This window comes from Macrotis lagotis, chromosome 1, assembly GCF_037893015.1.
Source record: "Macrotis lagotis isolate mMagLag1 chromosome 1, bilby.v1.9.chrom.fasta, whole genome shotgun sequence".
Classification (NCBI taxonomy): Eukaryota; Metazoa; Chordata; class Mammalia; order Peramelemorphia; family Peramelidae; genus Macrotis; species Macrotis lagotis.
In genome coordinates, this window is record NC_133658.1 from 479,199,603 (window position 1) to 479,425,903 (window position 226,301).

Below are 226,301 nucleotides of genomic sequence, written 5' to 3' on the forward strand. Positions count from 1 at the left end.
ATTTAGTTACGCTTGGCTTTTCATGATCCCATGGACCACAACATGCTGGGCCCTTCTATCATCCACTATCTCCTGAAGTCATTCCAAACTCTTGTTCATTGCTTCCATGACTCTATCCATCTCATCCTTTGCCAACCGCTTCCTCTTTTGCCTTCAATTGTTTCCAGGATCAGAGGCTTTTCCAAGAGTCCCAAATTCTCATTATGTGGTTAAAGTATGTAAATTTCAGCTTTAGCATTTGTCCTCCAATGAATAATCTGAATTAATTTCTTTAACTATTGATTAGTTTGATTGTTCAAGAGATTCCCAAAAGTCTTCTCCATAATTCAAAAGCATCAATTCTGTCATGGATGCCCAGCTTTCCTTATAGTTCAACTCACTCAGTCACACATTAGTACTAGAAAAATCATAGTTTTGACCATATATATATATACACACACACACATATATATATATATATATGTGTGTGTGTGTATGTATATGTATGTAAATATATATGTGTATATGTATATATATATATAATATATATCTTTATCAGCAAATTAATGGCTCTGTTTTTTAGTACATTGTCCAGATTTGATGTACTAGAATGCCTTAATTCAGAAACAGACAACTGAGAGAACTGTTTGTTTAGAGGGGCCCTTTCAGGGATCCTCAATCTATACCAATTAGATTATGACATTTGGATTATTGGTAGAACTAATCCTGGAGATAATTCTGTATTCTGAATAGAAATTAGAGCCAATCATATTCAATGTGAGCTCTTTCTACCCAAATAACTTTTCCTGTGGGGGGAAAAAGCCTGTCAAGAGGGAAAGCAGCTTTCTGAAGGCAGAAGAGAACAAGAATTTTTAATTGCTTCCTCAGTATCAGGCAAATGTGTAGTAATTTTATTTCTACAAATATTATCTCATTTGATCCTCACAACAACTCTGGAAATTAGGTATCATTATATTATGATTCTCATTTTATATATGAGGAAACTCAGACAGTCAGAGGCTAAGTGACTTGCCTGGGTGTCACAAAGTTAGTATCTTAGGTGTATATAAATTTAGGTCTTTCCTGGTTCCAAGCCTAGAGTTCTAACCACTGAATCACCTAGCTCCCAACTGGAAGGATGCTGAAAGTCAATCTAGTTTAACTCCTTCAGTTTACAGATGTAGGAACTGAGACCTAGAGATGAGAAATGAGTTGCCCAAAGTCACAGAGGGAGCAAGTGGAAGGAGACAGAATTTGGATTGGGTCCTTTGACTTCAAATCCATTATTCTTTCCACTATAACAAACTTCATCCTTCCCTCCCTTACTCTTTTTCACTTGACCTCTGCAAACTGCATATGCATTCCATCTCTATCCACCTTTAATCATCTTTAACAATAACATTTGATAAAATAATAGTGAATATGGCTTATACACAATAATTTTATTATTTATAATATATATCTATAATTAATTTATAAAATTAATCAAGGTTATTTGTTTATTAAAATTATTTATTATCAATAATATTGACCTAAAATGTAATAATGATAATCATTAATAATAACCACTTGAATAATCTGCCTTTCATTATTTAAACATGACAATAAAACTATGTCATATGTCCTCTCAGAATCACTACAAACTTTTTTTTTAGGTTTTTACAAGGCAAATGGGGTTAAGTGGCTTGCCCAAGGCCACACAGCTAGGTAATTATTAAGGATCTGAGGCTGTATTTGAACTCAGATCCTCCTTATTCTAGGGTTGGTGCTCTATCCACTGCACCACCTAGCCACCCCCAAGGACTTTATCCTTAAAGGGCACCTGAATTATTAACAGAATTATTAGCAATCATAAAGTGCTAGGAGAGTCTTATCTAAGAGAGAATAAGAAGAGTCTTTCCTTTGTCTTTGGGGACTGTGCTGGTGGTTTTCTTCTGGGTCAGAAGCCCCTGGAAGCCTAGTTTAGTGTCACACAGCATTTTTCCTATCTTTTCTGCCAAGCCTTCTTCCCCAGGGCCTTCAAAGGTTAGCAGTGGCCTTAGAGAGGCGAACTTCTGGGCTGTGCACTCTAGACTTTGGCAAAGAATCTTATCAAAGGTATAATTCTTTTTAATCTCTTGTTTGTATTTCTGTTTCATGTGTTTGGAGACTGCACTCAGAGCCAATTCTCTTAGAGCTCTTTTGGTCTATTTATTTTGAGTAAAAATTATCTTTAAAAGATCAATGTGCTTTTTAACTCTGAATGGAATAAATACACACTGTGTGTGTGTGTGATATTTATTGGATCTAATATGCTGAGATGCAACTTTTCCAAGGTTTTAAGATTTTAGAGACCAGTTTTGCTAGATAATTCCAGGTAGCAAAGTCCTTGACAAAACATCCAGTTTTCTTTCATAAAAACTGTTTTCAGATGGTTATTGAAGGATTAAGACAGTTGCTGATTACACAAATTATAGCCAAGCATGCAATATCTTTTTTTCCTGCATTTAGGTTATGGAATAAAAATAAAATTTGTTGGTGATCTCTTGCTTTCTATAATTTTCTGCTCTGTATTTCTTGCATTTGTGGACATTCTTCTCTAAACCAATACCTCTCCAAATCTCTTTATTTCTGTTGACAGCATCACTATTTCATCTCTCCCAGGTTTATAACCTGGAGTCAATTTGACTCTTGTCTTCTTCTAATTACCCATATTCAATTAATTGTTCTCTTTGTTGATTTTACCTCAGCTTCTCTTAACCCTTTCCACCTGCACAATTTCCTATTTAGTTGAGATGGCCAGAGCATTGCAATTGGAATTGGGAAGACTGAGTTTGAATCCAAATCAGATGCTTTCTAATTTTGTGATCTTGGGAAAGTCAGCCTTTCTAGGCCCATTTCTCCCCCAGCACTTCAGAGTTATTATGAATATCCAATGAGTGTGTAAAGTGGTCTGCAATGCATAAAGAGCTATATAAACATTAGTAATAATCATCATCACTATCACCTATAGCATGAATATCTGCTGTAATAGATATTTTTTCCCTTCATTCAATGTATTGTGTTTCTAGTTCATCAAGCATGGCACTGTCATAATATCCTTTCAAGGAAATTTAAAACCCTGGTTCTTGAGCAAAAATAATACAATGATCTTAACCACTTATAATCTGCCATACACTCTATTAAACTTTGGGAATATCAAGGACAACCTTGCCCCCAGAAAATTAAACTTTACAATCCCTGCTCTCAAGAAACTACTTTCTAATTCTATCTGGTTGCCAAAAGAATATTCCTAAAGAAAAGTTAAATTATGATAACTAAGTACTTTAATTCAACAACATTAAGGCCAAAACATGCTAGATACTGGGAACTCCAAGTCGGGGAAAATAGTCCCTCCCCTTACTGAGCTTTTTATGTTCCATAAGAGTAAGGGATTCCTAATCTGTGATGTGAGTTCTATGGTTAGATTCAAGGAGTCCAAGAACTTGGATGAGAGAAAAAATATTTTTTTATTTTCAATTATTTTCATTAATGTCTGGTTTTTCTTTGTAATCCTATGTGTTTAAAAATATTGATTTGAGAAGGGGTATATATGGACTTCACTAGACTGCCAAAGGGGGCATGACACACAAAAAGACTAAGAATTCTTATAGAAGGAAATGACATGTGCACAAATAAGGAATATAAAATGCATATAAAGTGTAATTGGGGTAGGAAGAATATTAGTAACAGGGGGATTGGGAAAGGTCTCATATGGAAGGTGGCAAATGAGTGGAACTTTGAAATTCCAAGAGGGGTATTGTGAGGAGTGTGGATTTCCAGCTTAGACAGCCTGCTAAAGTCATGAAGGTGGGTGATGGTCTGTTGTGTACAGGGATCAGAAGACCAGCCCAGCTGAAAAGTATTGTGAAATCAGTCTGGAAATGTAAGCTGGACTTTGGCTGCCAGAGAGGAATTTTCATTTTTAACCTAGAGGCAATAAGAAACCACTAAATAATCTTAGAGAAGGGGAATAACTTGGAAGGATCTATACTTTAAGTAGTTAGTTTTTAAGACCTATATTTTTTAGAAGTTAGAAGGATTAGGGAGTTTTTTTTTGGGGGGGGCTAGGTTACTAGAGAAGCCCAGGAGAAATCTCACTAATGGGTCAAAGACTGGAGGCCAAGTAAAGTGAGTAGAAAAACTGAAAGGAAAAGAATTTATTAGTTTACTAAGGAAGACAGCTCAGTGGTTTTACCTTTTTAGATGGTTATTGAATGATTTAAGAAATGGTACTTGGTTATATAACTGTATAGTTGGGCAGGGTTTAAGTTACTAGGCCATACCGGCATTCTTTGGCATTTAACTAAACCATGCAGTGTTTTTCTGTCATATAAGGAAAAGTGATTATTCTTGATTTTCTGTAAAGGGAGACTCAGAAGTTTGTTGTTCAACTGCTTGCTCACTGAGATTGTTGGTACTCACAACCTGGACTGCTGTTCTTGCAGACAATTGTCTGGAAAGCCCCTTCCAGGAAAAAAAGTAGATGTTTTTATGTTCATTATACAATGTCTCTAAAATGACATCTTTTCTCCTTCCACAGTTGCTACCTGGATGATGGATTAGAAGGATAGAGGAGGTAGGAAGATCAGTTATATGGCTAATGAAATAACTGTAGTAAGAAGTAATGATGACCTGGATTTGGGTGGTGGCCATGTAAATGGAGGGAAGATGGAGATGATAGATGTTGGGGAAGTGTAACTGACAAAATTTGATAATTGACTGAACATGGGGTATAAGGAGAGTAGAGTTAAAATGTATTCTAAGGTTATAAACCTGGGAGAATAGAAAGATAGTAATGCTTTGACAAAAAAAGAAAAAGTTAGAAAGATATGCAGTGGGAGGAGATACCAAACTTTGTTTTGAATATGTTGAGTTTGAGATCACTCAAGAACAATGCAGATAAAGAAGGCCGAGGAAAGAATCTTGAGGGAAAAGTCTCAGGGAGTAAAAAGGAGTCATTGAAGGAGACAGGTAGAATAGTTTAGAGACAGATGAGTTTGGAAGAGCATAATTCTTGAATCTGAAAGTACAAAGGGACCACTTGTGGGGGCAAGCAAACTGCCACAAAACCAAGATTAAGATGCAATGGGGAAAAAAAAAACTTACAGTGGTCTAGTGATTAAGATGTAATGGAGAAATGTTTAATCAAACAAAAATTCAAGACAAAATTAATAATGTTAATTTATGATTTTCTAAATTGATATATATATATCAGCTAGGTGGTATAATAGAGCAATGGACAACATGAACAAGGAAATATAGAGCAAATTCAAATTTGACCTCAGACACTTAAGAGCTGTTTGACTCTGGGCAAGTCACTCAACCCTGTTTGTCTCAATAAATAAGCCATAGAAAGAAATAGCAAACCATTCTAATTTGCCAAGAAAACCTCAACAGGATCACAAAAAGTAAGACTTGCCTGAAATAACTTAATAACAAGTCAATGTGCTGTCAGAAGTTTCTATTTTTGAGTTTGCCATTACTGGTCCATAATGTCAGATACTGAAGATATCAAGGAAGATGAATACTGACAAAGTTACAGTAATTAAACAATATAATCTCCAATAGTAATAAATCTAATATTGTTCTTTACCTATATGGGAAAGATTTCAAAAGGCTTGCTTGGTGTTTGGGGGCTGCATTAATATGAGGCACATTTGTCATTTAAGATTACAAATTGCCTTAGCAATATGAATTTCCTTTGGGATATGGGTCATGAAACCTTTATTGACTGCAATGCTTTCATTAAGGATTATCAGCTATTCTTAAAAGAAGCTATGGGAACCCTAAATATTTGTTCCATTTTCCCTAGTATTTCTGCATTATCCAGGCAAACATTGCAAAGTCATAAATGGCATGTTCTCTTAGGTTGAATGGCAGTCAAGGGAAGAATTCTGTCCTCTTCTAGAGGTTTTTCATCTTTTCTAAAATAAGAGCTTGTTTATTTGTGGGCTTAGGATAGAGTTATAATAGCTTATATTTACATAGTGCTATAAAGTTTGCAAAGGAATTTATATAGTTTCATCTCAGCCTTAATGGAACCCAACAAATAAGGTAACATTTTAATAGTATACAGTGTATGTTTGGATATATTTGTAGAATATTTAATAGTTTACAGAAGAGTCTCTGAACTTATCTTCCCAGCTCACAGGTCCAGTTCCCAAAGTGATGTTGGCTACATCTCAGGGCTCTAAGGATGCCCCGATGTGTTTAATGTTGTGAATTTGAGCCCCTATTCCAGTGTTCCAGTGACTGATCCAGTAATTAGCTCCCCAGCATTTTTAACCAATTAACACCAATGAGCTTTTAAAATGGTATATTTATTGAGAAGATATACCAAGAATAGAAGTACCAACCTTTCCTCCAATATTTGCTATAGTATTTTGTTCTTGGAAAGAATGGATTTAAGCTTAAAGCAGTCATTCCAAAATATATTCCCCCACCAAATTCACTTCCAATGGTGGTGTAGCTAGTGGATGATTTGCTCCCTTTTCAGTGAAGCTCCTTCACTCTAATATGATCCACTGCTGAGTCAAGAATGTCATATGGATCCTTGTTCCTCAATGGACTTGACTGCCCATCACCCCTGGCATGGATGCTGATTACTGCACTTCTGGCAGCTTACTCTTCCAACTTTTGAAGTTCATATAAATCAACTTTACTCCATTTCCAAAGAATAGACACAAGACATAGAAGCAACAAAAAGATCATGTGTTCTTGGCTTCATGTTGATGTGGTGGAAAGCTGAGCTCTTTCCTCCCAATGGAGGTAATACTTATAAAGCATTTAGCACAGCATTTTGCATACAATAGAAGATATATAATTTTCCCTTCCCCCCCCCTCTCCCATTCAGGGGTTTATAGGGTTTCTTGACTCTTTATTCTAGTGCAACCAGGTAAGATGTGAGCTGCCATGTTTGAGGTAATGGAAGATTATGGTTCAACAATTAAGACATTGTCTTTCCTAGAAATATTTTCCACAGATATATTTTGATATCTGCTGCATTATTAGCTCCCCAAAGTTACATCTCATTGTTACTAAAAATAAGGTGATTCATAAATGTAGTTATGGTTTTAAAAAATATGACCCAGTAGTCCTATCCACAGTCTATCTATTTGAAGACTAACTTTTGGTTTATTCCCATAGACACCATTTAAAGAATAATTTTTTTAATCGATTCTTTTTTGTTAACTTTTGCAAGGCAGTGGGGTTAAGTGGCTTGCCCAAGGCCACACATCTGGGCAATTATTAAGTGTCTGAGGCTGGATTTGAACTCAGGTACTCCTGACTCCAGAGCTAGTGCTCTATCCACTGCACCACCTAGCCACCCCCTCAATTGATTCTTAACAGAATAATTTAGACACCTAAACTTGGAAATAGGGGAAGGAGTGTTAGTGTTGAAAGTAGGTGATAAAGATACCAGACTTAGAAAGTAGAAGAAAAATGTGAAAGCTGTCCTACAAAAAACCTCTCACATACGTTTCCAATTTGCCCAGTTTAGTGAACAAGTTTATTTAGAGAAGGAATGAAATTTTATTTAGTTTTGGTCTGTAAATTGTGTATCATTTGCAACAGTAGTCTAAAGCAATTGATGGCATACATATATATTTATATTTATCATTCTCTTGTTTATGAATAGACTAAAAGTTATAACTTAAAAAAATTAAATCAATAAGACCTGGATTTGTATTCCAAGCAGTTAATGAACTAAAATGGCAGATACCTCTATGTTTAGTACTTGGAATAGTTACTCATACTGATATGTTTGTATTTGAAAACTTAACGTTGTAGGTAATGTGTTTTATTTTCATACAGAGTAGAACTATATAAGACAGTTTTTGGCATGCAGCTTGTAAAATTAGTCTCTTTTCTGTATGAACACATGTAGCCTGTGAAATTAGTTCAAGGACTATCTCACTATAGTGGGATATATAGGGGGATAGTTTGCAGAGGAAGAGAAACTATATTGGTGTGTTGTTGCCAAGGCAATCACAGGGGGGGACTCGAAATTCAATAAATCTAGGTGCTTTTTAGGGGTGAATTAATTAAATGTTTGGCCAAACATAATCCATGAATGATGTTATAAATATTCAAATGGCTCTAGGCAGAAAAAAGAGTTTTCTTATCCCTGAGTTAGAATGAGTGGACTTCATTAAGAGTCATACCTAGGGTTCATTTTGGTGTGAGAGATAGAAAAGTTCACAATTTCAAATTTAGTAAAAATGAATGCTAATGTCTTTGGAGATATTTGATGTTTTAAAATTTTTGTTGTGTTTTTAAGGAAAATGGGAAAGAAACTTAGGTGTTCAAGCTCCAAATCTTTCTAGCTAAATAGACATGAGAAAAATCATTTGACAAGTCAGTTTTGATTTCTATAAAATGAGGATAATAGTATATTATCTATTTTATTTGGATGGCTGTTGTGGTAAAAATGTTTTATAAACCTTAAAATGAATAACTGCGAACTATTATTGAGCCTTTTACTCAGATACACATCAAACCCACCATGACAACAAAGTGGGATGATGAACTCTGATGGATAGTTGAAATGACAAAGAATTTAAGATTAGCTCACTAACAGATCAGGAAGGAAGATGTCAGACAATAACTCTAGGAGGAAACAGAAAGTGAGATCTCAAATCATTGAAAAAAAATATTGAGGAAGTTATCAGGTGACTTTTTTATTTTCCTATTCAGATCAAATGATTTATTAAAGTTTAAGTAATAATTGTATTAATTTATAAAGCTATTTTCTCCAATAATCATGGAGGAAATAGGAAAAAAAATCTCTCAAACTTTGTATTTCAGTTTGTTGAATAGTTAATGAGCTTTGTTTATGCTCAAATGACTTGGAAAATTAAAGAAGGTTTATTAAACTGAAAGCCTTTAAGTAGAGGCAGAGTATTTGCCCTGAACCAGTGTTTAGCAGTCATAGGTTTACATGTTTGGTCAAGCTTCTTGTGTTTGTTTCTAAAAATCAGAAGCAAATTACAATTGGGCTTAGGGGGCAAGAAAATTTTTTAGGTAAGATCTTTTATAGGAAAAAGTTCTCATGCATAGAATTTTTTAGTTTTAATTAGCATAGATTTTTCTCCTTCCCCAGTAGTTAGATGTGTGTGTGTGCATGTGCTGTTTTGTGTGTGTGTGTGTGTGTAAACATCGATGATCAAGTAGGACTGCAATTTTAAAGACATCAAAAAGCCCAGAGAGATTTTCAACTTTTTATACTAGTTTCTTCAATATAAACAATGTTGATTTTTTTTAACCTGAAAGATCTAGATCTATTTGCATAACTTACAAAATGTTACCTTGTCATTCATGTTCTTCTTGTGTGCCCTTCAGAGGCACAGATTGTATCCCCTTCTCTCCTTAATACATTGTTAGCAAAAATTACCATAGTATAAATTGTCTTTGGCCTGAGAACAACACCAAGGGGTCAGTGATATAACTGAACTAGCACTAGATTTCCAGCCACATTAACTCCCAATGGTGTCCTAATTATAACGCTATTACAGAGACAGCTGGGTGGCTCAGTAGATAGAGAGCACCAGACCTAGTGTCAGGAAGATCTGAGTTCTAATCAGCTTCAGATGCTTACTAGCTATATGATCTTGAGCAGGTCACTTAACCTGTTTGCCTCTTTCCTCAACTGTAAATCAGAGGTAATAATAGTATCTACTCCCAGGACTGTTGTGAAAATACTATTTATAGGAGCAGCTAGGTGGCACAGTGGATAGAGCACTGGCCCTGGAGTCAGGAGGACCTGAGTTCAAATTTGATCTCAGACATATGATAATTTCCTAGTTGTGTGACCTTGGGCAAGTCACTTAACCCCATTGCCTTGCCCCCCCCAAAAAAAACTAAAAGAAAGATACTACTTGTAAAAGTGCTTTGCAAACCATGAAGCATTATCTAAGTGTTAGTTACTATCATTCTTCTTATGAAACTCATTCAATGGTTGACAGGTTAAGATCTAAATGTGACACTCTTCTGCCCACTGGTTCCCCATTATATTTCTAAATAAAAGTATAAATTTCTGACTCTGGCAGCTGTGGTAGGGGTAGGAACAAATGTTTGCAAGGTTCTTCCATCATGCAGGTTAGTTATGAATTTTTTCCTTAAGTTTTTTTATACTATAGCGCTAACCTATCTTCTAAACTTATTTAATTCTGCTTTTCTTTACGTATTCTAAGTTTCCACTAAACTGGATCCTTCCTTATCATCTTTCCTCTTTTCCATGCCTTTCCATCCTGTCCCTAAATCTGGAATGACCTCTTTCAATTACCCGTTCCACTTCCATCTCTTGAAGTCCCTGATCTTCAAGTCCAAATCCAGAAGCCAATTGCATGAAGGGTTTCCTCACAACCAGGAAAATTGATCTTGTTTTCATTCCTCCTCTTTTCCTGTAAGTTTTGCTCATTTCTCTCCTTTATTCACATTCTCTCCCTACAGTTATGTGTATATTTAGCCTTCTGCAAGAAGAGGGATTAGGTCTTTTTTATATTCCTTGTTTCCAGGGTTCAGTAATTTGTTCATACTTAGTTGTTTCTCTTTGATCATTCCTAGTCATGTCTGACTCTTCATGACCCCATTTGGAATTTTCTTGGCAAAGATACTGGAGTGATTTTTCATTTCCTTCTCCAACTCATTTTACATATGAAGAACTGAAGAAAACAGGGTTAAGTGACTTGCCTAGGGTCACACAGGCCAGATTTGAACTTAGGAAGATTAGTCTTCCAAACTCTGGTCCCTGAACTTATCCACTGTACCACCTAGCACTTAGTAATTATTTGTTGAATTGGGCTCCATTTTAAAATTATTAATCACTTAATCAATTTACTTAATACATTTTCATGGGACCAATTAATTAGTGACCATAGATAGGTAATATACCTATATATGTCCATATATATATAAAAATGTACATGCACACACACATATTATAATCAAGAGTTCCTGATGGTCTCAATGTAATAGATAATTGGAGGCATTTGCAGCTACCAAGTATTGAGAATCTTACCTTGTACATCTATCTCTGCAAATGAATTTTCCTATGATCTTATTAAGTCAATCAATTTCTTAATCTTTATAATGAAAACGATTTTTATAAAATGTTCCCAAAATATCCCAAGGCATATTATAATCCCTACATTATTATTACTGAATAATCATATGACTTCGAAAAAGATCTATCTTTCACAGACAGTGAATATTTTTGGAAAATGATGTTCTTTAGTGTATGTATCATCCTTGTTGCTTTAAAAATCACCTGTCACTCACATCAACCACTGTACATCTGAAATAACCTGAGAATTCCTAAAGCTGGCTCTCTTATTAAAATTGAGGGGGTGAGGAGGGGTGTCATCAGAATATTCCCTATGATTGGCCTAGTTTCTAGGAATTCTTCTTCTTGATTCATTATAGTCTGAATCTACTCTTTTTAAAAACTCAAATCATTTTAGGGATTTGTTTTTAAGAAACAAATATTTTTGAAAAGAAAAAGAAAGTATAATACAAAAAAGAAAGTATAATACAATGCCAATGTCTGGTACATTTCTTGTTAAATAATTAGATAATTTGAAAAGACAAAATTCTGAATAAATGACCATCAAAGAAAGTCTGTTAGCAGTTTCATAATTTAATGAAAAAGTATTTGTAAAAAGGGGACATTTGAAAAAGACCAAGTTTATCTTGGAAAATTGAATATATATATATACGTGTATATATATATATGTATATATACATATATATAAAAAACAAAATGCAAACAAAAAAATTAACAAATAAGGTTAAGAGGTAATACTTTAAACAACAGTTAACCACCAAACACATACAGTAAAAACTAGCAAATACACTTTGGGGACAACACTTGAGAGCTATACAACCAAGGCTCCTTCATTTACCTAGTAAAATCCCGTAAAAAATATCAAAACTATTTCCCTGACTGGAAATACTTTAGTCACCATCCCCAAAATGGTAAAATATCTGGAATTTGGCTGAAGCACCATTTCTGTGTTAGTTGCTGTTGTTGTTTTTTCCCACACACTCATTTCTGAAAGGCATTCAACAACATGGCTGCTTGGCTGACCTCTTAAGCAAAGTTTTCTCAAGGCAGTGCTACCATTACGGTATCATACTAATAAATAGCTAAGAAAAACTCAAAGAAAATCTCAGGATACTTAGAGTACAAATAAGGTGAAAATTAACTTATTCATTCTGAATGACACATGACTTAAGAACACAAAGCATTTTCCATTAAAATAAAATATATGGAATTTAAAATGCTCTACTGCATATTTACACATGGGCACATGTACCCACATGCAGGAAGTATCTTTAATATGTAATTCAAGAAAGGCAAAGTATAGGAATATATATATGCATGTATATACATACATATATATATATATATATATATATATAAAACATGATAAATTAAAAAAACTGAAAAGAAACAGTTGTAAGGATGCAAAGTCAAATAGAGGAAAGAAGCAAAGCTGCCAAATATACCTCATTTCCCAAGAGAACTGGCCCTGAACTTCCACCACCAAAATAATGGAAATAAAATTAAATATGAAAATTTAAATTTATTTTTAAAAATAAAAAAATGGCCTTTAAAAATATTTATTGATCATTGCTATTGTGCTTTCCCAAACTAGAAGCAAGAAAATATTAAATTAAGGCTGTGAAAAAACCCCAGAGTTGGCATTTACTGTCAGCTATGGTGCTTCTTAAATTAGATATGCAACATTTTTTCCTCTTAGAAAAGGGACAAATGCAATAATTATCCCCAGCAAAAAATATGAGGTGGAAGGGTTTAGAATTAGAAAGCCTGTGACGTCTCAAAAGAAAACAAAGGGCTTTTAGTTTGGGATATTGCTTCCAATATGAGTTTGATAAGCAGCTTAATATGTCCATATGTGTTCAACATATGCTTGCAAATTCTGTTTGGCAATAAAAATGTGCTTCAAAATAAAAGCAAACATACAAAACTGTCAGACAAAAATGAATTTAGTCAAGCTTATTATTATTAATTATTATTAATTATTATTATTTTTAAATACCAGGTATAAATAGCCCCGAGGGAGAGAAGGTCTCATTTGAGGGAGGGCCCTGGTGTCCTCCTCCATGATTGCCTAAATTTAAACATCAGAGCATTTTCCTTTAAAGTAGTACCTCTACTTTTGTAAACACTATCCACAAATTAGCCATTTGTACTTGTTAGCTGGGTAATATATTTACAAGTGCATTCCCAAACAAGCAATCCTATATACAGGCACCAAAAATTAAAGTTCTAGAGGGGTAATATTTACAGAATAAAGCAAGGTATTCTGGAAAAAAACACGCAACCTTTTCGCAAGGGGATAAAGAAAAGGGCTTATCTAGAGGTCAGTGAGTTTGGCAGCATCCATACTGTTGGTCTCTTGGTCCATACTCTGAAGACAGTTTATAGAATTCCACAAAATTTATAGACTGATGGCAGAGTAGGACCTCAGTTTAGTAGTTAGGTACTGCAGGAGCAATAGGAATGTAGTTGTAGTGTCTGCAAAACATACCCTTTTGCAACCCTTTAACAAAGCAAGAGTTTGTAATTCCTACGGCTACCAGTGGTAACCTGGCACTTCAATTACTTATTGCTAACAATAAGTCTTGTTGAGAACCTGGGGAATGAAAATAGGTTCCTAAGTAAAAAGTCAACCAAAAGTATTCCTGAGCGCCTACTATATGCTCTGCTATGCCTTGTCTCATGCATGCACCAGATATCTCTCTCTCTCTCACACACACACACACACACACTCCCTATAACAGAACTAAAATCAATTAAAAATCTGCTGACTCTCTATATGCCCTTGCAGAAGCTGGGTTTTTAAGTCTTTATAAAACTGCCGGCCATTTCACTGTTGAACAGTTACTTCAACCTTTTCATTACGTTTCCTCCTAACATAGGCATCATATTCAAGAATCCTTTGGTGTTTAGATTTGCACCAATACACTGGGATTATACAAATGTTGAGTTACCCTTTCAAGTTTCTAATCACCTTTGCACTGAACTGTGGGAGATCATACTTGTTTTATTTCTGCTGCGACAATCTCTTCCAAAATCTTTGGAAGGACTTTCCCTGTCGGAGCTGTTTCTTCTTATCCTGACTTGTTCTTTATTCTCATCACTCTCTGCTTCAGAGTCACTAAGTTCCAAATCGGGGCAGTACCCATCATTTTCCTGATACGGTGCTCCTCCTGTCTGATAATCAAGAGTCTGTTTACTCCACAAACGCTCCTTGGTGTTGAGTCTTCTAGTTGACTTTTCACAGCATCTGAGGTCTTCTGTGGTCCTCACTAAACTATTAGTTGCCTCTTTAAAGGACCTACTGAAATGTTCAATGGAAGATTTCCTAAAGCTGCTCTGACCAGACAAATGAGTGGAAAGTACAGTCTCTTGTTCATAGGGAGTCTGACTAGAATTGTCTCTCTGGGTGACATCCCCTGACCTGCTGTTACCCATCAGGCCATTGGATTTCACAAACCTAGAATTCTGTTGTATTTTCCCATTTCCAATGGAAGACTGTCCCTGCAATGCAGCTTGAAGGGCCAAAGGTTTTCCAAGAGACTGCACACGATGGAACTCAGAAGGCTGAGTTAGACCAGAATCTTTTGCTTCATTCCTAGAATGGCTGAGACTGGTCAGTAGCCCATTACTCCTGCTGTCATGGGAATACCTGGGATAGGATTTCATTCTCATTTCAAATGTCTCTTGGGGCATCTGCACACTTTTTTTGTTGTAGTTTGGGGCTGACTTGCTATTTTCATCAGGTGAGAGAGGTCTGTTATTGGCTTTCATTGAATTGTTTTTGCAGTCTCCCAGTGCTGATTTAGGCATTTTTAACTTTAAAGTTATTCTTGGAGGTGGGTAAAACAATGTGTTTTCTAGTGCACTTGACAGAGGATGTCCTAGGGTAAAAGAAAAAGATTCATTTTAATAGTCAATTTACATTAATAATATTTTCATAGCAGAGCAACTTCATCAATCCAAGTATTAAATAACATCAATATTTATTCTTAAAAGGACACATCTTCAGAAGAGATGGTTTGTGGTAGATAGGTCAGACATGAACAGGCTCAAATCTTAGAAACACCAGAAACATCACCCTCCAACTTTCAATTCTCAGTAAGCATACGTATACACACACATATCCTTCCTTTCTCTTCTCCCATTCCTCCCAAATTTACCTTTCTATTCTATTTTTTTAGGTTTTTTTTTTTTTGCAAGGCAAATGGGGTTAAGTGACTTTCCCAGGGCCACAGAGCTAGGCAATTATTAAGTGTCTGAGACCGGATTTGAATCCTTGACTCCAGGGCCAATGCTTTATACACTGCACCACCTAGCCGCCCCCTATTCTATTTTGAAAAGGAAATCAAGAAAAGTGCTTTTAGGATGGAGACTACTACAAAAAGATATTAGTAATTTCATACATGAATCATCAGAATGGTCTAGAAATCTCCCTTCTCTGAACTTTTATTCACTTTAGTAAATTATTTCACTTCACATCTTCAAAATATTCCCTTTCATCAACAGATTCATCCAAAGATCTATCCAGTAGTAAGCAGAACTTAAATTGTTAATGTCTCCTCCATTAGAAGTGAAAACTCCTGGAGAACAGGGGTTCTCTCACTTTTTCTATTTGCATTCTCATTGCTTTAAGCACAAAGTTAGGTCTTGGAGTTTTTTTGTCCATTCATTCAGTTATTCATGGCAATAACAGAGCTTTAGTAGCTTTTGAGTTTCTGTGTCTGAAAACATTTATCACCTGTATCCAACCTTCTGGCAATGAGCCTCTCTTAATTAGGCTGTTTTGTACACTATCACCTGTCTGAACTCAAATCCTTTCTAGCTTGAAGGACCAAGTGAATTTGCACTCCACTGACACAATCTTTAAAATCTAGAATCACCTACTTTTGTTCATGCCCTAATGAAACCTGCTATAAATGCTCCATGATTTTAGATAATTAAGACAAATCTTCCATTAAGACAAATCTTCCATAAAGTCAAACAAAACCAAAATACAAGGTATATTTTCATCATTTTACAGGGGGAACTATTTTTTACTTAATATTATCTTATCTTGGTTTTGTGAATTTGATGCTATGGATATTTCCAAAAACCAGGAAAATTCTGGGATGGGTACATGTGGGAAGGGAGAGGAGTCATTAAGCCTGTGACCAAAAGGTCACAAATATTAACTTTCATCCATCAGGCAATCTATCCCCAATTATTTTTTTTTATTTTTTTTCTCCCTCAGTTATTCCTTGTAACTTGCAACTTTGCTTTCTCTGTATAATTATTTTGAGTATAGCAAAATATAGATAACACCAACAAACAATTCTATTTGCATGGGCTGTATATTTCTCAAAATATTCACTTGATTCTCAGTAATCTTCTGAAGTATGCAGGATGAGTATTATTACTATTAGTAATCAGGGAATCTACCATCAGAAATGTTACTCCTACAGCTGATTTTGTCTCTGCCTCTCAACTCCCCAAGCTTTACCAGGTGCTTCTTCAAGCCAGAGGACCTATGCAAGCTCTGTCTGCTGTCATACCGTAACTGGAGAGAAGTTCAGGGACAAGAAGCAAAAAATAAATGACTTTGATAATACCTGGATGACCCCAAGGTGAGTTTCCCAACTAAAGAAACTCTACAACTCCTGACCCATTCAGTTCTAAATCCTATAAGAATTCTTTCAGGTTTTTAGGTAAAGTATTCAATATATATTCAATACTTTAAAAAAAAAAACACTCATGGAATGAGTCTGACTCTTGAGAACATTTAGGACATTAGGAAAATTTAATCTAACACCTCTGCATAAATGTAATTTAATAAGCTGAGGCCAATGTCCTGAAAACAATCTGAGCTAGTTAAGCACTAGTATCTTCCCACTATGGCCTCCTGAGTGGGCAGAGGAGGATCTCCCCGGTGATCAGACTAGGTTAGATGAAGAATCTCAAGGGCCAAAGACAAGATTTTGGAAATATGAAAACCAAAATTTTTCTGACTTCTCTCAGACAAGTAATTGAAAACTTTATTACAACAACATGCTGAAAGGTAGAATGGAATGATGCAAAAAAAAAAAAAAACTGATCGCAGAAAGAAGTCCTGGATTCAAGTCTTGCATCTAATAAGCTCTCTGGGTGACTGGGCATCTTCAGATGTGATATATAAGCCAATCAGTACTGGTAAAGGAAATTTCCTCATCAGAGGCTCCTTAATAGGTCTGACCCAATTAAAAATACTCATCATTGGTTACCTGTAGCAATTTCTTGGTTAGCAAGCTGGACTTGAAAATTGAAGATCTGTTCATGAACTTTGCTGTGGGACAGTTTCAACTTCTCTCTCCTGCTGACCATGTAGCAGAGGTTTCTGACCTAGAAGCCCAATCACCCCCCACAACAGGTAGAGATGTAATTTGTGGAAAGTAGAGCTAACACCTGGGATTACAAAATATGTAATGGAGAAGGGGTAAAGGGGGGTCAACATAAGAACTAGTGAGTAAAAAAAAAATCACACACTGTAGATTCATATGGAAATAACATGAAAAGACATTAGGAATTTCATCCATGAATCATCAGAAATGCTCTAGAAATCTCCCTTCCCTCAATTTTTTCTACTTTAATAGATTATTTCACTCCAAATCTTAGAGGTAAATCCCTTTCATCAAGAGAGTTCCACCCAGAAACAAGCAAAACTTAATTTTTAATTTAAGGATTTCCTCCTTAGGAGTGGAAGCTCCTGGAGAATAGGGGTTGTCTCACTTTTTCTCTTTGCATTCCCAGAGCTTTAGCATAAAATTAGAATTTATTAAATGCTTTTTTACATCCATTTATTCAGTCATTAATCGAAATATCTACAAAACTTCAGTAGCTATGAGTTTCTGTGCCTGAAAACAGTTATCACCTGGTGCCCGACCTTCTGAAAATGAGCCTTTCTTAACTAGGTTGTTTTCTCCAGTCTAAACTCAAAGCCTTTCCAGCTTGGAAGGAACTAGTGAACTTGCACTCAACCTTTGAGAGACCTAGTTCAAATCAGTTTGCAAAAGCTGATTGTTAAATTTTCAGGGTTTGCATTTATACCCCCCAAATCACCAAAAGCTATAAATCAGAGCTTGTTTTAAAATTTTAGTGATTGGTTAGACTTAAAAATATAATGGAGAAAATATTAAAAATGTAGATTAAACTTAAAAGTGTGTTTTGTGTTTCTACCCCCCCTCCTTAAAGTTGGTTGTTAAACATTTACTGGCATACCCCTAACTTGGATCAGAAATCAAGTGGAGGCACTTCAGTATCATTCTCATGTGTGCATATGTTGACATGTGTGCATATATATGTATATATAAACATCCATGGAGGATATAATTAATATAAAATAAGTTTTAAATTATAATCTTCCTTTCAAAACTTTTTTTTAGGTTTTTGCAAGGCGAATGGGGTTAAGTGGCTTGCCCATTTCAAAACTTTTAACATAAAATCTAACTCAACAATATTTGTACTAGATTGAGTGTAAAAATGTTTAATGGGGTAGGGGAAGTAATATAAAAAGTCTGCTGGAAAGATGGGGCAAAGGTTTTTCCTATTGGAACCACAGTCAGCACCAGTCATACACAAATATCTTCACCATGAAAGGTAAAAACTTTTCAAAAAAAAACACTCATGGAATGAGTCTGACTCTTGAGAACATTTAGGACATTAGGAAAATTTAATCTAACACCTCTGCATAAATGTAATTTAATAAGCTGGGACCATTAATGTCCTGAAAACAATCTGAACTAGTTAAGCACTAGTGCCTTCCCACTATGGCCTTCCTGAGTGGGAAGAGGAGGATCTCCCCGGTGATCAGACTAGGTTAGATGAAGAATCTCAAGGGCCAAAGACAAGTTTTGGAAATATGAAAACCAAAATTTTTCTGACTTCTCTCAGACATAATTTCTCTCATGCATAACATATCTAATAAAACCTGTAGTTGAGACCCAACTTAAAATTTTTCACATAGATATAGCTATGTCCTGGGGGGTGGGGTGGAGAGAAGAATAGAAAATATGCTAAGCTATAGTTTATAGTACTTGGCAAGAAGGTCTAGGTAGTTCCTCTTTAAGTTTAGCTAAAGCAGCTGGTAATTGCCTTTGCCCAAGTTTTTCTCCCTGAGCCCATGAAAACCCATAAGTCAGTGTACAGTTTCCCCTAAAATAAGGTAGATTTAGCTATGGCCAGTCCCAGTACTTTTGGTGGGGTGGAACAAAGGGAAACAATTTTCATACGAAGGTAAGTGGTAGAAGACATTTGTGTTTTCAAGGAACAAATTTAAAATATGAAATTGACAGAGAGGCTTTAAAAAAATTCCAATAAATGTTCTAATTTGTTTCTAAGTATGTGGCACTTGGGAAGCTTGCATTAAGTACTTTATAGCTGAGTTACACAAAGGTCTAAGATAAACTCTCAAATTGGTTATGAGCAATACATTATTCCCTAGGGTTACCTTTTTTTTTAAATTTATTTTTTGGTATTTTTTTTCAAGGCAATAGGATTAAATGACTTGCCCAAGGTCACACAGCTAGGTAATTAATATTAAGTGTCTGAGACAGCATTTGAACTCAGGTACTCCTGACTCCAGGGTCAGTGCTCTATCCTCTGCGCCACCTAGCTACCTCTCTAGGTTTGCTTTTTGTTATTATATTCAATGATAAACCAATAGTTCTATAAGGAATTACTGTTTAGTTAAGCAGTTTATCAAGCCTGGTCCCACCCCCATTTTATAACTCCATACATTCAACTTCTCTCACCCACTTCAATAATTGGTTGGACATTAAAATAATTTCACAAGTTTAGGCAAAATAGGCAGAATTAGTCTTGAATACATCTTGAAGGTGTATTATCGTGGCACATAATTCCTACAGCCTTTAACTAGGTAAGTACTTAATAAAGTAGTGAGGGGCCACTAGGTGGCACAGTGGATGGAGCACAGGCCCAGGAGTCAGGAAGACCTGAGTTCAAATCCAGCCTCAGACACTTAATAATCACCTAGCTATGTGGCCTTGGACAAGTCACTTAACCCCAATGCCTTGTAAAAACTAAATAAATAAACAAATAAATAAATTCGTGATTGATTGGTTCTAAATACAGTTGTTGAGAGTTCTTCCTTTCTTAAAAACACAAAACAAAAATAAAACCCAGTCTGAAATTATCATTATTATCCTAACATCACATATAGTATAGGTAATAAAATATAGAATGATATACATTATATCACATTATAATATATAATCATAATATAATATTTATTACAACACTATAATTAATAATAAAAATAGTATTTGTAAAACAATTTGCATGCCTTAAAGCATTATATGAATGAAAACTATGGTGATGATAATGATAATGATGATGGTTATTATTACCTAATCATTAATTTTTTTAATACCACTTGTCAAAACCCCAACACTGATAGGCAGTTTCAGAGGAATAGGAGGGTTGTAATAATGTAAAAGCAAAAAAGACAATATTATAAACAATTTTAATTAGAAAGGGCTTATTTTCTGGCACACAGTATCTTGCTAGCCTTCTTACTTACCCTCTCTAGATCCTGTCTCAGATGCATAAACATTCTCATTCGTGTATGAATGCTATCTTCTTTTGGTTGCACTAGGCCATTTTCTTCATCCTCCTTAGGAGGAAATAATGGTTTATTAAAATTACTTTTTCGTTTTAATTTCCAGTAATTATAGATGAAATCCACAGCAAGCTTTGGAAGGCCAAGTTCTGCAGCAACATCTTCTACTTTTACCAGGGAGTAGAATTCCTCCTCTAGCTCTCTTAATTTCTGGGCCCGCAAACTGGTTTTCTCACTGTCAATCTGGTTCTGATCCCCAGTGCTTTGAGAATGCTCACTTGTATCAGTCAAAGAGCTCTGTTTGTTTTTGCTGTGCTTGAGGCAGTAGGACTTGAATTTAACTTCATCCCCATCATCGAGGATAGTTTTCATTTCTAGGCTATGCTCAAATGCACAGGTAACATGAAACGCTGTAATACAACTTTTTACCGAGCACTGTGGGAAGAAAACAAAATAAAATTCAGCAATAGCCAGGGAGGAAGAGAAAATACACAAGTGTCAAAAAGCAAAGGAAAACCACATCAAGCTTAAAGGATTCTAAGAATTGAGAGATTCTATTATCACAAAGCTTTTCTGTAAGGCATCCATAACACAAGTTTTAATAGTATCTAGGAAAATAATCAAGCCAATCCCTCAAGAAAACAGAACACCAGGGCCACTCGGATCACGAAATCAGATTTTGGCTGTAAAAGGTTTGAAATGATGATTACGAATAATAACTTATTTTTTATTTTTTAAAATAATTATCTATTCCAGTGAGATGGGAAATGGAGAAGTGCCCCTTCACAGAAAAGGAAATAGTGTCTCAAAGAGATTATGATCTTTCTGAAACCATATATCTAATTTGTAGCTGTCAATCTTCAAACCAAGACTATCTGATTCCTTATCCAGTATTATTGTAACTAAACAAAGATAATTAAAATGTGCCAGAAATTGTTTCATTGTTCTCTAAAGGCACAAGGATCATAGAATCATAAATTTAGTCCTAGAAGGAACCTCAGAAGTCATCTAGTTTGGGGGCGGCTAGGTGGAATAGTGGATAGAGCACCGGCCCTGGAGTCAGGAGGACCTGACGCACTTAGTGAATTTTCAACCTATAGAAAGACTATAAGGCAGGTTTTCTCTTTCTCACCTTCAGTCTGCTGGAAGGAAGAAGAATCCTTCTCTACCTTTTTGGGTTATTTCTGCCCTAATTAGGTAGCTGATATGCCAGATCTCTGCTTTGAATCATGGAGTTATGACAGACTGCCTTAAAGCACACATTACAGAAGGAAAATTTTTTTCAAATAGAAGTGTTATAATGATAGTGGGAGCCAAAAGGAAAACTGGAGCTAGGTCCAAATGGCCAATTTAATACTTTAAAACAAAGTTTATTTATTGGCAGCTCATGGTTTGTATGGGCAAAAGAATGTTAAATTGCTCTCATTTTCTTGTAATAGAATTGGGATCCTCCAGTTCTCCTTGGAATGTATCAGTTGAACCTTTCATGGATGCCAGCACCCAAGAAATGATGTATCTCTTACCCACTGCCTACTGAGGGGTCAGGTAAGCTGACATAAAACCCAGTGTCGATGTCATTAAAGACTGCATTGTGATCTGTTAGACTGAAGCAAATAATAATGCACTCTAGATTAGACAACATAAAATATAAGACTTAAAAGAACTTGATATTCTGGACTGGGGTGGCTAGGTGGGCACAGTGGATACAGCACCGGCCCTGGAGTCAGGAGTACCTGAGTTCAAATCCAGACTCAGACACTTATAATTGCCTGTGTGGACTTGGGCAAACCACTCAATTCCATTGCCGTGCAAAAACAAACAAAAGAACACCTTGGATTTTTTTTCTTCCCTTCTTCTCCAAGCTACTCTACCATTCCTCCTTTCTGTGGGATGAAAGAAATTATGTTGAATATGTTTCCTATCATTATCCCTACATCAACATTTAGGACACAGTGTTGAGGATTTTCTATCATTTACAAAATTTGAGGGGGGGAGCAAAAATTAGTTTAGGATTAAAGAGGTTATTTTTTGGAAAAGGATTCCTACTAAAATAACCAGTTTTTGTTCCTAATTAGTAAGAAGGCTGAACCTTGCAGTATTGCCAGAGATTCTCAGGATGACCATACAATTCTATCCAATGCAAGACCCAGTAGAATTGTAGGTATTTGTCAAAAACTTTTGGCAAAGGTGCTAAATCATTCTCCAAGCACCATACTTGTCCAACCCACTATGGAAATGCATTTAAGTAAGGGCTCCTGGAAAAGAAGGTCTCTTTCTTTCTCTAAGATGGAATCATGTGCTCCTGGCTGCTCTCTACAGCTAGAGAACTATGGCCTCTATTCTCTTAGGGCTGTTTTTCCTTACTTCCTTACCCTCAGGCAGTCTCACCTAAAACTTTGTTTTTCAGCCTGTCCTCAAATTTAAGGGCTTTGCCCCAAGGTCGATTCACTGGGTACTCAGCAGTTCATTCTCCTGGCTGCTTTCATTTCACTCTTTTCCTCAGGAACCTCACTGGACCTTTGCTGTTCATCACCCTGTCCTCAAGATGTTTATAAGCAGTTTGTGATCTCTTCAAGAAAAAAATTTTAATCTGTGAACTTTGAAGACTTGTTAAATAAAAATCCTAAGCTATTAAAAAAAAAAACTTTTGGCAAGACCTCCAAGAAAAAGATGAAATCCAAAAACTTTACTTTGTTCTGCTACCTCTTGGCTAAGAAGTTAGACTCCCATTAAAAAAAAAAGACACACATACAGGATATTATTTAGCATAGCACTAAAGAGGACTTGACTTTAAATGTTCTGCAATCATACAATTTTTTAAATTATGAAAAGAGGAACATAAAGGATCTTTCCAGTTTAAAGCTCTGAATGAATTTTAAAAAAGACAAGTGACCAGGTACTTAAAATAAATTAATGTCCCTCAAGAAACTAGAATCCAAAGAATTAATTAATCTAGTATCAAATTATAAATAACTGGATGCCTACATACTAAAGTGGTTTGGAGGGAGCTTGTTTTTATCCTTGACAAAATATTCTTATTCTCATACTGAAGAGAGAAGCAAGGATAGAAGTGGCAGTTTGGAGGTGCCATAGTGCACAGATTGGTGGCAAAGATCAGAAGGACTTGATTTCAAATCTAATTTCACAATTACTAATTGTGTAAACCTGCACAAACTACTTCTGTAAAACGGGAGTGATACCTAGCTCTCAGTGTTGTTGTATAGATCCAATAAGATAATAACTGTAAAGTGCTTAGCATTGTACCTAGAACCTAGTGAGTACTATATACATGTTAATTATTATTAATTATTACTAGCTGTGCAACCCCAGGCAAGCACTTAACCTCTGCCTGTCTCAGTTTCTTTATCTGTGAAAAGGAATAATAATAGCAACTATCTCCCAGAGTTGTTGTGATGATAAAAATATGGCAATATTTATAAACCCTTTGCAAATATTAAAGAACTATATATATATATATATATATATATATATATATATATGCGCTAACTATAGAGGAAACATTTGACTTTTTTTAAAATTTTAAAGCAACAATAATAACTGAAATTTATCTATTACAAGTGACTTACAAAAGAGGGGGAAGGGAGAAGAGAGTAAGCAGGGCAGGTGGGAGAAGGAGAGAGGGAGGGAGGGGAGGACAGAGAGAACAGGGGAAGGGGAGTTGGGAAGCTGCTCTAGTACTCTTCTCTTGTTGCCCTTCTCTGTTTTTCTTGGAGGTCTCTAGCAAAGCCATATGCCCTTCCCTTAAATGTGGGGAAAAAGTTTGTTGCTTTTTAGCATTAGCTGATTTTTCTCACCTGATTCTTCTGGGAATCACCCCTAAGTACTAGCAAAAAGCCTCAATAGGAATTTTTTTGTTTTGTTTTTAGGTTTTTGCAAGGCAAATGGGGTTAAGTGGCTTGCCCAAGGCCACACAGCTAGTTAATTATTAAATGTCTGAGACCGGATTTGAACCCAGGTACTCCTGACTCCAAGGCTGGTGCTTTATCCACTGCCACCTTTATCCAGCTGCCCCCTCAATAGGAATTTAAACCTTAAAACAACTAAAAGTATTTGGAGAGAAGTGAGAAGATCATGACTGAATATAATGATTACTTGAGCAATGGATTGAAAGATGTATTGGAGAACTGAGATTAACTGAAGATAAGCTCTGTGATTTAATTAATGTAAAGAGCTCCTAACAATGAAACTCCAGAAATCATCCTGAAACTTAATAGTCTCAAAGAGTTTCCAGGGATCACTAAGAGATTTTTTTTTTGCCAGTCACAGTATATGTCAAGAGATAACACATAAAACCAGGCTTCTTTACTCCCAGACCATGCTTCCTTTCAAGAGAATGTTAACCATAGTCCAACCAAGAGTGAAATTGGTTGCAATGAGAGGGAAGATAATGTGGTAGAAGAGATAACTAAAGCCAGAGTGTAAAGAATGTAGTAGTTCATAAGAATGTATGGGGAAGGAAGCATCTAAGTTTGAAATCTCAGTGATTAGGATGATCTGTGATTTCATCAACATAAGTAATCCATCCCCTGACACAGATGATATTGTTCTGTGAAAGATCTTCAAGAGATGCTATGGAACAACAACAAAAAAATCACCATTTATCATTTTGTAGGCACTGTGGAGATAAACTTGTGCACACTGAACAAAGCTGGTGATAAGATTGACAGAATCTATCTCCAAACCCATCTTATTCTCTTCTCAGGGACTGAGCTCCACTCACATAAAATGAGAATTTTAGAAAAAATGAAGGGAAGGAAATTAAAAATAACTTGTTTTTGTTTTTTTTAAAAAAAAGCCTTCTATTAACTGGGTAGTTTCCTATATGGTTTCCTAACGTAGTTGAATCATTACTATGAAGTTCAATAACTACAGAGCCTTATTTTTTCTGTAATTTTATTCCTATGGTTGGAGATTAGAGTTTCCGTTACAAGTGCAAAATATTTTTATTGTGATAATATTTACTAAAGAAGAGGGCTTGACCTATTTTTCTTTTTAGGTTTTTTTTGGCAAGACAGTGGGGTTAAGTGACTTGTCCAAGGTCACACAGCTAGGTAATTATTATGTGTCTGAGACAGGATTTTAACTTAGGTCCTCCTGACTCCATGGCTAGTGCTCTCTCCACAGTAACACCTAGCTTTGACCTATTTTTCTCAAACTGAGTTCTATAATAGATGGTATAAATGGTAGACCAGTGCTTACAATGTATCTTCATCTATGACCCAAATTAGGATAATACTAAAAATCAAAACCAATATCTACAATATATGTAGTGTGTGCTACTGAGTTAAATGAAGATTGGAAAGTTACCCATGTAATGGTTTCAGTTTCAGTAAGATATAATTTATGCCCCCCTCCTTTTCTCCTTTCTCCTCCAATCAATGTATTTTATATGGTTTCACGATTTTTCACTTGCCACTCACTGATCTCCCTGCTTTCAAGCTTCTCCCTCATGCTCATCAGTTGCCAAATTGATATTTTTTAAAAATTATGAATATTTTATTTTTTTCAACTATAAGCAAAGATGGTTTTCAAGTCATTTTTTAGGCTTTTGCAAGGCAAACGGGGTTAAGTGGCTTGCCCAAGGCCACACAGCTAGGTAATTATTAAGTGTCTGAGACCAGATTTGAACCCAGGTACTCCTGACTCCAAGGCCTGTGCTTTATCCACTACGCCACCTAGCTGCCCCTTTCAAGTCATTTTTGTAAGTTTTTGAGTTTCATATTTTTCTCCCTCCCTCTCTTCCCTCCTCTCCTGAGAAAAAGCAATCTAACATAGGTTATATGTTCTTGTGTTATACATATATCCATATTAATCATGTATGAAACATGAGTCAAATCAAAAAGGTTGAAAAAAACATTAGTGAGGAAAATATGTATGACAACTTTTAAAAATGGAGCTAGCAAGCTTTGGTCTCATTTAAACTCTATTTCTCTGGATAAGGATGGTATTTACCATCACAAGTCTTGTAGAATTGTCTTTAATTATTGTATTGTTGAAATGACCAAGTCTATCACAGTTGTTTATCACACAATGTTGCTGTTAGTGTGTTCAATGTTCTTCTGGTTCTGCTCTCTTCACTTAGCATCAAAAACTAATATTCTTAAAACAAAGATGTAATTAAGTCATTCCGATCTACCCCCATTCAAAAGGTTTTTATAACTCCCAATTGTCTCCAAGAATGTGAAGAAGTCAGAGAAGCCTGGAAGGATTTGCATGAACTGATGCTGAGTGTGATGAGCAGAACCAGAACATCATCAAACATCCTAACAGCAATATGGGGGTGATGATCAACTTTAATGGACTTGCTCATTTCATCAGTACAACAATCAGAGACAATTTTAGGGTATCTGCAATGGAGAATACCATCTGTATCCAAAGAAATAATTGTGGAGTTTAAACAAAATTTTGCTATCTCTTATATTTTATTTTTTCCTTAAGGATGATTTCTCTCTCAATACATTCAATTCTGATCAAAGTATATCATGGAAACAAGGTAAAGACTATCAGACTGCCTTATGTGGGGGTGGGGAAATATTGTAAAATTCAAAAATAAAAAAGAAAGAAAGTGAAGATGAATTAAGAAATCTCTTGATTGGGTAAAAGAGGATTGTATAAAAACTGGCTTGAAAGAACATAAAAAAATTAAGATTTTGGTGATTGGTCCCTTTATTTTCTGGCAAACAGAGGGAGAAGGAAAAAGAAATAGTATCAGATTTTATGTTCTTGGACTCCAGGTTCACTACAGTCAGTTTTTGTAGCCATGAAATTGGAAGAGACTTGCTCCTTGGAAGAAAAAGCTGTAACAAATCTGGTCAGCACACTGAAGAGCAGAGACATCACTTTGTTGACAAAAGTTTATATAGTCAAAGCTATGGTTCTCCTTATAGTACTGTGTCCTGTGAAAATTGGACTATAAAGAAAGCTGAACACTGTGGAATCAATGACTTCAAATTGTGGTGCTGGAGAAGACTTTTAAGGAAGGAAGGAAAACAAATCAGTACTTATATTAATTCAGATTATTCATTGGAAGGTCAACTATTTTCTTTTAATTTTTAAAGATTTTATTTGAGTTTTGAGTTTTACAGTTTTTCTCCCAATCTTACTTGGAAGGTCAACTATTGAAGCTAAAACTTAAATACTTTCACCACACAATGAGAAGATTGAACTCATTGGAAAGGACCCTGATGTTGGGAAAAACTGGAGGTCAAAGGAAAAGAAGGCAGAGAAGATGATATAGATAGATAGTTTCATGAAAATAACATAAGCTTAGACAGATAAATCTAATGGAGGTTAGAGGAGCCTGGCATGCTATGGTCCTATGGGATCACAAAGGGTGGGACACGATTGAACAATAACAACACTGTCTGCAAGATAAAATCCTTTGGCTAACATTAACTTAAGATCCAACACAATCTGACTTCCACTTACCTTTAGTGTTATTTAGTATGACTTCTCTTTATTTGCTCTCCATAAGCTAGCTTCTGTTCTACAATCATTTTATTTCCTAATTCTCATCTTTGAAGACCCTAATATCTGGAATATGATTTTTTTTCTTATCCTCTTTAAAATTTCTAAAATTTCTTGTAGGGTTGCCTCCTACAAGATCTTCTTTCCTGGTCTCCCTAGCTATTGATACTCTTTCTCTTTGAAATTACTTTCAGTCATCAATCATTTAGTATTTTTTTAAGTATGTAAGGGAATGCCACTTTGCTAGACATTGGGGTTGTAACTACTCAATTCTCCCCCCTAAGTTGTAAGTTCTTTGAGGGGAGGTCTTTTCTTTTCTTTTTTTTTTGTATTGCCAGCATCTAGACTAGTGTAGTGAATATAATGTAAACATTTTATGTGTGTTGAATTGAATCAAATTAATTATATTATAATGCTCTGACTGATGATACTGTTGAAAAGAAATCTCTTCCAATCTTGATAGAATGTACAAGTGTTAAGTTGAAGGTTTTGTTGTTGCTATTTGAATCTAAAAAGAAAGCTTTCAGCAAGACATTCTGGATTTTTCAAGATTTTGTTAGATCTTCCAACTAATATAGTTGGGGAGGGATATCTAACCTGCCAAATTCAAACAGGCAGAAAATTACTTGTCATTCTTCTGGTATTTAGCCAAAGGAGTCTTTCCGTATTTTCTCAGGAAAGAGGATTTCTTCATGAAGCATTTGGATTTTGGCTTAATGACTAAGATTGTTAACACTTGCCAAATTTACTTTTAGAGTTTTATTTTTGTGACATTGCAAAACTTAGGAAAAGTAAATGTTTTGTTGATGTTTGACAGTTTATGGATTCTCTTCTTTTAAACATAATTATACTAGTGGAAGTCCTTATTACAAATACCTATTATAGCGGTAAGCAAAAATGAGGTTGGTATATTTTAGGTAAGGATGGGGTATCATTATAACCTAGATTTAAAACCTATATCATAACATAGATTTAAAAAAATATGGTTAAAGGACCCATACCTCTAATTTCTAATTTATTATGACCTCTCATTTCTAATTTGTTATGCTTGGAACTGGGGCTTCCTGGTTACCAATGGGAGTAATGCTTCATCAGAATTGGTAAAAAGAGCAAGAGTCTCAGGAACTTCTAGTCCATCTTTGAGAAGTCATAAGAACTTCTGGTATTTCTAACTGCTTCTCCCAAATGGGTAGACTCTCCCCCAGGAGCATACAATGAAGATTCCTCATAGTCCATAAGTGGCTTTTAATATCCTTCTCCGCTCCCCACCCCCTCCCTTTGAAAATAAAATACAAATTCCTTGGCTTGGGAATTCCGAGGGCCTCAATAACTTAGATGAATTTCTAGTCTTATCATATTACTCAATGATCCCTGTCTCATTCTCTATATTCTAGTCAAATTTGGTTACTCAAGATTTCCTAATCTCATTTCCTGAGCTTATCCAGTTTTGGTCCCTTTCTTCATTTTATCCACATCTTCAATGGGCCCATCCAATATTTTTATTTACTGAAATCTTCGTAGCACTTTGAGATCCAGCTTGGATGCCACCTCCTCCATGAAGCCTTTCCTGAGTCCCTCAGCTATAAGTGATTTTCTCTTTCTCCAATTTCTTCATATGACTTCAATTCTTCTCAATACTTTCCATTTGTATCATATCTATTTTCTTATTCTATCTATTAGACTGTAAAGCTTCTTGCAAAAAAGACTATGTTCTATTTAATTTTGGTATTCCCCAGTGCCTTTGCTTACTATGTTGCAGCATGCTTTAAAAATGGATGTTGAACTAAATTGTCAAAAAAAAAAGTCTCATATTGTATATACTTCTAATGGAGACATACCTGAATACAAGCTCCTGTCTTTAACTTGCATAAACTACAGACTAAAGACCATCGGCTAGGTGGGATGTGAGAGACTTTTGTGATTGGTTCCATCCTTTCAGGGCAAGCAATGCTAACCTGAAAAAAAAAAACCACAAAGATACCATCATCAATTATCCTCTGGTTTCTCAAAACACACCCTAAACAATATAATTTTTTTCATAAGAAGGTAAGAGTCTGTAAAGATGAAAGGAATATGTCTTAATTAATAGGAATAAAAATGATTACATCCAGAAACAAAAGTAATTTGCCCTTCACCATTATTCAGGTCAATCATTTTTGACAAAAGAAATTGTGTAGTGTCCCAAAGTTTTAGTGTGCTTTTAAGCTATAATAGCCTAAAACTGCACGAAGACTTTTGGGATACTGTACATAAAAGAGGGACTGGAGAAGACAGAAGTATAGCAGTGAAATGGCTTTATTATGTAAACTGGGAATATATTTGATCAGGGAACCAATAGAACTTGAAAAAATTGGAAGTGATAGAAAATCTTGGATCATTTATGTGAAAAGATTGATACTCTTGGAAAGTAAAATGGTTTTATTTAAAGGGAAAAAGATCACACAAATGAAAACAGTCAAAAAGTTATTTTTAAAGGCAAATCCTCAAAGGAAATCTAGGTTCAAATCTTCTGTCTTTGACAACCTGTGAGACTTTGGGCAAATCACAACCTCCCTCAGTTTTAATTTTCTTATCTGTAGGTAGAAGGGATTTTATCAGATAAGTCTTGAAAGTTCCTTATAGCTACAAATTTATAATTTCGTCATCAGATATCTTGTCATTCTAAGTCTGAAGGGAAAAGGATTCTTGAAATTTATTATTCCCATGCAAACCAGGGTTCAAACAATGGTAATTTATATATACTCACATACACAATGCAAAGAAAAGTTTCCCATAATACAATAAAGAATTCTCAGCAATGATAACATTTGCTAGTGTAAATTTCACCTATCATAAGAAAATTATTAAAATTAGAAAGATGAGAGAAACTTTGAAAATTTTATAAAAAGTAGAAACTGGGACAGACTTCCTGTTGAACAGGAAATCTCCAGTTATTTTTCTTTTTTGGTTTTTGCAAGACAATGGGGTTAAGTGACTTGTCCAAGGTCATACAGGCAGGCAATTATTAAGTGACTGAGGCCAGATTTGAACTCAGGTCCTACTGACTCCCAAGGATGGTGTTCTAACCACTGCGCCACCTAGCCCCACCCCTTCTCCAGTTATTTTATTTTATTTTTTTAAGTTTTTGCAAGGCAAATGGGGTTAAGTGGCTTGCCCAAGGCCACACAGCTAGGTAATTATTGTCTGAGACCGGATTTGAACCCAGGTACTCCTGACTCCAAGGCCGGTGCTTTATCCACTACACCACCTAGCTGCCCCTCCAGTTATTTTTAAAGTTAGATTAATGAAGTGCTATAGCAGTTTGTGGCACAGAGGATAGAATGCTAGGCTTGGAATCAGGTAGTCCTGAGTTCAAATTTAGCCTCAGACACTACTTTTGTGATCATGCATCATTTTAGTTCTGTTTGCCTTATATCATCAAGATAATAGAACCTTCCTCAAGGGTCGTTATGAGGATAAAATGAGATATTTGTAAAAAAAAAAAAAACAAAAAAACCTTAGCATGATGCCTGCAACATAGTAGGTTGTGTATAAATACTCGTTCCTTTCCTCATTCTCTTTGTGTACAAATACACACACACAACATACCAGGTTAAAACATCACTAGACTCATTCCACAAGAAGATTCTGAAATCATTAGCATTAAAGTTGTGTATTCTCTGAAAGAGGATGGCTCCCTGCAAGATTCAGCTAGTTCTCCTGTATTCTTGTCTGTATGTATTTGCATGATGTCTGAATGTATTTGTATCTTGTCTGGAAGTTCCTTAAAGGCAAAGACCATCTTTTGCTTTTTTTTTTTTGTCACTGGGGATTAGCAGCATGGCATATATTAGATGCTTAATAAATTTTGTTTATTATTAACTATAGGAAAACCAGACTATTCTTTCCTGGCTTGAGAAAAAGCTTTAAGAAACAGTAACAGACACTGTAGCTTATAAGTAGAAACAAGTACAAATCTTCCCTGACAGTTCATTGGAGGTAATGGGTGTAGGATGTCAGAGATGTGAAAAACTATCAATAAGTCTAGACCCAAACCAAACCTTTATTTTTAATAACTCTGGTCAAATTTATTTAATACAGTTCAATTTCTATTTATTTAAATACAAATTTGTATTTATTTATTTAAATACAAATTTATTTAAAACAGGGAAAACATACTGCATCTATTAAAAAAGTTGCAGTTTCTTTGAGAGAAATTGAGAGAAATTTTGCTCATGAATTTCTTTTGCCAAAAGTTAAAATACAAAGATCACTGCAGGAGTAAATCATGTGACAGAGTCTGAATGGTAGAGAGACAAAGAGGAGGCATTCTCAAAGAGAATGCAAGGTTTATGGTTCTTTAGTGCACTGACACAAAATTTAAGCATTTATAATAAATGTATGTATGTTTATGACAATATTTATGCATTTATTAATTAGGGTTTCAGTTTTCTTTATAGATGTGCATCAGCTGCAATTTTCCACAGTACATACAAATTTTCATTTATTAATGACCAACCAGCAAATAACCAAAATTCACATTTTCACAAATGTGAGACTGGTGAACATTGAAAGATGATTGCATAAAGTCTTAATTCTTTTTTAACAATTATTTATTTATTTATTCTTATTTTGTACAAATAAGGTTTTTATATATTACTAAAATATTCTTGTTTAAGAATAAACATAATACCCTCCCCCACAAAAATATAGACCCGCATGAGCAATAAAGTAAAGGAGAGAGAAACAAATTAAAATAAAAATTAAAAAAATAATAAAAATAATTGTAGGTATGGCCAAGTGGCGCAGTGGACGGAGCACTGGTCCTGGAGCCAGGAGCACCCGAGCCTAAATCCAGCCCCAGACACCCAACAATCACCCAGCTGTGTGACCCCATGAAAGCCACCCCGACCCACAAAAACCAAAAAAAAAAGACTGAAAATAAAATAAAAAGGTAATAATAATAATAGGGGGCGACTGGGTGGCAGACAGATCACTGACCCTTGAGCCAGGAGCACCCAGGTCCAAATCCAGTCTCAGACACCCAACAATCACCCAGCTGTGCAGCCCCAAGCAGGCCACCCAATCCCATTTGCCCTGCAACCCCCTCCAAATAATAATAATAAAAAATGTGCTTCAGTCTGTGTTCCAACATCCCCAGCTCTGTCATAGATGGATCACATTCTTTATGATAAGTCCATCACAAAAGGTACTTCCATATTTTTCCACCTTTGCCATTGCTGATCGCAACTCCCTCCGTTCATATTTCTCCACTACCACGTACTATATTTTCTCTCTTCTTTCACTCTGTCTCTGCTGTAGGGTAGCTAAATGGCACAGCAGACAGATCCCTGGCCCTGGGACCAAGAGGCCCTGAGCCCACCTACCACCCCTTAGGTCCAGCATCCACCCAGCCCTATGGTACTGGACAGGCCATCCAATCCCAGCCCCTTGCAAGAAGTAAAAAGAAAATGCATTATATCTGACCACTCTACCCCCATGGTCCATCCTCTCCTCCATCACTCACATCCCCCCCTTCTCCCTGCTCCCCCCCTCATTCTTACTCCAGATGTCTATACCCCATTTAGTACATATGCTGTTTCCTCTCCTAGCCACCTCTGAAGAGAGCAAAGGTTCCCTCATTCCCCCTTGCCTCCCCCTTCCATATCATTGCAGTAGCTCATTGTAATAAAGAAAAATCTTATTATATGAAATATCTTAGCCTATTCCCCCTCTCCTTTTTCTTTCTCCCATTACATTTCCCTTTTATCTACTGACTCCATTTTTACACTACATTATATCTTCAAATTCAGCCTTCTCCTGTGCTTCAACTATAAAAGCTCCTTCTACCTGCTCTATTAAGTGAGAAGGTTCATATGAGTATTATCAGTATCATTTTTCTATGCAGGAATACATGCAGTTCATCATCATTAAGTCCCTCATATTTTCCCTTCTCCTCCAATCTCTATGCTTCACCTGAGTCCAGTATTTGAAGATCAAACCTTCTGTTCAGCTCTGGCCATTACAACAGCAACATTTGAAATTCCCCTGGTTCATTGAAAGTCCATCTTTTTCCCTGGAAGAGGACATTCAGTTTTGCTGGGTAGCTGATTCTTGGTTGCATTCTAAGCTCTTTTGCCTTCCGGAATATTATATTCCAAGCCCTACGAGCTTTTAATGTAGTTGTTGCTAAGTCCTGTGTGGTCCTGACTGCAGCTTCACAATATTTGAATTTTGTCCTTCTGGCTGCTTGTAATATTTTCTCTTTGACTTTCGAGTTTTGGAACTTGGCTATAATATTCTATTTTGCCCTCTGCTTCTAGGATTATCAGGGCAATTTTCCTGTAATAATTCTTTGAAAATGATGTCAAGGCTCTTTTCCTGGTCATGACTTTCAAGGATTCCAATAATTTTTAAATTATCTTTCCTAAATCTGTTTACAATATCTGTTGGGGTTTTTTCAGGTTTTTGCAAGGCAAACAGGGTTAAGTGGCTTGCCCAAGGCCACACAGCTAGGTAATTATTAAGTGTCTGAGACCAGATTTGAACCCAGGTACTCCTGACTCCAGGCCTGGTGCTTTATCCACTGCGCCACCTAGCTGCCCCTATCTGTTGTTTTTTCAGTGAGATGTTTCACATTTTCTTCTAATTTTTCATTCTTTTGGTTTTGAGGTATTGAGTTCTGATTTCTTGTAAAATCAGCAATCTCCCTTGAGTTCTATTCTTTGTCTGAAGGATTTGTTTTCCTCAGAGAGCTTTCTTATCTCTTTTTCCATATGGCCAGCTCTGCATTTTAAAGCATTCTTCTCCTCAATAATAACCTTTTGAACTGTTTTATCTATTTGACCTATGCTGGTTTTTAACATGTTATTTTCTTCAGCATTTTTTTGGATCTCCTTGACTAAGCTGCTGACTTCTTTTTTCATGATTTTCCTGCATCTCTCTCATTTCTTTTCCCAATTTTTCCTCTATCCCCCTTACTTGATTTTCAAAGTCTTTTTTGAGCTCTGTCATGGCCTGAGCCCAATTTCTGTTTTTCTTGGAGTCTTTAGATGCAGAAGCTTGTACTTCCTCATCTTCAGACTGAGTGTTTTGATCCTTCTTGGTATCACAGGCAAAGTATTTCTCAACGGTATTCCTCTTTTTTCTCTGCTTACTCATCTCTCCAGCCTGTGCCTGATTTTGGGGTGCTTCCTGAGCTTTTGAGTATTATTGAGACGCACCTCCACAAGGATCTCTGTGTGTGTGAGGCCCTGTCTTCCCTCCTGGTCTGTGAATGACCATAAGCACCCCCCTCTGCCACGGGGCTGAGGTGCGGGGGGCCTGCTGCTCTATGAGGGGGGGCCTAGACTGCGGTCAGGATCTGAATGTGGTCAGAGCCCCAGAGTCCTTTTTCCAGTGACAGAGGACAGAGCCAGGCTGTCTCTCTTCACTCCCCTCCCTAGGCTCAGCACTCATGCTCTGCGGGCTCCTGCTTACCAGCTCCGCCTGCTTCTGGTTCCTGGATCTAGGCTGCCTTGGCCATGCTGCTTACTGTGTGCCCTGAGGGCTGGGCTTTGTGTGCTTGCTCTGGCAGAGGTCCCCCGCTGTTCCCCTAAGTTGTGCCCAGTGCTCCCTGGGGTGTAGATCAGGAGACTGCCCTTGCTGCTGTAAGCTGCAGCTCCCAGTGCCCTGTGGCTGCATCTGGGAGGCTGAAGTTCCTTTGCTCTGGTGGGCCACCCCTCTGACCCCGTGGAGCCGAGCTTTCCGCTCTTTTCCAGGGTTGGAGAACTGCCTCACTGGATCACTCTGTGGGTTCTGTCTCTCGAAAATGCAGTTAGAGTCCTCAGCTTATAAGTTTTGTTCATGAGCACCTAAGAGATGGTCCTCTCTTGTCGCCATCTTGGCTCTGACCCTCTTTTTTTTTTTTATAAAGTCTTAATTCTTGAATCACAGAATACTACTCTATTAGGTGTTACTGAATATTAAAATATCTTTAAAAGTATTACAATTTATTCTTTTGTAAAATCAAGTTCTGTTATTGAGCTTAAGGTTTGAAATATTACACTGAAGCTACTCCAGTGTGACATCAGATACAGCTGAACCTATATTCTGAGAGACTGTATTAGTAGAACTCAAACTCTGGTATTTCTTACTAAGTTAGAAAAGCTACAAGGACAAGCGAGAGGCCACAAAATCTGTCATCCTGGACTAATTTTACTAAGTTTAGAAAGGCAGAAAAGTTTATCATCATGTGATGCATGATTTTGGGTGGGTAGGTCACAAAGACCATTTACTAATATGTAAAAGGATCTAGATTTGGTTGGTAATGAGTTTTTGACTTGCCTGTGATTAGTGACAAAGAAAACAGGTACCAAAACTTGGACTTATTTTGTCATGTCAAATGAAACCACAGATCTTTTAGAATACTGAAGAAGTCCAATAAACCAAGGGATTCATAAGATTTTCGGCATAAAAAGCTAGAATTTAACTCATATTTTAGAGGGATCAATTCAGATTCTCTTCAGTAACTGGTTTTGAATTGATTTTGTTAGCAACATCCCATTGTTTTATGTATTAAAATAAGTATGGCATTGACTCATGCCTAAGGTCAAAATCAGGCAAGTCAGAGGGGAAGTAATGAGTCCACAAAATTGTTGGAATTTGGTGAATAGGAGTTGGGCTAGATCAACATGTAAATTAAAAAAAATGTATTTCTACTTTAAGCCAGAATTTCAGATTTAGTTTTATAGTTGTCAAATAGCATAAGAAAAGACGATTTAATGGGGAGGGGTGTCACTTAACTAGAAGAAGTCAAGAGATCTGGCTTCCACTCTCACTCTCATCTCTGCCACTAATTATCTAAATGGTCCTAGGGACATCACTTGGTTTCTCTGGTCCTCAGTGTCTTCTTCATCTGTAAAATGAGAGGGTACTGAACTAGAAAATCATTAATTTAGTTTTGATGTTATATGCTGCCATGACACATCTTTAACAGACTATTGAATTTAACTTCCTTGGCAAAACAAATAAAGCAGATTCAAAGAAGAAAAATTCATTTAGTCACTTCAGTATTTACAGGACAAATAAGAAAGGTTAACTAGTTGGAGGCCTGATTCTTAACTTTTTGCATGAGAAAAACTGAAAGGGAAGAAAATGTATTTTAATGTGATTTTAAGCTAGGTAATTAGACACTAAGACAACGGTTTATATCAGTAAGTCATATTTTATCTTTGCCAAGTTGCTCGATATGATACTAACTGCCTTGATGTCAACAGTAATGAGTATGGCTAAAAAAGTGAAACAAATTGCTGATGAGATATTATTAGCTAAATGTAAATTAAAAGTCTCCAATTTTCTAGTCCTGCAGATTCACTGTGACACAGATTTTTTGGATCAGACCTGTGTAAACAATGAATCAGGGCAGCTAGATGGAAAAATAAAAAGAGAGCCAGGTCTGGAGTAAGGAAGACCTGAGTTCAGATAAGGTCTCAGAAATTTGCTATCATGTGACTTTGGCAAGTCATTTAACTTCTACTTGCCTCAGTTTCCTTATTTGTAAAATGGGGTAATAAGAGCACCTATTTCTCAGGGTTGTTGTGAGGACCAAAGCAGATAATGATTATAAAGTACAGGAAGTGATATATAAATGTTGGTTGTTATAAAAACTATTTTGGAACATCTGACAGAATGCTGGATGGAGTCAAAGATCTAGATTCAAATTCTTTATCTGAGCATTTCAGCTGGGGGACCATGGGCAAGTCATTTAACCCTCTTGAGGATCAGTTTCCCAATCTATAAAAAATGATGTATATAAAGTTCTTTGCAAACTTCAAGGTACCATATAGAAGTTATTGTTAGTTTAAAATAGGTAGGTACATATACTTGCAAATGCGTGCACACACACACACACACAGATTGAGAGATTATTTTCCCCACAATTAACAAAGTATACTTATCCCAACTCACCTGTGAAATGAGCCGTCATATGTATTATATTGTCTAAGTTATAATGAGGTGAGAAAACAGGTTCAAAGACTTTGTGTGAATTTGGTTGGTTGCAAAGAGAACAGGGTTCAAATCCATGTCTGGACTCCATATTTGCCTTTAAGTCTATATTTATTGCCCAGGCAGTTAAATGGAATAGAATAATCCAAGTCCACATGTTAAATGGAATAGAATAATCACAAGAAGGCAGTTTAAGAAATGCAATGTCCTTATTTAAAATAATCTGGCAGGGTTGCTAAGTGGCACAGTGGATAGAGCACCGGCCCTGGAGTCAGGAGTACCGGAGTTCAAATTCAGCCTCAGACACTTAATAATTATCTAGCTGTGTGGCCTTGGGCAAGCCACTTAACCCCATTCATTGCCTTGTAAAAAAAATAATAATCTGGCAAAGGTATGGACCTCAGAGAAAGACTAGTATTTGGACCAGTTTTATATTAGTAATAAGAAATGGGTTATCTCTTTTGAACTAAGGCAAATCATGAGGCAAGACAGTCATAAACAGTGATAAGCTCTGTAAACAGTGGTAAATTCAAAGCCGACCTTCATGTGGTCCCATTGTGGACAGAAATGCTGGCCAGTGCTTTGATTTTTTTAGGCACTCCCACACACTCAGATACCAACTATTGGCCACATCTTTCTTTTTGTTTTTTTTTTAATTAAAGATATTATTTAGGGGTGGCTAAGTGGCGTAGTGGATAAAGCACTGGCCTTGGAGTCAGGAGTACCTGGGTTCAAATCCAGTCTCAGACATTTAATAATTACCTAGCTGTGTGGCCTTGGGCAAGCCACTTAACCCCATTTGCCTTGCAAAAACCTAAAAAAAAAAAAAGATTATTTGAGTTTTACAATTCCCCCCCATCTTACTTCCCCCCCCACAGAAAGCAATCTGTCAGTCTTTACTTTGTTTCCATGTTGTACATTGATCCAACTTGAGTGTGATGAGAGAGAAATCATATCCTTAAGGAAGAGACAAGAAGTCTAAGAGGTATCAAGATCAGACAATAAGATATCTGGGGTTTTTTTTCCTAAATTAAAGGGAATAGTCCTTGAACTTTGTTCAAACTCCATGATTCTTTTTCTGGATACAGATGGCACTCTCCTTTGCAGACAGGCCACATCTTTAAATCAGAAGAAGAGTGATATTATGCATATCTGATAGGTGCAATATCCTTTAAGCTAATCCATGGCACATTCACAGAAAAAGAGAGGGTCCGGTCCTCAGGAGAAGGCAATTTATAAAGACTTGGAATGAATTTTTACCTCTGGAATCCATAAGGCGCAACTAACATGAGCCCATTTGGTCCCAGTTCTGGTGGCCTTCATGGCTCCACCTCTCTTTGGACACAAAAGACACTGCGGATGAACGCCCAGGACACAGGTACGACATAACCAGCTTCCTTCTGGAACTTTGAGAATGCCGTAACATGCCTTGGAATATAAGGGGAAAAAAACTTAAATTTTTCATGGATAAGGAAAAAATAGATAACATTTTTATATCATATACCCCATCAACAAAACTCACTTTTAGGGGAAAGAGACAACTAACAACAAAGCAAGCTTATTGGGAATTTACTTTAAAACAACAACCACCACCAAACTTGGAAACTAGGGTTAGCACATATTTGACTTAACCTGAAATGGGGTGCAATGAGAACTGATTTTCGGAATTACTTTCGATTTGTAAGAACATTAAGTCACTGAAAAAATTTTCAGGGTGTATATTCACTATGGCAGAAAAGGAGAATTCTGTATTTTAGATAGGTGTACAACAAAATTAAAACAAAAGATTTGTTTAGTTAATCCTCAGATAAATTGAACATTAAATTAGATAGATCAACCCACTTAGAGGTTAAATGAGGTTTTGCTGTACCATAGTACTCCTTGAAAACAACTCTGAAATTTCTGTGACTCAAAATTTAACCTATCTTCTATCTAATTAACTTCAAATTCCTCTATTAGGAAGGGTCTGGGAATTGACAGTACCTAAATTTCTCTACAGTCAGGGTAGAATATATGTATATATATATATATATATATATATATACATATATATATATGTATATATATATATATATATATACACACACACACACACACTAATACCGTATATATATATATCTGAATATACATATATTTAACCATATAATTCCTTATTTGTATATATATATATATGCACATTCATGTATAGATATATATTACATGCAGATATACCTGCATACAAATATGTATATAACTATATGTGGTATATGCATATGCAAGTCTATATAGAGTATGTATACATACACACACATACACACACCCATATACATAAAAGAAATAGGTAGTTGTATACATGGACATAAGTGCATATATATTTATACACACACACACACAATATATATACAATCTGTCTATCTATTTCCCAAAAGTAAATTTTAGACTATTAAGGAAAAAAAAAGATAAATTCAGATTTTGGAGCTATAGAGATCAATTCTGGATTTACTTATTTGGGAACTATTTTTCCTTAGACTCATGTGGCAAATAAATTGAATGGAGGAGATGGAGGGAAAATACAGAAAGGAGGTGCAGAAAGATTAACTGGAAAGTTAATCATGGTTAATCTTTTTAAATATTTTCTCCTTTTTAGACAGGCTAATCTTGAGTATTTTAAAATATACTATAAAATTTTAAAATATATGTATAATATATATTTTAAAATGAAGAAAAGTGCATACTAGTTTTTTCTCTCAAATATGAGGAAGATAAGAATTTTTTAGATAGTAATATTAGATATACATATACATATGTGCATGTATGTGGTTTTATGCTTAAGGTTGAGCATTTTTCAAAAAATAATTTCCAAAAAAGTTAGAGGACCTCACTCAAAAGTTATGTCTTAACCAAAGCATTTGGGCTTTAGCGGCCACTTTTGCAAAAACAGGCTAGTGCCAAATTATTCTTTAAAGGATAAGACAAAAGCAACATATGCTAAATAAATGTTCAGTGCCTACATTAAGAAATTGAATCTGTAGCATTTGAAAAATACCTTACATAATACACTTTAAAAAGAATAAAAAGTGTCCTTGTTGCAATTAAAATATAATATAGGATTAATATTTTGGTAAAAATAATTTTAGGATCAAGAGAGCTAGGTTTAAGTCTCAGAGACTTACTTGCTATGTATCTATGGATAAATCACTTAACATCTTTGGTTTTACTTTCCTCATTTGGGAAATAGATAAAAAAATACTTGCCCCATTTCAGTGCTTTTGGAAGGAAAACACTTGGTAAACCTTCAAGTTCTATAAGGTCACTTTGTTATATAAAATACTATTCTATAAATAAATTAAATTTAAAAAATACTATTCTGAAGAACATACATACAGAATAGTGACAGAGTAATGGCTCAAAAATGAACAACATAATAAAAATACATTAAAGAGGAAATATACATAATCATATTCAGATCTGTGCATGTGTACACACAAACACCTTTTCAAATTTCAGTTGTTCATAATCTTGTTTAAAAATTTACTAAATATGAAAAATGAAACATATAATTCTTTAGTCAACAGAGGGCAGTCTAGCTTAAGTATTTTTTTAAAAGTTACCATACTGTATCTAGGACACAGTGAAATGGTTAGCTTATACTTAAATTCCATAAACTGATTTTTAATTGAAGTGTTACACAGACTTTTACAACTTGAATACATTTTCTAGCTCCCAGTATTTAACATCTAGATAAATTAATATCACCTGGGCAGTTGAATGGCCCAATGGATAGACAGAGTATTGGATCAGGAATCAGAAAGACCCAAGTTCAAATCCAGTCTCAGATACTTAATAGCTGTATAACCCTGGGTAAATCAGCCAACCACTATCTGCCTAAGTTTCATCATCAGTAAAATGGTCAGGGCTAATTATAGTACCTGTCTAATTGTCAGGATAAAATGTAAAGCACTTTTCAAAGCCTAAAGTGGTGTGTAAATCCTCCAAATGTTATCATTATCATTTCTCACCATCATTGGAAAGAAACATTATTAGCTACAATTCTGTATACAATTTCTTCCAAAAGGAATAAAATGTGTAGAGATGCATTACCCTATCTTTAATGTTAGTATCCACTGTAGTTTGAAACCCACTGCCAGAGCTCTAACTAGAAAAAGGGTAAAAAATATATCATAGCTTATTTTTAATAAACACATATATTTACTTCCAGAAAATTCTCTCATGGCACATGTGTATTCATTTTTAATAAGGTCCTATGTTTCAGAGAAGGCTTAAAGCATCAGTTAGTTGGAAATACACCTTGCCTAGGACATATAATGCCCTGTCCCTGGTTTTGCTAATTAGGTGAAGTCTCTTTTCCTCAAGTCCATTCTCACTGGAATCATAAAATATTTTGCTAAAAGACAATTATACTGAAAAATTACCAATCTTTTATTACTTATACAATATAAAATATTATTTGTCGTATTTAAGAAAACAAGTAGAAATTCATTATGAGATAATTGTGAGAATAAAATAACTCAAACAGATATTCAGTTAGTATTTACTTTATGTAAAGTACCAAATTGGGTAATGTAGAATGCCAAGAATCTAGGTGAGGTCCCCTTACCACAAAATATTTATTACCTAGTGAATTAGGCAAGACTTGCAAACAGAAAGGAAACTATAAAAAATGTCAAATAAGTTATAAAGGTAAGTGCTATAAGAAGTCCAAGAAGGAAGATATCACTGTGACTTGGAGTCATCATGAAGACGAATATGAGCTAGGACTTGGAAGAATTGGTAGAATTTCTATAGTTAGAAAGGAAAGGCACAGGTATTCCAGGCAGGATGAATTGTGAAAGCAAAATCACAGAACTGAAAAAAAAAACAGGCCAGGAACATTTGGGATATAGTGAGATTCAAGCAGTATAGCATAGAAAAAAAGACTGGAGAACTGGTGGTTCAAGGACTTGGGTGGTCTTCCACAAGTCTTATACCACTTATACATTGGACCTCAGGCTTCTCATCTATGATTGGATTAAATGAGTCTCTGGGGTCCATTCCAACTCTAACTCTAGTATTCTTTGAGCAAACAAACTTTGTCAAAGTAGAGGATCTGGATAAATGAGAACAGATAAGGCCGGGAAGAGATGCAGAATAATAGACTGGGTATTCCAAAATTTGAAGTCCAAATATGAATTTTTCATTCACTATGATCTTGGTGGTTGATTTCACTCTCTATCTCAGTTTTCATTTTCTCCTGTTCAGTCTATTTCATAGGGCAGTTGTCATCAAAAGAGATAATATAAACTATAAAGTGCTACACAAATGAAAAAAATCAATATGGTTAGTTTAGAGGACCTCACATTCAAGGCTAAAGATGCCAGTCTTTTTGTGGTAGGCACTGGGAAAGAGGACTGAAGATATATGGGTATCTGACCAAGGGAGTGAAAGACAAATAGCAGTTTTTAAAGTATGAGAATAGTGATATTATGCAGGATAGATGAGGGGAAGAAAATGCAAAGAAGAGGAAGATTAATAGGCAATTTCAGAAGTCAAAACAAATAGTGAAGCGATAAGGACCTGAACTTAATCTTCAAAGATAAATCATTCGGGCAATCACAAGAAGTTTTTAATTTCTAGAAGATGCAAGAATTATTTTCTTCATTATCTTCCCTTTCATCCTGATATGAAACCCACAAAAAATCCATTCTTGAATATCAATGTCCTTAATTCAGAAAACTCTAAACAGTGTGTAGTTGTGAATCATTGGTCTCACTAACCTGATGAACACAGATGTTACACTTATCACAGAACACCATATCGTTCCCTTCTTCACTGTCTGGAGAACGGCATACATCACAGATGACATCTTCATCATACTCTATGCCCAACCCTTCTTCTGTTTCAATAGCATGGTTCATATTTTCATGGCACTGTCGTTCCAAGACTTCTACTGTCTTTTCCATAGTGTTTTCATCAACTGTCCCATACCCTGCATAGAGATATAATTAGCCAATCAAACAGCAGGCAGGTAAGTGCCTATTATGTGCCTGGCCCTGAGTATTTGGGAAAAGATATTTGTCAAAAAAAACTTCTGTTAGGGTCTGTTAATATGGATATACACACAGGCACTCTCCATGGGGGTTATTAGTCAGCTCCAAGAAAATAGGACTTTAGGAAAAAATAAAATTGCAGAAGGCAGTTAAATAGTAGCAATGATATAATGGAAAACAACACTACAGGGTAACCAAATTCTGACTATAAACTATTCAAGTTAGTATTTACAGAGACCATAGTCTATAATAAGGATGCTTTAGATACATTACCAATCTCAGTTATAAAACTCTAAGTAAGTCTTTTAAACACTTGAGGAACCCATTTTCATTTCTTATAAAATGGCAAGGTTAAAATAAATAATCTTTAATGTCTGATATTCTGGGATTCTCTCATGTAGGTTTGTAAATTGGGGGTTCTGTCATATTGCTTATTAGAGCATATAATTAAGATGTAAGTCAATCAAAAAAGCAATTAAAAAGTACTTGTTAACCATTTGTATAAGGCATCATAGTAGACCCCGAAAGGCAAGGTGCTAAGGATACAAGTATAAAGAATGAAACAAAAATAAAGCCAAAAATAAATCTCAAGATGAAATGTGGAACTTGGAGAAGGATTAAACAACCTCAAAAAGATCAAGGTGAAATTTTTTCCTGCAAACCCTGGCTCCTTTTAAAGAAGTATCACCTTCCTGGGTTGACCACAGACCTGACTGAAACACACCAGAAACAGCATGAAGGCACAGTATATGAACGGACATTCTATCATCAAACATTCCCCAGAATCAAAACAAGATTAAAAGGAACTAGATCCAGAAGAACTATGCAAGGTCAGTCTGAAATTCTCAGGTGAGAATATGGTAGAACACACTTTATAAAATGACTATTCAGCCTTGGTATTCCTTCTCCACTTCCCACAAAAAATTCTTGTTATACTTGAAGAGTCCCAAGATACCATCAGTGAGCTTTTGTGAAGTTCTGTAACTTGAGTATTCAGAAAAGAAACAATTTTCCCCCAACAAGAGAGAGAGAGAGAGAGAGAGAGAGAGAGAGAGAGGAGAAGATAAGGAAGGAGGAGGGAGAGAAACAGAGAGAGAATACAGTACAAATAATATTTAAATATATATCAAACATGGGAATGTAGGGAAGGTAGGGAACATGGGAAAGAAGTCATAGCTACATATTTTGCAGTTTGAAAAAATAAATTACAGTTTAGGTAATGTTTGATTAATTCTCTGGGGGTTTTTTTGCAATTGAAAGGAGATTTTGAGAAGAATGGTTTCTGACATGGAGAGAAGCTCAGAGCACTTCTTTCTCTTCTACCCACTTCCATGTACTCTTTGTATGCAAAGTTATGAGAGGGCAGAGAGGAACTTACGTTCTCTTCTTCTACTTCACCTTTTCCCACCTCTACCTCCTTCTTTCTTTTCTTTCTTCTTCTCTCTCCATTCCTTTCTTCCTATCTGTCTCTCTTCCTATGGGTTGAAAGACTCAAGAGTCTCTTTTGTGTATCCAGGAGCCCAGCAAGAATAATCAATCCAAGAGAGTCCAGAGAAAGGTCACTTTTTTAATCTGTCCTACTACAAACTGTAGTCTCCATTCCTGACTTAAGTATTCTTTCTGTATATCTTCCTTCTCCTGTGAACCTTAATTTGGTACAGTTCCCTTTATGTTTTGTCTGAATTACTTCATATTGTAAGTTGTTAATGTTTAACATTTAACTAGCATATGATTGACCTATTTCTTATCTTGACAGAAAAATGTGTCCCCGATATGGCAGACCTATATTTAAATTATGTATATTTGAAAAATCTATACTCTTGCTTTCAAAGCTGATCCTATGAGATTATGAATTTTTGGTTACAAGAGACTAAGGATCACTATTGCTAGAGCTAAAATTTCCCAAGATCTTGAAGCTATTGGAATGTGTATAAAAGAAGCACATATCCATGAAAGAAAAATATCACAGAAAATTCCCTTAAAGACATTTAAATAAGAATAATTGCTAGGCAAAGGAGCAAGAAGAAAAAATTAATGATTGGCCAGGGAACAGGAAGCCAAGAATCTAGTGACATTCTGGAAGATGGAAAGAAGGGATGGATCTTTCCTCCTCAGTAATTCCCTTAACTATAGTGAAAGATCTACCTAGAGATAGATGATGTCTCTCAGATGAATTTGGACATACTTTCTCAGGGAAAAAACAAAAACCAAGTCCACAACTGGAGAAGACTGAATTGACTATCGGAGGAAGAGAGTAATGAAAAACTGAACCTCTTAGTACAACCCATGAAAAGAGAGATTCATTGATTAGAACCGGAGTCTATGGGGTTTAAGAGGTGACAGGATGAAAAGGCAAATCCCAAGCCACAGAAACTAAGGAGCAGAGAAATCAAGAGTACATTAATTTTATAGTCTTATTGAACTAAAAGATTTTTAAAGGTTCCTTTTTCTGTTCTCTTTTCCTTTGCATTCAAGACATAGGAAAATAACTAACTTAACTTGATGTCAATTTTTGGTAAATAGGACTGTTAAATCAGGGAACTATTTGTTTAAAAGTTTAAAGTTTTCTTTGGTATAGTTCACTAGAGTGAAGAGCAAATACTCAAAATGCACAGCAGGGGGGCAATCACCCAATTTTCAGGGATTGGCTAAAGGACATAACAAAGAAGCTGATTTTTAATCCTGTGCTTGATTATAATGTAACAAGGACATCACTTGAGGTAGGCAATTTTATGGAAGGGTTTGCTTCTAAATCCCTAAACACCAGAAGTACAATCAGTAGCATGACACAAATTAAAAAGTGTACATGAACACAACACAGTGGAAAGAACCCCAGATGAGGAAGGAGATGAATGTGAAATATGGATGGATGGGGTGGCTAGGTGACGTAGTGGATAAAGCACCAGCCCTGGAGTCAGGAGTACCTGGGTTTAAATCCGGGCTCAGACACTTAATAATTACCTAGCTGTGTGGCCTTAGGCAAGTCACTTAACCCCATTGCCTTGCAGAAAACCAAATAAAATTCCAATACAGTTTTCAAATAGGATATTATTTAAAACAAGTCAAATTTTTGAAACACATTAACAAGTAATCAGATGTAAAATCATTAGCTGATTTTTCCCCACCTCCTAACCTCTAAGTCAAAATTTTTTATTTTATCAGTGTAGGGAATTCCCAGGGAAGGAAACATAAAACACTCTCTACCAATGGGGATAAGGTATCAGCAACTATTCTGCAATTTATAGCCTTTGGGAGAGATTACTAAAACATTGAGAGCTTTAGTGACTTGATCAGAACTTCAGAGTTTAGTAGATTGCAGGTGACATTTGAAATTGGGTCATCCTGATTCTGAGGCCAATTTTCCATCTTCCTCAGGCTGTCTCTCCCTAAGAGTTAACTTTTGAGTCAAATATGCTAAAGATAAAAAAATACATCACATTTATAAAATTTCAAGTGCTAATAATGATGCTACCTTTTCCTTGTATGTCCCATTTGCTCCTCATTTTCTTCCTAAACACCTTCTTTGTTTGTTCTTATCCTTATACACACTAATCCCAGCTGTTAAGTTTCACACTGCAGATGTTTTTGAAGACAACACATTTTTTCTTTATTAGTCAAGCTAATGAAAATGTGGAAGTATTTATGTATTTACCTAGCACATTCTAAACTTATATCTCATTCTCAAACAACAAGAACATGAAGATCTAAAACACTTTTACTTTAGCATAAATCCTTGGTGTACAAGAGAAAACATTCCAAAAAACTTTAGAATTCCACATAAGCCATCTTTATTACTTTTAGATCACTTATAAAAGTCCCTTCCGGGGCAGCTAGGTGGCGCAGTAGATAGAGCACTGGCCCTGAAGTCAGGAGTACCTGAGTTCAAATACAACCTCAGACATTTAATAATTACCTGGATGTGTGGCCTTGGGCAAGCCATTTAACCCTATTTGCCTTGCAAAAACCTAAAAAAAAAAAGTCCCTTCCCTCCAAAAAGCTGCTCATACTGAAATGGAAACTGAGCAGGCCTTATTGAGACTTTTGCTTTTGGGGTGGCTAGGTGGTGTAGTGGATAAAGCACTGGCCTTGGAGTCAGGAGTACCTAGGTTCAAATCTGGTCTCAGACACTTAATAATTACCTAGCTGTGTGGCCTTGGGCAAGCCACTTAACCCCATTTGCCTTGCAAAAACCTAAAAAAAAAAAGACTTTTGTTTTTGCATATAAAATAAATTACAGATTTTAAGAAATTCATATATAATTACCTAAAATTCTGGATTTCTAATTCTAAGATTAAATGATACAGTAAAGCCCAAATTTACTATTTAAAAAAAATTATGACATTTTCAGAAGCATCAGGCATAGAGTGCTGGGCCTGAGGTCAACCAGTCCTGGATTCAAATTCTACCTCTGATCATCTGAGGCTAATCCCATTAGGCAAATTACTGAAGTTCTCTGTGATTGAGGCAACTTCTGGGAATTATCTATTAAGTCTTTGATAGTTTTGATTGGCAATGGTGAAGGGATCTGTTCTGAATTCCTAGAAATCTTAAGCATCCTATATAACCCCCAATATGGTATTATTAACTAGAGAGTAGAATTTGGTATAAGAACTGTTCTATCTTGGACCCAACCTATGTTACCTATTTCAGTTACTAAAGAATGAAAAAGAACTGCATTATAAAGTAAAATCATACCAAGGCCAGAATTAAAGTGAAGCTATCAATAAACAATGACATTATCAAAAGAGATAGTGATGACAGAGTGGGCATAGACCTGATCTGGGAGCTGAGAAGACCTGAATTCATATCTAACTCCTGAATGTTACTGGCTCTGTGACCCTGAATAAATCACTTAACTTCTCAAAAGTGTAAGTTGCAGAGAAGGTGTTGACTTAGGTTGTTGGAGTTCGAAATGTCAGTGCCTAAAATCTCTACTAATAAACTTCAGTGAAATCATAAATCCAGTCCCTATTCCTACTAATAAATAATCACCTCCACAAATACTAATCTATCTCTATTGACTTTTTTTCTCATATCATGATTTTTCCTTTTTCAATTTAGTCTATAAAAATTTCTATCTCAACAACTATTTCAACTTCATCCTAGTGGAAGGCAGGGCTAGGATAAATGGTGACTTACTTCTTTTATAATCTCTAAATTAAAATTTGTTAATATATAATTCAAATTTCTGAGCTTTAAAAAGAAATACATAATTACTGATGCATTTAAAAGATAACTGTGTTAGGCACTTAACCTTTTCATTCAGACAGAAAGAATCCTATCATCTTCAAAAAGACATCTGTCTTTTACTTCATTAACATTTCACAACTCTGTACAGCTAACCATATCCCTGTCCCCCACATCTCATTAGGAGGAAAGACAACTACATTCAACTCTTTAGAGACATCCCAATGGCCTCTAGGTACTGTCTAAAATGGGGTCAAGTATAGGTGCCCCACAAAGTGGAAGTGACATGTGAATGCATGAGGTTAATCCCATTAGACAATTCTAATCATTCTTTTTGGGAAATCTGATTTATGAGCAATTTAGTCCCATTCTACATCCCTGATCCATATTATGGCATACACTTATTTTAAAAATTGAAATGAATTCAGTTTTATTTTCAGAATGAAAATGTTAAAATTATTTTTATATTCTTGAAATAATTTATAAAACACTCTGGATTATATCTATATTTTATATATCTCGGAGACAATCTAGTCCATAGAAGCTAAAGTCCAGAGAGGTTAACTAATTTGTCCTTAATCATATAGGTAGTAAGCGGCAGACTGTGGGGAAAAGTGGAAGGGAAAGAAAAGAATGTCAGAGAAGGGAGATGCCGGGTAAAGTGGGGGGTGGTGGTGAAGATTCCTGGTAGTATTATTAAAACTAAGGTTGAACATCTCTGATTTAGCAATCTTATCTGTATCATCTGCCATAAAACTGAGTTTAGGGAGCTAATTAAGTATCTGAGTAGAGGCTCTGAATATAAACATGAAGTTGAAATAATCCTTTCAATTAAGGGACTCTCCAGCTTGACTGCCATGTGGAGATTCTTTCCCTCTGATAGTCTTTCTCTCCTGATTTATAAAATCTATGTTGCAAATAAGGAGATCAAGGTCAACGTAGCCAAAACAAAAAACTTTTGTTATAGTATAATGCTATTGACTCTATGTAAGATGCATCTACCCATTTCTTTGAGCTCTTCATTGAGTTCTTGAAGCCAGAAAATGTCCATGTCATCCAAGTCATAGCGACACACTGACTCCGCCAGCTCGAGGATATTGATGTAACCTGGTTCTGTGGGCTCCTGGCTGGAGCAATGGATGTACTTCCTGGGCCGAATATACAGTACTTCTTTCACCTTCTCTGAGACAACCCTAAACATGATGAACAGAATAGCATTAATAAGATTTAGTAAAATACACATATTGACTGATGGCAATCCTAAGAAAAAATGTATCATCTGTTGTTATAAAGCAGAGTCAGGGACCCTTTGACCACATATAGTTAGGGTTTTGTTCTATCTCCCCAAGAACATTGGAATATTCTCCAAGTATTCCATTAAAGAGTAATTTATTTTTGAAATTTCCATTCATTTTGTTTCTCATAATGCCTTGACCATATGAAAAGAAACATTGGTTTCTTTTGCACCCCACACTTTTTTTAAAAGCAGCTGTGACTTGAGAGATAGGATAGGCCTATAGGAGGGAAAAGTGTCTTGGAAAAAGGACAACTTAGAAGTGGATTATAACTTCTGAATGGAGAAACTAGACCCCTCCGGTGAAGTGTTTAGGCTAAATGTGGTCAAGAACAAGAGAAATGATATAATCCAATTATACTCTGTTCCAATAAGATTACATCTATAACAAGTAATATATTTAGTTTTTATACATGATATTATAGAAGGGACACTTATAAACTGGAGTATGTATAGGACCTTGAGGGACTTTTTCCTACCAAGAACCAGGTGAAAAAGCTGAGGCTATTTCAGACAGAGCATAGTACCTGCCACATGGAGGCATTCAATAAATGCTTCATGACTGCTTGAATGTTTAAATGGTTTATAGACTAAGTAAAGTTAAGAGGATCAGAGAGATGTCTTTAAATACATGAAATACAGTCATACAAAAGAGGGATAAGACTTGTTCTGTTGCATCCTAAAAGGTATTACTAGGTTTGAAAGGTGGAAGATACAGAGAGAAAGATTTCAGATAAAGAAAAGGAAAAAGTTCCTAACAAAGATGCCAGTCCTCCAAAATGAAATGTGCTGCTTTGGGGAAGGCAAGTGATTTTTTTCCTTACTGTATGATTTCAAGGGGATGTTAGATAGTCAAAGTTACATAGATTTAGATCTAGAAGATGCTTTATCATTTATCTACTCGAAATCCATCATTTTATAGATGTGGAAAGTGAAGCTCAGAAAGTGATATACTCAAGATCACTAGGGTAGAACTAGGATTTCAAATCTAGAAGGTCTTTCTGTTTCTTGGAGATGGTGAGGAAATATTCTTTAAGTGTGTGTTGAACTAGAGGACACAGAGATCCCTTTCAACTGTATATTTTATCAGGTTCTGACAGTTTACTAAGCAATAGAAGGAATGTGAGAAAGACATTGCAAATCTTTGAGTCTCAGTTTCCTTTTCCATAGAATTGAGATACTTATGTCATCTACTTCAAAGGGATATTGTGAGGAAAATGCTTTATAAACACGAAAGCAATGCCGAGATAAGAATTATTAGTCTTCTTATTGATATTATGAATCACTTTCTTTTTTTCATAACAGATTTCCAACATGAAGTACTCTTGTAATCAGCTCCTGCTCTCCATTATAAATGATAAATGATTAGCAACAACTTGATATCCAGGTCCAGGAGTTTTTAATAAGACTTCAAGTTTTAGGGGAGGCTAGGTGGCACAGTGAATAGTGCACCGGCCTTGGAGTCAGGAGTACCTAGGTTCAAATCCGACCTCAGACACTTAATAATTACCTAGCCATGTGGCCTTGGGCAAGCTGCTTAACCCCATTGCCTTGAAAAAAAAAAATCTAAAAAAAAATGTCAAGACTTCAAGTTTTATACCACCATAAAGTGTCCCACAAATTCCCCTCAATGAGACTCCTACAGCAAACAAGGCTTCCCTCTCACTTATTCCAACTCCTAACAGCTAAAGTAAAGGCAGTTGATGTGAAGTGGTTAGGGAAGAAAAGGGCTATTAAAATTGTTTATTGATGTCACTGACTCACTTTCCAGAGACACCAGAACATGTTACTACCAGAGCATGTGGAATCTTCTTTATAAATAATATTTTTTTTTAAAAAATAGGACAGAATAACCCACAGAAATCTGTTCTCCACCCCCACCACCCACCTATATTTCTCACTGGTTGCCTCCTCTCCCAGTGTCTCAACAGCATTTTAAACAGTGAAGAGAAACAAGCATTCATCCAGTGTGGCATTCTCCATTATGAAATGCTCCAGTTTTGAGGCAGGGAAATGGCAATGTTCAGTTAAGTGGCACAGTGGATAAACTGTGAGTCAGATAGTGGATAGGCTGGGAGTCAGAAAGGTTCATCTTCCTGTGTTCAAATCTAGCCTCAGACACTTACTGTGTGACTCTGGGCAAATAATTTAACTCTGTCTCAGCTCCTCACCTATAAAATGAGCTGAAAAAAGAAATGGCAAACCTCTCTGCTATCTTTGCCAAGAAAACTCCAAATGGGGTCACAAAAGGTTTGGACACAACTGAAGAAAAACTTAATAACAACAACAAATAGCATTATCTACTGGTCTTTATTCATAGACAGCCCAAAGTTAAACTGTAAGCAGTCCATTCCAAGTAAATGCCATCAGTTCTATGTGAAAAGATCAGTATATGTGAAGGTTATAGACTTGGTTCAGGTATTCAACTCTACTACTGGCTACCTTAGCCAAATCATCTTTAAAAATGCACTTATTTATCTTTTTAAAAAATGAACCTGATTACAGTCTTGTGAGGATCATATGCATCAAACATTCTGTAAAAATAAAGTACAATACAAAAGAAGCTATTAGTATAATTACAAATTTCAAATCAGCAGAGTTGGTTTGTACAGTGGATAGAATGCTGTTCACTGAGTCAGGAGTGGATAGAATGCTGTTCACTGAGTCAGGAAGACTTGAGTTTGAAACCTGACTCAATTCTTTCAAAGCTGCTATAAATGCTTATATATAAATCTTGTATACAAGTTTCCTATATATAAACCTTTCTTAGTCTCAATTTTTCATCTATAAAATAAGGATAATAATAGCACCCACCTCACAAGGTGACATGAGGATCAAATGAAAAACCACACATAAAACTATTCACAAACCTTAAAGCACTATATAAATTCTACCTACTATTAATGATATTTAATGATGACAATATAGTATGTATATAATATGAAGTATGACCTGCTGAAATGTTGCTATTTTTCCACATGAGGGAGTACTTTCAATTTAGTAAATTCTTAAAACATGAATGTATTTTGCATTGATATTCTAGGTGTTAGGGCAATAAATAGAAAGCAAGCTCTAAAAATATCATTGCTAACTCCTATATCTTACAAAGTAATTTGCTTAGATTTTATTGAATATTTTAAGTCAAATCTAAACAATATGCATTTACTTTTATTGACTCCATGTAGGTCAAATCTTTGTAGTATTGCCTACTTCCAATAAGAACTAAGAAAAAATAACTTTACTTTTATAAGAATCTTAGTGGAGTAGCAATCAAAAATTCAAGGAAAAGCCAGACATAGATCCCCAAACTATTACTCAATACTGCTCAGACATAAACAGCTCATATTAGATTGCTTACTATCTTGGGGTGGGGAGGGAGCAGGGGAAGGAGGGACAAAAACCATTTGGAACTTAAAAATCTTTCAAAAAATTAATGTTGAGGGGTGGCTAGGTGATGCAGTGGATAGAGCACTGGCCCTGGAGTCAGGAGTACCTGAGTTTAAATCTGGCCTCAGACATTAATAATTACCTAGCTGTGTGGCCTTGGGCAAGCCACTGCAAAAATAATAATAATAATGTTGAGAACTGTATTTACAAAATTGGAAAACATAACATAATGTTAGCAATCATAAAAAAAAAGATGCTTTCTACAAAGTCACAAGAGGGAATAAAGTTTTTAGAGTAGGAGTTTCTTACCTGGGATAAATATTTGATAAATTTTTATTTGATAAATATATTTTAATATAATTTGCTTCCTCTGCAAAATTCCCCATAAAAATAATATTGCTTAGCAATAAAATCATACCAAGTTCTAGAAAATAAACCAGAAAGTGCAAATGGTTCTTTTTTTTTTTATCATTTATTTGAACTTACATTGATATCAATGAAAATCAAAATAAAATCTGTATAATAAAGAAGGCAATAGTGTTATCTGAACTAGTTTCTCCATTAAACACATAATGTTATGGACAGAATACAAGAGACACTCAAAAATACTGAAAGAAAGAGTACAACAGAGATATCATAATCCTTTTATGTGTATCCACTAAAATAAGCAAAGGGAAGCAAAGTAGGGTGTTTTAGTGAAGTGAGAAAAATGATTCCACTACAGTGTCCATACAGAGCAGGGGGTTCTTGACTCTTTTTGTGTATCAAAGACACCTCAGATGGTCTGATGAAATTTGATTCTTACTCAGAATATCTTTTTTTTAAATAATTGAAAAATTTCAGTTAGAGATTCATTAAAATAAAAAGCATTTTTTCCCAAAGGCAATCTCATGAAGCTTGTCAAATCTATTCATGGGCCCTTTGGAGTTATGTGGAACTTGATCAATAGCAAAAGAATTACCACATAAACAGTTTGTGGTCGAAAATGCACAATTAAAATAAAACATAGGGATTATGGGAATATATTTATATTGTTGAAAATCATATGTTAACCAAAACACAATTCTCTGGGATTCATTTTTATATCTGTTAAGGTGATAGAGGAAAGAAAGCATTACAATCCCAAGATTTAAGCTTCTGGTAATCTAACTTTACAGCTAATTAAATATGAAAATTCTATTATGGGAAATAAAAAGGGGAAAAATTAATATCTTTAAAGTCTTACAAAGTTTCCTTAATATAAAAATAGCATTTTTACACAATATTTCTGACCCCATACATGTGTAATTATGGGTTTGACTAATATTCCTTTTAAAAAAGCAAACAAAAGCAAACATACCTTATTTCTGAGTAATTGTTTATTCCAGAGCATGTTCTTTAGTTTATTTTATTGCCTTCCTCAAACTTAACTTTGTCTTTCATTATAAGAAAATAGAAGAAGGTTTCAGTTCCTATACAAGCTAAAGGTTCTGTGGCTCAGATTTACTTAACTATTTTGTAAAGCAGCAAGAAATATGGCCATGAAATTGAAGATATTTCATGAGAAAGCCTATTTCCTGAAATATGTACTATTTCCTGAAAAATGAAACTAACATGTGCTAAACTTCCTCTTATGATCAGAAAATATTATAAAACCATTTTTAAAATTTTGATACAGTCTCAATCCAATCAGAACAAGAACAACCAAAAATAAGAATACTACTACTACTACTACTAATAATAATAATAACTGTAGCAGCAACAATGTATCACTATTAGAGCACAAGGATTCTTCTCCTAACATTTTGAAGAATTCCTAAAATAGTGTATCACACTTGCTATCAATCACCACCCCCTCTACCAGGTTTCAACTTTGTAATATTTTCCCAGAAGGAAATGGGACATTCATTGATAGAAAGTATAATCTAAGAAATATCCAAATTCAAATTTGTATTTTTTGTCCAGGATAACTGGTAAAGACCAAAAAAAAAGGTTTTTAATTGTTCTCTAATTATATTGTTATTTTTCATTTATTATCATCACCTACTCTTGGTCCAGTCTAAGGATTTTTCAAGGCAAGATTAAAACAAATTGTATTAATTTAAAGTGAAAGTCATCACGTTTAAAATGCATAATGATCCATGCTTCCTAGAAAGATGAGAAGAAATAAATTCTTAAAGTGAACATTTCATCACGTTGACTGAGGATATTAAAGTAGATTACTGACTCTATTTGGTGATTAATTGAAAGCAAGAAAACTAAAGGAATCATTCTGGTAATGGATGCTGCTTTCTTATTTTTAAGAGTGGAATGAACTTTTAAATCCATCCTCTTTACATCCTTTTTCTTTTTTGAAATTAAAAGATAGTAGTGACATGCTATTTATAGGAAAAACATTATTATGCCAGTCTATTTAAAAGAGAATTCATTTTATATAGTAAGAAGTTTTAGAGAGAAAATTTTTTAAATGTAGATTCTTATTTTAAGAGCAAGACTAATTTTTTTTAAATGCATACTTTTACAAATAGGAAGTTCTTTAAGAGAATAAAATGGGCAAAAGGAAATGGCTAATTTTTTTAGTGATATTGGCAAATAATTGCTTTTTACTTGGCCTAATGATGTATAGGAGAGGTGGATCAACAGAAGATTGAACTGTGCTATGTTAGCATCTGTGTACTATCGATAGATCTAGGAATCACCAGACCACTTAGACATTTTACTCAAGGAGTTGTCAATAACCATAAATTACTCAGCATATAATTCCCTTAGTTGAACTAGCACTTGACATGTTATTATCTAAATTATTTAGAAACTACTTACATATGACATTATAGAAACAACTTAAATAGATACAATACTTGCCTTCTAGAAGTATTGTAAGGCACAGCACAAAGTATTAAGGCACAGCACAAAAATACTACCAGTATAAAAAGACATATCACACTGATGGGTGACAAAATGCATTTAAATATATGAATATATGTATGTCTTCTGGTCCAAGATTGTTTTGTTGTATAGTGGGAACTAAGCAATTATGCATTATAAGAAGAGCATCTGAATAGGGAAAAATGCCATCTTATTTTTATTTCTCTGCAAAATACATGATATATGATTACAACATACTAGAAATTGGCATACAGTGGACATGGAAATTCTAAATAACAATAATTCTAAGACCAGATTAATATTTATATACCACTTTCTTCTTCAAAGCATTTTCACATTTCACATTTGATCCTCATCAATAATACCCTATCAGATATGTAGGAAAGATATTATTACTGTTGTTGTTATTCTTTTATCAATGAAGAAACTGAGACACTCAGCTAATAACTGTCTAAGTTGGGACTCAAATTCAGGTTTTCTGAGCTCTATTTAAGTACTCCCCCCCCCCCCACGGCTAGAATTAGAGCCTAGGTCTTCTGATTACCAGTTAAGCATTCTCTTCATTACACCATGCTACTTCTAAGTGTATTAGGTGGGTGTTTCCAGTATGTTCAGGATATCTTCAGGACATATCCATATAATAATTCAAGAACTACATTTTCTAAAGCAGTTGTCTGGCAGAAGAAGAATCCTTTATCTCCTCTAAAAACCAAAAGCAAGAGCTTTTCAAGAGCTTATAACAGGATAGGGTTTAAGTTAAAACAGATAATTGGGTATATTAGGTATACCTATTTATGGACCAGGGTCTCTCACCTCACTTTCTCTCACTCACATTAATTATTTATTTACTTATTCTTTTACCCACTAACTATAGCCTGACTCTTATTTATTTGTGTACTCCGCTTTGCTTTTCACCTCTCTCCTATTTCTTTCTCTATTCTCTCTTTCCTTCCCTCTCTTTTCCCTCTGTATCTTTGCCTGTATCTGTCTCTCACTCACCCCTTGGAATTTTTTATTTCTATATTTTGTCCTTTTTGCTCACCTCACTTCTTTTTTTCTCTTGCTACTTCAATAATGGCTGTAGCTAATAGTTTCCTTTTGGCCAGTACCCAGAATTCTTTCCCTTTCCTGACCCCACAGTTACACTGATGTTTACTCCAAACAAGTATTGTTTTAATTGGAAAGTTGCTTGCACCCTGAGTCTTTCCCTTCTTTGCCAGCCAAGTCCTGGCTTTTTAGTTCTCATTCCTAGGCGTGAGTCCAGGTTTCTATTAGGCTCCACACAGATACTACTTCTGTAAAGAACACACACATGCTTTCTTTCCTGATCCCTGAACATCTTCCATACAGTTTAGGTAACATACACTCTGTCCATTATTGAGATCCTGGAAGCACAGACTGGCAATACCGAGAAGGAAGAAAAGGAAACATTAGGATTTCATTTTCTTGGCAGCAATGTAGACATTAGGGGAAAAAATGTTTACAGGAACCATTGATGCTTCAATTATGCAACATGATGACCTCGATGAAATATAGCTAGAGCTTCAAAATATCAACATGTGTAAATGTGGAAGCAACAGTTTCTGAAATCATTATCAAAACCCTTAGGGTGAAGATGTTACCCTCACAACACTACATAAGTACTGAACAGTGGTATAAACATTATTTGCTTTACCTAATGGCAATTCTGTTTAGTGGACCTCTGAAGTCTTTCACGTGTATAACTGCTAGTTTCTTTAATGACAATTCCACTAGGCAAATTCAACCTTAGTTGTCCTTATTCTCAAGTACCTACTAATAGTTTCAAACCAGTCTCCAGACAAGTCTCAGGCTGTGGATTAGTTCAGGATATAAGCCTAAATAAATTAGCCTAGCTTTTGAAATTATATGATAAAGATTTAACTTCAATTGTCAGTAGGTTCTAGAAGTTTGTACAAGGACACAAAAGTCAATCAATCCTCCATCTCTTACTATAATATCTAAATAGAACTTTGATGTGACATCCCATTTTTGAAGCCTTGTTTCAAAGACTAAAAAGGAAAAAAAATTACAAAGCCCAGTTTGATTCCTATAAAGTGATGATGATGTGATGGGCAAGCTAGGAAAGAGCCTGTGATTTTTGAAAATATGGATGTCCCAAATGTGAAGTTTAATTCCATTAGCTTAGATTTGGCCTAAGGGAGAGAATTAACAGCTTTACTGTTTATAGGACTATCCTTCTTAAAGATTCTTAAGATACTGTTAATTTTGTCACTGGAACATTACACAGGAGGATTGCATCTTATGGTATAATTTTTACTGTTTTGCCTCAATTTTTTTTTCTCCAACTAAGGTGGGGGGATAAAAAAAGGAAGAGTAACAAAACAACTATCAAGAAGATCAGGTTCATATGTTTACTAAGAAATATTATATAAACACTGTTTTAAGAAGGGGGAAGGTGAAGAAGATAAACAGATATACAGCACATACAAATTATGAGACAACATTTTAAGTACTTTTCAACTATTATCTCATTTGATCCTTTCAACAACCCTCTGAGATAGGTGCTGTTATTATTTTACAGTTAAGGAAGCTAAGGCAAACAGAGATTAAGTGACAAGCTCAGAGTCACTTTGTTAATAAGCATCTGAGGCTGAATTTGAACTCAGGCCTTCTTGACTTCAAACCCAGCACTCTATCTACTATGCCACCAAGTTGCCTGAAGGATTGTTTAAAAATGCAAATGTATAAATGGGCCTAATTTTAAAGAGAAAAAATTTTTATAGGAAACAGAACCATTCAACTTACATTTCACCAGTCTGAAATTTGGACTATTTAAAATGGCAAAAATGTTTTAAGTCTTCAGAGCAATATGGCTTTAGATAGCCACAAAAGCTGCTACACCCTAGTTAAATGTGTAAGCATGCAAATACCTGAGAGAAGGCTGTGGAATAGTGTCTGGACTGGCTGGTACCTGAACACCCTTTTCCCATTCTTCTTTCCATGTATCCGCAAAGAGGTAATATTCATCTGGGTTAACATGATGTGAATCTGGCAGTTTCATGGCACTGATGAGGTCCTTCCGGAATACCTATGGATGAAACAGCAAATAATATAAGAGAAAAGTGATCATGTCATTGGAGAAATGATGAGGACTGTCTTAATATCTTAATATCATAGAAACAATGTCATGAACAATATCTATTTGAAAAGGATTTGAAGCATGGAAATACATATTACATATATGTGTGTATGTGTGTGTGTGCATAGCATTCCCCCCCACATATAATTTACAATTTTTTAATTCAATTTTTTTCAATCAACAAAAAACTTCCTTTTTCCCCTCACACCTCTTCCCAAGGGGAAAAAACCAACATGTTGCAAACATATAGTTAAGCAAAATAAATTCCCACATTGGTCATGGTTTTCCCTTCCCCACCAAAAAAAAATTCAAGCTACACTTTGACACTTTGAGTCCTTTCTATTTAGAAAAGGTTAACCCTTTACATTTTAGGATAACTTAGGAAGAGGGAACCTTTTCTGTTTTACAACTATATATATATATATATATATATATATATATATATATATATATACATATATATATATATATATATATATATATATATATACATACACACCCAGAGAGAGAGAGAGAGAGAGAGAGAGAGAGAGAGAGAGAGAGAGAGAGAGAGAGAGAGAGACAGTCCTTTGGGTAGTGGTAGGATAGAAAAGAGAGACTTTAAAGCCTAGGTCAGCAAACTGTGCCTTCCTCCACCAAATCAGTACTGCTGCCAGGAACTAATAATGATTTTTACATTTTAAAAACCAATAAAACTTTGTTTACAAATGCAAAAAGTATTCTTAGCTTATACAAGGACTAGTTTTCTAAATCCTGCTTTAGAGCATCAAAATTAACATGTATTGGATCAAATTCTATTTCTACTTTGTATCTCCTAGTTATTAGCTAAGGGCTTCAGAAAAATTCATTCATTTCATTCATTCAATAAATATTTATTAAGTACCTACTATGTCTTCTGACCTATTACATAAGAACCTGCCCTTAATTTTTTTGTCAAGTTCTTACTAAAAAAGCAGATATTCTTGTTTTCAATCTTAATTAGCAAGTATACAATAAATACTTGCAATAGGCCTAAAGTACTGGAACCATGGATGATACAAAAGAAGCATAAAATTCACAAGGAGTCTGTTCACAAGGAAGGTACAATCTAACTGGGGAAATAAGATAACACTAAGAGAACAGTCTAAGATAGTATATATTCTTTGCAATAACAGGAAGATTTCAGGAATTTTTGTTTCATGTTCTTAAAGGAAATTTCAAGAGGCTGGTAGCAAATACAAGGCACTATGAGTTTGCCTTTCCTAGCAATGATAGTAACTCTAGAAGTAGAAACAGTATTTGTTGTTTTACAGTCCCTTCAGTCACGACTTGGGTTTTCTCAGGAAAGATACTGGAGTGATTTACCACTCCTTCTCCAACTCATTTACAGATGAGGAATCCAAGGCAAAGGGGATGAAGTGATTCATACAGTATCACATATCTAGTAGGCGTCTGAGGTTGTATTGAACACAGGTCTTCCAGACATCAGGCAAAGCATGCTACCTAGCTGCCCCAGAAATAATAGAGCTGCTTCCTATTCTCCGGCACCACCAGCTCTAAGAAAGGTCTAAGTAGAAAAATGCTGATCAGAGTTATCAAATACAAGAGTTGGAGGGGACTTCAGAGATCATTTAGTCTAAACAATTTGTTCAAAATTATATAGATAGTTAGATGGTGGCCAAGATAGCAATGACATATAAAGCCCCCAGCTACCCTAGTGCTCTTTCCTTTATCTCTCTGAAACTCTTATGCTGTTGTGGATTATGGGAACATTACATGATATTTCCAGATTTCTGAGTTGTTCTAATGTGGAAGGAACATTTTGCTCTCTTTTCCATGTATAAGCAAAAAGACTTTGGAAGCTCTTTTTACTTAATCTATCAGAATCAAAAATCAAGGTTAGAAGAAATTTTAAAAATATTTCAGGCCAAACTGTTGACCTGATGTTTACCCATGATACAGTTTATCACTGAACTGTTCCTCTTTCTCTAAACCCAGCTATTACTGTATGAATAGGATACAAAACTGTAATATGAAGCTAAATCTGACAATGACACAGTTAAGATATGTTCTTGTAATGTTAATTATATTCACTATCTCTAAATTCATGAACTATCATTGATTTACTTTTTTATTTACACTACAATGATTTAATGAACAAATTTCTTCATTCATAGAGAGATATTCTGTTCGCTTAACAAAATCTGTTTTTAATTAATAAAAATCACTTTGAAAGATTTTTGCTCCAAAAATATGAATCCTCTCATTTCTTTCACAGTTCTTAGTTCAGGTAAGTTGGACCTCAACACCTGGCAGAATCCAGTATCACCAGTCTACTCTTTTCCAAATCAGTAGCACAAGCTATGAGATCTCTTGAAGTTTTTGAGAGGAATTTTAGAGTTAAATTCCCTGGGAGCCTGGCTCGACATGTAATCATAAAATCCAATAGTCTACAGGTTGGTTAAACCCACTTTGAGATAATCTTGAGGTATACTGTAAATACCACAATGCCTAGTTTCCCCAGGAATCCCATTAACATCATGGTCATCTGTTTTAGCATCCCCAACCAGCAAATAAGTGGGAAATTCAGCATCTTCCGCCCCATAATTTGTTGGTTCTTTGTGTAATATATATGAATCTATTTATTATTTAATAATATACAAATTTTCTAGGGTTAGAATCAAATAAAAGTGGTGGGTTAGAATTCCACTAAGAAATGTTAAAAAAAAAATGGGAAAAAGTCTATCCAAAAACTGAGAATCTGCCTTAGAAAAATAAAATAAAAAGTTTCTGAGGTCATGATAAAGGAACACTCTAAACATTACACTGACATATCAAAAATCTTTGTGCATTTTTAAGCTCCAATATTAAAAATTATACTAAGACTTTGGGGATAGCCTGTGAGAACACTCACTAAAGACACAAGACTTGCAGATTTTTAGATTAAACTGAACTACTATATTAGAGATGCTCATACTAAAGCTTCCTCAATTTAACTTAGAAAAAAAAATCAGATAATTATTCATTTTGTTAAGCGAAGTCTTTGAATATCAAAGTCTCAAAGTAATACAGGATGGATGGGTAAAACTCTTTGCCCACAAAGAATTGGTGTCTATAGACACTTAAAAACAAGGTATTCCACCCCCAGGATCTTCAGACTTTTTGTTTCTAATCCGGCTATGAAAGTTAAAATTCCATTACTGTATCTCTTTCAGTTACCAAAGTGCCTGTTTCTCACCAGCATAAGCAGAGACCTCTTTTATAAATTAAGGGGTACAATTTTCCTAATTGATAAATTGGATTGATAAAAACATGAATAGATAGTTTTCAGAGGGAGAAATCAGTTATCAAAAACAAATTAAGCAAAATTGCTCTACATCACCAATAATTAGAGAAATGCAAATTAAAAGAATTCTAAGGTTCTTCACACCCATCAAATTGGTAAAGTTGACAAATAAAGGAATATGTGGGACAATAGGAAAACAGGGACATTGGTATACTGTTACCCCAAAGAAATCCCCAAAGAAATCAAAGAAAGAGTAAAAGTACCTAAGCAAAAAAAAATATTTCTAGCAGCTCTTTTTGTGGTATCAAAGAATTGAAAACTTGAGGGAGTACCCATAATTTGGATAAAGTTGAATAAGTTATGGCATATGAATTAGATGGAAACAAACTTATGAAGAAATATGGAGTGAAGTAAACCAGGGGTGAACTGAAGTTGAACAGGAGTAAACTGAGGTAGAATAATAGTTAAGTGAGTACAACCTGGAGAATAATTTATGCAATAATAACAATACTGTAAAAACAAACAATTTTAAAAGACTTGAGAACTTTGATAAGTGTAATGACCAGTCATGATTCCTGAGGACTTGATGAAACATTCTACCCACTGCCTATTTGAGAAGTGACAGATTCGAGTGCTGTGGAGACATATAGAGATGGGGAGGGAGACAGACAAATTTTTTTGGCTTGACTATTCTTGTTTGTTACAAGGACTTTTTCTTTCTTTCTTTTCAAAGGGAGAGGTAAGGGAGGTGGTGACTTTGTTAAATTAGAAATTAGAAAAAATTTAATTAAAAAGGTTAGGTAGAATAATCAATTTTATCCTGTATGGTTTCTAACTTAAAACTCAAACAGGAAAAAAAAAAGAGTCTATTCTCACAAGTCTTTTGGAATTGTCACCTTGACTCTTAATACCTACTCTCATGCAAATTCCACCTTGCCTATGGTACCAGCAGACAAATGATGCAGGGTAAATTTTAATGACTTAGCCAGTTGAATTCAACTGAACCTAATTCAACCCCAGTATACTCTTGTGACAGAAGAAAAAGAAAATAACAAGCTAGAGATTACTTTCTTTCTAAAAAAAAATATTATTGCTCCAGTCACTAGTCATTGTAATATTCTATTTGAAATTTTTTGAATTTTGTGGTTTTTTACCTACTTTTCCAAGAGTTCCTATCCTGCTATATAATGTGAATATAATTCCACAGTTGTCAATCTGTATATTGCATTTTTCTTTAAACCTCTTCACCCTGAGAGCTAGTATTTGTTTATAAATCTACTAGCCATTATACTTAAAAAAGACTGGTACAAATCCACAGTGAATCCTCTTCACTCTTTTCACAGATATCAAAGAAAAGAGCTAAATGACTTATGTTCCTCCATCAAGCAATCTTTGATGAGTACATAGATGAATATTTTTCTTGTCTCTTCATCTATAGAAGCTCAGAAGATGGCTTCTCTTGCATCTTTTTACTGTGCCCTAGTTGTAAAACCTCCCTTGGTTTGTAAAATCTTTAGAGAGATTTTAAATTTAGCAGTTTAATCTTGGTACCCTGAAAGTAAGTCTGCGCTTTCAACTATGAAGCAACTTTAGCTAATATAACCACAGATCCTTTACCTTCTATTGCCTGAGAAGTAAGTAGTTGTACTTGATGGCCTAAGTAGACATAGAAAGACAAAGCTTATCTGGAATCTAACCTATTCTGGATTAGCTATTGGTTTTGAAGTTTCAGTCCTATTCCCAATACACTGATCATTGGTTGCTGCTGCCCCACTTGCTGAGGTCTCAGAAGCTCATATTCTTCAACCCTCAGTGTGCTTGTTGTTCCCCATTCTGTTTCTGCCTTCCCTCTTTAAACCCTGTGAGGTAAGTACTACTTTTATCTTTATTTTACAATTGAGGAAACTATGGTAAACAAGTTTAAGTGACTTGCTCAAGGTGACAAAAATTAGTCAAAGTCTGAGGCTAGATACAAGCAAGTCTTATCACATTGACCATTGGTCTTATTAACCTGACTACCTAATCTTTTCCCCATCAGAGGGATAACCTAATTATCTTTTCTGTTAGTGGCTATCAAACTAAACCAGAGAATGAACTGAAAGATACCCCATGGAAGGGTTCTAGTTTTTCCTATTTAATCTTGGTGCTTTCCCTCTAAGACAGTAAGTATCTTGTTTCCATAGTTGTTTAAAAGTTGCCTCCCCATTAGACTCTGACTTCTTCCGGAGGAGGGATTGTGTTTCTGGTCCTTTTTTCTATTCTTAGTATCATCTAGCACACTGAAAGTTCTTAAACCTTTGTTCATTTGACTCGACAGAATCAGACTTTTCTGCTTTGGTTATGTTGGTCACACTTTGTATGAAATACTAGAAAGTGATTTATGGTTAATTGTATTCCCTGCTCAGGCTACTGAATTAGTTGTACTCACCACAGCCAGCACCTTAACCTCAAGAAAAGCCTCATATTTAATTAAGATTCTTGATCTGCTTGTGGTATTCTGCACATGACAGACAATTTTGGAAAGAAAAAAGGTTATAACTCACATATAGTGTTTTTGTAGGCAGTTTTGTTAGATGCTTGGCAGTTGCCTTCTGAAATTGCTGCTTACCAAACTACTACTGATAAATTCTTATAGAAATGCCCTAGCAGATGTGAACTTCCAGGAATCGCAAAAGGTTATGGCCAAATTTGGTTCCTCTAAGAAGCTTCCCAGAAGAGATTTTAGAAAGTACTTGATGAAGAAATGATCAATAAAACTAAAGGGAAATACCAGGAAGCTCCTCCATACCAGCCAAGACTGCATAAGAAGATAGTCAGAAGTCAGAAGGCAATCAAAGTGGTACTGAGTCAAGGGACTTGATAAATGTTGTCTCTGTTAAACATGGCCCAGAATCAGAGGGATCTCAGCCCTGGACAGTCAGAAATACATTAGGGAATAGTACCAGTCCCTTGTAGATCTCCAGTGTACAAGAAGATGGGGACAGAAGCCAGTGCAAAGTATTCACTTGTCAGGGCTACAGCAAGAGAAAAAAACAAACCAGCTCCAAGATATAGGGAGATGGTACAGTGTCCTAGCAACCTAGTATAGGAGGTTCTCTAAGGGTTCCTGAATTCATCATAATTTTCAATATTCAGCAGTTACACCATGGGTTCAAGGAGAGATAGAAAAGTCAGTGTGATGTCTGATACATGATGAGGACCAGTTATGGCTAAAGCGATAGATTAAAAAAACTCAAAATGAGGTATCTTGTGAATAGATATAGATGGGACTGAAGTCAGTACCTACAGCAGATCACCAAAAGATGGGAGAAAGAAGATGCTGAAGATTGAGGCAGCAGTGGATTGAACTGAGTCCCAGTTGGGAACCCTTGGGATAGTAGGGAAGGAGAGACCAGGAACTAGTCAATCATGCAGAATTGTAGCATAACAGCAAGAGAAATGGTGATATTTAGACTTCAAAGGGGTCAAGACTAAGGTCTAGACAATTCACTCAAGACTTCAAGAGAAGGCAGTACTTGACCCTGGTACAAATTCTGGATTCAGAGGTTGAGGCTGAAGTCGTGATTTAAGAAAGGAAAACTAATAAAACAAAAAATTATTATGTATTAAGAGAAGTCTAAGAGGTAAACTCAGGGAAAAATTTAACTACAATAAATACCAGTAGAATCTTGAGAGAAAGCATCTTGGTCACAGGGGCTGCAAGTAGAACAGAAGAAATGGAGTAAGAATTTAAAAAAAAATCAAATTAGTGTTGAATCAAAAATAGATGGTTTAATGAATAGGGCATTGGATTTGGAGACTGGATCTTATATAATAACTACCTATATAGCACTGGTAAGTCATTAAAATTCCTGATTATTTAGTTTATTCATCTGTAAAATGTCGAAGTAGGATTTGATGGCTTCCTTTCATCTCTATCAATGTTCCTATGGTTCTAAAAAAAATTCAAATACAAAGAATGTCCTATTAGCCAAGTAGTAAATTACCTAAAAAAGAGAATGGAAAAATAGTAGTATATGATTCAATGAGATAACAAAAAATTAGAACAAAGTTATGAATAAAAAAAATCAGAACAACATGTAAGGTAGCTATTAAAAACAAATGACCTGGGGGGAAAAATCAAGTAAAGATAATTTAAAAATTATTGGACTCCCTGAAAATGCTGATTAAAAGAATTTTCTAGATATCAAAATTTAAGAAATCATAAAATAAAAGTACCCAGCTTTATGAGAATCAGAAAGCAAAATGAAAATAGAAAGAATCCAATTGTCGTTTCTTGAAACTCTAAAATGAAAATACTAAAAACAATCTAGTCAAAACACAGAGCTTCCAGATTTTTGCAAGGGGACTCCCAACCAAACCAGTAGGGCCAGAATACAGTGTCAGAAATAAGATCTTTTTCCCCACCAGGGGAGGCCCCTCACCTGAGTAGGCAAATAAAGAGATCATTAGGTCCCTCAAGGTATAACAACATGGCAAGGGGAACTAAGAAGCACTTGCTCATGGAGGGGTTGTGGTGAAAATATTTAAAATATAATTTTACATAATCAATTTGCATATTCAATGTCATATAAATCCATCTAGCAAAGAGTTAATCTACTGTACTAGAAAAAAAATAATTCATCAGGAGGAACAAAAAATTAAGAATTTCAGGGGAAATAATGGGGAAAAAAAGTTGGAAAGATCTAACAGTACTATATCTCAAACTATACTATAAAGCAGTAATGGGAAAAATTGACTTGATGGTATAGATGAGGTATTCAAGCAACAGAAGACAATGACCAAATTGTTCAACTAAACCATGGTCAATAACTTTGGGGTAAGGACTCAATTTTTGACAAAAACTGCTGGGAAAACTGGCAGAAATTAGCTTTTAAATCTCATATCAGAAGGAGTTCAAATGCATATATTTATATATATATATATGTATATACATATACATATATATATATATAAAACCTAAAATACAAAAGGTCATATCATAAACAAATTAAAGAAATTAAAGAAAAGAATTTTCACAACTATAGACAAAGAAAACTTTAAACTAAATAAGGCATTTTTTTTGTTGTTGTGTTCAGTTATTCAGTTGTATCCAACTCTTCATAACCCCACAGTATGCCAGGTTCTTCTATGCTTCATTATCTCTGCTAGAGATGATCACAAATGTCAAAATGGATAATAATATGAAGTAAAATTAAAAAGCTTTTTGCACAACTCAAAATCAAAGCAATTAGAATTATAAGAAAATTACTTTTGGGGGAAATCTTTGCAACAACTTTCTCTCACAAAAGTCTGATATCCCAGATATGCAGGAAATTGATACAAATATATTAGGATAAAAGATATTCCCCAATGGATAAAAAGCTCAAAGACTATGAATAGTCATCTCTCAAAAGAAAGGCAAGCTATCAACAGTCTTCTAAAAAAATGAGCCAAACTACCACTTACTACTACTACTACTACTACTACTACTACTACTACTACTACTACTACTACTACTACTACTACTACTACTACTAGAAGTATAAATTAAAATGTATCAAAGGTTCCACTCCATTCCCATTGTATTGACAAGGCAAGTGTTAAAAGTTGTAGGTGTATGCTTTCTTTTTTTTTAAGGTTTTTGCAAGGCAAATGGGGTTAAGTGGCTTGCCCAAGGCCAAACAGCTAGGTAATTATTATTAAGTGTCTGAGGGCAGATTTGAACTCAGGTACTCCTGACTCCAAGGCCAGTGCTCCATCCACTGTGCCACCTAGCGACCCTGGTGTACACTTATCTAAGAGTGATTTAGTGTACTTGTGAAATGACTCAGTTATTCTGGAAAGAGGTGTTAGATGTTGGAAGCTTTAGAAGGTTCTTTTATGAATTTAATGGGTGCAAGAGATGGTAATTTAAAATGACTTTTGTATTATGGTGGAATTATAAACTAATCTAACAGTTTTTCATATTAACTACTTTTAAAATAGCCACAATCTAATCATACATATTGAAATTTGCTGTTTAAAGCTAGTACTTAATGGGACTGTAAATGTGACCTATTTATTATCTTTGATCTCATTTTATCTTGATGAATGAAAGGAAAAATACCAGAAACCCCTGAAAAATTGAGTAGAGCAATCAAATTTAAAACCAGTTTGGGATTTCCTAAGATCCATTATCTCTCTTGTTTTGCTTTTCCTTTTTCAGAAGGTAAGCTTCTCCTCTGTCAGACTATAATTCTGATTATTATATACCTTGATCAGTGAGAATTTAAAAGATACATATTATCTGTACCAAAAAGAGCTCTGACTTTTTTACTCAATGTCAAAATTTAGGGAGTCCTATCCCACTATATCTATTAAAGGATAGTCTGAAAGAATATCTTAGTAGTATTATGTCCATATCTTTCCCTTCTTATAGAAAAGTTTCTCTAGCTACTACAGGAAAACCTATATGGATTAGCAATGTCACAGTTAGCATGTGCCCCTAAACTAACTGTGATGGGAATGTATGACTTCTTGTAAGAATTAGCCACTGAGAAATTATGAACTGATCCAACCTTTCTGGAGAGTAATTTGGAATTATGTCCAAAGGGTAATAAAACTGTGCATACTCTCTGATCCAACAAAACTACTACTAGGTCTGTATCCCAAAGAGATCATGACAAAAGGATAAAAAACTCACATGTACAAAAATGTTTATAGCAGCTCTTTTCATAGTGTCAAAGAATTGGAAATTGAAGGGATGCCCATCACATGGAGAATAATTGGATAAATTGTGGTATATGTATGTAATGGAACACTATTGTTCTATAAGAAATCATGAAGGACAGGACTTCAAAATAACCTGTAAAGCCTTGCATGAACTGATGCTGAGTGAAGTAAGTAGAATCAAAAGAACATTATATACAACAACTCCAACAATGGAATGATAATCAACCATGATGGACTTGATCATTTTAGCAGCACAATAATTAAAAACTTGTGATGGAGAATACCATCCATATCTAGAGAAGGAACTGTGGAGTTTAAAGGCAGATCAAAATTTACTATCTTATCGATTGTCACTTTTTTTCTCTTTAATTTTTTTTGTTCTTTCACATTAATTTCACATTTTCTTCTTTCACATTAGTGTGGATCTGTTTATTTTTAATTTTTTCCTTCTCACAACAAGATTAATATCTATGTTTAGCATGGTTATAGATGTAGAGCCTTTATTACAGTGCTTTCTGTCAGGAGAGGGGAAAGAAGTGGAGGAAGAAAAATGATTGTTGAAAACTACCATAAATAAATAGACAGATAGAGGGATAAACAAATAAATAAATAAGAAAAAAAGACCCACTTATTAAGTGTTATATATATACATATATATATATATTTTTAGCCCAACAAGTGTTTAAGCTTCTTTGGAACTATGCCAAAAATCTTTTCCATACCACCAATACAACTAACACAACAAAGCCTCCTAAATAAGATGTAGCTGTTTTACAGCAAGAGGATATCAGCTCCCCTGGACTCACTCAGAATTACCACTATTCGTCTCACTGAAAAAGTACTACTAACTGGGGGGGGGGGGGGGGCGGGGAGAGGGGCAGGACTAGTACTCTCAATAGGAAAATTCAAATCCAGGGTAAAAACATCAATCTCTTGGTGAAGATGCACCATAACAACTCTGCTATGATCTGTGAGTAAAGATTAGCTCTTAGATCTCTAGACCCACATAGCTTTTGAGTAATTCTCCCAGCACTGATGTAGACTACCCTACTCTGAGAGAGGGGAGCACAGACCAATCAAAGTGAACAAAATAATATCTACTACTTCTGTCCAGAGGATCATAAGAGCTCTAATTAATTATAAAAAAAAAACTCCTTTGGTTATCAAATCAGCATGCTAAATAAACTTGAAAATCTACAAATGTGTCCTGATGTTGGTCTTTATTCCAATGCTAGCCATACCCTGGTCAAGTTTAGATTTCTTTGCCTTTTGCTAAATACAGAAACTTAAAGTTAATTGAGGATGTTCCAATGTGAACAAATTCCATTGAATGAGACGATGCTATAGAAAAATATCACTAAAGTGCCCTACTGCTTGCTAGTAGTCTAGACAAGCCATTGGTCTTTGGGGTTATGTTCAAAATGGGCTGGTCCCAATAAGCCAGTCACTAATTATACTCTAAATTTATTGTTTTCATTTTTAGTCTCTTTTAAATGACTCCTCTCACTCCACTAGGAACCAATAACCAATATACCTCTGTCTTATTTTATCTATAGTAACCATGCTTATCAATGTTTACCTCAAAATCCTGTTGTTTATGGCATTTGGTTTAAAGACAGATGATAAACATGCCCCCCCATATAATATGCTCCAAATAAAGAAGATTCAGGACAAATAGAGGGCAAGTGGATAGAGTACTAGGCCTGGAGTCAGGAAGACCTGAGTTCAAATCCAGTCTTAAACACTTACTAGCTGTGTGATCCTGGGGAGGTTACTTCACTCTGTTTGCCTCAGTTTCCTCAACTATAAGATGAGCTGGATAAGGAAATGGTAAACCATTCTAATTTTGTTGTCAAGAAAATCCCAAATAGGATCACAAAGAGTCAAACAACTGGAAAAAACCAGAATAACAATGAAAATTTAGGCTTTTTGTTCTGAAGCAGTTGTGGCAAACTCAAATAGAAATAGATCACTGCTAGCAGCCTACTCACTTAGAAAATATTAACATTATCTATGTTGTAGTATATTTTTAGTTATTTAAAGATATTGAGTTATTTAAAAATATTTTCCAATTATATTTTAATCTGATTCATCAAGATTGATACCTCTATTTGAGGCAAATAAGTAATGGTTCAGCCAATTTCCTTGACAGCTTTTAAGTTTAAGTGCTGACCAAAGAGATCAAGGGCTTATATAAAAAACAATTATAGAAGATTTTTTTGTAGTGAAAAGAACTGGAATCTAAGGAAATATCCATCAAGTGGTAAATGACTGAACAAACTGGTATATATTCTAAAGGATTCATGGCATACATGCTACTCCATTTTTCTATCAGAAAGGTTGATGAACTCAGGATAAAGACTGTAACTTTTTTTGGATATGACCAATGTAGACATCAGTTTTAGTATATGCACTAATAATATAATATAATATAATATAATATAATATAATATAATATAATATAATATAATATAATATAATATAATATAATTAATATAATTAATATAATATAACATAACAAAATAATACATACATATACATATAAACATACATGAATATGTATATTTGATGCAAAAGTTATTTTTGTTATTCATTTAACTGGGAAAGGTGGAAAAGAAAGAAATGCTTATTAACTGAAAAAAATTTTTTAACAGAGTATGCTGTCAAGATTTTGACTCCTCTGAAATTTTAATTGTATCCATCAATTTCATTATAATCAGTGGTCATTGATTTACTTCTGTCTTTTATAATATGAAGGCTTAACATAAAGAATTACAGTCTAGAGGTCTTCAATTCACAGCCAAGATCTGTCCATCAAAATTCTCTATGGAATTATTTGTGACATATTAACAAAAAAGACATGATAGACTTTGATCCAAAGTCAGAATAAAATTCTCATTTTTTTTCTGCATCTACTACTATATTTGAATCAGTAAAAAATCAGTTTGCCCCTAGATAATATTTCAATCAATTCCCATAACAACCCTGGAAGGTAGAAGCTATTATTACCCCCATTTTTCAGCTAAGGAAACCAAGACAGATAGAGGTTAATTAAGTGACTTGGCCCAGCTTAGACATAAGTGAGTGAGGCCAAATTTGAACTCATCTTCCCAACTCTAGGTCCAGAGCTCTAGCTACTGTACAACCCAGCTGTCTTTAAGAAAAATATTTTTTATTTTTTTTCAATGAACAAAAAAAATTTTCCCACACACATTAAAAAAATAAAAATAAAACATTTGTAAAAATATACAGAGTCAAGTTCTTACATTGGTCATTTCCAAAATATATAAATGTCTCATTCAGTACCATGAGTCCCTCTTTTCTGTCAAAATATGGAAAGCATGCTTTACCAGTCCCGTGGAATCATGGCTGGTCATTACAATGATTAAAGTTAAAAGTCTTTCAAAGCTGCTTGTCTTTACAATGTTGTTAAATAAATTATTCTCCTGGTTCTGCTCATTCTGCATCATTTTGTACTGGGTTTTTCATGTTATTCTGAAACCATTCTCTTAAACATTTCTTATAATAAACATACATAGAACACATTCTTCCAACCATTCCCCAACTAATGGGCATCTCTTTAGTTTTCAGGATTTTTTCCCATCATAAAAAGAGTTGCTAGAGTTATTTTTGTACTTGTATGTCTTTTTCTTTCTTTTTTTCCCCCTTTAATCTCTTTGAGGTTTAGGTTGAATAGTAGTATCACTGGGTCAAAGGGTATGCACAGTATGCATGATAACTTTGGAGATATAGTTTCAGGAAGAAAAGCTTTTACAAGTCCTCATAACCCATTTTTAGTGGCAAGAAAATCCTTTCTCTGATTTCTGTTATACTTTGGAAGCCTGCTGAGGTCTTAGGCAAGAAAGAAGGTCCCTTGATGTTACCAAGGGTCATGGGACTAGAACAAGGGTTTCTATAATTCACCTTCAAACCTCCTTTCCTCTCTCCTTCCTTCCTTCCTTCCTTCCTTCCTTCCTTCCTTCCTTCCTTCCTCTCTTCCACATCCCAATCCCTCATCATAATTTAGAGTTGCAGTTCCAATTTGGATTCTTCCAGATGTTTTGGTCTGACACTCTTCTGACCACCTGTCAAGTCCACGGGGTTGGGGGTGGAGTGGAGAAAGGAGTGGAAAGAGAGTCCTAGCCATGGCTCAGCTCCTCCCAGCTCCTCCCAGCTCCTCCCAGCTCCTCCCAGCTCCTCTCAGAAGGCAGCAGAAATATGGCTAAGTTGACTTCAGTGGAATATAAATGATTAAACACTCAACATAATTCAACAATAAACACTTAGCTGTTCTATTGAAACATTTCAACTGATGACTCACAACAGTACACATTTCAGCTCAAAACCTTAAATGCATCTATGATCTGATTGATTCAGGAAATCCCTTCAATGACAAAATGTCCATGTATCTACAACATCTATAGAATAAACAGTTAAAATCAATCATGTTTAAATGAAATAAGCAACCTATACTACTTCTCAGTTTGAAACTGAGATTAATAATACAAACCAAACTCTCTCCTCTGCCATGCCTCCTTCCATTAGGGAAGATTTAAAAGGAATTGAATGACCTGAACAACTTAGGGAAAAGAGAGATAATAAAAACATGCTGGTGACAAGATCATAATAAAAAACTACATCTCTTCTCTGAGATTCTTGGTCAATTTAATTTAATTGGAAACTCTACAATGATTGAGCCAAGTCTAAAGAAAAGTAAAACTTAAATATGATTAAGTCATTCTTTATGTGAAGTAACACCACAAAGATATCTGCTTAAGAGATGTTTTACCAAAAATAACAATAAAACTCTCATTATCCTAAATATCAGTTGAATGCTAATACTGAATAACCTTCATCCTGACAAAGTCATTCTGACCCTCAGGTAATTTTATTTTTCAAGTGCTACTGAAGTGAATTTAATTTTCTTTTCTGGTGAAACTGTGGCAACTAAAACCTACAAAATTTCAATTGATAGGAAAGGATGGAACTGTGAGGAAATCCTGTTGAAAAAAGCTTTAACATACAAAGTCTAATATTCTTTATCCCACTCCTATCATCTTACTTTTACTCATAAATAAATCCAATCATTTTCTGAAAGTGATGATCTAAGACAGGAATTCTTAACCATTTAAAGATCAGGGCCTCCAATGGTCATCTAATGAAGCTTACTGCGACTGTAGTTTGTTATGGTTAAGGGTTCAACTGGTCTCGCTGAATCATAAGTGCTTATCTCCTAACACCAAAAGACATTTATAATCTAAGGAAATGTTAAATTTCAGTTAGAGGTTAATGAAAATAAAGACATAATTATTTCCCATCCAAGTTCACTGACCACTTTAAACCCATCTGTGGATCCCAAGGAAGGTATTTCTGAATTCTATAGAATTTAAAAATTGGCAACCCATAAAAACATACCATTTGTAGTTTTAATAATTAAAGAAACATTATTTATTGGTGCTAAAAATTAAATTTTAGCTATAAGCTCAACAGAAAATAGAAACCAATTTGCCTAAATAGAACCATGTTTTTCCCTTTAATTATGCCAACTTAGCAGAATGATTTAATATCACATCTGTAATACTTTCATTCTTGATGTAGCCACTTATAAAAAACTCGGGTGTATAATACTGAAGTGGCCTGCAAAGCCCTCTACATATTTACTAAGCAGTTCAATATACATGCATTTTTTGTTAGATTAACTCAGAGGCTATAGATTAGATGAAAAAAAAAAGAAAAAAAAAGCTCATGGAACATGGCTCTCATCCATTATTTTAGAAATGCTAATCCATTAGAGAGGAGAGCTTGGATATAGTAGATGAAACAGCTCCTGCACCAGGTACACAAATGAAGTGACACATATTTTTCTTTAGCAATCTTGCCAAAACAAAGGAGACCTAAATCTGTTCAAATGCATAAGAGATTTTCTCTTCTCTTTTAGTAGAGATGTCCCTTCAGGCAGGTTCCAATACTACAGAATAGTCCTTTTAAGGGCTGTCAGATCTAAAGCTCATATTTTTGCATGAGTAGTTCAATAGACTACAAGCCTTCCTGGACCCTAAGTAACACCTATAGAAGAAATTTTATCCAAACCGTGAAAGATGTAGGAATGGAAGTTCCAGTACCCAGAAAAAAAATCTTAATTACCTTAAACATCTTGGTTGTTCAGTTATATCCAACTTTTTGTGATCCCATTTGGGGTTTTCTTGGTAAAGATACTGGAATGGTTTCCCATTTCTTTCTCCAGCTCATTTTATAGATGAGGAAACTGAGGCAAACAGGGTGAAGTAACTTGCCTAGGATCACATAGCTATTGAATCTGAGATTAGATGTGAACTTAGGTTTTCCTGACACCAGGCATAATTCTCTGTCCTCTGCACTATCTAGTTACCCACATTTAGCAAATTAAGTTAAAAAGAAGTAAAACATTAGCATTAGGAACTGAGTATGTGAGTGTACCTTTCAGTGCTCTAGACCAGAATTATCAAAAATAGCTCTTCAAACGGGACCAATTGTGGCTCAAAGCAGATTAAAATGTAATCAGAAAAGAGTTAACAAAAGTAGTAAAAATACAATAAAGCACATATAACAGTAATCTGTAGTTTTCTAAGTCAATATATGGTGAGATCCATATATATATATATATATATATATATATATATATATATATATATATATATATATATATATATATATATAGTTTAGTGGCCCCATTTCCTTCCTTCCTTCCTTCCTTCCTTCCTTCCTTCCTTCCTTCCTTCCTTGTTTTTGCAAGGCAATGGAGTTAAGTGACTTGTCCAAGGTCACACAACCAGGTAATTATCATGTGTCTGAAATCATATTTGAACTCAGGTCCTCCTGACTCCAGGGCTGGTGCTTTATCCACTGTGCCACATAGCTATCCCTAAGTGGCCTCACTTCTGTTTGAGCTTCATATCTTTGCTCTAGCCAACTGTTTTAAGACTTTAAGTTAGAGAACTGCTGATTTGCATTGGTGAAAAGAATTTCCATACCTGTATTTCTCAATATGAGTAAAATCAGAGTTCCATCCTGCAATGCTCTACAAGTCATGCTCCTTCCCTTCCTGGGTCTTAGAAGTATCTTGATCAAGGCATTTCATAGTAAAATAACTTTTTGCAATAAAGTTATCTTCAAGGTGATTATGATGTTGCTTTGTTTTTTAAAACAAATGCTTCCTTCTTGGCAAATGATGGAATTCTAGAGAAAGTGGGGTGGGGGAGAGGGACTAAGTATTTATATAATATCTACTCCATGCTGGATACTTGCTAAGTATTTGACAAATATCTCATTTGATCCTCACAACAATCCTGGGAGGTAGATGTTATTATCTTCTTTTTGTATTTGAGGAAACAGAGAAAATAGAGGTTACAGTAACTTGCTAGCCAATAAGTGTCTGATGACAGATTTGAAGAATAACAAAGATTTTCTGTGAGGCCATGGTGACATGCTTTCATTACTTCCTAGGATAGAGGTTCTTAACCTTTTTGTTTGTCCTAGATGCTTCTGGCAGTCTGGTGAAGTTTATGGACCTCTTTTCAAAATAATGTCTCTAAATGATTAAAAGGTAGATTATAAAAAAAAATTGATAAGGAAATATAGTTGACAAAATATTAAAAAAAATAAAAAATCAATGGACTACAAGTTAAGGACCACTGAATATTAAGAACCTTGGACATCAATGGCAACAAGGTCAGAGCTTAACTCTTTGGAGACTGAATGTACAGCAGTTCTAAAAAACAAAAGGCTCTCTCAATGCTCACAGTCCTTCTAACAGATCACAATAATGAATACACTTCATAAATAAAAAAAGTTTTCATTTGTTCCCAAACTGAAGATTATGAAAAGGGAGCCATGGACTTCCATGATGAAACCATAACTTTCTAGATAAGTGAATTGAGGATTTTTTTAAGTTACCCAATTATGTCTGTTCTTGTACATATCTGTAGTTTCCGCCAAAAGTCCCTGAAATTTCCTTTATATGTACCATATATAAGACCATATACAGTCAAAAGGGGATTTACAGACTAATGCCCAGTACCAGAGATATGCATCAGTGAAATCCAAGAGCCTATGCTCATCTAAGTCACTTAGAAAATCAGTAAAAACCAGGAACATTTCTTTATGAATTCAATTAAAACATCAATACTTAACCTGCCAGACTAGCAAAATGAATATGCCCTTCAGAGAGTTTCTTGTCTTGCTGAATCAGGATCTTTTAGTTGTAATATATACATCCTAGACCACTCTGCTAATTAATGTTTCCTCAATGGTCAGCTACTCAAAGAAGTGGTAGTCTCATCTCTGTACAATATTTCTTAGAGCTAGAATAAAACTTTTACTTCCCTGTCTGACATAAAAGAGAACCCCTCCTTTGTCTGTGTGATAGGGGCAATTTCAATTTATATCAGCTTAAAGTTTAAAATATTTAACTGACTATAAAATGAATGTCTCCAGGCAGAAAATAACGATGAGGAAAGCAACAATGCTTTTTTTTCTTTTTAAAGGGAAGATTTATCTTTATTGCAGTTTGGTTTTTATTAAGGAAAATCCTCCATAAGGAACTATTCCCAATGGTTCACCCAATCAATTCACTAAAATGTACAAGAAGAGCTTTCCTTTCTCCTTATTTCTGAAATAATATTTCTCTATGCCTTTTTACAATATTAGAGTAACTTCCTAATAAAGCACAAAAATGCCAAGAAATGGAGTCTGGTAGTAAAAGCAGCAATCTGCACCCAAAGTCCCCAACTATATTTCTCTGTAAGCAAGACTGGTGACTGCAATTAATTTGAATTTTATGGTACTTTTATGTTGTTTTCGCTATTACTACATCTGCCCATGTCAGGTGGTCAAACAGTCATTAAGCATAAAGCAGTACATGCCTGGTGCTAAGTAATAGGAGATACAAAGAAAGGCAAAAGATAGTTGCTGCCAATAAGGGGCTTATGGTCCCTTAAAAGAAGAGACAATATACCCATAAAGATGTACAGACAAGATATATACAGGGGAAAAGGAAGGTAATCTCAGAGGAAAAACTAGCAATAGGAGGGAGGGAAAGGAAGAATATGGGGAAATTGGAAAAGTCTACTGTAAAATGTAGGACAAGTTATCTTTGAGGTGGTGGAGGCAAGTGAAGAAGAAGAGCATTCCTGGGAGAAAGGGAATACAAAGGCATGGGGTTAGGAGATAAAAGTTTTGTGTGAATGGAACAGAGAAAAAGCCAGTATCATTGGATTGTAAGGTATGTGGAGGGGAGAAAAGAATAAGAAAAGTGTAAAAAATCTGAAAGAACCAGGTTGTAAAGACATGAATGATTTTCTATTTGATCTTAGACAGAATATGGAGCCATAGTAGTTGACTGAGTTGAGGGTCCTTATGGTCAGATCTGTACTTTAGAAAGATCATATTAGCAGAGCTAGTAAAGTAGGGAGAGGCAATGAATTTGGGGGAAGAAAGGAAAATTTGCTGTTCAGTAGTAATTAATAGTGACCAGAATTTGGAGCAAATAATAAATTTTCACTGAATGAGCATCAAAAGAGGAGAGTTTAACCGAGCACTGGTGGTAGAGAGAGTTTGGAAGAGGCAATAGAGAGCGAAAATTATTTCAACTCCTCCACTATGACCAGTGAATGAAGGGGATATGAATTAAAAAAGCAACCACAAATGGAAAGAAGGGCTAGGAACACAGGATGGAACCAAATCTCAGTGAGCGTTAGAAACTGAAAGGAGGGGAAAAAAAAGAAAAGGTTTAAGATGAAATTAAGTTTGTTAATTATGAAAGCAGGCCTTTCAGAGAGCACAGTAAAAGATAGACTGAGATAAATCTCATGTGGGATATTACAGGGATAGGTCTATTGCTACTGGGTGTTCAGAATCAATGGGATGGTCAAAGTTTGCAGGGGTGTGAATACCCTAATCATTGAAGAATACATTTCTTTATGAATTCAATTAAAATATCAATACTTATGCCCTTCAGAGAGTTGTCTGCTGACAGTAATGTTCAGAATCATTGGGATGGTCAAAGTTTGCAGGGGTGTGAATACCCTAATCATTGAAGAATACATTTCTGAATTCTTCCCATTTCTTCTCTTTTTTTTTAGATTTTTTTCAAGGCAATGGGGTTAAGTGGCTTGCCCAAGGCCACACAGCTAGGTAATTATTAAGTGTCTGAGGTCGGATTTGAACCCAGGTACTCCTGACTCCAAGGCCGGTGCTCTATTCACTGCGCCACCTAGCTGCCCCCAATTCTTCCCATTTCTTAAGGTACAATAGTACTATTTTATTGCATTTACACGCCAATTTGTCTAATCATTACCCCATAAACAGAAATTCACTGTTTCCAGTTTTTGCTGCCTACTGCAAAATGCATTTTGTAACTGTATCTGAAGGTGGTTGTTTTTTTTTGTAAAGCATCCCTGGAGCATGTGCACAGTAGTCAAAGACTATGAGTGGATTAGAGACCCTGATAGCAATAAGGAAACATTCTAGAGGCTGCTTTTATCAATGCAAGTGCCTTAAAATCCTTAAAGGGTTTTCTTGTAAATCTCAAAAATAATAGCTTCTATGCATACTGTTTCATGGTTATAAAGAACTTGACAAATATTATCTTATTTCATCTGTGAAGCCATGCTGTAAGGATTATTATTTCCATTTTACAGATGAAGAAATATGCTCACAGAGATTAAATTAATTTATCAAAGATTATACATCTACTTTCCTGCAGTTAAGATTCAAACCCAGGTCTCCAGACTTTAAGATACAGAAGAGAATAAAGTATTCCATTCCATACAGTTCATTTTCAAATACTTGTAACATTCATTTAAGCACTAAAATGTAAAAATTTTAATGATTTTGATGAAAACCTTTCTAAAATGTATTACATGCTTCCCTGCCTTCTGAAATTAGGTGTATTGAAGATAATTTAACTTTTTCTTAATGGCTCAGAATCATCATCATGAACATCAATTTCTATAATGCTATAATATAGTGAGACCCTTAGGGAATATGGAGATGTGAGGCTACATGATAAATAGCTTTAGACTGTCATGCTTTGTGAGTTTGGAAGTCTCCTTTAAAAATTTTTCTCCCTTCTTCCTTTCAATATTAAGCTGTTTTCACTGTGTTTGCTTCTAGCACTCTTCATCCCTTCAGATTTACTGCATTCAATTTCTGGTGATTCTGGGAATGAGATAATAAAATTCCCTACAATTGTTTGTAAAATAAGAGTAAACAAGTAAAGTTCAGTGTATAATGATAAACACAAAGGCAGATGAAAGGCTTTGTAAAGCATTTTCTGGTTCTTGGAGCTGTTTAGGACTTGATTCAATTCAACTCAACAACTCATAGTGCCTGCTATGTTTAAGAATGATATTAAAGGGATACAAAGAAAAAAATGGCACAGTCCTACTAGGAGATTACAGTCTTCTGGGAGAAAGAACATGTATACAGATAAGAAAAACCAAAATTATGTCAAATAAATTCAAAGCAATGCGGGGGGGGCAGGAAGGGGGAAACAATAACTCTTAGAGCTCATGTAAGGACTTCTATTGAGTGATGACATTTGAAGTGATCTTGAAGGGAGTTAGGGATTCTGAGAAACAGAGGTGAGAAAGGATAATACATACTAAACACAGGACCAGCTTTGTGGAAAGACATGATAGTGACATAGAATTTGGGAGAAGAACAACCAAGTCTGTTTAATGGAACACAGAAGCCACAAGAAAAGTCTAGAAGGGCAAAAATAGAGTTACACTGTCAGGGCCTTAAAAACCAGGCTAAAAATAATTAAGATTGTTGGAGAGGGCCCCCAGGAAGTTTTGAAAGTCCTATTTTTTTCCTGTCCTCAGTGGAATTTCTAAGCAAAAAAAAAGAGGAACTTACTTTTCAGTGACTAATCTGAGTGGAACTTAAGGAAGTTTAACGTGTGAGTTTTGAGGTTGAAGAAGTATATTTTTTAAAAAAATATATGTTCTGGGCTGGCTAGGTGGCATAGTGGATAAAGCACTAGCTTTGGAGTCAGGAGTACCTGGGTTCAAATGCGGCCTCAGACACTTAATAATTACCTAGCTCTGTGGCCTTGGGCAAGCCACTTAACTCCATTTGTCTTGCAAAAAAAAAAAATACTAAAAAATATATGTTCAAAAATCATTCAGACTAGAAGAAATCTCAGAGATCATTTTCTTTCAAATTCCTCACTTTGTAGAGGAGAACACAGAAATCCAGAGAAGTGAAGCAACTAACTCAAAGTCACACAAGTTACAAGATCAGAATTCAATTGCAAATGTATAAACTTCAAATCCAATCTCTTACTATTTTACTATGAACCAAAGTTGTCTTCCTCAATATTACTCATTTCAAAGTCATACCTCACTATGTGCCCCTTGGGAAGGGAAGACTGAGAACTGAATGGTGATATCGCACATTACATTAAAAGGTGATCTACTCTGCTACTGTGGCTTGTTCAAAGATAGTTAGCATTGAGAGGTAGAAGGTAGTGATAGGGGAACAGCTAAATGTCCCAGTGGATAGATAGAGCATTGGGCTTAGAATCAAGAAGAGTCATCTTCCTGAGTTCAAATCTGGCCTCAAATATTTACTATGTGATTGTGGGCAAGTCATTTCAACTTATTTGCCTCAGTTTCCTTAGCTGTAAAATGAGCAAGAAAAGGAAAGGGCAAACCACTCCAGTATCTTTGCAAGAAAATCCCAAAATGGGGTCACAAAGAGTCAGATAGGACTGAAACAACTGAACAAGGTAGTGATAGGGAAAAGATGTTTCAGTTAAAAAGTTTCAGCTAAAAAGACTATATCTGGAAGTTCAATGAGAACATTTTTATTGATCTCTGATTCCATAAATGATTATAAGGATCAATAAGAGGAATGATTTACTGATGGACTATTATATTGCTAAAAGAAAATCAAATCTAAGATTTTTCTATTTCAGTATTTGGTAGATCTATTTTCTCACTGTATCATATAAAGGAATAAAATGAAAGAGCTCACTGAAAAGTTATCAATAATGAAATTTATCTTGGTATGGTAGAATGATACAGAACAAAGAACATTGCCTCAGAAGTCACAGGACTTGGGTTTAAATCCCACCTCTTTTGACCCAAGAGACTCTAGGCAAGACATTTAACAACTCTGTTCTCAATTTTCTCATCTTTAAAATGGGAGAACACAGGGATATATAAATTTAGAGTTAGAAGTCATCAAAACCAACTCTTTAATACCACAGTTGAGGTTACTAATGTTCAGAGAGTCTTGAGGCAAAATTTGAATTCAGACCTTCTTTCTTCCTTATCTTCTTCATAATGTTGGCCTCAAAAATCCCTTCTGGTTTTTTAAATATAAGATCTTGTGGTACATGATGTGGTAGATCAGGGAATGTGACCTGCAGTGTGATTTTATATGACCTGCCTGTAGCTTTACTAAATGCTTTAGTAAATGAAGTCAAGCTACCACGTAATTCTCACTAAAATGGCAAATCAAAATATATTGTCTATTATTTGAATAAAAACTTCTAAAAGCAAGATTGGACAGCCCAGTGGTATATAATAACAATTTGGGATGCTTGGATGTAACACTGTTTGTTGTTGTTAAATTGTTTCAGTAATGTTTGGCTCTCTGTTACACCATTTTGGAGGTTTTCTTGGCAAAAATAGAGGAATGGTTTGCCAATTCCTTCTTCAGCTCATTTTAGAGATGAGAAAACTGAGACAAAAGGGAAATGATTTGCTCAGGACCACATAGCTGGTGAATGAATGGGTTTGAACCCATGTCCTGATTCCAAGCTCATCCCTCCATCTACTGTACCACCCAGCTGCCCTGGATATAATATAGTACTACCAATAAGAAAAAGAAAAATAGGATGGCTAGGTGGCATAGTGGATAAAGCACCGGCCTTGGAGTCAGGAGTACCTGGGTTCAAATACGGTCTCAGACACTTAATAATTACCTAGCTGTGTGGCCTTGGGCAAGTCACTTAACCCCATTTGCCTTGCAAAAAAAAAAACCTGAAAAAAAGAAAAAAAAGAAAAAGAAAAATAGAAGTTTTTGTATGTATTCTTTCCAAACAGTAACACAACATACAGAAGATAAAAGAGATTGGGGAAAACAGGTCTTTATTATCATTATTACAATAAATTAAGATTCCACTGCATTTTAGAAAAGAGGCACTAAGAAATTAGAACAGAATGTTGGGTCTCAAGTCAAGAAGACTTGTATTCAAGGCAAGCATGTCCTGGGCAAGTCATTTAATCTATCTCTCAGTTTCCTCAACTGTAAAATAATAAAATAATAATAATAATAATAATAATAATAATAATAGAATCTACCTTTGGATTATTGTGGGGATCTGATGAGATTAGATGTGAGATATTGTATTTGTAAAGCACTCAGCACAGTATCACATAGTAGATACTTAATATTTGTTTCCTTTTCCAATTCCCTCAATTCATGAAGAAATTGAGTCCCAGAAAGGAAATGTACCTAAATCACTAAGGGAAAAGTACTATGAAAGTGATATACCTAAAGTCACCAATTTAATTCAACAATTTTTTAAAGCATATGAAAAGCATTATGCTAAGCATGTGGGATACAAAGACCAAAAAATGAAAAACAAAAAACCAAACCCAATCTTCTTATTCTCAAAAAGCTTAGGAATACTGAGGAATACAGTATGTAAACAGATAATAAAATAAATGATAATTTGAGGAGAGGAAGAGTGGAAAGGATTCCTACATTAGGGAGTACCTGGGCTGAGCTTTGAAGAAACTAAGGATTCTTAGAGGTAGAAATGATGGAGTGGATAAAAAGTATGAAAGACCGTGTTTGCAAAAGTATGAAGGACAAAGATGGAATGCTAACTTTTCAAGAACATGAAAACCAATATTGAAGGAATGTAGAAAGCATGAAGTATAAGTGTGTTGAAATAAGACTTGGAAGAGTTGGAAGCAGATGGTGAAGTGATTTTTGGGAAATGGAAAGGCAATATTGGAAGTTTCTTTTTTTCCCAAGAGGCACCAAGAAACCACAGAAAATTCTTGGGATGGGGAGGGGGGAAGATGTAAGCTGGGAGGGACAGTGAGAATATCTGGGTTAGGTTTCTGCTTTGGGTGGCAACCCAGAGGAGGATAGAATAGATTGGGGAGGGACTGGAAACAAGATCATCGATCAAAAAGACAGACTTCTGTAATACTCCAAGTGAGAGCTGATCAGAAGTTGAACTTGGACAATAGCTGCATGAATAAAAGATAGACATGAGTTATATTGTGGAGACAGAAACAAAAGTATTTATCAATTAATTAAATTTGGATGGTGGTAAAGAGTGACTGAAGAGCTAGGTAGTAGAGTTGAGACCAAGACCATCTCTAGTCTTATAGACTGCTCTTCCTACATTACACTGTCTCCCTTCACTCAGAGGACTAAATAATACAGTCCTGTCCTCTGGTACTAGGATCATATTTCTTTACATAACACAAGTGTATTTTTTTAATAATTGCATGAGCAGATCTTGAATGGATTTATAAGGGAATAATACTCTAGTTCTTTTTTTGGTGGTTTTAATCACCCACTACCCATGTTAAAGTATGATTAGAATGTTTTTGACTATTCCTTTCAACTTTATTTGTCTTGCCCTACTTTTCCCTCCCAAAATATCATGAGAAGATTGTAATTGTTCTGATTCCTCTTCCTTCTCTGCTCCTAACAAACTCTTAACATAAAAGCACTTTTATTAGTATAATGGAAATAACACTTGACTGAGGTTCAAAAGAGCAAAATCCTAGACTAATTCATGCAGACAGCATTTATACAACTAATTGTGTCATTTTGGACAAATCAATTTATCCTTCTGAGTGTCAATCTTTAAAATGAATAGACTTAACTAGATTACTTCTAAGCTATCTTCTAGCTCTTAAAATTTGATGACTTTATGCAATATTTTCATTAAGGGATAGAGATGAGAGGAACCTCCCTCTACCAAAGAAGGTCAGCATCCTTCTGAAATTTACAGCCCGTGTAAGTATTGCTATGTACACTGAGAAAGTAAGTTACTTACCCATGATCACAGAAGTCAATATGTGTCAAAGGTAGGACATGAATTCAGGACTTTCTAACTCCATAATCAGCACTATTCATTCTCTTCTATGTAACTACTGTGATCAATAATGCCCTTGTAACCATAATGGACAGTACAACCATCATGGAAAATATACTCTTTTTTGAGGCAATAAGGGTTAAGTGATTTGCCCGAGTTGACAGTTACTAAATGTCTGAGATAAAAATTTGAACTTGGGACACTATGATTCAGGACCAGTGCTCTATTCACTGTGCAACCTAGCTTCCCCAAGAGTAAACTCTAAAAAATAATTAAGTAGCATAAATACATCTTACTTACTTGTAAATTTTACAGAAAACCTGGATCACAGAAACATAGATTAAGAATTGGAAAGAATATTAGAGACTAGTAAGTTCAACATTCTTTTTTCATAGTAGAAGAAATGGAGCACCTGGAGGTTAAGTTGACTAAGTCCAACAGCTAGCAAGTATCTGAGGAATCTGGGTCTTCTTGAAACTGAACAAATAAACATTTATTTCCTTCATTCTGGAGTTCCACCCAACTCACCATGGAAGCCTTTACCTATAGTTATTCTTGGAACCATATCTATTGCCTTCCCATTTCCCAAAATGCTATTTATTTTATTGTGTCATTTCAGAATACTAGAGTGACCCCTCTAAAGACAGGAATGAAGATTAATAGGGTCAGCGCCACATCAATAAACTATCACAAGAGATTTTTCTTTGGCAGTAGTCAATAATCTTGGCAGAGAAATTGGAAACGGAATTCAAGTTGTATGAGCTCAATATTCTGACTAAAGTTGTATGCCCAGTCATCTGGTAAAAGTAAAAATCAGCATGTTTTGGGATTTCAACAGAGAGGAGAAAATCTAGAACATACATTATATAAGGAATGTGATAGTGTTAAGAAGAGATTAATGAAAGGATAGCCATGATACCATTAGAATCTAGGTGAGTTTAGACAGCTTCATATATATATATATATATATATATATATATATATATATATATATATATATACACACATATATATATATATGTATACACACACACACACACACACAGAGAGAGAGAGAGAGACAGAGAAAGAGAAAGAGACAGAGATTAAATCTGGGCAATATAGTTTTGTGATTTCCTTAGCATTACTCTACAGAATAGGAAGAAAAGGGGAGAGGAAGCAGCAGATAAAGAGAGATACTCAGGATTAGGAGATCACTGGGGCAACAATAGCAGCTCAGGGGAACAAGAGATTCTCTGTCTCTGTGTATCTTTCTGTCTCTTTTTCTTGCTTTTTGTGTCTCTGCCTTTTTCAAATAAAATTTTTTTCCTTATTTCACTTGTCATTTCATTTATTTATTTATTTGTTTGTTTGTTTGTTTACTTATTTATTTAGGTTTTTGCAAGGCAAACAGGGTTAAGTGGCTTGCCTAAAGCCACACAGCTAGGTAATTATTAAGTGTCTGAGACCAGATTTGAACCCAGGTACTCCTGACTCCAAGGCAGGTGCTTTATCCACTATGCCACCTAGCCGCCCCTTATCATTTTATTTTTAATTTTCAAATGCACTTATCTTGTATTATTTTCTATAATTGTAACAGTGTATTATATTATGTATTATGTATAAAAATGTATACTATATGTATTATATTAATCATGAAAACATAGTTTCCCAGTGCCTTAAAAGAGTACTCTGCACACAAGACACTTTTCATTGTAATTTCCACTTTGCCTATTTATTTCTATTTATCACAATCATGAATCCTATTTACAAAATACTTGGGGGAAAAAAGTATCACATCCCTAGTTTGGAGACTTATAATGATGCAGAATTCTCAATCCTTCAAAAGATAGCACATCATAAACTGAGGTCTCTTCTAGCTCTAAAATAATGAAATATAGAGAAAAGAGACCTGATACTTAACTATCAAGAGGAGTAGAGAGGAAGACAACTGATATGAAGCAATCATTTTTCCATTGTTCACAATGGAAAACAGCTTTTAAAATGAGAATTTTGATTGATGCAACTCTTTATATAAGTTTCTATTTAAGTATAAATACTAAAGAAATTAAAATAAATGGTTAACATATTTTCCTCATTTTGATACTAGAAAGAGACTAGATAAGGGAAGGCAGCTTTCCTCCAGCATTATCTTCCGGCCAAAGAGAAGGCTAGGATATAAAGATAAACTTCAAAGTCTTTACTTATTTACCTAAAGTAGTATCATTTTTACCTTCAACTGAAGGGGGAGGAACAAAGAGAAGCTGTAAGAAGGGTATTTCTGTCAAGCAACTATTAATGCTATTTCTCCCAATTTATGAGCTTAAAAAAAAATAACTTTTATATATGAGTTTCATTCTCATGGGATTCGTTATCACTGTGGTTGTTACCCCTAAAGACAAAACATTAAAGTGGACACTCAGTTGTGTCTGGCTAGAGACAACTATGGAACAGTGGGCTGATTGTAATACCACCACAGTCAATACAATTTCTCTCTTTTTTGTAAAGCTCTGTAACATTCTTCATAAAGAAGAATAAAACTAGAATGTAAAATTGGCTTCAGTCAGCAAGGAAGGGTCAAAAAGGTCCTGAATCATATAAGTATTCCTCTTTAGCACCTCCAAAAACACAAGATTTCTACCTCTTAGATGGATGAAGTAAAGGGGTAACAGGAAGGTTATCTGAAGTCTGGCACCAGAATTCAGATTCCATTCATTGCCACAGAGTCTTCTTATCAAAATTCCTGAGGGCTACAGATTGTAGAACAAACTATAACTACAGGCAGTCCACAAACAGGAGAGGCCTAGAGGGAGGGATAAAAAGGAACTCAGGAGAACAAAAAAGTGGATTGCAGAAAAGAAAGAGATTAGGTATGGGAAGGGGCTCAGGACAAAAGACGAGACCCAAAAGATAATTTGTGAGTGAGGGTTTTCACAAATGCCATCCTTAAAAGAGGGTTTAGCATAGATCAAATCCTCTTAGGTCAGAACCTCATTAAACAGTTTGATATCACCTATAAACTTTCCTATTGGAATGGATGACAGAAGTCAGAGAAATAAGGAGAAAGACTCATCTAAATTCCTGCTAGAGGTGAATACTAGAATTCTAAGTTAACAAAAATTGCAATAAAAGTGTTTCACATCTTTAGAGATGATTGGATGAAATCAGGGATGTCAGGGGTCAGCAGTCTTAGTTACCAGCTAGAGGCTGATAACACTGTTTGACTTCAGGAGCTCTGAGTTGCAATAGGACTAAAGTGTCTCTGTTTGCACTACGTCTGGCACCAATATGGTTGGCCCCATTGAGTTGGGAGCCACCAAACTGCCTAAGGAAGGGCAACTGACCCTGTTCAGAAAAATGAATTGAGTAAAAGCTTCCATGTTGATCCACTATGAGAAGGAACTCAGAATTTCCAAAGGCCAGTCAAATTCAAGTCACTAGGTGAATAGCCTGGTTATAAGGACTATAATGGATCAAATATGGCTAGAACAGGATTCCTTAATATAAGAACTAGCTAGCACAGTGAAGAAGTTGAGGACCTTTATTCAGTGTTCCTAAACAGTAAGAGTATCCATAGATTATTTTATTTTCTATTATGCAAATTACCAATTCCTTTTCCTCATTATAGTATATAATAAAAAGTACTATATTCTCATGTTCAACCACATAAACACCTTGGATAATAGAAACATATTAGATAACACAAATGAGAAAATTTTAAATACATGGTACTATCATTAATTTTTGAAACTTTAGAAATAACCTACAGTATAAAATGATATGTTTTTAGTTATATTTTTTCCAATTCAGCATTTTTTCCAATTCAGTTTTATTACAGTACAAGAAAATAATAATATTGGCTACATTCAAAGGATTCTAAGAGGGAGAAGTGTATTTTTAAAATCCCCTAAGAAAAATAAGGAGAAGGTCACTGCCCTACTTTATAAATTCAGAAAATATATTTCATTTCTCCAGTCACTTAGGGATTAGTTAGTAAAGGATACATTATTATACTGGACTACTGCCCCCCAGAATATGCATTTAATGCTATTTAATGACTACCAATAACAACTCACATGTATATACTGTCTCAAGTTTATAAAACATTTTCCCCATAAAAATGGGAAAAAATCCTGATTGTGACTCAATTCTAAATTTATATTAACATTTACATTTCATTCAGTATAACGCAACCTTTTTGAGGGCAGGGGCTTTTTATCCCCAAGGGCTACCATCACAGCAGGAATTTAATAAATGTTTACTAATGAATTCATATAAGGAAACTTTTCATAAAAATTATATTACTGTCAAGCAAGTCAATAATCATATTTACAAGTCAAAGAATCATTTATTGAACATGTACAGTATACCTAGCAAAATGTTTAATGTTATACGGGGAATCAAAGAAAAATAGGACAAAGTTCTTAAACTCATAGAACTGATTTCCAAAACTAAAATAATTCTTCAACACAAAAGTTTAAAAAATTTACTGGTCATGGGATATGTTACCTCAGCATTTTAAAAGGTCTGTTTGGTAAGTGGTGGCATATATTAGAATATCAATATGACTAGTCAGCCAAGAATGAGTCCTGATCATTGAGGAAATGATTCCCCTTATTTCTAAGTGTTCAATGAGGCCACAAACTACCATCTCCAAACCTGAGGGGATGGATCTCAGAGATGCTTAGAATCAGGGATAATGAAAAGCAAAAAATATGCAGTCTCCTAGACTGATACTGGTAGGAACCATCTTCATCTTTAACCAGGGAAATCTTTACCCAGTTCAACTGTGATCCAAGCAATTAAGGTAGTAATGGATCAGCTGTGTTTAGAAAGGACTCACTCTGGTATAGCAGGAAAAAGTGCATTTTGAAGTCAAAGGATCTGGATTTCAATTCTGCCTCTAATGCTAATTACCTATATGAACATAGGCAAGGCACTTAACCTTCCTTGCCCTTGATTTGACAGGGTTAAAATAATAAATTCTGAGGATCCAAACAGTTAATTTACCAAGTCAAACACTGTATGTGGCTCATGACAGTCATGAAAACAAAGGACCCCAAACAGCATCCCAAATTGTGAGGATTCAATTTAATTGTACCCTCAGGGAGTATTAATTTTTCTTTAAAATATGAGACAGTGTGGTACAGTAAAAAGAAAAATACTGACTTAAGATTCAGTGGATCGGGGCGGCTAGGTGGCACAGTGGATAAAGCACCGGCCCTGGAGTCAGGAGTACCTGGGTTCAAATCTGACCTCAGACACTTAATAATTACCTAGCTGTGTAGCCTTGGGCAAGCCACTTAACCCCATCTGCCTTGCAAAAAAACCTTAAAAAAAGATTCAGTGGATCTGGATTATAATTCCTTCTCTGTCCCAATTACTTTGTGTGAGTATATTCTTTTGGGGCTTTGGGTACCTCAGCTGCAAAATGAGGAGGACTGGACTAGATGGCCTTAAAGGTCTTTTTTATTTCTAAAGCTATGATCCTATCCAGGTGCAATGATTATACTTATGAGTGGAGATATAGTTCTTCTGTTCACCATTAGCACATGCTATCTGTAGGACTCCAGATAAGCCAGAGAAGGAAAAAAGCATCAATAAAAAACCCAACTGATCTTATCACAAGGTACACTCAAGATGAATTTATGATCTCACCTCAGCAGGTTTCTTTTGTTCTTTTGCAGGAGTTTTGGACTTGCTCCTATATTTTGAGCAGGAAGAAAAAGAAGTGGAAGGACCTGTGTGAAATATAAAACATAATCTTAATCATAAAATATTATTTAAAAATATCATCCAAAAGACTATAAACCTGCTATCTTATCCAGGGGATACTGTAAGTTCTTTTTAGATCTTTTTAATAGAGGTCAATAGCATTAGCAGATGACCTCCCAGCCAATATAAGATTGGCATTTTTTAAGCCTGAAAAACAAGGAATAGTTTTTTGTAACCACACTGCATACAATTTAGGAACAGCACAATTCAAGTTACACCTACATAAATAGCATCCTGAAAAATTTGGAAAAACTGAAACTGTTAAGCAGGGAACCTGGCAAGGAGAATTATAAATTTATAAAAAAAAAAAAAAGAGAGAGAAATCTCTGACAATTAGTTTTAAAAAAAAAAGAACCATTGAGTTGAGCAATTTTGAAGCACAAACATTTCCCACAAATGGATGAGAATGATTATTCCCTACACCCAAGAGGTAACATGAATCAGGTTTTGGTCATTTAACATGTAAGGACTTGCCCAAGATTACACTGTAAAATGGTTAAGCCAGAATTGGAATTTAAAGCCTAAAATTCTCAGGTCTGCTTCTTCCTTGATGAACACTATTAAACTTTACAAAGCTGGGTTTACTGTTCATTCAAGAAATGTGAAATGACTATGTAATCTGTATGATTTTAAAAATGTACAAAATCTGTTTTTTTTCCATTTATCTTCCCCTAATAAAATTAAAATTTATTCTAAACCAAGAGTCAAAGATACACAATTGCAACCCCCTCCCCCACCCCCTTTTTAATTATAGAGGGAGGTGAAACTGTTTGCCCTCAAACCACAGGAGGAAACCCATGAGGGGGGCATAGATCATGAGATAGCTAGTACACACTACTTACTCTCATTGTCTGAACTGTCACTGCTGCTTAGATGCCTGTGGCGTTTCATCTTGAAGCATCCTGAAGAAAAAGAAAAAGAAAAAAAACAAAACAAAACAAGACTGATACCATCCATTCTAGTAAGCAATCAAAGTTCTCTTGTACAGCCCGCTGATTCACAGCAGGCAAATAGCATAAAAAGGAGGATTTTGTCAAGAGTATTTTCAAACAACCTAGGAACTAAATGTTAAAACACAAACACACACACATACACACACACACACACACAGAGTTTTTCACTTAGTGCTCTATTGCCAAAGAGTGTTAAAACCTTACAATATTAAGTGTGTCAAACATTCAGCAAGGGCTAAGATTAAATTGCTGGGAGTTGTGGGGAGGGGGAAGGGGAGGAGACTGGGTGGATTAGAGTATTCAACCTGCCAGATGATTTATGAAGGAACATAAGCTGTATTCTCATATATGACCACGTCTGGTTGTCTCCAACAGAGGAAGAGTTGTCATAGAGGCAAATTACTGATGGGGTTGCCAGGGATGAGTAGTAGAGATGGAGTGCAGTAGGTGGGGAAGGGTAGTATCCTGGGAGGGATTAAGGTAGAAAGAACTAAAGTGAGGTTGTCCTTAGATAGGGCAAGAGAGTCAGTAATGTCTCATCTTAAGAGAAAAGGGGTCAACCAACTTCTCTCAGCCACCTGCCCTCACTCTCCCCCACAAGTAAAAGGAAGAGCAGTAAGCCTCATTTTAAATTATAATTAGACTAGCTATAAGGAATGTCAGAGAAAGCTTAATCTAAGGAGTGAATAATGCTTTGGTCTAATAATTCTAAAGGTCAAAATGTCCTTCTGAAAGTAAGGCATGTGACAGATAAATGGGAACAGGAGTATTTCCTGTGTATATTACATTAATTATAAAAGCTAGTATAGGATATTGGTACACTGGAAAAAATAAAGGCAAAAAAAAACAAAAACAAAGAGGAAGCAAAAAAATTAACAATGAGTCAGTTGACAATATCCATTTCTCTGTGTAGAAAATAAGACATTGAGATTTGAGAAGTAAGAAGAAAGCAGAAGTCTGGGTCACTGGCTGCAAGATCTATAACCCAGTATCAATCTGGAAATATAATTTTCTATAAGTAAAACAAGTAAAAATATATATTAAGGACTTCATCATTCTAATATCTAATTATATGGATAATTTCTAGAGTCATAAACTACAATTCTATTTGCCTTTTTGCTAACCAAGGAAGGCTAACTTTAAGCAAGATGAAATGCTTTGATTAGACCTATCAATACTCTTGACTACTTGTTGATTTGAGTTTAGCTCCATAGTATGAAATGTAGCCATGACAATTAATTATATTCCAGAAATGAAAAAAAATTGTGACTTACAAAGAATAATCAAAGCACACATAATGTAAATGATTAGCTTTGACTATTTTAGTTTAAACAGGAACACAAACTAGTTCTCAAATCCAATATATTGTGTCATATATAAAACTAATAATAATAATGCTTCATTTAGATACTATTATATAATGTATTTTTTAAAAACTGAAACTTAAAAGGAAAGTGAGAAATTGATATTTTAAATTATTTTTTCTAAAATATACTGCCTTCTTTATCTTGTCAAAATAAATATATTGAATATAATTTATCTTTTATTTTCTTAGTAACTGAGTAGTTTGCTTTGATACTCACTAGCCTTAGAATGTTATCATCCTTTTTCTCAGTGCCAATTTTCAAATAACATTCCCAAGAATCATCTACTTATCTTTCAGTGTGTCTTAATGTATTGTATTATGACTTAGAAATTAAATTGCTAGGGGGCAGCTAGGTGGCGCAGTGGATAGAGCACTGGCCCTGGAGTCAGGAGTTCATCAGTTCAAATCTGGCCTCAGACACTTAATAATTACCTAGCTGTGTGGCCTTGGGCAAGCCACTTAACCCCATTGCCTTGCAAAAACTAAAAAAAAAAAAAAAAAAAAAAAAAAAATGCTGGGGGGGGAGGGGGAGGGGGAGGGGGGAAATAACTTCTAACCAAACATTATATTATTAACCATACTTTACACATAATTTTAAGGTAATAGGTTCTGATTGGAGGCAGACTCCTAAAGTTTTCAGTTGAGTAATGCAGAAGTGATAGACTCTTGAGAAAGTAGTGGTTATATCCCTGAGGCAAACAGGTTCACAGTTACTTATCTTTGTAAATGAGAAACAGGACTGGTTTTGCTGCCTTTCACATTTCCTCAACACTAAAGTAAGGGCATTAGTAAGAACCGTGAGTGAACTAAGGCCACCATACCAATGTTGTGCTTGGAGTGACCAATTAGAGTTATTGTGAATTAGAGAGTAAATAAGGATGTCATTTAACAGAAATAGAAAATGTTAAACATGAATGAGCTGAATTATGTTCCAGGAAAGATCCTTGAAATATCTGAAGGAGTACTTTGAGTAGACCTAAAGAGGGTTTGAGTTGCTTCTTCAAGTGAACTTTAGGGAGTTAGAAAAGGAATTAAGAATTAGGCAGTACACAGAAAAAAGTCACCCAGTTTGTGTCTAGCTTGGTGAGAATGAATAGGTGCAGACACCTAAAACCAATCTCTCCATGAAGCAATTCCAGTATTTGAAAATAATGATGTTGAGATATGACAGAAACAGTTAAGAACCCCCATTTGTCTTGGCATGGGAAAAGAGAACCCTTGGAGTAGGGGTGAGGGAGAACATGGGCCATATAACTGGATACAGAGTCAGGATATCAATAAGTGTGTATATGTATGTGTATGTGTGTGTATAAATGAATCCCTGAAAGAAAGGGGGTCTTGTATTAGCTATTTTCATCTGCTTTTAAGAAATCTTATTCTTTCAGGTTTGTGGCTGTAATCCAGGGAACTGAAATTTCAAGAAATCTGAACTTGAATTTCTTGAACTTTTATTCTCTTACCCCTCCCAAATTAAAAGATGAAATAAAAGATTTTTTGTTTTTTCCCCCTGGAGTTGGGGGTTCATATCCTGGGATCTGTAAGGGAAAGTTAGATCTCAATCTATACAACCTAAATTATATGTTTTCATTATAACAGTACATTTTCATTACAGATATTAGGAAATGAAATATTCTATTACCACCTAAATTCATTTGTTTGTTTGCTTTTTTTGGACAGTTCTCTGTATTACAAGGAATTTCTATGTCTTCTCTGATATTACAGATAGGAGAAAGTTCAGAGTTATACTCTAAAAACAAAAGTTTGCACCAATAATCAATGCATGGCACTGCCTTGCTATTTCAGGAAGTCTATTCCATTTCAATAAAATAAATCTTTGTATGGGATTATAAAATGCACTCTTAAAATGTTGCTTATGCCTGAAAAGGTCAAACACTAGGAATCAGTAGAAAACTGTGACTAGGTGTGTCTATTAGATTCCATTGTTAGAATTTAAAAGGGTTCCTCAGAAGAACCAGATGAGTCATGATGAAAGCAACATACCCTTATTTAACCTTCCATTTCTGAGGTAAGACTGTGTGAACTACAAACATTCCCACCCCCACCCAAAAAAAGGAAAGAAAGGGCCACAAAGGAAAGGTTCCAGGGTAGCCTAGTAACCCCACTCATTTATAAAAGGCTGCTCCAACTCTTGGAAGTAGGATGGTTGATATTCTAAAGGTTCATCTTTACTAATTCAAGTTCAAGTGGGTCAGATGTATAAGAGGGAAGTTTAAGATTCTATTCTGATATATACATATGTGTGTGTCTGTATATATAAAATATATAATTGGTTTCCCATCTCTGATTTCTCATAGGCTTATGCTCATTAGTTGAGAATCAAAGTCTAGGCAGACGAAATTAAAGATAAAGGAGTTCTAGAAAAATGGCTGGCTAGGAAGGGAGAAGGTAGAAAGGGGAGCCCTGTCTAGGTCAGGGACAATCTGCTGGCCAGATTAAGAGCGGTCAAAGCGCCATTTTCTAAAGATGAAGAATTTACCACATAAACCCTCTCAAGAACACTCTAGCATAAATTCTTGAAATGTGGAGGAATGCAACCTATTTATACTCCAAGAATACATTTTTTATGGAAACAAGTGTGATAGCCTAGGAAACCTTTCTTTCTCCAAGAAAGACAAAACCCAAGAAACAGGTTCTAAAGATGGTCCTTTAATTGCATGATACTCTTTCCCTTTCTAGAAGTTCCTTTTAGAAGCTTCCATATTAGAAAACTACATGCTCTATGCAACTTTATTAATTCGTTGCCCCTTGCCTGTCATATCAGTTATGAATTCAATATGGTATGAAGTCAGTCACACTGACCTAAATAATAGCCCCTTTTGCCACCCTTCAAAAACTCCTAGTCATTACTCCTACCACTGAGAAGCTCCAGTTAGACAGGGAGGCATTCTTCCACACTAGTTAAAGTGTGGAAGGCTGACATATCCTGAATGAAAGTTTTGGAAGGTGTCTCATGTAAGAACATCATTGTTCTTCTGTCAAAGTCTGAAGATTATCTCCAGAATTGCTCCTCTGTTAGTTGAGTCACAAATATATTCCGTCTACTCCAGTAACCAGGTCCTGATAGCACTACTCTCTCCGGTACTGATTCAAATGTATTTTTTTCCTAACTCCCTTCTCTTCGCTTACATCCAGAATAAGAAAAACTAGTATCATAATGTATATCTAACACACATACACACCACAGAGAGTCCTTTTTAATTAAACATTAATGTCAAAAAGATTTCCAAAATCTATATGATGTGAATTTTTAACAATTAAGGGCATTTTACAATAGATAAGAGTCCAAGTTTACAAATGGCAATTTCCAGAAAAAGAAATACCAACTCTCAGTAACTATTTGAAAAGGAGATGAAAATCATTAACAATTAAAGAGATGAAAATTAAAACAACTCTTTGGTAGATTATCAATTTAGGCCCTGAACTTAGCAAAGATAAGAAAATATGATAAAATGCTCTTTGTGAAGCTATGAATTGGTCTATTTTGGAAAGTACATGAAATTACACATACAATTTAAAAAATATTCATGTCCTTAGACTCACCTATTCTAAGAGGTTTTTACATCAAGAAGGAAATTAACAGGAAACCAAGATTTATCTCTACAAAATAAATAAGACTATTGGCAATAGCAAAGACCTGGAAAGAATTATAAACTCACGAGAATAGGGAAGGGCTGATTAAATTGTGGCATATGAATGCAATGGAATTTTTACTGTATCATAAGTAATAGGAAATATGTTTTTAAGGAAATAGGGCAATATTTAGATAAAGTTATACAGAACAAAATAAATAGTTTGAAGAATATACTAATAAGCCTAAGTAAATGAAGATAACATTAAACGCAACGTAGCTTAGGTTAAATGTAATGGACAATGGGAGTTTTAGAGATTCCTTTCACTTTAGTGAAATATATGAAAAGAAATATTCAGTACAGTTTTTCACAATCTTTGGTTGTTTTGCTTAATTGTTTTGAGGTATTACATTATACTTTTTGTTTAATACAAAAATCAACTGTAAAATATTTTGATTAAAATTAACATCTAAAACAAAAAAAATGAAAATTAACACTCCATTATCTGAAAAAAAAAAACTGACATCCAGAACAGCTCCTGTTTTAGCATTCTTAGATAATTTTCATTATACTGACGACTTAAACTTAATGCTTTTATTTTTAAATTAGCTTTCTGATATCATCCAACAGTCCTAAATTATTTTCAGCAGTTATTTCCATTGTGCTTAACAATTTCATAGTTTAACAATATTTTGCTGATATTTGAATTGTAAATTACCTAAAAAATCCAAAGATTTAAACTTTCCTTTAGATGGCATAATCTTTCCAAAAATATTTTTGTTACCCTCTGTTTACATTGATTATAAAATTTATATTTTGTCATAATTTAAAAATTTTCCCATAGGTAACTTTTCTTTTCTGTGTTGGTACTAAGTCCTTAAAATAGACTCATTTTCAGTACATCACTTTCTCCTAAAAAGTTGGTATCTAATTGACTGAATACAGATTACTTTTCACTTTCTTTCATTTTTTCTTTTATTCAAGTCTTCTCGTATAAAATGACTAATATAGAAATGTTTTACATTTCTATGTTTTAATTGAGACATTTCTATGTCTGCCTTAGGACTGATGGGAGAAGAAAGCAGACATTGCTAGCCTTTCCCAATTAAAGAGAAGTAGGGGGAGGGGAGAGACTGTTATATGTATTATACATTTACAAGAAACCCAAAGATGAAAGGTTTAGATAGATTCATTAAATTTCTAGCAGTAGAATGAATAATTCTCATTTCAATAGAGGTTTCAATCCATAGGACTTCTTTATGTTCCAGCTTTGATAAGTGCCCACATACTCAATTGAAACTCTCTAAATACTGTAGAAGTACAACAATATTCTGGGTGACCCTTCCTGTCTCTAGGCTCTCTTCCTTCAATGTATATCATATTAAGAATTATGTACCCCCAAAACCTCCAGTACTTCTTTGGAGAATTATACTGTGATTCCTTAATTACCCTGTGTGCATGTATATACATACATACATATAAATATATAAAATATCTGATTGCTTATCATCTAAGGAAGGGAGTAGGGCAGGTAGGCAGAAAGGGATAGAATTTCAACTCAAAACTTCAAATAAAAAAAAGTTTAAAAAAATTTTAAACTTAGTATCTATCAAATTCTTTTGTCATAAAATTGACCTAAAGAGTAAACACATTTTTATATAAGCTACTGATTGTGATTGTAACTATCTACAATGCTATTAAACAAACAAATAAATACCTTTTATCTCTGCAAAGAATTTCTCTTTCTTTTCCTGTTGTTTTCTCCACTAAGCTTTGAGGCCTATATGGTGTTAAAAACCTTAGCTTAAAAAGGTCTAGATCTCCTCCTGCATCCAGGACCATCCATCCAGTTGTCCTGATCTTTATCTGACCATTAGACTCAGATGACTTTGAAGGAGAAAGTGAGGCTGGTAACTCAGCATAGCTCTCCCTCACTTAAACCCAATTCACATGCATATCATGGCATCACCTCCCTGATGTTATGGTCCTCTTTGAGAATGAAGGACAAATAACAACTTCCTTATACTAGTCTCATAGACAAGGTTCCCTAAACCACATATTAATACAAATTTATCATTTTAAGAGATGACTTTCATTATTTTTTGTTTTGTTGAAAGTCAAAGGGGTTAAGTGACTTGCCCAAAGTCATACAACTAGGTAATTATTAAGTCTGAGGTTGGATTTGAACTCAGGTCCTCCTGACTCCAGGGCCAGTACTCTATCCACTTATGCCACCTAGTTGCCTGTAGAGATGACTTCCAAGGCACATTCCAAGAAAATTAGGGAAGAAGATGGAAGCCCCCTCCAAAAAAAAGGAAAAATTTGCCGACTGAGAAGAATATTTTAAGTTGGATTGAGTCTACAATGATTACTTCATTTGATGCTTTAAAATGTTTCATCATTTCCATTATACTAAATCATGATAAACAATAGTCTAGTTTATTTCCTAAATCTAGTTTTATATTATTTAGATTATTTCCCTCCAATACCCAGAAATGTATGAAAGAGGGAATTATATAAACAGAACTGTGCTATATTTGTTCTAGGAAGGGGAATTAAATATGAAGTCTCAAAAGGTATTATCTCAGACTTTTAAAAATACTACTCTATAGTAAAATATTTCTTTGATCTTTGGGAATATTCAAAAGGAAGTTTCGAAATGTTAAACATGGTGGGGGGGGAAGAGAAGACAAAATTATTCTTTAATCATTCACAGTTAATTGCAAAAGGGAATAAAGAATATTCTGTTAAAATAGTATCTGAGGGGTGGCTAGGTGTCACAGTGGATAGAGCACCAGCCCTGGAGTCAGGAGTACCTGAATTCGGATCCAGCCTTAGACACTTTATAATTACCTAGCTGTGTGGCCTGGGGCAAGCCACTTAACTCCACTGCCTTGAAAAATAAAATAAAATAGTATCTGCGATGTTTGATATACTCGATCACCAAAAAGCCAGGTCTGAAGATAACTACATAGAAAATGCAAGTACTATATAAATTTCAATTGCTATTATCATTATAGCAGCTGAAACTTATATAGTACTCACAGTTGTAGTAGTACTAATGTGAGAAAGAGAAAGAGAAAAGGCAGCCAAATCTTGATGATTATAATATCTAAAATGAGATAACATATGTACAGTGATTTGCAAACCTAAAAGAGTCAAATAAATGCTAGCTATTATTTTCTATTTTCCTAAAGTGCTGTTCTGATTCTCTCAGACTCTGTTTCTCCTCAATAAGCTATAATGGCTCTCTATTGTGTCTAAAATGAAATATAAACTTCCTATGTTTGTCATTTAAATCTCTTTACTATGTGACTTTTGTCTTAGTACTCTTACCCTTTCTTCTTCTTATTGGATTTTGCATTCTAGTCATACTAATCTATTCATTAAATATAATATCAATCTACAATTTCTCCATCATTTTCTTAAAAGTCCAGACAATCAATAAGACAATATATCAAACTTTGATTTGTAAAGTTTGCTGATAAGGTGCAAAAGCACAGACCAAAAATTTAACTATAGATTCAAGGAAGATCAAATTGGTTCCAGTCTGTGCCTTGTCTTTACTCAATAAGTATTTTCTTTCCCTGCTCTGAAACTCTTGCTCGTTGGCCCCTATCTGCACCACTCTATTGAAACTGCTTTGCTAAAAGACAACCAATGATATCTTAACTGATAATTCTAGTACCCTTGTACCTAGAATTCTTGCATAGCCCTAAACACTGCTGAAAACTGTTCCCACTTTCTTGATATTTTTGAAAGGCTTTTCATTTTTTTTTAACTTTTTGACCATCTAGGTACTCATTACCTTTTTCCTTCCTCCTTCCCTAGCCTGGGTATTTATGCTGACTCTATCATAGATAGAAAAAACTTCTGTTTTTTCCTCTATACTCTTCCCCTTAGCAATCTCATTCTATGATATGGCTTCATTTCTCATCTAAACACAGATGGTTCTCAAATTTATATCTTCAGCACCAAAACACATGAACAAGACATCTCCATCCGAATATGCCAAATTAAACCCAACATATCTAAAGCAGAAAATAATATCTAAAGCAGAAAATATTGGTTCCCCAAAATTTGCCCCCTTTGCCACATTAGTGCAATCTAAGAACCTTTTTTGTACAACCTATTATATCTACAGAAGATATAGGTCTATTTGGTGCTTCTTCAAATTCCTTGTTCTTAGAGCTAACACAACTACATCCCTCCCTAGCTTACAGAAGTAGTGCTGAAGGGGTGAGATCTGGAAAAGTTTGGAAACTAGATAGAAGGGTACAAGTTTCAATATATTCATAAAAGACTTCATCCTATTAGTTCCTTATAATATAAATTTCTCTCCTTTTAGAAATGTTAATTACCATTGTTTTCTGTGATAGCACCTCTAATGGGCAAAATGGATTCATCTTCAAAAGTATTCCAACAAAAAAGCAGGTTGTCAAATATGATTAACAGCACTTTTTCCAATAACAAAATTTCGGATAACAAGAATAAGATTCAGGACTCTGAGTCTCAATCTACTGAGGGAAAAAACCCTAAAATAAAGCTACAAACATTTGACCCAGAGAGGGATCAAAGGCAGCTGCATAGCTTAGAAGAAATCCTTTCCTGTCTAAAATGCTATGGGGGGGGGGGGGGGGGGGAGGAAAGAGGTGTTAGGAGGTTGAGGGAATGGGGAAGTGAGCCATACTTATTTCACCTTACTTCACCTTCCCACTAAGCCTTTTAGATGCTGAGACTTCCCATAAGAAGATATTTCCTATTCATTTCGCCACCAATATAAGTTCAGAGTTTATGCTATGTGGATAAGAGGGTTTTTCTCCAATAACCACCATGTTCACTTTCAAATAAAAAAAGACCACCAAACTGTTCATGATTCTCTTTGGTGAGAGTAAAGTGGGAGAAGGTTGAAGGCGTGGGTACAAACTATTAGACTCACTAGAAAGAAGTTAGTATTCTTGAAATTGTTCCTGTATCAATCCTCTCTTTGATTGCTTTTCTGACTCAGAAGTAAAGATAGCTCCTAAACTAAAGTAAGAAAATTATTTTACTAGGACATGGGCTGGTAACCACAGATCATACAACACTATTACTCTAATTACCCTCTGGCAGAAAGAAATAGGATCTGTGTGTATTTAGCGGGAAGCAACAGACAGCAGCAAATACCAGCACAATGACTTCATAATGGCAGGATTTCAATTAGACTTTTGATTTCTCCTTTTCTTCAGGACAGAAAGGAAAAGAGGGACAGAGTGTACACACACACACACACACACACACACACACACACACACACACACACACTGCTGGGAGATATATGGGGATATAGAAGAAGGGGTCTAAGGCTTTTTGGATAAGGGGAATACAAGAAGACAAAAAATAAAAGAATGAAACCCATTACTTAATTTCTCATCTTATCTTTGCACAAAACACTTTTCTTAAGAATGTCACCTTTCAAACTAAATTAACAATTATGTAATGTTAACCTTGTGTCCAAGAATTTAAAAAAAGTCTAAAAAATTTTAAACTTCTGCATAAATTGGATTGAGAATTTTTAGTCATAGGAGTTAGAAAGTCACTCTATGACTTTAACTAAACATATATTTGTATAGTTAAATTCATTTGTGTGTATGAATACAATGGTAAGGAAAATATTTCTCAGGGAATTTTTTCCCCAAGAGATGTGACAAATTTCAGTTATTTGAGTAAGCAATGGCAAAGTAGATTGGACATTTAACATGCACAAGTCTATAGTTGAATAACTACTTCAAAGATTCTTTTCTTTACAGTTATTTATAATAAAAACTTATTTTAAAATCAGGATTTTAGCAAACAATTAGCCCAAACTCAATTCCCAAGAAAATAATCTTTGTCTGAAGCTTCTTTCTCAATATGACTGTTATTTGCATAGACACCAAACTCTCACTTTGAAACTTTCTCACTTTTTTAAACTTCGGCTATAGAAAAGGTTTTCTTTTTAGTCAGGACCACATGTTGAGATATTATCATAACAGAAAATTTTCACTAACCAAAAACATTTCCCCCAGAGGACCAGAATAAACTATCTATTGTTGAGCAAAACTAAAAAAATTGGCTACTTCATTTACGGTATCTATAACTTAAACTGATAATTATGATCCCCAACAATTAAGCTTCATTAGCACAAGTAATGAAGAGTAGCCAGCTAAACAACTGAACAATTAAGATAGTTATTTTCTCTTTGCATGGGGTTTATTAGCTGGCTTTTTTTTTCAAATCTTTGAAACATAAAACATAAAAATTTTTTTAAGCTGTCCATAAACCTTAGTCTATACCATGCAATGCAGTTATACACTGACTCACATATAACACATCTTTGCCAAAATCCAAAGACTCATTTCCAAAAGCATTCATTTTCTGTCATTTTAAAGAAGTTAATCCACCATTCTATCAAAGCGTGATTCTACTTACTAAAAAGGATGTTTCTTTCAAAGAAATTTATTTTTATTTTTTATTTTTTAGGTTTTTGCTAGGCAAATGGGGTCAAGTGGCTTGCCCAAGGCCACACAGCTAGGTAATTATTAAGTGTCTGAGACCAGATTTGAACCCAGGTACTCCTGACTCCAAGGCTGGTGCTTTATCCACTATGCCACCTAGCCGCCCCTCAAAGAAATTTTTTAAAAAATGTTTACTGTAATACACAATTATAAAACTAAAATCGATGAAGAAGCTGACACGTTTAAGGTTAGAAAGTAGTTATAAGGGAAGAATAATTAGCATTGAAGTTATATGGAATAAAGATATCTGACTTCTAATACAATGAAATCAAGCATGTTAAAAGCCTCACTGATGGACTTTTTCCTGGAATAACTAAAATGAAGTCTAACCAGTCACAGATTCACCATATAATTGAGCAAACCCACTTAGCTCTTCCATTCCAGAATCACAGGCCCAGATAAAAGTTTATCTTCCAAATCTTCTGAAGTAGGTGGGTATCTATGTGGTGTCTACATGAATAGTCAGTGCTCCTAGTGATCCATATAAGAACAACATCTAATTTAAACTAAGGAGAGAATTGCAGCAGAGAATTCCCATTTTTTTAGCTTGAAAATTCATATAGCATTATGGAGCAAAACTAATTTGAATGCACAAAAAGAGAGCAAGTGTTCTATCAAACATAAGCATGTATATGCATCACATAAAAGAGATCCCAGAACAAGTATGTAGATGCATTCTATAAAATATGAGTGCAAAAATTCCAACTAAAAGTGCAGGTAAATATACTAAGAGAAAGATATTGTGACATCATAAAAATCAATTTGTACTCAAAGAGTCAGAGGACTGGATTCAAGATTCACAGCTGTTTGTGTGACCTTGTACAACTGAACTTCAGTTTCTTCATGTGTAAAATAAGAAGGAAAAGTTAAATGGCTTCTAAGGAACATGCCAGGTCTGTCCTATTTGAGGCTTATCATAATCAAATGAAAACACATTTCAATATCAGTCATATACAGCATTAGTAAAAAGCAACTATCTTCAATAATAAAGATAATGGCTAATTGAAGATCTTATTTGATGAATCTTATAAATACCAACCATGCTAAGAAGGCCTCAATAGAGCTAAGACAATCTACATGACTACACCCATATCCATGAAGCCAAGTATTCCTACATTGCTCCTTCCTTGATTCTGTGTAGTAGTGGACAATCTCAACTATTTCAAGGGTAAATATATTCCCTGTAAGTAAGGCCAAGGTCTTGGAACTGACTCCTGAATCTGGCAGTTACCTTCTACTCCACATCCCTATTGCCTAGTATCTTGTCACCGTCGTTCAGTGATCACAAGGGTAAACAATTGTTTTTTTTCAGAATTAATCAAGCAACAAAGGCACTGAACTATGAATACAAATTAACAAATCAGATAGTCGTAGTCCTTGATGAGCATACACATATAATACATACAACAGCATTCATATAAAATAAATATAAAGTGAATTCGGGTGGGGCATTTACAAGTGGGAGAACAGAAAAAAAGACTCTTCAGTCAATCAGTAAGCACCTACTGTGTTAAGGCACAGTGCTAAACATTGGGGAATACAAAAAGGCAAACAACAGTCCATGCCCTCAAGGAGTTTACAATCTAATGGAGGAGACACCATGCATACAAATCTATAAAAAAGCAAGTTACATAGGAAAAATAAGAAGCAATTAACAGAGAGAAGCATTAGAATTAAGAAAAGTTGAGAAAGGTTTCCTGTAAAAAACTGGATTTAACTTGGAAATTAAAAGAAGCCAGGAAAGTCTATAAATGGAATGAGGAGAGATAGTATTCAGTATAAGGGATATTTGAAAAGAATGTCTGCAGCAGAGAATGGAGTGTCATATTCATAGAAGAATCAGGAGGCCAGTGTTAATGGTCTGAAGAGTATGTGCTGGGGAGTAAAGCATAAGACTGGAAAGGGAGGAAGGGCTAGGTATTGAAGGGCTTTAAATGCCAAATAGTATCTGCCATTTGAACCTGTAGGCAATAAGAATTGGACTGGATTATTGGACTGAATTATTGGACTGGAGTGAGGAGATACTTGAGGAAGGTGATCCACCAGCAGATGGTAATGGTTCGGAAAGGAGATAATGAAGATTTGCATTAGAGTGGGAAAAAGAGTGTGTGTGTGTGTGTGTGTGTGTGTGTGTGTGTGTGTGTGTGTGTGTGTGTATTGCAGAGGTGTTAATCAACAGGCTTTGCCAACAGCTTGAATATGGGGGGGGCAAGGAGTGGAAGACAGGAATTAAGGATGACTGCCATGTTTCAAGTTTGAGGAACTGAATGAATTGTGCTCTCCAGAAAAACAGGGAAAGTAGAAGCTGAAGTGGGGGTTGGGATCTTAGGGGAAAGGACATCTGGTTTGAACATATTTAACTTAAGATATTTGGATATACAGTTCAAGAGGAGGAATCTATATGTACGTTATGGAACGCTATTGTTCTATTAGAAACCAAAAGGGATGGGATGGGAATCCTGGGAAGTCTGGAAAGATTTGCATGAATTGATGCTGAGTGAGATGAGCAGAACCAGAAGAATATTGTACACTCTTAACAGCAACATGGGGGTGATGATCAACCTTGATGGATTTGCCCATGCCATCAGTGCAACAATCAGGCACAATTTTGGAGTATCTACAATGGAGAATACCATTTGTATCCAGAGAAATAATTGTGGAATTTGAACAAAGACCAAAGACTATTACCTTTAATTTAAGGGGGAAAAAACCCTGTTATTATATAATTTTGCTATTTCTTATATTTTTTTTCCTTAAGGATATGATTTCTTTCTCATCACATTCAATTTAGATCAACACATACCATGGAAACAATGTAAAAACAAACAGACTACCTTCTGTGGGGGGGAGTGAGATGGGGGGGGGGATTGAAAAATTCAAAAAAAATAAATTAAATAAAAAAAAAGAGGAGTCTATCAGGGAAGGGATGGCATGCAAGTTCCTCTCTTGGATTCCTAGCCTCCATTCCCTCAGCCCTCCTCACTTCTCATGTCATTCATCTTCAGAGGTGGCTCTGGTGGCCTCCTTGCCACCTAGTAGTGAGAGATGCCCTCCCCTTCTCTCCCCGGGCAACCCTCCATCACCCAGTGAAGATCAAGAGGCAGTTGAGTGCAAGGCTGATGAACCAGGTCAGTAAAGGTGTTAAGGACAGGAAAGGTAACTCTGAAAATCAACAGCATAGATATGATAATTAAATCAAAGTGAACTGATAAGATCATCAAATGAAGTCATGTCAAAGAAAAGAGGGGAATGGATAGAACTCAGAGGGACTAAAACTTTGAAAGGAATTATGAATTCTAGGCGGCAGTGTTGGGGGGAGGAGAGAGGGCATTCCAGGAATGGCAGCCAGAAGCAGATGGAATGTTGAGCATGAAGAACAGCAAGTCGGCCACTCTGGCTGGACTGGAGACTATGTGAAGGGGAGTCATTAATAATATGCTTGGAAAGTTAGACTGGAGCCAGGCTGTGAACAGCTTTAAATATGAAGCAGAGAGTTTGTATTTGATTTTAGAGGTAATAGGGAGGCAAAAGAGCTTCTTGGGAAGGAGTATGACAGAGTGCTTTAAGAGGACTATGACTTTGGTAGCTAAGTAGAATTTGGATTGAAGAAGGGAGCTCACAAACTAAGACATTGCAATAATCTAGCAAAGAGATAACAAGAACCTAAGTTAGGATGGCAGTTTTGCGAGTGGAGAATAGGAGATGGAGGTGAAAGACCTCATGACAAAATGTGGAAATTCATATTAGATGTAAGAAAGGTCAAGGTAGAATCAAGATTAAGCTTTATGAACATTGCATATTTGAACATTAAACAATACTCTATGGGGTACACTCCATCTAGGATCCCATTATTTTCTGCCTGGAATCTTGACTTTGTACCAGACAAATTTAAATTTTGTTTTGTACATGTTTATTTGGATCACTCAGATATGGGTATTTTCTCCCTATCTACTAACATGTGGAACAGAAAGGTACAGTTGAGGGCAACACCAAAAAGCAAAGTATCCAAAAAGGAGTTCATCCCAAGGATATTTATACATCTGATTCACTTAATACTATGACTAGAAAACAAATTCCATTTTTAATCTTAAGCATTTGGAGCTAGCCTGTCCATTGATCTCCACCCCTTTGGTCTCCTACCCAAATGTCAGCTGTTAGCAATTCCTACTCTTTGATGAACCATTCTGTATTAGAAGTAGTAGTTTATTGAAAGAGTAGTACAGGGAAAGACTCTCTCTCTCTCTCTCTCTCTCTCTCTCTCTCTCTCTCTCTCTCTCTATATATATATATATATATATATATATATATATATATATATATATATATGAAAGGTGAAATAATTCTGCTTTCACAATGTAAACAAAAGGAACAAATTCAGAGTCATGAAAAGAGTTTTGAAAGGGTTTGAAAGATTGAAAATATATATTTATATATGATCTCATAATTACACAATCCTTGTAAAGTTCAAAATAATTTCAATAAATTTTGAAGAGCTTTCATTTAAAAAAAACTTAATTCATTAAGGAGGAAAAAAAGGCTAGCTCTAAATTTTACTCTAAAAATCTAAATCATTGTCAATAAAGTACAAGGAATGGCAATGTTTTAAAAGAGATGTGTCAAAATGCATCTGATTTCTTTACATTTGACAAGATTTGGGAAGAAATCCAAGGCAGTTAAAAAGAGACTGACCAAGGCCAAAGATTCATGGATTTTTCCAGGTAGTCATAAGTACAGAATAAGTACACAGTAGTCCAGTCTAGTGGGGGTTTGGGAGTAATAGGGAGAACAGGGAGAATTATGGTAGCTATTGGCTCACTTGCCAAAGAAAATGGACCATCTTTTCACAGTAATTCAGAGGTGTCAATTCCTAAACAGTGTGTATGATTTAGGCATCAGTTACTCTAGTTCTGTACTGTACTCTTATACTGATAAAAAAAAAAAAAGACATAAAAATACATTTAAAATTTTTACAAGTTATTTAAGATTTTCAAGACTAAAATTACATGCTAGTCCTAATTCCTACAATTTGCTTTGCAAGAGTCTCTAACACTTAGGGATCTGTCTAGCAGGCCCCCACCAACAGAGTAATTACTAAGAAGTAAATTACCACTCCCTGCACCCTCACAAAGACAGACTATGCTTGCCAAGGTGAAAGAGTAAAGCCAGTAAAAAGACCTGACTGTGGCTGAGCAACTCCTTTACAGATACTTCCCTCTCTCTACCTCGGAAGTGGCAAAAGCCCAAGATGTAGGGTCTGAATGAAGAGGACAGAGAGCCTCTTCAGCCAAACAGGAGCTGTGAATGCAGGCTTTAATCCATTGTGCCAAAATAATCTGTAAGGGATCTGGCACCCTTCCTGGGTACCTCCCACAGGATGAATAATTGGTCTGTTGATCAAACAGCCTCAGTTCCAGCCAAATAAAAAGCTCATAAAGCTCCTCCAACATCCTATGAGTACCAGAGTGGCTCTTTGTCAGAGAGAGGCCTGGAACTAAAGTAAGGAGGAAAATGAATGAGAAAGAAAGTGAGAAACTTTCAACAAAATTAATCATTGGCTATGAAATATCAAAGGGAATGAGAGGACTAAATTGACAGAGCAGATAGAATATTCGCATTGGAGCCAGGAAGACACTCCTCAACAGCTCTCCCTCATCCATCAAACAATCAAATATGGCTGAGTTTATTAAGAATAATTCTGATTAAGAATAAACTTGATTAATTTTCTTAACATTCCTTTATCTTTTGTGTAATCTTCAGAATTACTTGTTAATATGTGGCATTTTCATAGAAAAAGAGGAATCTATTAAAGGTCAGTAATAGATACAAAGAGGTAGGACCCACACAATACATTAAACTGTGTGGAGTTTTAAAAAATAGATTATAAAGAACAATAATTGTTTCTTAAAAAGTTGTAGTGGAGTTTAAAAAAGAAAAAATTTTGGAGAACAATAATTATTTTTTAAAAGTTGTAGTGACTGAGATTATTTGTGAAATCATCTTATATAAATATAAATATATATATATATATATATATATATATATATCTTTCTATGCACTTTTGGAAAAAGTGAATAATAACTTAACCAAAGGAAGCATAATTTTCAAAAACAGACAAAAATAGTAAGGATAAGATAAAGTTTGGGCCAGACTCATAACAAGAGTGTAGGGAAATCACTTTGTACAACCACATTAGAATTATTACTATGTTAGGAGTCACTGTAAACATATTTCTAAAGCTGAGAGGAAGGAGCTAGGAACAGGAACTCCCCTTCCCTTGCCCCAACTCACTGAATTAGCTTAGGCAAGACCCCTTCTGGGACTCAGTTTCTTCTCCAAGTATGTAGAACTAAATGACATCTAAGGTCCTTTCTAGTTATAAAATTTTATGATTTTATGGATCACAAGAGGAGTCAAGATTTGTGATTTATAATAGATATATACTTGATTAGACAAAAATAGAATCCTAGGAACTGGGTGGGAAAGGGAGGTCAGTCACAGTTGCCACATTTTGGTGAGTTCCCCTTTCAATGTTACATGTGAATCAGTTAAGGAAGCAGACATAGTGACAGGTCTCACTCCTGAAGTTTCTGCGACTTGAAAAGATAAAGTAAAACATAGTAATTTACTTGATGGAAAGCCTTGATTACCTAACAAGGCTGGACAGCAAGCTCTGATGCTTAGTTGCTAGAAGTGCCAAAATCCTCCAAGTCAGAGCAGATGCTCTGACCTCAAGAAAATGAACTCAATATGTCTGCATTTCAACTTTGAGAAAATCAGAGAATAGTTGTAGAAATAACAGGCTCTAATTGCACCTTAGAGACTTCTTCCCCTATAAATTCTTATTATAAATTGATATCTCCTTTCCTATAGCCTTCTTAAAAAACAAATTAATTGGTGCTCATTCTGTTGTTTCTTGAGGAACTGTATTTTTCTAAAAGAGGCTGTGATTCTAATATAATTATCCTTTCTACATTTGTGATTGGCAAAAGACTCCAAGTTATTGCATTTGTGCTAACTAAAGATTCAATTCTGTCATTTAGTGTCCACTATACTGAATTTAGTCAAAGCCTCCAAGTGTATTTATTCTTTAAGGGACAGAAGGAGGGAATGCCAATTCAATTTGCATTTTTGTGACATAAAATAGTCAGAGAAACTGGTTCAGCCAGCACCTTTCAATTGGAAGAGTGTCCTGGACTTCTAAAAGCTAGCTCCCAAAGATTTCATCTATTGCATGGTTTCCACCAAATGGTGCTCTCTCTCACCTCAAAAGGCTCATAGAAATCTTAAGCATTGTATCCTGAAGTTTTTTTTCAGTTAGCCACTTGAATAGGAAGTAAGATTCCTGGTTCTAGCTATCAAGGATGTCAACTTTATCCCAAGAACATTCACTACTCAACTGATTAGGTATCCTTAATGTGACCTATTTACTAGAAAATTAATCCCTGGATGAATGAAAAACTAAGAGGATGTAAAAATATAAAGAATTTGACTGCATTTCTGCCAACAACCTCTCTGTCTACCCCCTCTAATCTAAAGGTACCCAGTTTTTAAAAATGGAAGAAGATGGCACATTAATATTTGTCATGCTGAACCCAAACTGGTTCATCCTATCTATACATCTAGTCTGACATGCCCAGACAACCTTGCCTTTAACTGTTCCTTTAGTACTATTATCCACAATAATCTCTCAATTCTGATTCATTCAGTTTTAGTATTCTGGTTGGTACCTTTTGCTGGGGTAGAAGTAGAGTTTCTGGTTCAGCAGAGAAAATGAACTTGGAAAGAAAGAGTAAAAACTTGGCAAAAATAAATCACAGTGCCAAAACTTTTTCTCACTTTTTATATTTCTTTTGACTTTTTTGAGGGTATAGTATTATCTCCCATACACCTGTTTGCCTTCTCTTCAGTCTTCTCAAGATTGAACCTAGTAGTTACAACAAGGTATGCCTGATATTCAAAGCAGATTCCTGTCTCAAATAAGAAGCTACAACAAGTTTGAATGACATCCAAACAACACTATCAGTTGGAAAATTCTTCTTCTGCTGAAAGAACAAACTGGGCCAGCTCATAAGCTCAGCTCCTGCCTGTGTGAAACTCATATGTTTTTATATTGATAAGTCCATAAGATAAATCCAAAAGATGACTAGATACAAAATACTTTCACAGTTTTCTGTTTTGTCTGTATGCTGCATTAGGTCAGATGATGAACACATAAAAAAAAGTTGAAAATGTTGACTCCCCATTCAAGTAGCCTTCTTATTTTTCCAGTTGGGGTTGTTCAATGTCAATCTGTAGTTACAAACCTACAAGGTAGAATTTATTTTTCTCATCTAATAGAATTTAATTTTCTTTCATGCAAAGACAGTTTTTACATGTGAAGATATATTTCAACATTAATTCTTTTAAGATTTTGAGTTCCAAATTTTTCTCCCTTGCTCCCAAGACAAAAAAAATCTGATATGAGCTATAGCTAGACAATTATGTTAAAGATATTTCCATATTAGTCATATTGTAAAAGAAGGATCAGAATAAAGAGGGGAAATATGAGAAAGAAAAAACAAAAACAAATGTAAAAAAAAGGTAAAATTCATATGCTTTGGTCTGCATTCAGATTTCATATTTCTTTCTCTGGATATCAATCTAAACTTTAGCTCCCTTCTTTTTCCTGAGAAATGTGATAATAAGGAGCCCTAGGCCAACAGTTCACTTGCTGAGTAAAATCAATTTTATTTCTATATAGTCTTCTTCTAGGTGACATAGTTCTTCTTCTTGATGCAAAAGGCCTCAACCAGAATACTAAAACTGAGTGAATCAGAATTGAGAGACTACTGTGGACTCACAACCTAACATTCAAATTTCAGGAACCAACCCCTGATTTCTCTTTGTCTCTAAGTCATTTATCTATTTTAGGTCCTCCAGGACTGAGCTATCTACCTTCTTCCCAATACCTTCCCTTCTGGGGGAACTGGAATCCTGTTTCAGGATTTCTAATGCCTTTCCTGGTAACAGCTTACTCGTCTGGTCCTTTTTTTTCCCCTTCTAACTTCTCCCTACCTGGGCTTTTCCAGATCACCTGCTCTGTCTCTGCAAGTCTCTAGATCCCAGCTATTCTCAACTTGACCTGTTCTTTGGTGGATGAATCCCAGGTGGGAAAAGTGAAAGAGATACAAAGAGAACGCTCCAAATGTATTCAGCGTAATCTAAAAAGGCAGAGGGCACTGGACTCTATGTCTAGATGAGAAAGAGAAACAGAAAAATCCAAGTGGGCAGAAGGATGTCTTTCAGAAATCATTTCCCTCATTATGGAGTTCCTTTTCTACACATTAAAATAAATTATTCCTTTTCAAAACTATGGACAAAGTTAGTATTTTGAAAGTGGACAATGCCTTTGGATCAGAGTTAGAAGACTTAGGTTCCTGTTATTATTGACCTTGGACAAATTATTTATCTTCTCTGGACCTTAGTTTATGTTTTATAAAATGAAGCAGTTGAATTAGATATTTCAAGAATGTAGTTAGTGGGGGCGGCTAGGTGACACAGTGGATAAAGCACCAGCCCTGGAGTCAGGAGTACCTGGGTTCAAATCTCAGACACTTAATAATTCCTAGCTGTGTGGCCTTGGGCAAGCCACTTAACCCCATTTGCCTTGCAAAAAACCTAAAAAACAAACAAAAGAATGTAGTCAGTTAGCTCAATCATTGCTAGAGATCTTGAATAGTTATTTAATTTTCATGCCATTGAGTCTGGTCTTTCCAATCATATTAAAAGCTCCCTCAAGGCAGGAGTCTTACACTGTCTTACATTGTTTTGTATTTCTCTCCCAATAACTCAAATCAGTGTCCTGCAGATAGTAGATATATAATAATTATTTCATGTTTTGTGAATTTCCGTGAAGCTGAGGAATATCACCCCCAATATTCCCCCTTCCCTCTTCTAGTATCTATTCTCTTCTGCTTCCTCCCTGCATCCTCCCCAACGCCCACATTTCTAACAAAGTTGCCTGGAAAACTCTTTCCCAACGGGAAGCTCAGACAGGTAACAAGATATTGGTGGTTGGGTGAGAAAGCAGGCAGGCAAGTAGATGATTCCTTCCATTGATTCATTAGTGTGAGCCTCATTTTGCCCTCTATTTCAGGCAGGCTCCTTAGTCCAAGGTCATCTTTTAGACAACTGACTTGATCTTAGGTAGCCATCTACCAGTTTTCTCCATGTCTCTAGATTTTCAGTTCTGGAACTATGACCTAATCAGTTCTGCCAATGCACCATGCACCAATAAAAGGAGTGTCACTCTATTTCCAAATAAGAGAATATGAAATAACTAGAATATGGAATATTCTTGATCACCATATTCCCTGAAAATTTCTGGACCAAAGTACCTCTCCTTGGTTACCACTACCTCTTAACTGCCTTTGCTTTTATATTTTTATCTCCAGAGCTCAGCACAGGACTTGAAAGAAAATATTAAGGGTAGGTGGGAAGGAAGAAACATGTACCTAGCATGTAATATATGATAGGTATTATGCTAAGTGCTCCTCATAACAGTCTTGTGAGGTAGATGTTGTTATTATCCCTGGTTTTAGAGGTGAGAAATGAGGCAAACATTGCTCAAGATAACACATCAATAAGTGATCCATCCTGGATGTGAATTCAGGCTTTCCTGAGTCCAGATTCAGTGATCTATATCTGCTGCATCACCACTGGTCCCTACGGACAGTATGTAATAAATACTTTTTTCCTTCCTTCTTTCCTTCCTTCCTTAACCAAAAACCCTTGATACATTTTTATCTTACCATAACTTCATATCAGTGCAAGCAAATCAAATGAGTGGGTAAAAAAACCAGGAGGGAGATCCAATGTGTCTTTCAGTGAAAACTTTCCTGTCTAGTTGACCAAAACTATCCTCCCAATTCATTAATCCCAGAAGGATTATTACTATTGCTTTGTGAAGTCAGAATTTTAGTTTCTCAGGTTTTCTTCTGGGGAGGGGAGGAAGATAGTTGGGCTAAGTTCCAATAATATAAAATTCTAGTGAATAAAGATCTCTTCCCTGAATAATTTTAAATGCATATATTTTAAAATTAAATATATCGGATTATAAAAGGAAGCCAATTACATCAAAATAACTGTCAAAATATTTCTTAAAAAAAAACAAATCCACATAGCTCAGGTTAAGAAACCCTGAAGAAAGGCCTTTCAATGCCATTCCAACTCAGTAACAATTTACACTTCAGTTAGAAATAATGACATTAACTAAGAAAATTCTCCCAAATCCTTTTCTGTGAAACAGATGGGTAAAGGGTGAGAGCCAAATGCATACCTGGAAACTTTTCCAGAGAGGAAGGGAACAGGAGGTAGCTTTAATTGCTTTAACCAAATGAAAAATATTTGCAAAGTCTATAAAATAGCAGAGCTACCAGATCTCCCTGACAGAAGGAAAATTAAGAAAATTACTTTATGTGGAACATCAAAGCACTGGAGTGTTACACTTCCAAATGGTAGACCATTAGCACCAGATCAGGCAAAGAAGTACCCTCAGGAAAGGAAAATGGGCACCTGTGGAAAGAATTTGGATCTCTCCAAGGGGTCATGACAAGAAGCTGCCACCTAGGGTGACAGAAACTGAAGGAGATTCCAAGTATTCCTACATGGCCAAAATTTTATGAAAAGGTGCCACATTTGTGGGCAGAGATTGTTCTTGATTGTGCAACACCACAGGCTTTCCACAATTAATAGCATCAATACAGTCTTACATCTCAGATTTCTAAATTCAGTTAGTCAATCTTATAAAGACTATTAAGAGCAAATAAAGAAAATGAAGCCTAGAGAGATAACTGGTTTGTCCAATATAAGAGGAGTGACCACAGAAATGAGAACGAGGTGACTTGGGTCCAAAAAGGGATAACTAGCTGAAATATTCACTTTTCTGAATTCTTATGTTCAAGTTTCATATAGTTAGCACTGGAAGGAACAGAAGAGGTCACTTAATTCAACCCCCTCATTCTATAGATGAGACAACTGGGTTCTTGAGAAGTGAAATGATTTTCCCCAAGGTCACAGAGTAACTGACAGTGGCAGAGAAAGGATTGGCATCTGGATCCTCTGACTTTAATTTCACTGACCCTTCCAAAAAACAAAAAAAAACAAGAGTACTAATAACTAACATTTATGTGGTACTTACAGGACCTCAAGTTAGTTTCACAAAATCTAGCATACGATTTTATATGAATAACTGCTCAGGTTCTTATTTCCTTCTACCTAGATTTTAAAATCTGAAATACTATTACCTAATTTACTGGAATGCTCTAAAATGCCTAACAAGATTAAACACTTAAATATTTCACAAATGCTTGGTTTGATTTGTGCATTTTGCTTTCCAAGTAATTTGAGGGAAAAAAAAAATATCCAGGGCCAGGATAACCCATCTTCTACAAGAAGTTGAGCCTGACCCTCTTAATTCCAATGCCTTTTCTCTCCTAATTACTCCTAATTTATTCTGTATGTGGCTTGTCTGTACATATATGATTGCTTTCTCCCTTATAAGACTGTGGGCTACTTGAGGGGAGGGATTGTCTTTTGCCTCTTTCTGTAACCCCCAGTGCCTGGCACATGGTGGGTGTTTGTTGACTAACTCATAAGTACCTATACTCACTAAGACAAATTAATTAGCAAGTCCTAGCTTCTGTCTATACGTTTATTGTTATATTGTGGAGCATCATGTATCCAAGGAAATTAAAGTTTCAGGATAATCATGAATTAAAGAGCTACATATTGTGAAGCAACAGGCTTTTGTTGATCTATAAATTCTTTTAGGCTGCCTCTATCAAAGGCTTTTCAAAAGAAAAACAAAGGGCCAGATTTCTTCATTCCAATCTATGTGGTATGATTTTATGTAGCATATGTTATGTTGAATAAATGTTACATAAATGGAAGTCATAAAAGCAAGTCATGGGAGTTCTATGTTTGGATAAGATGGGGTTTGCAGAAAAGCACTAATTTCTTTTAATGTCTCAGTGTATTATGTTTCCTAAGTTATTTAATTTCAAATTTTAGTAATATATACCAAAAAAAGTGAATAACCTTCAGCAAGATTCCAGAGGCTCGGTTCATCTCAGATTAGCAAGAGAGAGATGAAGGGTCAAAGTCTAACACATTCTAAAGTCAACACAAGGAGTTTTTTCAAATTGGAAGAATGATTTACATGATGCTAGTTAACTCAATCTTTGACACAGCAACTTAGAAACTGCAGTGATTTCAAACTGGAATCCTCCTAGACAAAAAGTAAGACAAGAACACACAGGCATTCAAAACCTAATGTGAATCCAAAACCTAACTGCCTTATTAATAAACAGTAGAAAGAAAAACAATTGCCTCCAAAGTTCTGGTTTTCATTTCCTTAATAAGAATCTTACCTTCTGATAAATAGTACCAGCATCTAAACAGAACATCAGAATCACAAATGTAAAACTGGAAGGGACATCAGAGGAATAACCTTATTTTACCAAGAATGAGGAAAGTGAACCCCCAAGGAGATTAAATAACTTGTCCAGGATCACAAAGAGAAAAATTACTTGAAACTATTACATGAAGCTAAGTTTACTCAGCCTAACTACAACCATTCTCCTAGGGAAGGAAGGAGAATATATGCCCCCTTGATTCTATCAAAAAAAAAAAAAACGCAACCAAAAAAAAAAAAAACCACAAAGGCTATAAAAAACACCAAGGAAGAATTAAGATACAAAGAAGAATCTTCCTTAAAAGACATGACAACAATCTCTGGTTAATATACAAATGGTCATTATGAAAAGGAAATCCCCTTCACTTTTATTTTCTGTTACCCTTTGACAGCTGTTGCCTATCTTGATTGCTCTTTCCAGGGTCCACTTCTGATTCTCATTCTTTCATCACTATATCTCCTCATCCTGGAAATCTGCTTCTCATTCTGGAAGTATACTCTAAACCTAAGACCCCCTTCTCTGCCTGGCTGGCTCCTTCTAGAGTCACCATTTTAAGGATAGTGCCCAGCTTAGTCACATCCTCATTCCTCTCCAGGCTTTTACCTTGACTCTCTTTTCTTTTCCAAGCTGGTTTTCCCCACTTGACTGAAGGCATATTGAGGGCAGGGATTGTCTTTCTACTAATATTTGCATTACCCCTACTTAGCACTGGCAAAGGAAGTGCTTAGAAAATGCTAGCTGAGGGGCAGTTAAGTAGACTCAGAATAATTTCCTAGTTGTGTGACCTTGGGCAAATCATTTAATCCCATTGTCTTGCAAAAACAAGGAAGGAAGGAAGGAAGGAAGGAAGGAAGGAAGGAAGGAAGGAAGGAAGGAAGGAAGGAAGGAAGGAAGGAAGGAAGGAAGGAAGGAAGGAAGGAAGGAAAAGCTTGCTGCATTGGCTATCTTGTGGATTTGTGAGGAAAAATGTCTTAAAGAACCACAGAAATAATAACAGCTGATGTGTATATAGCACTTTGCAAAGCATTTTACACATCATCTTATTTGATCTTCACTTCAACATCATGAGGTAGGTGCTAAATAAATAGGGTGTCCCAAAAGTCTTGGTGCAGATTTAATATCTTAAATTTTTAAGCTTTGGTAGCTTAAACCTTCACTAAGAATTTTGAGACACCTTATATTAGCCTAAAATTATTAATCAGAGTTAGAGGGGGATTAGGTGGCTTATTCAGGGTCATGTTCTGACTATCCACATGAGTATAATCCTTGTCAGTTATTTTTATGATTATGATTATTATATCAGGACTGGTCCAGGGGAGAAAAGGAAAAGGAAAGAAGGAAAAAATGGATAAACAGTCAATCCTCAATCCTCCTTCACCCTTTTAGGCATCTCTGCTATTAGCTACTCTGACCATTATCTTATCCCTTTATCTAAATAGATGAAAACCTAATCTCTCTTTTGCTGCTAAACCACAAAAAGCACAACTACTAGAAGAAAGCAGTAAAAAGAGTAATAACAATAATAATTATAGCATTTATAAAGTACTTTAAGATTTGAAAAGTTCTTCACATATTTTCATCCTCAAAATAATCCTCTGAGGTTATTTTTCTTATTTTATGATGCTGAAACTGAAGCTGATGAAGATTAAGGGATTTGCCTGGGATCACAAAGCTATTAGGTAAAGTCAAATTTGACCTAAGATCTTCAGATAAAGTGGACAAGAAACTAGCTGGTTTCCAACAGGCTGGACCACAAAAATCTCTTGTCCTACATTCTTGAAGAGGACCAAAATGGCATCACTGTTTTAGAGTCAAGCTACAGTGTGTCTTACTGTAGCGAATCAGACTAATACAAGCTTGGAATACTATACCACAAGTTGGGCACAAATAGCCCATGTGAACATTTGGGGTGAATTCTCTAAATTTGCATATCTCACATTTCATTTCAGCTTCTTCAATTCTGCTTTGCTCAGAGAGCACAACACCCTCTAAGATACAGACATGCCATGCTGGCTGGTCATGTGCCAGTATTGCCCATGTCACACAATCAATTCCAAAGTTCTTCAGAGGACAGTGTAATGGCATACCTGCCCATCACTCAGAAACCATGGTTTGATTCCCCAGGAAGGAGGCTGAAAGGAATTTTTAGAAAACTTGTCCTAAGCTGCATCAGTATAGTCAACTCATGTTAAACATCAGGAAGGAGAATCAATGAAAGTTAAAAAAGGACAGATCTCAGACTTTTCTTAAAATAGTACCTTTATTATGAATAAATCAGTACTCATGATGGTCTAATGAAGTAAACAGAATATTTGATGTCAAATGTCATGAAACAGGCACAAAAGTGTAAGGACCTGAGATGACAAGATCAATGGAAAATATAGGAAACATTACCTGACTTTTTAAACTTTCATTGACTCATCTTCTGAATAATGTAAATGAATTGTAGTTTCAACCAATTTTTCTGAAAATTCCTTTGTTTTTTGTCTATCTTTTGTTGTTCATCTGATGTAATATAATACTTCTCACTTGCCAAAAACAGTTTTGTAGCTATGGTAATTTACTTTGAAGAAATGAATAGCAAAGAAATATGATTGATGGCACAGTCACAAGAGAAAACCCCACTCTTGAAGGTGACAATAAAGGAGGCATTCTGAACTAGCTGATAACCACAAGTCTCCAATTCATCCAACCAGGACAAATTGTTCACATGATCATTTTGCCCACATTCTCTTCTAACCCATACTCTACCCTTCAGAGATAAAGAAGATAGCAAAGTATATATATGTATAAGAGTTGCAGATGAGGGATTATAAGCATTGGTTGAGAAAATATATACTTTTTTATTTATAAGATTATATATTTAGAGCACAAAGGGACTTCAGAGACAATCTAGTCTAAACTGAGAATAAAAAAGATTTAGGAAACTTCTAAGTAAAAATTAAGTAACAACAATTATTGTACATAATATTGCATAGGTATTAAAGAGGTGAAATCTGAATTCTGCTTCTATGATTCCTAATCTATTGTTCCTGCTCTGCTCTATCCACAACACTAAAATACCTTCTTATTGGAATAAACTCACTGATTTTGAAAAATGGATTACATATTTATGTTCAAAATTTGCCTAAAGCGGAGAAAAGTTACAGAAAGTAACAAAGGTTTTTTTCCAAACAACTTTTCGCAATGAAACCACATATCCTACTGGGTATGTTTCCTAGTAATTAAAACCAAAAAAGACATGACTAAAATATATAACTCTTGGATGTTTTGGGTTTAATATGATTAATTATGTTGAGTTTTTCTAATATTAAAATCACCTTTCTATCCCAGATATAAATCCAATTTGTTAATAATGAATGCTATCTTAGATGAATTACTGCATTTTATTTGACAGAATTTTACTTAAAACATTTTCAAATGTATTAATTAATGATGTGGGTCTATGGTTCTGAGTTTAGATTTACCTTTTTTTAGATATTAGGACTATATTTGTCTCAAAAAAGAAATCTGGTAGAATGCTCTCTTTCTCAATTTCTGAGACTAATTTGGTTAGTATTAATATTAATTCTAAAAGTCTGAAAGAATAAAAGGATCAGGAATATTTTTGATTTGATAGTTCCTTTACAGATAGTTTATTTCCTATATAAATTTGGTTACTTAGTTACAAATGTAGAGACTATATTAGATTGTTTTCTGTCAGGAGGGAGAAAAATATAAAACTCAAAAATCTTGCAAAGAAAATGGCTGGTAACTTACATTACATATAATTGGAAAGACAAATAAATAAAAATATTTAAATTGATAAAAATGAAATTGGGTCACTTGTGATCTCTATTTGATCTTCTCTTTCTGATGGTATTTCTTATTTTTCATTATGTTCTCAGTTTTGTTAACTTATAATTGCGTATAAGTTCTGATAGTCTTGTTATTTCTCTTTATTTTATTTTTATTTATAACTATCTTTAAGGTCTGGTAGTAATTGTGTTTCATTTGATTTTCATGTAATTTCACCTTGTTCACTTGCTATCTTGTTAACTTGATACTCTGCCCTCTTCTTATTCAGATTATGTTTTTAAAGAACCAGTTTTTTGGCTAGTTTATAATTTATTTTTGGTGGAATAATTCAAGTGATTAATAGGACATTAATCCTATTTCATCTATGACATTCTGCATTCTGCAAGTTTAAGGTGTAAAGTTTTTTTTACAATGTAATTTAGGAAATTAAGAAATAAACCAAGGCACAAGCAACCCTAATTCTACTACTCCTGGCTTAGTCACGGCAAACAGCATCTCAGATTGGTAAGGAAGGAAGGCTAAAAAATGACCCACTACAGCTGGCACACAGGAAGAAACTTATTAACCTAAACAGTAGTATAATGACCAATTTGCACAATCAAATTTTTCTAAGAAATCTTCCCCAGAGAACAGTGCAATCACATTGTATCTCCTTGATGTGTCCGAATGACGTACATTTGGGCATATCATCATATTGTTTATTTGCCTCTTCTCTATTTCAAGTTCATTACTCAATTAAGGCACCTTTGCCTATTGTCTGTGGTAAATATTCATTTGTTTTCATAGAAATGGGAAGTAGGCCAGACACAAACAACTGTGTTCTCCTAAAGAAAATTATCAAAGCAGCTGTGAAAGTAACTGCCAGGACGACTCTCTCACCATATTAAAGTCTAATTTTACTTTAAAAGTTTAAATTTATGTTACATACTAGAGGTAGAAAAATGAAAAACAAATAAACAAACCATATCCGTGTACTCTGTAAGCTTACATTCTACTGAGTAGTTATAATGACTTCTAATAAACTATTGATTTTAACAGTTATCCTAAGTCACAATATGATAAGCCTTCAAATTCAAAGTTTTCCTTGACGAAAACTTTTGTCCTAATATATTTAAAACATGTTTTAACATCATCTTCATTTCAACTCATTGCCCTTCTCTCTCAGAGTCATCCCTTAAAACAAAAAATAAAAAAAAAGAGAAAAAATGTTTAAAATATTCTTTCAAAAAAGGTATCAAAATATTTTAAGAGTCTGGCATAATAAGCAATGTTCCACAGCTATAGTCCTCATGTCTTCCAAAGAAAGGAGGGAAGGTACCTTTTCATTTCTCTTTTTTAGATCCAAGTTTGGTCATTTATAGTTTCACAGAATCCAAAAGGTAAAAATTCATTAAAAGGTCATTGTGGAATGCATCCCAGCTTTTATCATTAGGGAGTAAGTTATCTATACTGTGGCCTGTTGGTTCTTTTTACTGCTCAACAGTATTCCCACAAAAAGGCAAGTAAAGGAAATGGTGCAATGACAAAAACCCAAACACATTGCTTCCTGTGTATCAGCTAGAATGACAATTTTCTGAATGAATTAAAACAGGAGCATATTCTCTCCCTTCTTTCTGTATTCTTCAATACAGCCTGACTTGGGCAACATTTCTTGGATTGAGCAGTATAATGTTATATGCTCAAAAATGCAGTGTTCAAATCAATTTCCCCAAACTTCTCATAAAAGCATTGAATACCTACCCAGTGGTGACAAAGAACTGGAAATCCATCAAGGGAAATGGAAGAAATGATGAAAGGAACAATATCAGAGAAAACTGGAAGATATGTATGAATTGATGCAGAATACAGCAGAATGAGAATAATTTACAAAATAAAACTGTTCTAAAGGTGAACAACTTTGGCAACTTAACAACTCTGAACATTGCAATACCCAAAAATGACTGAAGAGGATTCATGATGAAACACAGAGAGGTAACATATATGTGTGTATTTTTTTCTTAGATACAATCAAAGAGGGAATTTATTTTACTTAGCTATTCATATTTATTAAAAAGAGTTTGTATTACTTTTCTTTTCAAAAGGGAAGTGAAGGTAGGAGGGAGAAAAAATAAATTTTGCTAACCAAAAACATTAAAATTAGATTAAATATTAAAAAGAGATAGTTCCAGGAAAAGGGATGTAGCACTATATATAATAGTTGAGAAACATAAAATTCTTGGCCTAAGAGGGGAATAGATTAAAACTATAAATAGGTTCGAGAAATATTTGTTTTCCTGATCCTCCCCAGTCCCAACAACTCTTCATCTTTAAAGAGAGAAAACAGAAGTGGGAGTAGATGAAACATATTTTACAGTTTTTAAATATGTACTACTTTCATCTCAACACTTCAGAGTTTGTTAAAAGGAGGAAGAAACATATGACTCATACATGAGGTATCTAAGCTTTGGGACAGTCATAACTGGTTACAGGTATCTTCTAAAGTTTCAGCCTTAAGGGAAAGAAAAGACAGTTCTTGTTCCTCTGCTGCTGCTTCCCTTCCCCCAATACCTCCAAGAGAATTTGAAAAGCTGTTGACGAAATAAGGGCCAGATAATCAGGCCAGAAAGAAGAGAAAGTAGGAAATTTACCTATCTTAGCTCCTTCTCCTAAGACCAGTAGTTCTGTTTTAACCACAGATGTCCTTGTGGTTAGGAACAAGTCAAGCTTCTTTAAAATAGAGTACATATTTTTGTTACCAATTCACTTAGGACCATTAAAGGTGTTTTTTCTCTTATTCATTCTAACCAGAAATGTTTTTCAGGGAATTATTCAATTGGTGATATGCTTAAATCACAGGAAAACCAATTTTTCCATTAATATTTTTCATTGATAATAAAAATGACTATAAAGTTCATACTCCAATTCCAAAATTATATTGCTAGACAAAGATCCCAAAGAGGGCAATGACAAAAGAAAAGACTCCATTAACACCAAAATATTTATATTAGTATTTGTGAGGTACTAGAGAAATGTAATACTTGTCAATGGGAAATGACCAAATAAGAGAATATAATGGAACATTCTTCTGCTATAAGAAATAATGAGCATTATGATGACATGAAAAGACTTACACGAACAAAGTAAGCAAAATCAGAAAAACACTGTACATAATAAAAAAAATTAAAAAGGAAAGAAGAGCAAAAACTCAAATAGAATGGTATGAAGTCATAATAACTAAGCCTAGATTCAGAGAAGAAACAGAAGCCATCCTTCCCCTCCCCAATTTCCTTGTAAAGATTGGGGAAGGGTGTCTGTGGATATAGAACACTTCCTATGATATGCAATATGTTGATTCATTTTGCTCAACTGTTTTTGTCACTCCTCTTTTTTTCAGGATTTTTTAAAATGGTTAGCCCTCTTTAAGTGGCAAGGAGGAATTAATTTAGAATATAGGTAATATAATAAGATATTCATAAAATTTTATTTTCAAAAAATTACCAATCAATAATCTTTTAAAAATTCCACTTTCACGCCCAAAGGGCAACAAAAATATGCATACCCTTTGATCCAGCAATACCACTACTGGGTCTATATGATGAAAAAGGGTAAAAACATCACTTGCACAAAAATATTCATAGCAGCCCTGTTTGTGGTGGCAAAGAACTGGAAATTAAGTAAATGTCTTTCAATTGGGGAATGGCTTAGCAAACTGTGGTATATGTATGTCATGGAAACACTATTGTTCTATTAGAAATCAGGAGGGGGTGGAATTCAGGGAAGCCTGGAGGTATTTGTATGAACTGATGCTGAGTGAGATGAGCAGAACCAGAAAAACACTGTACACCCTAACAGCAACATGGGAGTGATGATCAACCTTGATGGACTTGCTCATTCCATCAGTGCAATAATCAGGGACAATTCTGGGCTGTCTGCAATGGAGAATACCATCTGTATCCAGAGAAACAACTGTGGAGTTTGTGAACAAAGACCAAGGATTATAACCTTAAATTTAGAAAAAAAAATTTATCTTATTGTCTGATCTTGCTATCTCTTATACTTTATGTTTCTTCCTTAAGGATATGATTTCTCTCTCATCACACTCAATTTGGATCAATGCATACCATGGAAACAATGTAAAGACTGAAAAACTGCCTTCTGTGGGGGGGGGGGAGTAAAATTGGGGGAAAATTGTAAAATTCAAAATAAATAAAATCTTTTAAAAAATAAATAAATAAAAAGTTTCACTTTCAATTTCCTATCTTTCCTATCCCTCTTTGCCATAGAAATACAAATCCTACTCAAGAAAAACAGACTGATGGATTTTAATGTATACAACCTCCTCTAAGTTCCCAATACTGGCAAAATTGAAGGTAGTATTTTAAAAATGCATGTATATTTGCATATGTATACACATATGCATTATATATGTACAAATGTATTTATATGTATATGTACATATATCCCTATAATATAGGGGTAGAGATAAGTACTAGATATGTGATTTGACCAGTAAAAGGAACCAAGGCAAGTTGCACCTTCCTTGTTATATATAACCTTTTTTATCCCCCTTCTCCTTTTCCCACTCTAGAGAGATGGCTACCATTAGACACAAATATATATGTGTACACATATAAAATCTAGACATACTTCTATTTATCATTTCTATCTCTGGATGCACATAGTCTTAGAGAATTTCCTATAATACTAAAATCACATCACCAGTATATATTTATCATTAGTGGGACTTGAACCCAGTTGTCCCAACTCCAAGACTGACTCTCAACAAAGAGCAACCTCTCCTGTACATGACATACAATATTTTAATATGTTCAAATATAAGAGTAGGGGTAGCATCTTGAAAAAACATGAGAAGTATACACAATATGTAAACCATTTAAAATTAATTCAATATTCTTTTATATAAAACCTCTTAGGAGTATAGTGATTTATAAGAATTGCTTCCCCTTTTTTAATTGTTTACTGCATCCTTGGATGGCCATCGAAACAACTCTTCACTTGACCTTGGTTTCTATAGTTTAATTTCCTATTGTGAATCATTTCTATATTTCAATCACATATTCTCATAATATATCCTTAATAAAGGCCATCTGATTAAATATAGCTTAAGTAGAAAAACTCCAAAACTAGGAAAAAATTATTAGATAGTTTAAACTCCAATTTTGAAATCAAAGCAAGCAGCCCCAAACCTATACTTACTTTCAAAGTCTAAGTCCAGAGACATTCTAACGGTTACTGACCACTTCTTACAGAGAAGGAACTGTGAGAAGCCTCTTCAGTTTACTCTGACAGATCAGTGCACTTGCTACTAGAAAGTAGCCAGAGGAAGATAAAAATGAATGAAGCAGCTTTTCAATTATACTCAAAGCCAGTAGTGAAATACCATGTGTTCAACAGACAGATTCTAACTATAGAACAGGTAACCACAGAAAAGAAATAGCAACCAATGGGTACATAATGCAACAAGAGGGGAACCACAGAGAGAATAATTTTTTTTAAATCTTATTCTCTTAAGAAAACTCTCACAACACAATATGGAGGGAAATACTTCTAAAACACTAAATATGTGTCAAAATAACAGTTGAATCATAAAGAAGATATAATAGAAAGAATACACACTGGAGTTTGAACCAGTAGATGTGGACATCATTTTATTGTGTAACTTGGGCAAATCATTTCACATTTCTAGACTTCCATTTCTTCATTTATAAAATGAGTCAGTTGGACAAACAGATCTCTACTGTCTCTTCTACCTCTAAATCCTATGAGGCTATGGCTGAAAAGCAGTAACAAATGAGTGTTTTATTACATGTGTTAATGAATGTTCATATGAGAATTTTTATATGAAGAGATTAAAAATTAAGTACCTAAATGGGTAGGTTATCTTTACCTTTAATTAACATGAACAATGCAATGAACTGATTTCTAGTCAGGTAGACTTGAGTTTAAAACCTGCCTCTAGCACTTACCCCAGCTGGATGAGAAAGGTAAATCATTTAACTTTTGTTAGTTCCTAATAATATTTGCTGCTTTGTTATAGAAGCTGAGGCATTGATAGGTAGCTAGGTGGTGGCAAGGCTAAAACAGTGGATCTGGAGTCAAATCTCAAGTTCAAATCCAACAATAAGAGAAGCTCTATGACCTTAGGCAAGTCACTTAAACTTGGTTTGTCTCATTTTCCCTAAATGTAAAATGGGGATGATAATAGTGCCTGCTTAACAGAGGGAAGATACTAGAATTAAGAGGGTCCATACTGATCTTTCCTTTCTTGAAATCCAAAACTCTAAAAATCAGAATTGCTCAATCTAAATTGCTCAAAGGACAGACAAGGCACAACCTCTCTTTTTTTGAGATTCCTCAATGAAAATTAAGGAAGATTACTTCTAAGGATCCTTTAACCCCTAAATCTAGACTATCTAAATATTAAGATTTCACCTTTTTAAAATTTATTTTTCATTTTCAAATTTTACCATTTCCCCTAATCTTGCTTCCCTCCCCCCCCACAGAAGGCAGTCTGATAGTCTTTACATTGTTTCCATACTATACATTGAAGATCTCACCTTCTTAACAAAAATTATAAAAATGTTCTTATTTCCCTACAGTCTATAACAATTTAGATAACGAAAACCAAAGTCATAAAGATTAAGTTCCTTCTAATCTGGACACTTCATCTTTATTTATTTTGATTTTAATCTCACACACACACACACACACACACACAGAGGCATGTCTACTACCAGGATGCTACACTTTTATCAATATTTATTTTAGATAGATCAGGCTCTATTGCAAATTTGGAGAAACAGGACATTAGATTCCCAGGAGCACATTAAGTTGTCTTAACTGCAAACTACTGATGGGGATGCAGGGAGGAAGAGGAGGGTCTTTTTAAAAAAAATGTAACTATTCTTCAGCAGATAGATCCCAATTTCCAAAAAAAGAGAAAAAAATCATTTGTCATTATACTAATAGCCAGCAGGTTTCCAAGACTTGTTAAATTTTTAGATTTTATATGTATGTAACAAAGAATGCATGTCTAAAGGATTTTGGTGAAAAATATATTTAGTCAAATGAACAAAAATATTTTCAACATTTTCATTAAGCTTTTATTTTCATATCATTTTCCTTTCTGAATTTATATCTCCCCATCCATATATAATAATGTACTTTCACAACTTAAGATAATATTAAAAAACTTAAATAGATGTTAAACATTCTACTCAAAAAACAGCTATGATGATAATTAGAAAATTAAATAAAAGGGAGGAAAAGTCACTGTGCTGGATACAAAAAAAAAGGGAGGAAACAGTCCCTCTTCTCTCAACGATGGATTTAATAATAATAATAATAATAATAATAATAATAATAATAATAATAATAATAATAATATAAAGCAATTCATTCTGACTCCTGAGGGGGACAGAAATCGTGTTCAAAGGATAGGTAAAATTCCTTAGTATCACAGACATCTAGTCCAACACTCTCCTACACACACACACACACAAACACAAACACATTACAGATAGGAAAACCAAAGTCTGGAAAGATCAAGGGACTTGCCCAAGTTATATCTAGTAAGTTGGTGATAAAACTAGAATTAGGATCTTAGCCCTCAGAATCCCAGTCAGTTCATATTCAATTATACTATGATATTCACTACTGCTTTGAATTCCAAAAGTAAAAGTGTCTAAATCTTGGAGTTGATACTCAGAGAGTTATTTATAGATGACCCATCAGAGTGAGGGATAGGGAAACTGGTGTTTATTACCTAGGCCATTTTCCTTTAAAAGATAAGTACCTTCAATGCCTCTTATTTAAAGGTGATAGAGTTAAGTCTAAGATGCTGAAGATTTTTAATCTTGCCTGTGAATCATATAGACCCTTTTTTAATTTCATCTCTGGGCAGTTGCCTGGCTTTTGGGCATCACTGAAGAGTAGACAAACAATTAAAATAGGTATAATTAATTAAAAATAGGTATTAAAAAACCTAATCATCCAATTATGCTACTTGCTAGAAGTCCAGATCAAAGATTTGGACAAGAAGAAATAAGGAAGTACTGGGTTCTAAAATAAAAGTCTAAAAGACTTGTGATGGAAAATGCCATCTATAAAAAGAGGAAAAACAATGGAGTCTGAATGCAGATCAAAGTATACTATTTTTACTTTTAAAATTTTTAAATTTAAGAAACAGGGGCAGGTAGGTGGCACAGTAGATAGAGCACTGGTCCTGGAGTCAAGAGGACATGAGTTCAAATTTGACTCAAACAATACTTATTTAAGCTGTTTGATCTTGGGCAAGTCACTTTAACCCCATTGCCTTGCCACAAAACAAAAAACTTGTTTTATGCATTTTTCCCTTTCTAATGGTATTTTCCCATTAGTTCTGATTCTTCTTTCATAACATGGCTAATATGGATACATGTTAATCATGATTATACATGTATAAGCTCTATCAGATTATTTGCTGTCATGGGGAGAGGGGAGGGAAGAAAGGGAGGTAGAAAAATGTGGAACTCAAAAGTTTACAAAAAGATGAATGCTGAAAACTATCTTTGCATAGAATTGAAAAGATAAAATTAAAAACGAGTGTTTTATAATCAAAAAATTTCAATATTGCATGCTGTCCTTTATACTCCATTTTCATAGCTAATGCAGGAATGAGTAACAAAGTCAATTGAGAAGAAACTACAAAGTAATAGGGGAACTGTTCTTAAAGCAATTCAGAAGAAATCACCATAATCAAGAAACTGAGAAAAGGAATGTCAAGCTCAAAAAGAAAAGAAAAAGGAAACAAAAGCACATATAACTATTTGTCTGTTTCTCGCTGAAAAAAAAAACATCCTTTTTAAGCTAAAAGCATCCAAATAGGATTTCACAATTCATGAGTTCAAAAAGGAAGCAGAAAGTAGATCTTTCAAACCCCATTCTCCCACTCCCACTCCACCCCATATTTCCTACTTTCAAATGCTATTTTAATTAATCCAAATAACAACATTCAAAAAATGACGGACACTTAAGAGATTATTTGGGAAGTGAGAGAACAAAGAGTCACTGTACTGTGAAGTTGCAGAAAGCCATTACCACCTTGAAAACATCTGCAGGACCAGATGAAAAGACTAGAGCTGATCATTCATCACTACACATCCTTCCAGGAGAGGAAGCCCCAGCATTTACTTATCTGAAAATCTGCAGTTTAATTTCACCCTGTCGGATCAAAGGCAAAGTCAGTTAACTTGGCCAAGTCATTTATCTGGACAGCTTACAAACAAAGCTGGTCCAGAGACAAATGAACTCAACTTATAATGTTCAAAGGCAACAAAAGAAATGGAAAAAAATCCCCACAAAAAAAACATAACCAAAAATTTAGGGTTTGAACAGTCAACTGTAATTACTGACTTCTTTTTATCTGGAGCATCCAATCTTGTTCCTATGGCCTATTGATTCTTTATAGAACGTTAGGAGTCAAAAAGAATCTGAAAGATAAACTAGTCCAACCTCTCAAGTCTCTTACAAAATCCATGACAGTTAACCAGTGTGTGTATGATCACTTCCAGTGAGCAGGAATTTATTACTTCACAAGATTTAATAATGTTTTAATATTAAGGTATTAAAATATTTAGATATTTTAAAAAATATTCAACATGTAAGTTACAATTATATGGCACTTGAAGATTTTCAAAGTGACAAAAATACATGTATATAATATATAATTTTATTTGAGCCTCACAACAACCTTGTGGTAAGTACTTCAGGTAATGGAGACACAATGGATACAATTTTCCAGATGTCCAGTGAAAATTACAAAAGGATCATTTTCTCTTTACCTAGTCACTTTGTTTCTATGAATATGGCAAAAATAATGCATTAGGGTTTGGGTTTATTTTTTTTGGCAACCACATTACATTGTTGACTCATTATTAAGTTGTGATCAGTTAAATTCAGACGATTTCATTAATGCACTTTGGTCTTTTTCTTTTTTTTCAAATCTAAGTAGAAAGGGGCATTTCATAATGGGTAGACTGATAAACTTGGAGTCAGGAGGACACATGTTCAAATTCCACTTCTGACTTACTGAGAGACTATAAAAAATAATTTAATCTCTTTAAGTCTCACCCAACTCCTTAATATCTATCCATCTATGAACAAGCATTTTCTAGGCATCAACTCTATAAATAAATTTTCATTTAGTAGTATATTATTTTACTCAATTACATGAAAAGATGGTTTTCAACACTGATTTTTGGTTAAGATTTTGACTTCCAAATTTTTCTCTCCTTCCCTTCTGCCCCCCTCCCAGGACAGCAAGCAATCTGATGGGGATTATACATGTATGATCATATTAAACATATTTCCATATTCATATCAACTACATTTTGAAAGGCTGTTATCTAAATCACAGTCCTTTGATATAACCAGGATAAAGATTTTTAAACCCAATCCTATTAAATTTCATTTTGTTTAGTTCCAGTCATTCAAATCCAGATGTTTGGGTCTTTTAAAATTTTATTCTGTCATCAATAGATTAGTCCTTTTACCTTCTATATCTCCCTTAAAGTTATTAATAAAAATATTAAGTAGGACAGGGACAAGCAGAGAGCTCCAAAGTAAGCCACTAGAGACTTCCCTCTATACTGATAGTAATTCATTAAGCAACACTTTTTGACTAATAGTTCAACCATCAGTGATGCCAACTCTCTCTCTCTGTATATATATATATGATATATATATATATATTATATATATATACACATACATTATATATACAGTTTAATTATGAAAGAATATGTGAACATAAACTATGCCTATGGAATTCCCTAATATATTCTAAGTAAGCATATCAGAAAAGGAAATATTAGTTTGGCATTACTTTACTAGTAATAAATCTTGCTAATTACTACTTTCTTTTCTAAGTATTAACAAATCATGTTTAATAATATGTTCTAGAATTGTGTCCTAAACTGGAATTAAAATGAACGGTTTTCACAAATACCAAAATCTACATTTTTAAAAATCTGAGCCATATTTTCCCACTTCTATATGCTATAACCTCCTCAGTTTTCTATGATTCTTTTAAAAAACTTTTTCCAATAACATGCAAAGATATTGTTCAATACTCATCCTTTTGTAAACTTTTGAGATTCACATTTCTCTACTACTCTCTCTTCTGTCCCCCAATCTGATGGCAGAGAGCAGTAAGACATAGGTTGTACATGTGCAATCATGTTTAACATTTCCATATAAGTCATTCAGTTTTACATTTATCATTTACAGAATACAAATAGAATTCCAAATGCAAATTCAAATTCCAAAATCACAACAGCAAATATTTTCAGTGCCCTCAAATGTAACTCATCTAGACTTAGGGGTCTAGATTTAGTTCAGTTCCTTAAAGGTCATCCTTTGCAATATCCCTAACCTCTCTAATATCCTGCAAACAAGGTCCCCTCCTCCTTTAAAAATGAAACAAAATACCTCTTCTCTTGACCCTATAATCCTCTTAATCTATCATCTTAATAGTTCCTCTCTACTAATATTGAACTCCTAGCAAAAGTAGCCTACTTTCTCACCACCCATTCTTTCCTCACTACCTTTAGCCTAGTTTCAGCTCTTCCCCTCATCTGTATTAAAAGTACTCTTAAAATTCACCAGAGATTTCTTGATTATTAAGATCTATTTTTTTCAGTTCTTATTTTTCCCTATTTCTTGTAGCATACAATACTATTAACAGTCTTTTATCTCCCAGACACTCTTTCCTCTCTTGGGCTTCAAATAACATTACTCACTCCTGATTCTCTTCCTGTCTGATCACTCTTTCCCAGTGCCTTTCACTTGTTCATTTTCCTTCTCTCACCTTGTACACTTTTCACCTTGGTGATCTCATTCACTTACAGTTAGCACCTCCATAGAGATATTCCAAATTTACCACTCCAATCTCTACCCACCAAGCTAGAGTATTTTATCTTTACCTACCTGATAAATATATTTATTACAATGTCACTTCCCAACACTCAAACTAAACATTTTTGAAAGTAACTCAGTATATTCTACCCCTGCCCTGACCTATTTTGGCTAAAACCACCACCACCATCATCTCAGATACCAGAGCTTGAAACTACATTCACCTTTGACCCTTCCCTCCCTCCCACTCCTACACCATACATCCCCTCCCAAACTGCCAACATCTAATTAGTTTCCCAGTCCTATCCTATCTACTTTCACCACATCTCTCACATTAATGTGATTGATAAGCCAGGTTTCCAGTAAATCATAAATTCTAGCCAGTTCCTGGTAATTTAATCAAGTCATGCTTGCTTTTGTAGTGTATCTTCTATGTTCCTCCAGACTTTTAGTGCATGAAATTAAATTGAGAAGCCTCTGCAATTTCTCTTGAGCCTATCCTGTTTACTCCCTCCATGCTTATACTATCCTAGTTCAGACTCTCATTATTTTATAAATGGACTACTGTTATAGCCTCCTAACTGGTCTCCCCAACTCTAGGCTCCCCCTCAACTTCCATCCAATCCATCCTTCACAGCTTCCAAAAAATTATCTTTCTAGGGCACAAGTGTGATCATAATTCTCCCCTGGACAAAAACTTTAGAAGTTTCCCATTTGTCTCTAGGAAAAAATACAAATTCTTCTATATGGCATTCAAAGTTATTAACAATTTAACTTCAATCTTATTTCATATTATTCCCCCTCCTTAACTAAACTACTAGTATTCATCACACTTAAGCAACATCCTTCAGTGGACTCCTATAGTTATGCATACACAAAAATATACTAACCCCCCTTTTATCTCTACCTCTTAAAACTCCTTTAATCCTTACGGATTCATCTCAGATGCCAATTGTTTCAGGACATCTTCTTGGATTCCTCATAGTTGAAAGTGTTCTCTATGCAAATTTTCCTAAAATACTTCATGTGAAATGCTCAATTCTTTCTATTAAACTCTAACTTGTCTAATACTTCTATGTACATGTCTTACTCTCTGCATTAGAGACTATAGAGTTCTTCTCTACCAACAGGAATTTTATCTTGAACACAGTATTTAATAAATTTTTTCTTTGTTGAATTGAATATTTTTCAGTTTGTTTCTTCTTTGACATACACTACACTACAGCACAGATTCTCACTGACTTGTGTGTGTAGGTTGCTTTATAGATCTTAGCCAAGTCAATTAATCTCCATGGAAATGAATTTCCTCAACTATAAAATGAGGGGATTAGATTATAAAATCTCTAAAGCTCCTTCTAGCTGTAGATATCTTTAGTTTTATCAGTCAGACTCCTTTTTATTGGTATTTCCACCTGCTACTCCCAACCTAACCTGAATATAAATTCTTGATTTATCTTTTTGAACAGTCTCAACATGTCATTGCCTTATTCCAGAGTCTAGAATTGCTCCCAATTGCCTGTCAGATCAATTCAGAACTTCCCAATCTTGTGAGTGTTCAAGACCTTCTATAAACAAAGTTCCAACATCTTATCTCCTACTTCTTCCCAAATTGTACATTCCCTTCTAATCAGGTCAGTGAGACTTTGTACAAATCATGTAATCATTCTCAAACCTACAACATATTTACTTAATTTTCCTCTCTCCCTAAAACATTGTTCCTTTCTCCTCCAACTCTAAAAATTCCACCTTAGAAAACTAAGCTAAAAGTCCAAACTTCTTGATGAAGCTTTATCTAATAATTCCCATCATAACGATCTCTCTTCCTGAATTCCTTTGGTACTTACTTTTGTCTGTCTTACATATAACTAGCAATTAGGTGTTTGTGGCATTAAACTAGAGCTATACGTTGTGAATTTTAAGAACTATTTTTTAATTGTTTCTTGTCTCTTAACCTGATTTTTAAGTGCCTTAAGAGATATATAATGCATATTCTTTACTTAAGCACTAAGTAGTTACTAAATACTCTTAATTACTCTGAAAAAAATCAGAATAAATACCAGTGATACTACTTTCATAGAATAGAATAAACTTTGACTAATTCTAAGTTTACATATTCTAGAGTTCTGCACTTTCTTGTTTCTTCCTCCATACAAGTCTGGGCAAGGATTTGGTGGAAAACATCTTGATACTTTTAATTTAATTAAGACAAAAAGATGGTAAATTACTTGAGGGGACTTATGCTTTTGAATCATCAGTACCTAAGACAGTACCTGGGACATATGAGGTACTTAATAAATCCTTACTGATTGATAAATTAAACATAGACCTAATGAGTCAATGATTTCATAACTGAAAGGCACCTTTAAGTAAATGTAGTCTACCCCCCTCTGGACCCTAGGTAGATAATAGGGCTAGTTGATTGAAGAAAAAAATGATAATATTTTTTAACTCTGAATGTAACTAGCCACCAAAAAGCACACAGTCCAAAGCCTATGAAGTTTTCTTGGGAAAAAAAAACATAAACAGTGTAAAAATAAACAAAATGCCAGCAGAAAATGTATGAAGTCAAATTTCTGAAAAATAGAAAAGTCTACTGGGAACTACCAGTTCAGCATGGAGGATATGATCCAGTTAGTAATAAACCATGATTTACCCAAGTACAGTAAATTCCAACTTAACTAAATACACATGTCATTTTATTTCTTTGCAGGTTGAAACAAAAGGCTTTCACCTACCAAAACGTCAAAACAGGGCCCCTAGGATCTATATTTCTTATTGGAATCATTGATGACATCAGCAACTGCTGAAGAAGATTTTAAGTTTTGCAACTCCCTGTACTATTCACTAATGATGTCACTAGCTGCAAATAACCAAATGGCATGCATAGAAACTTGAAAAGTGGGAAACAGAATTCTCATCAATCATGGAGATGTTCTTTTATCAATCATCAATTAAGAACAGTGTGCCACCTCTCAATATTTACTAAATCTCTATTTCCTTAATCTAGAGTAGATAAAAGTTTGACACTTTTAAGAATCACAGAATTTTGGTGTTGGAAGGGACCTCAGTGACATTAATCTAATTCATATTTTAAAAAAAGACTCCACAAATATTGTCCAGCTTTTGCTTAACAAACTCCAATAAGGGTGGAACTACTACCTCTCAAGGCAACCTATTTTTGGAGATTTCTAATTGATTAAAAGAGTTTTTTGGTGTGTGTGTGTGTCATGAAATCCAAATTTATCTCTCTGCCACTTCCACTAACTGCCCTTGGATTTGCTCCATCAGATCTTATTCCTAGTAAAACTAATCAGATGGTTACGGAGTCAAAAGTTTGGAGCGTAGACAGGTCTACTAAAATGCATAAACTCAATTAAAAAAAGAGAAAAAAACATAGCTTATCAGTCATTAAGGTATTATTGGTTATGTTATTATGAATGCTGTTTTTATTTTAAGGCTTAAGCTTTTTGGTAATATTTTTTGTTTCAAAACACTTTGAAGAACTCAAAGGAAGAATGAAAAGTTAATCTCAAAAATGTTAAAGGAACAACTCATAAGAGGCAGTATTGTATAATGATTATATGGCTAGAGTATTCATTTTGGAGTCTCAAAGACCCAAGTTCACTTACATCTTTGAGACACAAAATTGAGAATATAAAGAAAAACTAGTATCAAATCTAGTCAGAAAGCCCTATCTTCTGCCAAGACCTTGCCCTGAAAGGCAAGAAAGCACAGAGATTTCATTGCAGCATCTCACAAAGCACAAAGGAAAAGACCCTCCCTATAACAACAGCTTAACAGAAATCTGTCTTCATGTCAGCATGAATATGTTCACCTGAGAATATTATGATATATGTTTTAACATACACCATAGGCTCTGAGACTTGAAGGAAAGTCAAAATATGCCCACAAAAGTTCTGTGGCACCACACCCTTCTCTATTTGATCTTCATACTGTTCCTTTTAAATTTCTGACAGTTGACTGCTTTTCCACATTTTCTCCTCTCTCCTGGAGCATGGGCCTCTTTGTAAATATATAGATCAGGAATTAAGTGTTAATAAAACAGCAAACATTTATTAAATAACTACTATGTGCACAGCATTATACTACACATTGAGGAAGGAAATAATGTCTCTATAAGAAATGGTCCTTGCTCTCCTACAGCTTACAGCCTAGTGAAGAAATAAGCCCCACATAAAGTTAATTGTAACCTCTACTATTAGTTTGTAAAACAAAAGAGGAGGAGGGGAGGGAATTCTTGCAAAGTGAAAATGATGTCAAAAAGAAACATCAATGAAACATTTCAATTTTCTAAAACCAAAAGTCAAAATTCATTTAGAATCAAGATAACAATGTAGACAATCAAACTGATCTGATTTGCCTATACCAGACATGGAGATTAAAATGATGAAAGATATTTTCTACTATAGCTTGTAAATTTACTCTGACAGCAATTCCCAAAGAGGCTTTTCAAAAAGGTTTTAAGCAATGGTTGAAATAAGTTCCTAGTCTCCCAAGAAAACAGTACTTAAGGACAGCATTTATTTAAAAGGATATTTCTAAAAAAAAATAAAAAGGATATTTTCTGATTGGTTTTGTAAAAACTATCTTCATTATTTTGGGGTAGTAATGCCATTCTTATTATGCTAACACAGTCTAACCATGTAATTAATATCTCTCTAATTATTTAGGTCTATCTTTACTTCTTTAAAGAGAGTTTTGTAATTATAGTCATGTAACTCCTGTAGCTTCATTCCTTTTACAGTACAAACTCATAGTTGTTTAAAATGTATAAAAAGTCATGAAAAGAACCAAAAAAAAGTAAATCATTCCACTGTCTCCTTTCTCCAACTCCATCAGTGGAATAGAACATCATGAGTAAATTTTGGTAAAGAATATCTGAACTAAGTAAAAGGCAACATTTATAGAGGTAGATGTGGCTGTTCAGTGATTGAAAGACCACCAAAAGAAATTTCAGATTTTTATCTTTTCTGCAACAAGACACTCAGATGTTTTTTAAAATTATTTATGCACCAGAATTAGAGCAGTCTTGTAGAAGGATTTTGATCACTAACCTATGTTGAAACCAAATGTATGAAGTTGTCTTAAAACAATACATGAAAGAAATATAAAAGCCCCACCTGATTTGCTTGCTCTCTCTCCCTTGTTTTTCTCCAAAGTAATTGCTCTAGAGAATATGTAATCCCTACAACTTTAGGGGATCTGCAATAAACAAAAAGACAGAACCTAACCTATATGGTTTTTTTTCCTCCTCAGAAGCCAAAACACCTAGCTCCCTTTAGGAATTGTATTTCCATTGACCCAACTTAGGGTAATTGGCATATAGCTCCCCAGTGGGATATCATGTCTCTCTGCCTTATATCTCAAATTTCCAAGTCATATCTGAGCACCTCTTCCTGTGAAACGTTACAGTTCAGGTAAATTCCAAGTGAATATAACTTGAATCAATATATATTTCAATCAATAAACATTTATTAAACACTTATTATATCAGACACTTTTCTAAGCACTTGGGGAAACAAATAGAGGCAAAAGACAGTCCTGTACATAATGACTATCACAGTTAAAAGATATCAAAGACCCAGAAGAACTGGAAAAAATTATAATTATAATGGTAATTATTGAAATTATATACAGCCCTTAAAGATTATAATGTACTTTGCATATATTATCTAGAATGAGGCTTGCAACAGCCTTGTGAAGTAGATATGACAGGTATTATTATTATTATTATTATTATTATTATTATTATTATTATTGCTATTTATAAATGAAAAACTGAGACTCAGAGAGTTTAGGCAACATGCCCCAAGTCACAGAGTAAAGGAAGTTTCAGAACCTAGCTTTTCCTCACTCAAAATCCAAGGTTCTTAACTACTATATCATGCTAAGACCTAATCTGCACTGCCTCTCTCCCCACTCCCACCCCCAAAAAACCTGAAAATTCTTCCTCCTGAGTACATCTAAGAACATCACAGGATTGTCCCTGTTAGGCAATGCTTTTCTGTATATATGTGGTTTTGAGGGTTTCTACCATTTCTTTTCTTCTTTTCTCCTCTCATACCCGAATTACTTCTCCTTCTGTCCTGTAGTTGTAGCCAGCTAGCTAGAATCTCATTTTTAGTTTTCTTGTCAGTCAAAAGAAGGAGCAGAAGTTTGGCAGGGCAGTTTTGCAGTCACATATGCATGGCCACAGCTGAAAGGCAACTCCTCCTCCATTTTCCAGGGCTGCTTCAACAAGACTCCATAATTAGGCGCAGGTGCTGTAACTAATTGGCGCATAACCAGGTCACAGTTGACACCATGTGCTCAGAACAGTGACTGAATTTTAATCCTTTGGGAGATGCAATTTCAGAGCTGGCCAAGAAGGACTATACAAGCATGTAGTGAACAGCATAAGAGGCACACAATATACATATATATATATATATATATATATATATATATATACACATATATATATACATACACACACACACATATATATACATATATATATATGTATACACACACACACACACATATAGTTGGCTATTACTTGACCCAGATATTAAAATTTTAGAAGAGTTAAGCAAAAATTGCATATAACTACAGATAAAAATATGATATACTTCTTTGTGGTGATAAATTTAGATTCATAAAAATCCCTGCACAAACATTGTTATTGGAAATCAACCTGCAGAGCCTAGACTTTCAATAGCAAGTGTTAACAATTCAAAGATAAAAAAAAATCTGAATTTTGTGAACAAAACCTAACTCCTATTTTTTCCTTTATACAAGATTTCCTCCTTGTTCCCATAAAATGGTTTTTCTCATTGTGCTTTCTTCCAGGATATGTTAAATAACTAGATCCTCCTACTTTCCCAAGAAGGGTATTCCACAGTTTAATTAAATTTGCCCTTAGGAAACTTCACCACTGGGGCACACATAATGAAGTACCTCATACAAAGACAGCACTACTTATCAGACATGTTTCAAAACACTCTAACAGAATAATATAACATATTTTTGAAAAATAAGACCAGGATAGGTTGAGTAGTCTTCAAATTAAGTCACCAAAAAAGTATTCAGCACTAAACATTTTTTCAAATAGAAATATTTCTACTTTAAAGCATAAAAATCACAAAACCAAAAAAAAAAATCACATCACTCTCCAATAATGCAAATACTTTAAATACCAATGTTTTAAAAGAGTAGTCAGTATGTAAGTTGGTTTGCTTATTTTTTTCCCCTTTGTTATAAAAGAAGGATAAATGGTATGGGAGGATATATTTGGAATTTGCTGATATAAAAACAAAAGATATCAATAAAACTTGTTTTTAATAAAGAGATGGTCAAAAGAAAATTCCATGTTTACTTACTGTATTTGCCAAGTCCTGAGTTCAGAATCCCATGTTCCCCCTTCGACAGTTGACAGCATCACAACCACCTAAAAGTAATTAGGAAAATTTCACTGGAGATGGCACAACTATTTGCAGCTACCACGAGGACTATTTCTATTTCAAATCTCAAAAACAAAAGAAGTAAAAAAAAGTAGGTATTTTGACTCAAAAACTTTACTAATATGTTATTTATCTATTTTGTTAATGATTTCTATAACAGTGTCTTGTGTGTAAATAGCTATTCAATAAATTTTGTTGAATGAGACACTAGTAACTAAAACAGAAAAAATACTAAACTGAGGGGATAGGCACTAGGGGATTGAGGAAAACTGGGGTCTAGTCCTGGCTCTGATGTCAGTTAACTGTGGGATCTTGGACAATTACTTCATCAGTCAGATCTCAGTCCCCTTATCTGTGAAATAAGGTCCCCTTCAGTTCTGAAATTCCAATAGTATTTCATAATAGTTATCATACTCCCTTCAATATATCACTATTTGAAGTGAGTCTTCAAAATTAAGACCATTATCCAAATTTACTTTTTTAAAGGCCATGAACATTCATAATGCTCTAAGACTGTAAAATCGTCAATTTAAGAGCTCGCTATTTTAAATTTCTAAATCCACTGAATAATTTCCATTAACAAATATTTCAGTGATATGTAACAAAAAAACACTCCCATAAAATTCACTTCACCAACATACATAGCATTCTAAAGATAACATATATATATATATATATATATATATATATATTAACATGGGTTATTTACATGTAAATCAAAAATTATGTTGTTGGTATTTTACCAATATGTAGTTTAAGGAAGCATATGCTCAAAATATTTACCATGAATTTCTATGCATTTCTAAAATGTTGCATATTTTATAAGACAGACATACAAACACAACATACCCCTCCCTCTTCAACCTGCCTAATTACCAGGTAAAAGACTATTCAAATAACCACTGTTTTAAATTAATTATGCCACCATGAAATAATTATAATTGCTGGTGGTTCAATTTTGCATTCATGTCCCCTACATCTTTATAAGTAGGAAAATGATTCAGTCTTCTTGGGCCTACTTCTTCTTCTGTAAAATGAGCTCCAAGAGACTTTTAATACCACAATTTTATGAAAATCCAGAAACTGTTTGAACAGGGAAATCAAAATTGATATTCTGAATTTCTATTTTTATTTCCCATCAAGTTAAGTAGAAACCCCATTGTGCCCAACTTGATGGAGGGCATGGACAAGAGTTGTCCAGCTGGTCAGTGACAAAGAAGGTCAGTGTCACTGGATCACAGAGTATAATGGGAGAGGTGAAAAGTGTAAGAAAACCAACAAGGGATAGGAGGAGGGTAAGGTTCTATTGAAATATATTTATATATATATATATATATATATATATATATATATATATATATACACACATATGTGTGTGTGTGTGTGTGTGTGTGTGTGTGTGTGTGTGTGTATGTATTTAAGGGTGAATAGGTGGTGCAGTAGATAGAGCACTGGCCCTGGAGTCAAGAGTACCTGATTTCAAATCTGGCCTCAGACACTTAATAATTACCTATCTGTGTGGCCTTGGGCCCCATTTGCCTTGCAAAAAAATCCAAACATTATATACATATATATATATATATATACATATATATGTATGTGTGTGCATCTATTTGGCAGTATCTAATGAATAGTTCTGAGAATGTTTTGTCATATTCACCTAGTATAAAAGGCAGTATAAATTCCCATGTCCTGTTTAACTCTCATCTATAGAACTGCTGCATACTTAATATTTCTGAAGTGTACTATTTGTTGAACTAGAATCAAAGTCAAAGAGCTTTGGCATGGCAAAACAGTACTCAGTAAAAATATTCCACTGAGCTGTGAATGTTCCTTCAAAAAATAAAAGAGCAAAAAATGAATTAGTGTGGTTTCTTTCAAACTCCTTGCTTTGACTGTTATCAAAGAAAAATAAAATTCTTGATGGTGGAAAACTAATGCACTACTGACCTTTCCTAAAGCAGAGTTGGAGGAGGGACAGGAAAATCTGGCATAAAAATCAATGCACCAACACTTAAGCAACCACCCTGCTGCTTCCCCTGATCTCCAGCAAAGGGGGTGGGAGTGGAGGATGGGGACAAAGCATGAGTGTGTTTTTGCTTTCATGGAAGTATTCATCTAATATCATATATGACTTTCTTCTTCAAAATATGCCATCTTTAAAAAGTCATTTTAAAAATCCACATTAGTCCTTTTGTGCCCAAGAGTTTTATCAGTTAAACAGATAATGACTAGATAAAAAAAATTATATACACCTGAATAATACTAACTTGATAAGAAAAGCACATGTTGGTTTAAGGGAGTATATGAAATAGCGCACCATGAATAGATCATGTTCATTTATTTTCCTGAACTGTCTTTTCTTTCCCAAAATAATTCTGTACCATTTGCTAGCAACAATAGAGTAGTATTTTTTTTTAAATTACTCTCTTAATGTAGTTTTAAAATAAGGTTTCCTATTATCAGTCTTTAGAAAAAAGGACAGAAAGATACCAAAAGATTTTTTGTAAGAATTATTATCTTCATATATTAGTGATATGAGAATGGTTATAATATTTTCCTTTCCATTGACCCAGATAGAAAGTCATTCATCCAGCTACCCTATCGGCCCATGAGAGTTTCTGAACCTAGATTTCTAAAGTAGGAATTTTGAAAAGTTTGATACATACAAAGAATCTTGTACTGATAAGATATTTTCAGTGGGTAAAACCAAGTCACCTTTTTCTTTCCCAATATTATCTACCCATAAAATTGAAAATATTTACTTCAAATTATGTATCATATATATAAAGAGGGTATTAAAGCCCTGTTTTCTCAAAGTCAGAGTAAGACCTAATGCATAACTTTAAAAAATGTGACACTAGAGTAGAGAGGAGGAAATGATCACAGAGGACCTTAGTGACCCAAAGAATAGAGGTTAGACAAAAGGGAAGGATACAGCAAGAAAATGATGGGGAGACCAGAATGTTATAGGAATGAGGTTAATAATTTTTTGCACTGAGAAAGACAGCTTTAGTATTAGAAAAAAAAATAATAATTTCCAGAAAACTAACTGTGCATTCATTATCAGTTGGCAAATAATCTATGGTCTTCCTTTCTTCCTACATCCAATGATACTGTGTTCATTTTATTAAATGCAGACATCCATTCTCAAATTATTCATTCCCCCACTAAAAAAAGTATAATTTCAAAGAAAACTATTTATAGAGGAGGAAAAGTTGACTACAAAATACTGATGGAAGTAATCACTCAAGATATATAATGTAATTGTTTATTTTTAATATTATTTTTTCTTGTTCTATGAAATAATTTTTGGGTAATTTGAATGGCATGACATTAAATAAATTATATTTTTATTATATTAGCTCAGCCTACCCATGAGCAACTGAAATTTTTCTAGTTGCTTAGAGCTGACCTTATTTGTGTGAGGTGTTTCCTTTATCTTGATAAAAATAATAATTTTACAAAAAAAAATTAAGGATAATTTAACATAATAATTTAATTACTCACTCAAAGTTTCTGCAATAAACCTGTGACAATTACACCAAATATGTGACAAGAGAAGCTTCATCTCATTGGAGGAATTAAATTGAACCACAGATATTTATTGAATACCTAATTAAAGAACTATTCTAGGATTTTTGCAAAAAAAAATGTATTCAAAGATAGATGCCAGGGCAGCTAAGTAGCAAGGTGGACAGAGCACCAGCCTATAGTCAGGAGGACCTGAGTTCAAATACAGCCTCAGACACTTAATAATTGCCTAGCTGTGTGGCCTTAGACAAGTCACTCTTAACCCCATTGCCTTAAATAAATAAAATTAAAAAGATAGATGCCTTGAACAATTCTTCTTTCCTTGTAGCTTTTACCCTTACAGGCTTGTTTCTAATTATGTTTAGTATGGATTGTGAAACTGGAAACACTGTATCTTATTTCCAGGAAAACATGATAATATTAAAATTAACACACTTTAATGTTACATAATTATCTCAACTGAATCTCACAACGAACCTGAGTTAAATACTAACAGGTACTATTAATATTTTGTAGCTGAAGAAACTGAGGCTCAGGAAGAAGTGATTTGTCCAAGGATAAGACAACTAGTGTCAGAGACAGGATATATGTAGCCAGATCTTTTCCAATTTCACATCTAGAACTTTTATCTACTAAAACCACCCTTAGAGGCATTGGCATTTCTCCTAGGAGTAGCAGGTCTTACCAGTTAGTTGGAGGGAGGGGCAAAAAGAAATAATAACAACAACACAAAGCAACAAAATGATAGGAAGTAAAATAGAAGTCTAGGGGATAGAAAAGGGAACAACAATCACCACCAACCCCACATGTCTAAAGGATAATGATTTACACAATTATTTCAAATCTATACCATGTCATTTGATTATCACAAAAACCCTCATGGAAAGCAGAGTGGAAAATCTTAGCATGGAGTCACAAAATTCGGGTTCAAATTCTACTACTAATACATACTGCCTATGAGACCTCAGCAAATCACTTAATTTCCATGGAGTTTCCTCATGGGTAAAATGAGTAGGATAGACCAAATGGCTTCTTAAGTCCCTTTCATTTCTAGATTTGTTTCCACTAGCCCTGTAGTCTTACTTTATAATTTTGTAAACAATCAGCTAGGTGGTGCAATCCACAAAGCACTGGGCTTGAAATCAGGAAGACCCATCTTCCTGGGTTCAAACTAGGTACAAACACTTAATAGCTGTGTAACCATGGGCCAGTCACTTAACTCTGCCTTAGTTACTAATCTGTAAAATAATCCTGGAAAAGGAAATGGAAAACCACTCCAGTATCTTTGCCAAGAAAACCCCAAATGGGGTTAGAGAGAGTCAGACACATTTGAAAATGACTCAATGACTCAATAACAACAATAATTGAGCAAACAGGCTGAGCAATTTAAGTGATTTGTCCAAAATTAAACAGTTATTATTAAGTGGGAAAACATGAATAGAAATAAAATTTTCTAGTTTTAGAGCTCATATTTTTCTCACTACACTAGATGGATACTAACTTATGTTTCTGATATGAAAATTTAATCACTTATGGACAAGAGCTATTCATAAATGGAATTAAATGATTCAACAATAGCATTAGAGGTAGACGGGATCTTGGGGTTATCTAGTCTAATTTCTTCATTTTACAGATGTGGAAACTGAGACTCATTGAGGTTAAGTAACTTATTTTCTCAGGGTTGAATAGCTAGTAAGTACCTGAAATAATATTTGAATCCAGCTCTTCCTAACTCTAAGCCTAGTGATCTTTCTGACTATGCCATGCTCCTCTAAAAGCACTTGACCACAATGTATAGTGACTAAATGAATGCTAAAAGAACCTAAATCTATTTTCAATAGGTAATAAGGGCAGGATTTAGAATCTAATTTGATGCTTTATTTGCAGCACTGATAAAAAGTTTGATGGAAAGCAGATTGACAATTCTGGTCAAAACAATGTCAATATAATCCTTTATCCATGATATTCTGGGTCAAAAATATCAGAAATTCATAAATATCAGAAATTCACCAAATTTCATGGGTGTCCAACCTTTTCATAGTTTTGAGCTTCATAGTCCAACAAAAACTTGTCAAGGGTCACATACAGAACTTAATATTTATTTATGATTTATGTAACCCATATTACTGATGAGTATAATAAATTGTAATAATGTTGAATGTATGGGTTTTAAGGTTGAATACACCTGCAAAGACTAATAAAATCTTTCCCTTTCCTCAAATTTCTTTTTTTTTTGTAAGGCAATGGAATTGACTTGCCCAAGATCACACAGCTAGATAATTAAGTGTCTGAGGCTGGATTTGAACTCTGGTCCTCCTGACTCCAGGGCCAGTGCTCTATCCACTGCACCACCTAGCTGTCCCTCCTTTGCTCAAATTTCAAAAGAATTAGGGTGCTAGAAGGAATGCCTAGAGATATCATCTGGGTCATTGTTCTCCCTGGTAGGTCTAGATTTATCCAAACCCAGACAAAACAAACTCTATTTTTTAAAAAAAAAGTCCATGGGAAGAAATACCATTTTATCCTTTAGGAAGCATTCTAAAATTAAAAGCCCTGTCAAAATTCTTCCTTATAGCATAAATCTCTCATACCAAAATTACAATCCATTTTCTTATTTTCAGTTCTCAGTAAAATATCCTCTGAATCTACTGCTATATCACTCCTCAGACTTTTCTTTGTAAATTATCCTTAACTATTCTGCTTTTTAAGTTACAAAGTTTAGGATAAGATAAGAATTCTAATGAAAAACCTAAACCAAATGAATACTACAGTGAAGTGAAGTGAACTGAGTTTCCATATTCCACATTAGAAAATGATTTTTCAATACTAGAAAAAGAAAGTAGACAACCTTTAAGGAATTACAAAATAAAGAATAAAAATGGGGAAAAGGACTTAAAAGTTCTTTTTTTTAAATCTTCACTCAAAAATAACCACATGTTAAGTAATGAACAATAAGGTGAGGAAAGAAGGAGCTAGAGAGAGACCCTCTATGTACCTGTAAGTATCTAAAAGGTGCAAACATTAAGGAGAATAGGCAATGTCATCAACTTTTAAAAAAAGGGAAACTGGGTAAGTTTTTATGGGGGAAAAACTTCCCTGATGATATGGCAAAATATTCTCCCAAAGGTTTTTACCATCCATCCAATGAGATACCTATTAAGAATACAAGATAAAGAAATAGAAAATGTATTTAGGGAACTATGCTGCCAAGCCCTTTGAGGATATACAAAATAACCTAATTAGTCTTCTATATCTGTAATTTCTATGAACCTAAAATGAGGTTCTACCAGGATGTTTTTCCTTTGGCATTTCAACTTGCAAAGTAAGGTGTTAGTCATACACTGGACTGAAGAGGAATGAAAGTACACCCTTTTAGAGGCTCTAGACCAGACATGTCAGATACTAGGCCTACAATACTCCCAAGTACAGATCAAATCAGATTAAAATGCAGTTCCTATCTGATTTTTTTTTGGCAAAGCAATGGGATTAAGTGACTTGCCCAAGATCACACAGCTAGGAAATTAAGTGTTTGAGGTTGAATTTGAATTTATGCCCTCCTGACTCCTCCAGGGTTAGTGATTTATCCACTATGCCACCTAGCTGCCCCTCCTATCTAATTTTAAAGTGTTGATTTATCAATTTAAAAAAGTATAAACATGTGTGGTTTTCAAAGTCAATATGAAGTCTGCAGGGATTCTTATGTATAATTTGGTGGTGCCATTTCTATTTGAATTTGACAACATTATGCTAGTCAACTACTATGTAAAAAGTCTTTTCTGCACAGCTTGATCAGAGAATGAGTATCTTTTTTGCCTATCTGGCAATCTGATTCTGGCTAGCTGATAGTAGAAACAACAATTTTTCCAAAAGCTTGTAAGACATGAAAAGTTACTGAGATAGCTTTAAAGCAAATTCTTTTATGGATCTGACAGAACATGTTTCTGTGCATTCTAAAAGACATGCTGTAAGTTAAAAAAAAAACCTTCTAGAGGGTTAACTTGAAGAAGATAGGCTCAAAGAGAATCTTCCCTTTGCCCTTGCTCTCTTTCTAGTCTTTTCTCTCCTCCAAATCCCCCCCCAATAAAATTGGCTATAAAGGAAAAAACCAAATGTTTATATTTAAGTTTGGACATCTAGACTAATTGAAAACCAGAAAAAGAGGGGAGCAAATGGGCAGAATATATCTCTGAAAAATAAATTTAAATAACAAATAATAGCAATAATGATAATGTTAATAATTCTCTTTACAGTTTGGTAAAGTAAATTTGATCCTCACAATATCCTAAAGATAGGGGCTATTATAATTTTACTGATGGGGGAAACAGAGACTGAGAGGATAAGTGACTTGGCCTAGATCACATAGTGAGTATCTGAGAACTGAGATTAGAACTCAGTTCTTTCTGACTCCAAGCCTCCAACCAGCTGCTCATATTTATATAGTACTCTTAAGAGTCACAAAGTACTTTTAAAAAATATTTATCATAGATGTGACATTTCAAAATAACAAGACAGCTCTAATAAAGGAGCAAAATTTTTATATGCTGCATACATATTTAAATACTATATTGTGTCCCTTGTAATACAATATAAAGGGTATAGGATAGTTATTCCAGTATAATAAGACATTTATAAGGAAAGTAGTATGTCATACTAGAAACAGTACTGAATCACATGAAGTTGGGAGATACTGAGTTCTAATCTTACTTCTATGACATGAGACCTTAAGTAATCCAATCCTAACCTGCAAGTACAACATTTCAAACAGACTGGTCTTTTTGACACATAAAGTGTTTTCCTCCTCCCTGAGCCTTTACTCAATCCATTCTCCAAACCTAGGTAGGTTCAGATCTTTATTGAAAAAAGGCAGCATGGTTTTATGACTTTAGTGCTGGAAACAGCAAAATTTGGGCTTACTCCTACCTCTGACATTTATTAGCTTTGCGACCATGGACAAGTTGCTTAACTTCTGTCAGTTTCAGTTTCATTATTTGTAAAATGAGGTAGGTGGAATTAGATCACCTTTCAGTTCTAAATCTACAATATTAGCACTAAATTGAAATATTACTACTTATTTCCACACAATCTATTCTTTTCCGTTTCATGTACCTTTGAAGACCAATTTTCTTAATGAACTGTTCTAACTCTATCACTCCTCTGTTCAAAACAGTCAGTGGCTTCTGGCCACTGTTGTATAGTTTAGTGAATAGAACGTTGCTATCAAGAGACCCAAGCTCAAATTTCATCTCAGACAATAAGAAAGCCAATAAATTGTCATGGTTTCAATTTTCCCACTTTTAAAAAGACAATAAAAATACTTATATCTACCTGCCTTCAAATTTACAAGGAAAGTACTTTTACAACTTTTACAACCCTTAACACATTTATACATATACATATATATATCTACATACACACATACATACATATATATATATATATATGTAAAATAAGATCTTAATCTTGACATTCAAAATCCTCTAGTCCTCTTGCTGAGACTTATTTCATATATTCTGGCTTAAATGGATTCTAATGTTCCCTAATGTTCCATAATCTCATATTGACCTCTCTCACTTCTGATCATGGCTACAGGTTATCTATCCCCTTTATAAGAAAGGAACTTACTTCTTATTTCCAGGTTGAATTGCTTTTAAGATCCACCTCAGGAGTATCCATTTCCATAAATTCATCCCTGATTTTCTTCCTTCCCAGCCCTCAATAGTTGAAAGTGATTTCTCATTAAATTTTCTAACTAAATGTTGAACATCTAGTTTGCCTTTTCTCATTCTTTTCTCATAATTATTTGGGTACATGAACTGTTCCACCTAGTAGATCTTAAGTTTCTTTAGGTCAGACACTGTACTGTTTATCATCTTTCTCCCAGACTTATAGATACCACAAAATATAAAGCATCCAATAAATTCTTAGACCCTTTCTTGGGACCCAAGAATTGAAATCTTTAAGTCCTTCAGTATACCATATAGCAATTGCTTCTGTACACATAGCAGACATTCCACCAAAACAAGAATGAATAAATAGATGCTTCTGCCTGCCAGTCAGTAATCTAACAAAATCATGACCTAGCCATTCTTCTTTTATAAATAACTGATTATTATATGTAACACGTTCTAATGACCACTTAATATGTCTACAAAAATTACAAGATACAATCGATGGAAAGGAAAATATGCATTTTACAGCCTGTCAAACATACAAGTATCAAAGGGAAAACTGTTACTTCTCCACACTGCTTACTGTGACAGGTGTGAAACTGCATCTCTGCCATCTGTGCAATGCGGATCAGTTTTACAGTCAAGCTAGCAGCCAAAACTGTAAGGTGCAGTCTTCCACTGGCTAAATAATAGTTTGGAGGGTTCCCCTGCACCTCCCTCTCCAACTTATTATATGTTTAAGAGAGCCGAGTATGTCTTTTTCTTCCCAAATATAGAAAAAACTTTCTTTTTCCATTACATCGTTATTATAAGTAAGACTCAATTCTCTATATCTTACTCATCAGGAGCCTCACACATCTGAAACAGAAGTAAACAGGATAGTTGAGACATAAATCAAACTCTCCCTAGAATAACTAGTTGTTCTGCTAAAGCTGGTAATAAACAGAGTTGTTTGTATTTTATAAACAAATCTACCAGTAAGAGGAGAAATTAAGAATCTATTGTTTAAATTGACACTAAATTAAGGATGTCTAAGGATTCATTTCCTTCATTCCCACAGTCACTACCCTAACCCTGTTCCTCACCTTGAACATATGATACCATTAAAGGAAATCTGACTCCAAGATTTGTCATTCGAAGTTAATTTGCATACCACTATCAGATTAAACCTTCTAAATACTAGTTACCAATGGCTATAGGATTAAGTCCAAGATACTTGACTTCCTAGCCAAAACACTCTACAGCCTAGTTCTACCAACCTTTCCAATATCATCAGTGAGTTCATGACATATGAGGGCTAATTCCCCAGGTCCTAATTCCATATCCAGTTCTCCCTCCACTATATAACTATACTGTCTCCCCAATCTGGCACATCACATAGGAGCATAGATTTAGAACTAGAAAGAATGCCTTCATTTTTAATGTCTTGCCCAAGTTCAATAACTTGCCCAAACCTTGGACGTCAAATTTCAGAACTGAAATTGTTTCTCAGATCCTCCAGTATTGATTTCTTTTTTTAAAATTATACTGATGAATTTCATTTTTGCATTACAAATAATTACATATTACAACTTTCCTATGAGAAGGGTTTTGTAACAAAGTAAAACAATTAGTTAAAATAATAAGTGACTCATTTGAAAATGAATGTAATATTTTACATTTGAAACAACCCCTTTCTAATTCTCTATTTAAAAAAAATAACAGAAATCTATTTTTTCTCCCACCCTTCTCTTGTCTCATTAAAAAACAGATTTCTGGTAACAAATACGCATAGTTAAGCAAAACAAATTCTTTCTTTGGCTATATATACATATATGTATATGTATATACACACATACACATCTCAATCTGCACTCTTAAATTCTCTACCTTTCTGGCATGGAAAGCATGTTTCATCACTAACCCTCTGGACCATGATGAATGGCTCATGAATGGCCATTCTATTTGTTTGTTGTTTGTCCTTTATTTTCAAAGATGACCATGACATCAGGGAGGTTAATACAAGCACATGAATTGAATTTGAGTGAGGGGGGATGCTGTGCTAAGTCACTTGCCTCACTTTCTCCTCCAGTCACCTGGATCCAGTGGTCAGATAGGAATCACAACTGTAAACAGTCCTGGATATGGGGCAATCAGGGTTAAGTGACTTGCCAAGGATACACAGATAGTAAGTGGCAGGTGGCAAGTGTCTGAGGCTGGATTCAAACTCCAGTCCTCCTGAATCAAAAACCAGTGCTTTATCTACTATACCACCTGTGTATTCATAATAGTTCTAATTGTATAATTCTGGGCAAGTCACCTAACTTCTGTTTGCCTCAGTTTTTTCAACTATAAAATGAGGATAATAATACAAGCTACCTCCTACAACTGTTGGGAGATCAAATGACATAATGTCTGTAAAGCATTTTGGCCAGAAGTCTTTATCAATGCTAATTTCTTTCCTTCCTTCCACTTTTCAAGATTGTTTGCTTTTTTACAGTTACTATTGTTCTCCTGTGTTTGTTCATTTCATTCTTCATCATTTTATAAATGCCTTCAAAATTTGTCATTTTTATAAAATTATTCTTCTAGTTTTGGTTTACTTCATTCTGCATTAGTTCCTGTATCTTTTTTAAATCATCTGCTTCCTCACTTCTTACTACACAATAGTATTTCTATCACATTCATCTACCACAGCTTATTCAGTCACTCCTCAAATGATGGACATTCCCTTAATTCCCAGATCTTTTTTGCCCAAAAGAGTGGGTATAAATATTTTCTGACATAAAGGACTCTTTCTTTGATCTCCTTTGGCACAGGCTTAACAGTGTTGTAGCTTAATCAAAGGGCAAACCATTCTAACTTTGAAAAACTGCTTATTGTTTATTGTCTTGTATTGCTAAATAATTGTTTCATGTGTAAGAATAAAATCATACTAATTAGCAGCTGCTCAAAGACAGAAAACACCATAGCACATTATTCAAAGTTGAGTAAAAAAAACAGTAGGCCTGCAAGAAATTTCCCTTAACTTAAGGAAATACATTTAAATGTGGGGTTTTTACCTGAAGAAATACATTTATTGGACATTTATATATGCTATGAATATGTAGTATAAATATACACCCACATGTTAAATTTATGTGTCAGAAGTAGCCAACTTGGAGTGTCATTAACCAGCTTGAGCTAAACTCTGACACTGAAGTAATAACCTCATCACAGACCTTTGGCATAAAAAAAAGACAAATTTAAGGTAGTATAAAAGTAAGTTAAAGAAAGATCTAAACTCAAAAAAGGAGAGGAAAGGTTCTCTTAAAAGCTTTTGAAAGGAAAGATGAACAAAAGGAGAACTTGATTCACATGGAACATGTTTTGGAGTAGTTGTCCATCAATTAGGAAATAACTTGGTAGAATAGAAGGATGAGTCTAAATCAACAAGATGAAAAATTAATAGGCATTAATGTGGAATTCTGTATTCAACAAAACAATTATAGAAGTAGTAGGACAAGGAAAAGAATGTTAGATTTAGAATTAGAGGACCAAGATTCAAATTCCTGCTTTGTAAGTAACACTACCTGTTTGAACTCAGAGAAGTTACTTAACCTATGTGGGTCTTAATTTTCATATAGAAGGTAAGAGAGGAGGGATGGAACCAAGTTGGCAGAGTAAAGGCAGGGACTCACCTGAGCAAACAACTCCAAATACATTATAGTAAACATTTAAAATTTGATTTCTTGAACTTTAATGTCTTTCCCTTAGAGTCAAACATAAAAGTATTAATTGTATTTTTATTTTTTTGTATTTAAATAATAGTCAATTAACAAGTATTTAGTCTTTCTTTCCTCACCTCCCCATCTCCCACTGGGGGAAAAAAAGAAAAGTCCTCAAAACAAATATGTGTGATCAAGCCAGACAAATCACTATATTAGTCCAAAAATGTATGTCTTATATTCTGTATTTTGAGTTCATCATCTCTTTATGAGAGATCTTAAGATAAAAAGATCTTAAGTTAAAAAGCCCATTTTTCAGAAAAGTAGCTCTATAATGTCAGAGATAAGAGTAGTTTGTTTGCCTATATCATTGCCCAAAGTATATAGGTTTCTCACTGACTACCAGGAAAATTTTTTTAAAATTTATTTAAGACAATAGGGTTGAATGATTTGCCCAAGGTCACACAACTAGGCAATTATTAAGTATCTGAGGTTGAATTTGAACTCAGGTACTCTTGATTCTAGAGCCGGTGCTCTATCTACTGCATCATCTAGCTGCCCCCACAAGGAAAGTTTTTATTAAGATTTCTTATAAATCTCATTTAGGTAAGGTGGTCAAACTGATGAAGTGTCAATAAATATTTTTTGCTGTATGATAAACCATCTTTCAGCTAACCTTCAAAAAAGAATTATGGCTCATTTACTTCAGAGAATATTTTCCTTACTTGCTTATGAATTTACAGGTCACATTGGCTGCACTCTGCCAAATTTAATAAAAATAAATACCTTTAACTGTTATAGCATAGTTACTATTTGAGTATCTGTTTTTGAGAATTGTAGATTCTAAAATAGAACAAAATAGCAACAGTACAATATATCAAACTTGACTTTCAAATTTACTGGCTTAGATACTTCTAAAGCCAGTTATTTCCAACTGCTTCTGGGAGGGACAAACTCATAATCATTGTATCTTAGGTGACATTTGCCTTTCACATGTAGATAGTCAAATATTTGTTGATTTGTTATATGAAAAGGAAAATGTAAGCCTGTGTGTTTAAAGTAACCTCTTTAAAAAAAAAAGGATCATATATATCACAATGAGCTGTTATATATTTTGCCAAAGCTATTAAGTTTTTTGAGACAGCTGGCACTTTATCAGTTTTTATTACTCCAGTATAGTATTTTTATGGGTATTACTACTAGGGAATGTGAATTTCAGAAATAGTGTGGTTGTCAAGGAAGTACTTTACTCCTGAATCTTCCATAACAAATACTCTTGAACAATTTCAGTCTCCACATTTTACCACAGCTGCAACTTGCAACAGGGAAAAGTCAATATTGTTGGATGAAGTTTCCAAAGCTATTTGGGTTTGCAATATTATTTCACTCTCTACTATAAAACCCTTCTTGAATGCTTCATCATGGTGAAGTGACCCTGGGTTCTGGAAGGCTGTGCTAGCAAGGTAGCAAGCTCTGACAGGCTTCTTCATATTAAAAATATCGTCATATTATATGTTCTTCTGTTGTATTTTGTGATCCTAGTTTTTGTTATGCCAAAGATCTCCAGATCTCATTTAGAGGCGGGGCTGGGGTGGGGGGGATGACTGGGAGCAACAATAATGAAGGGATTCAGACAGGTGACACTAACACTCTGTATATGGAGCTGTGATAATTAATTTATAATGAAAATTAATTTGGAATTATGCTTTTTAGAAAGTGACTAAAATGCCCCTACTTTTTAATTCAGAAATTCTATTGATGGTATATATAGCTCAAAGTTATCAGAATGATAGGAGATTCCATTTACATCCAAGCATAGCTGCATTTTTGTTTTGTAGTGGGGAAGAACTGGAAACAAAGTGGTTGTCCATTGATTAAAGAATGATTAAACTCATCATGGTGCATGCATACATTGAAATATGGATAAGAACAGTGAATAAGGATTTAGAAAAGCATGGGAAAATTTAAATGAACAGAGGTAGGATGAAATAAGTGGAACCAGGAAAACAATGTAAGCAATTACTTGGACATGTAAATTTTAAAAAAAAGAAACAAAATGAATCCAATATAATTATTAGGTTTGCCTCTAAGTAATATATAAGAAAATACACTTTGATCTTTTTTTTTTGAAGATCTAGAGAACTTAGGTTATGGAATAGTGTGTATATTTTCTGACTTAATTGTCATGTTGGTTACTTTTGTTAATATTACCTTTTTCTATTCTTGACAGAGATAAGATAGTATGGTGGAAAGAAAGCACAATTTCAGTCAGAGGGTCTAGAATCAAATCTTTTCCTGATACTGTTTGAACTTGGAAATCATTTAATCTCTCTGTGCCTCAAGTTATTTACATGGAAAATGATGGTGTGATAGGACTAAATCACTTTGATATTCCCTCTTGTCCTAAATCCATGATCCTTATAATGATTGAAATTCTCTCTTTAATTACCAAAACCTCTCTGAAACAAATTATTATAATTTTAAATATTTTTATTTCTTTTGGGGAGGGGGTGCAAGGCAATGGGGTTAAGTGACTTGCCCAAGGTTACACAGCTATGTAATCATTATATGTCTGAGGCTGGCTCTAAACTCAGGTGCTCCTGACTCCACGGTTGATGCTCTAACCACTGTACAATTTAGCTGCCCCAATATTTCTTTTTTTTCTTTATTAAAGATTTTCTTTATTTTGAGTTTTACAATTCTTCCCCCAATTCTACCTCCCTCCCCCACCCCCACAGAAGGCAATTTGTCAGTCTTTACATTGTTTCCATGGTATACATTGATCCAAATTGAGTGTGATGAGAGAGAAATTATATCCTCAAGGAAGAAACATAAAGTATAAGAGATAGCAAGATCAGACAATAAGATATCAGTTTTTTTCTAAATTTAAGGTAATAGTCCTTGGTCTTTGTTCAAACTCCACAGTTGTTTCTCTGGATACAGATGGTATTCTCCATTGCAGACAGCCCCAAATTGTCCCTGACTGTTGCACTGATGGAATGAGTGACTCCATCAAGGTTGATCATCACCCCCATGTTGCTGTTGTACAGTGTTTTTCTGGTTCTGCTCATCTCACTCAGCATCAATTCATGCAAATCTCTCCAGGCTTCTCTGAATTCCTGTCCCTCCTGGTTTCTAATAGAACAATAGTGGCTTATATTCATGTTTTAGAAGCACCTAAAGTGTCAGGCTTACCATCAGGAAGATTCATCTTTTTGAGTTCAAATCTGGCCTCAGACACTTACCCTGTGCAAGTCACTTAACTCTGTTTGTCTCAGCTTCATGATCTGTAAAATGAACTAGAGAAGGAAATGGGAAACTTTGCCAAGAAAATCCCAAATGAAGTCATGGAGTCAGACATGATTGAAAAAATGACTGAACAAGAAAACAACAACAAAACTCATGTTTTGTCTTTTATAAACTGAAAAAAAAACTCCTTAGTAGCTTGAATCTCTATTTGTAACAATCAAAACATTAAAAGGAAATAAAAATTTTTGTTTTTCTCATAACTTTAAATTAATATACCAGACAGGATTATACACCATTACTTTAGAACTATAAAGAGTTCTTCTAAATAAAAACCCGTATTTCAATTTTCCCAAGACTTTCATAATTTCAGAAATTTCCCCAATTTTTAATCCCTAATTCAAATACCTCCTAATGCCTCTTAACCTAGAGAGACCCAACCTGAAGAGAACATTATACTCAAGGCTGGTGGTACAGCTAGATGCATTTTAGACCCACAATTCACATCTTCCACTCTTATTTAATCAGTAGAATCTGTTTTAAAGGAGGGGAAGTAGGATAAAAAAAGTCAGGGAAAAATACATACATACACACACATACACACACATATATAGATATAAGGGTACATTTACTCAAATATATTGAGTGTGCATAGTGTGCATATGTTTATTTTCCCAGAACTGAAAAATAATTCCCTAAGGGAATAATTGATACCATTTTCTATCAATTACAAAAGAAGTCTATATTGAAAACTGTTTGCCCCTAATTAAACTATGGAGGAAGGAACACAGTAATACCTTAATAGGCTTAAAGCTAACATATTAGCAATCACTGTTTATGACCTAATGGAAAATCCTTAACTTTGTGTATGATAATGATAAGACTCTTTTGGTTCTTGAAGATGAAGGGGAATAAGCAAGATGGTGAAAAAGAGAATGGGGTGACTAATAAGGGTAGGAGGAAGTAAGACAGGCCATGCACATCTGAATACATTTTGAGAACAGCTGCTAAGGAAGAATGGTAGGCAAAGATGAAAGGCAGATTCTGGATGTGGGGGTTAGGATACGGGGTGCTCAGTCTGAACAATAATCTGTTAGGATAAGAGTTGACTTTTTCAAAGCTTATTTGTATCCTGCATAGATTTTCTACCCACATTACAGAATAGCATTTTCACAGGAGAAAACTTCAAAAAGGCAACTGAATAATCAAAACTATATGAAACCTTAAGGAGGAAAATTTATTGTTTAAATAAGGATTGTTACCAGACCTATGGTTTCATTAGAATAGGAAACTCTGAGAAAGGAAAAGAAAGTCTTTTCAAATCAACTGTTGTTCAGTTGTGTCCCCATTTGGGATCTTCCTGGCAAAGATGCTGGCATGATTTGCCATTTCCTTCACCAGCTTATTTTACAGATGAGCAAAGTGAAGCAAACAGGGTTAAGAAACTTGTCCAGGGTCACATAGCTGGTGTGTGAGCCAGATCTGAATGCAAGCAGATGGATCTTCTTGTCTCTAGGCTCTGTATGATTCAGCTATTCATAAAATGCTTGAACTGTTCTCCAAAGTGTAAAGTAGGAACAATTCATAACTCCTAATCTAATCAATTTCTCCAGTCCTGAAAGACTAATTATACTAGAGTCCTCAAAATATATAAAATGTTTTAAATTATAAGGACTATCATCCCTCAGGACCCTATATAAGAGACCTTAGATATCTTCTAGTCCAGTCCTCTTATTTTACTGATGATGAAAATGGCATTAAGGAATATTAAATAACTAAACCTGTCATATGAATAGTAAGTAAAAGAGATGGAAATTTGACAGGTCTTCTCATTCCAAATCCAGTATTCATCTAGTTAAAGCTCATTTACCAATGAGAAAACCGATTGAAAGAAATGTTAAATCAACAGTTATGAACTCTATCACACTAGAACCACATTATTAGAATATCTAATGGCTTTCCTCCCTCACACAGACCTATTTTTCAAGAGTTCATACTGAGGGATGGGGAGTTACTTTTCCCTTACAGTAAAAATGAATTTATTTAAATGTAGAACATAAAATTATTGATTCCAACTCTCATCTTCTTTACCTACTTCCTACTCTAAAGCCAAATCATGTTTCAATAGATATTATTTCTAGATTGGCAAGAGATAAAAACCAGCTAATGGAAGTAGTTTAACATCCAGTAATAAGAATGTAACTAAAAGCACTATCTCACCATATTACAAATTGGAAAGTAAGACACCTGCAAGTATTAAAACATGAAACCCAATGTTTACCTGCTAGTTTTGGGAATCTCTGGAGGTATCAATACACAAACTGTAGGACCCATGAAAGTGTAAACAAACATACAATCAAGTTCAATACTACTAGCTGTATAGAATTATGGACAAATTTTACGAATTTGGTTTCCAATTTAAAAATATTTAATAACTAATTTCCAAATATCTATGGCAGTTAAGTGGTACAGTCAAAGAGTTGGCCTCAAGTCAGAAGGACATCACTTCATCTGGTCTAAGACAGTGACTAGAAGTATATCTGTGGTCAAATCACTTAATCCTGTTTGTCTAGATTTCCCTATATCTGTAAAAGGAACTGAAGAAGGGAAGAGCAAATCTCACCAGCATTAATGTCAAGAAAACCCAAAATGGAGTCATGACTGAATAATAACACAAATCCCAAAAATCCAGAATACTCTAACAAAATATCAATACCACTTAAAAACTAGAAGAATAAAATTCTTAAAATTGCAAAATGTGATTCTTTAAAATATTAATTCAGAAGGAAGAAGCTAAAATTATAATAACTGAAATTTGTTTATGGACCTCAAATCACAAATAAGAGAAAAGCACATCCAAACAATGCTCAGATTTCACCTTATGCCAAGCAAATTGGTAAACATTGACAAAAGATAAAAACAGCAATTTTGGAGAGGTTTTCAGAAACGTGTAACAAAAATATAAGTGAAGTTGTTAAATGATTCAACTACAATGGAGAGTAAATTGAAATTAATTTTTTTAAATGATTCAACAATCCTGCTGATAGTTCAGGGATGTCCAAAATATTCAGAGCAGTATTTTAGTTTAGTAAAACAATATAGAATGAATATAGAATGACAAATATGAATATAGAATGACAAAACTTATACATTTTTGCATTGGTAAATGATGGTTCAGTAAAAAGGAGTGAATTAAAATTCAGACAGGTATGTATATGACCCGCTACAGTGTGAAGTAAGCAGAACCAGGAAAGTAACATAAACAATGACTATAACAATTTTAAAAGAAAGAACAAAAAATTGAAGCTAAAGACTAAAATTTTAATGATTAGGCTTGGTCCAAAAGAGGTAAGAAAACACACTCTGATTTTTTTTAACAACTGAGGAATTTTGGTTGTGAAATATTACATTTATTTTCTAACTCAACTGGTATATTGATTTGTGTTGCTGAAATGCATTTTTCTGTTCCTTTTTCTTCATTATGAAGTATGGCTCATTAAGTAGGAAAGAATAAAAGAATGAAAATCACCTTCAGAGATGAAGGTGATATAAAATCAAAAGATATTCATTAAATTTAAAAAATTTAAAACAATATTCAAAAGTGGAAAGAACAGTGGATTTCGGGATCAAAAATCCACATCCAAATCCTGGCTCTTAGATTTATTGCTCCTATACTTCTAACAAGTCACTTTACTTTCAGGGTACCTTAGTTTTCCTCATCTATAAAATGAAGGGATTAGAGAAGATGACCTCCAACATGCCTTTCAGTTCTGAATCAAGGTTCTTAATATACCAGAGTAAGTTATTTATAGACAAACCAATCCTCCCTTTCTTTTATCAAAGCATCATAAGGCAAATATGGAAGAAATGCCACTACCTTTAAAGATATTGAGCAACAGTAAAACTAATAACACATTTAATTTCTTTGTTAAAACAGAAGAATTATTCCTTAATGGTAGAGGGCAATTATCCATTCATGGATAATCAGCTATTAACATAAAGAAAAAATCATATTAGAATCTGGGATATAAATCAGTAAAACATTCTTTTTCTACTTCATCTCATCTCTAGCTATATAAAAAAATGTACATGATTGTGACCTATTTTTGAACCTATAAGAAGCAATTTCAAACCATAGCCTTTTACATAATATACTATATTTGGCAAGAAAAAAGTTTGAATTCAAAGAAATTTTAAAATAATGTGAAATTTCTTCCAAAGCACTTTGAATATATTTAGTATCCTTTGCCTCTTCTCAGTAATTCTAGTTCAAAGACTACCTGGTTTCTAAGGCTTCTAAGTAGGGGAGGGGGAGAACCTACAAAGAGTTTCCTAATTTCATTTAAACTCAATTGAGTCAAATGTAGCATAAATAATGCAATAAACTGCTTAGGTGATTTAAGGATTAAACTCCTAATGTCAAGAATTTGTCAGAGAAGAAAATTTTAAAAAAAATCATACTAGAGAATTACAACTCCAAATATCCTTTTAAAAAATTATTAACTTCACCCCATGTATATTAAATTGTTTTCACCTTCCCTTTCAATCTTGTCTTCTGTGTTTACAAAGGATCAGTTAACTCTACTAAAAACTCTCCCTTACAAGACAATAATCAAAGTTACAACATTAAGGTCTTTGGACTAAATGCTAGTTGGAGCTATTAAGTTTTATTTTCTGAAAAGCACAAAACTAATTCAGTCAATAAGAACAGGAAAGAGAAAAGAAAGAATGCCTTTCCCACTATCTTTTAAACAATCTTTTCTTCCTGTTTTATTCTCTCAAGGGTCCACAGAGCTGTGCCTCAGAGAATGACATCATCCCCTGGTTCCACCTAACTCCATAGTCCCCCAAGCTAGACAATTAACTAGAACTAAAATGGAACTCTTAACTCCTGGGAAAAGATGCTCCAAAGTAAAACTCTGGGCACCTCATCTATAGACACAGACCCAGATACACACACACACACACCCCAGATTAGTCTTGAAAAGTGTAACCAATATCACATTGTAGAAAACACTCCATCTACCCACTGCTCCCCACTCTTTCCCTAACTCATCTATAGAAATAATGACCCTTTTGTTTTTGCTACAATCTCACACCTTCAATTCTGAATTCATCAAAAGCACACAATTTGTGTGGGTCTAGTTCCACTAGAGAACTTCACAAAGCAATCAGGCACAGTGACTTTATTCAATGCACTTTTCCTGAGATATCATACGTATGTACACAGACACAGACATGCACACACATATATGCAACACAAGCTGAAATACAAGGCAGATCTGTATACCTATTTATTACATGAAAATCCAACTACACATCAAGTAATGACACATTTCTAGTCTTCAGAGTCAATGATTATAATTTAAAACTAATTCCACTATTATACCACTATTTATCATTTTTAAGTAGCAAAAGCCCATTTCATGAATTCTTGTTCTTCACCTTAGGCAGTCTCAAAAATAAGAAAAGGACACTGTAGAAAAAGAGGCCTGAGCGTAAGTGATATTTTCCTCACAAACATCTACAAAATGGTATCTCAAAAACAAAGTGATCAGGGGCAGCTAGGTGGCACAGTGGATAGAGCACCAGCCCTGGAGTCAGTTCAAATCTGGCCTCAGACACTTAAAAATTACCAAGCTGTGTGGCCTTGGGCAAGTCATTTAACCCTATTTGCCTTGCAAAAAACTAAAAAAAAAAAGTAGGTCAATTGCCAGGTTGTGGAAGGAAAAATTTTACCAACAAATCAGTATCTGCTAAATAAAAGTTACCGTTCCAGAATAAGCACTCACCAAGAAATAATCAAAAATGCACAATCTTAAAATTAAACTGTTGGATTAAAGGTGTGGTCTATTAATTTAATCCTTCATTTGCCCAAACACTATCAAAACATAAGGTCATGAGACAGATATGTAAATGAGGCATTTTGCAACAAACCAGGTTAATTCCAGAGGATTAAACCTATAAAAGCACACAAGTGAAATTCATACACCCAAAAAAAGGAGAATCCTGAAATGAGAATGTCACACAACAATTTTAATAACTGCTATGCTGTATGTCATGTATGCTTCCTATTTTAAGGGGGATAACAAAAGTGGACCTTCTTGAGTACACAAAATAATGAAAAATGTTTATGTACTCGATGCCAGTCCAACAAAATAGGTTCATGCAATTTCATAAGTGTGAAGTAAAGGGGAATGATCAAACATTTCACAAAATCATTTTACAGCATTTTTTTAAGCACACAAGAAAACTGTCTTTTCCCTAGGAGTTAAAGTCTGACTGAAAATTAAGATGCCTTGAAGACAATTCAATTATCTCTAAATGGAGAGTTTTTGTTTAGATTTGGTTTAAAAGCTATCCAATACAAAGCGGAAGCAACAGTGACATAATTCTGGATTTAGAATTAGAAAATGTGCATTACACCATTCAAATTCTACTTGCTATCTATAGTCAACCTCTCTGAGCCCCAATTTCCTCAACTATATAATGGGTATGTTTGTTACATTGTGTAAAGAGCTAGTCTTGGTGCCAGGAAGATATAGGTTCAAGCTCTACTTCTGAGACATTGACTATGTGACTCTTGCCAAGTCACTTAACTCTTCTCACTTTAAGAAACTCTCCAGGACTATCAGACACAGAGGACTGTTTCCTATACCAGTTTAATCACAAGCCCATTCTCTTTCACCTCTAAAGGCTATAATACAACTCCAACCTATGTGACAAAAATTATTTATTCTAACTCAGCTTGATGATCAATGAGTATTTGGTGCAGTGAGATCTATTTTAAAAAAAAGTTCCTAAGTTTTTATAGAATCAATATTATATCTGGGCAATTGTGGGGAATATTTCTATCTGTGACAATGATCTAGTTCCCATAAAATTTACTGGTTGAATTCTCCATTATATTTTTTTTTTAGGTTTTTGCAAGGCAAATGAGGTTAAGTGGCTTGCCCAGGGCCACACAATTATTAGGCAATTATTAAGTGTCTGAGACCAGATTTGAACCCAGGTACTCCTGACTCCAGGGCCGGTACTTTATCCACTGTACCACCTAGCCACCCCCTCTCCATTATATTTTGAAATCTCCATTTATAATATGGAATCATCATCTCTTTATGAAGCAACACAAGCTTTTGATGTATAATTCTAGCAACCAGGTCAAGTCTTACTAGGTATTCAGTAAGAACTATTTTTTTTTTGTTGTTGTTGTTGTTTTGTTTTTGTTTTTTCAAGGCAATGAGGTTAAGTGGCTTGCCCAAGGCCACACAGCCAGGCAATTGCTAAGTGTCTGAGGCCAGATTTGAACTCAAGTACCCCTGACTCCAGGGCTGGTGCTCTATCCTCTGCGCCACCTAGCCACCCCCAAGTATGTTTTTTTGCAGCCTTCTGTGATCTGCTGGTAGTTTCAACCACTTGCTAGTATTGTCTGTATTAATCAATCAGCTCCTAAAGGATAAATCACTTGCAATTTCTGGTGGTGATTATTTAATCCTAAATTGCCATCAAAAAGCTTATTGTTATTAAGTCCAAAGAGCAACAAAAATGTGCATACCCTTTGATCCAGCAATACCATTACTTGGGTCTATACCCTGAAGAGATTATGAAAAAGGATAAAAACATTACTTGTACAAAAATATTCATAGCAGTTGTGTTTGTGGTGGCAAGGAACTGGAAATTAAGAAAATGTCCTTCAATTGTGGAATGGCTTAACAAACTGTGGTATATGTATGTCATGGAACACTATTATTCTATTAGAAACCAGGAGGGATGAGAAATCAGGAAGTCTAGAAGGATTTGCATGAACTGATGCTGAGTGAGATGAGCTGAACCAGAAAAACATTGTACACACTAACAGCAACACAGGGAGCAGGGGGGAGGGGGAGAAACCAAAGAACTAAAGTTCTGAGCCTGGTTCTTTAAGTAATTTAGGTCACTACAGAAAATTTACCTCACTTCTCTATTATTTATAAAATATTTTATAAACTGCTTACATATTTTATAAAATATTTATAATATTTTATATTTTATAAAATATTTATAAAAACTAGCTTTTGAATAGCTAAAGTGCCTTATAAATGTTAGCTCAAAGGGATAAAGGTTGCAGAGAAGAAAAGTGTAGACAGGAACTGTTTCATGGGTATCTGCCCTAAAGTCATGAAATACAGAGCTAAAAGGAACCTTCTTAAAACCGAGGTCCAGTGAGATGAATGGTCACACAGATAAATCAATAGAAGAGCTCTCTCAGCTATACTATTAGCATCAGGGGTGGGGTGCAGTGGTGTAGGGGTTTCTTGAAGAAAGAAATCTGAGGAGTAATAAATAGATGATTATTATAGATGAAGCACCTGCAGATAAATTTGTAAAGACAATAATTTGTTATTCCTTAAGCACCAATTCTTACAGTGCAGTAGAGAACTATACCTAAAAGGAACTTCATGAAGACTTCAAGAAAGGATAAAAGAGGGGCAGCTAGGTGGCATAGTAGATAAAGCACTGGCCTTGGAGTCAGGAGTACCTGGGTTCAAATCTGGTCTCAGACACTTATTAATTACCTAGCTGTGTGGCCTTGAGCAAGCCACTTAACCCCATTGCCTTGCAAAAACTTTAAAAAAAAAAAAAGGAGAAAAGGAATTCCAGGGTCATGAAGCATACCTTGGCCAAACATTCCCCTAAACTTTTGTTTAACTTTCATGGTACTTTTTAAATTTGGGCTCATTTTTTCTCGGATTCATTCAAGAAAAGAGGGTGCCTCTAGGTTGAAGGAAATGTTTTCTGAATACTTTTGTCATATATTCCCAATAAATTCCTTTTCTAGAAATTAATAGAGTTCTTGTTGATTGATATGGGGGGGGGAGTACTGGATTGGGACTTTGGATTTTGAAAATGCAACCCCGGTTGAAAGTACAATTTTGGGGCAGAGCCAAGATGGCGACAAGAAGGGATCAAGTCTTAGGAGCTCTCTGATAAAATTCATCAGCTAAGGACTCTAACTAGACTTTCGAGAGACAGAACCCACAAAGGGACCCAGTGAGGCAGTTCTCCTACTCAAGGTAACCTGGAAAAGAGCAGAAAGGCTCTGCTCCCCAGGGTCGGAGAGGTGGCCCACCAGAGCCAAAGAACCTCAGCCTCCAGGAGGCAGCCCCAGGGCGCTCGGGGTCTCAGCTCACAGCAGTGGGGGAGTCTCCTGAGCTGTACCCGAGGAACACCGGGCACAAAGTGGGGGAACAGCGGGGGACCTCTGCCAGAGCGAGCACGTGGAACCCAGCCCTAAGGGCACACAGCAAGCAGCATAGTATTTCCCCAGCCCTGATCCAGGAAACAGAAGCAGGCAGAGCCCATAAGCAGGAGCCCCCAGGGCATGAGCCCATTGAGCTGAGGGAGGGGAGTGAAGAGAAACTGCCTAGCTCTGTCCTCTGCCCCTGAAACAGGACTCTGGGGCTCTGACCACATTCAGATCCTGACCACAGTCTAGGCCCCCCCATAGAACAGCAGCCCCCCCCCACATCAGCCCCATGGCTGAGGGGGGCGCTTATGGTCATTCACAGACCAGGAGGGAGGACAGAGCCTCACACACTGAGACCCTTGTGGGAGTGTCCCAAAAGCTCTAGAAACACCCCAAACCAGGCCCAGGCTGGGAAAATGAGCAAGCAGAGAAACAAAAAGAAGACTATTGAGAAATATTTTGCAAATGAGCCCAAGAAGGACCAAAATACTCAGTCTGAAGATGAGGAAGCACAAGCTCCTGCATCTAAAGACTCCAAGAAAAACAGAAATTGGGCTCAGGCTATGATAGAGCTCAAAAAAGACTTTGAAAATCAAATAAGGGAGTTGGAAGAAAAACTGGGGAAAGAAAGGAGAGAGATGCAGGAAAAACATGAAAATGAAGTCAACAGCTTAGTCAAGGAAATCCAAAAAAATGCTGAAGAAAATAGCATGCTAAAAACCAGCTTAGGTCAAATGGATAGAACAGTTCAAAAAAGTTATTGAGGAGAAGAATGCTTTAAAAAGCAAAATTGGCCAGATGGAAAAAGAGATAAGAAAACTCTTTGAGGAGAACAAATCCTTCAGACAAAGAATAGAATTCAGGGAGATTGATGAATTTACCAGAAATCAGGAATCAATACTTCAAAACCAAAAAAATGAAAAATTAGAAGAAAATGTGAAATATCTCATTGAAAAAACAACTGATATGGAAAACAGACTTAGGAAAGATAATTTAAAAATTATTGAAATACCTGAAAGTCATGATCAGGAAAAGAGCCTTGACATCATTTTCAAAGAATTACTACAGGAAAATTACCCTGATATCCTAGAAGCAGAGGGCAAAATAGAAATGGAGAGAATCCACCAATCCCCCTGAGAAAGAGATCCCAAAAAACCAACCCCTAGGAATATTATAGCCAAGTTCCAGAACTCCCAAGTCAAAGAGAAAATATTACAAGCAGCCAGAAGGACACAGTTCAAATATCGTGGAGCTGCAGTCAGGATCACACAGGACTTAGCAGCAACTACATTGGAAGCTCATAGGGCTTGGAATACAATATACCAGAAGGCAAGAGAGCTTAGAATGCAACCAAGAATGAACTACCCAGCAAGGCTGAATGTCCTCTTCCAGGGAAAAAGATGGACTTTCAATGAAGCAGGGGAATTTCAAATGTTCCTTTTGGAATGGCCAGAGCTGAACAGAAGGTTTGATCTTCAGATACAGGACTCAGGTGAAGCATGGAGATTGGAGGAGGGGGGGAAATATGAGGGACTTAATGAGGATGAACTGCATGTATTCCTGCATAGAAAAATGATACTGATAATACTCATATGAACCTTCTCAGTTAATAGAGCAGGTAGAGAGAGCTTTTATAGTTGGAGCACAGGAGAAAGCTGAATTTGAAGATAAAATATAGTGTAAAAATGGAGTCAATAGAAAAAAAGGGAAATGGAATGGGAGAAAGAAAAAGGAGAGGGGAAATAGTCCAAGATATTTCACATAAGATTTTTTTTTTATTACAATGAGCTATTGCAATGATATGGAAGGGGGGAGGCAAGGGGGAATGAGGGAAACTTTGCTCTCATCAGAGATGGCTAGGAGAGGAAACAGCAAATATACTCAATGGGGTATAGACATCTGGAGTAAGAAGGAGGGGGGAGCAGGGGGAAGGGGTGGGGATGTGAATAAAGGAGGAGAGGATGGACCATGGGGGGAGAGTGGCCAGATATAACACATTTTCTTTCTTACTTCTTGCAAGGGGCTGGGAATGGAAGGCCTGCCCAGGACCACAGGGCCAGGTGGATTCTGGGCCTAAGGGGTGGTATGGGGGCTCAGGGCTTCTTGGCCCCAGGACTAGGGATCTGTCTGCTGAGCCAGTCAATGACCCTACAGCAGTCAGAGTGAAAGGAGAGAGAAAATAGAGTACATGGTAGTGGAGAAATAAGAAAGGAGGGAGTTGTGATCAGCAATGGCAATGGTGGAAAAATATGGAAATAACTTTTGTGATGGACTTATCATAAAGAATGAGGTCCACCCATGACAGAGTTGTTGGGGTTAGAACAAAGACTCAAGCACATTTTTTGTTATGATTATTTGGGGGAGGGTGCAGGGCAAGTGGGGCTGGATGGCCTGCCTGGGGCCACATAGCAGGGTGATCTTTGGGTGTCTGGGGCAGGATTTGGACCCAGGTGCTCCTGGCTCAAGGGCCATTGCTCTGTCTGTCACCCAGCCACCCCTACTATTATTACTATTTTATTTTATTTTGGGTCTTTTTCTTCTTTCTTTTTTTTTTTTTTTTTTTTTTTTGTTTTTGCAGGGCAGTGGGGATCGGGTGGCTTGCATGTCACACGGCTGGGTGATTGTTGGGTTTACAAGGCTGGATGTGGACTTGGGTGCTCGTGGCTCCAGGGCTGTTGCTTTGTCCATTGCGCCACCTGGCCATACCTACAATTATTACTATTATTGTTTTTTTTATTTTAATTTTTTTCCTCTCCCCTTTACTTTTTTCACCCAAACAAGTCTATCTATATTCATGGGGGAGGACGAGGGGTATTTTGTTTACTTGTAAAGAAGAATATTTTATTAATGTAAAAAAATTGTACAAAATGAGAATAAAAAAATAAATTAAAAAGTTGCTAAAAAAAAAAATGCAACCCCTCAGGGGTTGTCCCTAGAATCCAGAGGAACATCTTCTCCACTGGGAACCCAACCACCCAGTACAGTATAAGTTGATCAAGTGATTCTAAAGAGGATGATACCTATCTTTGGACAGATAGGTTATATGCTGACATACTGACCCAGGATTCAAGAACATATCTTCTTGAATTTAAATATGGCCTTAGACATTTAATAGCTATGAAATCCTGGGTCAGTCATCTCTCCCTGTTTGTTTCAATTTCCTTATCTCTAAATGAGCTGGAGAAAGAAATGTCAAATCACTCCAATATCTTTTGCTAAGAAAATTCCAAATGGGGTTGGACACTACTGAAATGAGAGAACAACATACCTAACTTCTCCAACCCCACCCAAACAACTAATTTTCCACCTCTTTCTCAGAGAATAATTCTCAAACCAATATTACTCTTTCTGGAAAGGGATTGCTTTATGATTCCATTTGCCACTCATGACTTCCCAGAATACACTCAGAAAATATATCTGCCTCAACAATACTCCCCTGGTAATTGTAGCATTCTCCTATTAGAATTTAAGCAACTTGAGGGCAGGAATTGTTTAACTTATAATATTAATAATCCCTATTGGCACTTAAATATTATACATTTAACAAAGGATTTTTAATTTATTGCAGTACATAATAGGTTTTGGTATTAATGATATGAATTAACTCATAGGTACAAATTCAGTACACTTAAAGAATGTTATATAATTCAGTCTGAGTTTATAGGCTCTATTGATGGGAAGCTAGGTGGCACAATGGATAGAGCACTGGCCTTGGATTCAGGACAATGGGAGTTCAAATCCAACTTCAGATACTTACCACTTAATAGCTGTATGATCTTAGGCAAGTCACTTAACCCTGATTGCCCTGCATCTAGGGTGATCCCCCAGTCATCCTGATTCATATCTGGCCACTGGACCCAGATGACTCTGGAGGAGAAAGTGAGGCTGGTGACAGCACAGTGTCCCCTCACTTAAGTCCAATTCATGTGCTTGTCATGACATCACCTCCTTAATGTCATGGTCTTTTTTGAACATGAAGGACAAATAATATTAAGACCAATTCATGTGCTTGTCATGACATCACCTCCCTAATGTCATGGTCTTTTTTGAATATGAAGGACAAATATTATTATAATCTCTATATAAGATGATCTTTATGGTTTTGATTCTCTGTGTTCTCATATTCAATCTATACCTGTTACCTACAAATACACTCAGGTCTCAGCTAGTCTTAAAAAGCCAATTAGCACAAAAAGTCAATTAACATAAAAATGAAGTGAATAGCAGTATTAACCACCTGAAAAAAATTCAAAATATCCAATAATAAAAAAACAAATTAAATGGCTTCAAATTTACCAACTCATCAGGTTATCAAGTATGCTGAAAGAATGGAAAATTCATTATTATAGGGGCTACAGGAAGATAGGTACACTAATTCAGTTGTTAGTTGATTTAATCATTCTGGGAAAATTTTGCAAAAAAAAAAAAATACTGTTAAATTATTCATCTCATTTGATCCGGATATCTCACCTCTAGTCCCCTAGGATAAACATGGTACAATGGAAATAACACTGGATTTATAGTTAAAGCATCTCAGTTAAAGTTCTACCTGTCACTCCTTATTCTCACTCTTCTTTTCAGACCCTCTCAGTAAATTTTCTAACCAAAGTGTCCCTCTCTGGCTCCCATTTTCCTCCCAGAGGGGTAGTCATCTCATCTCCTATTATTGTGTAAGTGGGGGAATGAATTTCTTTGTTTTAAACTTACGTATAGTGTTTGTCACAAAGAAAGCATTAAATAAATGACTTTTTATTTATTCATTACCTTTGTGACTTCAAGAAAATCACTTGGTTTTTCTGAAACCTCTATTTATTCATTTATAAAATGAAGGGGCAAGATCAAATGATCTCTAAAGGTCCTTTACAGTTCCATACCTATCAGTGGCTGCATTCCAAAGAGCTTACTGACAGCAATAAAAGACCTAAACTGTTCATAATAGCATTATTTATGATTTCTTTAAAAAACTGGGAACAAAAATATGCCCAACTACTGAAGAATGGCTGAACAAATTATGATATATGAAAGCAATGAAATATTACCTGACATAAGGAATGATAAAAATCAATTCAGAATTCATGAAAAACTTACGTTATGTGAAGTGCAGACTAAGGATAGAATAATCAAAAGAACAATACATTCAATGACTATAACACTGTAAATAAAGATAACATGGAAAGCAACCATAGTCTGGTCAACATTAAGGGCCAGGTTGTAAAAGTTACAGGGGACATTATTCCTTTCTATTAATAATCCATAATGGGGATTCCCATCAGGGAATATAGTTACTAATGGGCTTATATGTATGCTCCTGGGCAAATATTCATTACCTGAATCTTCCCTTATTCTTGTAACTCTGTTTTTGTTGAAGGCATCATTCTACCACCTTCAGTCAATCATTTGTCAAACACAAAGTCAACCTTAATTTTTGAAGAGCCCGTTATCTTCTTCCTACATATTTCATCATTTGTCAGATATAGTTATGTCTACCACCACAACATCTCTCACATCCAACCCCCCTTACATAGCTACTAATTTAGTTCAGGTCCTCATTGCCACACACCTGGAGTACTGCAACAATCCATTACAATCCATCGTGACAAAGCTGTCAAGGTAATATTCCTAAAACACAGATCTGACCAAGTCACAAATTCTACCCCAACTATGCTCAAAAAGCTCCAGTAGATCCCTACAGCCTCTATGACAAAATTCAAACTCTGCTGGCATTTAGAGTCCCTTTAAAATCTGGATGCAATCTTTAAACCTAGGATTTTTACACATTATGTTATATTCCAGTCACAATGGTATATTTACTATTCCTCATGCAGGATTCTATATTTCCCAGATCCATTACTTTGAAAGATCTGTCCCTCATGCCATGTTCTCATCTGAGAATTCTTACCTTCCTTCAAAGCTCAACTCAAGTGTCACCTGTTATAAAAAATTTTCTTGATTGTTGTGGAGGGGAAGGAGAGAGGAGGGAGCAGAGATTCTTCTCAAATATCTTATCCAAATCATCTCAGAATCAAAAGATCAAAAAGTCCAGCAAATTCAATTCTTTAATTTTATAAATGAGTAGGCTAAGAGGTTAAGTGGCCCATCACACAATCAGTAACAATCCAATCTTCTGGGCAGTTACTCTTGGTTGTTCACTTTCTCTCACAGTCTAATAACCAATTTTTTGTCAAATTCTTTCAATGCTGCTTTCTCAGCATCCCTAATATCAATCTCTTCTTTACTTAACACTGCTAAATTGAAATTAAAAACACACACAGTCTCAGACAGACATACACAAACACATACATACAGAAACACACAAACACCCCCCCCAGCTTTGTCTTCTTCCAAGTCTCAACTAAAAGTATCCCTTCTACAAAATGCTTTTCCCTAATCCACAAATGGTAGTCTTCCCAGCACTAGAGCAAAGTTCACAGCAAGTAGTTTGGTGTTAATAAAATGCTTGCTGATGACATTACTTGTATACATCTTCTATTGATATTGTTATCTACATGTTATCTCCTTCATTAGAATGTGGACCCTTTAGAGGAAGGGATCAGGTTTTTTTGTCTTTTGCAGCTCCAGTGATTAGCTCAGTGTCTGGCACATAGTAAATAATAAATTTATGTGAATTTGATAACATATATTTCCTCTAAACTACATTGAAAGGGTGATAAAAGCCTGCATATCCTTTGATCCAGTAATACCACTGTTGTATCTCAAAGAGATAACAAAAAAGGGTTCAAAAAAAGCCCACATGTACAAAAATGTTTATAGTAGTCTTTTCATAGTGGCAAAGAATTGGAAATGGAAGGATACCCATCAATTGGGGAATAGTTGAACAAATTTGGTAAATTAATATAATGGAGTATATAAAAAGTTCTATAAAAAATCATGAGAAGTTGAACTTCAGAAAAGCCTGGAAAGTGTTACATGAACTCATGCTGAATGAAGTGAGCAGAGCCAGAAACTACCACTGTATGTAATTGGAAAAACAAATAAAATATTTATATAATATAAAAGAAGTGTCTTTGATTATTTTACTATTGAGATGAGCAAGTCCATCATAGTTGATAATCACAAAATATGCAAAATGAAGCACCAATTTTTGGACATGGGTAATAATCAAATTCATTTTGCTTGTCTACACATATTTGTATATGGGTTTTGTTTTTCTTTTTTTCCTCCATTTAGGGGAGGAGAAAAAATGCTTAATAATTTAAAAATAAAATTTGACTAAATTTATAGAATGAGGGTTAAAACAATAAAGATAGGTAACATGATAGACAATGCAAACAGATATAATACATCCAAAAAAATTTTAAGTGGGAATTATGCTAGTAATAAACTCAAATAAACAAAATAAAAGCATAGCATTAAGAAAGTTTTTTAATCATAGGAAGAATTCAAGATAAAATTTAAAAAAGCTAAAAAAAATAGGAGGAAGTAATGAAATAAAATCACCAAAAGAGATGTCCTAAAAAAAATGTAAAAAATAAATAGAACCCAACAATAGAATCAAAACAAATTAACTGAAAAAAAAGAAAAGAAAAATATCTGAATTATCTAAAAAAAAATATGAAGATCAACTGACAGATTTAGAAGTTAGGTGAAAATGCAAGAATATAGGTATTGCCAACACTTCAAAAAAATTAGTGAAACTGAACATGACTTCAGGGAATCACAAGTTTTAAAAAATTAGTAAGGGATTTTCAAGTAATAGTATTCTGAGGGCGGCTAGGTGGTGTAGTGGATAAAGCACCAGCCTTGGAGTCAGGAGTACCTGGGTTCAACTCCGGTCTCATACACTTAATAATTACCTAGCTGTGTGGCCTTGGGCAAGCCACTTAACCCCATTTGCCTTGCAAAAAACCTAAAAAAAAAAAGAGGTTCAAGTAGTAGTATTCTATGCCCCCAGAAAAGTATCTAAAGGATTCTGATGAGGAAGTGCCCAACATTAAACACTCCTAGACACATTACAACTAAATTTCATTTTTTTTTAAATTAAGGAAAAAAATACTTTAATTTGACAGGAAAAAAACCAGAAATGACTTATCAAGGAATATGAAGGAAAAAAGTAGGAATTCAAGATTTCAAAGAAGTTAAAAGACCACCAAAGAAGTTCAAATATAGCATATACAAATTAAGGAGACATGAGCTAAAGTAAGCCCAAAGCAAAGCTCCCATTTTTGATAAAAGAAAGTTCAGGTTAAGGAATTCTGCATAACTATTAGGATCCTGTTAAGAGCAAAAGTTAAAATTTATTAATATTAGAAATACTAAGAATAAAAACTCTACATTCCCTTTCAATAGAATGATTTGATAAAAGAAAATCAAATCATTGTAAAGTTACATTAAAAATGTACTAAGAACTTAAATAAAAAATGGAATCAGGAAAAAATCATACACTTGTCCTAACTAAAAAGAAGAATAATTTTATAAATCAAAGGAAATAAAAGACAAAAATCAGAGAGTTTGCTAATATATAAATAGAAGGATTTTGCATGACAAAAAGCTAACCCCCTTTCAACGTGAAATTAATAAAAGGGGGAATATTTATAGAAAATACATGCAGTAAAGGTTTAATATACAGTATCTTTGAGGCAACTGACACAACCATGAAATTGATACCCATTCCCCAATGGTCAATAGATATAAGCATTTAAGTTTTGAAGGAAAGAACATGTACTGATAATAGCTACATGAAAAGATGCTTAAATGATCAGAAAAATGCCAATTAAGTCAAGTTTAAGAACCACTATTAGACTGGCAAAAATTGCCCATAAAGACCAAATATGTTATGTTGGCAGCATTCCTGATTAAAAAGTCACTCTTGATACATAGCTGATAAGAAGTGGACTGGTATAAACATTTTGGAAAACAAAATGACAATATAAAAAAATGACATATCTTTTGACACTAGCAATTCCATAAGTAGCACTTTACCTAAAAAATATAATTAAAAAGGACCTATTAGTATAAAATATTTATTTGCAATAGCAAAGAAATGACAAACAAGCTTTAAGTTCACTGACTGAAAAATGGTTGAGTAAATTAGGTAGTATTAATATACTATGAAAATTAAAACTAAATTAAAAATAAATGTGACAAAAAAGATCTATGTGCAAAAGAGCAACAGAACAGCAATGATAAATACATCATCTACAGATTAATTGCTAACGTTTTAAATGCTTTAAGGTTTACAATATTTTAACATGCATTATCATTTGATAAAGTCTGAGATTTTTTTTTCTTCAACAGCAAAAGATAAAAGGCTCAGAACCTCAGATGTACTTGGAAAGGAACATTGAACAAAATGTATTTCTTGTTAATATTTGTTCGTTTGGTTATAGTTTTTGTATGAATGCTATTCCTTTTTTTATATTTATTTGATTTTGTTTATGGTTTAGCTAGAGGACTAACTTTTGAGTTAAGGTAACTTGGTTTCAAGTCCAGTGACTAACCATACATATCTCTAGACCCTCAATGCTTTGGGCACTTCTATAAGTCTATTATTTATAGAATAGTTGCTAATATGCATCAGTAAAAGGAGTACTTTACTTTCCCTCTCTCATCTCTCCTAGTTAGAATCCATATTCTCTCAGATGTCAAGTTAATCTTCCTAAAATGGAGATCTGACCTCATCACATCCCCCTTCATCCACTATCCTCCACATAATCCAGAGCTCTCTATTACCTCTATGATCAAATATAAAATCATCTGTTTGGGTTTCAAAACCCTCTATAATGTATACTTTTCCTATCTTTTGAGTCTTTTTACACATCATCTTCTTCTCACATACTCTACCACCCAAAGACATTGCAATGTCTCCTTTCAGTTTCTCAAACATGACTTTCTATTTGCTGATGCCTAGCAGCAAATCCACCCCCATTCTTCAAATGCTTTCTCAACTCATCTCTGCCCTCCAAACTTCCCTGACTTTCTCCAAACTCTCAAAGTACTAGCCCCTGAAAGAAGTCTTTCCCAGCTCTTCTTAATCTTAGTCTTTTCCCCATTAGATTATGCATTTCTTGAAAACAAAGACTACCTATTTTGAGGGTGGGACAGAGGGAGCTTTCTTTGTACCCCAGCACTTGGCACTGTCTGGTATATAGAAAGAGCTTAATAAATGATAGCTGATTGTCAAAGTTACAACAAAAATAAATTTATATATACCATATATTAACCCAATATTCAACAATCATTTCATTATATATCATTTTAGTATGTTCTATGCCATGGATTATCTATGTAAACATCTTTAAAATAGTAAGCATAAGGAGACATATAAAATTAGAATGCTAATTTTTGTTTTAGGATTTATTGTAGCTCTTTTTCTAGTGACAAAGAAATGACAATTGGGGTGCCCATCAATTGTGGAATGGCTGAAGAAGTTACGGTTTATGAATGCTATAGAATACTACTGTTTTATAAGAAACCATGAATTGTTAGACTCTAGAGAAGCATGGAAAGAATTATATGAACTGATACTGAGCAAAGAGAGCAGAACTAAGAGAACACTGTACACAATAACACTGTAAATTGATCAACTATGATGGATATAGCTCCTCTCAGCAGTTCAGAGCTAGGACAACCCTGGGAGACTAGATATGGACAATGCCATCCACATCCAAATAGAAAAAACAAAAAGAAAAAGAAAAAACACACTTAATTAAATGAACACAATGATCACTTTTTAAAAATTTCTCATGTTTTTCCTTCCTGTCCCATTGTTTTATTTCTTTTCCCTTACTCCTAATTCCTCATACACAAAATGATTAATATGTGAATGTGTTAAACATAAATGCATATATACAACATTCACTAATCTAAGGGGAGGGGAAAGGGGGAAGAGAATTATGTAACATAAATATTTAAGTAGATGAATATTTAAAATTTTTCTAAACACATAATTGGAAAAATAAAATATCAATCAAAAAAAGATTATATGATCCATTTATACCAGAAAGAAGCAAAGGTCACTTCTCTCCAAGCAAGAAAGCAAACACACAAATCTCACTCAGAAGAGTGAGCAGAAAAACAAAAGTGCTTAGTCAGAATTTTACTCACTTAAATGATGATGGTGATAAAATGACTCAGTCTATAGTTAATCAAAAAAGATGGTATGAATAGATCTAAGATAAGTTCTTATAAATCTAGACTTTCAAATGATAAGATTAGCTTTATAAATCTAGACTTTCAAATGAGTTTTTATGTCTGACTTCTTTAGGTGCTTTCTGCAGTCACAAATCCATGGTAACAAAGGCAAGTTATAGTCAACCAGGGCTTTCTCATGAATTCAGACAAAACATTGCTTCTATACTTATGGCAAAAATGGTTTCTGGACTGAGTGATCTACCATGAGTTGTAGATGAACAAGGAGGAAATCTCTCTACAGAAGCATTCAGAAATAAAATTTTGGAGGAAGAACTACAGTTGTATTCCTTTTCATTTAAATATAACCTAAGGACAATAACAAAAATAATGAAATACAATGTAAGAGAAAATTTGCAAATGATTATCTAGCTTATACTGGAATTAATCATCCTTCACTTTAGGAATATTATCCTAGGGCAGTTAGGTGGCACAGTGGATAGAGCACTTGCCCTGGAGTCAGGAGCACCTGAATTCAAATTTGACCTCAGACACTTAATAATTACCTATCTCTGTGGCCTTGGGCAAGCCACTGAGCCCCATTGCCTTGCAAAATTCTAAAAAAGAAAGACAGAAAGAGATTATCCTAGCATTGTACCTATCACTTTCTCTGCAATTTATAGTCTTAGCTACCTACATCATCCAAGAGTTTAAGTGATTTGCTGAGGGTCACACATATAGTTTCTGTCATACATAGGTAAGTATACTTGAATTTCTTCCTGGCTTCAAGGTCAGTTATTGCAACATTGATGTTTCTCTTGAGAAGCTGATGAATAACATAAACAACCAAACCAAAAAGTATCATATAAGCAGCTTTGTGTTCAGCAACAACATCAATAAATATTTAAAGCAATACCCTTAGTTTTAAGGTTCAAAAAGAAATACCCTAAAGACTACAATGTGGCTCTTCAAAGCTATTCTTAACTTGCCTGAGCTAAAATATTTCATCCTTCACATGGAACCAATCAATGGAAAGCCATGTTAACTGAAAGCAGTTTATAAGAACGTAGAAGTGGACCCTTAGAACAAAGTAAGGAAATCTCCATCCTTGTATGTATCACAGTATAGCTTTGGAGATCTACACCAAGTGAAGAAAGTCTCAGTGTTGAATAAGTACCATATTCTGTTACTAACTTGCCTTCAAAAATCACCTAGAAACTAAATCTATCTGGACTTCCCTCCTTCCTATCTCTGTCTTCTAGCTTCCTGGGCTTCCATCAAGTCTCAACTAAAATCCCATCTGCTATAAGAAGCTTTTCCAAATCCCTCTTAATATTAGTGCCTTCTCCCTGTGGCTTATCCTGCATATATGTTATTTGTACATAATGGTTCACATGTGGCCTCCCCCATTCATTAGACTGTGAGCACCTTAAGAAGAGAAATTGTTTTTCTGTGTGTTTATTTGCTTTTTTTTCTTTCTATCTCCAGGACTTAATATACACAATGCCTGGTACATAATAGGTTCTGCATAATTAAATGCTTAGACAAAATAATACTATGTACAAATTACTAAAATTTCTTTCTTATATTTACTTTTTAAAAAATGTAATGTAAATGATCAGGTTAGTTCAACACTGCAGCAAGAATTAGAAAAAGGCAAATTGCTGGTGATCAATGTTTAAAAATAGACCCATAGAGAAATGTGCTTATTTGCTTAATGAAGAGTAAAGAGTTTTAATTTCTGCTGTAGCCTACAGTAGAAGCTTTACTCAAGCTTATCTCTGTATAAAATCTGGAGGGTGGGGGAAATCTACTGATTCTAAATTTAAGGTGCTCAAACATAGACCGGGTTTGATCTTATTTCTATAGCACTATAAAGTTAACCAGAATATTCATTTCCTTGGCACATAATGTTTAAAATTTCAGAAAGAGGAAAAAAATAAGGAAAAATAAAGAAAAAAAGGGAAGATAAGGGGAAAGATAAGGTAGAAATTTGACTCCCAAAAAGAAAAATGAAGGATCTATCCCCTTAGATGTGTTTCTATTTACTAACTGGACCAAGCAGTTAGCAGTTTCTTTTGTTTCTAAGTGAAAACACAGAGACAACTGATACAAGCATCTTTTCATAAAACACTTTTGTGATCTTCTAAAGATATTAGTTGGTATTAGAATTATGAGTTAGCTTTTAAAAAACAAATGCTTGCCTACTTAGGACTACATTAATGTTCCCTTTAATCGTTTCTTTCATTTTGGCTAGTGAAACAAAATGCCATATTATGGAAAAATCAGCATATGACAGAGTTCACCTAAAGAATAAGGGAATGACAAATAAAGATCTAAAATCTTCAAAATAAAATACCATAAAATAAATGATTAGATAAGGAAGAGGGGTTAAAGGTTACTCTTTAAGAAACAAAAAGGAAACTGAAATGAGTCATCCAGTATAATAGACAAAGTCCTAGGTTCTATCTATTTCATTATAGTTCAATCACAATTCAGTCATTTCAAGTCAATAGCCTAAAACACATTTCCAGCTTGATTACACCCTTTTACCCTTCATGCACTCTAAGGTCCAGCCCAGACTAAACTTCTTACTATTATTCAATACACTGAACTCCATCTTCCACTTTGTACTTCCCTGGCCCTATACCTGGCATGCTCTTTCTTCCTCTCTCCCTCCCCTCCCTCCCTCTGCCACACAGAATCCTAGTATCATTCAAGACTCTACTAAAGAACAAACTTGAACATAAAGCCTTTAGTCATCTTTCCCTTCTGATTTACTTTCCCATGTCCCCTACCTGCTGGGTTATAGCATTACCCCCAAAATTTATCTTCTGTTTTGTATATACTTATGTACATATGTTTTCTGTTTGCTGAATGATTTTTAACTTTTTTCTCTGTATGTTCACCACCTGAAATTAATTTGGAGGCCCTGAATAAATCCTTGTTGATTTACAAGATTAACATTACAAATAAAGAAAAAAAAAGAGCCCCTTGATCCAAGAAGTCCAGTCATTCTCAGTTTCCTTCTCTGCAAACTGTATTGACTAGATATAGTTTCTTTCAGTACTGAAATTCTTTTCTTATTTCCTATACTATGGATTCTTATATTAGGAGTAAGGCCTATAGCCACTTTATATGGAATACTGTAGCTTTAATTACAAGATGGAAATAAAAAAACAGGAAAGTCAAAACTGAACATCAGGGGCAGCTGGGTGGCACAGAGGATAAAGCACCGGCCCTGGAGTCAGGAGTACCTGAGTTCAAATCCAGACTCAGACACTTAATAATTACCTAGCTGTGTGGCCTTGGGCAAGCCACTTAACCCCACTGCCTTGCAAAAAATAAAAAAAATTAAAAAATTAAAAAATAAAAAAAAATTACCTAGCTGTGTGACCTTGGGCAAGCCACTTAACCCTACTGCCTTGCAAAAAAAAAAAAAAAACCTATAAAAAATACTAAACATCTATTTAAAAAAATTAAAGAGTGATTACCACCATGTTAAAGTAACAAATCACTGACAAAGATGAAATTAGTCTAGAAGATAATTCAATTCAACAAATAAGGTCTAGTATGTGGAAAGCACTTGCTAAGGAATTCAATGAGCACAGAGAGTGTACAGATCACCACTAATTTCTAAAAGACATCCCAGCAGAGAATATGTTCTTCCTTTGCTAGGGTTCATTCAATATAAGGAACACTATAGCATCCTCCTACTCTCCCTACAAACGGCAAATGCAGAAAGGTCATTTAAGAAGAAAGGTTTCTGAGCACAGCAAGTGCTATGTAAGTAAGAGATAGCAGCCATAGGTCTTAGTTCAATAAACTTCATAGGAAAAGGAATGCACTGGAACAGGAAAGGTATCCAGGTTATTTATGCACCCTCCCAGATAAGCCCAAAGTTGCAGGAAAATGGTTTGATGTGGAAATCAAGGGAACATCCTGGCTGGTGTCTAAGTGCTTAGCTACCCTGAGGTTAGGCTCTTTTTCTCTCTCAGGTGCTATCTGCTGTTTTACTGAGGGTTCTTTATTTAGAAGAAAATGAAAATCAAGGCAGCAGGAAGTTAGGGAGAGTACAATTAATTCTGCTGATGTAGGTTAATGGATCCTGAAAGGAAAGTAGGCTCCTTTTATTGGCATACTAATTCAATCTATCCTGGAGTCTAGAGCCTGTTCATGGTACTTCCAGCAGCCTGGGTAATAAGAAATACCTATAAATGGAAAAAAATAAGACAACAAAAATGACCAAGTACTATAAAATTTCCTTTGATTTTCCTGAGAAACCAATTTAAACATGAGATTATTAACAATCCCTCTGTCTTCCCCCTTAAGAACCATTATGGTAACACAAGCTTTAATTATATCCCTGAAATCAGCCATATTTTAAGATTCAAAATCAAAATGAATTTATCTACCTGTACAGTAAATTATGATTTGACATTTTATCCATGCAAGAATTGAAGCAAAATTTCCACATCAATTAATGCTGTCCTACCAGGGAAAATTGGCAGATAATTCCTAAGCTAAGGGTAAGTCAGCAATAAAAAAATAAAGGAGAAAGAACAAAAAAAGGCCTAATAGACTACCTTTTAAAAAATATCTCATGGACACATTCGTGGAGCCAAAAGGGAACAGGTAGTCTGAACCCTTCATTTTACAGATAAGAGAAAAGAATAGGATCCAGAGAAAACAAAATGATCAGCTTGGGGATATCCATTCCTCTATCCCATCTCCCAGGCCAAGTATCCCAAGAATTCAGTACTATATGTCTCTATCTTAGGTCAAGAAATAAATGTTTATTTTGAAATGGGGAAGGGGGAACCCAAATAGCTAAATGACCTTCTTTAAAAAAAAAAGTACAGGCTAAGTCCCACTGCCACAAATATTATTAAAACAAAAATTTCTAAATGACCAAAGTATTTCCAAGACCTAGGTAATGGTCTGCTTATATTAATCATCATTGATTAGAAGAGTCCTTTTTAATAAACCAATCAACCAAACCAAATCTATTTGCTGACCATGAACTTTGGGTATAATATGGTGCTAAACTTTCTGAAGAGCACAATGAAATAAGACACAGTCTATGTATCAAGGAAATTATAAGATACACATATGATACATATATAATTTTCATGCTTCCATCACAAAATTATTCACTAGTTCCAATGTGCTATATACAGCAAGTTCAATTGTTATTCCTAGTTTTAATGAAAAGAACACTCAATTTGGAAAGTGAATCTTGACCTGGTCAATTAACTTCTCTGATACTGAGTAAGTTAATTTGCTTCCCTGGGACTTAGTTTATTCATCTGTTTTGCCTAGAATGCTTCCACTATCTTTTGAAACTCTAGAATATGATACTGGTAGTTCATCACTGCTGCTGACTCCCAAATGCCAAATTATAAATCCTGCTCAGAAGGGAAAAGGATCAGGGTTATAAACATAAAACCCCAGCCCCACTACATCTACCACTCCCTTTATGCCTAGAGATATAGGAAAGGAAATCTCTTGAATTCTAGAGTATCAGAACGCACCTCATAAACATTTAGGTACCCTTTGCCTCTAAGAGAATCATAAACAAAAATAAATAAATAAATAAATAAAAGAGAAGTTTCCTCCTATAGTCACACAAAGCTATATTCACAAACTATCTTCTCCCAAGTTGCTATAATACACTAGAACAAGGCAGTTTTTCTTTTAAGCACTGCAAATTTCAAAGGATGGCCCTTGTCCAGGCTACAGATATTATAAAGTACACCTGAACAGGTTATTCATCCAAAGATAGTGACTGAGTGAGCACCTCCCATTTATGCCAATTCAACACTAATAAGCATGGTCATGATTCTCAGCATGTACAAGTCCTACAGAGAAAAAGCAAAAACAGTGAGGTAATTAAAATTTAAGGACAAAAGAAAAAAAATTCTTCCCCTGAAAGAAATGGAAGACACAAAGTAGTAACAAATTAGGTGTTTTTTTCAGACCTAAAGGAAAATATTCTTTCCATACCACCCTACAATCACTGTCATCTAAGGTTTTCCAAACCCAGGAAAAACAATGATATAATAAATTGTCATCTTTTATTCATGCTGTCTTACATGATGATGAACATATCTTTAAAATCAAATAGTTTGCCTCTGTTAAGAAAACAATATGAAAAACAATACTGTCAATTTAACCCTTCTAGGCTTCTGATTTCTCCTCTAACTAAATGATTCCTGGAGAGCTTTAGAGTTTTAGCATTTTATCATACTAAGAGAAGTTCCTTTAATTTCTCCAATCTCTGTCTAATTTAATGGACCCCCTGTGATTCTTTTTGCAACAATGATAAAATGAGGGACCATTTCTTTATCATAAGCCATTTCTTTATCTAATTTGTACAGCTAGCAAGAAACACAGCATTGTCATGTAACATTCAACTGAAGATGGCAAATAAGTCCACTGATTCTCCTTTAATTTACAATGTTTTACATCAAAAATATAGACAAGAGGCATAAGACACAAGCTTAGCATTTCCTGTTGTTGTTTTTTTAATTATCATCTTTACTCACAGGTGGTCCTGTGGAAAATGTTAAATGTTTCTCAAAAAAACTTATTCCAAATTTCTTAAGACAAAATCTGACAGCTTAAGACAAGCAAAGACACATTTTCTACAAGAACGAGTTTCAATAAACTGCTAAAAAAAATCATGAATTTATCAGCTTCCCTTCTGCTGAGTTATGCAGGCACCTGGAAGAAGCTGAGTTTCCTTCCACTTCCCAAATCAAATATCCTAAATGCTACATATATGGGAGGTTGGGAAATCAAGATACCTGTTCCTCTATCACAGCTCCTACCCAAACTCTGTCTTATTCACCTCTGCAAAAGAGAATCTCTGAAATGCCATGAGCTCAACTACTCTCAAGGATGTGGAAATGAATTAAATTTAAAAAAAAGAGAATGAGAGAGAAAAGCAGGGCAAACAATAGATTGCTCTGTAATTATAAAGCTATAACCAGCAAATATATGGGTGTTAGACTTCTTGCTATAAAATTCCACACCTGGTTGCCACATTACACATCAAAGTCTCAATGCCAGATGCTAAGCAGTTCAGGTAATTCCAAATACAATATAATAAGACAAGGTATTTTTAAAACAACCTAAATTATTATGAAAAATTCTGGATTTATTTAGGGCTCTAACTGAAATGAAAATGCATGCCTTAAAACAACTTTCAAGGTAACTTTGGCACTATAAATGTAACTGAATAAAAGCAAATGCTAAAATGAAAGTAAGAATGCCAATTCAACCTTAATCCCAATTGTGTCTGATTTTGTTCTTCTATGCCTCTGAGCTGTTTGTTAGGATAAAGGTAAAGGCTGTGTTAAAGAATTAATATCTGATGACTCACACCCTGTGAATTTACATAGAAGCATATTTCAGTTTTATGCATGCTAATTCTCTGTGAAGAAGCTTAAGAGGGGGGAGGGACCTCCCAAATGTCTGGAATGTAGAATCTCCATCATGGAGACAATAGAACATCTTTTGTGTCAGCCCTGATATCTACAATTTCAAGAAACACACCATTGATTATAACAGCTCCACCTATTACTATATTTTCCATATTTAAAAATTAATCTAAAGTCATACTGTACAATGATGCAAAAATATTTCCTATCATGGTATAGAAGATTAAAAATCCACACAATCCTATTCTTTTTCACTGAAAAAACCTATATGACATTATGACCTGCTGAAGCTGTTTAAGTTTAATTTAGAGAATGCTGAGAGATATCAGACAGGGAAACTGTGAATATAAATCTGAAAATAATACAGTCCAGTAAATCAAAGTCATCTGTTTACAAGCTTAAGACAAAAGCAACAACAAAGAAAACCCAGTTAAGCTTTTTCCAAACTGTACAAAACAGAACCCTCTCATTTTGCATAAGAATTCTGAATTTCCAATTAGTATTTTCCTTCAATTTATTAAATATGAAATTATGTATCTATTTAAAAATCTTTATTATGTGCAAGTTTCAGGATCAAAATGAACTTCTCTATTTTACCTCAAAATTTCACCACTATCTCTTTTTATATAGAAGCACAGAAAAGTACCCCCAGATCAGCATGGGCAGATTTTATCACTATATCTGAAGCCCAAAAATGTTCATTGGACAAATTGGCTTAGGAAACACTGCTCTGTTTTATTTTTTCTGGGTAGAAATGGAAATGTTCCTAAGAGTTCAGTAAATGAAAATTTCTTAAAATGCTTATGGTGGATTTTTACATTTTTGTACATATAACCAGTAGCATTTTAAAATCTGAATATCTTAGCCTCTCAAGGTTGGGGTAAAGAGAAGGAAATGTATTATGTCATACCATGTCATGTGGGATATATAAAAATATATCATGAAATCATAGAAATTACAGCTGAAAGGGGCCTAAGAGATCTTCCAGTCCAGAGATGACTTAAACATAGCTACTGGGCAGCAAGGAATATTTAATGAAATAAATAAAAATTAAATTTACATTTTAAATTTGTCAATAAGCAACCTGCAGAGCAATATATAGTTTAGTGGCCCCCCATATCTATTTGAGTTTATATCACTATTCTAATCCAATCTCATCAATCTATAGATGAACGTACTTAGACCCAAAGAGGTTTAAGATTTTTTTTTCTCAAAACCACTTAATTATTCAGTAGCAGAATGAAACTAGAATGAAAAACTGGATTTCCTACTTGTTAGAGTATCTATGCAACATAGAAATAGTACAAGAAAAAAAAAATCTCTGCCAAGAAGTAACTCACCATTTATCTGGTCAAAGCAGTAAAAAAAAAAAAAAAAAAATATATATATATATATATATATATATATATTTATAAACAGCATAATATAGGCAAGGCATAAGCACTTAGGCATCTATTACCTTACAAAGTATTGAGTGGCATTAGGTGATTAAACATGGGAAGAACTAGGCTCTAAAAACTCAGGTCACTCAGATCCCCTAGTCATAAAGTCATATTGGAAATGGAAAAGACATTAAAGATCACCCAGTCCAACCTCCTCATTATACAGATGAGGCAATGAAGACTTACAAAGATGGATGGAGGAAAAAGTGACCTGCTAAAATTTCCCAGACAGATGATGGGACCAATGAATTATCTTAAATTACTGAGGAAAAGTTGGTTCTCATGATTCCTAGGCCAATGGTCTTCCCAATATAGCACCCTCCAGTACTGTTTCCGGAAGTTTGAATATACTCAGTTACAGATCACTGGGCTTCGTGTGTCAGAATGAAGTGAATGCAGTTAATGTGGGCAGGTAGGAATAGCTGAAACAGAACCCCCAATATTAGGTAGCCTTTCATATTAAACTTTATTATTATTTATCAAATCAGGATTCATAATTTTAAAATTAGAGGTACTCTAACAGCATTCAGATCATAAGGAACATAGTTTTGGGGTTTGGGTTTTTTTTTTTAAAAGAAAGTAAACTGAGATTCCAGTCCTTTATTAGGATGTAATACCTAGGGGCGGCTAGGTGGCGCAGTGGATACAGAACCAGCCCTGGAGTCAGGAGTACCTGAATTCAAATCAGACTTCAGACACTTAATAATTACTTAGCTGTGTGGCCTTGGGCAAGCCACTTAACCCAATTTGCCTTGCAAAAACCTTTAAAAGAAGAAGAGAATGTAATACCTATGAGGGCAAAGACTAGCTCAGTTCTATATCTGTATTCCTCTTATGTACCTATCTAGAACAAAATGAGTCATTAATAAATGCTTGTTAGTTCATTGATTCTACCAATAAGATTGTCCAAAAGAAAGGATTTTATAAAAAAGGTCACCAGGTTAACTTCCTAGGGTCTAATTTTAAATATACCCATAAAAAATTTCTAAGTAATAGTTTTGCTAAAAATGAGTACATTTTTTTAATCCATCCCTCCCCCAAAATATATAGAATAAAGACTATCTCAGTTCTATATCTGTATTCCTCTTATGTACCTATCTAGAACATAATGGGTCATTAATAAATGCTTGTTAGTTGAGTGATTCTACCACAATAAGATTGTCCAAAAGAAAGGATTTTATAAAAAAGGTCAGAATATGGCAACAAGAAGGGATCAAGTCTTAGGAGCTCTCTGATAAAACTCATAAGCTAAGGACTCTAACTAAACTTTCGACAGACAGAACCCACAGAGGGTCCCAGTGAGGCAGTTCTCCTACTCAAGGTAACCTAGAAAAGAGCAGAAAGGCTCTGCTCTCCAGGGTCGGAGGGGTGGCCCATCAGAGGGGTGGCCTGCCAGAGGAAAAGAACTTCAGCCTCCCGGAGGCAGCACCAGGGCACTGGGAGTCACAGCTCACAGCAGCGGGGGGAGTCTCCTGAGCTGCACCCCGAGGAGCACCAAGCACAAAGTGGAGGAACAGCGGGGGACCTCTGCCAGAGCGAGCACCTGGAGCCCAGCCCTCAGGACACACAGCAAGCAGCTTGGTCTTTCTGCAGCCCAGATAGGGAAACAGAAGCAGGCAGAGCCCGTAAGCAGGAGCCCATTGAACTGAGGGAGGGGAGTGAAGAGAGACTGCCTAGCTCTGTCCTCTGCCTCTGGAACAGGACTTTGGGGCTCTGACTGCATTCAGATCCTGATCATAGTCTAGGCCCCCCCATAGAACAGCAGCCCCCCTACCTCAGCCCAGTGGCAGAGGGGGTGCTTATGGTCATTCACAGACCAGGAGGGAGGACAGAGCCTCACACACTAAGACCCTTGTGGGAGTGTCCCAAAAGCTCAGGAAGCACCCCAAAACCAGGCCCAGGCTGGGAAAATGAGCAAGCAGAGAAACAAAAGGAAGACTATTGAGAAATATTTTGCAAATGAGCCCAAGAAGGACCAAAATACTCAGTCTGAAGATGAGGAAGCACAAGCTCCTGCATCTAAAGACTCCAAGAAAAACAGAAATTGGGCTCAGGCTATGACAGAGCTCAAAAAAGACTTTGAAAATCAAATGAGGGAGTTGGAAGAAAAACTGGGAAAAGAAAGGAGAGAGATGCAGGAAAAACATGAAAATGAAGTCAGCAGCTTAGTCAAGGAAATCCAAAAAAAAAAAAATGCTGAAGAAAATAGCATGCTAAAAACTAGCTTAGGTCAAAAGGATAGAACAGTTCAAAAAGTTATTGAGGAGAAGAATGCTTTAAAAAGCAAAATTGGCCAGATGGAAAAAGAGATAGGAAAACTCTCTGAGGAGAACAAATGCTTCAGACAAAGAATAGAATGCAGGGAGATTGATGAATTTACCAGAAATCAGGAATCAACACTTCAAAACCAAAAAAATGAAAAATTAGAAGAAAATGTGAAATATCTCATTGAAAAAACAACTGATATGGAAAACAGACTTAGGAAAGATAATTTAAAAATTATTGGAATACCTGAAAGTCATGATCAGGGAAAGAGCCTTGACATCATTTTCCAAGAATTACTACAGGAAAATTGCCCTGATATTCTAGAAGTAGAGGGCAAAATAGAAATGGAGAGAATCCACCAATCCCCCCAAGAAAGAGATCCCAAAAAAACAACCCCTAGGAATATTATACCCAAGTTCCAGAACTCCCAAGTCAAAGAGAAAATATTACAAGCAGCCGGAAGGACACAGTTCAAATATTGTGGAGCCACAGTCAGGATCACACAGGACTTAGCAGCAACTACATTGGAAGCTCGTAGGGCTTGGAATACAATATACCAGAAGGCAAAAAAGCTTAGAATGCAACCAAGAATGAACTACCCAGCAAGGCTGAATGTCCTCTTCCAGGGAAAAAGATGGACTTTCAATGAAACAGGGAAATTTCAAATGTTCCTTTTGGAATGGCCAGAGCTGAACAGAAGGTTTGATCTTCAGATACAGGACTCAGGTGAAGCATGGAGATTGGAGGAGAGGGGGAAAATATGACGGACTTAATGAGGATGAACTGCATGTATTCCTGCATAGAAAAATGACACTGATAATACTCATATGAACCTTCTCAGTTAATAGAGCAGGTAGAGAGAGCTTTTGTAGTTGAAGCACAGGAGAAAGCTGAATTCGAAGATAAAATATGGTGTAAAAATGGAGTCAATAGGAAAAAAAGGGAAATGGAATGGGAGAAAGAAAAAGGAGAGGGGAAATAGTCCAAGATATTTCACATAATAAGATTCTTTTTTTATTACAATGAGCTATTGCAATGATATGGAAGGGGGGAGGCAAGGGGGAATGAGGGAAACTTTGCTCTCATCAGAGATGGCTAGGAGAGGAAACAGCATATATACTCAATGGGGTATAGACATCTGGAGTAAGAAGGAGCGGGGAGCAGGGGGAAGGGGTGGGGATGTGAATAAAGGAGGAGAGGATGGACCATGGCGGGAGAGTGGTCAGATATAACACATTTTCTTTTTTACTTCTTGCAAGGGGCTGGGATTGGAAGGCCTGTCCAGGACCATAGGGCCAGGTGGATTCTGGGCCTAAGGGGTGGTATGGGGGCTCAGGGCTTCTTGGCCCCAGGACCAGGGATCTGTCTGCTGCACTACTCAGCTACCCTACAGCAGAGTCAGAGTGAAAGGAGAGAGAAAATATAGTACATGGTAGTAGAGAAATAAGAAAGGAGGGAGTTGTGATCAGCAATGGCAACGGTGGAAAAATATGGAAATAACTTTTGTGATGGACTTATCATAAAGAATGAGATCCACCCGTGACAGTTGTTGGTGTCAGAACAAAGACTGAAGCACATTTTTTGTTATTATTCTTTGGGGGAGGGTGCAGGGCAAGTGGGGCTGGATGGCCTGCCTGGGGCCACATAGCGGGGTGATCTTTGAGAGTCTGGGGCTGGATTTGGACCCAGGTGCTCCTGGCTCAAGGGCCAATGTTCTGTCTGCCACCCAGCCACCCCTACTACTATTACTATTTTATTTTATTTTGGGTCTTTTTTTTTCTTCTTTTTGGTTTTTGCAGGGCAGTGGGAATCGGGTGGCTTGCATGTCACAGGGCTGGGTGATTGTTGGGTTTACAAGGCTGGATATGGGCTCGGGTGCTTGTGGCTCCAGGGCTGGTGCTTCGTCCATTGCGCCACCTGGCCATACCTACAATTATTACTATTATTTTTTTAATTTTAATTTTTTTCTCTCCCCTTTACTTTTTTCACCCAAGCAAGTCTATCTATATTCGGGGGGGAGGAGGGGTATTTTGTTTACTTGTAAACAAGAATATTTTATTAATGTAAAAATATATTTGTACAAAATGAGAATAAAAAATAAATTTAAAAAAATAAAATATAAAATAAATAAAATATAATAAATATATTATAAATATATTATAATATAAAATATAATTAAAAATATAATAACATAAAAATAAAAAAATAAAAAGGTCTAATTTTAAATACACCTATAAAACATTTCTAAGTAATAGTTTTGCTAAAAATGAGTACATCTTTTTAATCCATCCCTCCCCCAAAATACATAGCATTAACACCCCCCCAGAATCAATGAATTCTGCAGTTAAAGAAATCTATCTGTAGACCTTCAAGAGCAAAGATACAAGGTTAAGATTAGTGGTCAGAATTGCTAGTTCCTAACCACTGCCTTAATGTTAACATTTTAAGATTACTGAGCTTCACACTGAAAATATGGTAGGATTTCAAAGTCTTATTCTTAACCAAATAATGTTTATAACAGTTTACACATGGATATAACCCTTTACCATTATAAAGTACTCTCATAAGCTATCTTTATCAGACTGAGAAAGTTTAGGTGATGTGTAGCCATAAACTCATGTTTTAGGAATACAGATTTGAGGACCTTAGAGGTGATCTAGACTAACTCTCAATAAAGAACTGAGGTCAAGAGAAGTGAAATGACTTTCCCAAACTCAAACAAGACCAGAATTTAGATTTGAAGCCAGGTCCTCTGTCTGACCAGCACTCTGGATCTTAAGGTCAGTTTTTTCATACTCCATGAGAAGTGGTCTCATTTCAATAAACAACAAAATAATGATGTTTCAGGATTTTTTTAAACCACACAACTTTATAAATCTCTATTAAAGAGTGATGATCAAAATTTTCTTATAACTTTTCAGGTAATGTGTATTCTCAGATTGTAGTATTTGTTTTTAGTCATCAACACTTAATTTAAGTTCAATTATAGAAATTGATACAATCTTATACCTTCAAAAAATCAATTAAGTAAAATGATATTATACTGTTTTTAATATACAACTGGAACAAAAAGTCAAATCAGCCTTTTCTATCTAATGCATATATATAAAAACCCTCTAGGTCAACTGTCCTGTTTGAACTGTCACATTATTCAACTGTTAAGAGAATAGAGGAAGCTATTAATAATTAAAATATCCACAGTATTGAAGTTCATGAATATACAATATTTGTAAATAAAATCTTCTAAAGATACTCTTACCAAATGTAGCCGAAAAGTTGTTTTTGATTTTCTATATATCCATCAAAGAAATATAATTGTTACATATTTTGATTACAGAGGGAAAAAATGATGAGTTTTGATCTGTCCAATCAAAAAAAAAATTCCAAAGAGAAAAACCACGAGTTTATTGACAACCAAAAAGACTAAGAAGTAAATGAAAAGCCCTCCCTTTTTCTAATGAACATTAAAAACAGAATCAAATCCTTACTTAGTAACTGAAGAAACTTCATCAATTAAAGGATGCAATCCATCCAAGAGACAGAGTTGATGGTCTCTGAATACAAATTGAAGTACACTTCTTTTCTCTATTTTTCTTGAGGTTTTTCTAGCTTTGGGGTGGGGGGGGGGGATTATGCTTACTTTTACAAAAAGACTACTGAAGTTATGTGAAAATAAATTTAAAAAAAAGAAACTCTGTCATTACTTATTCTAACCAAATGACACTTGATATTTCCATTTCTGAACATGATAAAAAAAAAACTTAGATTATCAAACACCACTTTCTGCCTATTCGGGGCTCTTAGTACTTACCAGAGTTAGGAAAATGAGCTGCTTTATTGTCTATAATTAAACAACATTTCCAAAATGTCCTACATATCTAGTTTTAGCCATTGCTGCACAAACTCATCATCTAAGTTAATGGAAGAGGCAGGAAATTTTGTCTCCGCAAGAGCAGATCACTGGAGAGGAAATGACCTATTAAGCTATTCAGATTTTATGAGGTGTCTGTCTGGATTTTTTTTTCCTAAGAAAGGAGTAGACAGAGGCTAGGTGTAGTTTCTCTTAAAGCTTCTGACCACAAGAAGTAGAAAGGTAGAGGATGGGTATAGGTAGAGAGAACAGGCATAGAAAAGCAGTTTGGTTCTATCATTATAACAATGTGAAAGCTATTTGATACATAATGTCCATTTACATAAAATGTATTTTACATGTAAATTTATAAAAGAACATAATGAGGGGACTGGGTGGCACAATGGATAGAGTACCAATTCTAGAGTCCAAAGGATCTGAGTTCAAATTTGACCTCAGATGCTTGACACTGTGTGAATTTGGGCAAGTCATTTAAACCCAATTATCTCCCTCTGCCCAAAACAAACAAAATAAAAAAAAAAAGAATATGTAACCAATTCCACTGAGAGATTATTATAATGACAATCTGATTATTAAACTGAAAAACTCAACCACAGCTAACGCTTTCCACTCTCCATGAATATAAGGACAATTTCCTTTTGGTTAGGTGTCTACTTAAAACTTTGTGATTCTAAATTAGGGATTCTTGATTGTACACAGTAACAGCAATATTGTATGAAGAACTGTGAATGAACTGAGAATGGCTATTCTCAGTAACACAATGATCTGAGACAATCCCAAAGGACTAATGATAAAGCATACTATTCACCTCCAGAGAAAGAACTGATATCGTTGGAATAGAAACTGAAGCATTCTCATTCTCATTTTCATTTTAAATTCTTTTCTTTTAAATTTAAGTCTTCTTATACAAAATGGCTAATGTAGAAATGTTTTACATGATTACCAATATATGAATTATATCAGATTGCTTACCATCTCAAGGGGGGAAGAGGGAGACAGAAGTCCGAATGTAATGGGAATTATATTTGTATAAAAAATAAATGATGGGATTCTTAATTTGGAGTTTGTAAACTTCTTAAAATACTTTGATAACCTTTTTTTTCATAGAATTGGTTTCCTTTGGAGTTCTTTACATTTTATTTTAATTTATTTTAAAAACATCGTTCTAATAGGGGGCATAACCAGACTGCCAAATAGGGTCATGAAACAATAAAAGCCAAGAACCTTGCTCAAAATGAATCATGCTTTGACTCCCTCTGTTTGTTTCACCCTTCCCACAATATACAAGTAAATAGAGTGCCCAGACCAGCCTCATCTCATTCCTCTTTAGGAATAAGAACTTCTAAGTCATGACTAAAGGGTTACATTTGTCTGTCCTTTTTTCAACTTCCTTTTATCTGTTTCTCCCTTTAGGATGTAAACTTTTTGAAGGCAGGGACTTTCCTTTGCCTTTTACTTATATTCCCAGTATTTAATGCAGTTATTGTTACATAGTAAAAACTTAATAAATGCTAGCTAGCGACAAAATGGGCAGGCAGACCCTGCAGCTATCTCCCAGAAACAAAGTCACACTCTTTCTGAAGAAGTTTGACACTGTGTCCTTATCCCCTCACCATTTTGGTCTGGCTATAAAACAAGGAATTTGAACCTAATGATCTCCATGACCACTTCTTGTTCTAAAATGCTGGGATTCTAGTGATGTTTCTGCATCTCTTCTATATATTCCACCCTGCAGTATTCCATCATTATACAAATCTCTAGTTCTAACTTTTATAGACAAAGTTTGAATGCTTGATAGTTGTGATTAAACTTACTGCCTCCACAATACAGCATTGAAATAAGTTGCAATGCCTGGCAACATAACTTGCCTGTTCAGTAGATACTTAAGATTTACTTTGTACCTACCACAGTCTAACTTTACCCATGACCTTTGGTGCCATCCCACCACTCTCTCTATAGAGATTTTATAACATATACTTCCTGGTCACAGTCTTTTACTGGGTCATCTCAGAGTAGGAATGAGAAATGGAAAACGGAAGGGCGCAAATGGGGCCTGGAAAAGTGACGTATCCCATTCCCAAAGTCAACAAATTTCTTGAATAAGGCATAAAAAGAATCAATGATTCAAACAATTATGACAAGGGTTTTTTTTTTAATTGATGTATTTTTTTCCTTATCATCACAACATACAAGTTTATCCTTTCCAAGAACAGAACATTATTTCTGATTATTCTATTTAATTTATAAGACATATTGCTTTCTAGGAATACAATTTTCACATCAAAAGATTTTTTTTACTGTATACACATCAGTGTTGGAGGGAGAGATACTAAATTCTTTTGCTTGTGATCTTATCTTCCTAAGTATCATTAAACATGACTTACTCTGATTTTGATTAAACTATTCAAGAAACTTGATATGGCACATTTAGTAGCTCCAAACTTCAATCATGTTTAGTCACTAACATGTTTTTTCACTCTCCAAATATGTCCGAGCCCACCCTGATAGTCTTTTCAGCCACCCCCACCTCCATGCCTTCATAATTAAAACATATAAATGTATGTATATTATTAGACTGTCATATTGTAAAAAAAAAATATGATTTTCTTATTAACACAGGAATGAATTCTATTTTTTTCCAAGTACTGTGCTTAGACTTAGTGTACTGTCTTATAATCTATTCTCTCAGTTTGGTCATTTGTTTCATAAATTATGGACTCAATCTTTGCCACCAAAAATAAGATCAATTTCTATCACTAATCTCTCACCATCTAACTTTCTACTCACTTCCAAAACACACCAATAACTTAATAGTTCAATTCTAGCCCATACCTGATGACAAAGGAAATATATTCTTTGAATGGGGAACTATGTCAGAGAACCATAAGAATTCTGGATTGTAAAGGAATTTTTTTTTAATCTTCAAATGAGAAACCTGAAGTTTGTAAATAAATAATTTTCTAAAAAAAAATCACACAACTATTTAATAAAACATAAAACCTGGTTTTCCTGTTTCCTTGAACATTATATATCATCAAGGATGGCACTCTGGAAGCAGGAGAGATAAAAGTTAACACTCTTTAAACAAGGGACTCCTAAGTTTAGGTTGGGTTATATGATGGAAGGAAAGGAAATGGCATCTGATCACGAAGCCAAAATATTCTTTTTAGGGCCCTTACTACATGTTATTGCAAAAAACCCTGAGGGTCTTCCCCTCCCAAGACTGATTTTTCTTTTTGACTGTGCAAGAGATTATGCTTGGCTTTTTCTTTCTTACCTGCTTAAATCACTGACAAAACCTGAGGGTCTTGCCTTCCCAGTTTAATTTTTTTATGGGGGGGAGGACTAAGTAAGAGTGATCTTTTTGGCCTCTTTGCTTCCCCTCTCTCTCTCTCTCTCAACTTGGCATTAATCACTGAATGGAACATTGTCTCAGTCAAAGTGTGACCTGGGAAAGACCTAAACTTTTAAAAGCTAAGGTCTCCCACTGCTTCAGGGCTCTCTTCCAGTCATCTTGATCCATATCTGGCCACTAGATCCAGATGGTTCTGGAGGAAAAAGTGAGGCTGGTGACTGCCTCCTACCCCCCCACACACACACACACACTTAAATCCAATTCATTTGCATGTCATGGCATCACTTCCCTAATGCCATGGTCTTCAAGAACACAAACTACAATTTGTATTATTCTCTATTTTAATCCATTCCTTCTATTCACCCAATTCAATCATGGTGGACACTCAACATATCCTTCTACCTTTACAAGTATGAAGGTGGGCACAAGTGCTAGATCTCTTCCGTTATAAGTGAACTCTTAAAGGAATGGGAAACCATTCATCTGCACATGATCAATCTTATAGGTATCCAAAAAAGTGAGAAGTAATTTTTAAGATTTTTGCCAATAAAATACAAATCAGGAAGAACAAAGAAAAGCAAAAACATGAATGACCCATAACTGGTTAATCCAGAGCTAAACAATCAAGAATAAACAATGTTTATATGTGTACTTAAACATATAAACATACACACAGACATAATATGTATATGGATATATATGCTTTAAGGGGCAATTTGAAGTTAGGAGTTCACTGGGAAACAAAAATGAGGAAAAAAGTACAAAGGTAAGATAAAAGTCTGGTATGAGTTAGTTCAAATTTAAAATAAGAAACAGAATTATTTTAAATTTAAAATGCTGATGGCGGGGATATGATGGGTATTTCACCTGTCAAAAGTGGATAGGGGGGTGGCTAGGTGGCGCAGTGGATAAAGCACCAGCCCTGGAGTCAGGAGTACCTGGGTTCAAATCCGATCTCAGACACCTAATAATTACCTAGCTGTGTGGCCTTCGGCAAGCCACTTAACCCCATTTGCCTTGCAAAAACCTAAAAAAAAATTGTCTTCAAAAGTGGATAGGAACCTCCTCTAGCTCTCCCCACCTAAAAAAACTAACAAGCCAAAGGAATTATATTCTCAGATCATAACAAGTCTTGTGCTCAGAATCAGATCATCTTCTGGAAGTAATATGGTATAGCCGAGCAGAAAGCACTCTGGTTTTTATTTTTTTTTTTAGGTTTTTTTGCAAGGCAAATGAGGTTAAGTGGCTTGGCCAAGGACACACAGCTAGGTAATTATTGAGTGTCAGAGACCGGATTTGAACCCAGGTACTCCTGACTCCAAGGCCTGTGCTTTATCCACTATGACATCTAGCCGCACCCCCCCTCTGGTTTTTAAAGCCAAAGAATCCAGATATTGTCTTCTGCCACTTATTAACTCTATGTCCTTGGAAAAATCACTGGACCTCTCAACCTCAATCTCTCATCTGTAAAATAAGGATAATAATAAATGCTTGACCTTCTTTACTCTGGTCATGATGAAAGTACTTACTCCTCGTAAAACTTGAAATCTCCATAAAAGTCATTATCTATTTCTACTTATGATATTTATATGCCTTTATAATCATTCTAATTTCAGAAGAACATACTTTTAAAAAAAAGTATGACTTTTACTTCTCTTCTCTCTTCCCCTCCTCTATCTTACCAGAAAAAAACTATCAAAATCAATGACAATGGAAAGAGTGCACTTGTTAATTTGGACTAAAACAGACTCTTGTCCAAGTTAGTTCTTACTTAAATTATTTTTCACTCATTTGACAGGCCACAGGAAGTAAAGAGTTGATTAACATGCCAGATTTAGGCAAGGTTCCTTGAAAAGATGACAGTGTCTGTATTCCTGGAAAGACAGAATGGGTCTTCTACCTCCAAGGTTTCTTTCTGTAATGTTTACCTCTCAGCAGTACAGCCCTGTTGAGGAGTTAGTTGGCTGAATAATCACATCTCTTTTGATTTTCTATAAAACCATATCATATGGGATTTGGGAGCTGAGAAGTTCTGGCAAGTCAACAAGTGTTTCACCCTCTACTAGAGAACTAAAAGAAAGAAAACTTTCATACACCTGGAGTAGGTGATTTTCTTACAACTGAATCAAGGTGTGAAAAGTGTCTCAAGTAACTCAAGTTCCCTACAGTCTTTGGTAGTATGCCACAGAACAGCTTAATATCTGATAGGAAATATATTCTACTTGAAAAAAAAGTCCTCATAATCATTTAACAAGCATGGTTTTTATTTTCTCTTCCCTGCCAGAATTTAAAGAAATGCTCTCTCCCTTTCCTCCACCGAAGGATAATAGAATTTTAAAAGATTTTACATTAGCCTAATTTCACCATTGTTCATATAATTTTCCTCACCTTTTCTACCAAATCTCTCCCTTGACTTCTTAAAGCACTTGTACCTCATGCCCTTTAGCACTGTAAGTAATGTAACTATCTATAGCCGTGTTTAATTTCAACTTAATGTTACTTCATCTAACAGACTTTAAACTTATTGAGGGCAGGGGCAGTGTTTCACTCGTATTCCTATTTCTCCCCATTCCAGTCTAGTGAAATATTTAATATGCCCTCAAAAAAATGTTTATTTAATTGAAATGAAGTACCTCTGACCTACTGAGTGCCAACCAACACCCTCCCTTCGAACAATGCCGGAGTTTAATAAGATGTCCGGTACCATTTAAAAAGCACACCTCGCACACTATCATTTGGCTTAAAAAGGGGTGGCAGTGAAAGGATTGTTTTTAAATAGACTGCTCCACAAGCCTGCATAAAAGAAATAAAAACTAACACCAGAAGAGTCGAGCATGCATGTTTAAAAAAAAAAAAGTTTTCATTGTCCTGAAGGGTTGGAGAATGTCTTTGTAAACAAGAAAATCACACACGACTTCCACATTCCCCAAGAACCAGCACTCCTGGAGACAGCAGGCCGACCACACTAATTCAAGAACAACAGTGACCGACCGACCGTGAGGAGGGAAAGTTAAAAGTCCTGCAGGTTCCTGGGTTTCCTCTGGCTGCTTCTTTGTTGGCGCTAGGAGACCTCACAGCCGGCGCACTCAAGGGCACAAATTAACACTCCCAGTGGGAGCGCGAGCGGCGCGACGGCTCAGAAGTGGGTGCATTCCCCCTACAGCCGACCCTTCTAACCTTAGACTCCCCACCAAGTCCCCCCTAAACCTCTCCCCCCTTTTCTTCTCGCTTTGGCGAATCTCAGCAGTCTCCCCAAGTCCGGCGCGTCCCGCCGTCCCGTGACCCGACTCTCCCCACGCGGGTCCCTCCCGGGGCGAACCCGCCGGCCGGCCCCGGTGCCTGCCCCAAGCAAGCAGAGAGAGTGGCGAGAGGGGAAGGGGAAGGGGTGGAGGGAGAGGGGAGAGCGGGGCGGAGGGCAGGACCACGCGAACCGGGGGGGGGGGGGGGGAGGAGGAGGAGGGGAGGGAAGGGAGGGCCCCCAGACTTCAGATGACACCCGAGGGGAGGGGAGGGGACGGGGCTGGGGAGGGGGCTCGGGCGGCGGCCAGCCCGGGTCTTCCCCTTCCCCCGCCTCCCCCTGCAGAAGCCAAGCAGCCGCAGTGGCTCCGGCGCTAAATTCCAGCCTGGTGCAAGGACCGAGACTCACGAGAGGACACGAGCGCGCGCGCACACACACTCACACACACGCGCGCACATGTGTGGGTCTCTGGCTCCTGCGCCCTCCACAACGCGGGCCACGGAGGCGGGGAAGGGGGCCGCCGGGAGCGCGGGCCGGTGCAGGGCACAGCCGCCGCGGGCACCGTCCCCGCGAGGCGGCCCTCCCTGCCCCCCGTGCTGCTTGCTCCCTCCCCGCCCGCCAGTCCGGGCCGCGGGGCAGGCGGGCCGGGGCAGGGGGCGGCCGGGTCGCGGCCCCCGGGCCGCCCCCTCCCCTCCCGGCCCCGCGCCCGCCGCGCTCACCTCCGGGCTGTCTCGGCGCTCCCTCCGGACGCGGGCCGCGCGGCGAGTCGGGGGGCTCCGGGCTGCCCCCGGTCTCCTTCCTGGCCCGCGCCCGCCGCCTTCCCTCCTGCGCTCCCCGCCTGCCCGGGCTTGCTGGCTTTCTTCTCCCCCACTCCCCTCCCCTGCCTTCCCGCCACCCCTCCCCTTCTCCTCCCCTCCTCCCCGCTCCGGCCGCCCGCCGCGGCTGCCTATCCGGCGGGGGCTGCTCCGCTCCCCGGGCCGGCCGCGGGCGCCCCCCGCCCCCTTGCCTTCTCCCTCTCCCCCCACGCCCCCTCCCCGCAGCTCGGGCTCTGGCTCCCTCTCCTCCTCTCCCGGGCTAGCAGGAGGAGGGGAGGGGGAGGGGAGGGAGGAGGGAGGGGAGGAGAGGAGGAGGAGGAGGAGGAGGAGGAGGCGGCGAGGCGGCGGCGGCAGACACACAAGAGCCCTATTGTATTATTGACACCGCTGGCTCCGCGCTCCGCCTCTTCCCTTCGCTGCCTGCCAGCAGCGCTCCCTCCCGGACTGGCCCGGCCGCGGGGCCGGCCTCCCTTCCTGCCAGCCGCTCCCGAGGAGGAGCCGCGGCCGGCCGGGGGCTCCTCCGCTGCCTCCCCGCCTCCGTCCCGTACCTGCCGAAGCGGCTGCCCCGGAGCCCGGCTCCCCGCGCGGCCCCCCGCCCCCGTCCGCCGCCCCCTCCCCACTTACAGACATGCCGGGCGGCGGAGCAAGTGCCTCCTCCTCGGGCGCCGCCGCTCAGGCGCGAGGCATCCTGAACTTTTCCGCGCCCCCAGGCGCCCCCAGCCCCTGACACAGCCGCCGCCGCCGCCGCCGCCTAGCTTCGATTCGGGCACCCCTCTGCCTCCGCGCCGCGCCCACCCTCCAGAGGGGAGCTCTCCACTCGCAGGCTCCCTCCTCCGTGCCTGTCCAGGTGGGTCATTGCTCGGGTCCTGCCCCCCTCCTAGGCTCAGGCAGTATCTTCTTTGTTTGAAAGGGGGACGGGTTAAGGAGGAGAGGGCCAGCACGCGAGAACAGATGGAGCTGGGGAGAGGGGAAGACAGGGGGGGAACCACCTGTTTTGTTATCTAATCCGGAAAGCAGGATTTTCGTTCATGAGACTTCAGATTCAGACACATCAGCCCTTTTAAGCACTGATGAGCTAGGTGGTCACTGCTCTAATTGGATGTAATGATAAATAGAGCCAAAGTGGCTCTTAACGGAATACATTTATTAGAACCGGAGTACCAGTGACATCTAACAATGTCTAAGTGATGGAACGTCCGATCTATCTTCTTAGAAAGAAGTCCTTTAAGATCATAATTAACTCATGTAGTACTCTTCACTAGTATAATTAAATATGATAGACTATCTTGGTCGATTAAAAACAAGATGCAAATTCTCTGTATTTAGTGGTTAGACGTATATTCCCTACAGATGGCAAAATGTTAATCTAAAGTACTTGGGTCATGAATTTTTTTGAACTTTCTTAAGAAGATGTCTTCGTGAAATACAACTATGGTTTCAGAAGAGAAGTACACAACTTTTTGTTTCACTTGAAAATCAAGAAGTTGAAATAGGGAATTTTAAAAATCTAACTTCTCTCAACTTAGCATAATGAAAAGAGCACAGAATATGGAGGCAGAAAAACTGGATTCAAAGCTCAGTTCTTGACTTAACTGTCTCCTGTATTACCTTGGGGAAGTCATTTAGCCTTTCTCACTTGTAAAATGGAGTTTGCCTGAGTTTCTTTCTAACTGTAAATCGATTTTCTTTTTTGTTTGTTCGTCATTCGTTTTCTTTCTTTCCCCACTTGAAAGTATTTTATTTTTTCCAGTTGCATGTAAGGATAGCTTTTAACATTCTATTTTTAAGATTTTGATTTCCAGTTTTTTCTCTTTCCTTCCCTTTCCCAAGGAATCTGATATAGGATATACATGCACAATCATGTTAGATATATTTCCATATTAGTCATGTTGTGAAAAAAATCAGAACAAAAAAGGGGGAAAACATGAGAAAGAAAAAAACTTTTTTTTAGGTTTTTGCAAGGCAAATGGGGTTAAAGTGGCTTGCCCAAGGCCACACAGCTAGGTCATTATTAAGTGTCTAATACAAAAACAAATTTTTTAAAAATGAAAATAGGATGCTTTGATTCAGACAGTTCTTTGGATGTCAATCACAAGTCTTTGGAATTGTCTTTGAACACTATTGCTGAAAAAAGATAAGTCTATAGCAGTTCATCATCACACAGTGTTGCTGTTAAGCTCTCCTAGTTATGCTTACTTCATTCAGCATCAGTTTATGTACTCTTTTCCAAGTTTTTCTGAAATCCACCTGCTCATCATTTCTTACAGCACCACAGTATTCCATTAGATTCATAAACCACAGCTTGTTCAACCATTCCCCAAATTATGGCTATCCCTTCAAATTCCAGTCCTTTACCCCAAAAAAAGAGCAGCTATAGACCAAAGCTTACTGTCTTCAATTTTTTTAAATTGTTTTATGTCTTATGTATATCTTTTTTTCTAATTTTTTTTCATTTAGATTTGAATCTTCTTTCTTAATATGGATCTATATTTAGCATAGTTCTAATATTAGATTGCTTTCTGTCAGGGAGGGGGAAAGGAGAGAGGGAGAAAAATGTAAAACTCAAGACCTTGCAAAAAAAAGATTGTTTAAAACTATTGTTATATGTGGTTGGAAAAATAATATATATATATATATATATATATTTAAAAAGAGCTGCTATCAATATTTTTGTACATGTATGCCCTCCCCCCCTTTTTATGATCACTTTGGGAAACAGACCTAGTAGTGGTATACATAGTTTTATAGTCCTTTGGGCATAGCTCCAAATTACTCTCCAGAATGGTTGGATCAGTTCATAACTCTACCCACAGTTAGTGACCTAACTTTTCCACATTCCCCTCTCAACATCATGTATATCAGTCTGATATCAATGTCTGATAGGTGTGAGGTGGTACCTCAGAGTTCTTTTAATTTGCATTTCTCTAATCTAAATTGATTTTCTCATGCTTTCTGGAATACCATATGTTTGAACTGGCAAGATCAAGAAAGACTTCATGATGGCAGTGACCCCTGAGACAGTCCTTTCAGGCCAGGCAAGAAAAGATTTCAGGAGGCAGAGTTGTTGAGGTGAAATGGTTCCAGGCATGGAGGAAAACTGGTACAAAGTATATGTAAATCTAAGAAAATTTTATATAAAAAGCTAGGGGAAAAATGAAAGGATGACTAAAAACAGTCTATGAAAGGGACTAATAAGCCACTCCCTAAGCTCCTTGAACAATTAATAGACACTATCAGCAATATTTTTTTATATATTTAAGCTGCTTAAACCTTCATCCTTTTCTTACATTTTTTTTAAAATTTCTTTCTTATTTTCTTAAGGCAATGTGGTTAAGTAACTTGCCTGAGGTCACACAGCTAGGCAATTATTAAGCATACTGAACTCTGGTACTCCTGACTCCAGGGCTGGTGCTCTATCCACTTAGCTACCCCAGCAATATACTTCAATAGAGGTGTTTTCAGGCAAAGACTTGGTGGCCACTTGCTGGAATTTTGTAAAGAGAATTCTTGTTCTTATACACATTGCTCTAGGTAACCTCTGTGGTCCCTTTCCAACTCAGAAAGTCTCTCATTCTCTTAAATTTGTTTATGATATAAGTACGATAGGGAGGCCAAGATGGATTACAAATTAATGGATATAAATTCAGTATTTTTAACCTTCATGCCCTGTGTTTGTACAATGTAGGAATTAGAGCTGGAAGAAACCTTAAAGATTATCTACTAAAGCCCTCATTGTTTTGAAGATAAAGAAAAAAGACCCAGAGAAATTGTGACTTTGCTTGTTTTACACAGTTGATAAAGCAGTGGTTGATTTTGGCAGTTCCATGAGTAGATAGAGTGATAGGCCTGGATTAGGGAAAACCTGAGTTCAAATATGACTTTATTAGCTATGTGACCCTAGTCACTTAGCCCTGTTGTCTCATTTTCTTCATCTGAAAAGCAAACTAGAGAAAGAAATAAGAAATCATTGCAATTATCTTTGCCAAGAACACTCCAAATGTGGATAAAAAGAAAAAGACATGAGGGAACAACAGCAACAACAAGCCAGGTCTCCTCCAAATCCAGCGCTTTTTCCTACTCCATAGGACTTAGGGGATACCTGGTATGCCAGAAAAGAGTGACAAGGGAGTCTGGAAAAAAGTAGTATGGTTCTAATAAAGACTCAAATGCTTTCCTTCTCTTCAGCATCCCTCCTTCCCCTTCCACAAATACTTGAAATGAACACAGAAGATAATTGGTAAAGCTTAGATCAACTTTGTTTTTTTAAAAAACCAAAGCTTTAAAAAAAAGCTAGCACATATATATATCAATGATTCCTGATGGAAATAATGTTTGAAATGATCACAGGTATAATAGTGTCTCATTCTTTGTAAGGTATAAGGTAAATTTAAAATAACATTGAAATAGCTTTTTGTGTTAGTGTTAAACATAAAAGTTTTATATACACATATATAACACACATGCATTCACATATATATGGACTATATACAACATAGATAATGTTTGTTGAATACTTGTGGTCAGTCTATATTATTCTTTGTTACATTGCTTTAAAATAGTTATCAAATCTATATGAGTTTTGAAGACAGTTTAATCAGCATGCTTAATTTTAAGATTTGATTTGGCAACAAGTTGGTAGTTTATATTTTTTTGAGGATTTCAGTGGTTTGGAGGGTCCTGCTTCGCCATCTAAAAAAAAATCCAAAAATAGTTCATTTAACTGCTTTTGAGGATTTTCAAAAAGAAATTTCTGACTATGGTTGGAGGTAAGATAACTATTAGTGGATATCTTAGATATCTTAACATTTGATAAGAAAAGAATTAGTAGCTGACATAAGGATTGCAAAATATTTTACATATATATTATCTCACAGCAGTATTAATCCCATTTTATAGATAAGAAAACTGAGTGACAAAAAGAATAGATAACCATAGATTTTATAAAAAGCTATACAGCTCATAAGTGTCAGAAGAAGAATTTGATCCCTGGATTCTCATGAATCCAATTACTGCTACCTTTTTCATGAAGCCACTCTACTAAAGTGTTTCCTTCCCCTAAAAAACTGGTCATCCATTTCTCTTGGCACAGTCTCACCTTCTATAATCTATATTCAGGCACAGTTTATATACATATAAAATTTCTTGATGTTCTTTTTTTAAATTGCTCTGTCAGTGAACCAAAGACTCCTAAAGTGAAATGAACATACTATAGTTGTTATCAGTCAAACAATAATTAGGAATCTACTATGCCACCAGGGTCTGTGCTAAGTGCTGGGAATACAAAAGAAAGGTAAATGGCAGTCAAGGAGCTCACAGTCTAATGGGGGACACGATATGCAAATTTATGCATCAACCTGTACCTGTCCCTAGACCTTTTGTCAATTCTAGAGTCACCAAGACTGGAAGAGACCTTTATTACCCAGTCACATGAAGAACAAAGCATTCGTGACAGAAGGCTGCTAACATCCCCAGACCAATCTTCTGCCAGATGTTGAAACCATGGATGAATAATATTGAACATCTAATTCTTCTTAGAATCTTTTGGATGGCTTATTTTCTTTACTGAGATATTTTTACTGTTGGTAGTGGAAAAGAAAGAAATTAGAGAATTTAGGAGAAGTTATGAAATGTCTTATTCCTGAAATTCACCTTTTGGTACCTGGTGAGCTAAGTGCAATATTTATTAAATAAAACTTCTGGGTCAGTTTTAAGAGAGATTTACTGACCTTAGGAGTAAGAGTTACTTAAGCTTCTACCAAATGATGGGGTCTTTTGTATTAGCTTGTACTTTTCTCCATTTGTTCAGTAGTAGTAGTAGCAGCAGCAGCAGTTAACATTTATAAAGCCCTTTAAGTAAAGTTAGATATATTATATATATACATATTCTACACTTATATATAAAGAGATATAGCTTTATAATTTATATGTGTGTGTTTGTTATGTTATATATGTGTGTGCATGTATATATAAAGTGATTTAAAACTGTCAAGGACTCTATAAATTATTGTGTAAAATAATAAAGATATATAATATCATTTATTCTTCATTGAATAATAGTGGCAGGTAGGTGGTCCAGGGGATAGAGAACCAGGTCTGGGATTAGGAAAGCCTGTGATAAAATTTGATCTCTGACATACTAGCTATGTGATGCTGGTCACTTAACCCTGTTTACCTTAGTTTACTTATCTGTAAATGAAATGGAAAAGGAAATGGCAAACCACTCCTGTATTTTTGCCTAGAAATCCTCCAAATAGGGTCACTAAAAGTTGAACACAACTGTAAAACATGACCATAAAATGATTGAGCAACAGATCCATGAGGAACTGTTACTCTTATTTTACAAATGAGAAACCTGCAGATTAGAGAGGTTAAGTGGCTTACCAAGGTTACACAAATGTAAGTATCCAAGGTAGAATTTGAATTTGGATCTTCTAGACTTCTAAGTCCATTACTCAACCAACTATACTACTCTAGTTGTAAGAATTGGGACAGCAGGACTCAATGAACTATGAAAATTGAATCTATTAGGGGTAAGAGGGAGAACTTAACTCTTATCCATTGTACTAATAAATGCTATAATTCAGTGCTGCTTCCTAGGAAATATTTTCCAGAAAAGAGTAAACATACCCCTTTAGTTACAATGGAAGAAATTTGGTTCTGCCAGTTTTCACAACAGCTCAGGAATGATCTCTTTTAGGAAGCATTCCTCAAATGATTCTTGCTTCTTTTGGCACCTGGTGAATAAAGGGTAACATTTATTAAGTTCTGACCAAATTACAATGTTCACTGAACCATGTTATTATATATTTGTATACTCAAGCTCAAATGGGTAGCAAGTTTCTTTCTATTCATTTTTCCATTGCAGTCATTTGTATTTTGTTGTCATTTTTTTTCAGTCACATCTAATTCTTCATGACCCTCCACCCCCTGGGGGTTTTCTTGACAAAGATACTGGATTGGTTTATCATTTCTTCCTCTAGCTCACTTTACAGATGAAGAACTGAGGCAAACAGGGTTATATGACTTTTCCAGGCTCACACAGGAACATGAGTCTTCCTGATTCCAATTCCTGCTCTCTACTGTGCCACCTAGTGTTAAAGTCAATTTGTATGCCACTGTATAAATGTTTTTACAGAGTAGATCAAATGCTTCATTTGGATTTTGAAAGACCTGAGTTCAGATTACATCTCTGACATTTAATAGATGTGTAACCATGAGCAAGTCACTTAATCTTGTTGGACCTCAGTTTCATCAACTTTAAAATGGGGATAATAATATCTGTAGTTACTGCCTCAAAGGGGTGTTCTTAGACTTAAATAAAAGTGTTCAACATTTTTGTAAACTTTAACTGTCAGTTATTACTCTTCAGTGAGAGGTACTGTGTCATTAGGTAGAGCTAGCCTTAGAGGCAGAAAACAGAGTTCAGGTTTTTCCTCTGACATTTGGTTTCATAACCCTGGACATGAGATTACAGATATCTCTCTTAAGACTGGAAGTAGGAGAGAAGGTGCTAACCCCACCTTGGTAGCTGAGAGTTACCTGTGAAATCACAGGTCTAATCTATACCCCTCTGGTTTCTTTAATACTTAAAAGAGCAATACTTCTACTATACCCTTTCCCCTTCAGTCTATTTTCATGTGTTCTTGCAGTCAAAATTTTAATCAATTGGTGGCCAGTCATATCTCAAAGAACTTCTTTGAACATAGCTAGACTAGTCTTCATTTAACAGATATAGTTGACCAAGCCTATATTTTAAGTTATAATTCCTACTAGCATTCAGCCACATGACATGATGAAGCACTGGAGAGCTGCTTTAGAAGGAGATGTCATATTTTAAACTCAATACTTGAAGGCAAAGACTATGTACTCTGTACTTTTCCGGAAGACTTAGGTTTACATTCCACTTCAGATACTTGCTAACTATGTGACCTTGGGCAAGACATTTAACTTCTCAGGCTCTTAGTTTCTTTATCTATAAAATGAAATGTTTATACCCCTCCACACACACACACACACACACACACAGGATCTTAGAGCATCATTAACTCCATATAAGCAAAGAAAATTCACAAGTTATTTTGATCTTTTAGACAACATGCTATAAATCAAATATTCTAACCAAATATATGAATTCCCAAGCAGTATGTTCTAGTACAATCATTCTTGAGCTCTGTCAGTTCATGGACCCTATTCTAGTATACTTATGCCAACCATATAAAATTTTAATTGCAAAAAGCAAAAGCAATTCATGGAAAATGGTACCACTTTCAGTTAGATACCAGTTAGGTCTATTTATATGTATTTTTAAAAAATAAAATAAAACATGAGTTTAATATTCAAATCAGAAATAAAATATAGACTAGTGGTTGGCAACCTATATCAAATAGCAGTGGCATCTGGGATGCATTTTAGTGACTGCTGCACTATTATTTCTTTCCTGTAACACTCTACAACCTCTCTCCCCACCAACCCCTCCACTCCCAACAGAAGAATTAGCATACATTTAGTATATCTCTGTATTTTTAAAATTTTGGTCTCTCCCCCCCAAAAAAAAATTATTTACCAACATCCCTCCACACACACATACATTCAGCCTCTTATCCCTTTACAGCATTTGATAGTTAAATGCCACATAGAAGCAATTTAATAATTTCTGATTTTTTTTTTTTGCTTCCCACACAAAGGAATTAGAAACTGATTTAATGTACTATTTTTTAAAATTGTCTGAAGTATAGACTAGAGGATAAAATGTTGGTCTTGGAGTCTGAAAGACCTATATTTTAATCCTACCTTAATCTTTTATTAATCAAGTGAACCTGGGCAAGTCACTCAAACCAGGAGGTCTGGTTTCCTTAAGATAGAATAAGGGGGAAAAAATAGAATAAGGGGGGGCAGGACTCATTGCTTCTTTTTTTTTTTAGGTTTTTGCAAGGCAATGGGGTTAAGTGGCTTGCCCAAGGCCACACAGCTAGGCAATTATTAAGTGTCTGAGGCTGGATTTGAATTCAGATACTCCAGGGCCAGTACTCTATCCACTTGCACCACCTAGCCGCCACAGGACTCATTGCTTCTTAATATCCTTTCCAGTTCTAGATGTGTACTCTTATAATGCTTGTATCATATAAACAATGTGATCTATCAGTGTTTGATATCAATGAGACTACAAATTCTTCCCCACAGCACATTTGTAAAGACAAGATATGTTAGGGAAAGTATTGGTGTTAAGAATAAGGAAAACTTCATTCTAGTCTGAACTTTATAACTCTAACTTTAGATAAACCACTTAACCTCAATTTTGTGAAGATAATAATTCCTGCTTGACTTACCCTACAAGATTGTTGCAAGAATCAAAACAGATAAGGCATGTGAAAGAATTAAAAACACAGTATAAAGACAAGGTTAAAAAAGAGTAATATCAATGTAAAGTATTGTAATGTGTTTACAATTTCTTACAAGGAAGTTTTATCAAAAACACATGGCATATTCATGTAACATCTGGTTAATTTCATTATTTGAAGTATTCTTTCCTTTCTAAAGGTGGTGAAAAAGATTCACAGAAAATTAACTTTATTCTGATAATCACATTCAGTAGAGTTGAAGGTCCAGGGATAAATATTGGTAGAAATAAATCTAAAGGGGGCAACTAGGTGGTACAGTGGATATAGCACCCACCCTGGAGTCAGGAAGACCTGAGATCAAATCCAAATTCAGAAACTTGATACTTTTAGTTGTATTATCAAGATACTTATTTGATCTTGGCCAAGTCATTTAATTCCATTGGCCTTGCAAATAAAAAAAAAAAAAGAAAAAGAAAAAGAAAGAAATCTGAACACATTCTACTTTGAAAGACACAATTCAGGTACTTAGTCACATAGAAATTTAAATTTTAATTAATAAGACAGTGTTTGAAGCTATATATAAGTGTCATACTCTTTGGGTAAAGGAGGATTATGAAGTACATTTTTACCACTTTTTTTTGCTTTAAAAATTTTTTCTCTAATTGCAGATAAAACAGTTTTTAACATTTATTTTTTAGACTTTTTTTTGCAAGGTAAATGGGGTTAAGTAGCTTGCCCAAGGCCACACAGCTAGGTAATTATTAAGTGTCTGAGACCGGATTTGAACCCAGGTACTCCTGACTCCAGGGCTGGTGCTTTATCCACTATGCCACCTAGCCACCCCTAACATTTATTTTTAAAACTTTTGAGCTCCAAATTCTGTATCTCTCTTCCCCCAGATGGTAAGTAATTTTATGTAGGTTATAATGTGCGATCCCACAAAACATATTTCCTTATTAGTCATGTGCAACCTTTATTTTAAAAATTACATTGATAAGCAACTTATATACAAAACATGGGAATATTAAAAAAAGTAAGACCTATGAGAAATTCAGTCTAGCAGTGAAACTATTAAGTGAATGCAAGTATAGTATCATAAAATAGAATCTAAATTCACAGCAAGCAAATCAAGTTGATAAGTATTTATTAAGTATCTACAGGCCCAATGTAAAAAGCTAGAAGTACAGACACAAAAATAATCCCTGCCCTAAAGAAGCTCACAATCAGAAGGGTAGATTACGTGCAAACAACTATTACAAATAAGATACTGCATGTATACAAAATATATAATTTCTCTTGTATGTGTATATGGATACATATATACATATAAGATATATACTGGTACGTATGTATATATATATATATATATAATATATATATATATATATACACATATAGGATATATTGGCAATGATCTCAGAAGGAAGGCAATAAGATTAGGGAAAATATGTTATTACAAATCAAGAAAAACAAAAAATAAAAATATATTACTGAGTCATATATTGAATTAAAATTTGAAGAGGGAACTAAAAATCCACAAAAATAGAATAGGCTGAAAATACCTATATACAATTTAAGTACACTAATTTGTAATGACATGCATTTTTGAGTTTTCAATTATGAGACTTGAAATAGTTTTTTGGAGTTTTTTGGCAAAGATTCTGGAATGATCTGCCATTTCTTTCTCCAGCATCTTTTACAGATGAGGAAATTGAGGCAAAAACAGGGCTAAGTGGCTTGCCCAGAGTCACACAGCTATAACAAATATCTAAGGACAAATTTCAACTCAGGCCTCTCTGACTCCACACTCAGCACTCTATCCACTATGATACCTAGCTTTCTGAGAAATAAATAGGCTAGCAATGTTATTTCTAGAAGTCCTACTTTGATAACTACCTATAAAAGAATTGTTTATTCTTAAGATGTGAAAGAATTAGCCTAAGGAACCATTATGTATTGTCCACATACTTGGAAGTTTGTTCTTTTGTTTTAATTTTTAAAATTTATTTATATATATTTAATATTCAAATGCATTAAAAATTGACAAGAACATCATCAATAGTTCTGAGTTCCAAAATTTTTTCCTTACCCCCCTTCCCAGGCAGCAAGTAATTTGTTAAAAATTTAGTCATGTGAAACATGTTTCCTTATTAATCATGGTATGAAAGAAGAATCAGAACAAAAGGAGAAAAACATGAGAAAGAAAAAACAAATTTAAAAAGTGAAAATAATATGCTGCATTCAGATTCCATAGTTTTCTCTGGATGTGGATGGCATTTTCCATCACAAGTGTTTTGGAATTGTCTTTGATCATTACACTGCTGAGAAGAGCTAAGTCCCTCTTAGCTGATCATCACACAGTGTTGCTGCTGGCTGAACACTTTTCTTTTAAGAGATCCCTCTGGTATCCAGCCTTTTTTTGAATTCTTAAATTTGAAATGAATTTGAAATTTAAATTTGAATGGAATTTGAAAATTTGAAATTCAATTTGAATTGAAAGAAGATTTGAAATTTGAAATAAAGAAACAAAAAGTAAAAAATGTACAACAGAGAACAAAAATATGAAAAAATCTGGGCAGTTTTGAAAACAAGTGGTATTATATATTTTCTTGAAATGGAGATTTATTGCTTTATATTGAACCCTCTTATGGCAATATATGGCGGTTTTTTCTTTATTCATTTTATATTTAAGTGAAAAAATTACAAAAAAAATAGTGACTTTCATAAAAAGTTTTTGTCTCTTCATGAAAATGGTGCCAAAGATTCGTTTTCAGGAGAATATATAACTCATTTTTCTTTAGTAATAATGGGTTGCAATCTAATCATTATACATTCTCATACATCATACAAGTTTGTGAGGAAACCAACCAGATATAGTCACAAATTATGATCTGAAACAAAACTCATTGATGCAGTATATCAAATATAGATAATCTTGTTCTCTCCCACCGAACTAACCAACATTCATTCATTCAAAAAGTATTTATTTGTTGAAAGTCTGATCAAAAAGATATAGAGGAAGAATTTAAGATCCATTATGGAAAATAAAACACAAATAAAATATTAAGTAAGAACAATACTAATAAAAATAGCTAACATGGTTCATAGCACTTTAAAGTTTGCAAAGTATTTTACAAATATGTTATTTGATCCTGTAAGGAATCTGCTCTTATTATTCTCTTTTTACAAATGAAGAGACTGAGATTATAAATTTGCCTATGGTGAGATCACTGATAAATGTCTCAAGGCAGGATTTGAACTCAGGTCTTCCTGATTCCAGATCAAGCACTCTTATTGTAGATCTATTTTATCACACCATTCTGCCTAGGACTAAATCATGCTAATAATAATATAACGGTAATTTCTGATTGAATGTTAAATATCTGATATGTTACTGAATGTTAGTTGGAAGAGACCCAAAAGCCTATCTAAACCAACCCAGAGCTAAACAAGAACCTCTTTACTACATGTCTAATGTGTTCAGCCTTTGACTAAAAGATCTCCAGAGGCAGCCTATTCCTACTTCTGGAGAGTGCTAATTGTTAGGAAATTTTTCCTTCCTCAAGTCTGCCACTTAAAAACAGCAAAGAAAAGAACTCTACTCCCTCCTTATTTTGACAACCTTTCAAATATATGAAGACATCAGTCATGTTCTGCTAAGCTTCTACTTCAAACTGAACATCCCAAATTCTTTCTTTTTAAAAATCTGCTTTTATTTCGTTTTTTACATTGCCTTATAATTTGGTTGGGGAGGCAAGATATGTATTGGGGAGGGGGGTCAAAAAGAGATATAATAGTTCCAGATAGCAATAGGTATTAAAAGATAGTACTTGATTATCCCCATATGAAATGCTTGAAATAATAATTACTCTGCAAGTTCAGAGGAAGGCAGTAATACAGAGTGAAAGGGAAGTTTTATGGAGTCCATGATTGGGAACAGAGGAAGTTAAGATTTAGGGCAAAATCATGAAAGGCTTTGAATGTTTGAAATTCAGGAATTTGGATATTCTGGTGTATACAACAATGAGCCATTGAAGAATTTTGAGGAAGATGAAAATAGTGGTTTGGGATTTAATCTAGGAGATAGATGTGCCACTTCTGGGCAAATCCACAACACAGGATGTAAATGAATCTGATACAGAAACAAGGAAGCAAACTCTTACCAATAGCATTCCACAGCTGTATATTATATTTTTCTGAGGTAACTAGGTGGCAGCTAGGGGCCTGTTTAGATTCTACCTTAGATATTTTGAATAAGTCCCTTAACCTTTCTCAGGTTCAGTTCTCTCATCTGTAAAATTGAGAAAATAAAAACATACTTCCCAGGGTTGCTATGAGGATCATATTTTATATATAAACATTATAATAAATGCTAACTATTAATAAAAAGTCATGTAAATACTAAAAATTAATCTAGGACAGATTAAGAATGATAGGAGCTAAGGAGACCATTTAGAAGGAGGCTTTCAATTAAAGTATGGCATAGTTCAAGTATAAGGTGATGAGAAAATAGGATCTAGACCAGAGGTTCTTTATCTTTTTGCGTGTCGTGGACCGCTTTAGAATCTAGTGAAGCCTATGCACCTCTTAGCTTTCTTCTCTGAAGGTTTTAAATACATTTAACAGTCAACACAAACCTGTAATCTTAGCTAACCAGGAAGCTGAGGTTGCCAGATCTGGGAATTCTGTCCAGAACTGGGAATTCTGAGCTGCAGTGGGCTAAGCCAATCAGATGTCTGCATTAAGTCCAGCATTAATATGGTGAGCCCATGGAAGGAGAGACCATCAGATTCTCTAAGGGGGGGGAGGGAGAGGGAAAGGGGTAACCAGCTGATGTCAGAAATGGAGCAAGAAGACAAAATTCACATGCCAGTCAGTAGTGATATTGAACTGATGACTAGCCTCTCTCCTTCTAACTTAGGTGAAATAGGAAAAACCCTACTCTTTAAAAATAATAAAATAAAATGCATAAAACAAAATGTTTACAATTACAAAGAAGAACAATTATATTGAAATAAAATTTCAAAAGAAATGTTTTTAAGACAAATTCTTCAATCTTAGGTTAATGGTAGCAAATCTTTGTCCATTTATTTAGGATGGGTTTAATAGCAGAAAGAAGTTGCTCAAACCAACTATGTCAGATAAAATAGGTGATCAAATTGAACAATATTGTTTTTTGGCAAAGATAATTTGTAACTGTAAAATAAAATGACACCAATTTTTTTCAGTGACTTACAAATTAACTCTGAAGGTATTTCAAAAAGGAACTCCAAGAATGCTTTAGACAATGAAATAAGCCCACAGCTTTACAAAGGTATTACTTTGAAAAATAATAATCTGCAAATATATTTGTTAAAAATTTGCTTGTATTTGGACATATTAAAAATGTGCTTTTTATGCCAAAGAGAAAAATCAAACTTATGCTGCATTTGTAGAAGTACAAAGTCAAGAACAAAAGAGGCAAATAGACCCACTGACTGTGCTGGTCAGACACATGAAATATTTTGTTCAGTTCTGAGTGTGACATTCTAGGAAGATACTGATGAACCAGAGACTATCTAAAGGTGGAACCAGATGGTAAAAGATCAGAACCCGGGTATGCTAAAGTCACCTTGACTTGGTCCAGGAGAACCTATTGCTAAAATTTCAATGTGAGCTTTTATTCCTTGAATATCAACAAATTCTGTGTGAAAAATGTAGGGTGTTGGTCTTCACAGGGTGTGGAGGGGAGCCCTTAGGGAATTCATTACAAAGGTGGAATGGGCCAGCCAATCACAAGACTGGAAGAGTTTTCCTAATCCCATTCCAGGGATACCAAACTCCAAACCAGTCCAGAGTGACCTAGAGATCTCGTCCTAATACTACTGAGTTTGCACAATTAGGTAATTGAATATTAACCCACACACCCCCTGTGTGTGACCATTAGGGTTCTTTAGCATATCATATGTCTTATGATGTGGGGGGGGATCAAATTAGGGACATATCATGGAATGGGTGGACCTTTTAGATTGTAACTCAAACTCTGAGAGCCTATGAACATCCAAGAGGGAGGGAGGGGAAAGAGTTTCTGAAGACCATAAATTACCTGACTTTGAAGACTAATTCGTGTTTCACGCCTAGGTGAAGTGCTTGTACCTTGTAAGGTGTATCTTGCAAGGTCGTGAATAAAATGTACAATTTTCTCTCACTCTAGCAGGTTTTTCTTTTCATTCATTTATAACATTCTGAGAACCCAAACTTGATTGTTTTGTTGGTTGCTAGACTTTAAAAAGTGATAGAGAAAAATGTTAATAACGCAGATTAAAATGTCCATTTCTTTCCATCCAGCTGTTAAAAATTTATCATCATACTCCAGATCTGAAGAGTGCACCAGACATTTACTAGCTATGTGACCCCAGACAAGTTACTTTAAATATTTGGAATTTTTAGTCTGAAGGAGAGAGGATAGCTACCTTAAAATAGAGTTGACATATGAGAAATAGGGAAAAAGATTCTATTTCACTATGTAACAAAAGCAAGCAGAACTAATATGGAAATATATAATTGGGGCTCATTGGTAGAACAGCTGTAGTAATTAGAGAGGTTCAGAAGTAAAATGGGCTGTATGTTATCCTCCTGAAAAAAAAAAAAGACTTCAACACTAGAGATACAGTATTCAAGGAAAGGATCACCCAATCAAAGATGCTAGGGTTCTAGTTTTGTGAAGAAGGGAGTTTGGACAAGGTTACCTCTGATGACCTAAGACTTCAAGGTTCAGTTCATCTAAATCAATTTTTAGACCCTCACAACAGTAGGCACTAGTATTATCCACATTTTTACAGATGAAGAAACTGAGACTGACAGTAGTTAGCTTTTTCAGAATCAAAAAGCTAATGTAGTTTTTTCATTCAGAACTTGAATTCAGGGGGTTCCTAACTCTAAACCCATTCAGCTGTCATGAGCCCATAATACTATATTTACTCTCATAATTTTATCCCTTTTCTTTCTGATATTTCTATTCTAAAAGAGAATTGGTTTACAAGGAATAATGTAAATTGTTGTTAAGTCTTTTCAGTAGTGTCAAACTCTTCCTGACCCCATCATATAAATATTTATGTCTTAATCCACAACTACATTTGCCTTATTGAAAAACTACTTTTAAAAAAATTATAGTAGAGAGTTTATAAAGTTGTGAACAATTATGTCTCAAGTTGTTTGAGAAAGGTAAAGAAAAAATAGCAATTGAAAATGTTTAAAAGATGAAGAATATCTTCATAGAACATTCAATTGTGAGAGGTACCTTAAAAATAGTCTTAACCAAAAAAGAAAAAAAAATAATAAATGGAGATGTGGGAAAATCGGCACCCTAATGCAACACTGATGGAATTGTGAACTAATTTAACTGTTAGGGAGACCAATGTGGAATCATACCAAAAGGTTATCAATTTTTTCATACCCTTTAATCCAACAATACCAAACTGTTTGCCATCCTGGGGAGGAGGAAGAGAAAGGAGGGAGGGAGAATTTGTAACTCAAAATCTTTCAAAAAATTAATGTTGATCACTTTTACAATATTCATAGCAGCCCTGTTTGTGGTGGCAAAGAATTGGAAATAGAATGAATGTCCATCAATTGGGGAATGGCTGAACAAATTGTGTTAGATGTAAGTTATGGAACACTATTGTTCTATTAGAAACCAAGAGGGATGGAAATTCAGGGAAGCCTGGGAGGATTTGCATGAACTGATGCTAAGAGATTGAGCAGAACCAGAACCATTACCTAACAGTAATATGGGGGCAATGATCAACCTAAATGGACTTACTCATTCCATCAGCGCAACAATTAGGCACAATTTTGGGGTATCTGTGATGGAGAATATCATCTGTATCCAGAGAAAGAACTGTAGAGTTTGAACAAAGATCAAAGACTATTATCTTTAATTAAAAAAAAACCTGTTATCATATAATGTAATTCTGCTATCATTTATACTTTATTTTTTTTTCTTAAAGATATCACATTCAACTTAGATCAATGTATACCATAGAAACAATGTAAAGACTAACAGACTGCCTTCTGTAGGGGGTGGGGTGGGGGGGAGGGAAGCAAGATTGGGGGAAAATTGTAATATTCAAAATAAATAAATAAAATTTAAAAATGAATGTTGAAAATTGTCTTTACATGCAATTAGAAAAATAAAATACTATAAAAAAAGAAATTGACTTATCTGACTGCCTTATTTTACAACTGAGGAAACTGGAGTAAAGTGACTTGCTCAGGGTTACATAGCAAATTCAAGTTTTAAATCTAATGCAAAAAAAAACCCTTTGTTTTAGGGGAAGAATTACACTGCATTTACAAAGTCCCACCCTATTCTCAGAAGGCTAGCAATACATTTTTTTTTTAATTCCTACAGGAAACACTCATGTTGTTCCTGACCAAAGCCTATTCATTTTCAGTTATCAGTTTACTGTGGAAAAAGAACTTCACTGATAGTAAAGAAAAAGAGCTCAGTGGAATTAAAGATTAAATGCTAACTGAACCTTCCTACCTTTAACACTAAACTTTGAAAAAGAACAGCCAATTTCTTTAATTTAACAATTCCTTGTCTTGCCACCAAAAAATCACAGCCTTGGCTTTATGCTTTCTAATGGGAGAATAGAGGCATACCCTAAACAATGGAAAAAACTCTTAGTCTAACCATTCCTATCCTCTTACTGCTTTCTCTGCCTTGGAGACTGACCCATTGCTCCTGAAGCTCCAAGGAGATCTTCCTGGCAGCTGTAGTTACTGTTTCAAAACAGGAAAATAAAACGGATTTAACTGTATTGGCTATAGAAAGAGGAGGGGGAGGGAAGAATGGAGATAAGTGTATAAGGCAGCATTTCTTTCTCAAGCTAATTTATCCAGAGAGTTTTAGGAATAAAACTATATCGATGAAATCCAAAAAAATGGTGTTCTGGAAGTATTGAAAACTTGGGATAAAAAGGAGGAAGAGCATTAGGAAGATTTTAGAGTCAGATACAAGTTTCAAATCCTGATACTAGTAGTGTGACCCAAATAACCTCTTGTGTCTGGTGTCTCATCTGTAAAATGAGGGGAAGTTAGACTTGATCATCTCTCGAGTCTCTTCTGGTTTCAAATCTATGGTCCTATGATCATGCTTAATGTATTTATATGATCCTATGAAATCAGGTCTATTTCTATTCTGAATATATATATGCATATATATAAGTGCATTTGAAATATATTTAACTTAAAATATATTATTTTAGATAGAAAAAATATCTTCAAGTATTTTCATAGAACCACATTTACATCACAGGGAATAATAAAATCTGATAAACACTTTGGGGAAATGCTAAAAAAGGAAAAAATGCCTTTTTTTCACTTATCCTTAGAACTTGGAGAAGTACAAGAAGGGAAAAAAATAATACATCAGATTGTATTGTAATGTTAAAAATGAGTAAAAAATTAAATGCATTCTATCTAAAAACTGGGGTGAAGAGTGTGGTATAGAAACAAAAAACAATAAAGCTTTTGTTTAAAAAGTTATAGTGAACTAAGTGCCTGTCTTCAAATTGACTCGGGGCTCCCTTTCTATAGGCTCTAAATTTTGCAAAGTACTTTTCTCTCAATCCCAACCCCCCTTCCTGGTTGGTGGTGCAAAGTACTTTAACCAATAGGAAGCCATACTTAAGTCTCAACAACAACTTCTTTGACATGCAATTTTCTATTCACTAGCCTATTTGTAGCCTATTCTACAGCTGGGAGTACTTTAAAAAGAAAACCATGCTCGTTTTGCTCAATACAATAATACTTAAGATTTATAGACCGATTTTCCTCTTCAAAGCACTTTACAAACAACAGCTAATTAGCAGTCTCGCTTACACCTTGCAAGTTCATTTTTATAACTCCAATTACAAATTAGTTCGATTCAGTTGTAATGGTAAGCAACTTGTCAGAGGCCCCAGAGAGAAGCAGAACTATGGTGAAAATTAGACTGCTGGAAGTTCTGCTCAGAGCCCTGTACTCAAAGCTTTCTAGGTTCCTAGTCTCTCACCAACTAGCCTTTCCCCATTAAAAAACAACTTTGGAGGGCAGCTAGGTGGCGCTGTGGATTAGAGCACCAGCCCTGGAGTCAGGAGTAGCTGAGTTCAAATCCGACCTCAGACACTTTAATTACCTAGCTGTGTGACCTTGGGCAACCCACTTTAACCCCATTGCCTTGCAAAAACCTTAAAAAAAAGGGAATGTAGCAGCATCTTATTTTGCTGTAAGAAATGATAAATATGATGACTACAGAGAAGCATGGAAAAATCTATAAACTGATAAAGAATGAAGTAAGCTGACCCAATAAAACAATGTATACAATGACTATAACTATAAACAAAAACACAAAAAACGAAATGTGAATGCTGCAAATTGTACATGTACAAATTTTATCAGATTGCAGTCATGGGGAGGGGAGAGAGAAGGGAGGGTGGTAGAAAAATGTGGAACCCATTAAGTTAAATGCTTCTTGAGAAAAGGGTCTGGTTTTTGCCTTTATTTATAGCATAGAGCTAGAATATAGAATGTACCTAATAAATGCTCATAGGAGAATCTAGACAAAGTTTGATCCTTTCACCTTTAGTAAAATAACAGAAGACTAAATAACTCTTTCTGAAGGTTAATTTCAAGAATATTTATTAATTTAAGCAATGTATTAGTTATCTTAAGGTTTTTCAAAAGTACTGAATGTAGATAAGTGCAACCATTTTCCAATAGGGCTTGACCATTACCATTCCTCCATAAATCAAACAGTAATGAATAAAATTTAAGGAAATGTCACTTTAACCCATCTAGAGGAAAAAACTCAAGAAGGCAGGCAAGCCTCTCTGCAGTCCTTTCCATTGTCCTGCATGAAGCCAAGAAGTCTTTAAAGCACTGAGATTTGAGGAACTCACCAATGGCAACAGTTGGAGGAAAAACTTAATGGGCAAAAATAATCAAGGTTCTATTTCTACCAAAACTTTTACGGGGGTGAACCCTTTCTCATCAGTTTAGGTTAGCAAGAGAGCAACGGGAATCAATCAACAAGCATTAAGGATTGCTTAATGTGTACGCCACTTTGCTTAACGAAGAAGATACAAAGAAAAACAATTCCAGCACTGAAAGTTCTGAGATACTAAAGGATGACACATAAATAAATAGGTACATACTAGATACATGCAAAGATAATCTTAGAGCGCAAGGCTAAATGATCCCAATAGCCACCTGCAGAAGGTATCATTTAAAGTGAATCTTAAAAGAAGTTTAAGAAGTCTGAGGGTGAAGAAAGGAGAATATTCCAAGAATGGACAACAAAGAAAGAGGAGTATCATATGCAAGTAATTGCAACTAGGTTAGTATTGTAAGATTTAGAAAGTATTAAAGGGGAGTAAAGTATAGAATGAAATGGTAAGAAGGGGGCAGATTTGTGAAGAATCTTAAACAATAAACAGGACTTTGCCATTGAAACTGGAGATAAGTTAAAAAACAAAAAGCTGTTAATATAAATTTGAGGTTCTTTTGTGACCACTTTCCTTTGATCTTTGTATATGGAATTATATATTGATGTTTGTCAGGTCCAGAATATTGATATAGTTATTTATTTATCTTTTTAAATTTTTTCTCAATTCTCTGCCTAATCAGCTACTGAGCCCTCTCAATTCCAATTCCATAACACTTCTCTAATATTCTCCATATCTAAGTTCTCTCTAGGACTGTTGTGAACAATTCATCATTACCACTCAACTTGAACAGCTACAATAATGGCTTAACATGTCTTCCCAAATCTACTCTTCCCTGAATCAGTCCATCCTTTCACTTTTAGAAAGCTGAGGTCATCTTATTCAGCTCAAAACTCTTTTGTCTTCCTCCTACCCTCCCCTAAACCTCCCCCCCCCCCCCCCCCCGCCCCACCACCAAAAGTCTGTTCAGAACTTGGTACCACTCTTAATTCATACCATTCTATGGCCCAGCCAGATTGTACTAGTCTGCCCTTAGAGCATGTTTTGCACCATTAAGTACAATAGTTTTTTCCTTCATCTGTGGAATTATTTTTGTTGTTTGGTCTGACTCTTTGTGACTCCAGTTGGGGTTTTCTTGACAAAAGTACTGGAGTGCTTTGCCATTTTCTTCTCCAGCTCATTTTACAGATAAGGAAACTGAGGCAAACAGAATGAGGTCACATAGTGTCTGAGGACAGATTTGAACTCATGAAGGTGAGCCTTCCTCACTCCATTTAGCTGCATTTTTAAAAGACTATCATGATACAATGGAAAGAATACTGATTGCCAAGTCAGTTTCAAAGTCCATCTCAATTGTTCCCGACTTGTACGACCTTGGGCTTAACTTTCTTGGATCTTAGTTTCTACATCTGTAAAATAAGGGGGTTGGACTAGATGGTCTGGGAAGTCTGGTTCCAGTTTGAGATTCTATTTCTTTTATTCATCTCCAACTGCCTTTCCTGAGCCCCATCCTTTCTCCCTTTCACCATGGACTTAACCATGGCACTTTTCATGTTTCTGTAATTGCTTTTAATAGATTGTATTGATATATTTTATATTTATATCATCTAGTTTTAAAAAATAGAATTTAGCAAACTGATCAATGCATAGGAAAAAATCTGACAATAGCTAACATTTACATGGTGCCTCCTTTTCTTCATCTTCCTACTACCATCAATAATAACAACAATAATAATAATTAATATTTATTTAGGATTGACTATGATCGGGTACCATGCTAAATGCCTTAAATCTTATTTGAACCTTAACAGCTCTTGAGAGTGGCCATGATATTATTATCCCCATTTTTACAGATGAGGAAACTAAAGTCAGAGATTAAGTGCATTGCCCAGGGCCACACAGCTATTAAGTGTCTGAGGTTATATTTGAAATCAGTTTCCGGACTTTCTCTAGTTCTCTATCCTCCATTATATGCAATGTTCCATAGCCCTAATTCCCCCTACTTCTGCAAAGGAGTAGAAGACATCTTCTCATATATCTTCTTTGGGGTCTTAAAGCATATTCTTCTAAAATTTGGCACCCTTCATTGTGGTTGTTCCTTCCATTTAAATTGATGGGAGTTATATTTATTATTCCCTGGCTGTTTACTTCACTTTGCATCCAATGTACTTAAGATGCAATAAGGCTATTCTACTTATTGTTTTGATGTCCTGTCCTCCTTTTCCCCTCAAATATATAAACTACATCAGGGCAGAAACTAGGTATTATTTACACTGGATGCTGTTACCAACTTCTATCACAGAATTCTGGACATAGCAGTTTTTTTACTGTTATTCTATCAATTTGATTATTTTCAGGTTTCCAACTTTAATATAAATTCAGATAAATAATTCAAATAAATCCTCCACAAATTACAGATAATAGCTTCTGCAGCTACCAGTTATCCTAGCAAGGTTACTTTTGCGGTAGTTTAATGCCTAATGAATTAGGCCTCTAATAAGCTTGCTATGATACTGATAGGAGATTTCTAACAGCTATAAGCAGCTACAGAGGGTACCCTTTGGGACCCCAGCCTCCTCATTTTGCTTATGAGAAAGCTCAGAATCACAGAGAGAAAATGATTTTTGCTCAAAGTCACACAAGTAATTTAATGGGAAGAGCTTGGCATAGCAGTGTTTTTTTCTTGTTATTTGATCATTTTATTTTCAAGTTTGCAAAATTCTGGTCATTTGCCTTCAAATTCAGCAGTTTTAATATGCTGTCATAGGCCTGTTTTGCATTCACAAGTAAACCCCAACTTACTTTGCCAGACCTATTACACATTACTATGTTTTTTCACACCCTTCATTCCAGTCAAGGTGGCCTCCTTTCAATTCCCCATAGGTGACATTCCAAATTCCTATCTTAATGTCTTTGCACTGCTGTTTTTCATGCCTTTAACACAATCCTTTTTCAACTCTAACCTCTTAGCATCCCTGGTTCCATTCAAGAGTCGGCTGCCCCACCTTCCATATGAGACCTTTCCTGATTGTTCCCAACTACTATTATCTTCTATTCCAAAACCACCTTATGTCTCATGTATATATCAGTGTATATAAACCTAATAGAACATAAGCTCCTTGAGGAGGCTGGTTATTTCACTTTTAATCTTTACATACTTTTGGCCTAATATAGCTTCTAGTACATGATAGGTGTCTAATAAGTGCTTCTCATTTCCCTCAAACCAGTTCATAAAAATAACATACATTTCATATATGAAGAGTAGGGGAGCTAAAATCACTTTATTCAGTCAAATATAACTCAGTCAAATCTGTGGGTGGGGACAAGATAATGGATCAACAATCTCAAAAAACTTTTAATTATCCTCCAAATTCTTACAAAATGGGTTAATGAATACAGAGATAAACAGTTCTTGCACTAATTATATTTGTTTATAAGAATTGCCAAGTTTAGAGGATGGCATCAATTGGGGAATGGCTGAACAAATGGTGGATATACAATCGTATTTTTATGCTATAAGAAATGCTAAAAGGAATGAGACCTAAGACTTGTGAACTGATGCAGAATAAAATAAGCAGGATCTGGTAAACAATTTATATAACACTGTAAAGACTAAACTCTTGAAAGGTTTAAGTGATAAGATGCAGAGACTAACAATTCCAGAGAATCAATAATCAAAACATGCTACTCCATTCCCAATGGAGGGGATAGACTTAAGATGCAGAGATATACATTTTGAACAAGCCAATATAGGAATTTGTTTTGCTTGACTATGCATATTTTTGTTTTTCTTTCAATGTGGATGGAAAAAAAAACATTTAAAATTCATAAAAATTTAGGGGCAGCTAGGTGGTGCAGTGGATAAAGCACCAGCCCTGGAGTCAAAAGTACCTGGGTTCAAATCTGGTCTCAGACACTTAATAATTACCTAGCTGTGTGGCCTTGGGCAAGCCACTTAACCCCATTTGCCTTGCAAAAAAAAAACCCTAAAAAATTCATAAAAATTTGCTTAATTGCAAACCTAAAAAAAATCCTGGAGTTTTCATATACTTGATAATAACATTGAATATACCTCATTTGGTCCTTCCAAACATAAGCAGGCACTTACTGATGAAAACAGTAAGTCAGAAAAAGGAAATCAGTGGTTATCTGTAATAAAAGTCTTAATTTAATGTTATCACATTTCCCTAGCTCTGTCTGACTTGCTAATTAACAGTTAAGTAACTCAAAACTAGGTGACAGGTTTCAAAAGGAAAGCTCTCAATCACTAACCCTTCAATCAAAAATACATTGAATACATTGTCAAAAGTCTAATTATAAAACAAAAACACCTGAAGTCAGAATGATTTCAAGATTTTTTTTTTAAGAAAAATTTTCCACAATCCAGTCTGTGTGTGAAACATTCAAGGACACCTTCTAAGATGGTAATGTAAGTATTCTTTCACAATCTCTTTAGATCTTCCTAAGTTACATCGGGAGACAAGCTGCCCATCTCTGGCTGTGTGACACTGAGCAAATCAAAACCTCTCTCAATTTGTTTTCATATTTAAAACATGAAAATGGAATTTAGTATAATAGTGACCAAAATGGCTACATCCCATTTGATCCAGAAATCTCAGTGCTAGAAACACACTCAAAAGACAGTTAAACAGTCTCTGAAAAACCAAAATATTCTTTGTTTAGGTCACAAAGAACTAGAAACAAAGTCAATACCCATCATCAACTGTTATTTTTCAGCCATGTCAGACTCCTTGTGACCTTATTTGGGATTTTCTTGACAGGATGCCAAGTGGCTTACCATGTCCTTCTTTTGTCTTATTTTACAGATAAGGAAACTGAGGCAAACAGGGTGAAGTAACTTGCCCAGGGTCACACCTAGTTTGTGTCTGAGGCTCTATTTGAAAATCTTCCCAACTCTAGGCCCAGGACTCTCTCCACAGTGCTACCTAGTTACTCCATCAATTAAGGTATGGCTAAACAAATTATGGTATGCAAATGTAGTGTAATATTTACTACACTTTAAGAAGCTGTGAACAAAGAATGAAGAAAGTTATATGGACTGGTACAACGATAATCAGAACCAGAAAACAACATACACAAAGACAACAATGTAAATGGAAGAACAAAAAAAACCCTGAACAATGTCTAATAATGACAAAGAATTTTAGGCCTGAGGAAGATTTGAGAAAAATGCACCACCTTTTCTTCTTCATTGGAGTTGGGGAGGAGTATAGAATATCAAATACACTAGAGTCCTGGGTTGAATGACTGGTTTTACTTAATTGCTCGCTCTCTCTCAAAAAAATAGAAAACCTGTTACAAGGATAGTTTCCTCCTGGAGTAAAGAGGAAAGGACTATATTTGAAAATGTAAGTTATATAAATACAAAAGATAGCCACTAAAATTTTTGTGTAAGAAACAATTTTAAATTACTGATTCAATATTGGGAACAAGCAAAATAAAATTTTTTAAACCATTTTTTTGAAAACCACCCACACAGTAACATTTAATTAAACACTGTCATAACTTCCCAAGAAGACTGTATTTATCTGTATTAAATATTTTCTAGCCCTCAGCACATTTGGAGCTAGTGCTGGGATTACAATGGTGGTTTAATACATACTTCATTGTTATTCAGTATATGAATATTAAATAAACCCTGTGACACTGCTTTCAAGATTTGCTTGTTCTTACTTTAAATTAAGTTAAATTTTGAACAGATGCCTTAATTTCCTACATGGTTGTGTGTGTGTGTGTGTGTGTGTGTGTGTGTGTGTGTGTGTGTGTGTGTGATGGAACACTATTGTTAAATTACAAACTAAGAGGAATGGGAATTCAGGGAAACCTGGAGGTATTTGCATGAACTGATGCTGAGCCAGACGAGCAGAACCAGAAAAACCACGTTCCCCCTATCAGCAACATGGGAGTGATGATCAACCTTAATGGACTTGTTCACTCCATCAGAGAAACAATCAGGCACAATTTGTGATGGATGGAGAATACCATCTGTATCCAGAGAAAGAATTGTGGAGTTTGAACAAATACCAAAGACTATTAAATTAAAAAAACTCCCCAGTATCTTCTTATGTAATTTTGCTATCTTTTATACTTTATTTTTTTCCCTTAAGGATATGATTTTTCTCTCTCATCACATTCAACTTAAGATCAGTGTATACCATGGTAACAATATAAAGACTACCAGACTACCTTCTGTGGGGGTGGGGGTGGAGGAAGCAAG

The 226,301-nt window shown here is 35.2% G+C and overlaps 1 protein-coding gene across 4 annotated transcripts; it reads right to left on the bottom strand.

Moving 5' to 3' along the window:
* Positions 1-8,805: 8,805 nt before the first annotated feature.
* Positions 8,806-206,468, bottom strand: JADE3 (jade family PHD finger 3). 4 transcript variants are annotated; one of them, XM_074213693.1, is made up of 12 exons: positions 206,383-206,468; positions 140,795-140,862; positions 92,663-92,722; positions 91,704-91,786; positions 59,783-59,940; positions 50,327-50,517; positions 43,865-44,076; positions 39,372-39,539; positions 29,984-30,100; positions 20,619-21,092; positions 17,305-17,422; positions 8,830-14,949 (listed from the first exon to the last, which is right to left on the bottom strand). In XM_074213693.1, the coding sequence occupies exons 3-12, from the start codon at positions 92,709-92,711 to the stop codon at positions 14,036-14,038; spliced, it is 2,484 nt and encodes an 827-aa protein (XP_074069794.1). In that variant the 5' UTR covers positions 92,712-92,722; positions 140,795-140,862; positions 206,383-206,468; the 3' UTR covers positions 8,830-14,035. The 4 variants fall into 4 exon arrangements, with proteins under 4 accessions (XP_074069796.1, XP_074069794.1, XP_074069795.1 ...); XM_074213694.1 differs by lacking the exon at positions 206,383-206,468 and adding an exon at positions 199,660-199,742; XM_074213692.1 differs by lacking the exon at positions 206,383-206,468 and having other exon boundaries at positions 140,795-141,509.
* Positions 206,469-226,301: the final 19,833 nt, after the last annotated feature.

Coding starts and splice junctions, on each gene's coding strand:
- JADE3 (XM_074213693.1), bottom strand. CDS start 92,711: ATGAAACGCCACAGGCATCTAAGCAGCAGTGACAGTTCAGACAATGAG. Junction 44,077..50,326: donor TGAAGAGCTCAAAGAAATGG/GTAGATGCATCT, acceptor ATCTCTATGCAG/GGTATGGGACAGTTGATGAA. Junction 39,540..43,864: donor GTAACATCTGTGTTCATCAG/GTTAGTGAGACC, acceptor TTATATTCCAAG/GCATGTTACGGCATTCTCAA.